The sequence below is a fragment of the Apodemus sylvaticus genome, chromosome 8, assembly GCF_947179515.1.
Source record: "Apodemus sylvaticus chromosome 8, mApoSyl1.1, whole genome shotgun sequence".
Classification (NCBI taxonomy): domain Eukaryota; kingdom Metazoa; phylum Chordata; class Mammalia; order Rodentia; family Muridae; genus Apodemus; species Apodemus sylvaticus.
In genome coordinates this window covers 95,273,207-95,561,564 of record NC_067479.1, presented here as the reverse complement: position 1 = coordinate 95,561,564, position 288,358 = coordinate 95,273,207, and the positions used below count along the sequence as shown (strand labels likewise).

General features: G+C 41.4%; 3 protein-coding genes across 13 annotated transcripts; 2 read left to right on the top strand and 1 right to left on the bottom strand.

Moving 5' to 3' along the window:
* The first annotated feature begins 60,272 nt into the window (after positions 1-60,272).
* Positions 60,273-194,257, top strand: Ankrd28 (ankyrin repeat domain 28). 7 transcript variants are annotated; one of them, XM_052190101.1, is made up of 29 exons: positions 108,311-108,329; positions 108,849-108,899; positions 110,035-110,118; positions 130,156-130,234; positions 138,799-138,869; positions 145,635-145,835; positions 147,388-147,475; positions 149,022-149,164; positions 150,010-150,222; positions 157,213-157,291; positions 158,812-158,926; positions 160,142-160,224; positions 161,797-161,860; positions 163,797-163,865; positions 166,091-166,231; positions 171,739-171,850; positions 173,220-173,246; positions 173,896-173,970; positions 178,236-178,437; positions 180,273-180,360; positions 180,705-180,822; positions 180,909-181,128; positions 181,802-181,889; positions 181,978-182,061; positions 182,657-182,802; positions 183,557-183,639; positions 183,974-184,056; positions 185,980-186,071; positions 191,993-194,257. In XM_052190101.1, the coding sequence occupies exons 7-29, from the start codon at positions 147,388-147,390 to the stop codon at positions 192,277-192,279; spliced, it is 2,700 nt and encodes an 899-aa protein (XP_052046061.1). In that variant the 5' UTR covers positions 108,311-108,329; positions 108,849-108,899; positions 110,035-110,118; positions 130,156-130,234; positions 138,799-138,869; positions 145,635-145,835; the 3' UTR covers positions 192,280-194,257. The 7 variants fall into 7 exon arrangements, with proteins under 7 accessions (XP_052046057.1, XP_052046059.1, XP_052046062.1 ...); XM_052190100.1 differs by having other exon boundaries at positions 108,313-108,329; positions 108,813-108,899; XM_052190097.1 differs by lacking the exons at positions 108,311-108,329; positions 108,849-108,899 and adding an exon at positions 60,273-60,546.
* A 24,650-nt stretch (positions 194,258-218,907) lies between these two features.
* Btd (biotinidase) lies at positions 218,908-247,056 on the bottom strand. Of its 5 annotated transcripts, none has more exons than XM_052190104.1 (4): positions 246,952-247,056; positions 225,042-225,297; positions 221,236-221,385; positions 218,908-220,360 (listed from the first exon to the last, which is right to left on the bottom strand). In XM_052190104.1, exons 1-4 carry the CDS (start codon positions 246,960-246,962, stop codon positions 219,188-219,190), a joined length of 1,590 nt encoding a protein of 529 aa, XP_052046064.1. In that variant the 5' UTR covers positions 246,963-247,056; the 3' UTR covers positions 218,908-219,187. The 5 variants fall into 5 exon arrangements, with proteins under 5 accessions (XP_052046064.1, XP_052046068.1, XP_052046065.1 ...); XM_052190108.1 differs by lacking the exons at positions 225,042-225,297; positions 246,952-247,056 and adding exons at positions 222,348-222,486; positions 224,384-225,029; XM_052190105.1 differs by lacking the exon at positions 225,042-225,297 and having other exon boundaries at positions 246,952-247,054.
* Positions 247,057-247,081: 25 nt separating this feature from the next.
* Positions 247,082-282,319, top strand: Hacl1 (2-hydroxyacyl-CoA lyase 1). Its single transcript, XM_052190103.1, has 17 exons — positions 247,082-247,296; positions 247,510-247,614; positions 251,954-251,994; positions 253,667-253,747; positions 256,105-256,177; positions 259,935-260,012; positions 260,857-260,951; positions 263,564-263,676; positions 267,279-267,414; positions 269,124-269,229; positions 270,393-270,476; positions 271,327-271,428; positions 273,557-273,711; positions 274,542-274,700; positions 275,816-275,923; positions 279,931-280,117; positions 282,129-282,319. Exons 1-17 carry the CDS (start codon positions 247,207-247,209, stop codon positions 282,159-282,161), a joined length of 1,746 nt encoding a protein of 581 aa, XP_052046063.1. The 5' UTR covers positions 247,082-247,206; the 3' UTR covers positions 282,162-282,319.
* The last annotated feature ends 6,039 nt before the right edge of the window (positions 282,320-288,358 follow it).

The following is a 288,358-nucleotide window of genomic DNA, read 5'->3' as shown; positions in this document are numbered from 1 at the left end:
TTGTTTTGCTCTGTGAGCCTGCTCCTTGGCAACTGAACAAATTCTCTTCCTGTATAGATAGAAACAAACAAAGGACGCATGCTGTCTGAGTCCTAAGCAATGTGTCCTAACCAACTTCAGTCTCTTCCCAGCAGGGAGAGGAAGTCATGTCTGGAGACATGGGGAGGTTGTGCTCCTACATCATAATCACAATGAGGTTGTGTGTGTGTGTGTGTGTGTGTGTGTTGGCTTGAATATGCTTAGCTCAGGGAGTAGCACTATTAGGAGGTGTGACCTTGTTGGAGTGGGTGTGGCCTTGTTGGAGGAAGTGTGTCACTGTGGAGGTGGGCTTTGAGACCCTCCTCCCAGCTGCCCATCAGTCTCTCCAGGCTGCAGCTGGATTAAAATGTAGAACTCTCAGCTTCCCCTGCACCACATCTGCCTGAATGCTACCATGCTTCCCGCCGTGATGATAACAGGCCAAATCTCTGAAAGTGTAAGCCAGCCCCAATTAAATGTTGTTGTTGTTGTTGTTGTTGTTGTTTAAATGTCGTTCTTTACAAGAGTTCAAATTTAGGCCATCAGGATTGGCAGCGACCACTCTGACCTAGTTACCGTCTCACCAGCCCCACAACAAAGATTTAGCTATTGCAATAAGAGGGAGGCCTGAAGTTGGACTGTTCCTTATGTGTATGGACAGGTCATTCAGTTCAGGCTACCCCGAAAGCTGCATGACTCGGGCCAAGAAGCTGTACACAGAAAAGAGAATTCAGAAGGTCAGCAGTAAGGACCATCTGCCAGTAGGACGTCTTAGAGACTGTGCCTTTCAGAATTGAAGGGTACCACAGGTCGCATGTTCCAGCAGCAATCTAGTTCCTAGAAGCTTCTGTGTTCCTAGGAGCCCTGCTGTGGGTGGCAAATGTTACAAGGGAAATTTGGATTTCTTCTTTGCATCTCAGTCTTGTTAATAAAAGATGTTTTAAATGTATTTGAAAGGAATCTTGAGGACAACTTTATTAGACTTTAGAAAGTTGTTTTATTAGAAAGACAGCAGAGCATACAAGCCGTAAATCTTGGCAACCGCTAGGACAAGGACAATGGAGAAGAGGAAGAGAGCAAGCAATAGCATGGAAGAAACAGAGATGCGCGTAGAACCTCAGATCGTGAGAAGACCCACAGCATCAGGAAACACATGCCCAGGTCTTGGTCAGTATCTGAAAGAGAGAAAAACATGAACAAAAGTTCCAAAAAAAAAGAGCTGATCCTCCCACTGAACCTCCTGTGAGGCCGAGAGCGTCAGATTAGAATTTTGCCTAGCTAGAGCCAGATTACAATTTATCTTGGCCTGTTTGTTCGTTTGTTTGATTTTGTTATCCTGGTTTTTTTAAATCAACAAACATATTTATAATAGATAAACTTTATTTTTTTTAAGATTTATTTATTTATTATATGTAAGTACAATGTAGTTGTCTTCAGACACTCCGGAAGAGGGAGATCTTGTTACGGATGGTTGTGAGCCACCATGTGGTTGCTGGGATTTGAACTCAGGACCTTCAGAAAAGCAGCCAGTGCTCTTAACCGCTGAGCCAGTTCTCCAGCCCAATTGATAAACTTTTTAATATATCAACATAAGGGACCATTAGCTTCCATTAACCAAAAGCTAAGAGTGACACCAGATAGCATCTGAGGCCAACAGCAGAGACTCCCTGCTTTGGTTTAGTCCACCTACCTACCTAATGTGTCCACCAATGTATTTGAAAACTGCCTCAATTTGTAACTTTCTTCTATTATCACACACACACACACACACACAAAGTCATCAAATGGTTACCACAATGATTTGGGGCAACTTTAATCTATCTTCCCAGGATATGGTCTCTCATACTTGGCTCTAGAATAAATGATCTCATATACACTATGACGTGGGAACTGTGCTTTTGCATTGGTAAAGAAGGGAAAGGCGATGTTATGCTTTTCTGAGTTGAGACTCAGAGAAGTGGACAGGTCACAGGGCTGAGGATCCACGGTGCTGCTTGACAGAAGCTCTGCAAGCAGATGCTTGGGGTGGAGTTCCTAGGGACAATACGTTCTGTAGCTCAGTAAGGGGACAATCATTCCTCCCATCTCGTACTCATGGCTTTAGTGAATTAGCCTTCCCAAGTAGTAGCTCGGCTAGATAAGTGACAAGCTCAGCTAGATTAACTCTTAAGGGAGGAAACAATACTTTGCAATGTTCTAATCTTTGGGGGCAGATCAGAATATCATATCTCTACCTAAGGACAGAGGTAGAGTCCATTCTTTCAACCAGGAAGAAATAGCTTTCTCTTAACCGGCCTCAATAGAGATCTGATACCCATCTTCTATGGCTCCAAGGCTACTATAGCAATTGCTCTCTCCTGGATAACAGAAGACTATTCATCTCCTATGTGTGACATGCAAGGCACCTGCAATTGAGCCCCTGCTACCTCTTCAACCCCATCTTTCTCACCCCTATGCTGGCTAGTTTTATGTCAACTTGATAAACTAGAGTCATCAGAGAGGAGGGATCCTCAATTGAGAAAATGTCTCCAAAAGATCAGGTTGTAAGCAAGCCTGTAGGGCATTTTCTTAGTAATTAGGCAGGGAGGAACCAGCCCTGTTGTGGGTGGAGCCACTGATGAACCAGCCCGCCTCCATCTAAGGCTCAATAGCCATCTTACAGAAAAGATAAACTAGGCTCACTCCTGTTTATGATTAACCCTCTGTTTCTCAAGGATCAGGCTATGCACCACGTATAACCTTAACTACAAATGGTTCCATGCTGCTTGTTCCAGGAAACAGCAACCACGTCTTTATTTCAAATCTAATGACAACAGTCTTGCCACCCTCCTTTATTTTAAAAGGTTGTTATAACGACGTCTTGTTATGACTATCTTGTCACTACCACCTTGCAATCATGTCTTTGTTTCAGAAGGTCGTTATGACTAACTTGTTCTGCTCCTTCAACTCCACCTATTTTACTCACCAAATCCCCCATTTAGAAACCCCTCTATCCCTGAGCTATACAAACCTTGTCTTCCTCAGATCCAGTGTTGATCTCTTGAACTCCGCTTTTAAGGAGAGACAGCTTGTGTGCAGGAATAAAAATAAAAAATAAAAAAGCTTGCTTTAATTAATTTGGCCATGATGATTTGAGCCTGTGGTCTTTCTTCCCACATCTTTGGCGTTAAGAGCTGACCCTGAACTGGTAGTCTTGGGGTTTTCTATAAGAAAGCTAAGAAAGCCATGGGAGGACGCCAGTAAGCAGTACCTCTCTGGCCTCTGCATCAGCTCCTACCTCCAGATTTCTGCCCTGCCTGAGTTTCTGCCCTGGCTACTTTTGATGATGAACTCTCATATGGGACTGTGAGTGAAATAACCCTTTCCTCCCCAGGTTGCTTTGGTCATGGTGTTTCATCACAGCACTAGCATCCCTAACTAAGACAACCGCTTCTCTCTCACCCATGCATTTTAAATGTTTCTATCTAGGATCCTCCTTACTAAGATGTTCTTTCCTGTTGGACCAGTGTTCCATGGCTGCTTTAACAAAGAATAACATATCTGGTGGTTTCCAACAACACACATATGTTCTCTAACAGCCCTGGAGCTCAGAGATCCAAAGTCGGTTTCATTGAGCTAAAATCAAGGTGTGCACAGAGCCTGGCTCCCTCCATAGGCTCCAGGAAAGAGTGGGGTCCCTGGGCAATGGCGGCTCCCAGAGCTGCATTCCACACCTTGGCTCTGGCTCGGCAGGTCACTGTCACTTAGTGCTGATGTGCTTCCTTTGTCTAATCAGGATGTGATTAGCAACCCCTGATGGCATAGGACAACATCTCCATCTCAGCATGCTTTGATCATGTTGAGAGAGAGAGAGAGAGAGAGAGAGAGAGAGAGAGAGAGAGAGAGAACATGTCTGTAAGTGTGATGTGCAGAGGCCAGAGGTTGGCATCAGATACTTTTCCTCAATCATCTCAATCATTCTCTACCTTTATGTTGAGGCAGGATCTCTTGGTAAACTTCATCAGTTTGGCTAAACTGGCTGGCAGCAAGCCTCACAGATTATTCTGTCTCTTTCTGAGACACAGAATCCTGACCAGTTAGCTTCTATTCTATTGAAGAGAGATAAATATTTTCTTTCTTCTTTCTTTCTTTCTTTCTTTCTTTCTTTCTTTCTTTCTTTCTTTCTTTCTTTCTTTCTTTCTTTCTTTCTTTCTTTCTTTCTTTCTTTCTCTCCATCTCTCTCTCCCTTCCTCTCTCTCTTTCTTTCTCTCTTTCTTTCTTTCGTTTTTTTTTTTTTTGTTTTTTTTTTTTTTTTTTTTTTTTTTTGAGACAGGGTTTCTCTGTATAGCCCTGGCTGTCCTGGAACTCATTGGCTGGCCTCAAACTCAGAAATCCGCCTGCCTCTGCCTTCCAAGTGCTGGGATTAAAGGCATGGGCCACTACTGCCCGAACATTTTCTTAATGAAAACAAATAAAAATAAAAATACTGTGTCTTAGTCAGGGTTTCTATTATTGCAATGAAACACCATGAGCAAAAAGCAAGTTGGGGAGGAAAGGGTTTATTCAGCTTATACTTCCAGATCATAGTCCAACACTGTAGGAAGTTGGAACAGGAACTCAAGAAGGGCTGGAACCTGGAGGTAGGAGCTGATGCAGAGGCCATGGAGGGGTGCGGCTTACTGGCTTGCTTCCCCTGGCTTGCTCAGTCTGCTTTTTATAGAACCCAGGACTACCAGCTCGTAGATGGCATCACCCACAGTGGGCTGGGCCCTCCTCCATGGATTGAGAAAATTCCCTACAGATGGATTTCATGGAGGCATTTCCTCTACTGAGACTTCTTTTTCTGTGATGACTCCAGCTTGTGTCAAGTTGACAAGCCTGTACACTGAATTAAAAAGAAATAACTGCGAAGGGAGAAACAAGTAGAGCAAGGTTTAGATTTGAATGTAACAGAAGGAGGTAGAGATAGCTGAAATCTAAAAGAGGCCATCAGGATGGACCTCATGGAGAATGACATTCGATAAAGCCTTACAGGTCATTATGGTTGCTATCTGGCAAAAGAGCCTTCTACATAGAGGGAGCCGTCACGCAAAGGGCCTGAGGTCCATATGTCAGAGAGCAGAGAGGAGAGCTCCCAGAGACTGCTGAGCAGAGCAATGGCAAAAGCTGGCTTTAAAGGGCTCACTTGCCCAGGGCTGTGAAATATAGCCACACTGTGTGTATGTGTGTGTGTGTGTGTGTGTGTGTGTGTTTTCCTTGGGGATCAAGGACCAAGGAGTGCAACAAAGCCACCACATTCAACAGACCTCACAGGAGAGACTTATGAGAGTGTGGAGGAGATGATTTGCCATGTTTTGTTTGGCTTCTCTTAACTCCAATTAGCCTGACCTCGTGGCCATTATTTTAAGATTCTTACCCCATGGCTTCTCTCCATCTTCTTCTCTCTCAGTGGTCTCTTCAGACCCCAAGCCCAGGAATCATCCCCCTAACCCCCCACCCTATGTCTCTTCTTCCTAGCTATTAGCTGCTGGCATCTTTATTTAACCAATAGCTTTAAATTAAGAAGCAAGGACACTGTACTTGAGGATTCTCTCATTCTTGGGAGCCGCCAGGTCTTGGAGGCCAAAAGACCAAACCTCAACAGGCTCCCTCTGAGCTGGGAAGGGAAAGGAAAGAGGCAGGCCAGTGAGGCGCGGGCTTTCTAAAGGGTATATAGTGCATGTACGTGGGGAGAATATGAGACTCTTGGCCACAGTGGAAAAGTGTCACATCTGCTGACTGATGATGATTGAGGCCACTGGCCTGAGTCATTGAAGGTGGACTGGGGAAGCACCTGGTTCTGGAATGTGGGTGGTTATGGGTTTATCAGTGGGAGTCGGGATGGGGTGTCTCCTACTCCCAGACTGTGCGTGGAACACTATAATATTAAAGCATATGTCTAGAAAGAAACAGTGGAGGCAAGGTAGAGCAGGAGGCCCTCAAGAAGGCCTTTGTAATAATCCCTGCACTATTGTGCCCACTGTGAGAATAGTGCTGAGGCCTGGCCAGCTCACAGAGGACCAGTGACTACAGATTTCCGCTACAGTATAGTGGGACCCAAGGGACAAGGTCTTCCTTGTACTTCAGGACACTGGCTGGTTACAGCTCTTGAATGAAAGTCAGACCAGGCGATCTTTCAGATCTAAAGATCTCAGGTCCCTTCAGCCTTCTCCCCTAGGCCGCCCCACTATTGTCTCCCCTTCTGCTTGTTGAGCACAGCTCATTCACTTCAGCCTTAAGTCTGAACCTACTCTCTCAGCTCCCTTGCCAGTGGGTGGAAGCATTGCTTCACCATCTACTTAAATCCTTTCCAGTGCTGCCCAGGCTGGTGTCTTAAAGCATCTCCTTTCATTCCAGGCCCACGTCCCAGTCCTGTGCTCACTGCATTTTCCCAGCATTCTCAGTTCTGTGACAACAACCTCTGGCTCCTACCAAGACTCTGATCTTGCAATCCCCTCTCCTGGGGATGCTCACAGCATCCTCTCTCTACCTTCAAGGCCAGCTCACGTATCAGTCTTGTGTCTTGTTATTCTCCCTTGAGACACCATTTCACTGAGTAGCCCAGGTTAGCCTGGAATTCTCCATCTTCTTGCCTCGGCCTTCTGTTTGCTGGGATTACAGGTTCATATGAACCTGTGAATCTTCATGTATTAATCGTTAACTGATCCCACTTCTTTCTCCATAACCTTCTCCTGTTCAGAGTTCCTCTGCCCTTTTTGGTTCAGTATTAGGTGGGAGACCATGGAAAAGGAAAATAGCAAGTTCAAATCCCGGCTCCTCCATGTTCTACTGTGCTTGGGAATTCATTCATATCAAAGATTTCTTAAAAGAATTAAGAATGTTAGGTTTTACTTCATGGAGCTGGGTGAGTACTCAAAGCCTGTGGTTATGAAGGTTATGTGTTAGACACAGATACTTCCTCCTTCCCTGCCTGCTACGCCAAGCCTATAGTTCTACTAACGGCAGTTTTGTTTTCTTTCTCTATTGCCTTGTTATATTTTGATCATTTTTTTACTTCTAAATATATGTTAAAAACACACTTATTATCAGTGGTAGTAATAATAACAACATATGAGACCAGAGCAGTCTAGTTAGAATACAAGGCTATGGAAAATTTCCGTGGTGATCATGTACTTGAATATGCGTCAAAATCATTTCTAAGAGCGCCAGCCTTGGTCTATAAGTGTGTTGGGCTGCATTTATAGCTATGCTGGGATGTACAAGTCCTGTGGGTTGCAGGTTGGACACACCTGAGCTTATATAGTCATGCCAGCCTATAAGGTTATCTCAGACCCTGATTTCCACTGCTCTGTTTCCTAGTCAGCCACAATGTGAACAGCCTCCAATATTCAATAACAATAATGGTGATGATGCTGTATGATAATGATAATAATAACTTTTTAAATGTATTTTTATGTGTATGTGTATATGGGTGTGGGTTTATGTATATGAACAGAAATGACTGCTGGAATTTGGGGTCACCTAACACAGGTGATGGGAACAAACTCCAGGCCCCTCAGGAGCAGTACAGGTCCTGAACCATTTTGTCATCTCACCAGCCCCATAAATAAAATAACTTTAAAAAGAGAAATGCAGATTCTCAGTGGTACCTCTTGGTGCTACGTTGACAGGCAGCTGTTTGGGGACCACACTAGTCCCTACAGGAAACTGATAACAATAACTTCGTGGTGATTGCCGCAGCATGGTAGATTACAGGGACGGAAGTCTCTGGAACAAGCGGGATTGAATGGGATTTGTTGATCGGTCAGTGCCAGTTCTTAACATTTTTGTTTATTAACCTACTGGAGTTGTCATCCGTTCCAATTCTTTTTCCACAAATTTTGATTTGTCAGCATCCCCAATTTTATCTGCTGTTAAAACTTTTACTATCCGGCCATGGTGTCAGTCAAGTCATCCTGATCGGAGTCTGTCGTCCGCGTCTTGGGTTCTTCATGCAATTTCCAAGGAGAACCATCTTCCCCTAGACAGTTTTAGCTGCTGTTAATCTTTTTTGGTGCTATTTTTACCAGTAACATTCATGATTATTTTGACAAAAGACTGAAAACTTGGATTTACTTCATTCTAGGAGAGATCGAGGGAGACCGAGTCAGGGAGCGAGCGAGAAAGTAACAAGGCCCTGGAAACCGACCCAGGAAGAAGCTACAGCTGTGAAGATCCTGTTTGCTCAGCGGGAGGGCCAAATGCCTTGGGGGTCAAAGGGCATGCTTAAAACAATGTGTGCTCTACCACAGAGAGGCCCAGAGAGGGCTGGACAAACAGTTCAGAGCTTTAAATCCTGGGAAGTTAAACACACAGCTGCCATCTTGCCTCTTGCACACCCCCACCCCTTTATAACTTTTTTATTTGCCTCTTCTCCTCTCCTCAGCTCTCCCGGTTGCCCACAATGCACCCTGAGCAGAGGTGATGTCCCGTTTGAATTTTACTCTTGACAAGGACAGTGTCCTGCATTGAAAGCCCGGTCGGTAATTAACTGTGCACTGGTTTATCTTAAAGGGCCACTTTTATGATTGCTACTCCCCTAAGTTAGGCAGCTTTGGACAAATCACAACTCCGGGGAATTTGACCGGCCACTCCCTGAGGGTCCAGGGAGAGGGGTGTAGGTGGGTGACAGAGCCCAATTCGGCAATACTGAACTGCTGTGCGGCCTCCCAATCTGTCTGCAGAATCGGAGCTGGAGAAGTTTTATTTTTTGCCAGTTTTCCCTAGGAAGAGCCTGCTGCACACACACCCACACACTTAGCCAGCTAGGGAAGAAGAAACGCTGCTGGGAGCATGAATCACAGAAGCAGCCGCCCGAAGCTCCCCTAGCAGACTGGGTCTTCTAGTCCAGTCTCATCCAGTGATGGGGGCTGAAGCTCCCGGAGAGAGGCTGGAGGAAGGTGTGAGGAAAGGGACAGCAAATAGCGGCGAGAGAGAGAGAGAGAGAGAGAGAGAGAGAGAGAGAGAGAGAGAGAGAGAGAGAGAGAGAGAGAGAGAGAGAGAGAGAGGTGTGACACTGAGAAGACCCTGGGAAGTGACCCTGGAGAGGCTGGGGGAGGGGCCAGAGCCTCCGCCCAGTTGAGGGGGTTGGGGTTGCAAGCAGCTGAGAGCACAATCGCTAGGCTGTGTTTAGCTAATATCTTCAAAGGCTTGAGGAAGCATCCCACTGTAAACTGTGGCCACTGTGCTCTGACCCAAGGGTTGGCAGGAAGGAAACAGAGGAGGCTGAAGTAATGGAAGTAAAAAAAGATTTGTTTTTGTTTGTTTGTTTGTTTGTTTGTTTAAAAAGGAAGGATGGAAAGAGGAACAGCCATGGGGAGTAAGGGGAATTGAAGAGAAAGAAGGGAACAAACACCCAGGGTTTCTCGAACTTGGGTGTGTGTGGGGCGGGGGTAGGGCAGGGGAATATCCGTCACCACCCAGGAGTGCTGTGACTGGGCCTGGGCCCCAGCAGAGGCTGGTTTAGTTGGTATGTATGGGTGGGTTCTGCACCTCAGGATTTGCTTAAGCACTTCAGAGGAACTCTAATACATGCTGGAGTAGGAACCAACAGGGTTCCATCCCTGAAGACTGGAAAAGAGATGGAGTCTGTGTCCTGCCAGGAGAGTAGAGAAGGGACAGTGGGTCTGACTGTCCTCTGGGGTCTCTGTGGCCAGCGAAAAGCACGGGGTGCTCTAGGGTTCTAGTGTGAGCCTGGCCTGTGGTCGCTCTGTGACCTTGAACACTGGAGACCGAGGAGCCCAAGTCCCTGGATCAGCAGTGTGCTTGGTTAACTCCTGTCTGTCTCAGTCCCCCATGAAAACCAGCGATGCCGGTTCTCCAGCTCTGAAAGATCCTCACCCTCTACTGGGTTAAAATAGCCCAGTCACTTGTAGTTCAACGAATTCTTTTCCCCATGAATTATTCAAACTGGGGAGTTAGATGTGGAAAATACAGTGCTCATGGTTTTCTCATTAGGAAGCTGTTAGCTGTAAACCTCTCTCTCTCTCTCTCTCTCTCTCTCTCTCTCTCTCTCTCTCTCTCTCTCTCTCTCTCCCTCTTCTCTCCTCTCCTCTCCTCTCCTCTCCTCTCCTCTCCCTCTCTCCTGCTGTCCTTACATTTACAAAGCTTGGTTTCTGCAGGAGTTGAGGAATGATGCAGTCCATCATTTACTATATCTCTAGAAAATATCCCATAAAAATAAAGTGCGTAATGAACACTTAGCTGATAACCAGGAATGATACAGAAAAGGAGCTTGCTCAAGAGTTCCACGGCCTTTAAGCAAGTCTCCCAGTCACACAGGCTGTGATCCTAGACATAGCAGTGAACCTCTGCCTCGGGAAGACAGACAACTTGAGTGCAGGAATCCCAGGTCTGGAGAACCCACAGACCCAGAAACAAAGAAAAGGTGAGGTTGTGAGTAAGGGTCAGAACTCAGACATTTAACTAGCTTTCTCCCTGACTTCAAACATTATGCCATTCGTTGACTTATGTGTTCTGTGTGTGTGCACGTGGTGAACAGGTGCCATAGTGGAGTTCAGAGGTCAACTTCTGGGAGTCGGTTTTTTTTTTCTTTCAACCACTTGAGTACCAGGGTATCAAACTCAGGTTGTTAAGTCTGGCGCTGATTACCTTTACCCACTGAACCATCTCAATGGCCCCCCTCCTCGGCTAAACCATCAGACTGGGATGATGCCCAAGTTTCTCCTGCAGGACATCATGACGTCATCACGAATGTCATCACAAGCAGACAGTGTGGGCTTTCTAGAGATGGAGGTGTGAGGTGAAGAAGAGTAAACCCAGTGGTGTCTGTAACCTGTGATGCATTTACAAATACATTGCAACTCTGGCAGAAAGAGCAGATGTGGGGGTGGGAGGAGGCGGAGTATAGAGACAGCTCAGTCAGTAAAGCATTTGTCTCACAGTTCAAATGCCTCGAACATATAAAAAAAAAAGCAGGACAGGTTAGCATATGCTTTAATCCCAGTGACAGGGAACTGGGAAAGCAGAGACAGGAGATTCCAATGAGCTTGCCAACCAGCTAACCTAACCTAACTTGACAAAGTTGCAGGCCAATGAGAGACACATAGAAGTCCCGAGAGTGTGGGTGCGGAGGCAGGGTTTGAACTCGGAGCTGTCCTTGTTATATACAGTATGATTGTTCTTGGTGTAGGGACAATGTAAGACTAATATCAGAGAAACACTTCCTCCCACAGACTGCTCATGGCGTCCAGACTTCACTAACACTCATGTGTTTACACCCGAAAGGGAGGCTTTGGCTCCAGGCACCCTTGTTTCTGATCTGGAATCCCACACACAGGAAAAACAAACTCAAGGCCAAGAGGGTAGGCAGAGGGTAGGCCAAGCTGGGATAGCACAGTTGCCAGCGCAGCAGAAATACAGAGGAAGGCAAAAGCATTTCTAGAGCATAACCAACCATGTTCTTTTTGCTAGAAATAGCAACCTTTGACCCTCTATTTGAATAGGCTTTTAGTTTGGTGTGTATGGGTAGGGAGGTGGAATAGTCTGTCTCTAGCCCTCCTAATGACAAGGTCACAGAGCTCACAAGGTGATCGGAGGAAGTTTTCTGTGACACGGGTGGCTCTGCCCAAATCTGATAATCAGTACCAGGGAAAGAACACTATCGGCCACCAGTTCCTAGGGGGCCCCATGGCTTGTCATAGGCAGTTTTGAAATGGCATGCAGAGTCAAAAATGCCACTGCAGGCAACCTCACTGGCTGCTGGCCACTTCACCAGGTGAATCCCTGGAGATTCAAAGATAGGAGTTCAAGAGTGATGCACACTGCTGCTTCCCTGGGAAGCTTGTGTACACAGTCACGGCTGGGTAAGAGAAGAGCTGGACCAGGACTTTCTACAACTTCTGCTCATTGCCAGTTCTGCCTCAATGGGTCTGGGCCGGGGTTTCAATTCTGCATTTCTAATGGTTCCTAAGTTCACCTGTGTCACCTGTCCAAAGAGCAGACTGCAAGTAGCAAGAGTAAAACTTTCCACATGGAATCCTGGCTGGTTTTAGGAGGGTGATTTCCAAATTCTGCATGTTCATTTGTGCTGTCCCCTAAAGAGAGAGAGAGAGAGAGAGAGAGAGAGAGAGAGAGAGAGAGAGAGAGAGAGAGAGAGAGAGAGAGACAGAGAGAGAGAGACAGAGAGAGAGACAGAGAGAGACAGAGAGACAGAGAGACAGAAAGGCTGTAGGTTCTCTTTCACAATGTTTCTTCTCATTTGACAGAAGCCCCCCCCCCCCCATCTAACAATTGGCTCTTTGCTGCAGGATGCAAAAACTCAGGTTTCCAGGCAAAGCCACACTCTGAGACGTTGGCGTCATTGTTGAGAAAGTGACTAACACTATAAACCAGTGACAAATATTTCCTCAAGTCAAATAGCATTGATTCATTGCTCTCAAACTTGCAAGACGTAGAACTTATCTTCTGTTTAAAACTAATCTTAAGAGAAAAAGTAATGAAAGTCTTTTCACGATTTAACTCAGAGAGAATTTAGAGAAAAAAAAAATGACATTTCTACAATGAAGTTTCTAATCCTGCCCCTTAAACAGGAATAGAAATTCTCAGCATTTCTATCTACAAAAAGAAAAGAAAAAAAGCAGGGGATGTTGGTGCCGAATTTTCTGACTCTAGCAACAATAAATATAATTAATTGTAAGACAGCAAAACAGAGAAAAATATCTCTCATTAAAGAATCGATTTCCAATAAAAGTTATGTTTCATATTTATCAAAAATATTATAGTTTTTTTTTCTGGTTTGGTTTGGTTTTGGTTCTTGTTTTCTGAGATAGGGTTTCTCCCTGGCTGTCCTAAAACTCCCTCTATAGTGCAGGCTGCCTTGAACTCACAGAGACCCACCTACCTGTACCTCCAGGATGCTGGGATTAAAGGCATATGCTACCTCCTGGAGCTGTAGTTACAGACAGTTGTGGGAACCTCCGAGTGGGTGCTGGGAATGAAAGTCAGGTACCCCAAAACAGCTGCCAGTGCTCTTAATAACTAAGTCATCCCCCCATCTGCTTTGTGTTGTTTTAACTAAATATACACCAATAATTATTGCGATAACTCAACCCAGAAAAGATGTTCTAACTCTCAGAGCCTTATGGACTCTAAGACATGTTTAATAACGATAATGTTCTACAGGGTAAAGAATGCCAATATCAATCTAGCCAGAAGAATGATATGAAATTCAAGAACAACTTACCCTATTTATTTCTTTGTTTTTGTTTCTTACCCTATTTCTAATGATATCAAATCACTTGATTAAATATTAGTTAATTAATTTGGAGACAGCTGTATACACTATGTAGCACAGGTTGACCTTAAACTTAGGATCTCCCTGCTTTTGCTCTCTGAGTGCTGAGATTACAGGCATGCACCACCATATTTAACTTGGAAATTTTTATTCTAAACAAATGACTTCAACTCTCAGTATTTTTTTAATTTAGCTTTTTATTGATTTTTTTTTGTGACTTTCACATCATGCACCCCAATCCCACCCATTTTCCCATCCCCTTGTACCTTCCCTCTGCCCTTGTGACCTCTTCCTCAAAAGGAAAAAAAAAGCTTGTGGAAACTGTAGAGTGTCACAATGTATCCCATAGTGAACTATATCTTTCATATCACCCTTTCCAAGGTGCAGGGAACTGAAGAAGAGGGGCTGGAAGGAATAGGAGCCAGATAGCGAAGGGCAGGTCTGGAAATGCTATTGCTATGTATGGCATAGCCACTGCACTCATGAACTTACAGCAGAGAGAAGATCATGGGACCCTTCCTTGGGAGCTATTGGAAGGGCATGGCTGAGGGTCTTCAGTGGTGTAGACACTCGTAGGTCTCATCTCCCACACCCAGGCACACAGCTCTGCTTAAACTTGGTGGTCACAAAACCAAACCAAAAGGACATGATAGTGGGAGTGAAAGGAAAGGAGCACATGAAGGCAGAGCATGACCAGACTACATTACACACATGCATAAAAATGTCAAACAATACATTACTTTGAAAAGAAGAAAGAAAATATGTTTAGTTCTCATATCTTCCTCCATGGCCCCCTGTGACCACCCTTTCTTTCAAAAGCAATTTTGTGTTTCTTGTTCCATTATTTTACTATATTAAAAAATTATTTAGTGTATATGTGTGTGTGTGTGTATCCTAAGGTAGGAGGGTGGAGTCAGTTAAAAGGATACATTGTATAAACGTTCTTCCTCATACCTAAAAGCACATCTTATATAACTGGCTCAATTGAATACTTTTGTTGTTTTTTTCTTTTAGACAGGGGTTCTCTGTGCAGTCCCTGCAATTCTGGAACATGCTCTGTAGACCAGGCTGGCCTCGACACCAGAGATCCGCCTGCCTCTGCCTCCTGAGTGCTGAGATTAAAGGAGTACATCACGGCTTGGTCCAACTGAGCACTCTTAGAGGGCTGATGATGCATCTCCTTTAGTAGACTGCTTGCTTCTGATGCAGGAAGTTCTGGGTTCCATTGCTGTACTTACTGGGTGTGAGGAGTTAAACCTAGAATCCGAACATTGGGGGTGAGGAGAAGCAGGAAGATGGGAGTTCAAGGTCATCTTGAGCAATGCACCATCTCAGAGGCCAGCCTAGTCTACATACAGATAGGTAGGTAGGTAGGTAGGTAGGTAGGTAGGTAGATAGATAGACAGACAGACAGACAGACAGCAGAAGGGTTCTTATTTATAATCACAATTCTGCTTTGCCTTCCTGAGATTCTACCCACCTCTTTAGCCACCCACCGAATGACTGTGAACAGGAGAGAGTTCCTTCTAGGCCATCCCAAGCATGTTCTAGAGATGTTAGGGATTGGCCTTGAATCCATCACCATGACTGCCCCCTGGGCCTTCCTATAAATACCAGATAAAAATCGTACAAGTGAAACAGTTTCTAATCTAAGGATGAAGTCCTATATTCTGCATGCATTTATGACATCATCTTACCGTAGGGTAGGTTGCTGGAGGGTAGCTATGAAGGCACACCTATGCCTGGGTGCTCATGAGTTTCCAGGCCTTGCAGGATTGATCCTGTATGGACAGACACAAACTTCCCTTGCCCAGGTAAGGCACAAGGCAAACAGAGGATTTGGATAATACTTCCTGTCCCCTGAGCCCCAAGGCATTGTGAATGAACAAGAAAATGAAGAATTCTACATGATCTCTCCACTGTAAAAGGAAACACGCGGGTGGCCACTGCTGGGAATCACCGGGGACAACCATGGAGATTGACAAGGAGGATGGGCCTGTGGTTCTGGCTGGGGAGAGTGGTTTCACATAAAATCACAGCTCAATTTTTTGACATTTGATTTTTTTCCCCTATTCTATAAAAAGTCTGTTTCAAAACCTATTGAATATGGGCTGGAGAAATGGCTCAGCGGTTAAGAGCACTGCCTGCTCTCTCAGAAGACCTGGTTTTACTCCCAGCACCCACATGACAGCTTACAATTATCTGTAGCTCCAGTTCTAGAGGATCTAGTGTCCACTTCTGGATTCAATATACACCCGGTGTACAGATGGTGCACATACACTCTTGTGGGTGAAAACACCCAGACACATAAAATAAACCAATTCAAAAAACTAAATCCTTGATTACATTGTCATAGACAAAAATTTCTATCTTTTCAAGGTGGAAAGCACCTTGTCAATGATTTATCTTTTCCTGACCACTAGTAATATCTTTATTCGCTCTCTCTCTCTCTCTCTGTCTCTCTCTCTCTCTCTCACTCGATAAAGAATAAAAGGTAAAGATAAAAGCGTCTGAGTTCTTGGTGTCCCAAAGAATCTAACAAGTTTTCTCCAGGCTAAAATATCCTACAACAACGGCTCTTAAACTTTAACCTTTGCCAAAAGCTCCTGAGGGACTTAATAAAACACAGACTACTTTTACTGGACCTCTATAATTTCTGCCTCAGTGGGTCTGATGAAAAGTCTCAAGACTTTGCATCTCTAATGAGATTCCAGTGCTCTAGGTGCATTGAACCTGTTCATCTCTGTCTTAAGCCCTGGGGTGCTAGTTTAGTACTTTGTTTGGTTTGTCTGCTTGTTTTGGTTAGTTTTTATTTGTTTGTTTTTGATTTTCAAAATAAGATTTCTCCTGTAGCCTTGGCTGTCCTGGAACTTGATCTGTAGATAAGGCTGGCCATGAATTTATAGAGATCTGCCTGCCTCTGGTCTCCCAAGTGCTAGAATTAAAGGTATGCACCACCCAGCTTAATACCTTGCTTTAAGTAACTGTAGTGTGCCAGACTCCATGCAGGAGATACCAAGATGGAAGAGTCACAGCTTGTACTCTTGAGATCACTCCCCAGCCAGCCTTTAAATGTCTGCTCTTTACAAATTCCGCCTTTAATTTCGGGCTCCATTTGATGCTACCATTTCCATTAAGCATGTCTCCTCAACCCTCACCCCCACAACTCCTAACAAACACCCTGTGTTAGTTACTACTGTGTTGTTATGACAACATACCAAAAGCAACTTAAGAAAGAGCTTATATTGGCTTATGGTTCCAAAGGGTTAAATATCCATCATGGCGGAGAAGTCGTGAGGTTGGTAAGAGGAAGTTGAGTGATCACATTGTAGCTGCACACAGGAAGCAGGAAGAGGGAGGACTAGAAGTGGGGCCAGGCTATAAACTCTCAGAACTCACCCCCAGTGATATACTTCCTCCAGCAAGGTTTTTCCTTCTGAAGTTTCCATTGCTTCCCACAACAGGAGATCAAGTGTTCGGATAAATCTATGGGGAATGGTTCTCGTTATAAAAATAACATACTCTGAATTCAAACAATTGGGTTTCAGTCTCACTGCGTCTCAGGCGCTTCTTCCCACCTCATCGGATATTCTGGGATTCACCCTTGGCTGACTTTGGGCTCTATCTTTTCCCAGAATTTTCAATTGCATGTAGTATTCAATACACATCAGATAATTAAATAATCCTTTATTCTAAAGAGGTATTCCTATAGCAGAGTCTATTCTATAAAAAGTATTTAAGTCTTCAAGCTCACAATGTGAAAAGAAGGTTGGGGCAGGGAAGAACTTGGATAAGAGGAGATCAGAAACAAGCAGTTCCAGAATTCAGTTATAACAGGTTTGGATGTAATTACAGGTTTGCTGAGATCATTATCAGCTACCAAAGATCATAGAAATTTCTGGATTTAGTCATTTGTTTCATTTTTCTTTATTTCTCTAGTATCCCACATGCGGGTAGGTTCCCTTGGGCTATATCTCAAATCCTCCTTGAAATGGAACTTAGCATCTGGTACAGATTCCTCCCTCAGAAACATTCACATATGTTAACAAAAGAAATCACTCACCAAAGATGGTTTTGTTTTGTTGTGTTGTTGGTTTGTTTTTTAGAAGAGAGAAGAGATTGGTCATATACCACACAACAAACTTAACAAATTCCTCACTAGACTGACAGCCTAACAATGGAGAGTTACTTTTTATGTTGCTATGGCAAAATATCTCACAGAGAAAAAAGCGTATAGAAAGGAAATTTTGGCTTATCATTTCAGATGATCCCAGCCCATCTCGGCAAGTGGAGACCAAGCATAGTGGATCACACCGTGACAGCAAGAGCATGTGGCAGAGGGTCTGTCTGCATCTGGCATGGGCTATGGAGCAGAGGGAACTGGGTCAGCCCCTTGTGAGCTATTTCTGTCAGCCACACTCCACTCCTAAGGGTCCCACAGCCTCCTAAAATTTTATCCCACTCTGGGGAACACGAGCCTATGGGAGACATTTCAGACTCAAACTACAACAGAGAGATTCCCTGAAGATAACAGATTTACTCAGGAATGAACACTGGTCGGAATACACACGGGTATATCCAATGAAGGGAAGGAAGACAAAAGCTTTTAAAGGTAAAAATGGAAAACATTACATAAGATTCTTTTTGAAACCATTATCTTTGGCCTCAAAGATCAATAGCAAGGTGGCTGTGAGCCAAGGTCAGATGGGAACTTACTGGGCACATGCCCTTGCAGAAGTATCGGTATTCATAAAGGTCTTTGTGCAAGGCTGTAGCTCCGGAAGGCTTTTGTTGCAGTTTGTAGGGCAGATGCCCATAAGTTTCTCTCCTTCGTAAATTCTCCATTGTGGCTTTTCTTATTCTTGCAAAAGTTGACTCCACTTTGTCCTAACAGCTTTCACAAGGTGTCTTGGCTTCCTTCAGACTCTACTCTGGTTGGTCCTCTAAACACATTAGGAGAATAGTCTCCAAAGTTGCACTCAGTACTTCAGCCCATCTCAGAGTTGTCAGATGCAGTCCTCCTCCCTGTAGAGTGGAAGCCCACGCTTTAACATGACCATGGTGGAGAGCTGCCAATCAAGTTCCTTTAGGAGTTCCCCCAGCATCCCTTACCCATGCTGATGTGCACACTATATGAGCTATATGAACATGTTGTGGGATGCCCTGGTGCTATTTGTATTTTGATGCCGTTTCTGCTTCCCCAAGAGGGGCTGTAAATAACTTGTAAAATAAAAGCTAGAGCCAGTGATTGGGTAGTGGAAGAGAGGTGGGGCTAAAATGTTTTGGGGAGAGAAGGAAAGAAAGGAGGGAGAAAGACAAGGAGAGGGGAAAGAAAGAAGACTGAAGAGGAGATGGAAGGAAGATGGAGTAGAAGCACATGGCCTGGAGAAACTGCAAGTTTTAAGGGATCTCATAGCTGGGGAATAGAGCAGTGTAGTGGGAGATCTGCCCAATCTAGGTGCGCAGCTTGTATTCGTATTAATTGAGTCATATTTTCTTATATTTTTTGATTTACCAAACTTTATGGAGAGTAACAAAGGTAAGTCATTGATCTGTGATCATCTATTTGGACCTTTTTGAGACACCTGAGCATTTGACACCAATTAGGGCAAATTCTCCTCCTAACCTGACCCTGTGGAGCCTTCTATGCACACACTTTTTGTATGTGACTTCATCTTGCATAGAAAGGAAGAACCCTCTAAGATTTGTCTACTTTTGAGTCTTATCTAGGAAAAGTCGCATGTCTTTGCAAAAAAGACCTATGTTCATATTTTGAATTGTAACATTTAAAAGGCTTGCAAATATACTTCACAAATCAGAAAAGTCATAATGATCAGAATAGTGTATATTCATAAACACCCAAAACACAGGTAGATAGATCACCCATATTTAATCTCACATCACGTACATTTTATGGAGTCGTGTTTTTATTACACAGTCTTATTTGGGTTGGAGGTTTACTGCAACAAATTGGCATCCAATATGGGGCTCAGACCCACGACTGAGATTAAGAGTCTCACGTTCTACTGACTGAGTTGAACTCTTATTAACCAGCCTCCAAGATTTTTAATAGTTGTCTTTGTATATAGTCCCCTCACAAGAAGATTTAGAGCTGACCCTGAGCAACAGACTGAAGAAAGTCAACTGTAATGTCTGGAGAGAGTGCAGGGCAGCCTTGGGATTCCCTCTCTGTTCTCCTAGCATAGCTACCTGCTTGCTTGTGGAGCCTGACCTGCTGGAGTGGATGGCCAACTATCTTGAGATCACCAAGACAAACCTCACTGCTAGGCACTGGGTCTACATAAGGAAAGAGTGAGAGGCCCAGCCAACCCTCACTCCTCTCCCCAGGCATCCCAGTGACCTCAGCCAAGACCCCAGGGATGATGTAGGCAAGGCATCTCACTGGGCTCTGAACAAATTTCAGTTTCTAAGCAATTCCTGTTCCATAAATTATTAAATTTTGTCAAGATTTATTGCATAACAACAGATACCAATTACATACCCAACAGTTTGCCGGACACTGGAGAAGCCAGAAAGACACTGACTCTGGAGGGTGTTGACATAGAGTGCTCCTTGGAAAACATTGCAGATGTGAGCCCCCAAAGCGGTTCTCTGAACCCATATGGCAGGCCACCCCCTACCTGGTCCTTCAGAGCCTTCTCTAAGCTTGAAGCAGTCAAACTACTTGCTGAGAATCCCTGAGTTCCACAGCTTCTAGAATCAAATGCCTTCCTCTGGTTCATGACTTAGACTCCACCTGGTTTGTAGCCACATTCTGGTTCCTTCCCTCCTGGGTGTCACCACAACTCAGCCATCCTGGCTCTCCTTAGTTCCTTCAACAAACCAAATTTGGTCTTTGCAGAGCCTTTGCCCACACTGTGCCCTTACCTGCAAGCTCTCTCCAGTGCGAGGTTGGCTCTCTTCCCATCCTATTGGTCTCTGGGTATACAAGACACCTTCTCTAAGACATTTTTTTCTGAGACCCCCTGCAACCAGGCCTATCCCAGCCTTTGTGATTGTTGCAACAGCCATTATCATGTAAAGAACTTTTTTGAAATGTATTGGCTAATCATGACCATTAGCATGTAAGTGCTGAGAAGTTAGGGCTGTTATGTTTGAAGACAAAATGAAACCAATAGGGGCATATGTTGGGTGCTGGGCTATCAGATAATAGGGAAATGCCTGAATCCTAATGGCTCTGGCCTCCTCAATGGATGAATCCACAGATGAATGAAAATTTGACTAGATTGTTGGGAGGTGCTGGGCAGTTTCAGGCTATGAGGACTAGCTGGAGAGTATAGATCATTTCAGTATTCTTCCTGGATGTATCTTACCCTGGCTCCTGCCCATCTGTCCTCCCTCTCTGTTGCACTACTGTCATGAAGCAAACAGCCCTATCACAGTCTTCCTCCTTCACGGTGTTCACCATTGCCATGGCACTACAGTAATGGAACCAGCCAGCTAGGAAGTGAAACCTCAGAAACCATGGGCCAAAATGCTATCCTTCCTCCTTGATAGCCTTTGGAGAGTTTTTACAGCATTAATACAGCAGGACTCCCTTTGTGTGTGTGTGTGTGTATGTGTGTGTGTGTGTGTGTGTGTGTATGTGTGTGTGTGTGTGTGTGTGTATGTAATAAGTCTGACAGATTGAGTGTTTTAATATCAAGACCTCCACTTGCACATAGGTGTATGCAAACTTTAGAGTAGACCACTGTCAAGATTCTGCTAGTTAACAAAATACTGTTGCTGTCAACATGTAATAAATAAGCTGGGGTTTTCCTCATCCCTCACACACACACACACACACACACACACACACACACACGCTAAGCAGATATAGTATTAAACAAGCCACATTAGCCCAGAGCCAGCTTCAACAGCTGTTAATTGCTGGCCAATCACATGTTCCGTTACTGCCCCACACCATGCTTTAAGCTAACCCCAGATGGCACGTCATCACTTTAGCTGTAACATTTTCAATAATGAATAATTCTCAAAGCTATGATAATAACTTTGTTACACCTAAAGAAAATGATAAAAAATTCCAGGCTGCAGTGACAAAATACACATTCTGGTTAGTCTAAACAGCACACACTCATCTTCCCTCTGTCTTCTCAGCTTGAAGTCGAAGATAAAGGGGCAAGCAGAGTTGGTGTCCCGGTGGCCTCCCGGCCTGAATGGCAGGCAGGTAGCCAGCTGCTGTGGTATTGCCCCGAGGTCGACGGTACAGGTACACATTCAGAGTCCTAGCACTTGGGAGGATGATGCAAGAGTATTAGGGGTTAAAGACAAACCCTGTCTCAAAAAACATGTCAATAAGGATGTAACTAAGCTGAAATACACTGTCAGCCTTAGTCACCACCTTGGAGGCTCTGCTGCCTAACAGTCACACCAGAGGTGAGGGCAACAATATACGACTTTTGGGAGAACGCAATTCAGGCCGTGTGGACACTGTCCTGCTTTTAGTGCTGTAGCCACACGGCGCTTTTGAGCACATTCTATCCCCTCTATGTTTTCTGAATCTTAGTTGTAGGATCCTGAGGCTTGATGAAATGAAGACTTAATATCTTGATGGCTTCATTAAAATATTGTATACTTTATATCTACAATTCCAATTCATACAAACCATTTAAAACTAAATTTTTTCCCCATTTCCCCAAAGCAGTCAGAATGCTGAGTGTATTTTTTTTAATCCTGTCAAGTGAAATCATAGGTAATGATTACGGCTAACAGATATATTTGTTGAGTACCATGTGACACTTTCTGTTCATTTCAGCCTCCATGGTTATGCAAGAATTTTATTTCTTGAATTTTACAATGAAGGGAATAGAACTTTAGATTTTCATTTATTTCTTTTGAAACAAGATCTCACTATGTAGCCCAGGCTAGCCTCAATTTTGTGATCTTCCTGTTTCAATTTCCTGAATACTGGGATTATAGGCATGTGTCACCATGCCAAATAACATTTTCTTAACCTAATTTTAAAAACATCTTAGCCAGGCATGGTGGCGCACGCCTGTAATCCCAGCACTTGGGAGGCAGAGTCAGGCGGATCTCTGTGTTCGAGGCCAGCCTGGTCTACAGAGTGAGTTCCAGGACAGCCAGGGCTACACAGAGAAACCCTGTCTCAAAAAACCAAAAAAAAAAATCTTAAATATTGGGGGTGGAGAGCTGGGTCAGTGGTTAAAAGCACTCGTGGCTCTTGCAGATGGCCCAGGTTCAGTTCCTGGCACTCACATGATGGCATATAACCATCTGTAATTCCAATTCCATAGGTTCAATACCCTTTTCTGGCCTTAAATGCTGCATGCTGGTGTTGTACATACATAGAGGAAGAATGTAAGAGGAACATAGAGGTAGGCACATAAGATAAAAATAAATATTTAAAAATAGAAATGTCTTAAACATTTATCCAAATACTAAATTGTTTGATTCTGTTTTCTAAAAAGCTGTGAGTTTGAAGCTGGAGAGATGGCCCAGCAGTTAAAAATACTGCTCTTGTGGGAGAACTAGGTTTGGTTCCCAGCACCCAGGGTTCCAATGCCTCTGGCCTCCACAGACAGCCTCATTCTCATGTACATGCTTAGACACAGAAAAATAGACGTAAATAAAATTAAAAATAAAATAAAACTAAGAAAAAAAATCCAGAAAGAAAACACCATAAATTTGATGAGACATTAGAACAAGACAGTCTCCCTGGGAAAGCTGTAGCAGATTGCTGAGACTTAGTCACCAAGTTAATATTGAGTTTTACCACGGCAAGTTGATTCACGGTGAAACTCGGGGTGTGTGGGGGGGGAAGACCTGGAGACACCCAACTTGATTCGGTTCAGTTCCTGTCCTTTGTGTTCCCACTAACAGCCAAAATTCCTTCCACTTTAATTTTTTTTTACTATGCTTTTTTTTCTAGTAAAACAAACAAAGAAGCAAAAAACAAAAACAAAACAAAACAAAAAAAAAACAAAAACAAAAAACAACAAACCCTCCCTATCTGATTAGCCACTAGGCCTGCCAGGATTCTGATTGTTTTCCTCTGGTGACAGCTGTGTTGGTCTTTCATGCTCTTCATGGGCCTTCCTCCTTTTCGCTGGCGTGGGAGGGCAGAGCCAGGGTGTTCCTGTGCCAGTCACTGTGGCTTGTCCTGTTCTGTGCTGAGAATTCTGACCCTGCTGAAGGCCACCAGCCAGGCGTTCTGGTCAGCTAACACCAGATTGGACTACAGAGCAGGACACTGGCAGCTGATTAGGGGGAAGGAGAGAGAAGACAGGGCATCTCTTCCCTTTCGTCTTTGTATACATCCAGCCATGTCTGTACCCTGCCACCAAGTGAGGTCTTTCCAGGTTTCCAGTTATATCAGCTTCCTGCTGCGTTCAATCTCTGAGTGCCCCTCCCTCCTTGCTTTGACTTAAACCTCTGCAGTCAGTCTTTCCATCTAAAGTCTCTTCATCTGGTTTTGGTCTAAGACTTGTGGGCAAAACCTGTAATTCTAGGACTCTGTAGACAGAGGCATGAAGTTCAAGGCCAGCCTGAGCTATATATCAAGTCCCAGGCTCAATCCCTTCTGGCAAGTACAGTTGTCTTCAGCGGGTATCATTGAGACAAAAGCTTCATGATGGGACTGTAACTCAGGCACCAAGGTGGGACGTGTGAACTTGGGGAGGTGAGAGTCAATAGAAGACCTAGTGTGGTACAGAATGGGGTTGTCTGAGAGTTGGTCACCAAGTGTGTCACATACTACGCAGCTGTGGTGCCTGCTGAGCCCAAGAGATGACTTTGCACTGCTGTATTTATCATCCACCAGTATTGGTAGCCTCCTCCTCCATGAGAATGATTATCCCAAGTTTCTTACGGTCCTTCTTGTGGCTGGGAAGGACACCATTATTCTAGGACAAGATGGCAAACCCTCACCAACACTTTAATTTTTGATGTGGCTCTAAAAATTGCAGCATGCCTTCTCTAGTGCAGATGCTGCTACAGTGTCAGAATCAGGTTGCCTCTGCAGGACCATAGCTCTACCTCCATATTGACGCGGTGGCTTCGAGTGAGTAATTCCTCTAGGCCTCTGTCTTTTCATCTGTGGAATGGAATAATAGAGTTAGGCTGGGAACCTACCCAGAAAGCTCAGAAGAGCATGTGACAGGTTACCTCTGCCACTTAGGAAACCATATAGCCGTGAGCAACTTAGGCAACTTGTGTCTCTGAATCCCCCTCTATTAAATGAGTTGATGACACTGACTGAAATTGATGGAGTTATATGGAGCAAAACTGAAGGAAATGCTAGCAAAAGCATGCTAGGCACTAAAACATCTTATGAATGCATGGTCTTTTTAAAAAGCATGACAAGAATTCAGTATACTTTACACCAAACCCATAATAACATAGAGGAGGAGATTTAATAAAAAGACCATGAGATGCTCTTTTAAAAGAGCCCATTTAGGAGGAAAATGGAGGAGAAGGGGGAGGCTAGCGGGTCTACTAAGAAATAGATTTGGCTTCATTCAAACTGCTATAAAGTAAATTTTATCACAACATATGCTACCCAAATCAATTGAACTTTGAACTAAGAACAGCAACTTAAAATACACTGGACCAGACACACTTCACTGACTGTAGATACCCCCAAGAAAATTCCCAGAGCCCATTTAATGTTGTTTGCCTATGAAGCATCACTTCAAAAGGCCAATGTGATGTATGCATGGCTGCCAATACAGTGAATCCATAGGCAGGGCTTCTGGGAAATGATTGGATCAAGTCTCCTCCAGTAGATGAACCCATCGATGGGCTCACAATTTAACGGCATTATTGGGAAGTGGTAGAAACTTTCAGAGGTGAGGGCCAGTTGAAGGAAGTAGGTCGCCGGCTTATGTTCTTTGGGATCTGTCTTGTCCTCAGTCTCTTCCTCTCTTGACACTCCCTGGCTGCTGTGAGGGACACAGCTGTGCCCTGCCATGCCCTCTGTGTGGCAATGTTCCTCCTTACCACAGAGAAATCTTTTGTCCTTGAGGTTGTGTTACTGGAGTGTTTTATCATAGCACAAAAGTTAGCATAGTAAGTAAAAGAAGAGAGGTTTCTGGTGTAACCATACCTGACTGGGATCCAGAGGGGTCACACCATCCTCAGAACAGCACTCCTGTCCTCCCCCCAGCACCCCCCTGTCCCTCTCTCTCTACCTTTTACTTCTTATAAAATTATTGACTTTTGTGGTCAGGTTTCCCCTGTGTCTCCCCCTCCCCAATTTTATTTTCCTCTGTGTATATGTGTGTGGGGGCATGCCTATGTGTGAGTACATATTCACATGTCTGTACATAGGTATACATGGAGGCCTGATGCTGACCTTAGAGAATCATCATCTATCACTCTTCGACCTTATCGTTGACACAGGGTCTCTATGGCTAATTTTTGCTAACCGTCTTGCTAGGGATCCCCTATCTTCACCTTTCAAAGCTGGAATTACACACACACCATACACCCACCCTACCAGTGTGTTCTGGGGATCCAGACTCTGGTGCTCAGGCCTGATTAGCAAATGCCTTAACCACTGAGCAATCTCCCCAGTCCCATGGTCAGGGTTTGTTTGTTTTGTTTTTCAAGACAAGGTTTGTCTGTGTAGTCCCTGGCTGTCCTGGAATTCTTTGTAGACCAGGCTGGCCTAAAACTCACATCAGTCTGCCTACCTCTGTCCTCCGAGTGCTGGGATAAAAGGTATGTGCCACCTCTACCCACTCTCAGGATTTTAACCTCCTGTTGTTCCCACAATGGTCTGTGGGCCAGCAGTAATCAGCATTCTTGACTAAAGGATTTTAGAACTGCTCCATCTTGGATGTCCCCGCAGACTTATTGCATTAGAACTTGAGTTGGATTATAAATCCTGGAGAAGCCTGAGCTTCGTTTTGCTGGACCATCTTGTAAGGTTACTATAAGGGTTAACGTAGTCAACAGCCTGGCAAACTGAGTACTGAGCGTGCTATCTGCCTTCTTCCCCAGAACCTGGCAGTGCCCATGTCTCTGCTTGTGCCCTTCTCCCTAGCCTGGGCTTCTCAACAGTGACCTTAACTTGCTTGACTGAACTCTGCCTCTTGGCCAGAGGAGCCTGGAGCTCTGACCTCAGATCTCTCCCTGGCAAGCTGACTGTGGCCTCTTGCTTGTTCTTTCTCACCCTCCCCAGACTCCACCTCTCTTGGCCTGTCCCTTCCTGGGGACACTTAAGAAGAGCCTACAGTATTGCTTATTTTAGCCATGCTGCCTCTGCACAAAATGACCTTGGAATTTGCCTTCTGGGCCTCAAGAGGTAGCTAGCCCAGTGCAGGCGCTCAACTGAATATTCCTTAGGAGAAAGAACAATGAACAAGGAGCTGCTTCCTGTTGAGCCCCTGCCTTGGCATAAGTGGCTCCCTCTGGAGATTTCTTTCTGCTTTTTCTTAGTCTAGCTTTTTCTCAGATGTCACAGAAGGCTGAGATGTAACCTACCTAGGAAGAGAAATACCTGGCTTGTTTAGGACCTAGACCTTAAGCTCTCATGTAGGGGAGTCCCTGAACCCCTCAGGGTCCTGGCCCTGTCTGCTGATTCCACCTTGAGACCTGAGGCCCATAAATGCTAACATGTTTCTGGTCCTGGCCTGTCCCTCCTCTGTATGCAGGTTGGTATAGGCTCTTGGTATCACTCACTAGCAAGTGCACTCTCTCCTGGCCGCTCCAAGTGCAATGGAGCCCCACTTGGACTCAAACTCATGTTAAGCCTCCTGCCCAGCTGTATCCATTTTGATCCATGGCTTTGTTTTGTTTTGTTTTTGATCTGCCATATAATTGTACATTTTGACAACACATATTTTTGCCTACTAATTAAAGACTAATGTGCTTAGTAGTTCAAACTCTTGAATTTACATCAGCTATGTGTGCTGGCTAGTCTTATGTCAACTTGACACAAGCTAGAGTTATCTGAAAGGAGGGAACCTCAGATTGAGGTTCAAATCTATTTCCTCAAACTACTGAGGAAATGCCTCCATAACATCCAGCTGTAGCCGGGCGTGGTGGTGCACGTCTTTAATTCCAGCACTTGGGAGGCAGAGGCAGGCAGATTTCTGAGTTCCAGGCCAGCCAGGTCTACAGAGTGAGTTCCAGGACAGCCAGGGCTACACAGAGAAACCCTGTCTCGAAACAAAACAAAACAAAACAAAACAAAACACATTCAGCTGTAAGGCATTTTATTAAATTAGTGACCGATGAGGGAGGGCCCAGTCCACTGTGGCGGGTGTGGCCGTCCCTGGGCTGGTGGTCCTGGGTTCTGCGAGAAAGCAGGCTGAGCAAGCCATGTGGGGCAAGCTAGGAAGCAGCACCCCTCCATGGCCTCCACATCAGCTCCTGCCTCCAGGTTCCTGCCTTGTTTAAGTTCTTGTCCTGACTCCCTTCAATGATGAACAGTGATATGAAAATGTAAGTCAAATAAAACCTTTCCTCCACAACTTGCTTTTTGGTGATGGTATTTCATCGCAGCAATAGAAAGCTTAATTATATATGAAGCAGTCAGTCATAGTCAGACAAGAGTTGATACTTATTCTGTGTCTTTAACTAATTCTATTTACTTTCACTTCAAGAACAAGGTTGAGACCTTTCACACTATGTTCTTACCTTGACAGCACTCAGCTCCCACAAACAACCTTGAGTGAGTTGCTATTGCCACATTTCTTTGGACTCACAAAAGTTGTGTATCCTAGAGAGGATTTCAGATAACCAGTAATACTGTCTCACCCATCATTCTTTTTTCTTTCTTTCTCCTGTCAAAGATGTAAAAGACCCCATCCCAGTGTCTAGATAGGAACAAGGACCAGTAGCAGACCTTCACTGTAATTTATTGGAAGTGCATCCCACAGTAAAGAGATCAGTTGTGTCTGGGGTAGCCTGGGGTAAAGGCCTGGCTGTCAGAGCTCTTCTGTGGACCATGGGTATGTAAGGCAAATTACATTCTCCTTTGCAAAGAATGAATGTGAGAATCACAGGGGCCATGGAGGCCACAGGAACTCCAGGATTAAATATGATCAAGAAGAGACTCAGAAACCCAAAGAGACCTCGGAGCTGTTAAGAAGTCTCAAGATGTCCTTGTGCTTCAAGTTGGATTCCCTGAAGCAAACACTAGACTAAGATTATGGTGCAAAGCATTGTTAGAGCACTGTTCCAGAGAGAAGCTGGTGTCAAGTGAAGGAATCAGGACAAGACAGGAGAAAACAAGTAATGTGTCATGTCAGGCCATTCCACTGAGGAGAGGGTAGCTGGAACCTGATCCAGCTAGGAAAGTCTACAATGTAAATCACACATGGTTCCAACTCAAAGTGGAGGCTACTGGTTTTTATACTTCCCCACAATCAATCCTTGACTGAAGGCCTTTGCAAGAGACATAAAATCCTAGACACTTGCAATCTTTCAAAGCAGGTAGGGCAGTTCTAGGAGCCCCAAGGAGAGAGCCACCAGAATCATTGATGGGCAATATGTCCCCAGTGTCCTCAATACTCTGCCAATGGGAGCACACTCCTGTGTTTGTCCTGCAGCCTCCAGGGTGCATGCGGGTAATCATGCCTATGACCTTTGTTTAGTTTACCTAATGGCTTTAAAAGCTCTCTATGGAGCCAGTAGAAGATCAGCTGATAGGAAATCCACTCCCTTTACTAAGTTGTAAGTGGAGAAATGCTGGTTTCATTTGTTTTATATATTGGGTATCTATGTGCGCATTTGCTGAAATACAGTTTTCTATGGCTACAGGAAGACCTGAGACTATTTTGATAGACTATCATCCACATGAGCACAGGAGCTTCCTATTGTGATGTAACAAGCTCCTGAAAACTGAGATGATTATAACAACACAATTATCCTCTCAGAAGCCCAGGCGCAGCCCTTCATGTTTGCCATGGTTTATCATTTACCAGAAAGCTGACCTTAAATAGCAAAGTTCTTTCTTATGTCTATCCTGGCTGGGGTTGGTGTTGTAGCCTAGGCTGGCCTAGAACTCAGTGTATAGCTCAAGCTAGATTCAAACTAATGGCAATCCTCCTGCCTAGCCCTATCCTGGTTCTGATCGCTGCCTTTGTTTTTTTGACTCGTCGTGTCTGTGTGCATTTTAACAACACATCGTGACCTGACTCCTGGTTCTATCATGCCTCTTCCTGGTTATCTTATCTCTAAGCTTGTTTATAGATGCTGCTCTGGGCCCACACTCATGACTGTTATGAAATTAATGTCCCGGCCTCAATTTTTCTATAATTAGTTATAACTCTCATTTCAAGAGAAAAGGCTAAAGTTCACTGAACTGATCATAGAACATTATATTTATTTTAAAAGAAAACCTTTAAATTCCTTTCTACCTCCTTTCCCTCCCCCTCTCTAATTTTTCGTTCATGAGTGATGGGATGGACCCCAGGGCCCTGTGAATGGTAGGCAAGCACCTATTACTGAGCTATCTGGTGGCACACATCATTAATCCCAGCACTTGGGAGGCAGAGGCAGGCAGAGCTCTGAGTTTGAGGCCAACCTGGTCTATAGAGTTCCAGGGCAGTCAGGGCTACATAGAGAAATCCTGTCTTAAAAAACAAGAACAAAACAAAAAGGAAAAAATAAAGGTTATTTAGATTGATTATACTCAACTACCTTAATAAATTTGGCATTATATACATTTATTTTTAGCACTGTGATAAGTTTTAAAAGACATGAAGTATATTAGGTTTGAGTAACTTACCTGACATTACTACAAGCCACATTTTGCGGAAAGCCTTTGGAATTTATGTGATGGTTTCATTTTATATGAAATTTAAAAGGTTGCTTCTTAATAGCTTCAGTTTATGATCGCTCTTTCCTGAGGTTTCCAAGTGTCACTATATTTTATTTCACCAGTAGAAACAGTTAACAGGAAACATCAGGGAATGAATAACAAGTTACTCACCCAGAATTATCAGAAAAAGAAAAAAACCCAAACAACTAATAATTCACTGGAGAAACAAAGGGCATTTGTGAGTGAGGTCACTTCAGAGACTGACTTATTAGGAACAGGAAATATTCAACACAGATACTTCAGCTTCCAATCCTGCACCCGTGACAGACATCATCAATCCATCATCGCATTTCCTTGTTGAGTCTGAGCAAACCTTCAGGGTTTGGTTTTGTTTTTTTATCAACTCTAAGCAATTATTACTGATTTAGACATAGCTCCTCCATATTAAGCAACAGAAACAAAACTGAGTCTACTTGGGAAAATAGGAATTTTAGCCAAGTGTGAAAACGTAACCCCAAAGTCTAAGGTACAGGGATGTAGCCAGGCTTCAGGAAGTCGGAGCCTTGAGCCTGCCGCCAGGACTCTGCTCTGCACACGTCTGCATGCTTCATTTGCCTTTCCCTCCATAGTTTGTTTTGCTTCCTCAGCATCTCCAGCTTAAAAGCAGATGGCTGCCCTATTCCTTCATCTTCACCACATGAGCATCCTTGGTGTAGGAGGGCCCAGCCCACCTGAGGCCTTTAGGCAGATGGGATTGGGCCGTGCAAGGAGTCTATATCTCAGTCTCAGTACCAGATTCCCAAAGGAGAGTCTCTGAGTAACTGTGCTTGGGTCAGGTGACCATCTCTGATCCAAACAGCTCAAATCCAGAGTGTCCAACACCTGATATGGCTGCCTATGCTTGTCCCGTGGAATAGAGAACAATTCTTGGAAAAGGTACGGCTGTCTCCCAGGGAGAGCTGACACCCAAGATGCTCTATGGTATTATAAATCCATCTCTAGGCAGTGGCATTAGAGACAGTACAAACTTTCTCTTCAGGATCTTCAGTGAAGACCAAAACTTCCTTCGATAATGTGTATGTTTTATCTATACTCTCTGACATAGCAGCTACTTAGTATATATGAGCTTTGGAGTGTGTGAAATGTATCTGAGGAATTTTTAATCTGTATTAAAAGTAATTTGAATTTAAGTAGTTGTATGTAAAAAATGGCAGCCATATCAGATGGCATAAATCTTGGCCTGTCCAGTTTAGAGAGAAGAAAATTCAACTCCTGGAATATGTGGTTGCTCGACTACAGAATAACTCAAGGTCTTACTACACTCCCTTAAAAATTTTCATCTTATTAAGCAGAACTGGTCTTCTCACATAATTCTAATTTTCCATTTGATTTTTAGTTAATTTGTCTATATTACTTTTTTATTTGTGTTATTGCTATTTTTATTTTAGGGTTTTTTTGTTTGTTCATTTTATTTTTGAGACAGAGACTCATTATGTAGTCAAGGGCAGTCTGGAATGTAGCTTATGATGGCTTGAAATTTGTCAACCTCCTGCCTCAGCTACCTATTGCTAGGACTTCAGACGCCCACAACCACATCTAACTTCAGTTTGCCACTGAAAATGTCCATATCTAAGGAAGGCTGGAGAGATGTCTCATAGGTTAAAGTTAAAGTATCTGCTAAGCAAGCACAAGGACCTGATTTTAGATTCTCAGCATGCCTCTGTAATCCCAAAACCAGAAGGAACAAAAACAGGGTCTCTAAAGTTCATTGTTGTAGTTAGCTTTAGGATATTGACAAAACCTAAAGTCACCTAAAAAGAGGGACCCTCGATTCAAGAATTGCTTCCACCAGATTGGCTTGTGGCAATATCCAATAGACATTTCCTTAATTGCTAATTGATGTAGGAAGGTGAGGCCCACTGTGGGTGTTGATCTCTTGCCTCTTAGTCAAGGTGGGCCTGGGCTATATGAGAAAGTGAACTATTATGCTGGACAATCAGTTCAGCAGTTAAGATCTCAGCGCCCCCACATCAGCTGGTACAAAGCCACTTGTAACTCAAACTCCTCTTTTGGTTTCCACAGACATCTTTCACTTGCACACACACACACACACACACACACACACACACACACACACTTATTTTTTTTTTTTAAGAAAAAAGAAAAAAAGACAGCTAGCTAATTAGGCTAGCCAGATGGAGAAAATCAGTGAGTAGCTTCCCTCCATAGTTTCTGTTGCAAAGTCCTCCCCTGCTTAAGTTCCTTTTCTGACTTCCCTCAGTGACAAACTGTAACCTGTAAGATGAAATAAATAAACCCTTTTGTCCCCAAAATGTTTTTGGTCGTGGCATTTATCACAGCAACAGAGAGCAAGCTAGAATACATCAACCAGCCAACCTAACTGACCAAAGAGCTCACGTTCAATTAGTGATAGACTCTGTCAAAAAAAAAACAAAAAAAAACAAAAAAAAAACATGGTGAAGTGTGATCAAGGACAGACACCTATTGTTGACCTGGGGCTTTCGAAAGTACATGTACTTTATACATATACATGCATACATGTGTGTGTGCATCCACATGCAAGCACACTCACAAAGTAGGTTGTTTTTTTTGTTGTTGTTGTTTTATTTTCTTAAGGAAGTGTCCTTATCTAACCATTCTTTGATGTAAATAAAGTCTTCTAACATAAATTGCCCACAGACTCTCTTGCACTGGGGAGATAAACTAATTGGAGAAACACACAGATTTCTCTTAATGACACGAGGTCACAGTGAAAGCCTCACCTGTCACTCTGGGTTATAACAGCTGTGCCCTCGAAGCGCTACCTGGTGAGGCTTCCAGGCCCTCTTCATAGTTATGTCTCTGCAGCTGAGGGTGATCTAACAGCATCCTCTGTCCTTGTAACAGCTTTTGACAGAAAGTCCTGCTCTTCTCACTAGCTCAGTAATGAACCAAGGATAGACATGTGACCTATCACTGGACTTAAATTTCACCTACACTTGTGAGTCATTAGGCCTGGGGAGAGGTAGATATTCACCACTAAGCTAGGTACACAGAGCTTTGTGCAGAATTTGCCACTATGTTCAGGTTTTATTTCTATGTTTACAATGAATGGTGGTCACCTCAGGAAGCCTACTGCTCTGTCAATGGTTTGCCTCCATGTTTAGATTTCATTAGGCCATGCTGGATGGGCCAATGTAGTAATGTGTAGGGTACCAACTTTAGAGAGGATTGTCTACAAAATATTTTGAGAAATGAGATTCAAGTAGGTACAGACTATTTTAGATTAGTTTCCTGAGCTGTTTCTTTGAGGGTATTTGGGAGTCACAGACCATAAATGATTTTAAGATCCTTTTGAAAATATTCAAAAATCAAAGTGCAATTTAAGAACACTAAAAACAACAAAAACAAGCAAACAAAAAACCAAATAGTGATACATGCACTTCAGTTATTTTCCAGACTTGTAGTAATTATATCTATCCTCAACAAATTGAGATTGTAAAGGGACTCAAAGTGGTACACAAGCCCGTGCAGAGACTAGGGCTCATTATTCTGTAGCCAAGCAAAACAAGATACTCTGAGGACTAGGAAGCCCGGTCCCCTGCCTCTGGCAGGAGGCTCAGCTGAGAACGTGTGAGGAGGACACAGGAGGTAACCAACCCAGGTTCTGCTACTGCAACCTGAGCCACTAAAAGCCAACGCCTGGCAATGCACGCTCAGAGAAAGAACATCACTCATTTCAGAAAGATTCCCGGTGGCCAACTGAAATGCCGGGTGTTTGGGGCGCGTATGAGGATAGCTTTCCGTTATCTGGGAAAGAAAGGTACTTCTGTAATGCACCTCTGCCAAGCAGGTGTTCCTGAGTTTTGGAAGGGCTTGAGGATTTGTTCCGGGGAAACACTCATTTTTGCCTATACACGGCTTTAGAAAATTAACTTCGCTAAACAGGCTGGTTCTTCCATTTGTTATTTATAGTCAGGTTTTGATTATCCGCTAGGCAGGTTCCTGGCTCAGCCTCCAGCTCTGTTTGCCTTTCTCGCCTGCCTCCCACTGACACAGGCTTGCTGCAGCTTGCAGCGTCTTAGATTTTCCCAAGTCACATCTCTCGCTGCTCCGGCTCAGCACCTCCCCCCCCCAACATCAAAAGCAGCTAAAAAACCAAACAACACCTACCCACCTACCTCTAACTCCCCCCAGCCCCGCTCCACGCCCCCCACCCCTCCCCCGAGCCCGCAGAACGGTCCAGGGTCACCAGAGACAACCCAGCTGTGGAGTGAGGTTGTGGTTGCAGACTACAAGAGGGCTCTGGGGCTCAGGTGTCCCTGAAGCCAGAAGCCTAGGAAGGGGTCACTAGTTAGGGCAAGCCTGGGCTATTCAATGGCTCTTCATCTCTTTTCACAGGGTGGCAGCATATTATGGGCTAGAGTGTTCTGTACTCCTGAGACACACCCACCGGTACTCAAATGCCAGATGCTCACAAAAACACATTCCTCACTCTCCTCTGAATTCTTTCGCACTTCTCTGTACTTTGAACCTCTGTGGCGGTGGTCCTGGCACTTGTTTGTGCTGAAGGATTTCTTCTTGGCCTCCCATCTGCCGCAGGCAGAGTTTCCATTGCTGGCTTAGAGTAATGGACGGCAACTGCCGCATTCTGATACCCAGGCCTTTGCTTCCGGTTTTAACTAGTATGAAGCGGTGAAGCCTGAGCCTTGAAATTTTCCACCATCCCCCGAAGCGATTATTTTGTGCAGCCCTAGCTGAGAAGCAACTGGATTTGGGGCCTCCCAGGCTAAAGTGATTTCACATGGGCCCTGACGCACCACTGATGCAGGATAAAGTTCAGGAAGAGAGGGAAAAGATGTGCGTGCATGAAGTCCAATTCAAGCGCTATTGTGTATTGCCAAGATCAATATTTCATTTACCCCATGACTCTAACATTTATTGAGGGCAGCTACTAGAATGGGTGTATACAGAAATGCACAATGGAAATCCTGCCTTTAGACCTAACATCCCTTAGAAGAATCCCCAAGCCTCCCCCCTGCACAACCTCCATCTCCCCAACTCCTCTTTGTGCACCGACAGCTCTAGTCCTCCCTTCTCCATTGACTGTCCCTAATTAGTGTCTCATCTTCCCCCCATTCCCGTATGATTATCTGAGTTTGTAAATGTGTGTATACACATGTGCATATGTGGGTGCCCACGAGTGTGTATACATGTGGCAAAGGGGACCCATCCACATCACGTGTCTTCCTTAATCACTGTCCGTGAGCTAGATCTGTCACTGAACTCCGAGCTTGCGAGTTCAGCTAGACAGGCTGGCAAGCAGACACCAGAAATTGTCCTGTATGTCTGCCTCCTCAGTACTGGGTATACCAGAATGCACCGCTCCACATGGCTTTCACACTTCAACGTCCTCATACCTGACGAGACCGAGACAGGCACTTTACTGACTGAGCAATCTTCCCAGCCCCTCTTATCTATGATTTGACCCAACATACATAATCCCAATGCCTGTAGTTCCTAGGTGTGCCTTAGAGTACAACTGGATTATGACAGCTATCTCTGCTAATGAAGTTCACTTTTTTACTGTGCAGTTATAAATATATATGACATTCGCATATTTGAGGACTCAAGTGGGAGGAACACGGAGCTGTGGGGGCTCTCTGGAACAGAAGCTAAGCACCTCACATCCAGAGCCTTCCTGATATCCTCCCCCAGCCTAGCCCGGAGTCTCTGGAAGAAAGGATTTACTCTCCAGAGTGTATCAGAAATCGGCATCCTAACACCCGAGTCTTCTGGCTTCCAGGCTTCTAAACAGGTTCAGAAACAGGTTTCTTTTTCCCAGGGGGACACTGGCCCTGTGGTCTCTGAGAAACCAGAATAACATAAAATGGGGTGTTCTCTGGACTGCAGGCAGCAGCAGAGAGGAGCCTGTAATCAACACCAGCCATGCAAATAAGTTCATTAATTCTAGGATGTGCCAAGACACTGGTACAACCTATGTAGGTACAGCAGGGCAATAAATCTGCCTGCTATTTGGAGAGGAGCTAACTGAGGTGCTTTCTAGAGGAGCATTAACTTTTCACCAAGTACAGTAACATTAGTAACATTATACAGTACCAGCTAGCTGATGGTAATCTTACAGTTTAACCTGGAACTTTTTTTTTTCTTTTCAGGAGACTATACTTTGTGTGGGTAACAACAGGCATGCATACAACAGATGAGTGTTAGCGTATTTTTAAAAGTACATCACTAGCTACTTTGGTAACAAATATGTTTATTTGCAATGAAAATTAAAATTACAGTTTGACACAGCAGGTAGGAAGTATTGTTGATAATTTTGCTTTGTTTTTTTAGTTCCTTTCTAGCTATCCCCTAATTTGGGAGGACAGTGAATGGGTGGCAATCTCGACCCCTGTTCACACAGCCAGGTTCTAGGATAAGCCTGAATAGGCCTAAGGCAATCTCAGTGGGCTGTTCACTGGCTAGGGCTGTGTCAAGGGTTGATGTTCTAGAATGCCTGTGCCAGTGTGGTATCATGACCTTCCTTCCGAGAGTCACCATCCCTGTCCTTTTCCAGGTCAGTGATCATGAAAGCAACTGAGGCAAGATATAGAAATGGAAAAACACTTCCTCAGGGAATGGTTGTAACAAATGGGAAGGTGCAAGGTTTCTAGCAACTTCCTGGAACAGACTTAAGGCTATGTACACCTGAGTATTTCAGCCTGAGGTCTGCTGAGGTAGAATTTCTCAGCTCTGTTCTCCCACACCCCTCTCTCCCAGCAGCCAAAGCTGAGTCTATGTTAAACCCTTTATACCCAGAATGCACAGGGCGACTTGCGAATGTTCTATTCTGATCCCTTGATGCTATCTATCTATGGTGTTTGGGGGATGCAATTGTAGCCAATATGAGGTGAGGGGTGGTGTGCTGGAGGGCTTCTTCTTCGTCCTAAGAAGACTCTAGAAAAGCAGCTCTTGTCTGCATTTGATGCCTGGGACAGCTGTCATGATTTCCTGCCAGCCTGAAATAGAGCCAGTATGCAAATGGGAGGCAGCTCCAGGAGAAACGCCCAGAAAGAGGAGGCAGAGTCCTGAGTTGTCTATACCCAGCAGCTTTCTAACTGACATGGACTCATGTCGCAGGGAGGGGAAGATTTGAGACAGGCTGCTGTTGGCTGCCGTAGTTCCCAGAGAAACATCATATAGCAACTCACACCTGTACTGTTCTCCAGGCAAATGAGTGCCCAGAAAATCCCAACTACAGCCCACAGCATTGTCATAGCTGTGTGAATTATTGCTTTGTATTGCAGATGTGTCAATAATACTGTAACTTTTATCATCTTTTGAGCCCCAGTTATACTTTACACTCCTATTGCTTAGGCATTGGGTTAGTCCTGCTATTTTGAATTTCTTCTTGTCTTGCCAACAACCAGGCAGTTTTCATTTTACATGGTAACACATAATCATCAAAATGGCAATGCGAACTGAGCCGGTGCAAAGCAATCTTAATAATTAGTAGGTGGTGCGTGCCCGTAATCCCAGTGCCCAAGATGGCTAAAACAGGAAGATTATAAATGCAAGACTAACCTGGACTACATATCATGACTCTGGCTCAAAAAGAATAGCAAAATATTAAAACCTTTTCTGCATCATGAATGCACAGGGACAATTTTTGAAGCAAGGCTGATATTTAATAAATTATCTCTGTGCACTAGAAGCATTGATAAAATATTCTTATTTCCTTGTTTAAAAAAAAAATCTCACCAGGAGTAGCTTGATCGGTGCCTCCCTTCAGAGCACTGTCCATGCTTTGACACTTTGTCAGACCCTTTCTAAGTTTGGGTCCACGAACACTTTGTGATTTGCCCCATCCAGATAATGTGAGACGTCTCCCCACCTCTGCATCTCTAATTTAAGTCAATGTTGGAATGTTCCTTATGCCTTGCAAAGTGACATACAGGATAGGCAACAGTGAGATCAGAGTGGACATCTTTAGGAGAGCTGGTATTCTGCTTACTCTGTTTAAACAGAGGACAGAGAGCTAAGCACATCTGTTTGTCCTTCCTTCTTTCGCCCTGCCCTGGTAGGATGTTTCTGCAGTCACCTTAGTCCACAAAGCAACTTAACTACACAGTAAAAATGGCCGAACAACAGAAGAGACTTACATTCTTAACAGCCTTGGAATCACCATGAACTCCAGGTTTACCTTCCTTTGCAGGCTTTTAAATTTTTTAGTCTTATTGTTTTCTGTTTTGTATATGTGTACATGTGTGTATATGATGTACGAGAGTGTGGGTGGGCACATCACTACCAAGGCACACATATGGAGATCAGAGAAAAACTTTTGGGAGTCAGATCTCTCCCTCGGCCTTTTTGAGGAGGGGGCATCTCTGTGCCTTGCTGTGTGTTCCTGTTTAGCTGGTCTGCTTTGGGGAATCTTCCTGTCCCCAAGCTCTCCGTGGGGATGCTGAGATTACGGATGCACACCACTGCATCCCAGCTTTTTATGTGGGTTCCAGGATGGAATCCAGGTCACCAGGCTTGTAGGGCAAAGGGCTTTTTACCTAACCAGTGATCCTCCCGGATGGTGGAGTCCTTTTTACAGAAAGAAAAAAAAGTAAACCTCATTCCAGCCACTATTTGTGGGCTACTCCTGTTACTTATGATTGAAATAATTAAGGTATAAAAGTCATCATTACTATCATATATGAAAATGTACGAGTGACCTCTGTACTTGCTGGTTTTGTGTGTCAACTTGACACAGGCTGGAGTTATCACAGAGAAAGGAGCTTCAGTTGGGGAAATGCCTCCATGAGATCCAGCTGTGGGGCATTTTCTCAATTAGTGATCAAGGGGGGAGGGCCCCTTATGGGTGGTACCATCTTTGGGCTGGTATTCTTGGGTTCTATAAGAGAGCAGGCTGAGCAAGCCAGGGGAAGCAAGGCCAGTAAGAAACATCGCTCCATGGCCTCCGTATCAGCTCCTGCTTCCTGACCTGCTTGAGTTCCAGTCCTGACTTCCTTTAGTGATGAACTGCAACGTGGAAGTGTAAGCTCAATGAACCCCTCCCTCCCCAATTTGCTTCTTGGTCATAATGTTTGTACAGGAATAGAAACCTTGACTAAGACAGACCTCTAAGTCACAAATTGTCATATAAAAAGCCTTTAGAGAAACCTTTGATCTTGTTTCTGGGAAAGTAAGAAAATATGTCCTGTGAGTTCTCTTAATGAGTCTTAACTTTCTAAAATGCCAGCTCCCCACCCCCAACTTCCCAGAGGTCCCCATTGGGTACCACAAACCTTCTGGATCAGTAGTCAATCCTATTTTCCCCTTCTGAGAAAAATTAAAGAGGGGAGAGCGATGCCATGGTTCTCCTGAGGCTGCACATTAAGACAGTTGGTTTTGTTAAGTCACTATCATACGGGCCAACAAAACTGTGCTGTCTCACAGGTCATGTGACAGTAGCTTCCTAGAGTATCCTGTTAAAAAGGAATTCAGGCTATGTCTAGATTCCCAAAGAAAAGCAGAAGAATTAAGGGTGATGCCTGCTGTGGTTAAAGGAGCAGACATCTGTGCGCAGTCCACTGCTGGACAAGTCTGGCTCTCTACAGTTAGGTCAGATATCAAGTTTGACAGTTTATTAAAGGTATCCTGTCTCTTGGGGATGGATTTGTGCTAACAAAATTCAGAAGGTAGTGATTTATAAATCTTGGGCTGGAGAGATGGTTCAGCAGTTAAGAGCACTTGTCGTTCTTCCAAAGGAAGCAAGACTGCGTCCCACAATTCATGGTGGGCGGCTCACGGCCAACTCTGGCTCCAGCCTGTTCTCTGGCCTCAGTGAGCACCTGCCCACTCATGGCACACACTCACACACACACACACACACAAACAGCACATAAATAGAAAACTAAAACCTTAAAAATTAATTAATTAATTAATTAATTAAACAAGCCAGAAAGCCAGAATTGGGGGAATAATTCAGTTTGTAAAGCATTTGCCATACAAGCCCGAGGACCTCAGTTTGACCTCCAGAACCCACATGAAAAAGCCAAATGAAGGGGCTGCAGAGACCCCAGAGCACTCAGCAGTTATGAGCACTCGTTGCTCTCACAGAGGACCTGGGTTTGGTTCCCAACACCCAGATCCCAAAGTTCATAACTAACTGTAACTCTAGGCCCTCTTTAGCCTGGGGCCTTGCATGCATGTGCACAGGCATGTATATGTATATATCTATATCTATATCTATATCTACATCTACATCTACATCTACATCTACATCTACATCTACATCTACATCTATATCTATAGAGAGATAGGTATATTACATATATGTATATATATTAACAACAAAGTCAGATATGGTTGTGTACTAGAGGGGCAAAGATAGGCAGATGCTAGTGTTACTGACTAGCTATGCTGACCTGCTTGGCAAGTTCTAGGCCATGAGGGACACTGTCTTTAAAAAAACATGTATGTACACAATGCCTGAAGAACACATGAAGTTGTTCTTTGCCTTTCATGTGCATTTTCACACAGGCACACCCATTAACACAGATAAATGTGTATGAGCGCGTGCACAGACACACACACACACACACACAGGAAGTAAAAGTAAATATTAATCAGGAAGCTTGTGGCATAATGAAAAGTAGTTTGTGGAGTCACGCCTCTCTCTCTCCTTCTGCAGCGTGCCTCCAGGCCTTGCGGCTGCTTAGCCTCTTGGAGCACAGCTGACAAGGACGTTTGCTTTGTCTGTGATCAGCGAGGGGAAAACATGCTCTGATCAAATAACTATGAAATCGTGAAGATGGGGAGTGGGAGATGCTCCCATTAGTACAGATTTTCATCCATTCTAGATTTTACCCACCAATACGTTCCCTCCCAATAGAGAAAAACTATTTTTCTAGGATTGGAAAACTGTTTTGTGGGGACACAGATCTAACAAATCTGCCTTTTGGGTGCTTTTTATGGCTTTTAGTATTGAAATCCCTTCACCGTACAAACCAAATGACATTGAAATAAGAAGTGGTGGTTTGTGCTTCTGGATGCGCACAGCCTTCTTAAGAACTGGAAGAGAGTCAGGCATAGGTATCAAATGCCTTTAATCCCAGCACATGGGAGGCAGAGGCAGGTGGATCTCTGAGTTCCAGTCCAACCTGGTCTACAGAGTGAACTCCAGGGCCATCAGGGCCACGCACAGAAACCCTGTCGCAAAAAAAAAAAAAAAAAGTAAAACAAAACCCTGGAAGAGAACATAAGCAACAACTTTCTCCTGGTCACACTCTGTATAAAATGCCTTATTGATTAGTATTAATAGGAACAAAACACAAGTGCTGACTTGTGTGAACTGCATAGGCTGGAATTTTCTAGTAGCCACATGAAAAACAGGATTGTCCTGTTTACTCTCATTCTTGGACAGTAGCTTTCACACTTAGGCCATGGCGGTTGGTCTCCCTGGCTAAGGACTACTGGTTCAAAAAGGGGGCTGGAGGCCTAATGCCCGCAAGCTTTAGATTTCTCTAGCCTGCCCTTACTCCTGGGTGGCAGAGAGTAGCCGCTCAACCTGATAGCTGTGGTTCTGTTTTGTGGGAGCACAGGTTTCTCCAGAGCTACTGCTTTGCTATGCCCTCAGATTCCCTCAAAATGTTCCTCTGCAATCAGCAAAAAAATATTTAAGTGTGGGTAAAAGACCAGAGACTTCTTTTGGGGGACATTTTTTAAGCTGCATTCACAGACACTAATTTTCTCTAAACCAGTGGCTCTTAAACTTGAGGGTACATCAGCAGCACCTGAGGGCTTATTAACAGGGAGACCACTGGGCCACCTCTCAGATTCAGTAGGTCAGCATGCAGTGCAAGCGTTTGCATTAACCCTTTCCAAGCCATTGTGCTGCAGCTGACCCAGGGGTCTCCCCTGGAGAGTCACTGGAATGTGGAATTCACCTGCTAGGGAAAGGTGGACAACAGAGGTTAGAAAATGGGGGGATGCTGTCAGCCGACAGGCACCGGTTCCATCCTTCCTCTCAACCAAGCTGAACACAGCTCACACAGGCGTTCCTTTTCCTCCAGAGGCAGCATCCTAGTGCTCCAGGATCCCCTCTTTATATCTCCTGCAGCGGTCCCTTCCTCTGTCCCTCAAAAGACTTGACTGCTTCTTTGATATTTCATGGTTATAGTAGTCCATTTTGCTTTTGTAATAAAGAAATACTAGGGAGCTAAATACTTCTTAAGATAAAAAATATATGGGGCTGGAGAGATGGCTCAGAGGTTAAGAACACTGGCTGCTCCTTCAGAGGACACAGGTTTAATTACCAACATCCACATGATGGCTTACAGCCTTCTATAACTCCATTTTCTGGCTGCCCCAAGCACCACCAGGTACACACACACACACACTCATGGCAACTTTTATAAGGAAAAACATTAACATTTGCCTCCAGTTTCAGAGGCGAGTCTATTATCATCGTGGCAGAGAGAATGGGAACATGCATGCTTGGTACTGGAGAAGCAGCTGAGAGCTACATCCTGATCTACAGGCAGCAGACAGAGAGTGAGAAACTGAACCTGGACTGGGCTTTTGAAACCTCAAAGCCCACCCCCAGTGACACACTTCCTCCAACAGGGCCACACCTCCTCCTAATCCTTCTCAAACAGTGCCACTCCATAATGACTAAGCACTCAAATACAGGAGCCTGCGGGGACCATTCCTATTTAAACCACCACACAGACAAAACACCAATACTCAGAAAAATACAGTTAAATAAATAATTTTTTAAAAGATGGGTTTATTTAGCTCATAGATTCAGAAGTCCAAGAGCAGAGCACCGGAGACCTGGAGAGGGTCCCCAAGGCTGTGTCACAACATAGAAGAGAAGTGGAAAAAGAGCTAGACTTGTGCAGTAAGGAACTTCCTTCCAGCACGTGAACTTTGGGGGACACACACTCATGGCATCTAAAACATAGCAGAGTCTCGAGCTTGGTGGTACACACCTGTTACCCCAGCACTCAGGAGACTGAGGCGGGAGGGTCCTGAGTTTGAGCCTATATTTACACAGGCTGGGCTACATCAGGAGACTGTCTCTAAACACAAACAATAGTTAGTTGCAAAATGCCTGCTAAGCAAGCCTGGGGACATCAGTTCAAGTCCACCAGGTGAGAGCCCAACACAGCAGTTTGTCTATAACCCATGCCACATGGAGAACTCCCCTTAGAGCTCATTCACAGGTCAGTCAGCTTAGCTGAATCGAGGAAATCCGGGTTCAGGGAGAGATCCTGTCTCAAAACTGCAAGTTGGAGAGTGATCAAGGAAGAGACACAGCATTGACCTCTGGCCTCCAAACATACACACACACACATACACACACACAGACACACACACACACACAGACACACCCCACACAGAAACTTTTATTTCTGCCAGGGTATCTTTGGGATAGATTCCTAGAAGGGAATCCATAAAAACAAAGAATAGTTACTTTTATAACTGGGCTACGAGTCAGAGAAGCTTTGCTTTTAAATCGTCCTGTGTTTGAGGAGATTGTGTCTTAGGAGCTGTCTTGAAAACAGATCCTTTCTTAGCTATCCTGATGTCTGGGAAAAAAAAAAAAACCAGTCCCCCAAAGTAGTAGCTTAAAAGTAAAACTGCTATTATTTTTCAGGTTTGCACAGCTTGCATGGGAGTGTTCAGTGCCTTGTTCCTGCCTCACGTGGTTGGTTGGGGCAACTTGTCTGGGACTAGAGGATCCGGATGCTTTAATCCTTACTTCATATGCCATTGCAGGCAGCTGCAGTAGAATGCAACCACACAGCTTCTCTCTGTGCGGAGCTGCACATCTGAGTGCCTTAAGCATGGTACCCAGAGCCTATAGTGAGGTATTCAGAAGCCCCAAGGTCTTTGAAGGCTCAGATGCAAAAGTTTTACTACTGCATTCTGTTGGTCAAAGCCAGTTACAAGGGCGCCCTTGAAATGGCTCAGTGGGTGAAGGCACGGTCCCTGAACCTGCAAGTTGGAGAGAACCAAGTCCTGCAAACTGTCCTCTGACCTTTATGTATACGCCACTCTTCATTCCCACTGCCATCATGCATGCGTTCGTGTACAAACAAATGAATAAATGTAATTTACGAAAAGCTTGTTACAAAGCCATTCAGATTCAAGGGTGGGTAAGGATAGACTCAGTAGAAACAAACTTATTTATTTAAATAAACAAAACTCCTTTGGAGCTAATTCTCTGAAGATCTCAACTTTTATGCATTTATATGCATTGAATAAGTCATAAATATGTACCCTGGTCTTACCTACTCCAGGCTGAGCAGAACTTGTAGAAAGCATCAGTAGTGTCGAGAATCGAAGCAACTCCTCTTGTGTTAGAGTTAGTTGTGTGTAGTGGCAAGCTTAAGAAGCTCAGAAGCAGAAGTTACATTTACCCATGAACAGGAAGAAAGGAAAGTCCATTACCTACCTAGGACATAAACCTATAATAGCTTTTTAATCCATCTATCCCCTGGCTAATTCAAGAACACTGCTTCAAGTACAGGCGAGAGCATCAAGAGTTCAAGGCCAGCTTTGACTTCAAAGTGAGTTTGAGGCTGGCCAGGCTATGTACCCAGAGGAATGTCTATAAAGCAGTAGAGAACACAGAATTGAAGAGGAAGAGGAATCGCTGCAGATGGGGGTTAGGAGGGCGTCTTAGTTAGGGTTGGACTGCTGTGAACAGTGACCAAGGCAACTCTTACAAGGATGGCATTTAATTGGGGCTGGCTTACAGGTTCAGAGGTTCAGTCCATTATCATCAAGGAGGAAGCATGGCTGCATCCAGGCAGGCACAGTGCAGGAGGAGCTGAGAGCTCTACATTTTCATCTGAAGGCAAACAGGAGAAAAACTGGCTTCCAGGCAGCTAGGATGAGGGTCTTAAAGCCCATGCCAACAGTGACCACCTACTCCAATAAGGCCACACTTCCTAATAGTGCCACTCCCTGGGCCATGCATATTCAGACCATTATAGAGGGAAGGGTCAGGGAGAGAAGCACTGAGGTAAACACAGGCTTTTCCTGTGACTTCTTGGCAAGTCCCGGGGCTGGTGTTCCTCATTTGGACTGCTTCCCTTACTGCTGGTTACATATGTAGAAGTAAGAGACCAGCTTGCAGAAACCAGTTCTCTCTTTCTACCACCTGGTCCATCATCAGAGACAGGGCCCAGGTCATTTGGCAGTTTGACAAGTGCCTCCACATGCTAAGGTACCTCGTGACCCCTAAAACCTCTTAGAAAAGAGGGGGGTGTACCTGACTCACTCTTCATAATCCCCTACAAAGGTACATAGCACATAGCTGGATCGTTAAGGAAATATAAAATATATGACTGAATGTTCTTACACATATTTAAAAATACAGACCTAAAATTATAATTACAAAGAAAAACTTGTTAAAATATCTCCTTTACTTGAATGATATCCTCCAGATCTTGATCCCCAATCCAACCTCAACAGTATTTTAGAGAATTTTTTTTCATATTTTTTTCCTGTGGTGTTGGGAGTTGAAGCCAGGCCCAGTGCATGGTCATCTAGTACTCAACCACTGAAATATATATATATATATATATATATATATATATATATATGCTAATGCCAAGGGTTATTGGACTCATTCATTAAGTTAACTGCCAGGGAAGTAAACACATGCTGATGTAATTACACCAGAGTAGCATATGGTTCCTCAGTTGTAATACCCCACTTTGCTTCTGGGGGAAAAAGGTATCATTTGGGGTTTGAGAGAAGGCTCACGTGGTTAATAGCTCTTGCTGCTTTTCCAGAGGACCTGAGTTTAGTTCCCCAAACCAGAATCAGGCAGCTCACATCTGTCTGTAACTCCAGCTCCAGGGGAGCCTCTGACCTCCCAGACACCTGAATGTATGTGCGCACGCATGCACACACACACACACACACACACACACACACACACACACACACACGCACGCACGCACACTTGCACATGCATTTAATTAAAAGTAATAGAAAGAATCTTTTAAAAATATATCATTTGGAGCATGTGTTACACGCTGATGCTCCTGTAATATGTTCCAACGCTACCCTATTTCTTTGACATAAGCACTGTAATATGTTCCAACGCTACCCTATTTCTTTGACATAAGCACTTATGTGTAGCAGACACAGACAGATGGTTGGAACGCAAAGACAGTTTTACAAAGGTAGATGCAAACAAGCACAGGTTACGGCCATGCTTGGCACCCTGTGTACGCAGACACAGACAGCCATGGGCATCACAGCGCGTTCTAAGACGCGACAAATCACGGAAGTCCTTTGCTCTTCACTATCCTTTCTGTACATTCTGGACAATTAAATATTTTTCCAAATGTTCCTAGAAATAATCACTATTTCATGTCATGGAATTATGTGACGTTAGGTCTCTAGGAGTCTTGGGAACTTTGTAATCTGTATCCAGTGTAGAGACTGAAGTCTGTTAAGGTTAAGCAATTTTTCTGTGGCTACATCTTATCGCTGGTAGGGCTGAATCTAAGTTTTACCCTCTTAGACTGTTTTCATCATGCTGTAACATTTCCATTACTTTTATAACAGGACTTTCTCAACCCGACAGGGGTATAAATAATGACATAAGACTTTTATGATAGTTTGAAGCTCAGGCCTTTTGCTAGGTCAGTCTCCCGGCCAGCCCACCCACCTTAACCTGACTATCTGGCCCACAAATCACCATGTGCTCACTCTATTCCACGCGACTCTGCTGCAGTCTGTGTATGTTCCCTCCATGTTGGCTCTCAATTCTCCTGTGTCTGCTTTCTTCTCCCAGAGTTCCCCTCCCTCCCCCACCTCTCTGAAGTTCCACCCTCTACTTTCTGCAGCTATTGGCCATCAGATCTTTATTACAACCAATCAGCAGTGAGGCCATTTCTGATACAATTCTAGATTGCCTCTAGGCATAGAGGGCTGTCTGATTTTCAAGTTATCAGAACAGGTATGGAAGGACAAGTGTTTACAAACATAAGGCCAGTGATGAACCATAGAAATGACAATACCAGTATCCTACCAGCATTAAGTTCTGTGCTGCACAGAAGTGACAATTGAAAATACAGAGACACACCCCAACCTTTACTGAACATTTTTTTTTGTTATTAAAATGTATAGCTTTGTGTGTGCAACGATGAGCAATAGAAAACAGGAGGAAGTATTTCACATCCAAGGACTTCTGAGACAACTGTGAGTGTCAGTCCTTGTTTCTGCCTGTTTGGAACAAGGCCTTTTATTTGTTACTTCAGGTCTATGTGAGGTAGCTGGTTTGAGAGGGTCCAGAGCTTCTCCTCTGTCTGCCTCCGTCTCCCAGTGGGAATGCTGGGATTACAGACACAAGTTGCCGCATGTGGCTTTAGGTGAGTGCTGGAGATGAGAACTCAGATATCAGCACTTGCCCAGTAAACGCTTACCCACCGGCTCATCTCCGCAGTCCCTGCCATCTACTTCTAATGGGTACACACATTACCTTCTAGCTGGCTCATAGGTTCCTGAGGTTGTGCCAAGGATTTGCTTCTCAAAGTGCTGTCCAAACACAAATGTTTATTCACTGAAGGCCTGGTCTGTCATGACACCTGGCACCCTTCTCTGCTGGACCCGTTTCCTCCCGAGGCAGTCTCTTCTGCTCCCTCACTGAACAGCTCAGAACTGGGTTTGTTGTCTTTCTCCCCACTGTGATCTGCTATGCGTCATGGCTTCAAAAGTGCTAAGTGAGCTCGCTGACATTTTGACATTTTGCCCACTCGGTTTCCTGATCCTCACCTCTGGTGTTCCCTTTCCTCCACTCCTCCCTGGCTATCCTCTCTCTCTCTCTCTCTCTCTCTCTCTCTCTCTCTCTCTCTCTCTCTCTCTCTCTCTCTCTCTCTTTCTCTCTCTCTCCCATATATTCTTTATTTACATTTCAAATGATTTCTCCTTTCCTTGATCCCCCCTCCCCGCAAGTCCCATAAGCCCTCTTCCCTCCCCCTGTTCTCCCATCCACCCCTTCCCACTTCCCTGTCCTGGTATTCCCCTACACTGCTGCACTGAGCCTTTCCAGGACCAGGGGCCACTCCTTCCTTCTTGGGCATCATTTGATATGTGGATTGTGTCTTGGGTATTCCAAGCTTCTAAACTAATATCTACTTATCAGTGAGTGCATGCCATGATTGATCTTTTGAGACTGTGTTACCTCACTTACAATGATGTTCTCCAACTCCATCCATTTGTTAAGAATTTCATGAATTCATTGTTTCTAATGGCTGAATAGTACTCCATTGTGTATATATACCACATTTTTTGCATCCATTCTTCTGTTGAGGGATACCTGGGTTCTTTCCAGCTTCTGGCTATTATAAATAGGGCTGCTATGAACATAGTGGAGCATGTATCCTTATTTCATGCTGGGGAATCCTCTGGATATATGCCCAGGAGTGGTATAGCAGGGTCCTCCAGAAGTGTTGTGCCTAGTTTTCTGAGGAACTGTCAGACTGATTTCCAGAGTGGTTTTACTAGCTTGCAATCCCACCAGCAGTGGAGGAGTGTTCCTCTTTCTCCACATCCTCGCCAACACCTGCTGTCTCCCTAGTTTTTAATCTTAGCCATTCTGACTGGTGTTAGGTAAAGTTCCTGAACAGAACACTAATAGCTTATGCTCTAAGACCAAGAATTGACAAATGGGACCTCATAAAATTACAAAGTTTCTGTAAGTCAAAGGACACCTCAAAAGGACAAATCTGCAACCAACAAATTGGGAAAAGATCTTCACCAACCCTACATCTGACAGATGCTCTAATATCCAATATATACAAAGAACTCAAGAAGTTAGACCCCAAAAAACCAAATAACCCTTTTTAAAAATGGGGTACAGTGCTAAACAAAGAATTTTTACCTGAAGAACTTTGGATGGCTGAGAAGCAGCTTAAAAAATGCTCAACATCATTAGTCATTAGGGAAATGTAAATCAAAACAACCCTGAGATTTCACCTGGCTATCCACTCTCAAGCTCTTATAGCACAACCTGAAATCCTCACGGAAAGCATTTCATCATAATGAGTATTTCCTTCCTTCCTGCTTTTCTTATTCTTATGATCCCCATCCCAATCATTCTGTGGTCCCACTGGGACCTGGATCTTTGCTTCAGTTTTCCCTGATCTTCCTCTCTCCACTCCCCTCTCCATCCAGCCTACAGTCTAGAGCCCATCACAGCAAGTATTCCCTTCTGTTCCCCACCAAAGCCCTTGCCTACATCTTCTATCACGTGTGCCAGCAAAATCACTAATCCTGGGGGGCAGGAGGGATGTCTCAGTAGTGAAGATAGATACTGGTCTTTAAAAGGACCTGAATTTGGTTTCAAGCACCCTGTCAAACAGACAGCTCACAACTACCTGCCACCCCAGCTCCACGGGTATTCAGTACCCTCTTCTGTTCTCCTCCGGCACCACACACATTTCCCTGCTGTCCTTCTGGGAAAGTTCTCTGTTTCTTCCTCTGGCCACTTGTTCCTCATTCTATTGTGGCTTGCTTTATCTCTCGCTTGTAATATTTTCCCCAATACTTAGGGTTGCCATTAATCTTTATAGCTCACCTCAGTGGTTGAGTCTCACTTTCTTTCTGGGGTTGCCAGGGATTGAACCCAGGACCTATGCTTGCTCAGCGTGTGCTCTGCCATGAGTTGCATTCTCAGCTGACTTTTCTTTTTTGCTGAGAGTGTTAGCAGTTCTCATCTAGCAAACATTCATTTCATTTCTTCCCTTTATTTTTATTTCTATGCTTCCCCTGGTTTTTTGAGGCAAGATCTCTCTAGCTACAGCCCAGGGGATCCTTCTGGATCAGCCTTGGGGTGCTGAGATTACAGGCTTGCACTGCCATACCTAGGTTGTTCTTTCTTTCTTGAAATACACTCTTTTAAGTCCTTGGTTTCTCCCATTCTGCATTTTCCCTTCCTGGCTCTTCTCAGTATTGAGAACGTATTCCACCCACGTTCTTTATCTCAATAATATTTTCTATTATGTAAGTTGATTTTTGAGATATTAAATTCACCTTGCATTCCCTCAATAAATCCTACTTGGTTATAGAATATAGTTGCTTTAGGTTGCTGATTTCAGTTTGATAATATTTGGAAGAATCTTTCCACATCTTTACTCTCGAGGAGGATTGGTGTATAATAAATTATTTTGTTATATTCTGTGGCTTGGATAGCAAGGCAATCCTCACTTCATAAAATAAGTTGGGAAATGTCCCATTTTCTGAAATAGTTTATGAAGGATTGTCATTATTTATTTTTATAATATTTTACAGATTTCACCAGTAAAACCATCTGGTGTTGGCTTTTCTTCATGTGAAGATTTTGAATCATTAATTGATATCTTTTCTCCTTATAAACTTACTCAAATATTTGATATCTTCCCGTGCATGTGCAGCAATTTACACGATTGTATAAATTTGTCCATTTCATTCAAGTTGGTTAATTTGCTACCATTAACCTATTTATAATACCACTTTATAATACTTTTAAGGTGTATAGAGTGGACAGCAATATCCCTGCATTCATTCTTGATTTTAATGATTGGTGCCATTTCTCTTTGCTGTGGTTGCTGCTGGTTTTTGTTGTTGTCTTGTTTTGTTTTGTTTGCTGTTTTGTTGTTGTTTTTGGTCTAGTGAACTGCATTACACACACACACACACACACACACACACACACACACGAAATATTTGGAGTTGAATTTTATGTACCTGCTACCTCTCTGCTACAGAATATATTGCTTCATCTGTTCTCTTTGCTCTTGGGCTCTCCCACCAGCGCTTTGCTTCCTTATAGAAGAGGGGTAGGCTCTTGACCTCCGACCTTTCTTCTCTCTGACACAGGGATTTCCAGCCTCACTGCCCTCCAGGAAGTGCTTCAGCATGCTGCGCACGTGCCACTGTGTTGATTTTGGATTCTGCCTAATTATTCCTCTTTGTGACTTCTTCCATCCCTGGTTACTTAGATGTATTTTAAAATTTCCAAACAGTTGTTTTTTTTCCCCAGATTTGTTTTCTCTCACATGCTCTCACTTAATTCCATTGTAATCGGAGGATGTTCTTTATGTAATGTGCTCCTCTTTATTTTATTGAGATTTATTTTGGGATATAACATATGGTCTATCCTGGAGGATTTTGTATGTCCTTTTGAAATGATGTGTTGAATCTTTGGTGAAATGTTCTATAAATACCAGCTGAATTGATGGTGCTGTCAGTCTCAGATTCCCTAACTGTCTGATCAATTGGGAATGAAGTGCTGAAATTACACCTTTTAATACGAATTTTAATTTTTTTGTATATTTAAAATCTAAAACATAATATCCAATAAAATTATACATTATATTATATTGGAGACACACCTATATAATAAAATATAATAAAGAAAGCTAACATACCCATCCCATCACCTCACATAAGTACCTTTTTGTGGCAAGAACAGCTACAGCACTCCTTTAGGAAAAGTTCTGAATACAGTGTACCCTTATTAACTATGGTACGCTCAATTTGTAAACACACTCATCCTACACATTTGATCTTTTGCATGCATTGACTAACTTGTCCCATTTTCTCCTCCTTCCTGGCTCAGGTGGGTAATGCTTTACCATCTACATCTATATATTTGTCTGGGTTTTGTTGTTTGTATGTATGTTTTAAAGACTCCTATGAAAGCATGTAGAGGTCAGAGAAATTAAGTCTGGACCTTATTTCTTGAGACAGTGTCTTTCACTAAACCCAGAGCTTATTGATCTGGCTAGTTTGGGATCCTCCTGTCTCTGTGATCATAGATGTGTCCTATTGTGTCAGGTTTTTTACTTTTTAAATTTGAATGCTGTCTTAGTTAGGGTTTTACTGCTGTGAACAGACACCATGACCAAGGCAACGCTTACAAGGACAACATTTAATTTTGGAAGGGTTACAGGTTCAGAGTTTCAGTCCATTATTATCAAGGTGGGAGCATGGCAGCATCCAGGCAGACATGGTACAGGAGGAGCTGAGAGTTCTACATCTTCATGAAGTCAAATAGGAGAAGACTAGCTTCCAGGCAGCTATGAAGAGGGTCTTAAAGCCCATGCCCACAGTGACACACCTACTCCAAGGCTACACCTCCAAACAGTGTCACTCCCTGGGCCAGACATTCAAACCACTACAAATGCTTGGGAGCCTGAACTCAAGTCCTCACTCTTTCCCATAAAGCACTTTACTAACAGTCAGCTCTTAGACATCTTACTGATTAAAAACAGAAACAAAACCAAACAACAACAATAACAGTTACGTTGTGGCTTGTACAAATCCTTTTTAAATTTAGACATTAGCTTTTTATCAGATATATAGTTTGCCTATTTTCCCAGTCCATAGGTCATGTTTTTGTTGATTGTTTTCTTTAGCATGAAGAAACTTTTTAGTTGGGTGCAGTTCCATTTATTTCTGCTTTTGTAGAATGAACCTTTGGATGGGATGCCCGCATCATTGCCAGGGCCAAGGGGTTTCTCCTGTTTTCACCTAACAGTTTATGGTTTCAGGTCTTCTCCACTTTGAGTTGATTTTTATATGTAGTATAAGACAAGGGACCCATTTCATTAATTTAGTTATGGAAACACACTTATTACTTATTACACAACTATTACTTACTAAAATCACCTGTTCCTAGTGTGTTAAGAGTATCAAGTGTCTAATATATCAAGAATAAAGTGGTCATATACCTTTAGATTTATTTCTGAGTTCTTTACTATGTTCCATAGGCCTGGAGCTGTCTTTATGCTAACACCATACTGCTTTGATCACAATAGCTTTATAATATAACTTTAAATCAGTACAAGTGAGGCCTTGAATGATATTTTCCTTCTTCGGAACCACATTGACCATTTGAGATTGTTTTGGTACCATAAAAATTTAGGATTTCAAAAACAATCTCTAATGTGCCCTTGGAATTTTGGTAAGGATTACACTAACTTTGTCTATTGTTTGGGGGTAGCATGGATGTCTTTGATAGTATTAATTTATTGATCCATGAACACAGGCTTTCCATTTATCTGTGCCTTTAATTTCTTAATTCAACATTTAATAGCTTGTAGTGTACAACTCTTTCATTCCTTTGGTCAAATTTATTCTATAAGGATTAATTTTGTTATTTTTAATTATGTGTATGTGTGTGCGCATGCACGTATGTCTCTCTCTCTCTCTCTCTCTCTCTCTCTCTCTCTGTGTGTGTGTGTGTGTGTGTGTGTGTGTGTGTGGAGGCCAGTACAAGGCAACCGGTGTCATCTTCCAACACCTCGTACATTTTTTTTTTTTGTATTGTCTCCATGAATCTGTAGCTCTTATGTTTTTTGGCTAGGTTGGAAGGCAGCAAGCCCCACCAGCCTCCTCCTCCTCCTCCTCCTCCTCCATGCTGAGGCTCTAGCATGCCTTGTCAGGAGCCATGTGAAAGTCTGCTTGCCAGGCAGAGTCAAGGCTGGTCATGGACTGTTGGCAGATTTCCTGGCCTACCTAGGCATGGAAGGATACGTGGGGATATACTTGAGGCTCAAGGCAAGGGGCTGAAAGTTCTAGTCACCTTGGTGGAAAGACCAGGGAGGCCTCTGGATGAGCACATTCTGTTAACTTGTGGCTTTGCTTCCCACAGTACTGTGGGGAATAAAAAGGCTATATGAAAAATAAAGTGGAGGCTGTGGCAGTATTCACTAGCAGTCCTCCCAAATCTATCTCTTGTTTTTGTATCCTTTTTCTACCTTTCCTATAATCATCCTCATTCCCCCCTCAGAGACTATTCAACTTGTGCTGGTGGGCTCCTGCATAGGTAGTGGAGCTCTACATTGGGGATCAAGTGAAGGACACCACAGAAAAAGTGAGTGCCTAGAAAAAGAAAAAAAGGGGAGCTCGGGAAAAGGGAGCCAGGCCTGATGGCATTCATCTGTAGTCCCAGTTACTCTGGAGGCTGAAACAGGAGGATCGATTGAGGTAAGGGGTTCTGGGCTGTAGTGTGCTATGCCGATTGGCTGTCCAAACAAAGTTCTGCATCAGTATGATGACCTCCCGAGAGTAGGGGACCACTAGTTTGCCTAAAGAGGTGTGGACCAGCCCAGGTCTGAAACAAAAAAGGTCAAAACTCCCATGTTGGTCAGTAGTGGGACTGAGCCTGTGAATAGCCACTTCACTCTAACCTGGGCAACATAGCAAGATCTGTGGTGGAGATTTCCCTGCAATCACCACTCCTCAGATCTCTTTATCTCCTTCCTTAGTATCTTTCCGACATGCTGGCTCATAGTGCAGCTGCCTCTGTTCCTTTAGATCTGTGAAGCTACTCATACGATTCATATCACAGATTTCTATTTTGCATAGTTGAGAAATTATATATTTTTAAACTCATGTTTTCAGAGTTTTCCCCCACAGCCTTAAGGGCTGTCCTGAAGATCTCAGTATTTATCTTTTTGCTGAAACACAGACACACTCTCAACTCCTGGACTCATACTGTCTCTAATTACAGTGGAGTCATTAACCTTGGCAGGGAGAACATTTCCTGATAACCTGGACAGGAAGAATGCTTCCCAAAGAAGGAACATGAAGTATATAATTTTTTTATACAAACAAGCCTTATGCCCACAGCAACCATTGACACTCACAGAGGCCCACACCCTGCTGGCTCTGTTCCAGGGGCGGGAACCATGTTATACCATCCCTGCCATGGCCGAGTTGGACTTTGAACTATCTATTGCTATTATTCTTTTAAGTTGAGTTTGAATGTGAATGTATACAATGTCACGTTTTATAGATAGGTATAACCCATTCATATTTATGGTTAGGGCTAGGTTAGGGTTAGACCTAATATAAACTTGGACTTCTTCCATAATCAAGTTAAATATTTGCCATGATGTTAATTTGTCTCCCCTCCCACACCCACCTCCTGCCAGGCTTCTCTGTCTTTCTCTTTCTCTCTCTTCTTGATTTATTAAGTTTTCTTTAGAACATGTTTGTCCTTTATAGGTTTGGAAGTTACATATTTTATTTTCCTAATTTTGGTGAGTATCTCCAAATGTTACACATTCATGTGAGTAACAGTTTATTACATCCAAGACTGTCATATATTTTAAATATTCCTTCTACTATAGGATAACTTCCTGGTTAGAAATCCCACCTCCCTGAATTCAGCATTCAGAATTCTCATTTTCTGCTTCTCTTGCACCTAGCATTAGGCCTATCGTCCAGGCTTTGCAAACCAGATAGACTAATGGAAATGTAAAAAAATGGATGTACACAAGCTTTGCACACAACATCCATTTTGATAGATTAAAGGTTAGGTTTCTGGCAGAAAATTAGCACTGACGTTGAAAGCAGAGGAAAACGAAGCAAAGTTGAACTCCAGGTATTTTTGATGCTTGATGGAACCAATAGCATTATATCATGCCAGTTCTATTGTGTGGTTTATGACTTTTATTTTCAAAAGCCCAACCTTGTTCTTTGTAGCTTTCCCAATGACTCTAAACTGTTCTCATTTTAAGAAACCCCTGTATGAAGCCTTACTCCCCAAATAAGGAGCTTAATGTAGATAACTTACCAGTTTAAAGTCAATGAATATTTCAATTCTGAGTAAGTATAGAACATTTTAACTCTGAATTCTCTCCTAGAATAATCTACTGTATTCCAAGGGCTAGTAGCTTAATTGCATCTAGTTTTCAATCTCTAAAATATCAGAATCTATCTATCTATCCATCCATCCATCCATCCATCCTATAGCTTTAGATTGACCAAAATATTTGCTAATTCATTCATTTATTCTTTCATCTCTAACCTTATCTCATTTCTTTCTTGGGATTTAACCTCTTATTTTCTTTCTAGACTATATTCTGTAGGATTTCTTCCTTCTTCCTTTTAAAGATACAGCTTATAACCTAGGCTCGCCCTGACTCCACATGTAGCTGAGACTGATCGGCTGAAGATAATCATGTGTCTACATCCCAAGGGTTGGGATTTTAGACACTCAGCACCATATCTAGTGTGTACATGCTGGGAATGGAGCCCAGGGACTTGTGCATACAAGGCAAGCACTCTATCAATTGAGCTACAGCAACAGCCTAAGGTTTCTTTCCAGGACATCTGTGAATTTGAATTTAAAAACATATTTACCCTTTTTCTTGAACTATAGCTTAACTAAGCATGGCAGTGGTGGTAAACACCTTTAACCCCAGCACCCAGGAGGCAGAGGCAGGCAGATCTCTGAGTTCAAGGCCTGCTTGGTCTACAGTCCCAGTACTGTTTAGCCAGCTACACAGTAAAACCCTGTCTCAAAATAACAAAACAAAACAAAAAACCAAAAGGAAGAAAGAATAGTAGATAAACAGACAGACAAGACAGACAAACTAGTTTTTCACTTATGGAGTCACAATATTTGAGAGACCTCTTTCATCATCTTCATTGTTGCTGCTATATCTGCTGACATGTGGACTGCCATTCCTTTAAGGTAATTCTGAACTTCTTCAGTGTGAAGTTTAACATTTTTGTATTCTGCTTGGTTTTCTAGACTTTACCTATTACCAATAGGCTTCATTTTTAAGTTTATTCCCCTGAGTCTACACTTCTTCCTTTAATTCATGGTGTTCTTCAAGTCTGAGAAACTCAGGCACTATCTTTATGTGTATCACCTTCCAGCCCATCTCTATATTCTCCACTTTCTAAACACCTTTAAACTGTCATGTCTGCTGCGGCTCTGAACTACCTTTACTGCTTTGACAGTCTATTATTTGCATCTTATTGGTAGTTCTGATTCTTCTGAAAAATCATTTTTAAGCAGTGGGATTACCTGGCTCAAAAGAACCCCTCATAGCTGTCTATTTCCCACCATGGAAGTTGCTTTTCCATGCCCTTCCAGTTTGAAGGACATTATGCATCAGGTCTAGCCAGTGGTAAGGTACCGGGTGACTCTGAGCACAGTTAGCTCCTTTAGGCAGCAATACAACAGGGTTAATGAAAATCACACTAGGTAAGGGATATAAGAAGGTACTTCGTGTCTAGCAAGTAGTAGATTAGGAAATAAAATCTTGTGTGGTGCTTAGTTTACAGTAGCTTCCCTGGTGATTGTATCTGTGCTATTTATTTTGGACACAAGTTCTGATGGAGACTGTCATCCATTCTCAGACTTGGCAGTAGTGAACGGCTGTGGCATAGGCACATGGGTTTAACCACATAGTCCGTCTTTGAGTCTTCTAAGGACTCCTGACTCTTTTTATGACCAACAAGCACTTAATGAGTCAACGGGGCTGCCGGGGAGCATCAGTGGTATTCAGGATAGTCACACATAAGACTTGGGGGATGGCACAGCATGAGGACCCAAGTTTGGATTCCAGATCTTGCTGGCCAGACAGTTTAGCCACAACAGGGACTACCATGTCAGTGAGAAACATTGTTTGAAAAAAAAATAAGGTGTAAAGTGATTGAGGAAGGCATCCTGTCAAGCTTCTACAATGTTGCAAGGATGCACACAAGCACACATTCATAAAATACACAGAGAGGGAGGAGAAGGAAGAAGAGAAGAAGGAGGAGGAGGAAAAGAAGAATGAAAGATTTTATTGACATTATTTTAGTATTTGGTCTCATTGGTTATATGCATGTATGATGTAGGTAGTACTTTTCAGGAATATAGATTTATCTTATTTATTAATTTATAACAAGGTCTCCCTATGTAGCTTCCTGGTCAGCTTGGTCCCATTGGTTACTATAATGTAGGTAGTACATTTCAGGAGTATAGATTTACAGTATCTTTATCTATCTATCTATCTATCTATCTATCTATCTATCTATGACAGGGTATCACTATGTAGTCTCCTGGCTAGCCTGGAACTTGCTGTTGATCAGGATGGCCTCAACCCCACAGAGATCCACCTGCCTATTACTCCCAAGTGCTAGGACAAAAGGCACCTGGCTAAGCTCTTTAAAATTTCAAAAGATGAAGGAATAATAACATATTTTGATGTTCATAAAACTTGAACACAAATATTTTCAAGTTATTGCTTAATTACATAGAAGTTTTATTTCTATTTTTTCCAGAATCAATAGTTGTTACTATCTCAACAGCCATGAAAATATAGTTGTTAAAATACTAATATTGAATCTGAATGGTCCTTAAGAATTCCCAGTTTTTCATATTATTATCTTGCTTGACTGTGTGTTATGAATAGGCTGGGCAATCTTAAGCTTAACAATTTTTTTTTAATAAATGGTAAGACACACAAGATGTTAAAGTATTCAAGATGGAGAAAGGTGAGCCCACCTAAGACTGATGCAACCTTTGCAGCATGAACACACCCTCTCTAATGCAGAGACAGAATGTTGTAAAATACTTTTATCAATTACTCATTAGAAATTTTCATCACCTCAATCCTAATATACTGAAATACACTTTTGGTCCACTATCTCAACCCATACCTTCAAAACCAGTTGTATGCTCCCCCAAATCAGTCTGTTCTGTGTTCCTAATCAAGTTCCTGTTGTGCTTTAAATTCTAGAACCTTAACCCAGAGGAGAGAGTACTGATGATGGGTGTTTGTTCACTTGTATTAATTGCTGTGTTAATATCCAGTGTTAAAAAGGCATACATATAGAAGACAGTAAATCCTTCATCCTCAAGGAAGGTAAAACTCCATTGGCTGTAGCACATGGACAGTTATAATCGCAAAATACTGTAGTAATGTCGTCACAACATCTTTGTTTTGTAGAAGTCAAAAGCTTTCATGCCACTAACTCATTCACCTTCAGTGCACTGATAGAGACATGTGTGGCAGAATCCTCATTTCATCGGCCAGAGATGATGCAGAAAGGAATTAGGTACCGAAGAAATATAAAGCAAGAATCATTTTTTCTGGCTAAGCCTCTTCCATCAGTTATGAGAGTTCCTCCATTTTAAAGTCGCAAAGACCATTCATTGTAAAAATGTAATTTTAGAAAAGGGATTGTTTCAGCAGAATTATGGCATAGTTATGTTAAGAGATATCGGAAGGCTCTAAGTGCATTTGATCTTGCACTTTTGATATTTTCTGTTCTTATGGGGCTAAAGAGTTGTTTTTAATAGCGGCATTATAACAAACTGACAGTCCTGGCACAGATCCCCATTTTTCTAGACTGCCATTAGGCTCAAATCGATTCTCTAAATAAAGTCTGTTCCAAGAGACAAACCAATGCAGGGAAAAGATGAGGTTTGTTTTTGTTTTTTAAACCAACCCGATATCTCACGTTCGTGTTTTAACCATCTGTACCTTTTATTAATCAGGGGCTGGAGCCGCCCAGGCTGACAGACACAGGAGAACAACAATCTTCTCCCACACAAGCCTGGAATGGTAACAGTGTGCGGCTGCCTAAGAAAGAAAAGCCTTTTTTGAGCTGTGGGTTGGCGTGGGTGTGTGTGCCAGGGCGAGGGAGTCACTCCTCTTCTCCATCTAAGGATGCTATTTATTGGAAATCCTGCACATCTTTTTGAAAAAAAAAATTGATTTCTCTCGAGTGGGAGGCCAAACCCTTTTGATGATAAAGAAAGGGGGGAAACGCATGCAAGATTGAAAGGGGCTCTTTGTAGACAAATGTTCCGCTGTCATAACCTGTTCAGGATATGAAGACCACGCCCTTCAGTCCCGCGTGCCAGCAGTCCTCCCCCCCCCCGCCCCCCGTGACCACGTCTCCCCCCAAAGCCCGCGAAGACATTCTCACTCTCGCTCCACGTGCGAGTCGGGTTCCCCGCTGCCCTCGCTACTCTGATGGATGCTGCACCAGCCGGGAGGTCTCCCTCGCTCGCACCAGCTCCGGCTGCCTTCGCCGCACCTGACCGAGCTGAGCGTGTGCACGCCACCTCCACGTGCCATCCCGGGCCGTTACCGGGTACCCAGTCTCCGTCCCTCCCTACCTCTAGCCCCGGCTCCTCCTACCGCGCCCGGGGCGCGCGCCCAGACGCCCCGCCACCTGGCCCGCCCGCTCCGCGCGCCGCCGCTTCCTGCGCCCCGCCTCTCCCTCGGTGGAGAGGCGGGGCCTGAGCGCGAGCGAGCGCGGCGGCGTGGCCAATGGGGGCTCGGCTTACTCTGGCCTCTCCCCCGCGCGGCCGCCAATCGCGGCGGGCGGTGGTGGTAATATTGTGGAGTGGAGTTTGGATGCCGCCGCGGCCGCGGGCTGGAGCGGCGCGGCGGCGGGGGATGCCGGGGTATTTCGGGAAGGGGGTGTGAGGTGGCGGCGAAGGCGGCGGCCGCGTGTGGGAGGTGGCTGAGAGAGAGAGGGAGAGAGTGAGAGAAAGGACGGGAAGAAAGAGGGCGGGAGTCCTCAGTGGAGGAGGCGGGACCGGCGGAGCTCTTCGCGGCGGCGGCGGCGGCCGGGGAGGCGGCGCCGCCCCCTGCCCGCGCTCTCTTCAACGTAGCCGGCCACCTACCCGCCGGGCGCGGGTAGTGGCCGAACGGCGGCGACCGCCATGGCGTTCCTCAAACTCCGCGACCAGGTAGGTGGGGCGGGATCGCGCCACCGAGGAGCCGGAGGAGGGTGGACCAGCGGCGTGGGCCGCCCGGGCGCCCGCTCGGCGCGGTGGCAGCCAGGGAAGAGGGTGTCCCGGGTCCGGAGCGGTGCGGGCCGTCCGCCTGTCAGTGCAGCCCCAGCTCCGAGAAACCCACGTGCCGCCGGGGGATCGCGGCCGCCGCCACATGGGCGGGCTCCGCGCTCGCCGCCCTCGCGTCCGGCGCGCTGCCGAGTAGGCGCCTCCTCTTTCCTGCCAGGTGAGGCTCGGGCCTAACAGGTGGCTTTGCGGTGCGGAGTAGGAGCGGGCTAGCGGCGGCCGTGACCTGGGGTCACGACCTTGTTCTCGGGTTCGTTTCGTGGGGAGGTTCACGGTCCACCGCACTGTCTCTGCGGAGAGGTGGTGGCGGAAGAAAGCAAACCTACCAGTGCCGATTGATTCTGCCGGGGACTAGTTATGGTGCATATTCCCAGGCTCGTTTTCCCTTGGCATATATTCTGCACCATCTTGGTTTAGTTTTCTTGACTTAAGGAAGAGCTTGTCAAAGAACACCTGACGTCCTTAAAAGATTGACACTGTAGGCTGGGAAAAATAACTGTATCTACCAATGAAATCGCAACTATGTCTGAATGAACGCTTGTTACCCTTTAAAAAGGTGAGAAGGTGAATGAATCATAAGACTTTTGGGAGATGCAGACGCTCCCCAGTGTTTGTCTCTTTTAAGGAAAAGGGAAATTAACGTGTGTAATTTACAGAGTCGTGGGAACCTATTAATCCTGAGAACCTATTTTGCCATTGTTTTTCTGAATAGGAGATACTGAACAGATTTGAAGGAAAAGTTACTTGCATGGATTGGGAAACCATTCAGAAAGTGGGTTGCAGGCTTGACAAAAACGATAGGGAAAAACTTAATATGTTTTATATAATTATCTACCAATTAAAGCTTAAGTTCTGAATCTAGCTAATGTCAATTCTCATTTCAAAAGTGACTATTCTATTTTGGCTGAATGCTGGCTTTGTGTATCATTTGCTATCAGCAGCATTTTAGCTGATATTAACAATTAGGGCATGATACTTTGAAAAACTCTGGTTGATAAGTTTGTATTTCAAATTATGTGAATACCTCTTATGTTCAACATGTTCCATTAGCTACACATAGAATCTTTAAGTTGATTAAAATTAAGAAAACACAGTTTCTTAGTTGTGCTAGTCACTTTTCCAAAGTGCTCACTCACCAGCCACAGGTAGCAAAACTTTTCATTGCACAAAATTTGTCAGGAAAAAAAAAACTGTTAATAACTAGCAGAGTTCAAGCCTAAATCATCTAATTCTTATATAGTTAATACTGTGAATCTCAAGATCTAGATTTTCTACTAATTTTTATTACTTTAGTAACACTTGGTGCCTGAATATTTGGTTCTAAGCCTTCACTTTTGGAAATGTATTCATTGTTCTACTTTAGACAAAGTAGTTTTTGGAGGAAGTTTGTGTTAGGGATATGGTAGGCTATTAGAAGATCTTACTTTATAAAAAACACGAGTAAAAAATAAAAATCCATTTGCATCTTTGCATTTGAGTGTTTAGTAGCTATAGTTTTGAAACAGTCGTAACACTGATTCAGTTTTATATAACATTTGTTAACACTCAGTAGTGATACTGATTTTTAAAATGTCACCTGAAAACTTGAGAATACTTGTAAGTTAATGAGATGGCATTTCTGGGGAAGACTTACTGTATTACTAAATAATTGGCTCATTTAGTTCTTTTGAAAGATGAAGAACTGAGTTTTTCTTAATTTAAAGGAAATTGTACTTGTTTTTAGAAATCAGTTTATATATTGATATGTTACAAGATATTAGAAGTGATGATAGAAATGAAGTGGAATGCAATGGTTGAATGTTTTCCATTTGTAGGGAAAGCACATCAGCTAGATGAGGTAGTTTTGGAGGAAAGGTGAGAAGATATGGATATGTATATACACAGGATTTTAAATCTGGAACGTAGTTGATAACGCTTTTAACTCAACAGCTTTATATACATTTGAGATAGGAAGTAGTATAGTTCTTTTAACCTTGGAAAGAATAGTAAGAGGAAGCTAGACATGAGTAAGGATTTTCTTCAACATTTAAATATAAGAATGCGTCTACATGATAAAGATATAAAATCAGAGATGAGTAAAGAGCTCACCATTTACGTAAGCCTGAGGGTCTGAGCGTGATCCCAAACCCAGTAAAACGCCTGTGCTCAGTGGCACATGCTTCTAATCTCAGCATTGGGGAGGCAGAGACAGGTAAATTCCTGGGGCTCCCTAACTAGCCAGCCTACCTACTTTACTCCCGAGGAGTGACACTGGAGATATGCACCTACAGGAACACAAAGGCATATACATATACACAGTGAAGACAAATACAAAATCAGAAAGCAAATAAAGGAGATTGTCCTCATTCATTCTGTAATCAGAGTATGACAGCATTTATCTTGTGGCAGCATGTAATTAAGGGGTAAGAAAGATTTACTGTATTACTTTCCGCCTATGAGTAGGTGAAAACATTTTTTAAATTGTTAGTAAAATGAAGCTTTTGTTTTCTGTTGATAACAGTATACGTGAATTTTTTTTTTTCCTAAATTACTTCACTTTGGCTTATGTAGCAATGGCTGGATTTTCTCTCCAGAGATTATCACTGTCTATTTTATCTCCTTAGGTGATGAAAACTATTCATAGGTGGTTACATTTTAAATCACGAGCATTATGTTCTATTAAGAAAGATAGTTGGTCTTTGTTTAGGTTTCCCATTTCAGAAGCTAAATAGTAACTGACACTTGCTTCAGTGTATAGAAAATGACGGGGAGTGGTGGGGATCATGACCTTAGTGTCAGACATGTTAGTCTCTGCTCAGCCCCATGTCTAGTATTTCTGGAATTCTGTTTTCCTTTAGGATACCAGAAGCCTGGATTGTTAGGAAAATCTATCTATTTATATTAGTAAATTGGTAACTACCAGTGACAACAGTGAATACTCAGGTTATAAAAGAGGACTAGTATGAAGCTAGTTTCTAACTGTTAATTCAGATGAGTTAGAGAAAAACTCCAGAAATGGTACTCATATTAAACCAAGTGTTCTTTAACAAAAATGGTGAGGTGGTCCCCCTCCCTCTTTCCCTCCCCCTCTTCCCCCTCCGTGTGTGTGTGTGTGTGTGTGTGTGTGTGTGTGTGTGTGTGTGTGTGTGTGTGGTGTAGCATCTGGGACCTCTTATGTGTTAGGCAAGCACACTACCAACCTGGTCATAAACCTTTTTAAAAATTGAGCTAGAATTTGTATACCATAAAATTTATACTCTTAAGTGGTTTTTTTTTTTTTTTTTTTTGATTTGGTTTTTTTCAAGAGGGTTTCCTCTGTGTAGCCCTGACTGTCCTGGAATTCACTCTGTAGACCAGGCTGACCTTCAACTCTGAAATCTTCCTGCCTCTGCCTCCCAGAGTGCTGGGATCACAGGCGTGCGCCACCACCGCCCAGGTATTCTAGAACATTTTTATCACTCCAGAAAAATCACATGACCATTGGCAGTCATTTTCAACTTTCTCTTGCTATCTACACCTGGCAATCAATCTGCTTTTTATGGATTTGCCTGTTCTGCATATTTAATTTAAATGGAATCATATAGCATATGGCCTTTTATGTCTCATTTGATTCATTTTGCAAAATACTTTGTGAACATCTCTTTACTTGTAAAGGTTTCATTGATCTTTTGGTCATAACTGTGTGTCTTGTATAGGGCTGCTGGGGTCAATCCAAGGGTCTTAAGCTGAATAGACCCTTGGCCACTGAGCTGCATTACTAACCTTGGTCATAAACTTTTGTAGTGTGTTCAAGAGTTTGCAAAAAAAATAAATAAATAAAAAAATAAAAATACTTATACCATTTTATTTGCACCTGAAGCTTACTTAACATTAGTGTTTTTCTATTTTTCACAATTTGTTTATAACTGGAGTTAAATTTTGTTTGCAATAATACTAAAGGGTAGTGGGTTTTAATTTTTAGAATTTTAAATTTTTTTCTACTTGTATTTAGTATATAGGTTCCTTAAAATACTGTTTTTCCCCATGTAAAAATGTTTAAATTTTAGGGCCCTATTAGGCACAGGATTATGAGATATAATAATTGAAAATATTATACAATGTGTAATGATTAGCCAGTGGTTCATATAAGCCTTGGCTGTCCCAGAGCTTGCTGTGTAGATCCAGTTGGCCTCAAAGTCACAGAGATCCTTTACAGATATCTCCTGAGTAATGGAGTTAAAGATGCACACCACCATCTACAGCAGTGTTGGGAGGGGACAGTTTGATTCAGGGTCTCTGTATCCCTGGCTAGCCTAGAACCTGGTTTGTAAGACCAGGGGCCTTGAGCTGTATGTGGTTATAATGTATGAATTTTTAAAGAATAGATTTAAAAATCTACATAAAAAATTAATAATGAACTTATTTCGCATAGTACAAATTCTCACTTGATCAAAGATCTACTGAAAACTGAACATGATTAGGCTTTTCATGAGTAGGGACAAAAAGAAGAGATAATATTTGTGCAGTAGTTTGACTAAGAAGGACCCCTAGGGCTCATAGATCTGAATACTTAGTAACCACAGAGTAGAACTCTCTGAAGGGATTACAAGGATTTGAAAGTGTGGCCTTGTTGGAATAGGTGTGGCCTTGTTGGAGGATCTGTGTCACTGGGGGTAGGCTTTGACTTTCAAAAGCCCATGCTAGCCTGTGGATCAAGATGTAGCTCTCAACTGCTATTGTTAATGGCATGCTCCCACCATGATGATAATGGACTATAAGCCTCTGAAATTGTAACCAAGCCTCCAGTTAAATGCTTTCTTTTATAAGAATTGCCTTGGTCATGGTGTCTTTTTTTAGCAATAGAGCAGTGACTAAAATGCTTTGAGATACCTTATAATTATATTTACAAAATACATGAAATGCTGAAGAACATCGGTGCTCATATATTCAGGTATTCTATATTAGATATCTCTTTGCTTTATTTTGGAGAATAAACAGAAGAAAGAGAATGGGCATAATCTTTGCCCTTAAGGGTAATATTAGCTAGAAGAGGAAAAAAGGCTACATGAATACACTTTGTGTGGGTTACTTCAAGTGCAAAATGTATAGAAGTTGAAGGAAAACATAGATGATGTTAAGTGAAAATGTAATGGACTATTGAAAATTAAAAGCTCATTTGTATCAGTGGCTTTTGAATAACTTGTATCATACAAAGTAATGCCTATTGAGTTACATAAAAGATAGAAATAACATGTTTCAGAATTCAGAAAGCATCAGATTATAGTTAGATAGAAACTCTTGGGGCAAATGAACTATTTTAGGTTCACTACAAGTGTATGTTAATGTCAGAAGCAAATAGTTATGCTTGAAAATGTCAAGAGAAAAATGAGGTGGTGGGCCAGGAAAGAAGATGTTTAGGATAATGAAGATACAGTCTTGCTAAGTGTAATTGTAAAGGGTGGCCTAGTTAACAGTGACTGTGTTATGAGTGCTTTGACTATTAGGCTGAGAATTTAGATATGGACAGCAATAGCTGAGACTCCTTCAAATAAAGTCAGATTTCAGCAAGGTTGTACATGTGTGTATGTACATAGTTTTTGAACTTTACTAGATCCTAGAAGGGTCTGGGACACCCATCATTTAATCCCTACGTTTTTAAGTTTTAACAGGAATGGGCGTGGTGCCTGTAATACCAGCACTTGGAATGTGGAAGCAGGTTTTAGAAGGGCATATTACAAAAGGAAGAGGTGGATGTCTGAGGCCAGTTAGGTGACTGGTGCTATAATTTGGAGAACATACATAAAATATTTTATCACAAACTGGAACTTTAAATATGGAAGCAGAAGTAGAGTAGGAGTGAGAACATTTTTCATTTTGATATTTTCATTAGCATGTATTGTGCAAATTAATACATTTCATTGTGACATTTTATATATGCATATATAAATTTCAACTCCTCCCCTTGCTGTCTTGTCATACCCTGCTGATCCCTTTGCTTTTCCCATGTACTTAAATATCTTCCTTGGATTTCTTTTTCCCCATCTAGATTCTACATATAAGAAAAAACATGGTATTAATTTTCCAGAGTCTGGGCTATTTTGCATAGCATGATGCTCTCCATTTCCTTCTATAACGAGCTGTTGTGAATAGTGTTGTGATAAAACAAATATTTATCTAGCTCTCCTGCGTGCTGATTCTAATTCCTTTGAATGCATACTTGGAAAGTATATATTGGAAAGTAAATTGTATGTTAACTATTTTTGAGTAACCTTCATATTGATTTGCTTGGTAGCTGGATTAATTTAGATTCATATCAGTGGTTTACAGTAGTGTTCTTTCACCCACATACTGGCCAGGTTTTTGTTGTTGTTGTCATTGTTGCTTTTCTTTGTGATAGCCATTCTGACTGGTTAAGATGGAATCTTACTATAGGGACTTCACTTCCCAGGTCACCAAATATGTAGTTGAACCGATTTAAACTTATCCCTGACTAGCTTATGAATGAATGAGACTCAAACTATGGTTATTTTATTTGGTTTTGGACTGAGGCATAACCCCCTAATCTGTTTTTCTAACCGCTGGCCTGGCTACCTCCCCAGCAGTGTGCCCCAAATACTTGCTGTTTCTCCTGGCCATGTGCTCTTGGTCCATCTCCTCCCATGGTGGCTTCTGCCTCTCTCTGCTTCATCCTTCTCCCTTCCTCCTCTGCAACCCCAGCCAGGTAGCTCAAAACCCAACTACCTCTAATCCCTCCCGTAATTGGCTACAGCAATTTTTATTTAGGCAATAGTTTTAAATTAAGGAGCAAGGTTTGCACAACAAAATCTGGTAAATGCTAGAATTTATTCTTCAGCAACTGGACTTTTGGGTATAGACAAAAACTCAACACAAGGATATTGACCATTTTTTCCCACTTACTTATTGGCCATTTGTGCTTCTTTGAGAACTGTCTGTTTTGTTGATTTGCATATTTATCAATGTATTTCATTTTATATTCTGGATATTAATCAATTAGGTAAACTGCTTGGATGAGATTTTTCCTATTATATAGACTATCTCTTCATTTTGGTAATGCTTTCATTTTTTTTTTTAAAAAAATACTTTATTTATGTATCACCAACATGTCTGGAACTTTCAGAAACCAGAATTGGATCCTCTGGATCTGGAATTAGAGATATTAATGAGCCATTGTGTGGGTGCTGGGAATTGAACCTGGTTCTTCTGCAAAAGCATTAAATGCTCTTAACCACTGAGCCATCTTTCCAACATTTCCCCTTTGGAGACAGGATTTTCTCTAGGTCAGTGGTTCTCGACTTGTGAGTTGTGACCCATTTGAAAGTTGAGTGACCTTTTCATAGGGGTCATTTAAGATCATTGGAAAACAGGTGCTTTATTCGGATTCATAACAGTAGCAAAATTACAGTTATGAAATAAAAATGAAAATATTTTTATGGTTGGGGGTCACCACAACATGAGGAACTGAATTAAAGGTTGCAGCACTAGGACGGTTGAGAACCCCTGGGGTAGGTAGTCCTTGCTGTTTTGGAGCTAAGGAGACCAGGTTGGCTTTGAACTGCCTCTGCCTTCTGAGTGCTGGGACAAAAGATGTGTATCACTGCCCATACTTATTAATTTTGCTGCACACAAGCTTTTAAATTTTATGCAATCCCATTTACTAATTCTTGCATTATTTCTTGAGCTATTGGAGTCCTGTTTAGAAAGTTGTCTCCTATGCTTCTTTTTTGAAATTGTTTTCTTCTAGTAGTTTGTTATCTTAAACTAAGGTCTTTGATAGGTTTTGGATTGATTTTTTTTTTTTTAATAAACAAAGTAACAGATAGGGGTCTAGTTGCAGCTATATATATATATATGTATATATATATATATATATATATATACATATATATATATATATTGATACTAAGTTTTCTTAATATCATTTATTAAGAGCCTGCCTGTCTGCTAATATATGGTTTGGCCCCAGTGTTGAGATCACGTGGCATTAGTTATGTAGGTTTATATCTGGGTCTTTTCTTATCCCTTGGCTTCTGTGCACTTGAACCCTGCTGCCTTTTGACTGTCACTTTGCAGTGTAATTTGTCTTCATTACTTTGGTTATTTGTATTTCCATAGGAGTTTTTCGATGAAAAAAATTCCTGAAGAATTTTGTTAGAATTTTGATGGGGATTGCATTAAATCTGTAGATTGCTTGGTGTGCGGTCATGGGATCACAGTAAGTCTTTTCATCTTTGGTTGCTTCTTTCATTCTCTCCATTGTTTATACTTTTCATCGTAGAGAGCTAGTTAAGTTTATTATTTTGTTGATGGTGGTGCTTTTATTTCATGCTATTATGAATGAGGTTTCTTCCTGATTTTTTTCTTTAACATACTCATTATTGATGGATATAATTTACATTTCCCAGGTGGCTACTAATTTTAGTGTATTTTATTTTCTGTTGTTTTGCTAAAAGTTTTCTCAGATCTTGAGTTTTCTGGTGGAGAGTTGGGCATCTTTTAAGTATATAATCATGTCACCTGCAAATACAGATGATTTACTCTTTTACTTTTTATATCATTTTTATTTCTTTTGGGGTGTTTTGTTTTTTGAGTTTAAAGTCTTGCTATCTATCCCTAGCTGGCCTGGAACTCCCTGTATAGACCAGACTTGGATTTGAAGAGACCCACCTGCCTCTACTTTCAGAGTGCTGGGGAGAGGACAGTCCTGTTGCATTCCTGATGCTTTCAGGTTTTCCCTATCAGTACCAAGTTGGCTGTAGAATTTTTTTTTTTTTTTTTGTCAATAACCTAACTATTTTGAGGTACTTTGTATTAATGATGTTTAATTAATAGTGACCTTTGTATTACTAATTTCTAACAGCCTTTTATGAACAGACACAAGATCGATGATTCCCCCATACACCCAATTTTGTGTTTGTTACATTACATTTATTGATATGTCTATATTGAGCTATTCTTACATTCCTGAAAACAGACTTGATCTTATTCTCTTAGTGTATTTTTGTTTAATCTGCAAATATTTTAATGTAGCTCTTTGTTTGAAAGATCAAAGAAATTGGTCTGTAGTTGGTTTTTCTTACTGTTTTCTTATCTCTGCTGGATTAGTAGATGAGTTTGTGGTGTTCCTTCCCTGTCTGTTTTATGGAACAGATTAAGGAGCATTGATGTTCTTTAAAGATCTGGTAGAGTGCAGCCGTGACTCCCATCTGGTCATACGATTTTTTCCTTGTTGAGATTTTTTATTTCTGTTGTAATGCTGCCTGCTGTTGATCTTTGAAGGTTTTTTTTTTTAACCTTCTTGGGTCAGTTCTGGAGAGTTACACATATCTAGACATTTATTCTGAAAGTTTCAATTTATTAGAATACAAGATTTCAAAATATTCCTAATGATCCTTTGTATTATCACTGGTATTCTTTTTAAAAGCTACTCTTTTGGTCTTTCCTTTTATTAATTTGGGTCATCTATCTTTGCTTAAATAAGGGTTTGTTAATCTTGTTTAAGTTTTCAAAGAGTGAGCCTTTTGTTCTTATTGGTCCTTTTTATTGTTGTTTTAATCTCCACTTTATTTTTCTCCTTGATTTTCTTTCCTTCTAATTTTCAGTTTTGTTTTTTCCAGACTATGTGATAAATCATTAGTTTATTCTAATGAGATGCTGGATTTTTTTTTTTTTTTGATATGTGCTCTCATAGCTATAAATTTCCCCCTAAAACAGCTTTGGCCATATCTCACCTGCCTTATTATATTCTCATTTTTATTGGATTGTAAGACACTTTTAATTTCTCTCAATTTCTTTAAAAATTGCAGGTTCATTTTTTATTTGTTTGTATATTTTCTGTAGTTCCACTTGGTATTGGTTTCATTTTGATTTGGAAAGATAAAAGAAAGTATTTCAATATTTTTGTATTTGCTAATACTTGTTTTATATCCTAAAATGTAATCAGTTTTGGAGAAAGTGTCATGGGCAGCCAAGAGCAGCATGTATTCTGTAACTCTTGAATGGGATATTCTATAGGCATTATTAAACCCATATGACATATGGTATAGTTTAACTCAAAAGTTTCTTTGTTGATTTTTTTCTTTGTCTAGATAATCTGTCATGAGAGAGGATTACTAAAGTCACATCTTGTAATATATAGACAAGTAGTGTTTGATGGAATTAAGTGAAAATTTTAATATATTTACAGTCATAGCTTGACAAATAGCTGCTAACCGCTCAGTGATTTTTCTTGCTTTTAATTTTGGTTTACAGTCTACCTTTTAATATACAAGTATAACCTATTCCTGCTTACTCTTGGGTTCTCTCTTTGCTTAAGGTGCATGCACTGGTAAGGTGATTTTCTTGCACACAGTTGGCTTTTGTTTTTTAAACCAAACATATATGTGTTAAGCCAAACACGTTTATGTGTTTCAGTTGAAAGATAAAACTTTGCCTCTAGGGTTATTAAAGGCATATACAGAGTTTTTCCTTATTCACTTTAGAGGTTTGCTGGTATATTGAATTTGATTCTTTACTAATTCTCGTTTGCTTTTTGTTCACATAGTGAGGTTTCTTTTTTCTCTGAGCTTTAGTGACTTGTTTGTCTTTCTCTGTGTGTAGTATTGCTGGAAGTATACACTGCTGTTTTGGTAGTCATTAATCGCTTTGCTTTATGCTCATTGTGACATTTTTAAAATTCCTCCTTTGGTTTTTAAAGATAATTTTGCTAGATACAGAAATTGTTGGCAGTTACTTTCAGGTTGTGAACTATATTAATTAGTACATCTTCTCCTAGCCTTTATGATTTCTATTGAGCATTTGTTATTTTTATAGGTCCATAGTAATAAAGAGTGTACCTTCTGCCTTGAAACTTTCAGCATCTTTTTTACTTTTTTTTGACTGTGGGCATTGTAAATGTTAGATGATAGGGGATTTCTGGTCACTTCTATTAGGGATTCCAAATGTATCCTATATTTGATGTTTCTCTTTCCTTAGACTTAAGAGTGTTTTCTGAGCCAGGCGGTGGTGGTGCACGCCTGTAATCCCAGCACTCTGGAGGCAGAGGCAGGCGGATTTCCGAGTTCGAGGCCAGCCTGGTCTACACAGTGAGTTCCAGGACAGCCAGGGCTACACAGAGAAACCCTGTCTCGAAAAAAACCAAAAGAAAAAAAAACATTCTAAGAGTGTTTTCTGCTTTGATTTCTCCTTCTCTCTTCTCTTCCTTTCTTTGAGGATTAGATCTTGCTATATATCTATGCTTGCACAGAACTCCCTGTGGTGATCCTCTTGCCTCAGACTCCCGAGTACTGGGAATATAGGCATGTACTATCACATCCAGCTTTATAACTTCCTTCTGTACCAAAGACTTACAGTCTTGATTCTTAATTATATCCTGGAGATCTTAAAAGTTGTGATGATGAAACACTCCCAACCCTGTTCCTGTCTGAATGTATTCTCAACCCTTCTCATTGAGTATTCTATTTGATTTATTGAGCTTTTCATTACTAGGAGCTCCCATACCCCAATTCTGTATGTCTTTGCTGAATTATCCAGGTTGCTGAATTTCTTGTCCAAGTCATAAATGGATGTCTTTACATTATTTGTTTATTTGAATCCTCTTTGAGGTCATTGATCATTTTAAAAATTAGATTTTTAAAGGCGTGCACATGCACACACCCATATGTGCGTGTGTGTGTGTGTGTGTGTGTGTGTGTGTGTGTGTGTGTGTGTGTGTGTGTTCCCAACATTCCAGCCATTTCCATAGTTTTGAAATTGGTTATTGAAGATTTATCCCATTTTGGAGGGATTCTGATGTCTTTCTTTTTCATGTAAACATGTCTTTTTCATAGCAGAAAAACATTCTGCTATGACTGCAGTTATTGCAGTGTATATTTCTTTAGGTTTATATGTGACTGTTCTTAGAGAGGAACCTTTTCTTGAGGACTCAGTTCCCAGCACTCTTCAGAGGAGAAAGCTAATGGTGGTGACAGCAGCAATACCCAAGAAAACCAAATATAGAAATACAATAAAAAATCAATTAAAGACTGCTATATCACCGGGCAGTGGTGGTGCATGCCTTTAATCCCAGCACTCAGGAGGTAGAGGCAGGCGGATTTCTGAGTTTGAGTCCAGCCTGGTCTACAGAGTGAGTTCCAGGACAGCCAGGGATATACAGAGAAACCCGGTCTTGAAAAAACACATCTTTATTAGCAAATGATCATTGCAGTGAGTCATTGGTCTGTTTCAATCCTGCTACACTATCAATACTGGATCCTCATGAGGACTCTTCTAGCATATCCTGTTGTTGCCCTCTGCAGCTTTGGATCTGCAGAAGCAGCTAATACCATTCCTTCTTGCTTTGGTTTAGCTTGCTTTTCTCTTTTTAATTCTTTCTTTTCTTTTCTTTCTTTCTTTCTTTCTTTCTTTCTTTCTTTCTTTCTTTCTTTCTTTCTTTCTTTCTTTCTTTCTTTTTTAATATCACATGGTCTTCAGTACTGTAGTTTTAAAGATTTCTTTATTTTATGTATATGAGTATAGTGTAGCTGTAGAGATGGTTGTGAGCCATTACGTGGTTGCTGGGATTTAAACTTAGGACCTCTGGAAGAGTATTCAGTGCTCTTAACCGCTGAGCCATCTCTCCAGCTCCTCTTTCTAACTCTTACGGTAGAAGTTTGTTTGAAATGTTTCATGTTTAGTTATAAATAGCCGTGTATAAACATTGTTAATTGTATCTTAAGCTTGTGCTATATCTTATTTTTATTCAACCTAAAATATATTTTGAGTTACTTTGTGATGTCACTTTTGACCCTATTTTTTGTTTGTTTTGTTTTTGATTTTTCAAATATGCTTTTGTTTTTTATTTCTATTTCACTTACATTATGATTAGAGATGTTCTTTGTATCACTGACATGGTTTGGAAAATGGTCTATGTTACTTAACAAGCATTTACATTTTGCTATTGTTGGATTTTTTTTCTTCCTTTTTTTTGGTTTTTCAAGATAGGGTTTCTCTGTGTAGCTCTGGCTTGTCCTGGAACTCACTCTGTAGACCAAGCTGACCTCAAACTCAGAAATATGCCTGCCTTTGCCTCCCAAGTGCTGGGATTAAAGGCATGCGCCACCATTGCCCAGCTGTTGGATTCTTTCAAATGTCTTTTGGGTTAGATTAGTTGGTAGTGAAGTTCAAGTCTTCATTATCATTTCTGATATCCTGTCTACACTTTTATTATTACAGCTAAGATTGACATCTGCTTATAACCTTTAACAGCAATTTCATCTATCATTCTGTCTTTTTTAAAAAAAAAAGTTACCTATTTGGGTACTTCTTATTAAGAACATACATTTATATTTGTACCTTTCTGCTTAATTGATTGTTTTAATATTATAAAATATCTTTGTCTCTTTAAAAAAACTTTACATTTTATTTTCATTGATTGTTTTTATGATGTGTTTGAATCTGAAGTGTCTCTTCTAGGTGGAATATAATCAATGATTTGGTATTGCTTTGTGGAGGGTGCTTTTTAAAACTGGGCCTCACTAAGAGCTCACATTGGGCTGGAACCTAGTGGTCTTCCTGTTTTCAGCTTCCTCAGTACTTTTTGATTCCTGAGTGTATTGGTTATTTCTCTCTAGAATACAGTCAAACAATGTCTTTTTTAAAAAAGACTGTGTGTGTGCATCTATGATGTGTCTTTCAGTATGGATATGGTTGTCATATGGTTTACCTGTGGAGGTCAGAGGACAGTTTTGGGGTCTATACTTTTCATCTATCATGTGATCCGGAGTTGAAACTTGGACAGTCTGGTTTGTTCCACAAGTGCTGTGTCATCACATTGGCCCTTGTGTAATTAAACCCATTTTAAAGGAGTTCTTAATCCATTTATTTTTTTAAAAAAAGTTTCATCTTTTAAGTATATGTGTATATATGTGTCTCTGTGGGTATGTGTGAGTGATGGCATGTCCAAGGTATGGGTGGCCTTGAGCTACCAGGTATGGGTGCTGGGAATCAGACTTGGCTCCTCTGCAAGCGAAGTGTGACTTCTTAACCAGTGAGCTGTATCTTCAGACTTAATCCTATTATCTTTTAATTCGTGTGTGTATCTCTTCCTATTTTATCATTTTTTATTTCTTTGATTTTCAAAAAATATTTTTGTACTTTTTTTGTCCCATGTAATAAGACACTTTTACATTAGAGAGAGAATAAAACTAGGGTGCATTATCTACACCTTTTCTTTATCTGCAGTGGTCTTTGGCAGGTTTTCATTCTCTTCATATGAATTCCAGCTACTACCTGGCTCCATCCTGAAGAATTTGATTATATTTTACTTTTTGTCCCTGAGTGTATAAGGAACATCCATCTATCTTTCTTTCTTTCTTTTCTTTTCTTTTCTTTTCTTTTCTTTTCTTTTCTTTTCTTTTCTTTCTTTCTTTTGTTTTTGCTTTGTTTTTTGTTGTTTTTTGTTGTTGGTGGTGGTTTTTTGTTTTTTTTGTTTTTTTTTTTTGAGACAGGGTTTCCCTGTGTAGCCCTGGCTGACCTGGAACTCGCTCTGTAGACCAGGCTGGCCTTGAACTCAGAAATCCACCTGCTTCTGCCTCCCAAGTGCTGGGATTAAAGGCGTGAGCCACTACCACCCAGCTAAGGAACATTTTTCATTCAGATCAGGCCCATGGCCATCTCAGAATGCATTCAGGTCAACTTCCAAACTTTCCATAGTCTGTAACAGTCTCAACACTTCAAAAAGTCAAAAGTTTCTTAAGACTCCAGGCACATTATGTCTTTAGATTTGAGCTTTGAGGAAATGTCTTTGCAGAACATTTATTCAAAGACGACCTGTTTAGAGAAGCTGTAGAAAAATAGTCTCTCCCTTTCTCTGTGATTTCCTTAGTATTTTGGCTAATTTCATCCATGTAGTTTCTTGAAGGCATAAATATTTACAGATTTGGGAGCTGTGGGGAATGGTTCAGGAGGTACAGTGTGTCCTTGCAAACATGAAGATATAAATTCTATCTCCAGAACACATGTAAAAATGCTAGTCATGGCAGAGACAGGAAGATCATTAGGGCTTGCTGGCCAGCAAGTTTTGCCTTATTAATGAATTCTAAGCCAGTAAGAGCCTGTCTCAAAGGAGACAGCATTCTTGAGGGTTACAACTGAGGTTGTCTTCTGGTCTCCATGTGCACATATGTGCACTTCCATATATGGGTACATGTACAGAAGTACATTTATGCATTATTTATTAAAAATAATTACAATTTTTAGTGAAATTCAGTGAGGTTTATAGAGAAGGAATTGTGGACGCTCACCGTGTGCAACAACAGTTAGGGGAACCACTGTTACAGAGTGAACGGTCTTATGTTTGTATACATGGAATGGAGTTGCATGTACTGAAGGAATTAAGCATCCTTTGATGTCTAATCTTTCTCTTAAGGAGAGGTGAACATACATTAGTAGTAACCTGTTGATAGTTTTGTTGTTGACAAGGAAGTGTTACTTGATGTCCATTATCTTCACTAGTTTTTATCCATAGAAATGTTCAAGAGGCTTTGCTTCTAAGGAAAACCTGGTCAGAAAATATATTAATTCCTAGTTTGTACTACCAGTTCCTCCTGTCTAAAGTGAAAGGGAGAAACATCCTTTCTAGTCTTGCCAAATTCTGTTAACAGTACATGTCAAAGGTCTTTATTTGCACCACCACCTTCTTTGAGTGACTTCTGCCGAAGACCTTATCCTGGACTGCCCTAATGATCTACAGTTGGTTTTATGATTATAGGAGCTCTTTTTATCTTTATTCATCAAATCAGTAAGCTTTCCTGGTTTTAGAGTTTAACATACTGCTTTTTTGTTTTTGTGTTTTTGTTTTTTTGACTAATCCAAGTTAGACTTGAAGAAGTGGGGGAATTTGCTAATTCAGTCCTGAGCTTAAACTTTATTATATCAGAAAGGGAGGTAGGTCATAATTTTGCCTAGCACCAAATACATAACAAAGAAATTTGAATTTAAGCACATAATTATGTCATGGTCTTCCTACATGTAAATCAAAATACCATTTTCACCTATTGCATTCAGTACTTTAAAGACATGTCTATGGAATGTATTAAGAACATAGAGAAATAGAACCTATTGTTTTATTTCCCAGTAGCCTTATCTGAAGTGATAATATTTCTTTGACACATGTTTATATGGTCTGTTTCCCTCTGCTGAAGTTAACTTCTTGAGTGCTGGGGCTTCCATATACCATTATAATTTATAACAGTGTTTTACATGCAGTGACATTCAAATAAAGGTATGGATGGACCTAGCGCCTGCATTTTTTTTCTTTTTTCTTTTTTTTAATAAATATTTTTTATTCGATATATTTTTTATTTACATTTCAAATGATTTCCCCTTTTCTAACCCCCCACTCCCCGAAAGTCCCGCAAGCCCCCTTCTCTCCCCCTGTCCTCCACCCACCTCTTCCCACTTCCCCGTTCTGGTTTTGCCGAATACTGCTTCACTGAGTCTTTCCAGAACAGGGGGCCACTCTTCCTTTCTTCTTGTACCTCATTTGATGTGTGGATTATGTTTTGGGTATTCCAGTTTTCTAGGTTAATATCCATTTATTAGTGAGTGCATACCATGATTCACCTTTTGAGTCAGGGTTACCTCACTTAGTATGATGTTCTCTAGCTCCATCCATTTGCCTAAGAATTTCATGAATTCATTGTTTCTAATGGCTGAATAGTACTCCATTGTGTATATATACCACATTTTTTGCATCCACTCTTCTGTTGAGGGATACCTGGGTTCTTTCCAGCATCTGGCAATTATAAATAGGGCTACTATGAACATAGTAGAGCATGTATCCTTATTACATGGTGGGGAATCCTCTGGGTATATGCCCAGGAGTGGTATAGCAGGATCTTCTGGAAGTGAGGTGCCCAGTTTTCTGAGGAACCGCCAGACTGATTTCCAGAGTGGTTGTACCAATTTGCAACCCCACCAGCAGTGGAGGAGTGTTCCTCTTTCTCCACACCCTCTCCAACACCTGCTGTCTCCTGAATTTTTAATCTTAGCCATTCTGACTGGTGTAAGGTGAAATCTCAGGGTTGTTTTGATTTGCATTTCCCTAATGACTAATGAAGTTGAGCATTTTTTAAGATGCTTCTCCGCCATCCGAAGTTCTTCAGTTGAGAATTCTTTGTTTAACTCTGTACCCCATTTTTTAATAGGGTTGTTTGGTTTTCTGGAGTCTAACTTCTTGAGTTCTTTATATATATTGGATATTAGCCCTCTATCTGATGTAGGATTGGTGAAGATCTTTTCCCAATTTGTTGGTTGCCGATTTGTCCTCTTGATGGTGTCCTTTGCCTTACAGAAACTTTGTAATTTTATGAAGTCCCATTTGTCAATTCTTGATCTTAGAGCATATGCTATTGGTGTTCTGTTCAGAAACTTTCTCCCTGTACCGATGTCCTCAAGGGTCTTCCCCAGTTTCGTTTCTATTAGCTTCAGAGTGTCTGGCTTTATGTGGAGGTCCTTGATCCATTTGGATTTGAGCTTAGTACAAGGAGACAAGGATGGATCAATTCACATTCTTCTGCATGCTGACCTCCAGTTGAACCAGCACCATTTGTTGAAAAGACTATCTTTTTTCCATTGGATGTTTTCAGCCTCTTTGTCGAGGATCAAGTGGCCATAGGTGTGTGGGTTTATTTCTGGATCTTCAATCCTGTTCCATTGATCCTCCTGCCTGTCACTGTACCAATACCATGCAGTTTTTAACACTATTGCTCTGTAGTATTGCTTGAGGTCAGGGATACTGATTCCCCCAGAATTTGTGTTGCTGAGAATAGTTTTAGCTATCCTGGGTTTTTTGTTATTCCAGATGAATTTGATAATTGCTCTTTCTAACTGTGAAGAATTGAGTTGGGATTTTGATGGGTATTGCATTGAATCTGTATATTGCTTTTGGCAAAATGGCCATTTTAACTATATTGATTCTACCGATCCATGAGCATGGGAGGTTTCCCCATTTTTTGAGGTCTTCTTCCATTTCCTTCTTCAGAGTCTTGAAGTTCTTGTCATACAGATCTTTCACATGTTTGGTAAGAGTCACCCCAAGATACTTTATACTGTTTGTGGCTATTGTGAAGGGGGTCATTTCCCTAATTTCTTTCTCAGCCTGCTTATCCTTTGAGTATAGGAAGGCCACTGATTTGCTTGAGTTGATTTTATAACCTGCCACTTTGCTGAAGTTGTTTATCAGCTGTAGGAGTTCTCTAGTGGAGTTTTTTGGGTCACTTAGGTAGACTATCATGTCATCTGCAAATAATGATATTTTGACTTCTTCCTTTCCAATTTGTATCCCTTTGACCTCCTTATGTTGTCGAATTGCCCGAGCTAGTACCTCAAGTACAATATTGAAAAGATAAGGAGAGAGGGGGCAGCCCTGTGTAGTCCCTGATTTTAGTGGGATTGCTTCAAGTTTCTCTCCATTTAGTTTGATGCTGGCTACCGGTTTGCTGTATATTGCTTTTAGCGCCTGCATTTTTTAAAAGTACTTTGGTCTCAAAGTTAGATGAACTTGTCAGGGAAGACAAGTGCTTAAAAATGTGCCTAAGAAGCACATGATAAATACTATGTCTTTACTGAAAGATCACTGTTAGATGTTGACTCACTTGGAATTGGTAGCCTGACTAGATTACCTAGAAGGAAGATTTAGTCACTGTCACTGAAATATTGCTTATATGTAAGAACCCAAACATAATTGTTCTCTATCACCTGATAATTAAGTTTAGGAAAGGTGGACAGATGGACTTAAAATGAGTTTATTCACTTAAAAGAGTGTGTGTGTGTGTGTGTGTGTGTGTGTGTTGCCTGCAGGTATGTAAGAGAACTACATGTGTGACTGGTGCTCACAGAGGCCAGAAAAGGGTATTAGATGCTCTAGAACAACAGTTGCAGACAGTTGTGAGGCACCACGTAAAGTGTTGGGAACTGAACCTGGGTCTTCTGCAAGAGTAGCAAGAGTTGTGAACTACCTAGTCCCAGTTTGCTTTCTTGTTAAAAAGGTGAAGTCAAATCTTATAGTTTACATCAAGAACACTTCCCAGTTTTTCCTTTTCTTTTTTTCCCTCTTGCTCATTTTTGGCAATATTTGGGAACATTCTTTGATTGTTAAACAGGAGAGGAAAAGGTGCTACTGGCATCTATTGGGTAGAGGCCAGAAATGTAGTTCAAATTTTGCAGTGAATGGGACAGTTCCTTTTAATAAAGAACCATCTGGGGACGGGGGAAATGGTTCATGTAAAGTACTTGCTATGTAAACATGGGTTTAGCTCTTTAACACTGTATAAAAGCCAGGCATGGTGGTATGTGGCTATAACCCAGTGCTAAGAAGGTCAAGAACAACAATTCTCCGGGCTTGCTGGCCAACTAGTCTATCCAAAATAGTGAGTTAGGTTTAGTGATAGTCTTTTCTCAAAAAGTAAGGTAGAAGGGTCTAGAGTATTAGCTCAGCAGTTAAGAACACTTCCTGCTAGCCGGGTGGTGGTGGCGCATACCTGTAATCCCAGCAGCAGAGGCAGAGGCAGGCGCATTTCTGAGTTCAAGGACATCCAGGGCTATACAGAGAAACCCTGTCTCGAAAAAACCAAATTAAAAAAAAAAAAAAAAAAAAAAAAAGAACAATTCCTGCTCTTGTAGAAGACTTGAGTTCAGTTCCTAGCACCCACATCTAGCAGCTCACAGCCATACATAACTCCAACTCCAAGGGATCCAACGCTATCATCTGGCCTTCATGGGCACCCTTATACACATAGTACATACAAATACACATATTCACACAAATAATAATGAAGGTCTTAAAGAATGACAACTAAGATTTCACTTCAAAACAGCTACAGTGATCCCACAAGTTTACATTATGGGCTGCTATCCAAAGGTGAAGAATAGTTTAAATACTATGAAAGGCTGGGCAGAATTGCAGATGGAAAACATCACCTCAGACTTAGTTAGAAATGTTTATGTCAGACAATAAGGTGGGCTTTCGTTATAAAGTTACTAAGAGCAATTGCCTAGATAATCTGCTTGGTTTCCACACAACCTTCCATATTTAGTGATGAGACATCAAACACCCAAATAGGAAATCCTTTTGTGCTTATTGTTGGAATTCACTTTGTAGGAGTGCATGCATGGCAACTTGAATGGATGTGTTTGTTGAAATGATCACAAAATGCTCCAGAAAGGAAGATTACTTTAGTTGGAATACATGAAACAATAGTGACTATTTAGTTGGTGACACTGACAGACATGTAGTTCAGGGTGTCTTGAGGGAGAACTAGAGATTTCCAGGGGATCTGATGTTTTCTTGTGGCCTCCATAGGTGGCCACATGCATGCCCACACAGATGAGTGCAATAGAAAGTGTGCACGCCTCCCCCCCCCCCACACACACACACACATGAGTCGGGGTGGGAAGAACCATCTGATTTAAAATCAAGTATTGCTGAGTTGAGAAACCTTTCTCGGAAAATTATTCGAATAATTTTCATAGACTAGCTTAAGATTTATTAATGGATTTAAGATTACTTTGTACCCACTCATCTATTGCTTAAGGGACTTGTTTGCCCTTTGAAAGCAATGTGCTTGTCAGTACCATCCACATCTTGATAATGTGCGCATTCATGGATACATACAGATATACTAGTTTTTGGTCCTGAGTAGAATTATAATATGGTTTATTATATCAGAGGAATGCAGGTTTAACCCATCAGTAGGTAAAGGTGCATAGGTATGGGTTCAGGAAACTTTCAGGCGCAAGGTGTTAGTTGTCCTCTTTCTATAGAGTTATGTAGTCAGCGAATAGTTATTTCTCCAACAGTGGTGTAAGACAAAACTTGGTGAGGTTTACTAACCAGTAAACCCAACTGAATTTTGGTGTGCAGTGATTTTATTGGGTAATCTGTCATAGGGTCAGCCATGTGTGTGGCTGATCTTAATCTTCATCTTCTTAGGTATTATCAGATGTTATGTGTCCTAAAGTTCTGAACATAAATCCTATTGTTTAGACTCAGGCCTAGACAAGGATTTCTAGATTTTTTGGTTTTCTTTTTTTCGTTTTAGCAAGCAGATTATTCCAAGGGCTTAGATTTTACCTTCAAGATTAGTAAGAATTATTAGTTAAGATTATGGCTATAATAATTTTTATTATATATATGTATATAAATAATATATGTTATAGTAATATATAACATGTGCTATATATAACATGATTATATAATATATAAAATAAGTAGCATATATAAATAATTATTATTATAGCTATTGAATATTTTTCATAGACTAGTTTAAGATTTATTAATGGATTTAAGATTACTTTGTACCCACTCATCTATTGCTTAAGGGACTTGTTTGCCCTTTGAAAGCAGTGATTTTGAAAGCATACTCCATGGACCCGTAGTCCATTTTACTCTGGAGTTTACTGAATTATATAAATCTTCTAATTATTGATACTTTTCCTTATATACAGTATCTCCCCCAAAAAATTCCAACATACTCACTAATGTCAATAACTGTAATATTAGGCATAGGTGGTCAGTACTGATCTCTCCAATTATAATTTCTGTTTAAAAGTTCTAATTTTTGATAGTAAAAAATACTAATAAATTTACTTTTTTCCTTTTCAATAGAATTTCTGAGTCTGAATAAATATGATTTATCAGTTATTCTTTCAACAAAGAATTTTTTTTTTTTTAAGTCTAGTTAGGTAAGCAACTCACAAGGCACTTACTTCTTGTGAAGTCCATAAACATTTTACTTTCCATATACCCAAGGGTTGAATGTAATCAAACGCCACCATGTGGCCATGTGCCACCATGTGGTACTTTGAATGAGAATGGCCTTCATAGGCTCATATATTTGAATGCTTAGACAATAGGCAGTGGAACTGTTTGGGAAGGATTAGGAAGTGCGGCCTTGCAGGAAGAAGTGTGTTGCTGGAAGGGGCGGAGTGTTGACCTTGAGATTTCAAAGACCCACTTCAGGTCCTGCTGTCTCTCCTTGCCTGCTGCTGTGGATCAGGATGTAAAGCTCTTGGCCCTAGTGCTTAGCCTGTCTGCTTCCCACCATGATGATCATGGACTAACCCTCTGAAACTAGGCAAGTCCCCAACTAAATGCTTTCCTTTATAAAAAAAAGTTACCTTGCTCATAATGTTTTCACAACAATAGAACAGTAACTAAAACAACGTCATCTTGATCTCTAACAAGACACATGGTGAACACAACAATTTTCATACCACTAATACTAATTTCAACAAAGTACAGGAAGTATGTAAAAGAACTATTCCTGCTCTGCCTTTGACTGATACAAGAACACCACCACCAAGATTTCTTTTTGCCCATTGCGGGATGTGTGTGTGTGGGTTCCTCTGTAGATTTGAATGAGTTACTATTATTACTGTTGCTATTTTGTTTTGTTTTTACTTTTTGTTTTGAGACAAGATTTCTCTGTGTATCCCTGGTCATCCTGTAACTTTCTCTGTGGACCAGACTCCAGAGATTCACCTGTCTCTGCCTTAAAAGTGTGCATCTTTCCTCCTGACTTCTTACATATTTCTTATCTTCATACAATTAATCAGAATTAGCCTTGATTTATAATACTGGTGTTATTCCTTTGAGAAGAAAAGGGTAAGTTTGGGCTGGTTTTAAGTAAGACTTTAAGAAATATCTATAAAGTATAGCCTATAAAGCTATTAAAAATTCTGTATTGGTCAGGGTTCTTTAAAGGAACAGAACTGCTAGAATGAACTTATCCAAATATTAAAAGAGGATTTGTCAAAGTGCTTACAGGTTGTAGTCTAGCTACTCTTCCCAACAGAAAGGCCACGAATCTGATAGTTTTATTCTTCAGTCCTTGAAGCTATTTCTCAGCTGGACTCAGGTCTGGTTAGAGTCCCAAGGAAGTAGATTCTGTCACCAGTGAGGGGCGTTTCAGGGGCGGCAACAGAGTGAAGAAGGCAAGCAAGCCAAGAGCACAAGGCTGCTTCATGGTCTGTTAAGTGTGTTGCCACCGGAAGGTGTGGCCCAGATTTGGGGTAGATCTTCCTACCTCCTGTGAGCCAGTGGAGAAGACCCCAGGGGACCGGGCTCACTGTGTGGAGGGAGCATCGCGAGCTCTTCTCTGTTCATCCTTTCCTCTTATGAAGTAAGCCCTTCTCTGTGCTTTCATAAACGTCCTTCGTTTTCTCTGTATATTATTCCTGTGTTTGCTGCAAGGCAGATTGCTTACCATGATTTGCTTTAGTTTGTGTTTGTCTTTAAAATATTCATTTTTAAAATCAATTTTGAGTGATAGCTTTTGGGCATAACAATCTTGGTCCACACTGTTTGTTGACTTGAGGTATTGAAATAAACCATTTCATGCTTTCTTGGCTTATGAAAGACTTAAGACTTATTCTTTCATAGTCATACTCTAAATATCATTTCTTTTATTGTCCATATTTTTCTCTGTATTTTGTTCAATTTGCTTTTTGCTACAATTTTATTGACTCCATATGTGTCTTTAGATTACCTTAGATTCTTCTAGTCTACGGATTCTTAGATGATTATCATGTCACCACTATCTCAGGGTTCTTGAAAGTTGCAGTCATACTTTTTTCCCCTAATATGTGACTGAAAATACAGTTCTGATCTTGACCCTTGTCCTTTAACTTTGTTCTGTCTGACCTTACCTTATCTGTTGATGATACTTTCCACTGTTTTCATTAATACTTCCATTTCCAGCATTTCAGTAGTTCTTTTTCATTCAGTCTTTCTTTTCTGAAAATTTCTTTCATGTTTTTCTCCACCAAATTATTGACTTGATTCATCTGCTTTGCTAACTCTCTTGTCTAGGTCCTGAAGTGATTTTTTCCTTTTCATCCATTTGCTTCAGTCCTGGGGGGTGGTCATTGATTTCTTTTGAAAATAGAAATTCCAAGTCTTTTTCTGGCATTTGAAGGATGTCATCTTTAGTTTCCATTTGTACAGTAGGTTATTTTATTTGTGTGTTTGTGTTTCTTTATTGTGTTTTGTACTTCTCTTGGGATGGTTGGATAACTTTCAGTTTTTCCTTTTTCTCTTGTTTTATGTGAATCTTCTTGGTGAATTGTCTTCTCTTAGATTTATGGTCACTGCTGTTATTTAATGGGGAAGCTAACTGCAGTAACAGAATAACTTGACAGCATCCCCAGTGTGAACTTGCAGTAGGAGACAGTTGTGTACCCACTTAATGTTGCCTATAAGACTCAGGTAACAGTACTAGAATACTGGTTAGGAGAAATGTAGTTTAAGTAGTGAAGTGTGAGAATGGGGTAGGGAAAAGAAGTAATATATGAATGAGAGAAGTATATGGCTTAAAGGTATAAGAAAATACTTTATATTATGTGTAGAGAAAGAAAAAGACATTTGGACTGAGGGGATGGCTCAGAGGGTCAGAGCACTCACTCTGCCAAAATGAGACCATGAGTTTGAATCTCTAACATTCATGTAAAAGGCAGGACCAACCTGAGCATTGGAGGGAGGTATCAGGCAGATCCTCGAGGCTCAATGGGCCACTGACCTCATGAGACCTGAGCTTCAGTGGGAGACCCTACTTCAAAGGGTGCATGATGGGACAGGAGACCTGATACCTCAGCTTTCTGCATGTGCACATTCATCTTCCTGTCACACACAAACACAGGCAGATACCATTCATATTCACACATGGGAAAGAATTAGAAAGGACATCCATAAAGCCTATTTGAGCAAGATGCAAGCTAAAACACTAACTGAATGATTTAAGTCAGAAACACAAAGTTTAAAATTTAAAGTGAAATACTCTTCCTAGTTGTGATGATGTGGTGTCTACCTCTTCTTGGACTGTCTTGTAGAATTAGCTGTGAAATGGTTGGGAGTCTGATGGTTAGGGGATTTGCCCTGTGGGACGAGCACGTCTAGAATTTCTAAGGTCACCCTGCCACCAGTTACAACTTTGTCCCCTGGTGTCTTTAGAATTGTGCTGTCCAGATATCTGCCCGTACTGCTTTTGTCAGTGGGAATTTATCCCAGCCCTGTCCATCACACTATACCGGTTCCCGGGCTTCTTCCCTCAGTCTTTTGTAACTCATTCATCCAGGCAGTGAGGAGGGGTTTGGCAGCTTCTCCAACCTTTATCTCCTTGGCCTCTGGAGAATCTCTCAGCTCCCATACCACGCTTCTGCCTCTGTCTTCAGGACCTGCTCTGTTTCAGCAGTCTTTCCTCACAGTAGATCCAGTCTCTGGTTACATCCACCCAGACTGGACAATCTCCCTAGCTCAGCATTTTTACATTGTAGCCGAGTGAGCTGGCATAGTGCCTCCTTTTAACTGGTGCCTCTGCCCCTGGCTTGGCTCCTGCTTTTCTAGACAAGCCCCATTTTGGCTTAATCCATCTATTTCTTCAGCTTTTTTTTTTTCATCATAAGAAATTTACTTATTTTTAAAAAATCCAAATGCTGTTATTGTCTAGAAAATTTTCACAGGCTTATTTATAATTCGTTTAAGGCTGAACTATCAAAATGTGTTCACTGAAACATTTTGTTCGCATTAATACTTTATATAGCTATATATTAAAAAGTCACATGCAAATGAAAAATGGAGAAACTGACAGTACCTGATTCTGCCACCTGTGTCTATATTCGTAATCATATTCTTAGGTACCTTTTGACCCCATGGTAAAAAAGAAAATCTAACATTAAGAACTAATGATAAAAGGAAGAAGAGGAAAACATTGTGTGCCTTTTTGTTATGGAGTAATTTTTTTTTTTGAGAATGAAATATTTCCCCTCTTAGTGGACTCTTAAAACACATCCCTTTCATATGTAACATGCTAGCTGGAGGTCTTTTAGCATAGTTGTTACACGTTTGGCATGGATAGCATCCCAGTTGCTATCTTCAAAAAGGCCAACCAGGTAGGCCTCACTTGCCTCATGCAAAGCACCAATGCTGCACTCTGAAAGCACAGATTGGTTTTGAAGTCTTGAGCAATTTCTGACACCAGACACTGGAAGGGGAGGTTGCAAATTGGAAGTTCAGTGAACTTGATAGCGTGGAGAGCTATAGTACCTGGCCTGTAAAGATGAAGTTTCTTCACACCTCCAATAGAGGGCGCACTTGTTCAAGTGGCTTTTGTAGGCAGTTGTTTCCTGGGTGATTAAATCACCTGTGGATTTGTGGGCAAGCAGTGATGGCTGCGAACACAATTGGAATAGATTCTTTTGCCTAGTTGCAGGGACAGCTGATAATCAGCCTTCTTACTTGGCGATCCTAACACACTCCAGCATTACTCTTTCTGTTTTGAATTACTGTATTTTTGTTTCTTTTGAGATTGGTGGTTTGTTTGTTTGTTTTTGTATGTAATTTGTTTTGTTTCTTTAGTTCTGTAAAGAGTGTTGCTGGAATCTTGATCCTGAGCACATTGACTCTGTAGCTCTCCTTCAGTAGTGTAGCCATTTTTCACAGTATCAATTCCATATGTAACTTAGAACCTGAACGTGAGAGAGACAGAGACGCTCTTCTTATCTAAGTGCCTTCAGTTTTTTTAGTGTTTGAAAGTTGTCACTGTAGAAGTTTTCTGCCGATCTGCTCATGTTTTATTCCTAGGTTTTGTATTTTGAAGCTATCATGAATGGGACTGTTTCCTGATTCCTTTTTCAGAACGTTTATTAGATATGCAAGACAACTACAGAATTTTGACTTTGATTTTTGCACTTAGCTACTTTTGTTGAAAGCGTGTTTAGAGCTAAAGGTTCTGATAGTCCTTAGGGTCTTTTAAATAAAGTATTATCCTGCAGGTAGGGATTTCGGTGGTTGGTTGTGGGTTTTTGTGTGTTTCTTTGTTTTGTTTTGAGACAGGGTCTTTCTGTGTAGCCCTGGTTGTCATGGAACTCATTTCGTAGACCAGGCTGGCCTCAAATTCCACGATCTGCCTGCCTCTGCCTCCTGAGTGCTGAGATCAAAGTCAGGTGCCACCACCACCCAGCTGGAATTTGACTTACATTATTGTCTCTTTTGCTTCTTTCTCTCATTTTACTGCTTGAGCACGATGTTAATTATATGTGTAGAAAGTGGATGGCCCAAGTTCCTGATTTGAGAAGACATGCTTTAAGTCTACCCCATTTGCATCAAAACTCATGCTTGAGTGTACATGTGTACACTCACACATGCACACACACATGTGTGCCAAATTTAAAAAATACATAGCTTTTGAAGCCCACTAATAAATGAATACTCAATGACCGTAGAATAGAAAATAAGAAAAATATAACCAGGCATGGTAGTCTTTTACATGCCTTTAGTCCCAGCACTTGAGAGGCAGGGACAGGGGATCTCTTGAGTTTGAGACCAGCCCAGTGTACAGGGGACAGCCAGGGCTACACAGAGAAACCCTATTTAAAAAAGAAAAAGAAAAAGTATAGTGTCTTGTAAAGCTAAAAATCATTTAGAGTAAATGTAGAAAATTTTTATGAATGAGACAAAGGAGAGATACAGAAGCTAGAAGGGAGGTTAATAAAATGGGTAAAAAAAAAAAAAAAAAAAAAAAAAGGCCCTGAAAATATTATGAAGGATAAATGGAGAGCAGCATATTTTGAAATTAAGAAAGTGCTAGATAAATGTAAGAAAAATTCATAAAAACAAAGGTTTAAAAAAATGATAGCCAAAATGCTAGTGGAATATGGTAAACTTTAAAAAAATAGACACGGTAAAAGCAAAGATGAAATGCGAGTGTAGCCTCTTTCCGGGTCCTCTCAGAGTGGATTCTGGCAGGCAGCTGCCGTGCAGGGGCGTCCGTCCAAAGGCTGGGCCACGGCTGTGTTGTGGAGGCGGCTTGGGTGTGTTTCCCTCCGCCTGGCTCATGGGGAGCTGTCCAGGCGAGGCTGGACGGCTTTCTTCTCTGAGCCACTCTTCTGTTTCTCTCTATTCCAGCTATCTGATTACTCCCTTTATGAATTTCTGGCTCATTCTCTCTCTCCCTCGCGTCTCACCTTTAGTTGGGTCACATGAAAGAAAGCAGCTTCTCATCCACCACCTATCTCTAAGTCTTGCCTTTTTCAAATATTCTCTAAAGACTTTTTTGGTCTTTTTATGCCCTAAAAATATTAATATATAAACTTATCTTCAGGTTGTGTGGAAAGGTATATATGAAACATGTTTTCATGTTTAGATGATAATTTTATCCTTTAGCCTGTTACTATATAAATATTATAAAACCTGAAATTTCAAATCTTCAAACCCTTCCAGTCGTAAGCATTGTGAATGAAGAGCATTCAGCCTACACCACATTTTCTCCATCTATCCATCTATAGTTGTTGAGCTTGATGCCATACCTTGACTTTCTGAGTAGTGCTAAACACAGTGCAGATATTGACATACTATATTCTCATACATGCTCATTATACTATTTTGTATATGTACCTTATATTACTGCTGGATCATATAACAGCTCCATTTAATTTCTTATATCTTCTAATCTTTGAAATTTTACTTGAATGTGTGAGAGAGGGGTCATTGTTGGATGTTTTCCTCTGTTACACTCCCATCTTATTTTTTGAGATAGTCTCTCACTGAATCTGGTACTGAACTATATTAGTCTTAGCAGTTTGGTAAGATTTGCTGGCCAGCAAACACCAGGAATCCTCCTGTCTTCCTAGTGCTAGGATTAATAGCAGGAAATGAACCATTCTGTCTGGCTTTTGCATTGTTGCTAGGATTTTGAACTCAGACCCTCAAGGTAGCCTAGCAAGTAAGTTCTGGTATTTTTCATTGTTTTGGGTAAGTTTGGTACTAATTGTTTTGTTTTAAGAATAGTTGTACTAGAATACACTCCCAGCAGCAGTGTGCGGAGGGTCTCCTATCTGCATGTTCTCACACCACTTATTTTCTTCTCTTTGGTAGTAGTGGTTATTTTTACACACATGAGTGATGGGTACAATACTTAGTGGTTTAATTTGCCTGATTTTTAAAAACAGTTTATATATACAGTGGTGTTTTGCCGCATGGATGTCTGTCTGAAAGTGTCAGGTCCTGGAGTTACAGACAGCTGTGAATTGTTGCCATGTGGTTGCTGGGAATTGAACCCAGGTCCTCTGGAAGAGCAGTCCAGTGCTCTTAACAGCTGAGCCATCTCCAGCCCTTATTTCCCCGGCCGGCTCTCACTGATGAGTTATTTGGAATGTCTTTACGTATAACTGTCATTTGTACATCTTCATTCCATGAATGTTTGTATACTCATTTCTTTTTGCTTACCTTATTGGTTTCTTTATTTGAGACAGCCTCTCACCCAAACTAGCTTAGAAATCATTTCTTTGAAACAGTCCTCTTGTCTTTGCCGTGTTAATATAGGAGAGTTTTAAAAAAGAAAATGATTTATAGGTATGTCTTGCTTACATAACTGATGGACAATCTTTCTAGTATTAATTTATATCCCATATAATAATCGATCTCCTTTGTACTCTTATAGCTTTCTTTCAAACTGTTGTCACTTCTTACTTGGATTATACAATACAATAATTTTCTGATCATTGTACTTATATTAGCCACATGTCCTGCTTTGCAACAAAGTATGTGACAAAAACACTTAAAAGAGTGGTTTATTTTAGCTTAGAGTTCCAGGGAATATAGTCTGTCACAGTGGTTCTCAACCTTCCTAATGCTGTAACCCTTTAATAAATTGCCTTTATTTGTGTTGCTACCATAACTGTAATTTTGCTGTTTTGAATAATGTAAATATCTGATATACAAGATATGTGATATGCAACCCCTGTGAAAGGATCAGTCAACACAACCCCTTCACCTCACCCCGACCCTTACCCCACCAAAAGGGTTAAGACTAATAGGTCAAGAAACACTGTCCTGTCAAGGAAGACGAGACGACCTGAACAGGATGTGCTGGTCACGCTGTGTTCACAGTCAGGAAGTAGACAGAGATGCATGCTGGCGTTTCTCCCGCCTTCTCCTCTGAACCCAGTGTAAGACCCTAGCCATGGGGATGCCTGCCACTCACAGTCTGGGAGGGCCTCAGACCCTCTGTTAACTTAGTCTAGAGAATCCTTCAGAGACAAGCCCACTCCCACTCAAGATTAACCGTGGCAGTAGTCTTTTCCAATCATACCCTACTGTTTATTTTTTGTAGTCAAACCAGTCAGAATGTACTCGGAAATGCTTTTTCTCAAGTTGAAAATTTAAAGTAAAATATATTCAGTAGAAACTTAAGTTCTTATTGCCTGGAATAAACAGGTTGAATAGTTTACCTTTTTTCCCCCCTTAAAGAGTAAAATCATTCCTTATAAAAATAGAGCTGTACCATTATTTTTCCTTAAGTAGCCACTTTGAACGTACCATATAGGGCTGGAGAGACAGCTTGGCAGTTAAAAGCACTGGCTGCTGTTCCAGAGGACCCAGTTCAATTCCCAGTACTCACATGGCAGCTCTGTCTGTGTAACTCGAGTTACACTGTCTCTGTAACTCTATTTCAGGGGACCTAACAGCCTCACCTGGGCATACATGTAAACAGTACACCAGTGTATATAAAATAAATAAGTCATTAAAAAAAGAAAGCTTATATTATTTTTCGCAAATGCTATATTTATATAGTAATATAACAGTGTAACAAACAATATATACTATCACTTTTATTTACTAAAAGGTAAGATATACTTTATCTATTCTAATACTTCTAAAATTTACCTGTTACTGTTTTCTACAGTTGATGTTATTATCATCCAGATAAACCTGTTTTTTTGCTCTGTTCACATTATGTATATGTAATTACAAAATGTTCAGTGTTGAGCAAAACATGCTATGATAGGTATACTATTTGGTATACTATTTTATCTTCAGCATTCCTGAGATTGATAGGAAGCAGAATTACTGGGATTACTCACTCTCTTTCTCTTTCTCTCTTTCTTTCTCTCTCTCTCTATATATACACACACATATATAAAAAGATATGCATATGTTGTACTATAGTTTTTTCAAAGGGGTTGTAGCAATTATATTGCTGCAGGTAATTGTTAATTCCTTTTTACTTCCAAATTTGCTAAGAATTGTTTTAAATCTACAATATGATAGGTGTATATCAAGTGCTATGTAATTTGCATTTTCCACATTCCTAGTGAGACTATGTTTTGAATTTATTTATTTATTTATTTATTTATTTTTTGGGAGGGAGGTTGCTTTTGATTTTTCAAGGCAGGGTTTCTCTGGCTGCCCTGGAACTTGCTCTATAGACCAGGCTGGCCTCAAACCCAAGAGGCTTGTCTACCTTTGCCTCCTGAGTGCTAGGATAAAAGGCCAGGGCCACTACTGCCAGGCTCATTTTGGATGTATTTTTATCTTTGGTGAATTGCCCTTTTTCTTACAATGTAGATGTTGCGTAGTTACTTTCCTATTGTAATAAGGACAACGGGACCAAGAGAAGTTACATGAGTGGTTTCAGGGAGGTGTTGTCCATGATGACAGAACCAAGGCACGGCAGCAGAAACAGCTAAGAACTTTGAGTCTCTAAGTTGTAGACAGAGCTAAATGGGAATGTTGTGAACTTTTGAAACCCTGAAGCCCACCCTCAACAACATACTTGCTCCAACAAAGGCCACCTCCTCACCTTCCCAAGACAGGTATTCACCTATGTGAGTCTATGGGAGCCATTTTCATTTAAAGCCCCTCAGCAATCACTAATATATGTCTTTATTTGTATCTGTGTCTATAGGCAATGGATCTGGTTGGCTTTGCCATATCACAGCAGGTGGCTTGTTTTCTTATTTTGTATAGGATTTTTTTGTTCAAAAAATTTAATTATAATGTAATACCTGTTGATCTTTTTGCACTCTGTTCTTGTGTAAGAAACATGCCAAGGCCCCAAGAATATTTTTTTTCCTGAAAAATCCTCCCAGGATTCTTAGACTCTTGGAATTAGTTTTTTATATGTTGTCTTAAATCTAGCCAATTCACTCTATGCTTTTGTCTTCTATGTAAATTTAAAAAATTAAAATGTCATGAAAATCTTTTTGAATCCCATTGAGATCATGGATTTGATTTGGAAAAATGGTAATATATTCCTGGAAAAAAAACCATTTTTGTTCCTAAGTATTCTTTATAATGGCAAAGACATTCTCTTCTGAATTGTTTGAGTGTTTTAATCATGAAAGCATACTGGATTTTGTAAAATTCTTTTTTCTTTGTATCAATAAGATTGTCAGTTTCACCCTCATTTTGTTAACATAGTGTGGCATTTAAAAAATGTTAAACTGCTGGGCATAGTGGTGCACTCACAGAGATCTGCCTATCTCTGCCTCCTGAGTGCCGGGACAGTCTGGTCTACATGTGAGACCCAGAACAGCCAGGGCTACACAGAGAAACCCTGTCTTCAAAACACAAACAAAAATGTCCTTAGTTCTAGGGCGTTTAGTAGATCTGGTGTAATTTTCTACAGAGACAAGTATGTTCTCTGCTAGTGAAGGCAGTTGTGGCCTCTCCTTTTCCAAGCTGTGTGAATGTCTTCATTCCTTTCCACAGTAATGCTATGCTGTCCGTTGACTAGACGGTAAGAATAAAGCAAAACAGAAGGACTGTGGTGAGCCTAACTTTGCTTTTTGTGTAATATTTTTTCATTGTAACTAAAATTACAGGTGAAAGAAAGCTATCATCTTTGGTTTTGTTTCTGGTTTTTGGCTCTACAGCCTTTGCTATCTGTTCTTCACTATACTGTTCTGTATAACAAAACCTAAGTAAAAGAAATATATGAGAGACTTTGTATACGATCCATAAACCCCCCCCCCAAAAGTAACTTTGTTCATTGACGTAATTTTAGCATATAAGTAATTATGAACAAGCAATCAGTTGAATAAGTGTTTGTGGGAATAGACTGTTAGAAAGCTTGATTTATGTATTTTTATTTTGCTGTGTTACTTCATAAGCATCAGGAGAGTCACATACTTTTGAGGTGACTGCATTGTGTCTGCCAATGCTGTAATAGAAGGCTATGTTTAATCAGATTGAGCTTGACTGAAAATGTTAAAATCATTACTATGGAAGTTGAGTGTGTTGGCTGGCACATGCCAATAATCTTAAAAAAGGGTCCAAGGGAGAAGGATGAGAAGAGTTCAGGGCTGAGCTGGTCTTGTTTATCTACATCACCAACAACCCCAACCTCTAAAGTTGTCCTGAGTAGTGTTGAGTGGGCCTGTGATCCCACTGCTCTAGAAGCCAAAACAGAAGGGGTGTGAGTTTGAGGCCAGTTTGAACAACATAATCAGACTCTGTTTTTTGGTTTGTTTTTTTGTGTTTCTTTTTTTTAAGATAAAGAACTATGAAGCTTCTCATTCATTTGAAACTTCTGTTTAAAATACAAGATTGGAAAAACATTTTTGTATTGGTAAAACTAATAAAATAAGTACTAAAGAGTTTTTCTTTTGTATTTGCTGCCACCAAGTGGCAAATTCATGACATTACCAAGTTTGTTACATGTCTAGACAGTGTATTTGGTTTTAAATAAAGATTCACTATATAGCTCAATGTATACTTGCAGCATACCTTGGGCTAATTTTGAACTCACAGCGCCTGGACTGGTAGGATTTATAAGTGCATGCCAACATAGCCAGCCACTCTGATACTTTGAACTAGCTTGATTTGTTCCTACTTTACCAAACATATCTTACCTTCTTATACCAGAGCTATATAAAATCATTTCTGTGTTCCTGGTATTTTGCAGAGGAACATTAGGACATTAGCAGCTAGTGTTAACAAGGATAGTTGAAGAATGAATTTCCTAGTGTAGTATGAAAAAATGGTCGACGCTATTTCATACAGGCTTGGTTCTGACATGTATTCTTTAATGATAGTATACATGGGAATTATATTTTCCTGATTTTGCTTATTTTGGAGATAAGCCATTTTGCTAAATTAATTATGGGGTGATTTATTTTTATCCCATAAAACTGTTATATAGGAATATATAGCATTCTTAGAAGCAAAAGAAACTCAAATGTTCACTATTCGGAAGTGGATTGCTTACCACATTGATGTGCTTTTGTGTAGAATCTGATGTAATCATTCAGAGTGTTAGAGCGGGCTTCATGGAGCCATGGGTATGTCCCTCTCTTCAGAAGCACACTTACTCTTCTGACCATGCGGCTGTCCTTAACGCTCAGCTTAAAGCCATATTAAGACCCATTCTTAATAAACTCCCATTTTGTTTTGAGGGGAAGAAACAAATTAACAAAATACATAATTGGAAGTGTCTAAAAACATATACAGAGAAAATACCTAGCAGTATTTAAGTTTTAAGTGATAGTATGCTAAGTTCTTAAATTTATATATTTGAAATTAGTGTTTCACACATTAATATATAAGCAATATTTTATACATCACTGATAGCCTTTTAGGACAAACCATGTATAAACAAATTGACAAGGTGGCTGAATATGTTATCAGAAAGTATATACAGGATTTTTGCTTGTGTGTGTTTTTAAGATTTAAGGTAAATTTGTTGCAACCAGTTTTGAAATATGAAAGCCGCCTATTTTGGGTTTCTTCAAGAATCCACTAAGAATCAGTTTTTATATAAAGGCAGTCTCTAAAAATATTTCCCTTAAAAATACATGTGTATATATGTGTGTTTTTGTAGTGTGTGTGTGTGTGTGTGTGTGTGTGTGTGTGTGTGTGTGTGTGTGTGTGTAAATACGGCATGTATCCATCTGTAATTCTCGTAGTTGGAAATTGGAGGCAGGAGGATTGAGGATTTGAGGCCAGCCTGGACTACATAGAAAAACTTTGTCTCAAAAAAAGAGTAACAGGAATAAAAATATATATCCTATACAAATTAGTTTTCTTGATAGAAGGATGAAAACTAAATTCTGAATCAGTAAGAAAAAATCAAAGTAAACTTTGTATCATTTAATAACTCAGTGTTTTCTTAAAGCATATAGCTCTCTCATATTCTTGTGTTTGATTTCTGTTTTCTGTCACAGGCTTGTAGAACTCAAATAATAGAACTACAGCTTCCATAGGAATATGGAAAACTGTGGGAATTCCTGTTAGGGTAGATTGTGTTCAGTAGTCTCGTGTAGTAATCCTGTCAACCTTTGTAATTGGCAATTTTGTTGCTACTTACTCCTTCTTATTACTTATCCTTACACATAATTACATGTGAATTAATAATTAATGTCAGCCCCATTTGGAGACAGTTCATGAGCCCTGTATTGGTTGAAGATTTCAGTATGCAACTTAATAATTCTGGTGGGTTTTCAGTGGGAAGGGGCCTATAAATCTTACTTAATGCTCTTGGAGAATCTCAGAGAAGAAAATACTAAGTAGCTGATGATAATGAGCAGTACTGCAGTATCTGTTTTATTTTGTCTTGTAAAACCAATAAATATTTGCATCCCGTTGCCCAGCTGTCCGTTACTTTTCTCATATTAAATGTAGTACATACTTCAATCATTATCAGCCCTAGTAAACACAGGAGGCTTCAGTTATGTAGGCTCTCTCAGACTACAGAGGAGAAGTGTCAGACTCAGGGCACTAGAAAGGCAGTGAGTTGATAATTGTGCTGCTGTTTGTTGAACTACACATTTGAAATGGAAACATACAAAAGACTTTGTAGTCATCAAAGGAAGAAGCTTGGTTTAATAATGTTGCTTTGTAGGTACCAGGCAGCAGTTTGCTTGCTGTCTTCTTGTTAGATGTCTTGTGCTCTCTACACAGTAGTGCTGTGTAATGATAAATAGACGCAATACAAAATTGCTTTAAAACAGAAAAATACCCTTATTGGACTTTTATTTAATATGCGGTTAATTTTATTTAACTTCTTTTTAAAGAATCAAGCTGGTAAGTTAGGAATGGGAAGCTATTATCTATCTGTTTTCTCGTAGGATATACATTATTTGATATATTAAACTGGAGTGACTATGATTACAGTCAAAAGATTCATGTTTGTGATACATAACTGATGGTGAATCTTTACTTAGCTCCCTTTTAAGGAATCTAGATAGCCTTGCATATGACCTCTATTTTCTTTTGTTCCTGTGGCACCACAGATGCACTCCCAGTCCTTTCCTTCGCACCTCATCTCTCTCCTCACCCCTTAACCACCCCCCCCCCCTTTGAGACAGGGTGTCTTTGGATAGCCCCGGCTATCCCTGAACTCACTGAGTTCTGCCTGCCTCTGCTGTGGTGGGCCACCATACTCAACTATTCTCTCCTCACTTTTAAAGCATGTTGAACTGCTAATTTGTTGTTACCCGGGTGATTGTTGATAACTAGGTTTTCACTGCCCGACTGGCCGGGTAGTGGTGGCACACGCCTTTAATCCCAGAACTTGGGAGTCAGAGGCAGGCAGATTTCTGAGCTAGGGGCCAGCCTGGTCTACAGGGTGAGTATCCAGAACAGCCAGGGCTACACAGAGAAACCCTGTCTCCAAAAAACAAAAAAGCAACAACAACAACAACAACAACAAAAAAAAACAACCTAGGTTTTCACTAGAAATTCTATGCCTCATCTACTTTCTGTTATTCATAAACCACTTTATAACTCTAATTCTTTACTCAGCCCAGCCTTTGAGAAATAGATGGGCAAAAGAGAAAAGCAAACAAACAAACAAACAAAAAACCTATTAGAATTTATCTAGTAAATGATTTTAATTGTAAAAATTACACCAAATGCCAGATTACTAATAATAACACACAAAACACACACACACACACACACACTTTGTCTGTTAATAAATAAGTCTTCAAGACTGAAGACTGAATTTCCAACTTGCTTTTTGCTATTATCCTTGCAAAAGTTGTAGTTCTTACTTTTTGCCACTGGGTGGCGCATTTGCATTGTTATTACAAGCCTTTTCTAAATTTTTATAAGGGAACCATTTGAAAATCCATAATAAAATTAAGGTGGCAGGATAGTTTGTCATATGGTTTAAGTGAGTTTAAACAGATTTCCCCCAAAATCTTGTGACACTATGCACTTGGAGAGAGAGAGAGAGAGAGAGAGAGAGAGAGAGAGAGAGAGAGAAGAGAGAGAAAGAGAGAGAAAGAGAGAGAGAGTGCTTTGATAATGTCTCATTGTGTAATTCTAGGCTAGTCATGAGCTCTTGGCAAAACACCTTCCCCAGAAGTCCAGTGTTTAGAATTATGGACATGTGCCCATATACCTGATTTTTTTTTTTTTTTTTTTACCCTCTCAAGGATAGATCCTTGTATGTGAGTGGAATGTTTAAGACCTATGCCTTACTGTATTTTCTAATATAATGTTTCACTTATCACCTTTACAACATTTTAGATGTTTTGAAGCTGAGAGTGGTGGGATATGCTTTTAATCCCAGAATTCAATAGGTAAAAGCAAGAGAATCTTTGGGAATTTGAAGATCTTTGGTTTACATAGTGAGTTCCAGGACATCTAGGACTACATAGAGAGACCACATCTCAATAAAACCAAAGAAAAGAAAAAAAAAAAAAAGATGTTTTGATACTATAGATGATAGCTTCATCAAACTAAAGACCTTATACATTCTAGGCAAGCTGTCTACCCTCAAGCACCAGATAATAGTGTAGTTTAAATGACATTCAAGAAAAAAATTCGCTTCTTAAATTATAATAGTTTAAATATAGGAAGCTCTGGTTTTAAAAGCTGTCCTTAATAGTCATTTTGTCTTTTTCTCCTGTCCCATAGCCATTTATACCTTTATGACAAAAACTTTTACCAGGTGGTGGTGGTGGCGGCGGCGGCGGCGGCGGCGGCGGCGCACGCCTTTAATCCCAGCATTTGGGAAGTAGAGGCAGGCGGATTTCTGAGTTCGAGGCCAGCCTGGTCTATAGAGTGAGTTCCAGGACAGCCAGGGCTATACAGAAAAACCCTGTCTCGGGAAAAAACAACAACAACAAAAAACGTTTTAATAAATACTATATTTATATTCTGCTTTTAAAGGTACCAGATGGTTTATTGACATTTCTTATTTGAATGAGTTGAGTAGTTTGGTGTCAAGAACAAGGTTGTAGTTCAGAGAAGAAAGCAAGCATAAAAGACTACCTGCCCATCTTGGAATCTGCTCAGATTATCTGAGAGAGTGTGTGTTTGTGGTCACGTGAATGCAGGTGCTCTCAGAGGTCTCAGATCCACCAGAGCTGGAGACAGGCATCCGTGAGCTCCCATGATTGGTGTTGGGAGCAGAACTTGGGTATTTTGCAAGAGCAGTTTGCCTCTGGGCCAGGTTTCTAGAACTATTTGATAGTTTTTAAGGAATAAACTTGGAAGGTTTTATAACCCAGTAAATGTAGAAGAATGGTTCTCAGCCTTCATAATGCTACCTTTAGTATAGTTCCTCATGTGGTAACCTCCAATCATAAAATTATTTCATTGCTACTTCATAACTATCATTTTCCTTGTGTTATGAATTGTAATGTAAATATCTGGTATGCAGGATATCTGACATGCAGTCCCTGCAAAAGGGTCGGTTGGCCCAAAGGGGTTGCTACCCACAGGTTGAAAACCACTTGTTTAGAGCATCACAGTAGAATAGATGAAGGGCTTTGGCTTGTTGGGTTACTTTTTAGCAGTGAGTCTTAATATAAGCAGTCTTTAAGTTTTGGTAATGGGAACTGTTGTCAGTTAACCTTTCTGGGCCTTACTTTTCTTAGTTATAGGATGATATTTCAGTTCAGAAAATGAGAGTCATGGCTTTAAGGAGTATTGTTACTCAGAAGTAAATATGTGAGCTGTGAAGGTGAGAATAGATAAGCCATAATCCTGCTATGGCTTAATTGATCTGTTGTTGCTTTTTAAAAACATCAAAAGCTAATATAAGAAACACACACACACACACACACCACCTGCTCCTGGGCTTGGGAGTCTAGGTCAGTGGTAGAACACTTACCTAACATGTGGAAGACCTGAGTTCAATCCCTACTCAAACTTTCTGTAGTAACTAAGACTATCTTACACATTCTCTCTCTGCCTCTGTATGGATATTTTCTCTCTCTCTCTCTCTCTCTCTCTCTCTCTCTCTCTCTCTCTCTCTCTCTCTCTCTCTCTCTCTCTCTCTTCCATGTAACATTTATAAGTATTGTGTTGTGTTTTTAGAAATCCCTACAAAGGAGCAAATATATAGCTCAGTGGATAGAGTACTTCCTTAGCCTCTGTAAGGCTCTTGGAGTTCTTCAGCACTGCAGGGGCAGAGGGGATTTTAAATATCAAATACATGTGTATTAGTGGCATATGTTATATTTTAAGTCATTCTTTGATTCTGCACTAAGGTGGTTTTCATATTCTAACTGATGCTCCGTAAGATCTTCCTATGCGTGCTCTGTAAGTTTTGTATTATTGATTTATGTCAAGTCAACATTTTAGCAAGTAGAAATGCTAGCTAAAAAGTTTAAAGGTGTATTTATTGTTATTGATAGCTGTAGGCAGGTTTTTGTTTGTTTTTTCCTCTAGAAAACTTGTTCTAAGTTTCCATCTTTCACTGTCTAACGATTTCTGGCTTAGAATTCTACAGTAGCTTACTCTGCTATAGTGGCAGTTTGATTTTAGGTTACCTTTTATTTTATGTCCACAGTGAGGGTTTTTTTGTTTTTTTTTTATGTTTTAATTTGGTTTTCACTTTTCAATTTGGTTTTAAATATGTACTTAATCATTTTGCAGATTAAAATGTTTTTGCTATAATATGGCACTTATGGCCCTTCATGTCTTAGCTTCTAACTAATTATCTACCTCATTTTGTATAGTCCAATTGTATATTCTGTAGATAGAGAGATCGCCAGGAAGCATTCTAGCCGAGGGGACAGCACATATACAAAGGCAGAGCTGTATAGAATGTCATGTTGTATTTTAAGTGCAACAAGGGGCATATATGAAACTTAAGACAGGGTAGTAATGGAAGTTGTTTTGATTGTGTGTGTGTGTGTGTGTGTGTGTGTGTGTGTGTATTACACCTCATAGAGGTCAAAGAAAACTTGTGGGCGTTGGTCCTCTCCTCCCCTCACATGGGTTCTGGGGATCAGGCTTAGGTTGCCAGCTTGCTATCAAGTATCTTTACCCACTGAGCCTTCTGTCTGGCTCTGAGACAAATATCCAGATGAACCAAGCGATATCCAGATGTCATCCAAGTGATATCTGACAGGTGCAACAATGAGAAACAGAAAGGTCACCCAATTAGATGGCATATGCTATAGGCAAGTATATTGGTAACATTTGCAGACGGAAGGGAAGGACTAAAAGAATGCTGTCATTGCCAGTCTTTCCTCTCAACACAAAAACAGGTATTCTGGAGCTAACACTGAATGGGAACAAAGCAATAGCCAACAATAGAGAAGACCTCTAGAGAAGCGTGAGCTTAGGGAAACTGAGTATTCTGTTTTAACAACAGAAGGTAAAATGTCCTTTTTAGGGTAGTATAAATGGAAGAGTTATGCATAAGAACTTTATGGTCTTATTCAGAATCTAAATGAATGCTTTAATAAAGTCTGCCTTTATTTCTTTTCATTAGAGTATAAGCAAAATGTTTTTAATAAGGCTAAATAGCAAATAGAGTCTTTTAGAATATGCCTAGTATGCCAAAAGTAAAGGAAATGAAAGGGAAAACTGTTCTAATATGTATACACTACTACTATATTTTGAAAAGTAAATTTATTTCTTCATGTCTCAAGAAGTAGATTGAAAGTAAGCCAAGCTACTTGAAGCCAGTGTCAATTAGAGGATCTTTTATTTCCTTAATGTATTGTTACTCTTAAATCTCACCTTTGATACTAGTTTTTTGTCTTATTGTTTTGTTTTGCTGTCTTGTTATGTAGCCCAAGCTGGCCTTGAGTTCATTTTCTTCCTGCTTCTGTCTCTTAAGTGGGATCATAGACATGCATCACAATACCTAGCTGAGTGTGAGGTTATTCTAAACAGGCTAAATTCTGCCTCTTAAAAAAAGACTAAATAACACTGAAGAGATGGCTCGTTGGTTAAGAGACTTAGCACTCTTACAGCAGATCTGGGTTAACTTCTTATCACCCACATGGCAGCTCACAGCTGCCTGTAACTCCATTTCCAGGGAACCCCATGTCCTTTTTCTGTTTTCCATGAGCAACAGGCACTCACATGGTATACACATACATGCAGGACTCAGGAATACACATTAAATTCTTTAAAAAGACTGAAGAAGAATTATTTACAATTCATACTGGTTTCTATAATTTGAAAATACCTAGGTAAATGTAGTATTACGTTACTGTACTTCAGAAGTTGAGAAGAACAGTTTGCAATTTAAAAACAAGTTGCTATGGTTACCCAGTGTTTACTTTTTAAAGCAATAATTACACAAAATACCCGAAGAATTTCCTCTGGTACAGAAAGATCTGTAGCTTATGTGTATGCTAGTTATTCCACACACAGTTTGAAACTGTATATATCACTTCCGTTCTAAAGTAGCATTTGGAAAATACTAAGAAAATGATTCATGTCTTTTTGAGCTGTAACAGGGTGGAGACATACTGAGCATACTATTTTAAAATTCAAGTAATGACTCAGATAGTTTAGAACATTTTTCTTATTCTTTAGTTCTCTTTATCAAATAATGCTGTACTTCTACATATCGAATTTATGGTTAAAGCAGGAAATTATTTTTCTGGTGTGTTTGTGATATAAAGTTTTTAAATACATTTTTATGACTTTAATATGCTTATAATTGTTAATTCCATTAGTTATAGCTTGTTCCAAACTTCTTAAAAACAAAGGAGATATCATATTAGAATCTATGACTACTCCATTCTTAGCCAACAACCATTCTGCAATTTTTATTGTTTTGTCGACATATTCATAATATCCAGCATCACAGGCATACCCAAAAGCTTTTTAGTCAATATAAGTTTAATCATTATACTTTAATGGCTCTTTCATTTATAATAGCGTATTATTTGTTCTTTAATATGTGGACTATTTTAAACTGAAAATACTTTATATTTGAAATAGAAGCTGGATTAAATAGTAAAGGGACTTATCACAGTAGCAGTAATTGAAATATTGTGCTTTAAAAGGTTGAGTGCTTTAGTCACTCAGTGTTGTGACCATAGGAAGTCGCTCACTTTTTCTTTTCTGCTTTTCTCTCAGTCAGACTTAGTATGGACTCTAGGCTAACTCCAGTCATAAGATACTCAGCAGACGTCACAACATCATCAAACATGCTATTGTCCAGTAGGAGGGGGCATTTCTCTCTCTCTCCCTTTTTAGGTTAAAAAAAGAGAGTGATTTTCCTAGAAGCACTACAGCTGACTCTCCTTGGCATGTGACAGAGCAAGCTGGCTCAGAGCATGTCATTTCCCAAATGAGTCACTTACTAGGTAGAATAGAATCACCATGATCACCTTACACTATTCAAGATTTCTCCAAGTCGTGTGGAATATAGAAGTAGCATCCAAACAAAACTGAAGGTAGTCTGTAAGAAGGGAGGGTCAGCGATGGTTGGCTAATTAGGCAACAAATAGCAAGCTACACGTTACATAGAAAAGTTAAAACTTCTCATTTTCTTCCAGGGTTAATTTTCCCACCAATTTATTCACAACACACCAATATAATGAGGGTTCTAGAGTTTTGTCTCTTTAAAGCTGGAGAAAAACAGACTGAAACAAAACATTGTATAAATGCTCCTGACAAGAAAAATGTCAAGTATAAGAAAACAATATATTTGTTAATATGAAATAGGAAAAATTATTCCTTAATTATTTTGGTCACATACAATGAAAATTTTATTTTCAAATGTTTCCTATTGATATATGCTATGAAAACCATCCTCCTTTCTGCATCCTCGTGATCCTAATTCATCAGTTAATACCCCTTTTAACTGTTGAATGGGGCACCTGAGCTCATTCTATAGCATGGCTATGTTAGTACTATGATAGTGATGGATATGTAGTGTCTGTGTTACATGCTGACTTTGACTCCTTTGGGTATATACTATGGTTCATATGGTTCTATTTTTAATTTTCTGAGGAACCACTATGTTGATTTCCATAGTGGCTGGATTCATTTACATTACCATCAGAAGTATATAATAAGGGTGCTGTGTTCTCATACGCCTAACATTTGTTGTGTTTGCAAGTTATTGCTTTGATTTTGGACAAGGTCTAGCTCTATACTCCAGGCTGATTCCCCAAGTCCTGGATTAGAAGAGTGTACCTTCCCTCCCCTCTGGATCCACTCTGTTTCTGTTTCTCATTAGAAAAGAGTAGTCTTCTAAGAGATAACAACCAAGCATGACAAAATGAAATAAACTATGATGAAGCAAAAACTACCATATCAGAGTTGGACACAGCAACCCATCAGGAAGAAGAGTCCCAAGGGCGGGCACAAGAGTTAGAGTTCTGTCAGGAGTCCCAGGAAAACACTAAGCCAGTAGCTATAACTTATGCACAGAGGGCCTGGTGCAGAGCCTTGCAGGCCCTGTGCCTGCTGCTTCAGCTCAGTCTGTGAGCTCGCTTGGATGATCTAGAGGCCTTGTTCTTCTGGGGTCCTCTAGCTCCTCTGACTTTCATAATCTTTCTGCTTCTTCTTCCGAAGGATTCTCTGAGCTCTGAGTAGAAGGTAGTGGTAGAGACCTTTCATTTATTTTAGATCCTCTCTCCACATAATGTCTGACTGGGTTTCTGCATATTGTTTAGGGCACATTTTTTAATTTTACCAGTTTTGCTTAATTTTTTTAAATGTGATTGACTATATAAGAACATTTAAATTACTCATGTAGATATCTTTGTATTTCTATTAGATCTTGTCTAATAAGTAGCTTACTCATGAATGAGTAGCTTATTCATGCAATACAAGTGATATTTTTAAGTTTTTAAACTTTTCCTCCAGATGTAAGAATGAATTCTGATACCACCTAGTTGTTATTGGTTTCTTTGAGAGAGAACATTTCATTAAGATCAAACAAAATATCAGTGAGGCTTGTGGAAAGCTTTATGAAGCATGCATTACCCCCCCACACACACACCTTTTTTTCTTCTTTTTAAGAGGCTGGGCAATTGGAAGGTATCATACATGCCAGTTAGAGTTGATGAATTTGTTGTATGCTGTTTACTTTCTCAAGAATGTGTGGTTTTTATTTCATATTTAAGCCTCTGGTATATGTTGCCTTTTAGTATCTTGTGTTCTTACACTGCTTATTCCTACTTATGATATAGCACCCTGTTATATTTTATATAACATCTTAGAAGATGAAGATTTTATACACATGTATTTTCTAATTATTAGATATATTACGCATAGAGGAAATAAGACACTATTTGTTCTGTTAGTGCTATGATATTTTTGGTATATATTTTTAAAATAAATATTCTTGTTCAGGATGGTTTTATGTATATTTTTAGAAGACTACAGTGTATATTAGACTTTTAGTAGAATTGTCCAGGTCTTGCCATCCTTTATGAAATTTTCTATATTTGTATAGTGCTGATGTGTCAGTACTTTGTTTTCCAATCATGGGTGTAGATACTGAGATTGGGTGCTTTAAGTTAAGCTTTACATTTTTATAGAATAAATTTTATGTATAGAATAATTGGGAAAATGTAAGTAATTGGGCTCAGACTCCTCCCCCCCCCCAAAAAAAGCCAATAAGTTGTGACATCTTTAGTCAAAGTAGAAGAATTTACACACTAGATACTTTAGAACAAGTTAAAATTACTCCTATGAAAAGAGGTTCTATTTTGGAGAAAAAACCTGAAAATGGACAACAGGATAGTACTATAATTTCATTTATGTTTCAAGTATTACGATGATATATTCGATATAAGTCTATGGAGATGAATAACATCATTTATGTTACAATATTTGCATATTTGTCTTAAAAGCATTTTATATATTTTAAATAACCACTAGAAGCAGACACGGTGGCATCTAGAGTCCCATCTATAGGGAGGTTGAAGCAGGCGGATCTGTTCACTGCAGAAATTCTAGGCCAGCCTGAGCAACATAGCAAGAACCCATGTTGTTTCTTTCTTAGATGAATGTTTTATAATTCTCAGTAGTTTTTCTTTATAATTTCTGGCATTCTTACCTATATTAAGTGGTTTTTTTTTCTCTTTTTGATTTAATAAGTAAATTAGCATAAACAAAGAATAACATTGAAATGCTCATTCAAAAATCACTTATTCACACTGGCTTGGTGGTGAATGCTTTTACTCTCAAGCACACAGATGTATCTCCGAGTTCCCAGGGCAGCCTAGTCTACAAATCCAGTTCCAGGACAGCCAGGAATACATGAAGAGCTTATTCACAAATAGATAATACTCTCTTGTTACCTAAACTTTCAGCAGTCATTATAGGTTTTCTTTATTGATCATTTTTACAACATAGAATTAAAGTTAGAAATCTTAGTGCTGATAGAAATATATGGTTTTGCATTAGGCATTTTAGTCATTTAGATGACCAGGCTTAATTTCTGTATTCTTTTTTCCATTATAAAACAAGACTGTAGAAGATTTAAAGTGAGGATGTATAACTGCCAGGATATCTTAAATACTCAAAAATAGCATAAAGTCACTTGCAAGAATACAGAATGATCAAGTTGAGGCAGAATATTTCTTTGTAATTGGAAAATATTCTTTTATTTATATAATTTTTTAAAATGTATTCACTTTACATTCTGCTCACTGCCCCTTCCCAATCAACCCTTTCCACAGTTCTTCCCCCATTCCCCTCTCTCCTTCTCTTGAGTGGGGTGGGGTGGGGGTGGGGGCCTTGGGTATCTTCCCTACCCTGGCAAATAGTCTTAGTTTGGGCAAAATGAGAAAGGTAGTGAGTGAAAACCAACTCCAAAGTGATCTGGGTGGTGTTGTTTGCAGTGTTAGGATTAAACCCATGGCCTGGTGCATGCCAGACAAGTGCTGCAGCACCAGCCCCAAATGGCTGGTTTTCACACTTAATTGTAGCGTTTGGAAATTCATTTTATTAGGAAGGAGGAGTTATTTGTTTGTTTTCTTTGTAAGATTCTGTGCTTTTTTAACATGTTGGTAATTCAGGACAAGAACTTTAAACGGTGTTTTATGCAGCTGCTTAATGGGGTTTTTAATGCTTTAGAATATATTCATATATAAAGGTATTGTTGAATTTCTGCAGTGAAAATTCAAAGATTCATAAAATTTTAACACTAAGATTTCTTCCTTGATAAAGTTTAAATTTTTTCTTTAAGAAAGTATGAGTCAATAAATGATTGATTTCTTTAACTTAGAAGACATAGCAAGGCTTGCATTTGTTTTCTTTAAGCCTCTTTTCATTCTAGAAAATAACACACATCCAAAGGAGGAGAGGGAGGAGGGAGAGGTAGAAGAAGAGAAAGAAAGGTCTTGGCAGAAGCAAGAGTTGCCCACCTTAACGTAGGCTCCCGGTTTTTAGTCTTGAAGAATATTGCCTGTTCTCTTGAGATCTCTTTTATGAGTTCACTACAGGCACTCTTACTGCAGCTGCTGCCATGGAGCTAAACATTTGCTATACTGTCGCATACAAAAGCAGTTAAGCTGTTTGGAATTGTTTACTTGCTAAAACCAGTGTTAGTCAGCAGAGGCAGTACACCAGATTTCCTTGTGGCTTTTAGTGGAAAATGTTAAAAGCGCACTTATTTTTCAGTTATAGAATTTTTCAGCTTGATCTGGATTAGTCACAGAACTGGCATGAACCTTCTAATTGTGAAGGCTGTCCAAATGTACTATTTTTTTCTCCTGCTAGAGGAAGTTACATCCTGAGCAGTCGCTGAGCTCTCTGGTAAGTGTAACATGTGAGCATTACTAGGCATTTCATCCTGCGGGTCTGCAGTCCTTGCTCTCCGGGCTGTTGCTTGGTTGAAATGCTTCTGCAGGACCGATCCTGAGGTCGTGGAGCTGTTTCTCAAGGGTTTGTTCGTTTGAGGATATCAGCGGCATTTTGCAAGATCATCTGAGGGACAGGAAAACATTTGAAATCAACTGAAGGATAACTGTAGCGGTTTTCACCAGGGAAGGAAACTATATTGGCACAGAGGCAGATGACTGAATAAAGTAGTTGGCTCTGAGAAGATGCACAGTCTGCTGTTTTCTCCTCTGAATGAAGACTGTTTAATGGAAGCTATATTCATGTAGCGATCAAAGGAAATACTACTGTGATAAACTACTTTTTTCCCTTCTCGTTTTAAAATGAAAACCCTGAAGCAGTAATTGGAGCTCAAAGGTCTTCAGATCCTTTTGCCGTCTGCTTGTTCTATTAAGATTCTCCACTGACACCATTTCTGCCTGGTGCCTGTGCCTTTGCTGGGCTGCTAGAAACAACTGCCTGATGGAGAAAGAATGCAAGCTTTGCCCTGCCTGCTACTGATGGGATAAAGCTGGCTCTGTCTCGCCTGGTATTGGGAAGTCTGGATTAGTCAGCTTGTATTCTCTCTCGCGTACCAGGGGTCCTATTGTCTGTTGTGACCTGACTCCTCACGTTCCCGTGCTGCAGCCTGGTTTGTCTCCTGCCGTCTCCTGCTGTCTCCTCCTCCTCCTCCTCCTCCTCCTCCTAAACACAGCTGTCAACGTCTGAGCTTCGTTTTCAGGATTTAGGCTAAATTTTATGTATTTTTGTTTGTTCCCTGTATACTATCTGTAAAGTCAGTGAAGCTGAAGAAATGAAGACCAGTTAGAAGTGGAAACAGAATAGTGAGATTCTGGTTTTAATTTTCAGCTACAGCCTACCCGGCCTTCTGGTAACTATATGACCTTGCAGACAAGAGTGGGAATATCCGCGGGCACCTCTGTCACAGCAGTTGTTTCTCATTTCATTCTTTATGGTGTGGTGGCGTGTCACCCAAAACAGTGATTGTTTTGTACAAGTAAATTTCAGAGCTCAATGTAACTTATTTTGGTGGAAGAAAAATATTTTTAAAAGAATAGTCCTAGACTGAGTTTTAATTATTGACACATTGATGTGAACCTTTTTTATAGATTATAGAAACCTGCAGAAAGAAGTAGGTTTTTATTTTTAGGAAGTTATGTATTGTAATTTTAAACTTAAGTTTCTTTAATACTACTAACTATAAAACCAGCTGCACTGTTCAGAGAATGTTTATAAGTGGTATACAGAAGAGGAAAAACTGCTTGTGCTCTTCCCACTGTGACTTTTATCACATAGCTTGGAGTTTAATGTTTTAAAAGAGCGAATGAGTCGAGTGTGTATTGTTGTTTTGGAGGAGGTAGAAGATGATTCTCCTGTATTCATTTCTAAGTTGCCCCAGGAAAGTAAATGTCTACAATCTCCACCTTCTGGAAATGTGTTGGTAAGCTATGAGAGTTTCTGTTGTTTATCCATGTAACTGTAACTTTGTAAGCACACACTGACTTAGTGTTTACTAGTTTCATTAGTATTGCTGGTTTCATACTCCAGGCAGTATGTGGGTCTGTATGATGCAGTATTATTTGCGTGTAAAATTAGCACATTTCTGAATTTTTCTTTTTCAAATGCTTAGGTTCTACTTTTAATTTTATTATCTGTTCATCTTCTTATGGGCTCTTGAAAATAAATTAAAAAATAGTGAAATAGTTGTGAAATAAATATGCTCTTGTTTTCATTTGGTTTTAGAACAAGTTTGATAAGAATCAGGGACTCTGCATAGTTTTCAAAAAGTTGACTGCTACCAGCAACATCAAGAATAGCTTTATATGTAAAGAATTTTACCTATTTGCATACAAGACTTTATATTAAGAAGAATCATGCTATATCCTTAATCTTATTTTTAACACTGTTGTCAGCTAAGACCTCATTTGAGTGGTATAACATGAGACCTTCAGAGGCGATGCTATAGATGAGGAAATGAGGTTTAGACATACATATGCTTGTCTTCTCGTGTCATTCAGATGTCTGCTAGGTTTGGTCTTTGAATAGTAGCTATTTTTATCAGTTGCCCGCTTTTCCTCTCTGGGATTTCTATCATTATATAGATAGAAAAAAAAAAAAAAAACACATGCATGTGATTATCATGACCTGAATGGACCTTCTTAAAATCTCCTTCATAGCTCTCACTGCGCTAGGAATTGCTTATTTGACTGGTTTTATTCCATAAATAGATTTGAATTATCAGACTTATATTCATGTCTTTTCATCATTTAGAAGCAAAAGGCTTTTACTTAAGAAATAAAATGAGTATATTACTTAGTTTGGTCAAATTACATTTGAATAGATTTATTAGGTAGGCTTTTTTATTACTCCCACCCAGGATGAACCCTATACTTTGATTAGGCTGTATGAAATATATAATTCATATTCCCTACCCCTCAAAAATATGGCTACATGGAAGAAAAAAAAGATTAGATTTGGAAGTCATGCAAAAATATCTTTAAATCTATACTTAATGATATGATTGATGTTTTGTTTCTTTTATTTTATATATTTATTTACTTTATTTTACTTTTTAGCCATCACTGGTGCAAGCTATATTTAATGGTGATCCAGATGAAGTTCGAGCACTAATATTTAAGAAAGAAGATGTTAACTTTCAGGTAAAGCAATTGATTCTTTTACACCTTTTTTAACCTACTTTGAAAAACAAAAAACAACAACAACAAAAAAACCTTTCCTAGTATTGTGATTTTGTTTGGTAGCTTTTTATGTTTTGGTTTGAAAGCATATTTTTTGTTTAAACATCTGCTTTTGTTTTGTTGCTGGTTTTGTTTAAAAGCATAATTCTGCCACAGTTGTTTTTTTTAGAAAAGGCAGGAGACTCTTGCTTGAGACCAAAGGGGAAAACTGTGTGTGTGTGTGTGTGTGTGTGTGTGTGTGTGTGTGTGTGTGTGTGTTGTGGTGTGTGGTGTGTGCACGCTTGTGCTCTGTGTCTACAATGTATATGTCATATATTTATATGTCTATGTCATACACACACATATAAAACTGTCTGAAAACCCAGAACTCCTGGAAGCAGGTTGAAAGATTTGTGTTCTCTGAACTATTTGCTTTAAAATTTCAAACATACTCTAAAGACCATTATACTCTTGCACTGGTTCAGTATTGATAGCGTTTTGTTATTTACTCTCATTTGGAGTGGGACGTGAGCGCACATATACACATTTTTCTTTTGCTCAACCACATTTTGACAGTAAATTGCAAATAAGACATTTCATAATTTTTTTTAGGTATAAGGGTTCTTTTAAAACTTGACAGAAAAGATTTCTATAATGTTAAAATGTACCTAACTTGATTATGAGAGCAGATAGGATTTCTATACATAACTGTGGTGAGAGTTTTACAAAGAGTTGGTATTGGTGTGTATCTACTATACAGAAAGATGGGCTTCATTAATGACATTTTGTTCAAGTAAATCCTGGATCTCCATTACTCTTTCCTATTCTTCCCATCCCTTCCTCTTCTCAAATAGTCTTTCCATTTTTGTGTGTCACATTTGTGTGATAGGTAGACACCAAGACTCTTGATTTCTGATCAGACTCAATTACAAGGACTAATTGAAAACTTTTTGTACTTAAGAATATAGTAGATGTAATATTCAAAGCTAACGTGCTGGGAAGTATAGAAGAGGGTGCATGCGTGCATGCATGTGTGTGTGTTGGTATGGAGATAATTGTGTGTGTGTGTGTGTGTGTGGTGGTATGGAGATAATTCTCTCTGTGTGTGTAGATAATTCTGGGGGGGTGTGGTATGGAGATAATTCTCTCTTGCTTGCTCTCTCCTCTGTATAGGATTGTTTATTCTAAAATAGGGTCGTGTTTTATAGCCATAGCTGATCTTTTTTAACTTACTAACTTGCTTAAAGATTATTATATATATTTTGTTTGTTTGTTTGTTTGTTTTTGTTTTGCTTTGTTTTTTCGAGACTGGGGTTCTCTGTGTAGCCCTGGCTGTCCTGGAACTCACTCTGTAAACCAGGCTGGCCTCGAACTCAGAAATCTGCCTGTCTCTGCCTCCCAAGTGCTGGAATTAAAGGCGTGTGCCACCATCGCCCGGCTTTAAAGAATATAATTTAATAAGACAAAATAATTTCATTAATTTATAAGTATTTTCTGGAAAGAAATATTTCTCTGAGCTAATGATGGATGAAAAGTCTTAATGACTCAAAGCTGCTATAACAACACCTAGATGTTCTAGATTTTTTTTTTAATTATAAGAAAGCATGTATTACAAGTACATCTTCAACATTTGTATTTATATTTATTTTTTACTTTCATTGACTAAGTGTGACCACTTAATGTTGGTAGACACTTAAAAGTTTACCTTTTTTAAAAATTCTGGTTTTCTGACTAGGTTTACATTTTTGACTAAAATGGTTGATTTCTAAGAACATAGTGATCTAGAGACTACTATCAGAACTTTTTTTCCTGGACCTTTTCTAAGTAAATGGCTTCTTATTTATGTTTGGTTGGAGAAGAATGCACCTAATTCAGGGTGTATTTATCTTAGTGAAGTGCATGACTCACTTTGCCTAATTAGGCTGTCTTAGCAAGTCTACTTTTCCTAGCACAGAAAATAGTTGTAGGGTGTAGATGTGTGAGCAGAAGGGAGACCAATATACGCTATTTTGTTTGGTTTTAGATGTTTGACTAAAATAGAATAGTCTAATTGCCATGGCTAATTTCTTCATCTTCACAAAGCTTGTAGCTGCCATTGTTTCTCTTATTTAATCAAGACACCTTAAACAGAAAAAATAGTTGAGTCTAATCTTGTTTTTGGACATCATTAGCACCATAAGAAATATCAGTGGGCCTTCTTTGAGGGAAACGATCACAAACTTCTAATTAATAACAGGGGTAAGTGTTGAAGAATAATACTCGTTGAAATTCAGATTTCATGTTTTTAAAAGTTATGTTATGGAAGTGCATATGTGGTATATGTACGTGTGTCTCTGCTTGTGGAGGTGAAATGTAGACATTGGATGTCTCCTCAAGCTGGGCTTCGCCTTTTTTTGTTCTTTGTTTTTTGTTTTTTTTGAGGCAGGGTTAATCTAGATATTTGCCTGTCTCTACCCAGACCTGACTGGGATTGCAGATGCTTGCCTCCGCCCCTAGTTTCTGTATAGCTGCAGGGGATCTGAACTCAAATAAGGCATTTTACTGACTGAGCATCTCCCCAGCCCAACTTTACAGTTTAAGATGGGTGTAAGCTCGGATTTGTTTCTACTTATAATTTTATAAATTTCTCTTATCAGATCCTGAAATTAAACATTTTATAGACAGCTAGTAGTGTCTTTTCTTTCTAAACCAGTTTATTATAAATAAAAGCTAGAATTTAAGAAGCATTTATTCATATCATTTCCATGAGGATATATAACTAAAGTAATTTGAAGGTGTTTGATTATGTGGAAGCTTATTGCATGTATAATTTGTTGATAGTCAAGTGTTAGGGATCAAATTCATGACCTTAAACATACTTGTTAAATAATTTATTCCAAAGCAATATGTTTAGTCTTAATGACAGTGCAGAATTTAGGATCCAAGCCTTGTTCTGACAGCATGCCATCGATGAGTAATAGCTGCACATGCTTAAAACAGATAAAGCAGGAAGAATATTCTCTAGGTTCCCTTTCAAATCAGGGAAGATGTCTTTTCTAGATTACCAAGAGAACTGCCCCTGAAGTCTAAGTGGTTACAAGCCTGCTCTATCAGCAGTCAAAATAGAAAATGACTATCTATCTATCTATCTATCTATCTATCTATCTATCTATCTATCTATCTATCTATCTATCTATCTACCTACCTACCTACCTATTTATTTATTTATTTGCTTATGTTGGTGGTTTGTTACCTGCTTTTGGGGGAAAAGAATAGGACCTTGTTTTCATTGTTAAGTCTGGAATGGATCAGAAATTTCAAAAGAAGGAAAAAAAGGAAGGGAATATAATTGCTTACACCTGTAACTTAACAAAGGAAGATAATTGCTAATTTTAAACAGAATAGCAAACTTTTAGAAAAATGAAAAAATCCTCATGAAAGAAACAGTATAAACCACTAAGTGTAAGTAAAATAATAATTAAAAGCTGTATTGGTAGTTATAATACAAAGAACATTTGAACTATGACTCAAATTTTTCTCATCCTTTAATATACAACTTTGAACAAGTCCTACTAGCTTCAGCACTGACATGCTTTGGTGTGAATATCCAGGGCTCCATTACTGAGCTGCAGTCTTCTCCAACCCAAACTTCGGGTTCTCCAGAAGCCCCCAATGACTTTGAATATCCTCCTAATTTTGCTGAGAAGGACTTGTCTTGATTTATATGACCAAAATAATTAAATGTTTTCCTTAGAATTTATAAGAATTTGCTCTCATATTGTATTTCTTGAATAATTTAATCTGAAATATTGATGGTACCCCATTTCAGGAAAAGAAAGTCTTATTTATACATAGACAAAAAATGTTTTTCTACAAATAGAAATTATTTTTCTCTAGCCAGACTGGTAGAAATTAGTGTTACTTACAGAAATTGACTTTAGAAACAGACATCTATGGGCTTTTAAAAATGTTAGTTTTACTCAAAGAATAGTCTTATAAAATTGGTAGAAAAGTATTTGCTTCATCATTTGGTATCAAAATAAATTTCACAAAAGTTAAAGAGCTCTAAGATCAGTAGGGATAGCACAATATTTATACTTTTTTAGCTTACATATTTGAGTAAGTTTTAGTTTCTTTTGCTAATATTTTATACTTACCACTAAGTATGGTTTTTGTCAGGTTTTCTATATTCTGTACTTTTAGTTCCTAATGTGAATGGTATTTAGTTTGAAATACTTAACTTTTCCTTTGTACTCAACCTGTTTAACAAGCTGTCTTTCCTCTAACACAGCCATTCTCACTGAAGATGATACTACTGCCAGCTAAGCAAAAAAGATTATATATATATGTTTTTTAAAAAAAATCTTCCATTTTTCTAGCAGTCCATGGCAAACAAAAGACGAAGGTATATAAATTACAAACACATTTTACATAACATGACCACACTGGAGATAAATCAGTTTACGTGGAGGAAAGCCTTTCTGGTGCTGCATCTCCATGGCCGAAGTGCTCAGCTCTGTGACCTTCTATGACCTTCACCATCCTCATTTGGATTGTAGATGGTCTGCCCCTTCCACCCTGGGTGTTTCCCATGGTCTGAGACCTTCTAAAAGAAGTATCCGAGGCCAGAGGCTCTGAATTTAGAATCTATCCTCAGCTTTCTTTTTCCACTGTAGTAGGGACAGGGGGCCCAGAAGAGTGTGGTGCAGCTTATTCTGTCCACCTTATTTTATTTTGAGTGAGGTGCAATGTAAGCAAAATAAAGCTTATCTTACTTTTCTAATATGGTTTCTCAGCTTGTATCATCCAACGGAATTCCTAAAGCACACCAAAAAGCTTTTTTTGAACATTCTCAAAGGTAATACTTATGGATAGTTGCTATTAGCAGTTACTTTTGAGGGCAGTTAGTATGAGGAAAAAGCTGCTGTCCTTTGTAGATGAACGTTAATCTCTGTGAGACTTACGTGAATGTGTATGTATGCCACATATATGTATGTGTTGTGTGCTGCCGTGTATACAGCTATAAATGGACATCAAAGGTCTGCATCGAGTGCCTTTCTCAGTCACTGTCCACCTTACTCTTTGATTGAAGGACTCACTGATCCTGAAGTTACTGATCCAGCTAAACTCGCTGGCCAGTTAGCTTCAGGGATTTGCCTGTCTATGTACAGAATTATAAATGTACATCTGTGTATGGTAGAGATCCAAACTTGGGTCAGGCTTGGGAACAGGCACCTTGATCCTTTGAAAACTATCTTATCATCTAATCATACTAGACAGACTGCCTTATCATCTCTTAAACCTTACTCCCATTGACTGTCCCATTGGCAACACCTACAGTTTAGAGAGGTCACACTCAAATCATGACTTGGTGCTCATGTCAGGAACCTCAACTTCTTCTAGAAGAGCAATTTACTAAGTTCTTACTATCAGAGCTTTTCTGACAAGCTGAGTTTTGATTTTTATATTACAGAGAGGAAACTTTAGATTACAAGATTATGAAACATGGGATCATAAAAGTAACTTGGGAACTTATGAAAACCCGGGGCAGGGGTGAGGGATGAGACAGGATAGATACCGAGCACTGGAATCCTGTACGGACACGTAAATGGGCCAGATATGTCGTTTTTGATAACATGGGGCTTGTATTTCAGATCATGCTGCCAGACCACTGGTCCATATAAACCACCCTAAGTAGCTGATGTTAGTATTCTGTCTAAGCTCCACCCCACATTTACCTGGCAACAGCCAGATATGCTCCACCCCATAGACCTGGCCCACTATAAAGGGGGCTACTTGCCCCTCCTCCTCCCACCTCCCTACCACCCCCCACCCCCACCCCTCTCTCTTCCCACTCTATCTCTCTGCCCCTTGGGATCTCCCCCCCTCTCTCCATGTGGTCATGGCTGGCCTCCACTTCTCTATTTTCTTCTCCCCCCCCCCCCCATCTCTAACTCCTGTTTTCTGCCCTGAATAAACTCTATTCTGTACAATGCCTATGTGTGTGTAGTTCCTCAGGGGATAGAGGTGCTTGGGCAGGGGCCCACCTGGGCACCCCCTTCCCCCGTGCCACACTCCCTTATAACCCCCATCCTCTCTTTTTAAGCCCCCTTCATTGGTGCATTAGCCCTTCAGCTGATGCGTTCAAAATTTTGCAAATCCAAATACTTTTACCTTGAGTCAGGATTGAAAGGGGGGACTTACCTCATCCCACTCAAATGATGCATTCACAAAGAAAATACTTTACTCTCACTACATAATTGAGATTCTTTACTATGAAATGAATGGTTGTAAATCAATTATTGAGCAAATATGCAGCATATATAAAATTGCTAGATAGAAGCCTTGAAATACATTTTTATGCCTTATAATTGTAGAATTCATTTGAGTTATACATTTAAAAATGACACAACACTTTTTTTCTGGTTTTTTTTTTTTTCCTGATTTTGTTCTTGTCTTGGCATGCGCTCCTATGCCAGTGTCATAGGCACAGACAGCACCTGGATTTCCAGGGTGTCAGTTTAAACAAGCTCCTCCTTGTAGAGCAGCCCCTCCTGCGCGGTGAGCCCTCTACCAGGCTTTGTCTAGAACATATCACACCAAAGTTATTCCAAAGAGGCTTTCCTGGACTAGCCAAAACAGTAAAGGAGCTGGGCGGCAGTGGTACACGCACGCCTCAGTCTCAGCACTCAGAAGGCAGAGGCAGGTGCACCTTTGTGAGTTTGAGGCCAGCTTGGTCTGCAGAGTGAGTTCTAGGACAGCCAAGGCTGTTACACAGGGAAATCCTGTTTCAAAAAACAAACAACGACAACAAAAAGTAAACGAACTGTTTCAGGATATGCCTTTTTTTTTTTTATAACTCAAGTACAAAATGTAATAGAGCAAGTATTTTCCATGGATTCATTCAGGGAAGGGTTGTAGTTTTGTTTATGTAGAAATTGGGTTGCTTTTTTGCCTCTCCAGGATTGCTATATATGAATCTTAAGTAATTCTTCTAGTCTTAGTGTCCATGTAGAATCAGGTTGGTATATAGGTATATAAAGAGTGAATTTTGATTTTTCTGGTAACTGTTTTGAACCCAAAGGAATAAAACATGTCAGTAGGCGTGTTTGTTTTTTGGAAGCGGGATTTAGTGCTAATGATTAAACATAAAATCTTACATGAGAGGCAAGAGTTCTATCCCTAGCCCTTTTATTTGCCTTCTTTTTTTTTTTTTTTTTTTTTTTTTTTTTTTTTAACATTTGGACAAGAGAACATTTAATTGTATCATTATTTTTTTTTTATGAGAAAGAATTTTTTTTTATTCGATATAATTTATTTACATTTCAAATGATTTTTTTTTTTTAAAAATATTTATTTATTATATGTAAGTACACTGTAGGTGTCAGATCTCTTTATGGATGGTTGTGAGCCACCATGTGGATGCTGGGATTTGAACTCATGACCTTTGGAAGAGCAATCAGTGCTCTTACGCGCTAAGCCATCTCTCCAGCTTTTTTTTTTTTTTTTTTTTAAATAATTATTTATTTTATGTATATAAGTACATTGTAGCTGTCTCTAGACACACCAGAAGAGGACATCAGATCCCATTCCAGATGGTTGTGAGCCACCAAGTGGTTGCTGGGAATTGAACTCAGAACCACTGGAAGAGCAGTCAGTGCTCTTAACCACTGAGCCATCTCTCCAGCCCATTTGCCTTCTTAATTTAGTAAAAATGTACTGTTTTATACAGGGTGTTTTGCCTGCATGTATGTCTGAACCATGCCTGTGCTTGGCAGCCAGAGGCAAAGGGTGTTAGATCCCCTGTGACTGGAGTTACAGTTACGAGTTCAATGTTGATACTAAGACCCAAACCCTGCTCTTTTCGAAGAGAGGCAAGTGCTCTTAAGCACTGAGCCATCTTTTCAACCTTTAAAACTTTGAAACTTGTGAGGTGATGGTGACACTCGTCTTTACTTTCAGTACTCAGGAGGCAGAGGCAGGCAAATCTCAGCGAGTTCAAGGTCGGCATGGTCTGCAGAGGGAATTGCTGGACATCTAAGGCCACACAGAGAGACTCTGTCTTGAAAAACAGACTTTAAAACACGTTCTCACCAAGATTCCCAGACAGACCTTGAACTTTGAGTATTCTTGCCCCCCAGCCTTCTGAGTGTCTGGGATTATGTAGATCTGGCTTTAGCAAGTGTTCTTAACTTAGATATCCCATTTCAAAGCCTGCACATTTTGCCAATACTGATACATCCCCCTTCCCCTTAGTTTAAATGGACCTTAGTTGATAGTTTGTAAAAATGATTATTGTTTTCCAGTTTTTCTCTTTTATTGTTCTGAATATCAGCCCCTCAAAATTACCCTTTGTGTCTACATAATGATCTACATTTCACTTTTGAGACTAGCAAAATGACTCAATTTATTCCTCTTACAGAACACCCAAATTTGTTTCCTAGCACCTATCCCAGGTGACTCGCACTGTCTCTAACTCCAGCTCCAGGTAGATACCTGTACGTGTGCACAGATATACATACAATTACATCTTATTTTAAAAATCTTTTTGTCTCTGATCATTATAATTCAGTCTCTCAGATTTTTTAACCCAATAGATTATATGATATACAATGTAATAATTACTTGTGTCTGAGTTCTCTTCTTCCTCCTCCTCCTCATTTTTCTCCTCCTTCTTCCTCCTCCTCTTCTTCCTCATCCTCCTTCTCACTTCCCCCTCTCCTCTTCTTCAAAGCAGGGTTTCTCTGTGTAGCTCTGGCTATTTTAGAACTCACTGTATAGACCAGACTGGCCTCAAAATCAGAGACCTCAGAGATTTGCCTGCCTATTCCTCTCAAGTGCTGTGATTAAAGGTATGCACCACCACTGCTTGGTGTGAGTCCTTTTCTATAGTAGGCTTATTTTTGTGTGTTAGGAGCAATTGAACTATTTTAAACATGTCTCTGGTATAAATGGTGTACAGAAGCTTGTGTTTCTGTGGAATATATGGATGGCCTATAGCACTGTGTGTGTGCATAGCACTTTATAATATGTGTTATTAATTCACAGCCTCAGGAATGCTGTATCAGAATTCTTGTTGGTGTACATCCTAGGATTGCATTCTTGGTTGTTGTTTTTTTTCTTGGTAGAATTTGATATTATAAAGTATTTGACTTTCTCCCCATTTCTTAGAACATAGTACTTAAAACCCTTGAAACTTTAAGTCTTAGATTGTTGTACTGGCTAGTTTCATGTGTCAACTTGACACAGGTTGGAGTTATCATAGAGAAAGGAGTTTCAGTTGGGGAAGTGCCTCCATGAGATCCAGTTGTGGGGCATTTTCTCAGTTAGTGATCAAGTGGGGAGGGCCCCTTGTGGGTGGTTCCACCTTTGGGCTGGTGCTCTTGGGTTCTGTAAGAGAGCAGGCTGAGCAAGCCAGGGGAAGCAAGCCAGTAAGAAACATCCCTCCATGGCCTCTGCATCAGCTCCTGCTTCCTGACCCGCTTGAGTTCCAGTCCTGACTTCCTTTAGTGATGAACTGCAACTTGGAAGTGTAAGCTCAATAAACCCTTTCCTCCCCAACTTGCTTCTTAGTCATGATGTTTGTGCAGGAATAGAAACCCTGACTAAGACAATTGTCTTTTGTATGTTAGGCAGACTAAGTTTCTAAGGGCACCTAAATAGCTTCAGCATAGTAGTTGATCACCTGAAAGACCAAGGCATTATTAATGGCCTTTCATATTCACATTCTAGCTTCTAAAGAGTGAAGAAAACTGAAGATTGGTGTGGTTACCAATTTTCAGTAATTTAATGAATTTTACCTAACATAATAAACATGTACTACTTCCGAGAGGCCCGCTTGAGTTCCAGTCCTGACTTCCTTTAGTGATGAACTGCAACTTGGAAGTGTAAGCTCAATAAACCCTTTCCTCCCCAACTTGCTTCTTAGTCATGATGTTTGTGCAGGAATAGAAACCCTGACTAAGACAATTGTCTTTTGTATGTTAGGCAGACTAAGTTTCTAAGGGCACCTAAATAGCTTCAGCATAGTAGTTGATCACCTGAAAGACCAAGGCATTATTAATGGCCTTTCATATTCACATTCTAGCTTCTAAAGAGTGAAGAAAACTGAAGATTGGTGTGGTTACCAATTTTCAGTAATTTAATGAATTTTACCTAACATAATAAACATGTACTACTTCCGAGAGGCTTCTAATGCTGTGCATATGGGAATGGCCTATGCACAGGAAGACAGGAGGAGGCCATGCAAGCACAGAACACAGTATGGAACTTGGGAGTAGTCTCTGAATTGACGGCAGTCTTAAGGAAGTGAGCCCTATACTGTGCCATTTTATTCTACCTCCCATGTAGGGGGTGTTAGGACTGAATTTGAATTATTAGTCATCCAAACAAATTCACAGCAGGAGTGATTATTTCCTGGTGGTAATAACCTAAATGTGACACAGTGGTCATAGGCATCAGATAAGCTATGTTTGTATATTCCTATCCTTAAAAAAGACAACCCAACTTGGGGGCGGGGCAAAGGATGAAAAGACAAACCTCCAAAGAAAGTGCACAATGGTTAATAAGCACATGGAGACTTGCTGAACATGGTTAGCCCTCAGGGAAATTCTAATCAAAACCATAATTGAGATGCTACTCATTACACATGGGGATGGAGTTGTGGGTGTATGTTTGTTTGCTTGGTTGGTCTGGTTTCCTTTTTGCTTTTTCTATTTTAGGCAATGTCTCATCCTGTCACCCTGGTTTGCCTAGAAATCGATATGGTAGACTAGGAACACTTGAACTCATAGAGAGCTGTTTTCCTCCCTAGTGTTGGGATTAAAGACATGTACTACAATGTGGTGGAGATAATTCACAGTGACAGGCACTAACAAATAATGTCAAGAATTTCTAGATATGAGAGCCCTCATACACTCTGCTAAGAAGTCACTATAGAAGCCAGCATAGTGGTTCCCCAAGTTTAAAGTTGATATATTACCCAATTCTTTCATTCCAAAGGATGTACCCCCCCCCCCACATAAAGGAAAGAACCAAGTCCACATAAAGGTTTTCTATTTAGAAATGAATGTTCATGGCAGTGTTTGTATTCCTGGTAATAGACAAAACAATGTAAGCAATTCAACTACCTATCAACTAATGACTGAATTAAAGTATGGTATATCCCTACAGTGGGATATTATTCATCATTAAAGTGAAATACTAATAATGCTATGGTATAAACAAGCCCCGAGATATGTAAGCAAAGCAGGCAAACCTATAGAAACAGAGTATTTATCTATTTATTTTGGTAGGACTCGGGAACGTGGAAGTAGAGAAGATGGTTTAAGACAGTGGTTCTTAACCTTCCTAATGCTGCAACTCTTTAACAGTTCCTCATCTAATGTTGTGACTTTCAACAACCTTAAAATTACTTCATTTATACTTCATAACTAATTTTGCTACTGTTATGAATCACAATATAAATATCTGATCTGCAGGATGTCTGATAGATGACCCCCCTGGAACATTGTGACTCACAGGTTGAGAACCACTGGTTTAAGAGAAAGAAGCTTCTTTGTGGTATGATAAGGTGTTCTGAGATTGATTGTGAAGATATGTATATAACTGAGAGCTGCACAGCACTGAATTATATATTCAGTATGTTTGTACATACCATTTCAATAAAGCTGTTTTAAAAAGGAAAATGTCACCAAACTTTTTAATGCAGAAATTAATGCAAAAGAAAGGGCCATCTCAACAAACAAATGTATGTTTTGGCATTTATTTCCTTTTTAAAAATTGTGTATATGCACGTTTATGGGAGTACAAAGCAACTTTAGGAAACATCCTTAGGAATGTCATCCTCCTCTGAGACAGGTCTTTTTGTTAGCCAGGGAATCCCTAATTAGGCTACACTGGCTGGCCAATAATTTGCAGGGATCCTTCTGTCTCCACCTCCGCAACACTGGGATTATTCCCATACTGGGTCAAACTCGCTCATGCTTACAAGGTAAGCATTTTACCAACTGAGATAGATATGTTCCCAGCCCTATTTGAGATCTGTTCCTAGTCCTATTTATATCTTTAGGGGAATCATTTTCAGTTCCAGGAAATGAAAGGTAGTACTCAACTATAATAGCTCTTATAGCAAGAGTTCTGTAACAGGTATTTCTTTATGATCATAAACCTGAAGTGTAAAGAATATGGACTTTTGCCAAGCTTGGTGGCACATGCCTGTAATCCTAGCACTCGGGAGTCAGAAGCAGATAATTGTGAGTTTATGACCAGACTGGACTACTTAGGAAGCTCCATGTCAGCCTGGGTTACAACCCAAGATTCTGTCTTTAGTAAAGAAAGAGAAAAAGGAAAGCTTTAAATTTATGACAAATTTAGCTGAGTAAAGCCCTCATAGATTAAAGCAGTGCCAAGGTCTACTGTCTTGGCTTATACCTGTAACTACAACCCTCGAAAGGGGAGGGCCAGGAAAATTGTACACAAATTTGAAAACAGCCTGCGCTACAGACTGAGACCATGCCTCAAAACCAAAATTTACAGGAAAAATGGCTTTTCATTGACTGCTGGGTTACACATGGAAGAGTCCCACTAACAATTTTGAAAATTAATGTTACATAATGAAATTAGATGAATCAATTGTACAAGCATGCCTCATTGTATTGAATTTTGCAAATACAGTGCTTTTTCCACATTAAAATAATATAAGAACTCTAAATTAAGCAAGTCAGTTTACAGTGTTTTCAGTAGCTCAAGCAACCATCAGCATCCTTAAGCTATAAAGTGTTTTTAATTAAGGTTATGTCTTTTTTCAGAAATGAAGCTTCTGCACACTTAATAGGCTACTGTATAAAGTATTAACATTCTGTTACTGTTTCTTTTTTGTTTGTTTTGGTTTTTGTAGACAGAGTCTCTCTGTATAGCCCTTGATGCCCTGGAACACACTATGTAAACCAGGTTGGCTTTAAACTCAGAGATCCCCCTTGCCTCTGTCTTCTGCGAGCTAAGGTTAAAAGGGGTATGCCAAATTATATAATAATGTGTTGTGTTGTGTCTATGAAAATGTTGCGCTGCTTTGAATGGGTTTCTTTTGACCTGCACCCAGAGCCAGCCCTTTCAACCCCTTGTCATCTTTCTTTTTAGTTTTCTCTGATTTGCAGTAGCTTTTCATATTCTGAATGAGGCCCCATTGAGGTACATACTATAAATTCTGTTCTTGTGCTCCAGGTTGCCTTAATTCTTTGTGGAGTCATTGAACATGAGGTACTAATCTTAACTTAGTATAGGTTTTTGTTTATTTGATATCTTGTTAAAGAAGTCATCCCATCCCCACCCCCTTAAACATTCCTAATGTATATGAAGGCCAGAAACAGTCTTGTTTGAAATAGGATTGCATTGTTCTAGAGCTCACCAGTTAGGCTAGTGTGCTTGGCTAGTGAGCCCCAGGAAAATTGTCTTTGCTTCTGAATACTGAGATTACAAGTAGTTGGCTTTGTTCCCCCAATCTTTTAATAATGTGTAGTCTTGAGAGGGGAGCAGTACACACATAGAAATTGCATGTCTGGCACGTGGAAACCAGGGGACCTTAAGTGTGAGCCAGTGAGAACTTTGCACCTTTTCTTTGAGACAGGATCTCTCATTGACAGGCTAAGCAATTCCCCAGAATCCCTTTTGCTTGCATCCCTCAACACTCGGATGATAAGCACATGTGTGGCTAGGTATATATGTCAGTGCACACGTGCTTTCCTGCGAATGGGGCTGTCCTCCTCAGGATCTTCCCACCTTCTGTTTGAGACAGCATCTCTCAGTGACCTGAATCTTTTCTTCTAAACCAGACTGCCTAGTGTAGGAGCTAGGGATCTGCCTGGCTTTGTCTTCCAGCTCACCTTCATTGCAATTAGACATTTTACTCTGCTCCCGTGAGTTCTAGGGACTGAACTCACTTCTGCACAGTAAGCAGTTTATCACATGAGCAGTCTTCCTAACTCAAGAAATCTTTTCTAACTTGAGTCAAAGATAATATTTCATATTCATGAGGACTTCTAAAATTTTGTTCTTTACATTTAAAAGCTTTGTAACATATTTAAGGTTAAATTTTGCATATAAAAATACAGAGTAGTTAGAAGGATTGTCTTTGAGAGGAATCGATATATACTAAGTGTTTATGTGTGTGAGTGCAAGTTAATGTAAGACATCATTTTTGTCTCAAGTTTTTGGCTTTATTAGAAAGGTCTTAAATGTTATTTAATGAAACAGTTTCTTCATCTTTCCCTCTATATTTTGTTTTGGATAGTTTGAAACAGTGTCATGTAGTGAGGATGGCTTTTCCTGATGTTCCTGCATCTCTGTATCCTAAGTGCTAGGGCACGCATGAACCAACAACTTCACTTCTTTTTCTTCTGAAACGTCTATTGTGCAATGTTATTCTCCTGTGACAACACACACACACACACACACACAGTCTGTTTTCTTCTTGCTACCCTAAACCCCCAACTAAACTAACTTAAAAGACCTATCCACATTCAGAAATTCTGCTTGACATAACTATTTTTAAGACTCTTAAATTTTAAATTTTTCATTCATTGAAGGTTTCAATTGTAAGCTTTTTGTTTAGGGGTTTTGTTGGGTGGGTGTGTGTGTGTATGTTTTGCTTATCTATTGAATTTTTTATTCAGGTCATAAATTGCTTTTCTGATTTCATTAAATTATCTGTCAGGGTTTTTGTTGTTTTTTTGTTTTTTCTTGGCTTGTGTCATGCTTCGGTACGATCATTCTTCAGAATTTGTCTCGGCGGTTTGAGGTCAGGTAGTAGGAAAGGATTGCATTCCTTGACAGGTGTCATCTTTACTTTTACATGTTTCTGTTGTCCATAAATTGATATCTGCATCTGATGCAGTAATCTATCTTGTTTTATGTTTCCCCCCTTGTGTAGAGAGATTTTTCTACTACCCTTTCTATTGTGTATGGTGTGTAAACTGATTCTGGGTTAACCCTGTATGACTTCTGCAGTTTTCTTTAGCTGTAGTTCTTGTTGGAAACGTCTGTACTGATATCAGTGATCTAGGCTGCATACATATGTCAGTAAGGTAGTGCTACAGCTTTTCCTCTACTTGAAAAGGCCAGGCTTGCTTCTTTTGGCTTTCACTGTGTAAACTATGTATTCCCTAGGCATGGTAACTGAATTTGGGAACAAGGGTTTTAGCTTTTCTGCTGGACATAAATCCATGCATCAAATACAGACACACTGGAGTGACAACTGTCTCTCAAGAATGGAGATACACATAGCTACTATCTCTCAAGAGAGGGTATGCTCTAGCAATGGATTTAATTTCAAGATGGCTTCAAGCTATACTGGATTAGATCATGGTTGTGAATATATATCATAGGCTCCTACTCTGGTAATAAAGTTGCATAAACTCCAAGCAACTTTCTAAATAACAAAGAGCCTATGAGGGTCACAAGAATCATCTGTGTAGTTACCTACAGGGCAATAGAGATATTGATACCTTGTTCTTCATTTCTTCTTAAGAAATCCATCTTAGCTGTCAGACAATCATGGTGGAGGAAACATCTCAGGGAGGAGGCACATGCTTTCCTCTTCTCTGTGGAGTTATTTGGGACTTTGTGCTCCACAGCAATCCCACACCATTGCAGTCTTGATTCATTACTTACTCTTTGATGTAGTCTGTTTCTCTTGGAAGAAGGGGAAGGGCTGGGGCTGACAACAGTGAGCAACAGACAGCTCTAGTCAGTCACTCTGGCCTCTTTATTTTTATTTTTTAAAACAAGTACATGGTAACTCGTTTTCCATCCCTACCTTGTGTGTGTGTGTGTGTGTGTGTGTTTGCGCGCGCGTGTGCGTGCGTGCGTGCGTGCGTGCCATAGCTCATATGTGTAGGTCAGGGAACAACTTGGTAAGAGTCTGTTCTCTTCTACCTTCTGGGTTCCAGGGATTAAACTCAGGTCATCAGGCTTGTTGGCAAGTAGTTTTACTTTATTATGGTCCCTGCTTCTAATTTAAATTATAAGTATAGCATTGTATAGATGCCTAACTGGTAATCTCAGATATGTTGAAAGTCTGATGATCACTAAGCGTTTCAATGTACCAATATATCACTAGGCCTTTTTTTTTTTAAAGTAAGCTCAAGGTTTTTCATTAATAATATATAACTTAGCAATAGGAATGTTTTTCTTGGACTATACCCACAGTATATTATCTGTACCTTCCATTTTGAGTTTAAATGGTATGAGAAATTAAGCCCTTAACTGACCATGTTAAGCCAGGCCTGGTGGCACGTGTCTGTAGTCTCCTCACCGTGAAAGCAGAGGTAGGATAATCTTGAGTTTTAGGCCTACATGGATTACATAAGAGCTCTAGGTCAGCCTGTGGTACATAGGGAGACTCTCTAGAACAAAACTAGCCTAGGATAAAATTCTGGCTCTTCATGAAAGCAGGCAGCATTAGTGTTGCCGTTTCTTACTCTTTTCCAATTTTCTAGCCCTTTATTGAATTTTAAAAATAATATTTAGCCTGTGGATCATGGAAATACTTGTTTCTTTATTCCTGATTTAGCTATTAAGATGCTATTTTAAAAAGCTGCAAATATACAAATTACTAACACATTTTACCCTTGGCAAACATAGACCCCATTGTATGATCAAAATGTGTGGATTCATTAGTGGAAAACTGAGTCAAAGTACCTTGTGTAAAAACTAGTTATTCAGAAGATCCAGGAAGCCAAGAATATTGGTTAATCATGTGAGTTAATTAAAGGTTGATTAAGAGCATCTTGTGTTCTGTTATTTAAGTAACCATTTAGGGAACATCTAATTGTTTTCAGCACTTGCTTCCTACAGTGATTGAATGAGCAGGTTGGAATTCATTTTTTAAAATGTACGTTTTAAAGCCATATTTTACTAAAGGGACTTCTAGCTATTTTATTGCCTAATTTTCAGTGTTGAACTGTAGTAGAGTGAAATAAGATCTGTATTTTTTTCTTTCATTATTAATTCCCTTTTATTTTGATTTGCATAGAGGAATGTTACGTTCCTATGAGTCATAAAATAGCTTCATAGTATTGCAAGCATTGAGTCATAGAATTCCAGGCATCTCTCAGACACAGATGACTCTTTCTGTCTCATCGTGCTTTCTGTCATGTTTCTGCATTAGAGATGTTTGTCTATTTGACTAGGTCTAATCACATTTTAACATTAGCAGCATTTGTTTGTGTATATGGTAGCACCAAAAAGCCTAGGCAACGAGCTCTTTTTAAACACACTTCTAAGTTAGTCTTCAGCTTTCAGTCAATTTTTATCTTTCAGTGTTTGTTAGATATTCTGTGTGAACTTTTTAACAACTGTTTGGTGTATGATTTCTCTCAATGTATCCCATTTCCTGGGATGAAAATTAAAATAAAAAGTGTGATGCAGTAGATTCTAACTCTGGTCATAGAGAAGAAAAACCATTAGCTCACTAACTTTTTTAACATTAATAGCACTAAACTAATCTCCCGTACAGTATTTTTTATATAGTATTGCTAAGGCTCCCCATTCTAATCCCCAGTCTCAACTGTTCTTTTCTTAGAGTAATTTAGAGTCCCAAACTAGAGAATTTTACAATCTTGAGCTGAGGAGATAGCTCAGTGGGTAAAGTGCTTGTTAGCCAAGCATGAGGAACAAAGTTTGATATCTGACCCCTTAAAAGCTGGATGTGGGGTACGTGAACATCAGCACCAGGAAGGCGGAAAGTTACAAGTTACGGGGGGGGGGGGGGGGGTGTCACCGGACAACCAGCCTGCCCTAGTCAGCAAGCCCTGGCTCCCAGAACAAAGCTCCCTGAACAAAGCAGACTGTTCTTGATGAATGGTCCTGAGGTTGGCATCTGGCCTCCACATGCACACATACATAACCCTGTATCCACACATACAACAGCCCTCCCCTGAAAAAAACATGAAGGCTGGAGTAATATGCTACCTTATACAAGCCTTTTTCTCCTCAATAGTCTACAAGTCGTTGTTCCAAGATGGTGGCTTTTTTTTTTTTTTTTTGAGATCATTCACAATCATATTCACAGTCTGCTGTGATAGTGGCCTATGTGTACATGTTCAAAGCTGACTCAGTTTCAAATCTGCCTTTCAGCCTATAGCAAGTAGGAAGATACTCCAGCTATAATCTAGGTTTTGTTTTGTTTTTTAAGACAAGATCTATCATCCAGCTTGACAGTTCCTTTTAAAGGGGAGGCGCTCCAAAGGTCTGTCTTGTTTGACTTCACTCTTCTACTATTGGTCCACACTAAGTATAAGTAACTTCAGGCAATCTAGAGATATAACCTCTCGCCATGTGGGTAATTGGCAAGCTACAACATGCTTTCTATAGTCGGCAAGAAAGACAGAGTTAATTTAAAAAAATGTAATCTATTACAAAAGCCTTGATGAACAATATTAAGGGTAAATTTTGAAATAATTATCCCTAAATAATTTTTTAAATAAAACCTTATCAGTAATAGTCAATTGTAAGTTTGTATGTGATATATTAATTAAAAATCTCTTAAGGTGACATTACTTTGTACCTTACTTCATCAATTGGAATACACTTGATTAGAGAGAAAATCACAAAGGTGTACATTAACGGAGCTCCCCTTTCTGGAAGAAGATTTGGAAAAAGTTGTATTTTTCTCCTTTAAAACAGACATGCATGTATTCTGGGTATGAAAGTAAAAACTAATAAATGTTAAGACTAACCAAATATTGTGGGGGTTTTGTTGTTTTGTTTTGGGTTTTTTTGTTTGTTTGTTTTTTTGTTTTTTCGAGACCGGGTTTCTCTGTGTAGTCATGTCTATCCTGGAACTCACTTTGTAGACTAGGCTGGCCTCGAACTCAGGAATCCGCCTGCCTCTGCCTCTGCCTCTCTGCCTCTCTGCCTTTCTGCCTCTGCCTCCCAAGTGCTGGGATTAAAGGCACGCGCCACCACTGCCCAGCCCCGAATATTGTGTTAACGGATAATTTTAAATTCACAAAGGCATTTCTTTTCTGTGTTCCCTATGAGTACTCCTTTGGAAACATTTTGATTAGTGAATTATCTGATTATTTGAAGTTTGTATTTAGTGTGTTTAGCTGACAATTCTAAACTGTTTTAAAATTGTGGAAGTGTATTGGTGCAAAAAAGTAGCATATAAAAGATCTTTATAGGCAGGCCATGGTGGCTCATGCCTTTAATCCCATCATTTGGGAGGCAGAGGCAGGTGGATTTCTGAGTTCGAGGACAGCCAGGGCTACACAGAGAAACCCTGTCCTGGAAAAAAGAAAAGATCTTTAGTCAAGCTTTAATCCCAGCACTTGGGAAACAGAGGCAGGTGGATATCTCTGGTCCACACAGTGAAACCCTGCCTTGAAAAACTGCATGGGTGTGTGTGTGTGCATGTGTGTGAGTGTGTGCAGGTGTGTGCGTATGCCGAATGCAGTATATGAATCAGTAAAGTCTTAAATTGTTTCCTTGTATTTCAATTTTTATTTATTCTTTATGGACTTTATATAGGTTGGATATCCCTTATCTAAAATTCTTGGGACCGGAGTGTGTGAGATTTCAGAGTTTTAAAAATATTTGGGGAATATCCATCCATCCATCCAACATTGTTTTGAGGATGAGAGTCAAGAATCAAAACATGTGACTTACAATCTCTATATGCCTCATACACATCAGCTGATGATAATCATGCATAATATCTTTAAGAATTTTACATGTGAAACAAAATTTCTTCAAAGTTAATTTTTCATTTATGGTGACATCACCTCTTGAAACCTTTTGTAAGTCGTTTCATTTCAGACATTTTAAAAATAGGACTAGACAGTTTGGCTCAAGCCACGGTTATATAGCCAAGTACATTTGTAAAAGCTTTTACTTATTTTAGCTGTGAAACACTCGAGATTTTTGTTGGTGAGACTTGCAGGGTAGAGTTGTGGAAATATTAATTTGTTAGTTAATGTTGACTTTCATTCATACCACCTTATTTTTTTATTATTTCAAAAGTGCTATTTTATCTTTTCACAGGACAATGAAAAGAGAACTCCTTTGCATGCTGCTGCCTATCTTGGTGATGCAGAAATCATTGAACTGCTTATTTTATCTGGTATGGCAGCTCCTGAGATGTGTTCATGGTGTTCAGTTCTGTCGTAGTGAGTGTTCGTCAAGCTGGAATGACTATGGGATGCATAACCTGTGTCTTAATATTGCTTTCATAAGTAAACCAATTTATTTACTCTACAAATTTTGATCATATACCATGTTTTGGGTGCTTAAAGTACTTTAAGAAGTAGAACAAAGACTGCTGTCCTTACAGACTTTCTAATTCAATAAATACAAGTCATTTTATAGTTTGTTTAAAGGTAATAATTGCTACTATGGAAAAATGAAAAACATAAATAAGGAAGACTAGAAAAGAGACAAATGTTGTAATACATTTCTGTATTCTAATTTTAATGGTGACTTCTCCAAAGGAAGAGGGCAATAGTGGCCCAGCAACTAGATAGTAAAAAATAAGTCCTGTTGTGTACAGAAATTTAAGTTGGTGCCAACAGAACTTTTCTTTAAATGTCTTAAAAAAAAAAAAAAAAGATCTGAGGATATGATTCAGTTAGTAAAGTGCTTATTGTGCAAGCCTGGAACTTGGGTTTAGATCTCTAACACCCTCGAGAGAATCCAGGTGCAGCGGTACAAACCTGCAACCCTAGTTAGTACTAGGGAAGCAGAGATAGGTGGATATCTGGAATTTGCTAGCCAGCCAGTCTGCCTAGCAAAAGCAATGAATTCTAGGTTCAGTGAGAGACCTTGTCTCAAAAAATAGGTGGAAATGACTAAGAAAGACAGCCAGCATTGGCTTTCTGGCTCCCACATACATATCCATACCATAGGCACCCATATTGGAACACATACACCAAAAAGAAAATAGCATTTATCTCAATTTTTTTAAGAAATTACGCTTTATGGGCTGAGTATGTAACTCAATTGGTCTAACATATAGGAAGCCCTGGGTTTAATACTCAGCTCTCCAGCACTGCATAAATTGGATGTGATGGTACAAATGTTGCTGTAATCCCAGCTCTTGAGAGAAAGAGAGCAGCAGGAGAATCAGAAGTTCAAGGTAATTCTCAGCTATAACATGTGATTCGTGACAATGAACAGCAACAGTAACCCTGTTACAAGCATATCACACACACACACACACACACACCATAGCAGATGCATATGTGTACTCTAATGCAAGCTATATACACACATCATACAGGCATCTACACAGCATACACAAAAAGATAAAATAAGAAAATGGTTGTGTAAGAAACAGCACAGTTGCAGAGGGAAGAGGACTTATGGGACTTATGGGGAGGGGGGAACCAGGAAAGTTACATTTGGAATGTAAACAAAGAATATAAGGGAAGAAAAAGAAATAGTACAGTTTTATTTATTTTAATGTATAGGACTTTTGACAACTACTGCTATGGATTTTTTTAAGAATCCTATTTTTATTTTAACATACATGCTATTTTATATGATCTTGTATGGAGGGGTTCATTTTGCCATTTAATTAAATTTTTATGTCTAGAATAAACTTTAGATGCTAGGGCTGAGTCAGACTCGGTGTCTTTCTTTTAAAAGTGAATACTTCTAGTAATGACTTTAGCTACCAAGTTCAAGCTGTGTAATAACTAACTACAGTGCAAGTGAGTTCCTTCAGACCAAATGCACTTTGTTTTTATAGCAGCACAGTCTACTGTTGGAACTTCAAGTCCATAGGTTTTCTTTCAGTGATCTGTTGGCTGTAGGCTGTTAACCCTCTGTCACCTTGTGAAAACTAGCCAGGTTGCCTGCATGATCTTTAGCAGTGTTCTTTTGTGAAGAGATAACCCAGACAGCTCTAGATCATCTGAAAGATTGTTTGGGATTTTAGAACACACACAGCCAAGTGAAAGGAACACATTGACACTAGGACAAAAACATTCTTTTGGAGAACTCAGTCGTCTTCCTTGTATCTGCAGCAGCTTCCCTTAAGTCAGTGCCCGTGCTCATTGGGTATATAGTTCCTGTAATAGGTAGACATTTCTTATATTTGGGTTTAGAGAAGTCTGTTAGTTACTATTTTATTTCTGTGATAAAACACCATAACCTATTAACTTGGAGAAGGAAGGATTTATTTGGGGGGGGGAGGCTTATGATTCCTGTAGGGTCCATAATTATGGGCACAGCATGAGAGCAGGAGTCAAACTTAAGGCTGAAATAGGACTACTCACATCTAAAACCACAAACAGGAAATAGAGACGGAGCACTGGACACCACACGTTTTTCCCCCCACATGGCTTTTAAAACCTCAAAGCCAGCCCCTATTAACACACCTCTTCCAGCAAGGACACACCTTCTAAGCTTTTCTCAAATTAGGGAACCAAGTACTCCAGTGTTGGAGACTTATGGGGGTCATCTCATCTGAAATACCACATTCTACTTCTTAGCCTACGTAAGCTCCTGATCATCTCAGAATGCAAATAAATGCATTTAGTATAACTTTAAAGCCCCTCCATAGTGGTTTTCAGACTGTGGACACACACTATAGACTTTTACAGACACTCAAGCTGCTTTAAAGTATTAAGTCTCTTCTGAGATTCAAGACACTCTCTGCTGTAACCCTCTATAAAATCAAAAACCACATTATCTGCTTAAATCATAAATGACACAAGATGCACATTCCTAAAGGGAGGGTTAGAGGAATAGTGGGGAAATATTAGACCAAAGCAAGACCAGAACCCAGCAAGGCAAACTCCAGATTCTGTAGCCTCTTGTCTGATGTCAAAGTGCTTAGATGGAACTGCTGTTCCAGCTTTTCTACCTGAAAGATTACACTGCTACCAACAGCCGCCACTGCCACTTCTGCCTGGTTCTACTATCAGAGTGTGGAACTCTTTACCTCTTGGGGTCTCCAACACAACCCAGATTTCACTCTCCACAGCTTCAGACAGTGAGCTCTCTTCAAGCCTCCATACAGAGACCCCCTGTGCTGCATAACTAGCCTCAGTGACTCTTAAGCTGGAGAGGAAGCTTGTCTTCTGTACATCCTTCATGACTCTAAAGCCAGCACCTTGCGGCTGTCACTGCCACCTAGAGCTGCAAGCCTGGGATGAATGGTGCCCTCTGCAATCACATTCCGAGCCACTATCGTTTTTTGTTGCTTTTTCACAAGTTGAAAGCTTAGTTGGGTGGGGTCTTGCCGTAAGGGTGTCCTTGCCCTTCCCTTTATTCCACTGCAAATTTGGCCTCTCATTAATGGTGAGAGTCTTAACGATTACAGCCTTTCTTGCAGTACAAGCCATGTTGTGATGTACAAAACTGTATATTTTGTATTTCTTCCTCCTGCATTTGCTCCTTTGCATTGTAGATCTACAAATGACTGGTGCAAATAACTATAAAAACAGAACCAATATTAGGCCATCTTTCAGTTTTCACCAAAGAAATCAGTTCATTACTTTTAAATTTAATGTAAGGCAAGTTCTTAGAACAAGAGCAGAAAAAGCAGCCACATTCTTTTTCAAAAATATCAGGAATGGTCACTAGCCCAGCTGCTAATATTGTTCCCTTTGAAATCTCTTGAGCTGGGCCTCTGATCCTCATATAGCTCAGAGCACACTGTCGTCCAGGCTTCTACAAAGATGGCACCCACTAAGCTTCACTTAAGTGTTCAAGCACTTTTCTAGGTCAAAGTTCCAGATTCCTTCACGTTCCTCCAAAAAGCAGCTTGGCCAAGTCTGTCACAGCAGTGTCCTACTCTCTGGTATGAGTTTCTATATTAGTTATTTTTCTATTGCTATCATAAAACACCATCACCAAGACGACATACAGAAAGAAGGGATGGTGTGTAGCCTTTGAAACATCAAAGTCTGCCCCCAGTAACAATGCTTCATCCAGCAGGGCAACTTCTAACAGGGCTACTACCAACTAGGGACCAAGTATTCTGGGCTGTCGTCAGAGAGGGGTGGGGGGGCGGGCATGTACCATCAAGCAGGTAGCTTAAATAAGGCATGGGCAGGATGCCTAAGGCTTATGGGGAACATCTCATTAGACCACCATAGCTAGTCCTAGTAACTATCTCCTCATTCAAGGTGATGTACCTTCATATTATTTTATTTTTGATGACTTGTTTTAAGATTAAATGTTTTAAAATTTATGGTTAAATTCATTAGAACATAAGTATTTCTGTATGACGCAGCCCTAAGATTTGTAAGTAAGTATAGTATTTTTGACCTGGTTCATATAACCAAGCTTTCTTAGCCAATCTATAATTATGCTGAGATCCACTGGAATTACTAATTGTCTTAGAAGGAGTAAAATCACAAGTACTTACAGTATCTCTGTAATACTGTACTAAAATTAGCCTTTTCCTTTATCTTATTCTGCCCTTAGCTCTATGAAAGTATTACAAAACAAGAATGCTAAGGCAGTACTTACCAGCAGCATTGTTTACAACTGAAGCTTGTACTATCTTAGTGGAAAGCCAGTGTCTTGAGTTAGACATGCTTTTCAGTTCACGTTAACTGTTCTCATCTGAACCTCTCTTCTTTGTATCTGCCCTTCTTCATTACCACTCTTACTCACATTGAGTAACATTTACACACACATTTTTTATTATTCTAGAATGTTTCTCCTAAAGACTAAAATTTCTCATCAATTAAGAACAGATATTTTGTTTAGACGCTATTAATGTAATGCTTCCATTCAAATCATATGTTGGCAGACTGCTGGAAGTTACCTTTTCAACGCATGGAAAGCATTATTCAAAAATTCATTTCATTGGCCTCTTATAGAAAGTAATTCTTAATACAGAATAGGGATCTGATATTTCTTCTTTTGGGATTAGATCTAAAATGTGCACATCTCAAAAGCTTGTAACATAAGTGTATTAGCTGGGGCTGTTAAGTGGGGGGGGGGGGGGTACCATCAAGCAGGTAGCTTAAACAACAACAGTTTGTTTTCTCACAGTTCTGGTCAGAAGCCTGAGGTGAAGGCATGGGCAGATTACTTCGTCTTAAAAGAAGAGGCTCTGCTGTGTCTTTTCCCTCGACTTGTGAGTGTTGTAGACAGAGGCCTCCCCCTGCTTTCACTCCATCTGTGTCAGTGTCTATATTTCTTGTTCTTTTACAAATATCTTTATTAGTTCTTTGAGAACTGTGTATTGAGGGTTAGAGAAATGGCCCAGCAGGTAAAATAGTAATCAATGCCCTCTTCCTTAAACGGCTCTCTTCTTTGCCTTCAGTTTGCTTGCAGTGATTTCTCCTGCCAAAATATCTACCAATAACCTAGCCAGAACAGTGGAGATGGGCTTGCTAGCATATAGTATCTGTTTGAGTGACCGGGATGTAGTGAAGAGACTAATCTTTCTCAGTGACTTAGCATCTTTATAGCTCATAGACTATCTGTTGTCATGTGTAGAACAAGTGATGATAATGAGAAGCTGTTAGAAGTCCCCCCCCCCCAAAGATAGTTTATGTTTAAAGGGCATACAGTCCTCTTCTTCCCCAGCCCCCCCCCCCTTTTTCCTTCCTTTTTCAAACTCTTTGGCTAGTATTTTATATTCTTGACTAGTTGATGAACCATCTTACATTATTAGAATGGCTTTGATGTCTAATGCATATATTAATGTATGGCTAATTTTAGGAGTGTTCTTTATAGAATAGAAACCAGAACTATATTGCCTTCACAGAGTTTACCAAAAGAGGCTCTGTGAATATCAAACAATAAAAATGTGTTGCTGTACTTGTAGGTCTTATATCATCATTTTTGGTATTGTTCATTTCCTTTGATAGGAACACAGTCAGCTACTGTTCTTGAAAATGTACATCATCACTATGTCATGCTTGTTAGTATGCAGATCACATACAATTTAAGGCATGTGTGTAACAGAGAGACCTTTTTCATAAATTGACCTTTACATTATGAGAAATTAAAACATTTGATTAGTGCTTTTAAAGAAAGCACAGGATATAACAAAAGATAGCTGTGTTCTAAAACAAAAAAGAGATAATGAGCAGAAGTTTAAAGCCCTATCGTTGAACAAGCCCTTTCTTTTTAGTATTGTTTGTTACCAGTAGCAGTGTGATACCCTCCGTTAACTTTTAATGGATTCTTTGTTGTAGTCATTGACTTATTAAACATGAAAAAGAAAAAAGACTGTCAGAGCAAGAGAGAATGAATCGGGAGTTTTCTTTTGAATTTTCATCTCCTTAGTGTATCATTAAATTAGTTTGTTTTCAGGTAGTTATATATCTGATACCCGTATCTTAAAGAAATACTTAAAAACTACCTAACTCCTGGTTCATTTTTTATTGTTTGTACTGGGAGCCAAATTTTTGGAATTTTTTCATTCCATCTTTTAATTTTTTTCTTTGGTGTGATTTATTTTTTTACTATCTATCATATATAGAAAATTGTAGAAACTACAGTACTAGAGAATAACAGTGAAGTAGCTTCCCCCCTGTACCACTTCCCCCCCCCCACACACACACCAGCCTTCTGTATGCCTGCCCAGTATTAAGTGTACCCAGAAACCAACCAACCACTCAGGTCCCTACTCTTTTAATATCTTGTCATCCCTCTATGGTTCCAGTATTCATACTAATCAAATATGAATATGGACTTACCTCTTCCTATTTTTAATTAAAGGTAAAACATTATTTATAGTTACTGCTTTTCACTTTTATCTTTTTTACATTTTATTTCTCAAAGCTATCTCAGCACATGGAGAGCCACTTTGGGGTATTTTGGTTTGTTTTTGGTTTTTGGGTTTGTTTTTTTGTTTTTGGTTTTTGGCAGTCACGGTTCTGTTCTCTTGTCATTACTTCAAAGCTGGCTTCCTGAAAGTATTTATGAGAGCTCAGTTTTTGCCTTTGTTGGCCCAGGTACTATCTGTTCTAATTGTCTTGAGTCTGTACCTTCAGGCCTGTATTTCTCCTATGTGTATATCTATATGTGGGCATGAGTTCTTATGTAGAAAAAGCTGTAGGGATTCTAGAGAACCATGGAATTCCTGAGCAGGCAAATGAGAGGACGAAAGACCTCATTGTCCTTCACTAACTTGAGTCTTTAAAAAAAAGTGAACATCTCAAATGTTTCAACCCAGACTTAAAACAGTCTGACCTCACTATAGCCAGCTTGTCTGCCTTATTATTCTTGGCCTGCAGAACTGACAGCTAGTTACCTAAATATTTACTACACAAATACTGCCGTCTGAAGTATGCCTTATTGGTAAGTACGTGTGTGGCATGGACAGGGTCCTGAGTTAAATCCCTAGCACTGCAGAGGATTTTTTAAATATATACACTACTCACACTACTCCCTTTGACCAGTTTTTTGTTTTGTTTTGTTTTGTTTTTTTGTTTTTGTTTTGTTTTGTTTTTGCTTCTTTCTGTCTCAGCATTTTTGAAACTGTCACTGTTGATGCTTATAGAATTCAACTACTCTCACTTTTAATTGCTGCTTTTGTTTTCTTTATGTTTTATAGTTTTTGTGTTAGCACTTCTAAATCTACCATCAACATATGTGCTATATGCACTGGATTATTACATGATAATTTTTGTACCAGGGTATTATAAAGTCTGTTTTATAGATGAAGACACTTATATTCAGAGGGTCACAGCATTATTTGGAAGGTTTCTTCTGTAGCTGTAAGTATTAGAGCTATAACATAAAGTCACTCCACTTGATTATCTATCCCTTGAACCCTCACACTTAACAACACAGAAACAGTGTAAGCATTAGGAAGTATGAATTTTAGTAATACTTGACTTTGGTTTGTACACATAAGTTTAAAACTACGGAAATTTATTAAGGATCATTCAACATACTTTTTTTGTTATCATCTAGGAAGTGAAGAATTGGGGTTTGGGGCATAAATCTCAAGTGATGTAGAGGCCAAGACCTGATGGCCAGTTGACAGCCAAAGCCTTTTCCTCTCTGCTCACAGCACACTCATACTATGAGCCTCTTCTATTGGGTTCATCTTTTTTAACTTTAAAATGTAATATTTTTATCTTATTAGATCTATTTATATTTTGTTGATGCCTTTGTCCACTGACTTAATTTTTAAATTACATATATTTGATTTTTAAAAGATCCTTCTTTAAACTGTAGGTATAACCAAGAAAGTCTTGTAAATTGGTTTATTTTCCTATATCTGCAAACACTGGATTCTATTTTGTTTGATAACCTTTTTTATCAATGTATTTTTAGTTATACCTGTACAGTTATCTTTATATTACTTTATGAAATTATGCATTTATTGGTAAAGAAATGCAGTAAAGATTTTATGTTAATATATAATTCATCTTGGAATAATATTATGTTTGTTTCTTTTACATATTTGAGATTAACACTTTAAAATGGGGATTTGATTTTATTTTGAATATGCTCTGTATAAAGGTGGCTTTTCTAGCCTAACTATAAAATGCTGTTTATTTTCTTTTTAATACAAAGAACTGATTCCTTTTGGATAATTATATCAACTTAAAAGAATAATTTTGTTTTATAACTTAAGGGTAATATATCAGAAGAAAATATACAAGTAATTTCTTAATTATCCACTCGGGACTACATAACTAGGTTTATGTAAAAAAATACTTCATGTAAAATATTTCAATTATTTTTTTCTTCTTGTTGCAGGAGCTAGAGTTAATGCCAAAGACAGCAAATGGTTGACACCTTTACACAGAGCAGTTGCATCTTGTAGTGAGGTATGACATTTCTCTTAGTGAATGTATATAAAGAAGCACTAAGTAGGTCTGCATGTGTCCAACTTAAAACTGCATTTTTTAACCAAAGAAAACATACTATACTATACTATACTATACTATACTATTAAAAAAAAAAACTACTATAATACCTAGACCAGTCATTTTACTTCAAAATTTGTACAAACTAAGCTAATTGTTACATTTCTTCTTTTGTGTGTCAGATTCTTAAGAGAGTCTGAAGTAAATGAGTAGACAGCCTTATTTCTGCCCCTCCTTCACAAGAAAGTGTTTTCTAACACTAATCCTCTTTCGGTCTTTTCTTTACCGGTTCATAATGCCCTAACCCAAGGCTCTGCTTATCACAATGTCATCAGTATTGTAGAATGATTAATTTCAACATTGAAGTTGAATTTCAGGAATATTACTTTTAAGTACATTTTTATGAATGGTGTATGTGTGTCCTCATGCGTGTTTACATCTGTTTGGGCACACAGATATATTGAGTGTGCTTGCATTTGTATGTACATGGGGGTGGGGCCCACCAGAGTTAACATCAGATGTTTTTCCTGTTCACAATCCACTTTATTCACTGAAACAAGGTCTTTTGCTGAACTTCACCAACTCAGGCTAAGCTAGCTGCCCTGGGTATTTCCTGTTTCTGCTTCCAAAGTGCGGGGATTATAGGCAGCTACTACACCTACCTGGCCTTTTTTTTTTTTTTTTTTAAACAAGGGTTCGGAAGATCCAAACCTGGATCCACACCCTTGTACCTTATCAACACTGTGCCATTTCTTCAGCCTTGATGCCCATTGCAGCAGACTCAAAAGTATTACCTTAAAGAATGTGAGTCTTCTCACATGGAAAAAGACTTTTCCTGTTTATAGTCCTATGTGTTGTATATGCATTATGGTAATTGCATTTGTCCTGATTGGGTTTGGGTTGGTTGGTTGGTTGGTTTATTCAAATTAGCACAAGCTAGTCATCTAAGAAGAGTTGTTTTGTTTTGTTTTTTGGAGACAGGCTCTTACTCCCATGATAGATGAATATGAGCCCCCGGTGGTTGCTGGGATTTAAACTCCATAATGTAGGCTGACATCAAACTCCTGACCCTCCTGCCTCATCTCATCCTCCCAAGTGCCAGGATGATGGATGGTGTATACCACCATACCAGTTTGGTGTGTTTTGTTTGTTTGTTTGTTTGTTTTTGTTTTCCATGTGTATGGGTGTTTTGCCTGCATGTATGTCTGTGTACCACATACATGCTGAGTGCCCATGGAAGGAGTGACAGATCTTCTGGAGTTATAAATGTTTGTAAGCTGCTGTGGGTCTTGTGAATTGACCCCAAGGCCTTTGCAAGAGCAACCAGCACTCTTAATTTCTCAGCCGTCTCCCCAGCTCCAGAAGAGAGAATCTTCATTGAGAAAATGGCTCTATTAAGATTTTGGCCTGTAGGCAAGTCTGTGGGCGTTGTCTTGTTTATTGATTGATGTGGGAGGGAGGGCCCTCCCTTGGCAGGTGATCTTGGATTGTATAAGAAAGAGCACTGAGCTGAGAAGAGCCAGCCAGTAACATGCACTTCTGCGTGGCATCTGTTTCAATTCTTGCCTCCAGCTTTAGCCTTGAGTTTCTGCCCTGACTTCTTTCATGATAAGCTATAAAATGAAATAAATCTTTTCCTCACTAAGTTGCTTTTGGTTATGGTGCTTTATCACAGCAGTAGAAACCCTAAGACAACATTCTTGAATAGGTCTGTTTATTTTCTCTAACTGTAATGGAATTGTGGGGTCATAGGCCTCAGTGTGTCTGGTTTACTCCCTGTCTTCTCAGATGTTAATACATTTCTGAGCATATCTTTTTACCAACCCTATTAAATACTAGTGTTGTTTCCTATATTTCTACATTGTTATTTATTTCAAAGACTAACAATCATGCTTATGCCATAAACTGTAGTCTTTCATTTAGAAATGCTTGAAACCTTGTAACTTAATAGCTATTCACACTTTAATGTTATCTCTGTGCGTTAGTTATCTTACAGCAATCTCGAAAAGACTGGTTGTCAGTTAGTATCTGCTTTCTCCCAGAGAAGAGCACTAAGGAGCAGCAGTTCTGCAAGACTTGAACTTTATGTCCTATAAGTGATAGGGGTGAGTTCTTTATGTATGCCCAGGAGTAAAGCTGAGTCATATAGTAGTTCTATTTTTAATTTTTTTAAGGACTCTCCAAAATAATTTCTATAATGGAAGTATTAATTTTCATCTCCACCAGTTGTGAATGTGTTCCTCCTTCTTCACATTCTCCCTAACATTTGTTGACTGACAAGCAGAGCCAGTGAGCTGTGAGCTTGATTGGCATCTGCAGGGAGGTCCTTCAGCTGTGTTAGATCTAGAGAATGCCACTGTTGGAAGCTTCAGAAGGTCATTAAGAGAATCAGTCAGCCACTAGCTCAGACAGGCAGGCCTGGATGAACTTGGCAACTGTGTAGGTAATTTGTTCTAAGAGAGCCAGAGTTACACAGTAGCCAGGCTCAAAGTGTCTTTGTAGATGGGGATCAGTACAGTGTCTTGAAATCCCCTGAGCAGTAAGACCTGGGGGCTATCTCCAAAGTTCCAGTTTCTGAATGGTTCTATGGGACATTAGCTTTATACTGTCAGGGCTCACAGCTTAGGGTTGGTTTACTAACATATCAGAGAACCTTTTAGCTGGCTGCTTAACACCTCTCGCAAACATTACATTTTTCAATGTTACACAGAATGGTTTTACACAAAATGGTTTTAGTTATGTTCTATCGTGTCAGATTTCTTTTCTTTTCTTTCATTTGAATTATTTACTTTGATTTAATGTGTCTTGAGTGTTTTGCCTGCAGAGCCAGACCAGAGCGAGCCCTTAGTCCCCTGAAACTGGAGTTAGAGATGATTGTAACCTGCCGTGTGGGTGCTCAGAACTAAACCCGGGTCTCTTCTGATTCATCTCTCCACAGCCCTGTTCTTAGATTTCTTGATGTTAGGGCATTCTGAATTGGGTAAGAGTAGTTTTAATTTGTATTTGCCTGATGGTTAGAAATATTGGACACTTTTTTTAAATCAGGTACTGACCATTTGTGTTTCTCTTCTTAGTATTTTAAAGATTGATTTATCCATGTATTTTATATATATAGTGCTGTTTGTTCATACACACCTGAAGAGGCAATATGATCCCATGATAGATGATTACGAGCCACCCTGTGGTTGCTGGGATTTAAACTCAGGACCTCTGGAAGAGCAGTCAAGTGATTTTAACTACTGAGCCATTTCTCGAGCCCTTCTTTTTGGAAATTGTTCAATGTCCATTTGTTAATTGGCAGTTTTGTTTCCTTGGTGTCTAATATCTTCAGTTCTTTGTAAATTCTGAATATTAGTCCCTTGTGTAATGTATACCTGAAAAGATTTTCCCCTATTTTATGGGTTGTTTCCCATACTGATAGTTTGTGTTGCTAATAGTTAAGATTTCATATAATCTCATCCATTGATACATGAGGCTAGTTCTGTGCTGATCTTGTTCTAATCAGAAAGGTCTCTCTGAACCTAGTAGCTTGACAGGTATCACCTGTTTTATTTCAGTGCTTCGGGTTTAAATTAAGGAATTTCATCCATTTTTAACTTATTTTTTTACAAGGGGAAAATTATAATCTGAGTTCATTCTTCTGCAAATAAGATACCCAGTTATGAGAGCACCATTTGTTGAATAAACTGTTTTCAAGTATGTGCTATTTGTTTCCATTGTCAAAATTAAGTGGGCATAGCTTTGTTGTTTCATTCCCAGGTCTTCCTTTCTATTGGTCTTTGTGTTTTTAGACAGTGCCAGGTTGTCTATCACTGTAGTTCAGTTTGGGTCAGGTTGTGGAAAGGTAACACTGGTCCACATATATAAAGAACGCTCCCAGCAAGTTCTTACTCCAGGATTACTTGATGAGTTTTGCTCTTTGGTGGTTCTATATGATTCTGTTCCTTTAATATATTCAATATGATAATGTGTTTAATGATTTGTTTATGTAATCTGTAAAACAATTTATTTTTCTAAGAGTACATAGTTGGAGTATATAAAGACTACTGGGATATTTTTGTAGGTTGGTTTTTGTATTCTGTAGTTTGTATTTGTGTTTATTAGATCTCAAGAGTTTTCTAGTAAACTTTAGGTTTTTAAAGTCAAGGATCATTGCATATATAGTTAAAAAATAGTTTGACTTCTTCCTTCTTATTTTTATCCATCTTGTTTGTGTCTTTCTTTTGCTGTAGCTAAAACTGTATCAAATAAGAGAGGGGAGAATAGGAATTCTTATGTCTTGTTCTTGATTTTAGAGGAAGTAGTCTCAGTTTGTCTCTGTTTAATATAATGTATTTTGTAGTTTTATTGTATATGTTTTATTATTTTGATATATATTCCATCTACTTCTAATATCCCCAAAACTTTATTAATAAGGTCTGATGTATTTTGTCAAATGCCTTTTTAGTATCAATTGAAATGATTATGTGATTTCAATTCTTAAGTTCATTTATATGCTATATTATATTAATTTATATATGTGGACCAGTGTTACCTTTCCACAATGAAGCACGCTTGGTCATAATCTTCTTAATGTGTTCTGAATTCCATTTGCAAGTATTTGGCTGGCAATTTTTGCATCTTCATTAAAGAAACTGGTCAGTAGCTTTCTTCTTGTTCTTGTGTCTTTACCTGGTTCAGGAACCAGAGTAATATTGAACTCATAGAATGAATTTGGTGGTACTCCTTCATCTTCTGATATGTGGAACAGATCTAGAACAGTTGGTATAAGATCTTTCTTGGAAGTTTGGTAGAATTCAGCTGCTAGTTCATCTGGTCCTGGGCTTGGTTCTGCTCTGCCCTGCGCACTCTGCGCTCTGCACTGTGGCTTCCAAGATCTCATTACTTACAATGGATTGCTTTACATTATTGATATTTTCTAAGTTTTTTTTTTAAGTGATAATACATTTAGAAGTTTTACTATTTTTTCTGAGTTATCTAGCTTCTAAGAATACACTTTTTCATAACAGTCCCTAGTAATGTTCTGTAGTTTGCGGGAGTTTATTGCAATGACACCTTTTGCATCTTGAATTTTGCTAGTCTGTGTCTTCTCCCTTTTTCTTTTTGTTAGACCAGATAAGGATTTGTCTGTCTTACTAACTTTTTCAAAGAACCAATTCTTTAGTTGATTTTGTGTTTTGTTATTTAGTATTTATTTCATTCATGTATTTCCTAATCTGTATTATTTCTTACCATCCACAGAGATATTTGCACTCCCATGTTTATTGCTGCTTTGTTTACTCTAGCAAGGAAATGAAACCAATCTACTTGCTCAGCAGTAGAGGAATGGTTGATTAAAGCGTGGTACAAATAAAATACTGAGCTTTAAAGAAAAGAGAAATCAAAGTTTGCAAGAAAATTGGACTTATATATAATTAGTTGAGGTTAAATAGTTTCAAAAAGAAAATATTACATTTTTTTTCTCATGGTTTCTTCTGGCCTGTAGTTTATATATGATATTCATATGTAGTGCATATAATCTGGTAAATGTATATGTGTACATGTCTAAAGGAGAACAAGAAAAGGTAAACACTGGGTGATGAGGAAGGGCAGAGTGCAGACAGGTCACAGTTATAAACGGAAAGCAAGCTTTCCGTTGCTTTTCTAGTTTTAACTCTCATGGACTTGGAGAAGGTGGCAGATAAGTGCATAAAAATATTGAAGGTAAGATTCTGTGTTAAGTTCCACAGCTTCAGGATAACTTCTGTAACTATAGACATTCATTGTGGTTTATAGACTTTGGGTCTGGTATCTTTGTGTGTGGTGTTTATACGCAAGTTCTTCACAATAAAGTTTTAAAGTCTTAAGTATTGACATTCTGTTCCAGTTCTGTTGCTTTTTACTTTTTATGTGGTTCCATACTTATCAAATGTTGTTATCATTGTGAGGAGAAAATTTGCTGTTTAATTATGATTATATTGCTTAATGCTGATGGCATGCTAAATTCCTAGGAATCCTAACAAACATCTACACTTTAAAAGTGGTAGTGTGAAATTGTTTTCTTGTACTTCTCAGAGGTGAATTTCTTGGAACAGTAATTCTTAAGTTGCCTTAATACTAATATTCATATTAAATAACATTACAATAAAAGACCTTTTATATACTAATTTAATTAACCAGACCTAGTGATTCTTTTCCACTTGGTAAAATGTAACACATAATTCTTTAAATTATGAGAGCTATCTTTTTTTAAAATTTGCATATTTAATATCAAAGTAATAAATCTTATTAAAGCTCTTTATTGTTTATGTTAATTCTATTTTACTAATAAAAAGTGTAAGCTGCTAACATTTTTGTTGGGGGGGTGGGTGTTGAGACAGGGTTTCTCTGTGTAGCCCTGGCTGTCCTGGAACTGCCTCGAACTCAGAAATCCGCCTGCCTTTGCCTCCCAAGTGCTGGGATTACAGGCATGCGCCACCATGCCCGGCTCTGTTAACTCTTTAAAACATGTATTTCTTCAGGGTTTTTTTCTCTACATTTTCATAGAAAGTACTGTGCTTTTGTAAGAAAAGAGAATGTTTTATCAAGATTATGTCTTTTTATGGCTCTAAGTACTATCTTTAAGTTCAAAGTATTTTCTTAAGTTTTCATTATTTATAGTGAACTTATTCATAACTTTTATTTTCGCCATATGTGCACATCTTTATAAATTTCTCAAAGTATTCAACCCTCTTGTTTTTATATTAGGAAGCAGTTCAGATACTTTTGAAGCATTCTGCTGATGTTAATGCACGTGATAAAAATTGGCAGACCCCTTTACACATAGCTGCTGCTAACAAAGCTGTGAGGTGTGCCGAGGCTTTGGTGCCTCTTCTGAGTAATGTGAACGTGTCGGACCGAGCAGGAAGAACAGCATTACATCACGCGGCTTTCAGTGGGCACGGTGAGGTATGTGCTTCCAATTAGAGACTGATCGTCTGTCTTCTAGCCTCTAGTTAGTAATGAGTTTGCCTTCCTTTAATTTGTTCAGTTCATAGTAAAAGAAAAAAGGAAAAAAAAAATGCTCCTGATATTGCCCTTAGCAAGCCTGCCAGCTCTTCTCCAGTGATATAAGTGGTTCCAAATTAAATAGTACTTACTACATATACACTAGAATTTCATAGTGACCTGGAATGAGAGGACTGTCAGCTAGCCATTCTGTTGTCAAGAAAGTGCAGGGAGACAGCAGCTTCATTGTTCTCTCAGAAGGAAGGATAATAGCAAAGAAAGGAGATGTTTGGCAGCTATGCTTTCTTCTAGCTTATTATTAAGATAATACCTTGGTGATGGGACTATCAAAACATGAAAATTAGCCATCACAGTGCTGGGGAGATGGCTCAGTCCATAAAGTACCTTCTGTGTAAGCACAAGGACCTGAGTTCAGATCTCCAGCAACCACATGGAAAGCTAGGGGTGCTGGTGAGCACCTGTAATCCCAGCACGGGGGTGGGAGGGTGGGGGGTGTAGGTGGGCAGAGACAGCCAGAGCTCTCCAAGTTGTTGGTCAGCCTGCCTAGCCAAAGTGGGGAACTCCAGGTGAGAGACCCTGTCTCAAAATAAGGTGGAAAACAACCAATATCGAGCTCTGACCTACACACACACTCTGCCCTGCACACACATACACACAAGTTTACACGACACACAAAACATCAAGCATTGGCAAGCCTAGTTGAACAGAGTTAGAAGAACCTTTATCCGGTCCCCTCGTTTACCCCCCCACCCTCCCACCCCCCGTTTGCCTGCCTTTTCTTTATTTCTTTTTGTGCTGTTGTTCCTGCTCTTCACGTGCCTTCCTTAATTTAAGCTGAAATATTGCTCTGTTCCAAACTCTTAGACTCCAGGCTGGCCTCCTTCCTCAGCCTATTCTAAGCAGTTGGAACCCCAGTGTGCCCAGATCCTAGTCCTTCCTTTTGAAGACACAGAGTCAGTGTTCTCATGGCATACTCAACCTTGTGCAGCTGGAACCTGGGGGCTTCATTGTCTTCACAGCAGTGCTCTGAGTCCTTGCATTAACTGTAGCGTACATCACAACTGTAAATATGATAATGTTAGTATTGGCTCACTATGAGATAAGTACACTTTGTAATAATTTGTTTTAAACATGGTAGATGTACCATAGACGATTAAATTAAATTTCCGACATTACTAGTATGAGACAGTTACATTCTAATAACATTTTAGGTGTAAATAACAATACAATTTCTGTTTAAGTATTCAGACTTCAGACTTTCAAGATTTGTACTTATGTAGATGTTCTTAAAATAATGAATAGTTGCAAAGTGGCATCTTAAAAGAGCCTGATTTCAGCAACACACTGAACCCCTCCCATGTTATCATACTATATTAAATGTCCTTCAACTAAAACAATTCAGTGTGAGAAACATCAAGTTAAATAATCATAAGGCATATTTAGGAATAATTCTACTTCTGAATCTCAATGAAACTGTTTACTTTTATTCCAGATGGTCAAACTACTCTTGTCCAGAGGTGCCAATATTAATGCTTTTGACAAGAAAGATAGGCGCGCAATCCATTGGGCAGCATATATGGGTATGTACTTTACATTTGCTTTTGACAGTATAGTTAGGGAAATAATGCAGTTATACAGTATCTGAGATTGCTACCCAAGCAGAACAGGGAGAAGAGATGTGCTGCAGCAGTACACTAGATCTAGTTTATAAAACTTAGAGAAGAAGAGGCATTGCAGATGGTGGCCTGGGATGTTTATCCATCCTTCTTTTACTGGATTATTAAAGTATAAGTTGTGAAGATGCATCTTAATAAACAAGAGGCAAAGCGAAAGTGCTGTCTTTGCTTTGTATGCATAAGGCTTTGAGTTCAGTGTGTGTGTGTGTGTGTGTGTGTGTGTGTGTGATTGTGTTTGTTCATGTTTTCACACATGCACATACATGTTTGCGAGTGTCAGGTCAGCTTCTAGTATCATTCCTCAGGAATTATCCACCTTATTTTCTGAGTCCTGGCCTCTGACTAGGACCTAGGGTTATATTAAACAGACTAGCCAAACAGCCTCAGAGGCCTACTTGTTCACAGCTCCCCAGCACTGGGATTAAAAGTGTGCACTTCCACCCCTAAGGGTACCATTTTAGTCACATACCCTACTTTAATGGCCAAAACCTGAAAATGTGATGTTTAGTACCAAAAATAAGTGCCTCTTTTTATATAAGGAAAAATTTTCTTGTTAATTGAAGGTAAAATAGCCAGAAGGAGTTGTGTTTAATCCTAAAGTCTTTCACTCTGTGGATTTTTATATCCTTAAGTCTTTGAAGACTTTTCTGAGTAGTCTGTTGTAGGTTATTCATTGGAACAGTTTAGAAACAGTATATGCGATTTTAAACAACACATTCTGTGTTAATAAAAAAAAAAAAAGGTATGCACAGTAAGTGGAGTAGGCCTTTCAGGCCTTTCACTTGGAAGGAATTGGGTTTGACATAACAGACTATTTTCATCAACTGAAGGCCAGAATAATAGTGTTTGAAATTGAACTTCAGAAATAGTTAAGTGTGTGGACCTCAGTCTGGGCCTTAGCATGGCTTGGTTGTCCTTGGTACAATTGATTATAATTAAAAGGGTATTCTTTGTTTTGAAGATAGCAGCACCTTCTTGATCTACCTTGTGTTGCCCAACATAACAGAGTACCCAAGGTTAGGTAATTCTGAGCAGAATTTCATTTCTTTCAAATTTTGGAGTTTTGGAAGTCCAAACGAGGGTTCTGTCATCTGGTTGATACCTTCCTTCCTGCTGAGTTATGTCATGACCTGACAGAACAAGTCATCACAAGGTAAAAGAGAAAGAGATGTTAAATGACCTTGAGATAGAGAAGCAAAATCTAGTCAAGGTTAACACTAGAAATAAATTATATTGTTTTTAGTTATTCTCTCTACCTGTAATTTTCAAAAATATTCTGAATTCTTAGATTTTTTTCAATTGTCTTGAATTACAGCATAAATATTAGTCATGTATTAGAAAATTAATGTGCTATTTTATGTGTCTTAAAAGGTATTTAGGATATATTTAATAATTTCTATGTGCTGATAGGTTTTGCTTCTTTCTTTGGTGTTTGTTTATGCATTTTCAGGTCACAGTGAAGTAGTGAAATTACTTGTATCTCAAGGAGCTGAAGTGACGTGTAAGGATAAGAAGTCTTACACACCTCTTCATGCAGCGGCCTCCAGTGGAATGATCAGTGTAGTCAAGTACCTTCTAGATCTTGGAGTTGATGTAGGTATATCGATTGAGCAGCATACATTCATGTAGTCTGTGTTTTGTTATTCTGTTGTCAGAACTTAGGTTTGAAAGATAATAGTAATATGTTTGTCCTTTTACCAAATCTTTCTAAGTCTTTCACTAGCTAGTCTGCTGGAATGATCAATATATGTGTCTAAGTGAGGATCACTATCCTGTGGTGACACACCCTGACCAAAAGCAACTTGGGGACAAAGGACTTTATTTGGCTCATGCTTCCACGTCACTTCCATCATCAAAGGAAGTGAGGCCTGGATCCTGGAGGCAGGAGCTGGTGCAGAAGCCACGGAGGAGCACTGCTTACTGGCCTGCTCCTCATAGCTGGCTCATCTCACTTTCCCTTGAACCCGGGATGACCATCCCAGGGATGACATCACTCACAGTGGACTGGGCCCTATACATCAATCGGCAATTAAGAAAATGAACCATAGATTTGTCTATAGCCCAGTTTTATGGAGGCAGTTTCTCAATTGAGGTTCCCTCCTCTAAGATGACTCTTGATTATGTCAAGGTGACATAAAACTAGCCAGTATAATAGGTAATTAGACAAACTGTGTAAAGAGTTACACTTTTGAAAATACATTGGGTTTTTTTTTTTTAAATAACTCTTGTGAGGAATCTAACATTGTATGTGTGAAGCACATTCTCAAAATGTATGTAGCCCATTTAAAACCAAATTGCTTATTGTTAGGTCTATTATTGTAAAACAACCTTAGCATTATAAACCTCATGTTTGTATTTATCCTTTTTTCTATAACTAATAATTTAAAATAGCTTATAGTAGTAATAGAATTACTTCACATTTACATTTTTTCCTATAGATGAATGAACCAAATGCCTATGGAAACACACCTCTTCATGTGGCCTGCTATAATGGACAAGATGTTGTTGTAAATGAGCTCATAGATTGTGGTGCTAATGTGAATCAGAAGAATGAAAAAGGATTTACTCCTTTGCACTTTGCTGCTGCATCAACACATGGAGCACTGTGTTTAGAACTTCTGGTTGGCAATGGGGCTGATGTCAATATGAAGGTATGAAACAATTGCAATCCATGCTTTAATATGTAGTTAACTGTCTAAAATAATATTCATAATATACCATCCAGAATTATAAAGGATCCACTAGTAAACTCAAGAACATGGATAAGAGCCAGGCGGTGGTGGCGCACGCCTATAATCCCAGCACCTGGGAGGCAGAGGCAGGTGGATTTCTGTGTTCAAGGCCAGCCTGGTCTAAAGAGTGAGTTCCAGGATTGCCAGGGCTATACAGAGAAACCCTGTCTGGGGGGGGGAAAAAAAAAAACAGAAAAGAATATAGATAAAGCCAGATGTGGTGGTGCACACCTTTAATCCCAGCACTCTGGAGGCAGAGGCAGGCAGATTTCTCAGTTTGAGGCCAGCAGAGCAATACAGTGAGACCCTGTCTCTACTGTCAACCCCACCACCCCTCCCAAAAGGAATATGGGTAAATAAAATCTTATGCTGATCAGAGAAAGAATTTTATGCATTTTCCCTCTATGTAAGATTCTAGAACAGATGGAATTCTGTTTATTTGGAGTTCCAGAATTTATAGTTGAGGGGAAAATAACAGATGAGTTGTTGCCCATGGGAAGGAAGGAAAAGTCACCTGGGCCGGGAGCATGAGGAGACCTTACAGGGTAATGAGGCTGCTTTGTATTTCGGCTTTGGGTTCTGTAGATAGCACTCACGAAAGCCTGCCATGGGTGTGTTTAAGATTAGTGCCCTTCATTATCTGTAAACTTTGTTTTAGAAAGGAAACTCCAGATATCGAATAGTGATACATCCTGATTGTCACACAGTGATGACACCTATAACTACCTCTACAGCATCAAATAATTCTATTGATAACGTGAGAGAAAACATGGAGTAGTGTTGGTGCTGTAATCCAGATGGTGTGTGTATATATAGGTACTCAGGCTGCGAGGTTTTGTTGAAATTGTTCTTTTCTGAAATTTCTGTTACAAGATTTTTCCTGGTGTTAGAAACAGCAGTGTCTTTTACATATAAAGATTAGTCACTTGACTTTATGTTCATAATTGCTTTCAGGAGTAACGTAAGCATTTTAGAAATATGTTAAAATTCAGGAGTCAAAATAAATTTATCTTCACTGTTATAAATCTGTGATAAATACAGGTAACCAAGTTTCAAGCATTATTATTTTATAGTACATAGTTATTTTTGATTGTTAAAATGTATTTTCACTGTTTGTTCCTGGATTTATTCATCAGTATTTTATTTAAGCACTTGACAAAACTCACCTTGTTATAAAGAAAACCAGTCAGTCAAATTTGAATAATTTAGGATTAGTAAAAATTTGTCAGCTTACAAATAGTTTACAGAAAATTTCAAACACTGCCTTGCCTAACCACAGCGATACACTGACCTCCTGGAGACGTGAAGGAGCCCTAGGTCTCCAGGACTCAGTTTGTTATCCCTACCCCTCACCCCTCAACTGAGGGACAGATTCATTTCCATCATTTTCAAGGAAGGAAGACCAGAAAGTATCAGTAAGAGTCTCTATTATGCTTTGGGCTAAACTGTCTTTTTAAGTTATTTTAAATTTTAAATTATCTTATTACTTTATGTGTATGTTATTTTGCTTGTATATATTCCTGGTGCCCATGGAGGCCAGAGCTGGGAGTCAGAGCCTCTGGAACTGGAATTGCACTTGTGAGTCACCATATGGGTGCTAGGGGTTAAACTGGGATTACAGGTGCCCTTAGCTGCTGAGCCATCTCTCTAGCCCCTAAACTGTCTTTTTAAAGAATTTGTTTAGAGGTTGTAGAAATAATCCGTAAAGTGGCTTGCCCAGCAGGCCTGATGCCTTTAGGAAAATAATAAACACTGTCTTAAAAAACAAAGTGAGTGGCTTCTGAGGAGCAACACCTGATGTTCCCTGGCCTCCACATGAATACACATTCACATTGCACACGCGAACACATGCAAAAATATGTATTTATAGATAAGCAGTTTTGCACACACTTGTAATCCTAACACTTAGAAGCTAAGGCAGGAGGGGGATGATTTTTGAGGCTACCCTGAGGTATAATAGCAATACCATATCTCAGTTAGAAACAAAATATACATGTATGTATGTATGTATATGTGTGCATGTATATGTGTATGCTTTCAATCCTCAAGACACGTAGTAACATTTTTTTAATTGATGACTGGCTTCAGGTTTTGTTTTGTTTGAGACAAGGTCTCACTGTATAGCATGACTGGCCTAGATGTGGCTGTGCAGACCAGTCTGTCCTGGAACTCTTTAGAACCTCCTGCATCTGTCTGCAGTGCTGAGTTTAAAGGCAGGCACCACCACACCCAGATGATCGTTTTCACTTGAATTCTATCCCCAGCACAGAAAAATAACAAATTTTGTGTGGTAAGGAGAATTTTTTTCCCCTAAAGATAAAAAACACCTGTTTATCTTCAGAAACAAAAAATTAAATCTAGTTTTTTTTTTAAGTTTCTATGATACATGTTTATGATTAAATGTCTAAAATTAATCTATCACCCATGTTTCATGGAAATAATGAAGGCTTACTTATTCTGTTATAAACTTTTCAGCTATATGCTGCTATATTTAAAGGATAAAGATAAGATTTTTAAAGTTGGGCAGTGGTGGCACACACCAAGTGCACTCCAGCACTTGGGAGGCAGAGGCAGGCAGATTTCTGAGTTCGAGGCCGGCCTGGTCTACAGAGTGAGTTCCAGGACAGCCAGGGCTACACAGAGAAACCCTGTCTTGAAAAACCAAAAAAAAAAAAAAAGGTTAGATTTTTAAACATATCAATTTATACACTAACTTGATAAGTCATTTGGTTCATATCAGTGTCTCTGTTGAAAACGCTTACCTCTCATTGTTTCTGTTTATCTTTTCTTAGGAATTTTAAGTTGGTAATCTGTTCTCTAAAGGTTAAATATAAAATGCTCAAAATTAGTGGATATAATGTCCTTAATGGTTTATAAAATTCAGTACTGACATTTTGAACATCACATGAGGACTTTTTGTTAGTTGACAGAGGGTTTATCTTTGTGATTAAGCAGATTTGAAGGCAGGGGCCTACAATAGATACCATAAAATGTGCCTAATGGTTGTTAATAGACCTTTCAGTTCAGTTGTCTGAATTGTATTGGGGCTAAATTCCATTGAAACATGTTTCTTGTGTTGATCGCTTCTGAAATGCCATTTAGCTCTGAAGTTGTATAAAGATAGCTCTAGGTTTTCAACCAATAAGAATTTTCAGTGCCCACCCACCCCACCTCTATGCTTGCAAGTCTTTTACTTTATACCAGTTACAGTTATCAGAAAGGAAGGACCCTCACTTAAGAAAACGCCTCCATAAGATCCTGCTGAAAGGCATTTATTGTCTTGATTCCTTCCTTCCTTCCTTCCTTCCTTCCTTCCTTCCTTCCTTCCTTCCTTCCTCCCTCCCTCCCTCCCTCCCTCCCTCCCTCCCTCCCTCCCTCCCTCCCTCCCTCCCTCCCTTCCTTCCTTCGTGTGTGTGTGTGTGTGTGTGTGTGTGTGTGTGTGTGTGTGTGTGCGCGCGCGCGCGCGCGCGCTTGTTTTATTTTGGTTTTTAAAGACAGGGCTTATGTAGCCCTGGTTGTCTTGGAACTCACTCTTGTAGACCAAGCTGGCCTCAAACTCTTAGAGATCTGCCAGCCTCAGCCTCCCAAGTACTGGGATTAAACACATAGCAGTCTTTTATTTTCTTAATTAGTGATTGATAAGGTAGGGCCTAGCCCATGTGGGTAGTTTCATCCCTGGCCTGATGATCCTGGGTTCTCTAAGAAAGCAGGCTGAGCAAGCTAGAGAGAACAAACCAGTAAGTAACACTCCACCATTCCATTGCCTCTGCATCAGCTCCTGCCTCCAGGGTCCTGCCTTGAGTTCCGGAAGGGTAAGCCAGATAAATCCTTTCCTCCTCAAGCTGTTTTTGTCTTGGTGTATCACCACAGTAATAGTAGCCCCGACTAAGACAGTTTCCCTTGCTGTTTTTGGAGACAGGCTTTCATGTAGCAGACTGGCTTTTTAACTTGCTCTAAGCTGAGGTTGGCCTTCTGCATCGTAAGTGCTGTGATTATTTATAGGTGAGTATAGCCACAATGCCTGGCTGTCTTTACTTTGAGACAATTGCTTACTGAATACCCAGCCTGGCCTCAGATTCATTGGTCTTCTTGCTTCATCTACTTGAGTGCTGAGATTGTAAACAAAACCAGATTTCTGTTCTTAAGAACAAATTTTACTTCCATACCAGCCCATCAGTCTAATTAGCCACAATGGCCAGTAGCCAGGATTCAGTAACCTCCTGATCTTGTAAAAGTTTTATGCAAAGAGATTCAAATATTTAATTCCTACTTTGTGAAACATTTATGAAAATCTTTTAATCTCTCCCACTCCATAAAACTTTTTCCACACAAAGGCCTTGCTACTTTTCTGGAACCTTTTAACCTCAGCTCCTTCATTTCTGTGCAACAATTCTTTTAAAACTGGAGTCCCTCCCCCCCCCCAATAAAAAGTGTCACACACCTTTAATTCCAGCATTCAGGAGGTGGAGGCAGTCAAATCTCTGCATGTCCACAAACATGTGGACAGCCAGGGCTACACAAAGAAACACTGTCTTGAAAAAGGAAAAAAAAAAGAATTTTTTTATTTATTTTATTTTTTTTTTTTTTTTTTTATGCTGGGTAGTGGCAGCACACTCCCAGCACTTGGAAGACAGAGGCATGTGGATCTCTGAGATTTTGAGGGCCTGGTCTACATAGTGAGTTCCAGGACAGCACTAGGTGTTGAGACCCTGGAGGGAGAGGGAGAGGGGGGAAGGAAGGAATGAAAGAAAAGAAAAGGAAGAAAGAAAGAAATTATTTAACCAAACAACATATATCACACTGAAGTTTAAGCATAAAACTACTTATATAACATACCTATAACGTTGGTATAACATTTCTTAGAATGCTGGTGATCTCTTTACTTGCTGGCTGGCAAGATGGCTTAGCAGATCAGGCTTGAGCCTCACAACTTAAGTTTGATCCCTAGAACCCACAGGCTGTCTTCTGGCCTCCACGCATACACCATGACATTAGCATGTGTGCAAAACATAAGTAATACATAAATAGATGTAAAAAATTAACTTCTACCTTGACTCTAACATGATTTTAGATGGTTAAAGACAATCATTTTTGTCCAATTTAAAGAGAAACAAATTTCCTCTCCTACTAGTGTTAAAGCATATTTTTCAACTGGTAATCCTAATTTCTTCTCCATTTATATATATACCTTCTATAATTAGTATGTAGAAAATAAAAATATCCTAATGTTCTCTATAAGCTTATAGAGGTCCATCTCTTATTAGCTAGAAGACAAAGTGGAATTCTTTAATTCTTTAATCTTTAAACTCTGTTTCCACACTTATAAAACAGAAGTAATAGTATATTTACATATATATTTTATTATATTTATACTTAGAGTATGTAGTGTATTTGTGTGTGTGTGTGTGTGTGTGTGTGTGTGTGTGTGTGTGTGTCAGAGTCAGAAGACAACTTGCAGTATTAGGTTCTCTCCTCCTAGTGTTTGACCGGGCATCAAACTTATGTCATCAGGTTTAGCAGGGAGCTCTTTTCCCTCTGGGCTGTCTTCCTGGCCTGAAAATAATAGTAACTATCTATCTATCTGAGGGTTATGAGGATTAAATGACTGGCATTTATGAAGTATTTTGAAATTATACCTAAAATGTGTTTATAATACCTAAACAATGTTAACTGAAGTCATATCTATCAAATTCCACTATATTATGAATCCTCTTTATATTTTTATTTGCTTTACTTTTTGTCCACAAAATGACTGTGAATAAAATTAACACTGAGTTGAAATTTCTGTCATAGTGGAACATTTTTGGAAACATGAAACTAGAATGCTTTTGTTAAATATCTTTGTGCTTTTTCCCTGGTTAAAGGAATAAAATATCAAATAAAATGACAAGTATAGGTATGTTATATAAGTAGTAATATTTAGACTGCAACAAACATATAAAATATAGATAATATCCTCATTATCAGTTTGAAGAAGTAAAGGTTCAAAATTGTTAGTTTGTGCAAACTCATGCTTTGCTTCTGAAGTCCACATGCACACATGCATATACCTTCATCCAGTGCTCCAGTGAGCAGAGATCCCTTAGACTGGAGAAAGGGGGCACGCTGGCCGTGCCAGTGCATCCCTGCACTCCAGACTGTCCCAAAACAAGCTAGGACAAGTATAGAATCAAATACCTTGATAACTATTCATGTCTCTGTGACATGACACGTTTTACAGGGTTAGTACAGACTTGGAACATTTATCATAGTATATGTACAGAAGGCATGCTGCATCATTTAGGATTAGGAACACAAGCATTTTCTTTCTGTTAACTCACAAGATTTTAGAGGTAAAAATATCATTTAACAAGGAAGAAGAAAATAATATCATATCACTCGGGCATTATTTTACATTAGAAATTTCTTCTGAACCAGGAAAGTACAGCCAGCCAGTCTGATTATCTTAAGTAATTCAAGAAAATAGCTAACAATGTCGATTACAAATTAAGACATGGTGGTTAAGATAATTTAGAGTGACCTAAGGCTGAGGTCCTAGGCAGGAGGTGAAGGTGGCACTTGGGATGCTCATGTGACTGTTGTTATAGTGCCCACCCTCGGCTGGGCCTTGTAATAGCCGATGTGTCTGTCCTTCCGCCTGTAGGTAAATCTCAAGGTTATACTTTACAGTGCCACACAGGATTTATATAAATAGTAAGCATGGGGTTTTTTTGTGGTTTTGATTTGATAATACATACTAAAAAATAAAAAGTCAGTTTATGCTTTAAATAGCTGGTTTACTTTCATAAGACTTGCTTCTTGTGTAATGTTAATAAATTTATGTAAGAAAATGCATAAAGTACAATGAAGGAATGCATATTCTGGGTATAGATAGTGATTGAACAGTGTTTCTTTGTTCCATTGTTTCAGAGTAAAGATGGGAAAACCCCACTACATATGACTGCCCTCCACGGTAGATTCTCAAGATCACAAACCATTATCCAGAGTGGTAAAAAGTATTTCTGTTTGTTTCTTTTATTTCTTCAATGGAGTTTGGGAAGTTTTTCTGTCATTGTTGTTTTTTTTGTTTGTTTGTTTGTTTGGTTGGTTGGTTGTTTTTTTTAATCCACAAGTGTGGCACTGTGGAAGGAACTATAGCAGTGAACATACAGTCAGGATTTCATAAAATACTATGAATATATGCCATTCTGATATTTCTACTTTTCTGAATTATTAATTTCCTTTCTTTCTCTCTTGAGGGACTAGCAGGGAGGAATCTCCCTGCACAGCCTTGGCTGACCTTAAATTCACAGTCCTCTTACCTACCACATGGACCACCCTGCCCGGCTATGAATTATGTACATATATTTAGTGTTAACATTTTCTTTTCTCATTATTGCTAATCGGGAAACTACATTTCTACATGTAGTATATATTAACATGAACTTTGATGCATTTTCACTTCTTCCCTGTTAGAATGCTTTTTGAACTCTTCTTAGGGTTTTAATTTATTTTCTGCTCTTTATTCTCTTGTGTTTGATTTAGTGCTAGACAAACTAGACTTTTAAATCATTGTATGGGTATTAATGTAAATCTTTTTCTCAGACCACATTTCAAAGGACTGTTTATTTATCGTCCTTAAGATGTTTTATTGCTCTTTTTAAGTTTTTATTTTATGTACATGAATATTTGCCTGAATGTCTATCTATGCACCACATGCATAAAGGGCCCATGATGACCAGAAGAGGGTGTCAGATTCTCTGGGACTCAAGTTACAGATAGTTGTGAACGTCAGTGTAGGTGCTGGGAATTGAACCCAGGTCTTCTGAAAGAATGTGCTGTGCTCTTAACCACTGAGCCAGCTCTGCAGCCCCTGTTGGCATTTAACAAGCATTCTTTTATGTGTAGGTATGCTGTGTGTGTGTGTAAGAAAGTCAGAGCAAAAGAAAAGCATGCAAGTGGACATGTGGTCATGTCAAGAGGATGTCAGTCCTTACCTCTCCCTTGTTTAAGAGAGACTTAGGATGTCAGCACCACACTGGCAGGCTCTCGGGCTTCCAGGGATTCTCATTCCCACCTCCCAACTCATCCTGTGAGCATTTGACTTACAGATGCCCAACTTCACATGAGTTCTGTTCCTCGTGTTTAATGACAAGCATTTGCCTACTGAGCCATCTCCTCAAGAACCCCCTAGAATTCTGCAAGGGGGTGGGGGGAGCTCATGATCCAAAGATTTGTAAAGTGCTGTAAGCAGTATCTTCATAGAGCATAGGACTGCTCTAAAGTGCTGCTCTAAAGCAGTGGCTTTAGCACAGTGATCTCTAGACTCATTGCACCCTAGAACCCTTCTGTTGATTTAAATATGTTTAAATCCTATCTCAATTAATGAAACTTTGAACTGCAGTTGGTAACTCCAGAAAATATGTTGTCCATTACTTTATGCTCGAACAGCATTTTGCATTACAGTGCATTTAACAGTTTTGGCCAGTCTATACAATCAGGTGTCTGACATGATGCCTTTCATTGCAGGAGCTGTAATTGACTGTGAAGATAAGAATGGGAACACCCCTTTGCATATAGCAGCCCGGTATGGCCATGAGCTGCTAATCAACACTCTTATTACAAGTGGTGCTGACACTGCAAAGTAAGTAGTGCTTGCAGGAGTGCCGATAGCTGTGTGGAGAGCAGCCAGTGTGCTGGTGTGCACATGGGGATTCATCTTCAACATTGGAGTGGGCGGGGAGGTGGGTGGTTTTTCTTTACCTTTTGTTTTTGACACTGATAGGTTTAAAAGGTTTTATGTATAATATTATTTGATTAGTCGGTATGGCATGTTTTTATATTTCTGTTTCTTTTTCCTCCAATATAAATAATACAAAGTTTTGATAAGAAATTTAACTCTTATCCCTTTGTTTTCAAACTAGAAGTTCTAAAAATTGTACACACCCAAATGCTTTTTCCTTGGGCCAGCTGTAGACAGTGGTTTCAGACTAATGTGCAGAGCCCAGGAATTCCCTAGTTGCTGGTACACCTTCCAGCCCCAACTTCTTTAATTAATAAGAAAGTTTACTCTTAATTGTTTTACATGTTAAAGTTGCCCTATAAATTTTTAAAGTATGAATTATTTTGTGTATATTCTACAAAAATCACAATCATACTCAAATTAGAGTTTCCAAGTCCTGTATATCATGTTACATGTATTCATGAACAATTGTAAGCTTTTTATATATTCATAAGTGATACACTACTATATACATGGTCTCTGTGGCTCAAAGTATTTATTAATGTTCATTTAGCAATGTATATAGAAGCTTAAGATTTTTCACATTTCTGTAGATAGTTGTATTTAAGTTATGGGATTTAATTTTACTATATAAAGATATGTACAATATTCTCCTTATTTATAGTTAAGTTGCTTTCCAGTTTTCAACATTACAGAATGACTGAGATGAGTGTTCTTGAGCATATTACCTTGCAGAAATGGTTTTAAATGGTGGGGTGCGATGGGGCAGAAGTTTTGTTCCTTGAGCAAATACTTAAGAATACATTTTGCTTGGGGAAAACAGTATCAATGACATAGCCCAGAGGTACTGCGGGCCATTCAACATTTACAGGATAGACCTAGAAGTATGCAGTGAGTATATGAGGATAGTGCCGAAAATATTGTTTCTATGCAACCATTTATCTTTTACTTAAGTGATAGCTTTATAATCTATTTAATTATGACTGCCCAGATTTTTCTCTAAAATATTGTTTCTATGCAACCATTTATCTTTTACTTAAGTGATAGCTTTATAATCTATTTAAATTATTACATTTTTCACGTGTTGTAATGAAGTTTCTGTTCTATTAACTTAAGGCGTGGTATACATGGAATGTTCCCACTCCATTTGGCGGCCTTAAGTGGTTTTTCAGATTGCTGCAGGAAACTCCTTTCTTCAGGTAAGTGGGCTTTTCAGACCGCTTTGCTGGTGTGTGCTTGCTTGTGCTCTCCAGCTCTCTCCCACCCTCCCTCCCTCCCGCCCGCTCCTGTTGTCACAGTTACCTCATCAGCTCTGAGCAGAGCTTTACTAACTCTGTTAATTTGTTCATGGGCTGTGAAGTGTTCACAGAGCAACTTTTACCCAATGACAGCAGTCTTCTCTCCTTGTCCTATTCAGCTGGTCCTTGAGATAAGACACCTTAACTGCATGTTTCATTCTTTTGGGTCTTCATTTTGAGCATTAAAAATCATAATATGAATAATTTACAGGCTCATGAAATTATTAATTCATTACCAGTACTTAGCTTTAAATGCTATAACTAGTTGGTATGGATTCTTTTTAGTATTACTACAAACTATGATCCTTACGAAGTGCATTAAATTACTTAATGTGAAAGATTTAATTAATTTTAAATTATTTTCTATTTCTCAGTATATAAGAAAGTTAAATATTAGCATTCCTGTTTATTGAAATAAAGTAATGAGGTTGCAGTAAAAATATAGAGTGAGACACATAATCTTCTGAGGTTTAGGGGAAGTTGTTTTCGTTAATGTGATATTTTGTGTATAAATTCATTGTTGTGTTTGTTTGAGTATCGACAGGTATTCATATAAAGCTGATCATCCCCACTTAGCATGAAAAAGAATGCTAAAAGTGCTCCCCAGTATTAATAATAGCCACATCGAGCAAAGTGCATATCTTCTTTATGGAAAGTAGGGGTGATGAGTGGGGAGTCTGTAAAGCCAAAGCTAACCTGGAACTTGCAATTCTCCTGTTTCTGCTTCCCAAGTGCTCAGATAACAGGTATTACCATCATGCCTGTCTAAAGTGCTTTTCTGAGATATCTGTATACTATATACACTTATACATTTACTCATTTAATATGTAGAGATCAGTATTTAGAATATGTTCATGTGCTTATATAACCAAAATAACATCCATTCTGGAGTACTTTTAATCCCTATAAAAGAAACACCATTAGCATAGTGCGGTATATTAGCCACCTGATTATACAATTTTTATAAAATCACCTAACAAAATCTTTTATGGCTGGCCTGTTTCACTTGTTCTAGAAGGGTCTGTTATCAATACTTCATTTCTTTTTCTTGTTGACTATTATTCCCATTGCATTCTGTAGCCTTTTAGAAATTAGAATGGTTTTGTTTGCCTGCCTGCATGTGACAGGTTTTACCGTGTTACCAAGGCTTGCCAAGACTCAGATGATCCTCCTGCTTTTGTCTTCTGTGTAGCTTGGACGATGAGACTGAAGGTCTGAGGTGTGAGCCATCATTCCTGGCAGAGCCCTGTAGACAAGCACTACAGGATTTTTTTTTTAGTTTTTTGTTTGTTGTTGTAATGTTGTACATTACTAGTGTGTTGTTCTTTATTCATTTTGTTCATTAAGAATATATGTTTGCTTAGGCTTGAAAAGAGGAATGTGATATTTAACATTTGTGGATATACTATCTTAATGCAAAGTAATACATCTGTAATATTATATAAGAGAAAAGATATATACTCATTTTTATAGGATTTGACATAGATACTCCAGATGATTTTGGCAGAACCTGTCTACATGCAGCTGCAGCTGGAGGGTATGTTAATAGTATTTTCATTTCTTTTAAAAGATACAGGGTAGAATTATAGAAGTCATTATTAAATTATTCGTTTAATATCTCAAGACTGTCTGGGGTCAGTCGGGGAGGGGCAAAGGAGGTGGGAGGGAACGCAGTCTCTTTGTACTTTTTTATTAGTTTTAAGTCACCGCAAAATAAAAACTGAACCATGGCTGGATATTAACAAAAGACCGTTCAAGACAGCAAAAATTGTTTTTGTTTAGTCATAAGTATTAAGCAGGGAAGAACAAACCTACAAAAGGAAATGTTACTTTTTATATGAAAAAGTAATTCCTAAACAAATAAAAATGTTCATGAAATGATGAGAACATCAGAAACATTATGAATACTCTGAATAATACGAAGAGAGAAAAATATTGATACAATTACATTCTTGGCTCAGAAAAGAAATGTAATTAGAACATTTTAGACTAATTTTTTTATTATTTTTATTATTTCAGTTCCCCAAGTCAGTCGCCCCCCCCCCCCCATTAAATTTTTGAGGCAGCCAAGGCAGCTTGCTATACCAGTCAGCCCTCCAAACCCTGCCTCTGAGGTGCTGGAATTAGAAGCACGCAGCACCCTCCTTGTTTGCACTTAAGGTATAAGAAGTACTCTTCTTATAGAGAGAGCTACTCAGTCAGTTCTACTGAATGAACAAAATTTCTGCTCTCTGAAAGCATTGTTACCTTAATGCTTCAGATCATTTAGATTTGTGTTAAGCCATTTAATTCATGAGCACATTATTTCTAGTGATAATTCCTTAATATTTCCTATTATTTCAAAAAACCGTTATGCCCAAGGATGCTACCAAGTTTAAATTTCAGAGATGAATTGAACATATTTGAATCCCTTCTTTATTCTTTTAAGGTCACCAGAGGACATTTCTGTTAAAACCTAATTTGTATGTAATTTGCCTACAGGAGAATTCAACAGGCATGATTTTCATTATAATATACAAAACTGGTTAAGTTTACAAAAATCTATAACAAGCATATAAGAATGTCCTATAATTTTAACTAAGGTTCAGTCTGAATAAATATTGATAGTATAGGAGACAGTGGGAGATACTGACTTGCCATCATTATATGTTTTAAAGTTACAGAATTTCTGTTTGTTTTTAATTCTTTTTAATTTATTGTTTTAAAGCCCCTTAAATTTAAGACACTTAAATATAAGTATTGTTAGAAATGTATTTAATTCCCGAGTCCAGATTTTCTACCCTGCTTTTGGTTGTTGAATTCCTGGATAAAAAACACACACAGTCTTTATATTTACAAGCCCTAAACAGCACAATAGCTTTGCAGCTGCCTCCCCTCCGTGCTGTTAGAATGTACTTTCCTATAGTCAGTAACACCAGCTTGTTACTTACTATTTACTGCTCTTCATCTGGGCTGCTCTTAACTACAGTTAGCCAGCCCACATGGAGTAAATGTCTTTACTCCTAACCCATGGCAGCTTCTCCTTGCTCTCTCCTGAACTCTCCTCCTCTTCCTCCTCTCCTACCAGCTCTGCCAGCCTGTGGAGCCTAAACCCCACCTGTGTCTTCTCTGCCCGGCTGTTGCCTGTTGGCATCCTTGTTTACCACTCACAGTTAGCTAGGGGCAAGCTCACTTACTGTATATGTTCTCTCTCTTCTCTGAGGTAACCAGTTTGGGGGCCCAAATTAGCCTTAGAATTCAAGCAGTATCAGCTTAAACCACTGTGATCTTCTTTTTCTACAGAAACATAATTCATTTGTTTATTTGTCATGTGCCAGTATTTAGGTATATCATTTTTTAAATGCTAAATATAATGTGAAATAATCCTCATTTTAAAATATGCATTTATACTTTTTTAAGGCTAACATTTTTATCATAAAAATCACTGACAGTTATACTTTTAAACTCTTTCTGTTTTTCTTCCCCCTGACTAGAAATTTGGAGTGCCTAAACCTTCTGCTGAATACTGGTGCAGACTTCAACAAAAAAGATAAATTTGGAAGGTAATCTGTGATTTAGCTCCTGTAGAGCAAGATTAAATTTGCTTATTTAATGGCTTGCTTAACCTTTAACTGACTTCTGAAACTTAACTTTATGTGTTACACAGTATCTTTTGAGTTGTAGTCATGATTACTTAAGAGTCTGAAGTAGGGCCTGGTATGTGGCTTATCGTCCTCAGATGTGTGGGCTTTTGTGTGTTCTCTAGTGCTGAAAGGATCAGAAAAAGAGCACACACAAGTACACCAGCCAGCTGAAGTCAGTGGGTTCCAACCCCAGGCTTTCCGTTACATTCTCCCTATAGTCCTAGGCTCCCTCTGTCCTTTTCTTAAGTTACTATTTCTTAAATTATAGATTTGTTTTATCTGTATAGGTGTTCTGCCTACTTGTATGCCTGTGTACCATATGTACACAGTACTCATGGGGATTAAAGAGGATACTAAATCCCTTGAACCTGGAGTTCCAGATCATTGTGAGCTCACGTGGGTGCTAAGATTGAACTCAGGTCCTCTGGAAGAGAAGCCAGTGTTCTTAACTGCTAAACCATCTCCCAGCTCTATCCCTATTCCTCTTGATGATAATAATTGTCCATTTCCCATAATTATGGCATGGAGATTTAAAACTTCATTGTACCAGAATACCTTCAAAACTTCAAGAGTACCTAGAACTTTTCCTTCCAAGTCATTTCTTGTGAGAGATTCTACTTCCCACTTCTAAAAGGAAAAATAAGTTACAAATATATGTGTGATTTTCCCCTTCTCTTTTTATTCACATCCATATGACCCACTGAGTACATTCTACAGGAGAGCAGCTATAAAAGGACAAAATCTCGTTATGTGGCCTTACTGCTACTAACATTTATAGTCATAGCAGTTGAAGCTTCTATTACCTGCTCCTACTTAGAGCAGGAACCGACATAATAAATACATAAAAACTATTCAGAAAAGAAGCAAATGCATTTGTTTGAAAGATGTAGGTGACAGTCTAAGCACTGTGTGTCAGACAATAAGAATTGTATATGTTGAACTGTTCTGGGGAGGGTGTAAATCAGAAGGAGATATGTGGGTACATATTGGTGCATATGATAGTACCAAGGCAAAGGGAAAAGAAAAAGGCTTGTGTGTGGTAGGAAGTAAGAAACAAAGCTAGATGCAACACTGTACAATGCTGAGAGATCGACTGAGTTCACATGTACTAATAAAAGGAACAAATGACCTCAAAATGAAATTTCATAGCTAATTTTTATTTGTAATTATTTGCACATCCCATACAAAAATAACATAGAGGGTTTTGATATTGTGAGCTTAAAAGTTTTTTATTTCCAGGGTTAGCTGCATTTTTAAAAGTGTCTGTAATAGCTCTGCATCATGGCACATTTCCACATTTGGGAGGAAGATGTGTGTGAGTTCTAGGCCAGCCAGGGCTGCATAATACATGAGCCCCTCTATCAAACAACAGATTAAAAACTCTATAGTATTATCCAATAAGGCAAAATAATGTTTTGCTATCACTTTCCTAAGTCAGTGTATTAGAGAGGAAAAGTACACTGTAAGGAGTACTTAAAAAGTGTACTGTAAAAGTACACTGTAAGGAATTAAACTGACTATAATTTTTGTTTTTTATTTAATGAGATCATAAAATCATCTTATTTTTGTCATTCTAAAATAGTTACTCGTATGTTTAATAGCATTCTGTGTAATTTTTGTAATTAGAGAGAAATTAATTGTGATTATTCAGTTTTCAGAGATTAAACAAGTACACTACCTCTTCTGAATAGGAAATAAGTCTGTAAGACTGTGCTGAGGTTATTGCTCCAGACACTGGAATGACTTTTGAGAGTGGTGTGGATTAACTTTTCTGTGCTTCTGTTTTTTCACTTTATCACTCAAGACATGGACTGTGGGGCATTTTTGTTAATATAAGGCAAGCTTTATTAAAATGAACATTTTTATATTTCTAAGCAGAATACAGCAGTTATTGACTTGGGAGTGTAGTGTAACTAAATGTGCAGAGTAAGAGTTAGCTATGGTCTCTTTACAAATGTATGTTCCTATCCGGGCAGTGGTGGCGCACGCCTTTAATCCCAGCACTTGGGAGGCAAAGGCAGGTGAATTTCTGAGTTTGAGGACAGCCAGGGCTACACAGAGAAACCCTGTCTCAAAAAAAAAAAAAAAAAAACAAATGTATGTTCCTGACTTTTATCTTTCCTCTGTTAATTTGGTCACAAAAGGTCTCCACTGCACTATGCTGCTGCCAACTGCAATTACCAGTGCCTGTTTGCTCTTGTGGGGTCAGGAGCAAGTGTGAATGATCTCGATGAGAGAGGCTGCACACCCCTGCACTATGCAGCTACATCTGACACAGACGGCAAGTAAGTACCATGGGAGCAGAACATTATTTTTTTAGTGGATATTTTTTTCCAAATTCAAATGTAAATTTGAATTTACATTTCAAATGTTATCCCCTTTCCCAGTTTCCCCTCCTGAAATCCCCTATCCCATCCTCCCTTCCCCTGCTTCAATGAGGGTGCTCACCCACCCATTCCCACCTCACTGCCCTGGCACTAACCTACACTGGGCATTGAGCCTTCACAGGACCAAGGGCCTCTCCTCCCCTTGAGGTCAGACATCCCCTTGTCAGACAAGGCCATCCTTTGCTACATATGTGGCTGAAACTGTGGGTCGCTTCATGTGTTAGTCGTTTGGCCCTTGGGAGCTCTGGGAAGGTCTGGTTGGTTGGTATTGTTGTTCTACCTACGGGGTTGCAAACCCCTTCAGCTCCTTCAGTACTTTTCTCTAACTCCATTGGGGACCCCGTGCTCAGTCCAGTGGTTGGCTGTGAGCATCTGCCTCAGTATTTGTCAAGATCTGGCAGAGCCTCTCAGGAGACAACTGTATCAGGCTCCTGTCAGCATGCACTTCTTGGCATCTGCCTTAGTGTCTGGGTTTGGTGTCTGCTGGTGGGATAGATCCCCCGGTGGGGCAGTCTCTGGCCTTGTCTTTAGTCTTTACTCCACACTTTTTCTCCATATTTCCCCCCTTGAGTATTTTGTTCTCCCTTCTAAGAAGGACTGAAGAATCCATACCTTGATCTTCCTTCTTTTGAGCTTCATTTGGTTTATGAATACTATCCTGGATATTCCAAGATTTTGAGCTAAATCCACTTATCAGTGAGAGCATACCATGTGTGTTCTTTTGTGACTGGGTTACCTCAGTCAGGATGATATTTTTCTAATTCCTTGCATTTGCCTAAGAATTTTATGAATTCATTGTTTTTAATACCTGAGTAGTACTCCATTTTCTGTATCCATTCCTCTGTTGAGGGACATCTGGGTTCTTTCTGGCTTCTGACTATTATACATAAAGCTGTTATGAACATACTAGAGCATGTATCCTTATTACATGTTGGAACATTTTATGGATAGATGCCCAGGAGTGGTATAGCTGGGTCCTCAGGTAGCACTATGTCCAATTTTCTGAGGAACTGCCAGACTGATTTCCATAGTAGTTGTACCAGCTTTCAATCCCACCAACAATGGAGGAGTGTTCCTCTTTCTCTACATCCTCGCCAGCGTCTGCTGTCCCCTGAGCTTTTGATCTTAGCTATTCTGACTGGTGTGAGATAGAATCTCAGCATTGTTTGAATTTGCATTTCCCTGATGACTAAGGATATTGAACATTTCTTTAGGTTCTTCTCAGCCATATGGTATTCCTCAGTTGAGAATTCTTTGTTTAGTTCTGTACCCCATTTTTAAGTAGGATTATTTGGTTCTCTGGAGTCTAACTTCTTGAGTTCTTTGTATATATTGGATATTAGCCTTCTATCAGATGTAGAGTTGTTAAAGATCTTTTCCCAATCTATTAGTGGTTTCGTCCTATGGACAGTGTCCTTTGCCTTACAGAAGCTTTGCAGTTTTATGAAGTCCCATTTGTCAATTTTTCTTAGAGTATAAGCCATTGTTCTGTTCAGGAAATTTTCCCTTTTGCCTGTGTGTTCAAGGCTCTTCCTTGAACTTTCTCTGTTAGTTTCAGTGTATCTGGTTTTATGTGGAAGTCCTTAATCCACTTGGACTTGTGCTTTGTACAAGGAGATAAGAATAGATCAATTTACATTCTTCCACATGTTGACCTCCATTTGAACCAGCACCGTTTGTTGAAAATGCTGTCTTTTTTCCACGGAATGGTTTTAGCTCCTTTGTCAAAGATCAAGTGACCATAGGTCTGTGGGTTCATTTCTGGATCTTCAATTCTATTCCATTGATCAACGTGACTGTCTCTGTACTAATACCATGCAGTTTTTGATCACTATTTCTCTGTAATACAGTTTGAGGTCAGGGATGGTGATTCCTCCAGAACTTCTTTTGTTGTTGAGAAGAGTTTTTGCTATCCTGGATTTTTTGTTATTCCAGATGAATTTGCAAATTGCTCTTTCAAAATCTATAAAGAATTGAGTTAGAATTTTGATGGGGATTGCATTGAATCTGCATCTTTCAGCAAGATGGCCATTTTTCCTATATTAAAACTGCCAATCCATAAGCATGGGAGATCTTTCCATCTTCTGAGGTCTTCTATTTCTTTCTTCAGAGGCTTGAAGTTCTTGTCATACAGATCTTTTATTTGCTTGGTTATGGTTAGAGTCACACCAACATATTTTATGTTGTTTGTTACTATTGCAAAGGGTGTCATTTCCCTGATTTCTTTCTTCGTTTGTTTATCCTTTGAGTATGGGAAGGCTACTGATTTGTTTGAGTTAATTTTATATCGAGCCACTTTGCTGAAGTTGTTTATCAGCTTTAGGAGTTCTCTGGTAGAATTTCTGGGGTCACTTAGGTATACTATCATATCATCTGCAAATAGTGATACTTTGACTTATTCCTTTCCAGTTTGAATCCCTTTGACCTCCTTTTGTTGTCTAATTGCTCTGACTGAGACATTGAGTACTATATTGAACAGGTAGGGAGAGAGTGGGCAGCCTTGTTCAGTCCCTGATTTCAGTGGGATTGCTTCAAGTTTCTCACTTTTTGGTTTAATGTTGGCTGCCAGTTTGCTGTATATTGCTTTTAGCATGTTTAGGTATAGGCCTTGAATTCCTGATCTTTCCAAGAGTTAACATGAAGGGATATTGAATTTTGTCAAATGCTTTCTCAGCATCTAATGAAAGGTCATGTAGGTTTTTTTCTTTGAGTTTGTTTATGTAGTGAATTATGTTGATAGATTTCTGTATATTGAACCCTCCCTGCATTACTGAGATGAAGTCTACTTGATCATGATGGATGATTGTTTTAATGTATTCTTGGATTCGGTTTGCAAGAATTTTATCGTGTTTTTTTGCATCCTTATTCATAAGTGAAATTGATCTAAAGTTCTCTCTTTGTTGGGTCTTTGTGTGGTTTAGGTATGACTCCATAACACAAATTGGATAGTGTTCCTTCTGTTTCTATTTTGTGGAATAATTTGAAGAGAATTGTTATTAGGTCTTCTTTGAAGGTCTGATAGAATTCTGCACTAAACCCATCTGGTCCTGGGCCTTTTTTTTTGTTGTTGTTGAGAGACTTCTATTTCTTTAGGGGTTATGGGACTGGTTAGATGGCTTATCTGATCCTGATTTAACTTTTGTACCTGGTATCTGTCTATTGTAGTAAGATCTGATGATTTTTAATTTCCTCGGTTTCTGTCGTTATGTCTCCCTTTTCATTTCTGATTTTGTTAATTTGGATACTGTCTCTGTGTCCTTTGGTTAGTCTAGGTAAGGGCTTATCTATCTTGTTGATTTTTCTCAAAGAACCAGCTCCTGGTTTTGCTGATTCTTTATATAGTTCTTTTTGTTTCTACTTGGTTGATTTCAGCCCTGAGTTTGATGATTTCCTGCTATCTACTCCTCCTGGGTGTATTTGCTTCCTTTTAGAGCTTTCAGGTGTACTGTTAAGCTGCTAGTGTATGCTCTCCAATTTCTTTTGGAGGCACTCAGAGCTGAGTTTTCCTCTTAGCACTGCTTTCATTGTGTCCCATAAGTTTGGGTATATTGTGCCTTCCTTTTCATTAAATTCTAAAAAGTCTTTTATTTCTTCCTTGACCAAATTATCTTTGAATAGAGTGTTGTTCAGCTTCCATGTGTAATGTGGGCTTTGTGTTGTTTTTGTTGCTATTGAAAACCAACCTTAGTCCATGGTGGTCTGATAGGATGTATCTGTTGAGGCCTGTTTTGTGACCAGTTATATGGTCGATTTTGGAGAAGGTTCCATGAGGTGCTGAGAAGAAGGTATATTCTTTTGTTTTAGGAAAAAATGTTCTATAGATATCTGTTAAATCCATTTGGTTCATAACTTCTGTTAGTTTCACTGTGTCTTTGTCTAGTTTCTGTCTTTGTGATCTGTCCATTGATGAAGTGGTGTATTAAAGTATCCCACTATTTTTGTGTGAGATTCAATGTTTGCTTTGAGCTTTAATAAAGTTTCTTTTATGAATATGGGTACCCATGCAATTGGAGAATAGATGTTCAGAATTTAGAGTTCATCTTGGTAACTTTTTCCTTTGAAGTACATGAAGTGTCTTTCCTTTTTTTTTTTTTTTTTTTTTTTTGATAACTTTTTATATTAGAACAGCTACTCTAGCTTATTTCTTGGGACACCATTTGCTTGAAAGATTATTTTCTATCCTTTTACTCTGAAGTAGTGTCTATCTTTGTCACTGAGGTGTATTTCCTGTATGCAGCAAAATTCTGGGTGTTGCTTAAGTATCTAGTCTCTTAGTTTATGTTTTGTTTTGTTTTTAATTGGGGAATTAAGTCCATTGATGTTAAGAGATACAAAGGAAAAGTTACTGTTGCTTCCTGTTATTTTTGTTGTTAGAGGTAGAATTACATTTGTGTGGCTATCTTCTTTTGGGTTTATTAAAAGATTACTTTCTTGGGGACTGTTTTACCTCAAGTGTGTATTTCCTGTATGTATTTTTATTATCATCCATGAATCCACAGTTTATAAAATAAATACATTTCATAATTATTACTAAATTCTAGCTGTTGCTATCTTCCAAGCATCTGTTCTTTACTTGAAAAATCTTGTAATCTTTTTTTTTTTTCATTCTTCCTGCAAAACAGTATTTGTTTATTTGGTTTGCGGCTTGTGGTTTTTCATTTCACAGTTTCTCTGTGTAAGCCTTGGCTGTACTGAACCTCACTCTGTAGAAAAGAAATAAGGATTAGTACCACAATGTGCATGCCTACATACATGCACATAGTTAATAATAAAGGTTTTTTGTTTTTTTTTTAACTACAGAGCTTAGGTATCAAGAACTATATTGATTGTTAGGCAATGGTGGAACTTGCTTTAATCCCAGTACTTCGGAGACAAAAGCAGGCCTATCTGCTTTTGAGGCCAGTCTGGTCTCCAAAATGAGTTCCAAGACTGCCAGAGCTACACAAAGAAACCCTGTCTCAAAAACAAACAAAAACTATAACCTGATTCTGGCCATCTTATGATTATATATTGGGCCTTATCTGAATGAGTAACCAACAACACATACACACACACTCTCATTCTCTCTTTCTCTCTCTCTCTTTCTCTCTCACTCTCCCTCTTTCTCTCTCTCTCTTTCTTTCTCTCTCTCATACTTGCATACATTACGTACCTTGTCCCAAATGAATGTAGGTGAATAAGTATATAAAAATGTTTGATACTAAAGATATAAAATCTAATGTAAAGCTCCACAGTTTTCATTCCAAATGCTTATTCTTACTGTATAAAAAAGTTTATTGAGTTTTATAGTCTTTAGATCTGGTTAATTTTGGCATGTGATTTTTTTTTTAATTGCTGCAGAGTTTTTATAATAAAGTATTTAAATGTAAATTTTAGAATCTTCATCTTGCTGTTCTTGCATGTAGGTGCCTGGAATACTTACTGAGAAATGATGCAAATCCCGGGATCCGGGACAAGCAAGGCTACAATGCAGTTCATTACTCAGCTGCATATGGTCACCGTCTGTGTCTTCAACTGGTAAGATTCTGAATTCTGAATTCTCATGACAGGACTAGTGTAAGTTTTTAATTTAGTAATATAAATAAAAGGAAACTACATGATCCAGAAAGATTCAGTTTGGTTCTTTAACATTTTCAGACTCCATTTACCTCTTAAATTCATGGTTGCTGCAGTAAGATACCTCTTCTCTTTTTGTTTTTACAAAAAGGAAAAATGTCACTGAGCCATAGGTATGTGGTGCCACATACCTATAATCTTGATCCTTAAGAAGCTAAAGCAGGAATATTGTAAATGCTAGGCTAGCCTGTGCTGCAGTGAGATATCTAAATGATGGAGCATTTAATCTTTGGAGGGGAAGTCAGGCACAGCAGTGCACTCTTGCAGTCCCAATTGCAAGGCTGAGGTAAAACACTGGCTTGAGTCCAGGCCAACATAGTGAGACAATACCTCAACCAAACAAACCAATGAATAGCAAGAACAAAACAGATAAATCTCTGAAGAAGGCTCCTAAAATGCTGTTTTGTTTCTTGAGACAGTCATGCATAACCAGGCTGGCCTGCAGCAGGCTATACAACTGAGAGCGCCCTTGAACCTCTGACCCTCCACCTCCGGAATTGAAGCATGCACCATCACAGCTAGTTTTTGTGATGCTGGTTCATGCAAGCACACTTCCAACACTCACGTACTACTGGCCTCCAGAGCCGCCTAATAGTCTACATCTATGTCTATTGCCTTTACCCCTGTCCTTTTAAATACAGATTTTTCAATAGATTTTTTTAAAGATATAACTATATCTTACTTGAAAAATAAAAATAAAAGCTCCTGAAAGAGTTAGATTTCTCCCATTTGTTTAGAGAACTCTGCAAGATCCTTTCATTTCTCAATTCTTCCTAATAAAGGATAGTCTACTTCTGCAAAAGAAACTTGAATCGCAACTGTGGTCTTGTCCTGGCATAGACACACCATCCCAGACCCTACTGTGCCAAACTGGAAGGGAAGGAATGAGTTAAAATATACTCTTGTGTGACAGATCTTTCTGGTTAAAACTTCCTTTACAGACATATAATAGGCATTGCTTCCATTCAATAGAAAATAAAATTCAAAGATGGCATATAAAATGGTCAGCGTATTTATTATAGCACTTATGTGCTACTATAAAATAACCCATATTTCAGAGGTTACCATGGTTCTTTAGAATAAAATCTTAAGCTATGTATATAGATGTGTTGTCTACTGTAATGTCTATTTATGTAAAAGACATCTTTTCTGTAGGCAAAGAAAGCATGAGTTTAAAACAAAGTAACAAAGCACTGTATCAGTAAAGATGTCAACTACATTAATATATGTAAATAACTTTGTAAAATGCCATTTCTAACTTTTATTTCAGATTGCAAGTGAAACTCCTTTAGATGTTGTAAGTATCAGTCGATTCCCCCAACATTCAAAATAGGTTTCTACCATTCAAGATAGTGTGTTTCTCTGTTCTCATTGGAACTGAAGTTAGACACTAAGCCCAAGACAGTGAAAGAATATGCATTCAGTAAGGAAAGGCATTTATTTACCTGAGGAAATAACTTCCCCAAACTCCTAGTTATTAAATCTCTTGTCTTAGTTAAGGTTTTACTGCTGTGAACAAACACTATGACCAAGGCAAGTCTTATAAGTGCAACATTTAATTGGGGCTGGCTTACAGGTTCAGAGGTTCAGTCCATTGTCATCAAGGCAGAAGCATGGAAGCATCCAGGCAGGCATGGTGCAGGAGGAGTTGAGAGTTCTACATCTTCATCTGAAGGTTCCTAGCAGGATACTGACTTCCAGGCATCTAAGGATGAGGGTCTAAAGCCCACACCCATAGTGGCACACCTACTCCAAGCATTTACAAACCACAACATCTTACCATACTTTTGTGGTTCTCCTGTGATATGGGTTTACTTATTATCATACTCTGCAGTGGATTGGAATGAGAGAGGAGAAAAGTAACTACTATGAAATATTTAAAAGTATCATTCCCAACATTCTTAAATGTCTCCCTTTCTAACTTCTAATGTCTCTTCTTTTCTCAGTTAATGGAAACCTCGGGAGCAGACATGTTGAGTGATTCAGATAACAGAGCAACAATAAGCCCTTTACATCTGGCTGTGAGTACTGCCTTTGTGGTTCACTACAAGTCGACAGTCTGCGAGTGTTGTCTCAAACTGATGCCCTAGACAATTGATTGCTAGAGTGATTATCATTGAATTAGAACTTTACAAACTAGTTTAGTTAGTGCTTTCTTGGTTATCTGCTCAATTTCCTTTAAGCGGTGGTTCTTGACTCCCTCAAGCCCTGCTTTCCAGTGAGAAAATATGATTTTGACATGAATTTAAAATATGCTGCCCCTGTAGGAGGACTGTAATTTGTTAAGCAGATAATATACACCACCCAGTTTCTATAAATTTCTGTAAAATCAGTTGTTGGCTTGCTTGTGGCGGTGAGTGCTGGCTAATTGTAGAGTCAGTGCTATTTCATTCTCAACTGCTGTAGGGTTTGGGTGCATACTCTATCAAATCCCATCCATCTTCAGATTCCTTCTAGGTGCCAATCACTAAGACACGGAGATTAGGAAATAATCTAAGTAAAACACATCTTAGCTCCTCTGTACTAAAAGAATTTATTTTTAAGACAAATTTGGGTGGAGGACTTTAATCATCAGAAGACCAGGATGAATAAATGACTAGATTATTTATTATAACCCCTGGTGTTAAGTACAGGATTTTATTTAACAGGATCACTAGAAGTTCAGTGATCCATAGGTTTCTTTTTCACATGTTCTCTAACTTTCTATCTTACTTTTCTCCTTGAATATAATCAAACACTGACATAGTGAATCTTTATGCCTCTTGCTCCCTTCCCCCACCTTAGTTATCTAAATTACCAGTAAGGTCCCTGGCTTAGTTAAGGTTTCTGTTGCAGTGATAAGACAGCACGACCAAAAGAGAATTTCTTAGCTACTGTTACTATTGCTGAGAAGAGACACCATGGACAAGGCATTTTATAGAAGAAAGCATTTAACTGGGGACTTGTTTACCCTTTCAGAGGGTGAATCCAGGACCAATGGTGACAGGGAGCGTGGTGACAGGCAACACGCGTGGCACTGGAGCAGCCAGTAGCTAAGAGCTCATGGATTGATCAGAGAGTGAATAGGGCTGGGCCTGGTGTGGGCTTTTGAAACCTCAAAGCTCATCCCCAATGACTTACCTCCTCCAACAAGGCCACATCTCCTAATCCTTCCTAATAGTTCACCATCTGGGGACCAAGCATTTAAATATGAGTCTGTGGAAGACATTCTCATTTAAACCACTACAGAGGGGAAAGGGTTGTTTTCCTTATACTTCCAGATTACATTTTATTATTGAAGGCCATCAGGGCAGAAATTCAAACAGCAGGAATCTGGAGGCAGGAGTGCTACTTACTGGCTTTCACCTTTGGCTTGTTTGCCCTGCTTTCTTAGAACCCAGAATCATCAGCCCAGGGGTAGACCCACCTGCAGTGGGCTGTCCCTCACATATCACTAAGAAAATGCACCGCAGGCTTGCCTATGGCAAGATCTTAATCTGACATTTTCTCAGTTGAAGCTAACTCTTCTCAGTCAACTTGACAATAAAGCATAGCTAAACACAGTGTTTGTTCTAAAGCTTTCTTCCTTGTCTTCTCTACCAGGCTTGAATTTTAAGTACATTTAAGTACATTTTGAAAATGTAAAGTCAGTATGGAGAAAGTAGCTCTTTTACTATTGGTGAGAAGAAAGGAACTTTTTGAGTAGATAACTATGTTTCTTGCATTGTCACTGTCAGTTATTTCTTGGGCATTTGCTTGGTGCTAGATTTACTTTTTGTTAGAGAATCAACAAATCATCGGTGGTTTCTGACAGTCTTGCAGTCTGTCGTAGGACTATCTGGTGTTACTTTTTTGTTCGCCAATTTGACAAGTTCTTCCATCCCTCTCTCATTACTCACAGGGTCTTGCTTTGGTAGCCCAAGCCAGCCTTAAACTGACAGTCCCTTATCTTAGTGTGCTATAATCTGAGATTACAGTCCTTTGTTCCCCATTAAATGTACTTCCTTAAGCATATCTTGAGTACTGTTCAATTGCATTACATCTCTAAAACTTTTGTATCCTAAAAATTGAAACAAAACAATAGTTGTGTGTTTCCCCTTCTGGCTACTACCATAAATTTGACCAAATACACAGTTCCTTCATTTTTGAGCTTCCATTTGTGCATGTGTGCATTGCATTTTGTATTCAGTCAGCTTATCAAAGGACACTTAGATTGCTCCATCTCTTGGCTATCTCAGTATAGCTGTGTTAGATAGGCTTTCTAAACTGAAATGGACACAGTTTTGCAATGTAGTAATTTAGTTCAGTGAAATGTGATTATATTGCAAGTTTTGCATTTTATATCTCTCTTACTTAGGGTTTCCATTGCTGTGAAGAAACACCATGATCAAGGCAACTCTTATAAAGGAAAACATTTCATGGGGCTGACTTACAGTGTTAGAGGGTTAGATCATTATCATGGTGGGAAGTATGGCAGTGTCCAAACAGACATGATGCTTGAGAAGGTGCTGAGAGCTCTACATCTTGATCTGTAGGCAGCAGAAGGGAATTGTCTTCCACACTGGTTGGAATTTGAGCATAGGAAAGCCACACCTCCTAATAGTGCCACTCCCCGGGAGCCAAGCATCCAAACACATGGGTTTGTAGGGGCCACACCTATTCAAACCACCAAAACATCTCATCCTAAGGGACTTTCAGAACTTAGTTGAAATAGTTTACTTTCTTTTATTTTCAGCTCACCTTTTCAACCTGAAATAGTGGGACCCTGGAATGAGGTTTCAGGAAGGTGTTATTTCTTCCTAAATTTGTTGGTAGTAGACATACAAGCTTGTCCTTTGGGCCTTAGAGGAGCTGATAAGGGGAAGAGCCCTATAACAAAGCATTATCATTCTCTTTCCCTTTTTTGTTCTTTTGGTTAAGTCTGCCTTCTGCATGTCCATTGATTCTTCAAAGCTCATTCTTAGAGTAGCATGAGTTCTTTAACTTTATATTGCCAAGTAAAATTGGATGTGAATCTAAAATGAATTCTATTGTCTATACTCACTTTAACCTTTGAGACAATTAACCTTTGGATCATTAAACTTCTGGCTTTTTCTTTCTTTCTTTTAGAGTGGATATCCTGAACCCTCTGTGCCCCATTTTCAGTCCATCTCATAAATGATTCCATTCTGTCCTACCTTTGCATGTGTTACATCACTAGGCTTGTGTGCCAAGTGCCATTACACACAGAACTGTTTTGCCAGCCTGCTTTTTGGATATTTTGCACAAGAAGCACTGCTTTATTCTCCTTTGAGCTTATTGCTTTATCCCCTATACAGCATATACTGTCCAATAGGAACAGTACATGTGCCACTGCCATCTTGTAAAATGAATTGTCCACGAAACTTCTTCAGGCTGTGTAATGAAGGGAGCTCCATTTTCTCTGACAGATCTTTAAGTCTCACTGCTTTCACAGTTGTCACTGTGCCTGACAAGCATTCTACCAGGTCTCAGTTCCATACTTTTGTGCTGGAAGACATGCTTAGGCTTGGGCTTAGCCAGGCGTGGTTGCGCACGCCTTTAATCCCAGCACTTGGGAGGCAGAGGCAGGTGGATTTCTGAGTTCGAGGCCAGCCTGGTCTACAGAGTGAGTTCTAGGATAGTCAGGGCAACACAGAAAAGCCCTGTCTCAGGGGGGGAAAAAAAACCCCAGAAAAAAAGAAAGAAAGAAAAAAAAAAGGCTTGGGCTCTAGCACATACATTATGGAATAAAGGTTGTTGTTTTATGAGAAATGTGAGAAATCAAGACTTGAGCACTGGCTCATCTCAAATTACTCTTCTGTCCTTGTGATTTAAGTCCAGTAAAGTTCTGCCAAGGACTCTGTCCCTGTGACGCACTGATCAAGAGCAGGAGCTTTCTGGTGCTAGCCTTACAGCCAGAGCTTCCAGTGACTTCATGTCACATCCATGTTTTAATGTCTGCCATGATTCAAGCATTGTAACCAACTGTAATTTGAAGCTGTATTATTTACAGAGTATGTATTCCTTAATATGGGAGAGTAGTAGTGATTATTACAAAATAAAATTCCATAGTTTAAATTTTCTGGCTTTTCAGTATAGAAGTTTGTGTTATGTCAGGTAACAGTGTAACGATAAATTTGCTTAGTTTACATTTTCCAATGCATTAGGGTGGTGGACATGTAACTCTGATAAACTTGCTTACTTCCTTACTTACCTAGCACACACAAGTCCTTAGTGCCCATCCCCAGAGCCAGGTGGGAGGGGATCTACTTAGGGAGTTGCTCTAACTACATATTTTTATTTCTAGGCTTATCATGGTCACCATCAAGCCCTGGAAGTGTTGGTACAGTCTTTGTTAGATCTTGATGTAAGAAATAGTAGTGGTAGAACTCCCTTAGATCTTGCAGCATTTAAGGGCCATGTTGAATGTGTGGATGTACTCATTAATCAGGGAGCTTCAATCCTCGTAAAAGATTACGTTTTGAAGAGAACACCTATCCATGCAGCAGGTATGCTGAATATTATACTTGATTTGCTGTTTATAGTCTTAATATACTTTTTGTATACTTTTTGGTAATTGTGTTTACTTCAATGTTAAGTAGTCAAAAGATTATATTCTCAAGGAATTTAATCCTTTATTTAGAATAAACACAGAAAGATAACACTTTAAAAAAGAACATAAAATGGAAGTTATTTTGGTTTTCATGTACTCTAATGGCAACTATTAATGTTGTAAAAATAAATCTTTATTCTTAAGACTTAATTTGAATTTCATATGTATGAATGTTTTGCCTGTATGAATATATGCGTGTGCCTCATGTTTATGGAAACTAGGAGGTGTCCAATACCCCAGAACTGGAGTTATAGGTGAGCCGTCATGTCAGTGTTAGGGACCAAATCCAGGTCCTCTGTAAGAGTTCCAAATATTCTTCACCACTAAACCATCTCTTCAGCCCTAATAGATGTTTTTTCTTATTTTACTAGTCTAGTACACTGCATTAAATGCTTAGAAAAGAAATTTATAGAATGTTAACTTCTGCAAGAACTACCGCAAATTGTAATTTTATAATGTTGGCAATGAATGAAAAATTAAGGAATCTGTAACCAAGTTACTGGTATGTGAGAAGAGACTGGAAAGGGGGGAGGGGGGAACAGTCATAAAAGTGACTAGTGCCAGCAGTGTATAAACAGAAGGCATACTTCCCGCTCCTGACAGGAATCTGACAAGGCAGTGCTCATTTCCAATAGCCAAGGCTGTTGGAAGATACAAGCTGAAAGATAGTAGTCAAGCCAAGTGATGGTGGCACATGCCTTTTATCCCAACACTCAGGAAGCAGAGGCAGGTGGATCTCTTGAATTAGAGGCTAGCCTGGTCTACAGAACAAGTTCCAGGACAGCCGGTGCTACACAGTGAATTCGAGGCTTGCCAAGCTGCAAAAAATACTCTAGGCAGTCAGGCACCTCGTTCTCTCGGTGCTTTTGGGAGAGCAGGGGCTTAGGAATCCTGGAAGACCTTCCTTTCTGTATCATTTTGTCCCTTAATATTTCCATACCTTAAAGTTTATTGTGTGTGGCGGGACCTGATTTTTGGAGGAGATATAACATACTTTAAAGCTTCTTACTGAGGTGGAGGGGTTGTTCTTCTGCTTACCAGTTAAGCTTTGGGGCATATGAAAACATTTCTCTATAAAATATGTCATCTATTAATATGTGTGCCGTTTGGAATTCTTTTCAGCTAAGAATCACCTAACTAAATATGCCATAATTGACACGGATCAGTCCCACCCCAGAGTGTACAGTCCTACAGTCGGGTGGTCCCATGACATCGTCAGAGTCCTTGTCACCTCTTGCTTTTGCGTTTATGTCACAGGACCTCATCCACAACTGGGATTTTAGAAAGGGGCCTTTCATTATCAGAATTAAAATGAGTTGCCCAAAGCTCTCTCTAGACTTCTCAACATCCTTGTGGTTGTCTCTGGACCTTGTACTCAGCCTTGCAGCTAATCACTGTTGAAAGAAAATATGATTACTGTGTCTGACTTGGTCTAACAGAGTTGACTTGATTGTAGCCCTTGGCTGGACACAGGTCATTCTAAATAAAATGAGGATTCTGTTAGCATGGAGGATGATGAAGGGATAGCTGTGGAGTGTGTGTTTTACTTGCTGTGAACAAATACAATTCCCTTAATAGCAAATACAGTAGAAAACCTACTTTGTACACAGGTACTGTCCTGATGCTTAATGAATTAATTGAAGTTATTCCAAAATTATATTCTAAAAGATATGCTTACTCTATTTTTGTTATATTATATATATATTAAAATTATTTTTTTTTCCTTTACAGCAACAAATGGTCATTCAGAATGCTTACGGTTATTAATAGGAAATGCAGAACCACAGAATGCAGTAGATATTCAAGATGGAAATGGACAGTAAGTTTGAACAATTTTTAAATGTTTTTTTTTTTTTGAGACAGCGGAGTATATAATCTAGGCCTCCATCCCATAATCTCACCACCTCACCCTTTTTTAGTGCTGGAATTACAGGCATGTGCCACTATACTTTGCTCTTAAATTGCTATTAAAATATTAAATATTCTAATACTTTGGTCCCTATTTTAGTAAATATATCTAAGTTTGTTACTGAAAATGTCGGATAGGTTTTCATTTAAATACATATAAAGTTATTTCACAAAAGTGCATATATGAAAAATAAGGCGTCACATCATTGCTGTTTTATAAGTGATAACACTAAACCTAATTCTGTTATTGTTCAGGACACCTCTTATGCTATCGGTTCTCAATGGGCACACGGACTGTGTATACTCACTACTAAACAAAGGAGCAAATGTAGATGCCAAAGATAAGTGGGGAAGGACAGCGTTGCACAGAGGGGTGAGCCACAATTAAACATACATACATTATGCACATGTGCCCTACCCGCACACGGTGTATGTAATATACCTGAATTATTTTTGCAGGCAGTGACAGGCCATGAAGAGTGTGTAGATGCGTTACTTCAGCATGGTGCTAAGTGCTTACTACGGGACAGCCGGGGTCGGACACCCGTACACTTGTCAGCGGCCTGTGGACACATTGGAGTTCTGGGAGCACTTTTGCAGTCAGCAACATCTGTGGATGCAAATCCAGCCATAGTAGACAATCATGGGTATACAGCACTTCACTGGGCTTGCTACAATGGTTAAGTATCAGATAAAAACTTGCATTGCTAAAGAGGAGTCACTCATTTTCAAAAGTGTTTGAGATAACCTCTTATAATTTGTTTTCTTTCAACTCACTTGGGTGGAAGTCTAATAATTATACCATAGTAGTCAGATTGTCTCTGAGTCAAAGGAATTACCATACATTGCCACTGAAGTTCAGTTTGTTTTTATAATATGAATTAACATTTTGTCAACTTAATATATTGAGAAAGTATCTTTAGATGTGAATTTTATTTTGTTGGGTTTTTTGTTTTCTGTTTTTAAGGTTGCCTTTTTTAAAGGCTATCTGTGTACTTCTCTCAGAAGTCAATGTATTTGTCCTTTTTTTTCACAATACCTAGTGTTTTAGGAAATTGTCCTATGTGTGCTATTTTTGAAGGTACATACTGTTTATTATTGAAAAGGAAAGTTGCAAAACAAAATATACTGTTTGAACTGTGGGGGGGGGGGGGGGGGAGTGTGCCGGCAGGTGTGTATGCCTAGAAATTTTCTAGAGCTTTTGAGATCATTAGTTACATTAGTTATTGTCTAAGGAGTGGAGATACATTCAAGCAGGGACTTAAACTTTTTCCTTCTAGACACTTCTATTTATTTGAGATTGTTGCAAATATGTCTTGTATTTTAATATCTAGTTCTTATGCACCTATTAGGTCATGAGACGTGTGTGGAACTACTTTTAGAACAAGATGTTTTCCAGAAAATAGATGGAAATGCTTTCAGTCCATTGCATTGTGCTGTGTAAGTAAAGCCATAGAGAATCAAATGTATTGAGGTGTTTTAAGAGACACTGTTACTGTGAGACTAATTACCTTGTTATTTTGTCCAGGATCAATGACAATGAAGGTGCTGCTGAGATGCTTATTGATACCTTAGGAGCCAGCATTGTGAATGCCACAGATTCAAAGGGAAGGTAGGATTCCAATTAGTATCATCCAATATTGCTTTCAATAAGAGAAAAATATGCTAACCATTGACCTTCTGGTTGAGAGCTTATAGAGAACTCACAACTAATTGAAAACAGGATTTTGCAGATGTAAATTATCAAATCTTAATTTTTTCACAATATTTTGTCACTTTATTTTAAAATATGAATGTTACATTCCTGTTTGAAGAAATATGATTTTAAACCCAGAGAATATTGCTTAGAAAATTAGCAGCTTTCTAAATTGAATCACAGATTTTAAAAAACAGTGCAACAATTGTAATAAGTAGTAGTTTAGGGGTAAGCATTTATTTCTCTTAAGTTTTCTTCAATGATAATAGTGTTAACAGTCTTATGTAGTTCATCCTTATTTTAGGCAAGTTGTAGTTTAAGATGTTTTAGATTATGTAAAGTATACATACATATCTAAAGTAGAAATTAGTTCTATTGAGCTTATTTGTTTCTTAGAATGCTTTTATAATGTAATAAGTAAACCCTTGAAAAATGTTTGTTCTAAGTTAAGGAATAGTGGTTTCCCGTATGTGTGCCATTTAGCTTGTTTCTTGTGTGTTACTGTGTCCAGGACTCCTCTCCATGCCGCTGCCTTCACAGACCATGTGGAGTGTTTACAGCTGCTGCTCAGCCAGAACGCTCAGGTCAATTCTGCAGACTCTTCAGGAAAAACACCTCTCATGATGGCTGCAGAAAACGGACAAACCAATACAGTTGGTAAAGAAATGATTCAGAAATGTAGAACTAACTGCCTCTAGTTTGAGGGTCAGCCGTGGTTCCATTGTGTCTCCATAAGAAAGGAAACACTGTTTAGAACTAAGCTTCATTTGCTCCTATAAACTCAGCTGCCCAGGAAGCCTCTCGGAAGATTAGAAGTAGAAGGAGAAGGCGACTCCGGGCTAGGTGGTAGAGCACAACCCACGCATTTAAAGACTGGGAAAGGAGAGCTGTGGAAGAATTCCTCGAATTCTGTTCCCTGTGTCTAACTTAGATTCCCAGTGCTTCTCACCATTCCACATTTTCATGTTGGAACATTGCCCTTTCTTTATCAAGGTAGTTTAACCTCATGACTTAATAACATTGGTATCAGATTGCCTGAGTGTGAGTCCTAGATCTAATTAAGTGACCTCCTGCCTCAGTTCTTTCACTTGCAAAATGAGAAAAATGACAACATCTACTTTAAAAGATCATGTGAGGGTTGAATAAATTCCTGCAAATCTAGAGCATATAAAACAATGTTTGAGACTTGTTAACACTCCAAATGTTCTTTATTGTTGCTACTCTCTGATTTGCATAAGAATATAAAAGTTCCCTATAATTCTGTGGTAATGTGCATTACAGTGTTTATCTTGAATTAAGTTTCTGCAAGAGGGATATTTTTTGCTCTGTGTCTTCGTTTCTCTACAGTGAGTTACTGATTATTTAAGAAAATGTTCATAAGCATAAGAATTGATGCGCTTTTTCCTCCCAGAGATGCTGGTTAGCAGTGCTAGTGCAGATCTGACATTACAAGACAAGAGTAAAAACACCGCCCTTCATTTGGCTTGTGGCAAGGTATGGACATAGTTTAAGGACAGGTTCTCAGGGTTGCTGTTGATTGGCCTTTTTTCCAGTTCACTAAAATGAACAGAAGTAGGAAGCAAACCTAATGATGACTTAGGGGTGGGGTGACAGGGGAGTGTTGGCTTACTAGGTTTTGAAAAACAAGCTTAGCACTTTGTATTGACCTGTCTTCTTATTCCTATTTCTGATACCTGTGAGTAGTTAAGACATTAGCTTAAAAAAATTGTATATATGTATAATATTGTACATATATTGGAGATGGCTGGATTTATATATTTATTCTTAATAGTGTGATATTTTTAAGAGCTATTTTCCACAATTTTAGGGTCATGAAACTAGTGCCTTGTTAATTCTGGAAAAGATAACAGATAGAAACCTCATCAATGCAACCAATGCAGCCTTGCAAACGTGAGTACTTTGAGTATCTAACCAAATTTAGTTATCTCTACAATTTTTAAAAAAGGGGTAAATGCACTTTTAAAGTAGATCAGTTACAAACCATTTAAAAAATAGTTTTTACAATTGTCAAAACTCATTTCTGAAATCACATAACTAAAAGCTCTAATATTTAAAATATTTTTAACATTGCAACATTGTGGCAATTTGAAATTACATTGATAATGATTTTTTTCTCAGTCTCCTTATTCATTTAATTTTCTAAAGTAAGGTAGTGCTATCCTGTGTATTATCAAAATCAGCTGAAAAGAGCTATTTCATACTAGTTGTATGAAGATAAGCTTTCTCTCTCTCTCTGTGTGTGTGTGTGTGTGTGTGTGTGTGTGTGTGTGTGTGTGTGTGTGTGTGTGTTATAAGCTTAAAGAGGTTTCACAAAGAATTAACCATCTGAATATAAGCAGTGTCTTAGTCGGGGTTTCTATTCCTGCACAAACATCATGACCAAGAAGCAAGTTGGGGAGAAAAGGGTTTATTAGGCTTATACTTCCACACAGTTGTTCATCACCAAAGGAAGTCAGGACTAGAACTCAAGCAGGTCAGGAAGCAGAAGCTGATGCAGAGACCATGGAAGGATGTTACTTACTGGCTTGCTTTCCCTGGCTTTCTCAGCTTGCTGTCTTATAGAACCCAGGACTACCAATCCAGGGATGGCACCACCCACAAAGGGCCCTCCCACCCTTGATCACAAATTGAGAAAATGCCTTACAACTGGATCTCAAGGAGGCATTTCCTCAAGGGAGGCTCCTTTCTCTGTGATAACTCCAGCCTGTGTCAAGTTTACACACAAAACTAGCCAGTATAAGCAGTAAGGCTTGAATTTTGAGATCTTAAACCCATGTCTCCCATCATCCTCTATCAATTTCCATTGGTTTTTTTTTTTAAAAAAGATTGGAATAGTTCACAACATTCTGGGTTCAGTCAAATCTCTCAAAGGTTGGGCCAGTAAACATCTTTTAAAGACTATTCGAATTTGTATACTGCAGTATAAAAGTTTATATCCTTGATTGTGTATTTGTTTACTTCATTTCTTAAAACAGTAAGTTAAGACCGTAGCTCACCCAGTCCCAGAGGACACATCTATAAAATATTCCTGCACCTAAGATTCAGAGAACATTGTGAAAGTGGGGGCCAAAAGATGGTAAGATCCAGAGGGTGGTGGAATTTTTTGTGAGAGTGTGCCATGGAGTAAGGTCAGAAGCTACACCTATAAAAAGTCTTGCCAAAATAACTCCTTCAACGTGACCTCAACAAGGACTACAATAGCTGTGCTTAAGTGGACCAGGGGAAGCCAGGAGGCCTCAGCGCCTTAAAAAGAACTACCACTGGCACCTAAGGAATACCGAGAGTATGAAATGATCTTCTCTAGGGAAGAATAAATCCATCCAGTACCAATGGTCAGCCCTGAAGAATCTGTACAATTTATACAAGTAACATTAGACCAACCCAGCAGGTTATATATAGCAGTGTATTTGTGTACACGCATATACGTAGACTAGCAATAAATGAAAAAAAGAGACCATGAATTTGGAAGAAAGCAAAGAGGAATATATGAGAAGGGTCTAGAGGCAGGAAGGGGAAGGACTAATGATTAATTATAACCTTAAAAATATAAGAAATTGATATATATAATTAAAAAGTAGAATGTAGTTCATTTGGCCAACTCTTTGAATATGGAGTCTTAGAAGGTACAGTGGGTTTGCTGAGGTCAAGAACCTACTACTGATGACCAAAGCTGAGCCTTTTGTGGAGTGCTGCTCTCCCTCCTGTCTGCACTGATTGAGAACTGGGGGAGTTCACAAGTTGGCCAAGTGTTCATTGGCAGCCAGATGTGTGTCTGTGTGTTCACTGCACATATATGTACAATTTTTCCCACAGACCTCTGCATGTTGCTGCCCGAAATGGACTAACAATGGTTGTTCAAGAGCTCCTGGGGAAAGGAGCAAGTGTGCTTGCCGTCGATGAGAACGGTAAGTAGGCTCCACGGGCCTTCCCTTGGCCAGCTTCTTGGCTGGAGTTTTTCTCTCTTGATGGTGCATCTTTGAAGTAAAGTGAAGTTTAGTCTTTTTTTTTATTGGGCAAGGAAGAGCATTGGAATTAATATTGAGGAGTTCTATGTAATAGAGAAATAAGAACAAGAGAAAAGAATGTCTGATAGGTGAGCTTCTGAATTCATATATCTTCTGTTAGATCAAGCTTGATATTTCCTATTTGCTCACCACTGTTGTTCATTTTGGAACTCAAGGTTTTGTTCTTTTAGCAAATATTTACCTAAGCCCTACTAATGTGTCCTATTCCTAGACAAAGCCAGTCCTTCTTCTCTAAATTAGATTCTGTCCCTTTTTTCCTGTTAGAGACAATCACTTTATCAATCACTCCCTGTTAAACACTTTGTGTGCTTGTGGTATTGGAATCAAGTACTGAAAATACTCTGCCACTGAACTGTACCCCCAAGCCTCTCACCCCTCAACATAACAATATTAGTTCTGCCTCCTTAAAAATCACTAATCTCACAACCTCTGTCAGCTGCCGCTCTGGCTTTCTATAGGCAGGCCTCTGTCCCCACCATGGTGTAGAACTCTTCCCATCAGGGTTCCTGAGAGTTCCTCAGCGGTCAGTTAGATCTTCTTTCTCTTGACAGGAGAGTTTGGGTGTGTGAGTACTCCTTCTTGGTAAACTTTCTTTCCTTGGCTTTTAGGGACTGACTCCACACCAATGCTGGACAGTTCTGAAGTCCATAGTTCTTGCTGCTTTTCTTGTCTATCTACATTTGCCCTCTAGATGATCCTCTCTAATTCTTGATACTGAAAATTCTTTGCTGAGACTTGCTAACTTTTCATTTAGGAACGACCTCCAGTGTCTGCATTCATATGTCTGTCTGTCTGCTTAATTAATAATACCATATAGATGTCTAATAGAACTGTCAGCCCATTTTCCTTACCCGCTGCAGACTTACCCTTCAAATAGCAATCCTGGTTTCAGTTGGCCACAGTTCCCTTCTTCGTAGCTTGAGAAATTGCCCTTAGTTCCTCTCTCATGCCCACTGTACAGTAGTCCATCAGCTTTGCCAGTTCTTCCTTTAAAATAAGTGCAGTATCTGTCCTTTTTCTCTGCTTACTACCCTCACAGATAATTCTTAAAGCACATAAGAAATGTTTCTCTCATCAGTTTGTTTACAGTTCTCACTCCTTTCCGAGCTTGTTTCCTATCCCTGTCCTTTCTGCTCCGCTCGTCCCTTCCAGCTCCTTTCTGGAATCAGTGCATACATTATAATCTTTGTTTTAGCTCTGTCTTCTGCCTGGAACACTCTGATCTGCAGATGTTCTTTGACTAAGTCTTTCACCTGTTTCAAGTCATGGCTCAAATTCCATCTTCTAGATGAAAGCTTAACTCCACTAACCTATCTGTGTTCCAGCATTCTTGGTCCCAGTCAACCTGATCGTCTCTTTCTATTTTCAGTAAAACTGTCTGTGTAACTTACTGAATATAATGTGATTTTTTTTTTCATGTTAGTGTCTCCTCCATGAGAATGAATGTGCGCGCCATAAGAGTAGAGAATCATCTTCATTGTCTCTGTTCACTGATAGTTTCTAAGTGTAAAAAGGTACAGGGTACAGTTGCAGGTGTAATTATGCTAAAACTGTTAAGTTCTGAGGTGTCTGTGTGGAATAAGTATGACATAGCCTAATCCCTATACAGGCACATTAAAGAGTCTTAATCCTTGCTTACAAGATCAGATGAGACATTCCAAGACAGCGAATGGAGAGGGAACCTTTTTTTAATTGGTGATTTGTTTCATTTAGTATATTTTGAGCATTCCTCTCCCGATTCTTCCCAGATCCTTATCTCCCTGCCCACCCAATTTTATGTGCTCATTCTCTCTTTCCCTTGAGCCTTCTCTCAAACAGGAAACACAAACACACAAAATAATCAATAAGATAAAAAAATGTCTAAAGCAAAATGGGATCTAAAGTCCTTTAAAATATTTTTAAAAATATTTAAAAATACAAAAATAATAGTCATTGACCAACTACTCATGGATGTGACTCTCCATGACACTCTGGTGAAGAACACTGACTTTTCTTTGCTGGTGATTATAAGTTATAGACAGCTTCCTTGTTAGAGATGGGAGCCTTGGAGTCATCTGTCTCTCTGGCTCTTAAAAACTGTCCCCTCCCCCTGAGGGAAAGGTTTGATGAAGATATCCCACTTAGTCTCAGATGCCCCAAAGCCTCTCTCTCTCCACATTGTCCAATTGCAAGTTTCCGTGTTAGTTTGGAGAGAACCCAGTTCTCTTCCTCCTGTTGAGGAAACTGGTTGGGAGGTAGAACTTGAGATGAGTGCAGACATTAGATCAAGTTGTCTTGGGATTAGGAAGGCAGCAGTTCCTCAGAGGAGTAACAAAAGCACATGGGAAAATGACACTTGGAGGGGCACTGGCCACCAGCACTGAAGTAGAGGTACTTAGAATGAAAAAAAGTGGAGATGTTTTCTAGAAGTTATGGTCATGGGTTCTTGGGATTTAGATAAGGAGAGATGAGTATTTGTAGGTGAAGTCATATCTATTGAAACTTGGGAACCTTATGTGGATGACACTTTACAGTGTCATTGAGCCAAAAAATACAGGGGAAAGAATGAAGTTCATTTGGGGACTTATGGAAAGCTGAATGAAACTAAGCAATTAAATGTAAGGATCTGAAACCCAAAAGCAAAGTCTAGGTATTTCTAGAAATACAACTACTTGCATAGATTAAAATGCAGAAATAAAAACATTAATATTTGGCCCCTGTTTGCACATTAAGAGTTGATATTGTCTTTTTAAGAAAAAGTGATGATGCATACCTTTCATCCCAGAACTCAGGAGGCAGAGGCAGGAGAATCTCTGAGTTCAAGAGCGGTCTGGTGTACATAGCAAGTTCTAAGACAGCCAGGGATAAGAGAGACCCTGTCTGACACACACACACACACACACACACCACACACACACACAGATGGGGGGGGGGGAAGACCTGTTATTAAAGGTCTTCAGTGGTGACCTACTTATCCTCTAACACCCTTTGAAGTATTTCATAGTAATGTGGCTTTAGTTCACAAGTTAAATGAATACCAATCTCATTTTATAATTGTGTGTAGTGATAATTGTAAGTTAGTCTAATAATAACAGTTTGATTATGTTCTGAAGACTAAATAAAGACAATATAAGCCACATGGTGGTGACTCACTCCTTTAATCCCAGCACTTAAGAGACAGAAGCAGGCAGCTCTCTTAAGTTTGAGGCTAGCCTGGTCTACAGAGCTAGTTCCAGGGCAATCTGGGATACACAGAAACCCTGCCTTATAAAACAAACAAAAAGGAGCGGATGAAGGGAGCAGTACCTTCGGTGTCTTTGTTCACTCCCAAGAATGGGGTTGGTGAAAGCCGGGCGTGGTGGCTCACACCTGTTATCCCAGCACTTGGGAAGCAGAGGCAGGCGGATTTCTGAGTTCGAGGCCAGTCTGGTCTACAGAGTGAGTTCCAGGACAGCGAGGACTACACAGAGAAACCCTGTCTCAAAAAAAACAAAAAACAAAAAAAAAAAAAAAAAAAAAAACAAAAAACGAGAATGGGGTTGGTGGTGTTGAAAGAACATGCCACACCATATGGAATGTCCTCAAGGAGTTTCTCACTCTGTAACACACCAACTCACGTAGAAGAGAGGCTTCTGTTTACAGTTAGGTTCTTTCTACAAATACTGCTAAGAGGTGCATTCCCACTCACAAAGGCATTCTGTCCTGTCTGATGACTTGGATTCTGCTTGCTAGTGTCAGAGGAGCAATAGCTGCTACCTTCACAGTTTCAGCAGAATTGTAGGAAGACGTGACAATAAAGCCCTTGGACGAGCATTTTTTTTTAAAGATTTGTTTATTATAGATAAGTGCACACACATCAGATCTCATTACAGATGGTTGTGAGCCACCGTGTGGTTTCTGGGAATTGAACTTAGGACTTTTGGGAGAACAGTCAGTGTTCTTAACTGCCATCTCTCCAGCCCCTCGCTAAGGCATTTTGAAGAGGTGATTTAATTAAATCATGCTCATTCTTCAAGTCACTGCTGCCCGTCCTTCCAGGTCATTAGCTAGTTGTTCCTTTAACAAATCACAAAGGTTAGAAATACCTTCATCATAATAATGAAAATATGGAGAAGGTGGAAAAACCAAATGCCCAGTAACTAAATGTATGAAGTACTATACAGCCGTGAAAGTCGTCTGACTATAGTTACCTGTGACAATATTGGGTCTCACATAATTAATCAAAAGAAGTCAAATTTTAAAATATGTATACTATATACTTCCATTTATTGGTTTAAAAAAACTGGACAAGGAAATTAATTCCACAGAAAGAAAAGGTCAGGGTAGTGGTTACCACTGTGGAAGAGGAAAAGGCATTTAGTGTTTGGTATTCAGCTGGTGGCTATATCAGTATTTGGTATGTGATGAATCATCCTATTTTAAAACAAGATAAGTTTTAAAGTACATATGTATGTGGCTGCTAAAATGTGAACACGAAAAAATACAGTAATACGAAAAACAAAGCAACAATAAGCAAAGCTAGTCTAAAATTTCACGGCATCTATGACATTAGCACCTTTTGGCTCCACATGACTTAAAACAAGGGAAGCCCAAGCTTGATGTGGGATGGTTGGAACGTGCCATCACAGTAGAATGTTTACCATCCTCTCTCCCATCTCAGCCACAAGGTTATATCTTTGCCGACCAAGGTACCACATGCGTTCTCCATGGCTTTCCCGTTGATGCTTGGTGTTGGGTCTCTCTATATTTGAGGAATTTTTTTTTTGAGGAAATATTTGTCTGGGATTCTGGCTTTTAATGTTTTGTTTAGTTTATCATTTTCTTACATGCTGTATCTACCCAGTGGTCCTAGGAACACCTTTTCTCAGCAGTGGAATTTTAAGTGCATACCACCATGCCTGGCTTCTTTACATGCGGTCTAGGATTGAACTTAGGTTCTCATGCTTACTTCACCCACTGAGCCATCTCCCCCGCCCCCACCCCCTACCTGCCCTTGTCCACATCTGATGCTGGCTGACAAGCACACTAAAATTTTGACTTGTGAACTTCAGTTGGTATATAGTTAGTAGTCTCCTTAATGTTTAATTCACATACTTAGATGTTCGCCAAGTGAAAGTTAAACTCACACAAATATGAATTATAGTAAGCCTCTATTCACTGTTCTCAAGGGAAATCAGCTGATGTGTGTTTATTGGGGTTTTTTTCATCCCTTTATTCTAAGAGTGCTCCATCTTTCCTGAGTTGGGTTGGAGATGTTTGGGGAAGTATCCATTTGAGGCTTTAGTTCCCTCTTCTGTTGTTTAGTGTGAAAGCTCTACATTTTTTTTTTTTTTTTTTGGTTTTTTGAGACAGGGTTTCTCTGTGCAGCCCTGGTGGTCCTGGAACTCACTCTGTAGACCAGGCTGGCCTCAAACTCAGAAATCCCCCTGCCTCTGCCTCCCAAGTGCTGGGATTAAAGGCGTGTGCTACCACCGCCCGGCAAATCAGATTTATTTATTTATTTATTCATTCATTCATTCATTTATTATATTGCGTATACGTAACTCTCCTCAGACACACCAGAAGAGGGCATCTGATCTCATTACAGATGGTTGTGAGCCACCATGTAGTTGCTGGGATTTGAACTCAGGACCTCCAGAAGAACAGTCAGTGCTCTTAACCGCTGAGCCATCTCTCCAGCCCCCTACCCAACATTCTTAGGATTGTGTCTCTTTTTACTAGGCAGTTGTGAATTTATCTACTCAAAGAATCTGCTGTAAGCCATCAAATCTGTGTGTGGAGATCTTAGGATGTTAACTTTTAAATTGTAAATTCAATTCTAGGCTACACCCCAGCTTTGGCCTGTGCTCCCAATAAGGATGTGGCTGACTGCCTGGCTCTCATTTTGGCCACCATGATGCCTGTCTCATCGAGTAGCCCATTGACATCCCTGACATTCAATGCCATTAGCCGTTATACCAACACCTCAAAAACAGTTAGCTTTGAAGCCTTGCCTATCATGAGGAATGAAGCCAGCTCCTACTGCAGTTTCAACAACATTGGTGGGGAGCAGGAGTACTTGTACACTGATGTGGACGAGCTCAACGACTCTGACTCTGAGACCTACTGAGAGGCCGAGAGAGCTGCAGCTCTGAGGAAGCTCTGACACTGAAACTTCAAACCGGGCTTTTTCAGGAAAAAAGCACTTTTCTTATCATACCCAAATTCAACCTGAAGAAAGATCACGCAGTGAATGAATAGAAGAAACATGATGACGTTAGGAAGAAGAGTCTTAAAGGCAAGTTTTGCAAAAGGAACTTCTAGAATCTTAATAATGACTTGACGAGTGGAAAACACAGTGATGTCGATTGCTTTGTGGGATCGTTTAATTGGCTTTGCAGTGCCAGAAATTGGGACACTGCTCCCTGACCTGCTTACATGGGCAACACTGCTGTAAAGGAAGAGATAAAAACACTAGATTAAATTTTACCCATAAAATTACAGCTAAATTTAAATGCAATAAAAGTTTGGTATAATAGGCATTATGTACACACCAAATTGCCAAGGACCAAATAACGTACAGATTTTCTTATTAGAACTCCATGTTGTGGAAATGGAAATAGATGAAATGAAAAAACATCTAAAGCAAACTTCAGTGCTTCTGAACGTGAAGCCAGATTTGGTTTGATGTTGATTTTTATAAAGAATTCATCTCAAAGTCTCCCAGTACTGTATTAAACCATGAGAGGAAGCAGATGTAGTTTTATATTTTTTATATAAAAGTTCTTAAATTCCAGTTTTTATAGACTTCAAAACCAGCTGACTGGGTGCAGCATGGTTGAAAGTACGAGAGACGACGCAGATGAGGTCAGGCCTGTTGCCCACGATTGAGTGGTTTGGTTTTAAATTGAACTATTTTGTTTAAGGAATTCCATGGAGGAAATTTTTTAATAAAATTAAAAAACAGACTATTTCACCTCTCGTAACCCAGTGGTCCTGGAGAAAGGACTGCCTCTCCGTGCAAGGCACACCTGTATCATGTCAGTTACTTTGGGGCCCCTACCTTTTGGCTGGAGGAATTCTGTTGTCATATATTTTAATCTTTGAACTTTGCAAAGCAAGAATCAAAATTAAAAGAAATTTAAAGACTTGTTATGAAACATTGTCAAAAGCTGGTTTTGCATTCTATACAAACTGGAATTTTAAATGTGTTGTGTAAAAGAAAATGCTTAAAACTGCGTCAGCCCTCATGCTTAAGCACAGTGGTGGACGGTTCTCGAGTGCATCCTTTTGTTGTCGTTGTTTGTCGTTGGAAGACAGGGTTCTCTCTGTGTAGCCCTGGCTGTCCTAGAACTTGCTTTGTAGACCAGGCTGGCCTCGATCTATCTCACAGAGATCTACCTGCCACTGCTTCCCAAGTGCTGGGATTAAAGGCGTGTGCCACCACTGCCTAGCTTCAGATGTTTTCTTTATAAAAATCAACATCAAACCATTTGGCTTCGTCTTGAGAAGCACTGAAGTTTGCTGTAGATGATGATTCACAACATGAACAGAATCAGGTCATTTGGAAGGCATTTCTACACTGGGCAAGATTTAAAATACTACAGGCTTTAGGTCCTGCTCAGATTTAGAGTAGCCAGTTTGCAGCTTCTTACTGTTAGAAATTGCCTGCCAAATTGAAGACTAGGTAATAGAGAAGAGGCTGAATTTTAAATGACACTTTTCTGTGGTTCTTTTACTGTAACTGTCACTTTCCCAGTAACAGTGATTTCACATTGGGGCGGGGGGGTCTTAATAGAGCTGGGCAAAGTTCCATACATTGCAACAAAATGATACCCAATTTCATCTTATCCTTTTTGTATTGTGAAACTGGAACTTTATGACATTGTAAATTATCAGCTGGTTTTTCTGAATATAACGTGTGAAAACACAGAACAGTATTTTGATCTATTTGATAATTTTGTGGGTTTTTGAAGAATTAATGAGCATGTACATAGAGATAGTGATGCTTGAATACTGTATTCACTGCACTCTTTCAGTACATCAAGAGTCCTGTATATTTTAGAGTATAATAAAACAGACGTGAGCTGTATTTAATGAATAATGTATTTGTATCTGTGCATATTACTTAAAAATCTATAAAGTTTCTAGGGCATTGACTACTAGATTTTAAGCATTTTTCTAAAATATTTACAAAATTATAAATATAACCTCCATCTTTTCTTTATAATATAAAGAAGTCATAATGAACCCTTCCTAATTAATAGTGGGAGAAGGGTAAATATGCATTTTAAAAGACCGTAGACTACATTTTCTATTGTACCTTTTACAAAAGAAAACTCAAGAGGATTCTAAAAGTATACCATATGTGTGCTTTCTCTTTCCTTTTAGGAATTCTCTTCTGAATTCCCTGAGGGAATTTTCTAGAATCTCAGAATTGAAAGAGACCTGAGGTTCATCCAGTCTAACCTCTTAACAAATGCAGGAGTCCCTTCTCCAAGGTTGTCTTTCCACCTTGAACACTTCCAGTGACTCTACCTCACGAGCAGTCCATTCATTGTTGAGCAGCTCTGTTAGGAAGGTCTCCTTAATGGAGTTGAAGCCTCCCTCCCGGTAACTTCTGTCCTTGTGCCCAGCTCTGTCCTCCAAGGGAAGGTTGGAAGGACGGCGCTTCCAACCTCTGCCATGCTGAAGTGATTTCCAGATGGACTCATTAGATACATTGTCTCCACATCTTTTGAAATCAAAGGTGTAGCTATAAAGTAACAAACTCATCTTTTATTGTCCTCATATGTATGTAGACACCAAGATCCTGCATCACTTTTAAGTAAATGATGCCAAAACTGCGGGAGGTGGTTTGCCAGCCAACTAGAAAAGCTGTTCCTTTGCTTTGTGGTAGTTTGTCTCTAGCTTGAGCAACCCACTTGTGGTGTGCACTGGAAGAGGGGAATTATGAAGTATAACCCAGGAAGTGTTGGCCAGCACCAGTATTTGGAATAAATGTGGAAGCAGAGCACAGCGCCATCCGTTACTTTATAGTTACATACACCTAGTGTGCACAGAGCATTGGATCTGGGTCTGTTGTGTTGTTATCCTTGCCCACAAGGGGTAAGCCTGTCAGCCTTTAACCTCTACGTGGAAGGTGACATCTGAGATATGTATTACAGTAATACCAGCTTTTGCTCAGAAACAACTTTGGGGGAGAGAACGATGACAGGTGACCTCAAACAGTGCCATTTAGTTCAGAGATCTCTAAATGTAGCTGTAAATTTGGGGTTAATTTGGCTTCATAATATTGGATCTTTTAAATGAAATAAAAATTTTTAATGCAAGAAATCAAGTGTCTTTCTTTTTTACATACAAAGAACTTTTCTCTTTAAAATGTGTTCTGTTACAGCAGGTTTTCAGACAAGTATTTTGCAGGTTGTTAGTCTTCTACAGCCTAGAATGAATTCCTGATTGTTCCTGCTCCGGGTCCAGGTGCTGTGATTACAAGTGTATGCCTCCATACCCAGTTCTGATTTTTGTCCTTAAGAACTCAGTAGCTTCTTTGTAGTTATTTTAGACTTTTGAACTTACCTAAATGAATCTTTCAAATGTATTGACTCAAGTATGTGTTCCTTACCTGCTGTGTACTTGGGTATCAGTGGGCGGAATGGTGGTGGTGCCCTTTGACAACTGACAGTTTCATCATGAGATGGTGTAAGCGGAAAGTGATGAAGTAGGACCGAGATAAACTGCTGAGGAAGCCGGGAGCAGGACACCCGAGCGAGGGCAGCGAGCTTCGTGGAGGAGGCGGCACGGAACCTGGATATTGGGGAGCAAGTCTGACTGGAGCAGGTGAGGAAGGGCTACGTTATTTCCTGGGTTCTAGAGCTTAGAAGGGCTGGAAGAGGGCAGTGTGGGGGCATGGTGCTCTTCAACATGGCGTATTCCTGAGTGTGAAATGAGAGTGTAACAACCTATGTGGAATTTAGATAACAGGATAAAAACAGATAAATATTAGTAACTGCTTGGCAACAGATAAAGGGGTTTTAATAATCTTTGAAATCATCTCTGCAGGTAACAATAACAGAAAAGGCCAGTACACTGTTGATCATGTACCAGACAAAGACGTAAATGCTTGAAATATGTTATCTCTTAAGCCCCATGACTATCCTATGAGGTAGGTATTCATTACTAGCATTTAACACGTGGAAGAAGACGAAATAACTTCTGACCACAGTCATGATTTTAAAACCTGACTTGAGCAGCAGGCAGTCCTCCTTTGCCCATAGTGCTCTTTAACATGCTGATTCTCAATTGTTAAATTCCCTTCAGTTTTATTCTCCTGGCTCAGTATCTTTAGAATAAACAGGAATGTGTTTATAGTCGATACTGGACAACTGCTGCTCGAAGTGGAGCTGAGGCTCTGGGTGTAGAGAAGTAAGGGGGAGGGGTGTGTCACTCACCCTTGTGACAGTGGAGCCAGAGAGCCTGCCATCTGCTCACCTCAGTCACTGCTGCCATCTTAAGCACCCTGCATCCATCTCACTTGCTTAAAATAACCCTCATGCCTTTGTAGGTTGGCTGACGGGCTTGTTGGAGGGCCAGCTTCAAGCGGGGGCCTTCACAGGGCTTTGCCACCTCTTAGGAGCAGATCTTCATCTGTTTTATCTTGAGCCTGGGTTGAAATATAATCAGTTCCATGGAAAGTTTCCATAAGCCTGGAAGGAATTGTGCACACACCGACGTGATTTGTCCTCTGAACATCACATCTGCTGCCTTTGGCCTTAGCAAGTGGCATGGCACACCCAGCCTCTGGGGCAAGAGGCTGGTTTGGAAACCATTTCCACAGGTTAGCTAGTCCTGAGTAGGTGTGCCGGCCAGTTGGTTGCCTTCATTTCATCCCTGTGCCCTTGTTTCTGTGTCCCACCTGTTTGTTTCCTGTGAGACAGGACATCAAATGTGTAATCCCCTGCCTCCACCTTCTTAGTGCTGCACAGGTGTATACCACCTTCATGTTCAGTCCTTGACTCCCGTCTAATGTGAGTAGGATCTGGAGATTGGAGAGGTTTGGGGAAGTATGGAGGAGTAATTTACCTCTGCCCACCACAGCCCCAGAAGAACTAGTCCCTCTCCCATCTCTGTGCTTGGCTCCTCCAAAGCAGATACTAGACTGAAGGGAGACGAGAAGGTCTGGATAGTGGCCACCTTTAAAAATCAGAGAAGATGGTGTGTGGTGTTGTCTGGCGACAGCTTTCCATCCTTCAGCCCCACTGTGTCCCACCCCTTGTTCTCTGTGATTCCCATTTCCTTCCGGTCATCTCGCTCTTCGCTCAGAATGCTGGTTGGTTTGTATTATTTTGCTTTGTTTTAAGAAAAAAATGCCTTTTAACATATTAGTTATAGATGAGCTATATTTCTGTCTGCTGTTTTTATTTTGGTTTTGTTTTTACCAAGACAAAAAGTTTTAGTTCCCCAGAGGGTTCCTAATTCTGTTCCTGTCTGCTCTCTTAATTAGATTTGAAACAAAATTTGAGTAGTGATTTAAACTTAAAATATTTCTTCCTATTTTAAACTAAAAATTATTTTCAGGCTTTTTCCATTAGTTTAGTAACTTTACATCTGGATTGCAGCCCCCCCCCTTCTCTGAGAAGGGGGGCGCGCCCCAACCCATGCCAAGGGCCATGCAGGAGGAATAACAAATGGCTTTAGGACTCGTGGGATGTAGCCCACAGGTTACCACAGCCACATGGGTGCGCCTGGGTGGGGTATGAACCAGGGGGCCATGTGTCCCGAGGACTGTTACGTGCTCTTACAGAGTTTGCTCTGCTTGCTGCCCTCACATCCTCTAAATCTAAGAATTGTATGAAAACTCATAAGGGGGCTTCCAGCCCCTCGCTGGGCAGCATCTCTGACACTCACAGCTCCAATACTTGATCTTGTTCAGGCATTGCTGCTGGAGCACATTATGATTCAGTCACCACCCTAGAGAAGAACTTAGAGATGTAGATTGTCACAGTGGCCACCACCCTTAGAAAACGTTTGGAAAAATAAAATCGTTAGTGAGGCTAGGTTGAAATATTTTTACTACTGGTTCTGATGTAGAAAATCTTAGGGAATAATTTCAAGTTCAGAAAGGCGCACTCTTACTAGTTAAGCTAGAGACCCTATATGGTCAGGAAACAAGAACCGTGGCAGCCCTGGCTGGCAGGACTCCCTAAAGCTGGACTGGTGGTGACTGACTTCTTATTCCCATTGCCCTCAGCTTCCTGGTATGATTTAATAAACTGCTGGTAAATAGGTAGGCATTCTGAGGACTTAAGGTAGAGATGACTGATTTGTATATAAAAGCTTAGATAATTACTCCTTTCTTTGTAACTGCAAAATGCTGCCTGCCAGTAAGAGAAACTGGCTGAGGAAAACTACCTTGCTTGATTTCATACTTTGTTAGTCTATAGCAAGTTACTTAGTTATGAATGTTCATGGGTTTGGGGGACTAATTTTTCTTCACCTGTACTACATAATGTTTATTTCTTGTAAACGTATTGAAGAACACATTGTTTTTCATAATCATTCACTAGAAGAAAACTAAAAGATAATCACATTGTAATTGTATACTGCTTAAAAGATTTTGCTGAGATATAAAACTGGCAGAAAAAAATAAAGTATAGGAATTGGCACATTGTTCCTTCCATCCATCAACTATGTATGTGTATAAAAAGTTTGTGTGAATGGAGGTTGGAATATTGTTCCTTCCATCCATCAATTGTGTGTATGTAAATATGTATATATGTTGGTGCTTGCTCCTTCCACCAGTTGTGTGTATTTATATATGCATGTGTGTGAAATGCGTGGAGCCTGCTTGCTGGAGCTGTCCTCTAACCATTCTTTGTGTAATTATGTATATGTCTGTCTATAGTTATGTATGTATGCATGCATATATGTATATATTTGTGTGTATGAAGTTATTGGACTCTGCCTTTTGTTTCATCCACTTTGTGTGTTTGTGTGTGTGTGTGTGTGTGTGTGTGTGTGAGAGAGAGAGAGAGAGAGAGAGAGAGAGAGAGAGAGAGAGAGAGAGAGAATTTTTTCTCTTCTCTTTCTCACCAGCCTCAAGAAGTTAAAGGAGTTCATAGTTTTTTCACTGGCAGCAGAGAGTGCCAGCCCCCAGTAAATTAAACTTTGTTCCCTCAGAGAAAAGTCTGCTGAGTAACTTCTCTGATCCCTGGCTGCCATTGGCAGCAGCCCCTGTAGATATCTGGATCCACTCCATCAGCAGCTCTAAGCTCTAACTCCCAAAGGCCTGCCTCAGTTTACCCACCACATGAATGCTAAAGCTGGTTACTGGCACCCAAACAGGGACCTGAGGTGGTAAGCCCCTTATTGTTTTGAGTAGACTGGGATACAGGGCATAGCTGGAGTTGAGTTCATCTAGGCCCCACCTAGCCAACAGCATCAGCTGTACATCACATGCCACTGTTGGTTGAGGCTCCTGTCAGCTTAGAACCCTGACCCTGGTTGTCAACCCCACCAAGATAGGACAAGGTGAATATGGACAAAAGCTTTTCCTCTATATACTATGAAATATAAGTATATTTCTATATACTTATGAAAGAGGAAATTAAGGTTCACATTAGTCAGCTGATGGTTCTCTCCAGCTTGCACAGTCAGCAAGTCCTTGGTTTTCTAGACCAAGGAACTTTAGAGATTGAAACGTGGGAAATAGCGGGAATGGAGGGGAAGACATGCCTCTCAGCACTTGCTTTTTGAATATGCATACGCAGACATTGGCAGGTGATAAAGAGCTCTGGTCCACTCAGGAGCTCTGCTCCCCCTCATGAAGGGACTCCTTTATTGATGTCTCACTCAGGATTTAAGAACAATGGCTATTTCTTGACAGAATACAAAAGATAGTTCAGGAGAAGATTGTAATGAGTCAGAGGAGGAGAACTTGACTTTGGAGGAGTCTGACTTGCAGATGGAGGCAGCAAAATACTGTAAACCTGAGTGCCCTCAACTGCAGTACCTGACCATAAGCCTTCTCCCAAGGCCTCCTGGACAACTATAGCCGTCTGGGATTCACCGCTGTTGTGCTGTGCTATTAGGATTAACAAATGTGTAATTTATTAAAGGGTTTTGTTATTTAAAAAATTCTAAATAATTTTCAAAAAAACTTTAAAATATTAATTGATTTTGTCATTTCTTAAAAATAATTATAGCTAAATTGAAACCATTGTTTTATATTCTCAGCCTGGATGCTGCCTCAGAGTCATTAAGAAAATTGACTTCTAGCCAGGCAGTGGTGGCACATGCCTTGTGTGTGTGTGTGTGTGTGTGTGTGTGTGTGTGTGTGTGTTTGTTTGTTTGTTTGTTTTGAGACAGGGTTTCTCTGTGTAGCCCTTGCTATCCTGGAACTCACTCTGTAGACCAGGCTGGCCTCAAACTCAGAAATCTGCCTGCCTCTGCCTCCCAAGTGCCGGGATTACAGGCGTGCGTGCACCACCACCGCCTGGCATGGCGCATGCCTTTAATCCCAGCACTTGGGAAGCAGAGGCAGGCGGATTTCTGAGTTCAAGGCCAGCCTGGTCTACAGAGTGAGTTCCAGGACAGCCAGAGCTACACAGAGAAACCCTATCTCAGAGAGAGAGAGAGAGAGGAGAGAGGAGAGAGAGAGAGAGAGAGAGAGAGAGAGAGAGAGAGAGAGAGAGAGGAGGGAGGGAGGGAGAGAGAGAGAGAGGAGGGAGGGAGAGAGGAGAGAGAGAGAAGGAAAGAAAAGAAAAAGAAAGGAAGAAAGAAGAAAGAAGATTGACTTCTAATGTTAAAATTTTTAACCTGTTTAGAACCAGATCAGCCCTGTGCTCTGAGACAATGATGTTTCCGTATGACTCCTCAGTCACACTGCCCTGATTATTGATGCTCATACAGTCTTTCCCCCACACAAACGTTTCTACACAGCAAAGGAGCCAATAGCAATAATTACTGTTTTTAAAGACTAGAGGACAAACTCTTTAACTTGTATACTAACTCTCAATATATAGTCAAATTGTTTTTTCCATATTAAAGAATGTTGTACTACCTCTGGCTGCTTCAGAGTCACAAGGCTTACTTCCGTCTAGGAATCACCTTTTCTCTGTGGGATACGCTCAAGCTCATTCTATGCTTCCTGGTCCTGTGTCTAAAGGTCAGGAACAATTGATTCCCTGACAAAGGTTGCTGCTTTCTCTACTCAGCAGAGCTATGCATCACATCAACACACGACTGCTCTCCACCCCCAAGGCTGCTGGAGCCATCTTGCAGCATACTCCACTCCGTGCATGTTCTCCCCGTGGTAACTAACTCGCAGGGCTTGTGTCCTCGCTTGCAGTCTGTGATACTTAGGTTATTTGTGCTTCTGTCTGACCTGGGGAGGTTTCAAAGATTGGGTACAGCATTCGTTTCACAATCTTGGGCATCCCCACCATCTCTATGAGCGGGCTGTTGTGGAGAGAGCACATCAAACTCTAAGGACTCATGTTTACGTTACCAAATGGAGGTTATAGCCTATCCCCTTTTCATAGTTTACAAAACAGATTATTATAGGTACCTTTTAAAACATTTTACTATAAAATTTACTTCAAACCTCTAATAAGATTAAAAAAAAAAAAAAGACCTACTAACTGGATAATAAAAGGAACCAGATGCTTCAGAAGTTGTGCTTGTATGTTTTCACAGGACTCTAGTTTCCCCAATGCCAGATCCATTGATCATGCCAGGACTTCTACCCCGTCACTTCCTCCATGCCCCTCACTGATTAGCAAACCCACCCTGGCACTGTAAGTCCCTGCAGGACTAAGCACATACCCCAGAGGCCAGTAACAGAATCAGGGACAGCCCCTGCTCCAGTGGTTGGAGGACCTGTATGAAAACCGACCTTCATATCTGCTAAGCATGAGCAGGGGCCTAGGTCCAGCCTGTGTGTGCGCTCTAACAGTTGGTGGTTCAGTCTCTGGGACCCCCAAGGGTCCAGGGTAGTTGATTCTGTTGGTCTTCCTGTGGAGTTTTTATGCCCTCCAGATCCTCAATCCTTCCCCCCAACTCTTCCACAAGACTCCCAACTCTATCTACGTTTGGTTGTGCATCTCCACATCTGTTTTGGTCAGTTGCTGGGCCTATTTTCCACATTCAGCAAACTTTTAGACACAGAATTTCTCTGTGCAGACCAAGCTGTTCTTGAACTCAGATATCTGCCTGCCTGCCTCTTAAGAGCTGGCATTAAAGGTGTACCCTACCACCACCTGACTCAAAAACTGATAAGACAGTGTGTTGAAAGTAAATGAAAAATAAAAAGGGCACGGTAGAGGAGAAAGTGTATTTTAGATAAAAGGGAGAGGCAAGGGCATCCTTGAGAGTCCAGAGTGGGCGTGGCCCTGGGGCAGCCTAGGCCTAGAGACTGGCCAAGAAGGGAGGGAAGAGGGACCAGGTAACCAAACATTGGATTACATAGGGAAGAGCTGCCCAACCTTTGGGCTGGTTAGCATGGTAAAGCAGCCCCTCATCCTCTCTGTCCCACTAGGGGACATAGGGGACACACGTCATTCACGTACCCTACATATCCATGCTGGACACACCAGCGCCTGCCCATTCCTTAGCCATGCTGCCTATCAGATCAATTGTTGCAGTCTCAGCACTAGAGTCCAACTAACCCTTACTGTGTCTAAATGGCCCCAAGCTCAAGAGCAGTGCTCTGGAAATGCAGCTGGGGAAGGAAGCCAGACAGTGCTTCCTGCAGCAAAAACACTAAAACTTCACTTTAAAGGGAAAGAAATGCTGCGTTTGCTTAAATTTACAGTAAAGTAAGGTAGTTTAAAGGGTCACATTCATATAACTTGCTACAGAATATTTTATAACTTCTATAATTGGTTATTAATATCTTACAAAGATGTACAAGTTAAATTGTATCATACATATATAGTGATAGAAAAACACATAGGAAACCTGGCACTGTAAGGTTGCAGGTATCCACTGAGGTCGTAGAATGTTTCCCTTGGGAAGGGACAGACAGTACTGATGGCAGAAGCCTGGAAAGACACTCAACATTGCTGCCATCAAAAACCAAGTGAACCCCGACATCAAGTAGAGTGGTATAGGCTGAGACCACTGACGCCACAGAACACTGCTGCTGAGGAGGGGGAACTCCATCCACTTCTAGTGGGAACGCAAAACATCTGTCTCGGCCAATTCGAAAAGCACTTTGGCTGTTTCTTATAAAACTAAAACATTACTGGACATGGTGACACATACCTTTAATCCACCAGCACATAGGGTAGGTCCTCGCCCCCAATTGGTTTTTGATATATCAATAAAGATGCCAGTGGCCAATGGCTGGGGGTCAGGGAGAAAGGACTTCCAAGTTCCCAAAGGCTAGGGAGAGAAGGGGACACAGTAGCAGAGGAGATAAAGACAACCAGCCATGGAAGTTTTCCGGGTTGGGGTAGCATGGAAAGATTTAGGAGTGCCCATTGAGTCAGTCAAGGCATTTCAAGATTAACTGGTGTGTGTGTGTGTGTGTGTGTGTGTGTGTGTGTGTGTGTGTTTTCTATCACAGATCCAAGATAGCTCCTGGACAGGTGTTAACTGGTGTGTGTGTGTGTGTGTGTGTGTGTGTGTGTGTGTGTGTGTGTGTGTGTGTGTGTGTGTTTTCTGTCACAGATCCAAGATAGCTCCTGGACGGGTGTATGCCTGCAACTCTCCGGGAGCTCAAAGAGGTGCAGTAGAAATTACATGCTACAAGAAAAGGCTTGCCATGCAACCGAAGGACCTGAGTTCAGATTCCAAAGACCCATATTCAAAGCTAGCCTAAGTGGTAAGCTCACTGGAGACCCTGTCACGAAAAAGCTGGGTGGAGAGAAACTGAATACACCTAATGTCCGTGATAGGTGCCTTCGCACACATAATGCATGTCTGTGTACACACACACACATTTGCATATATACACATACAACACACACACAACACAAATGCAGGTCACCCAGTGAAGTGCCAGACAGGTTGCATATTCTGTAAGTCCAACTAGTAAATTGTCCTCTGACCTCCATTGTACACTGTGTCTGCACACACACAATGAATCAATCTTGGTAAAAAGAAAATGGAAGAGGCTCCCTCTTCCTGTCTCCATTGCCTGTGTTGATCAGCTGCAAGTCCCAGCTGTCCTGCAGTCCACTGGGCACACAGCATGGTTTCCCATACTTCGAGTTTCCCAACCCCTCTTCCGGGCATGTGTGGCCGTGAGGAAGTGCCTTTGGAGCAGCTTCTACCCCAGCTACTTTTCTACCCCCATCTTAAGAGGATCCTGCACAGCTAAACAGCCCAACTGCGGGCACGAAAGACAATGGTTGTTTTGCACATCAGCGGTTCAGAGGAGCTCCTTCTACTATCAGTAAATGATAGTACCAGCTATGAACATCTAAATGTCCTAAAGAGATGAGCTGAAAGAGTAGGTGGCCTCCAGCCTGGGGACACAAGATTCTGGTGCCAAAGTAGGCCCTTGTGTGTGGTTACAAGGCATTCTCTAATCAGAGCCCGTCCTGTGGGCGTATTCCTGTTTACCAAAGAATGGAAGTGTCCAAGGGCACTGACTTAGTCTCCCCCACCCCACAGAAGGGAGCCTCAGGCCCAGAGAAGTAAAGACGTGTGTGTACCCAAAGTCACACAGCAAATTTTTAAGAAACCAGACTTCCTCTCAACTCCCCAACAGTTCTCTGAAATCTGGTGTGTCATTTAACATCTTAGCTTTTCATAGAATTACTTTGCAGGGATGAATCTATATTTAAATGTTTCCATTTTACAAACAAACAGGGCCTGTTCCTTGGAAAGACCTGAGATAGAATGTTAAGAGCTTGTAGAATGTAATACTCGCATTGTATGTTAACTGCAACTATTTTTTCTTACGCTTTTCAAGCCCATTTATGATGCCAAAGTATTGATTCTCATACAAGAGCATCCTTGTTTATAGTCCAGCCATTTGCCTCATGTATACGTCAGACTCTTGGCAGGGCTCAGCCTCATTGAACCAGTTCCCACGAGAAGCCCATCATGGCTCAGAGGACACAGCTCTCTTTGTTCTTTTAACAGTTGTGGGAAATTCTGGGTTTCAACTAATCTTTGAAGATACATTGATTTTTTTACTGAAAATATATGCTTTTCTATTATCTATGGATGTGGCCTTTGGTTTTGTTTCTTGGTTTTCATGTATCTGATAATGCTTTAAAAACTTGGGCTTCATCACCGCCCAACCCAGCACTCCTTAACACTTACCCAACAGCCCCAAAATGCATTCCTCCCGTGGGCTCTATATTCCAGCCCACAATTCAGGCAGATTTCTGCTTTATCTGAGGCCACATTGTACTAGGGAACCCCAGGTAAGATACAGCCCATCCAACATCCCTCAATTATATGTTAACTGCAACTATTTTTCTTACACTTTGTAAGCTCATTTACAATGCCAAAGTATTGGTTCTCCTCTTACCCTGAGCCCCATATTTGGGCTCCTGATTTTGGCAGAATGCTTCTACTTTACTGGAAGTCATGCCACACGAGGAACTCCAGGGACCAAGCAGGTACCTAGAACTCCAGAGGCCACACAGTTACTTGGCCAGAATCCCAGGCCACTCGGGCCAGAAAACCAGAGAGGAAACAGAAACCAAAGTGGAAAATCCATTTAACAAAGACAAACTCAAAATCAGAACCTAAACCTATAATAACCCCAAACCCAGATGACAAGAGGCAATTAACAATTGATAATTGCAATTAACAATGCCTAGAACACAATTAGCAATATACAGGACAATAGAGTACCACCAAAGCCCAGCTATCCTTAATACAACAAGCCCTGGGTATTCCAACATGGCTAAGCAAAAGAAAATTACCTTAAATCCAATCTTATGAAGATGATAGAGGTCTTTAAAGAGGAAATTAATAAATCCCTTAAGGAAATGTAGACAAATATAATAAAAAAGATGAAGGAAATGAATAAAACCGTCCAAGATCTGAAAATACAAATAGAAGCATTAAAGAAAACACAATTATCACCAACAGAATACAAGAGATGGAAGAGTCTCAGGCACAGAAAATATGAAGAAATTGATACATCAGTCAAAAAAATGTTAGCTCTAAAAGGTTCCTAACACAAAACATCCAGGAAGTCGGGACCCTATGAAAAAAAAAAGAAAAGAAAAGAAAGAAAGAAATAGAAGAGGAGGAGGGGGAGGAAGAGGAGGAGGAGGGAGAAAAACAGGAAGAGGAGGAGGATAATTTCTAGGTCAAAGTCCCAGAAAACATTTTCAACAAAATCATAGAAGAAAATTTTCATAACCTAAAGAAAGAAATGTCTATAAATGTACAAGAAGCTTACAGAACATCAAAGAGATTGGACCACAAAAGAAAGTCCCCACCTCCACAAAATAATCAAAACACTAAACTTACAGAACAAAGAAAGAATATTAAAAGCTGCAAGGGAAAAGGACCAAGTAATACATAAAGGCAGACCTATAGAATTACACCCAACAACTTAACAGAGACTCTAAAAGCCAGAAGAGACTGAACAAATGTCTTGCAGACTCTAAGAGACCACAGATGCTAGCTAGCCCGGACTATTATACCCAGCAAAACTTTCAATCATCATAGATGAAGATAACAAGATATTCCATGGCAAAACCAAATTTAAACAATATCTATCCACAAATCCAGCCCTATGGAAAATATTAGAAGGAAAACTCCAGCTCAAGGAGGTTAAAAACACCCCCCCCCAAAAAAAAGAAAGGAAAAGAAAGAATTTCATATTAGCAAAACCAAAAAGGGTGAAATACACACACAAAACCAACAACAACAAAATAACAGGAATTAGCTATCATTGGTCATTTACTATCATATCAATGGATTCAATTGTCCATAAAAAGACAGACTAACAGAATGGATGGGAAAACAGGATCCACCAACCTACTGCATACAAGAAACACACCCCAACAACAAAAATAGACATTACTTCAGAGTAAAGGGCTGGAAAAAGATTTTCCAAGCAAATGGACCCAAGAAGAAAGGTGGTGTAGCCATTTTAATATCTTAAAAAAAATAGACTTTTAACCAAAATTAAACAAAAGAAATGAGGAAGAACACTTTATACTCATCAAAGGAAAATATCCACCAAGGTGGTGTCTTAATTCTGAACATCTATGCCCCAAATGCAAGGGCAGACCATGTTTGTAAACGAAACATTACTAACCTTAAATCACACATTGAACCCCACCCATTAATGGACAGGTCATTGAGACAGAAACTAAACAGAGAAATAATGGAACAGACGTTATGACTCAAATGGACCTAACAGATATCTTCAGAACATTTCACCCAAACACAAAAGAATAAGCCTCCTCCTCAGCGCCTCTTGGAATCTTCTCCAAAATTGACTATGTACTCAGTCACAAAATAAGCCTCAACAAATACAAGAAAATTGAAATAACCCCATGTATCTTATAAGGCTCTACTGAATGATCACTTGGTCAAAAAAGAAAGACTTTCTAGACATCAATGAAAATGAAGGCACAACATACCCAAACTTATGGGAACAATGAAAGCTGTACTAAGAGGAAAGTTCATAGTTCTAAACGCCTTCATAAAGACATTTGAAAGATCTATACTACAACTTAACAGCACACCTGAAAGCTCTAAAACAAGAAGAAGCAAACACGCCCAAGAGGAGTAGATGACAAGAAATAAACTTGGAGCTGAAATTAATAAGATAGAAACAAAGAGAGTGCCTAGTGATGGTTGTGCACGCCTTTAATCCCAGCACTTGGGAGGTAGAGACAGGCAGATTTCTGAGTTTGAGGCCAGCCTGGTTTACAGAGTGAGTTCCAGGACAGCCAGAGCTACATAGAGAAATGCTGTCTCAGAAAAAAAACAAAGAAAAAGAAAAGAAAAGAAAAAAAAAAGAAATGAAACAGAGAGCAATCCAAAGAAGCAACCAAGAGTTAGTTCTTTGAGAAAAATCAACAAGATAAACAAACCCTTAGCCAATCTAACTAAAAGGCAGAGAGAGAGAGAGAGAGAGAGAGAGAGAGAGAGAATATCCAAATTAGCAGATTCAGAAATTAAAAAGGAGACGTAATAACAGAAACTGAGGAAATCCTAAGAATCATTAGACCTCACTTCAAAAACCTATACTTCAAAAAATTGGAAAATCTAAAAGAAATGAACAATTTTCTCAATAGGTACCACCCACCAAATTTAAATCAAGATAAAATAAACAAGACCCATAACCTCTAAAGAAATAGAATCAGTCATTAAAAGTCTTCCTTTCCCCCCCCCCAAAAAAAGAAGCCTAGGGACAGATGGTTTTAGTGCAGAATTCCACCAGACTTTCAACGAAGAGTTAATACCAATACTCCGCAAATTATTTCACAAAATGGAAACAAAAGGAGCATTGTCAAATTCATTTTATGAGGTCACTGTCACCCTGATATCTAAACCACACAAAGACTCAACAAAGAGAATTTTAGACCAATTTTCATCTTGAACATTGATGCAAAAATATTCAATAAAATACTCATAAGCCAACTCCAAGAACACATTATAAAGATCATCCATCATGATCAAGTAGAGTTCATCCCATAGATGCAGGGATGATTCAGCATAGGAAAATTTATAATTGTAATCCACCATATAAACAAGCTGAAAAAAAAAAAAAACCCATGTTATCTTGTTAGATGATAAAAAAAAAAAGTCTTTGACAAAAATCCAACACCCTTCATAAGAAAAGTCTTGGAGAGATCAGGGATACAAGGGACATACCTAAGCATAATAAAGGTAATATACAGTAACCAACATTGAAACAGAACCTTAAAGCAATTCCACTAAAATCAGGGACAAGACAAGACTGTCCACTCTCTCCATATCTATTCAATATAGATGTGAAGTTTTCGCTAGCGCAATGAGACGACTAAAGGAGATCAAAGGGTTACAAATTGGAAAGGAAGAAGTCAAGGTATTGCTATTTGCAGATGATATAATAGTATACACAAGCAACCCCCAAAATTCTACCAAGAAACTTCTACAGCTGATAGACACCTTCAGCAAAGTGGCTAGATACAAAATTAACTCAAAACAATCAGTAGACCTCCCTTATACAAATGATAAATGGGCTGAGAAAGAAATCAGGCAAACAACATGCTTCACAATAGCCACAAATAATATAAAGTATCTTGGTATAACTAACCAAGCAAGCCAGAGTCATGTATGACAAGAACTTCATGATTTGGAGAAAGAAATTGGAGAAGATATCAGAAGATGTTAAGATCTCCCATGCTCATGGATCAATAGGATTAACGTAGTAAAAATAGCCATCTTACCAAAAACAATCTACAGAATCAACACAATTCCCATCAAAATTCCAGTGCAACTCTTTACAGACCTTGAAAGAACAATACTCAACTTCATATGGAAAAACAGAAACCTAGGATAGCTAAAACAATCCTGTACAATCAAAGAATTTCCGAGGTATCACCATCCCTTATTTTAAACTGTGCTACAGAGCAATAGTAATAAAAGCTGCATTGTATTGGCACAAGAACAGGCAAGTGATCAATGGAATCAAATTGAAGATCCAGAAGTAAATCAACACACCAATGGACATTTGATTTTTGACAAAGAAACCAAAATTATATAATGGAAAAAAGAAAGCATCTTCAACAAACGGTGCTGGTCTAACTGGATGTCGGCATTTAGAAGAATGCAAATAGATCCATATCTATTCACTGTACAAAACTCAAGTCCAAGTGGATCAAAGACCTCAACATAAAAATGGATACACTGAACCTGGTAGAAGAAAAAGTGGAAAATAGCCTTGAACCCATTGGCACAGGAGACTACTTCCTGAACAGAACCAATATCAATGGTACTAACATCAATAATTAATAAATCAGACCTCATGAAACTGAAAAGCTTCTGTAAGGCAAAGGACACTGTCAATAGGACAAAACAGCAGCCTACAGATGGAAAAAGATCTTACCAACCCCACATCTAACAGAGGGCTGATATACAAAATATATAAAGAACTTAAGAAATTAGCCATCAACAAACCAAATAATCTAATTTAAAAATGGGGGTACAGATCTAAACAGAAAATGCTCAACAGAGGAATCTATGAAGCACTTAAATAAATGTTAAACATCCTTAGTGATAAGAAAAATGCAGATCAAAACTACTCTGAGATTCCATCATCCACCTTTCAGAATGGCTAAGATAAAAACTCAAGTGACGGCTCATGCCGGTGAGGATGTGGAGCAAGGGGAATGAGCCCTTCTCCATTGCTGGTTGGGAGTGCAAACTTGTATAACCATTTTGGAAATCTATTAATTTGTCAGTTTCTCAGAAACTTAGGAATTGATGATCTATCTCAAGTCCCAGCTATACCATTCCTGGGCATATACAAGAAGAACACTCCCATTCTACCATGAGGACACTTGGTCAACTATGTTCATAGCAACTTATTTGAAACAGCCAGGAACTGGAAACAACCTAGATGTCACTCAGTCAAAGAATGGATAAAGAAATACAGTACATGTACACAATGGAGTATTACTCAGCTGTTAAAAGTCATGACATCATGAAATTTTCTGGCCAATGGATAGAACTAGAAAAGATCATCTTGAGTGAGGAAACCCAGATCCGGAGGACAGACAGGGTGTGTACTCACTTGTAAGTGGATATTAGCCATAAAGGATAACCACGCTGTGATCCACAGACCCAGAAAAGCTAAGTGACAAGGAGGGTTAAGGGGGTGCATGGATCTCACTATAAAGGAAAAATAGAATAGACATTGAGGGCGGTTGGTGTTGTGGATTTGATCTAATGCTTGCATTATGTTAATTGAGTTCTCAAAATTGCACAAGAATCCGCATGTAAGGCCCCTTGGTTGGGTCTAGGATAGCAAAAATGGAATATAGATCTTAGTAACTAATAACCAATATTGGAGGGGAGTATTAGCCACGTTTCGGTTTGGGAGTGGCCCAGCCATTGAGCCTTTTTAAGGCATACTAAAATATAAGCAAGTGCTCGTGTGTGTGTGTGTGTGTGTGTGTGTGTGTGTGTCGGGAACACAGAACACTGGGGTGGATAGCAAGGAACGCACCAATGCCACCGCCGGGCTAATGTGCATAGAAGGTGCACATTGGGGTAGGGTTTTGGATAGGGGGGTGTGGGGATCAGAACAGGAGAGATCAGGTTTGGGGAGAGAGTGCTGGGAGAGACAACTGGAGTGGGAGGCATCATCCTAGTGCAATGGAAACCATCAGGAATCTACAAGGGTGACCCTAGCAATGAGGGGTGCAGAGCCTGAACCCACAACCTCCTGTAACCAGGCAAGAATTCCAGTGGAGGGACTGGACACCAACCCACCCACAAAGCCTTAGACCCACAATTCGCCCTGCCTACAAGAGACTACATCAGTGTACCCTGGAACTGGAACTGGTACAGCTGTGAACTCAGGATGTCTAAATCTGAAGCCCGAGTAGTTGTTTAAAAGATGCTGATGTCTAAGTACATTCTTCAATGTGTGTATTGTGTGGGAACGCATGTGCCCCCAACCCAGCACAAAACCTTCAATGTACATTTTGTCCTGCCTACAAGATGTGCTGGGGTAAAGGTGGGACAGAAATTGTAAGAGTGGCCAATTAGTGACTGGTCCAGCTTAAGACCCATGCCTTGAGGAGAAGACTTCCCTTAGCATTGCCTGAGGGTCAGGAACAGCAGAGGGATAGCCCGAGGACTCTAGATAAGTCAGTGAAATGGTTTCCAATGACACTCGCTGTGCTCATAGTCGGCATCTAGGCCAATCAGAGAGGCTTCGCCCAGCAGCTGGAGGACACAGAGACCCACTGCCGAACGTTAGGCAGAGGCTGGGGAATCCTTCAGAAGGAAGGGAGGAAGGGTTGTAGGAGGCAGAGAGGTGAAGGACTACGCAAGAAACCCTGCAGAATCAACTGACCTGGGCCCATAGGGGCTCACAAGGACTGAACTGCCAACAGGGAGCCTGCGGGAGTCTGACCTCCGTCCTCCACACATTTTTTTTTTATTGAATATAGTCTTCATTTACATTTCAAATGCTAAAACCTTTCCCAGTTTCCCCCCTCCCCAGAAATCCCCAACCCCTCTTCCCACCCCCTGCCTCCAAGTATATGCCCCTCCACCCGACCCACTCCCACCTCCCCCACCCTCGATTTCCCTTTGTTGGGGCATCTATTGAGCCTTCACCCGACCAAAGACGACTCCTTCCACTGATGCCCGACAAGGCATTCCTCTGCCACATTTTTGTCTGGAACCGTGTGTAACCCTTGGCTGAGGGTTTAGCCCCTGGGAGTCCTGGGGCATCTGGGTGGCCAACATTATTGTTCTTCCCATGGGGCTGTAAACCCCTTCAGCTCCTCCGGACCGCTCTCCAACTCCTCCACTGGGGACCCCATGCCCAGTCCAATGGTTGCCTGCTAGTATCTGACTCTGTGTGTGTAAGGCTCTGGCAGGGCCCCTCCAGAGACAACCATGGCATACTACTTTTGGTATGCACTTCTTGTTGTCCATAATAGCGTTGGGGTTTGGTGACTGTTTATAGGATGAATCACCAGGTAGGGCAGTCTCTGGGTGGCCTTTCCTTCAGTCTCTGTTCCACACTTTGTCTCCTTTATTGCTCCTGTGAGTATTTTGTTCCCTTTCTCAGAGGAAGCAAAGCACCCTCACTTAAGTCCTCTTTCTTCTTGAGCTTCCTGTGAATTGTAACTTGTTTATTTTGAGCTTTTGGGCTAACACCGCCACACATATGTTACAGGTGTGTGGCTTGGTGTTCTTGTGGGACTCCTAACAGTGGGAGCAGGGTCTGTGACTCTGTTGCCTGCCTTTGGGACCCTTTCCTCCTACTGGGCTGTCCATCTCATCCAGCCTTAACCTAGTCTTACTACAGTTTGATAGCCAGGGCTGGCTGATGCCCATGGGAAGCCTCCCCTTTTCTGAAGAGAAACAGAGGGGGAGTAGATGGGGGGAGGGGAGAAGAATTGGGAGGTGAGAAGGAAGGGAAACTTCAGTCTGGATGTAAAAAAAGCAAGCAAACAACCTTGGGCTAGTGAGACGGCTCAGAGGGGGCTTGCCTCTAAGTCTGACATGGACATCCTGAGTTCAATCCCCAGAGCTTGCACGGTGGAAGGGGAGAACCAAGTCCTGCAGGTTGTCCTCTGACCTCCACAGTTCACCCCAGTACACTGTCCCCACCCCCACCCCCACCCCCATAGCCCACAGGAATAAATGCCGGGTTGTGGTTGTTGTTAACTAATTGCAGGATAAACATGGTAACTGTTAACAGCGTAAGAGGAAAACACCAGCTTCGTGGAGGGAGCTTGGTAACCATGGAGGCCATGGCCGGGCACGGAGTGGCAAAGGAGAGGGAGGGACATATTATATCATCACGCCAAGGGCAGCGCAGTGGGGCCCCCGAAGGGACAGAGGAGAAAGAGCTGTCCCTCAGATCCCGAGAGCAAAGGGGGCTTGTGGCCTTAGATCCTGAGGAGGGTGAGCGTCTCCATTACAGGTCATCCTGCCTAGGCTGCCAGACATTTGAGAAGCAGGCGCTCGGTCCGGAAACTAACTGGGAAGGGGGTGGAGCAAGGGCAGCTGGGGGAGGGGAGGCTGTGATTTAACAGTGAAGCAGTCCCAACAATCCCAGGAGGTGGAAGCAGGGAGCACAAGTTCAAAGCACTCTCTCCCTCTGTCCTCCCCAAAACTAATCTCTCCTGTTCTGATCCCCACATCCCTATCCAGAACCCTGTCCCAACCTGTTGCGGTAGCCAGCTAACCTCTGCGCAAACTCCCTGGTCCGTTCCTAGCTCCCCGCCAATCTCTCTCCTCTCTCTCTTCTCTCTTCTCTCTTCTCTCTCTCTCTCTCTCTCTCTCTCTCTCTCTCTCTCTCTCTCTCTCTCTCTCTCTCTCTCTCTCTCTCTCTCTCTCTCTCTCTCTCTCTCTCCTCTCTCTCTCTCTCTCTCTGCCCTGCTGATCCTCTAGCTGCTCCTGAGGTGCAGAGTGACTTAGAAGGAGACAGGACTTCTGAGACTCAGCAGCAGCCAGGAGAATCATTTCAAATGGCCTTGTCACCCCCAGCTTCACGCTGGCACTGTTAGGCAGAGACCCCAGATCCCCCACGGCCCGCGGGGCACACAGACAGTAGCTGCTAACGTCTCCTCACTGGGCTTTTATATTTTTAATTTTTTTTTTTTAAGACTCAAGTAGCCCAAACCACGAGGCTCGTTGACACCAACTTTGACTGATCGCTGTGTATCAAGCCGTTCTAGAACCTAGTGGTTCCAAACAACAACCATCACTTATTTTTGCTGCCAAGTCCGCAGCTTGGGCCTGGCGACATGACGATGGCATGCCTCTTGCTTTTATCTGCCATAGTTCCTCTCGGGCTGTGGAGTCTGATTCTAAGGGGACAGCAGGATGTTTGCTGGGGCTGCAAGTCCACCAGGGCTGAGGCTGGGGACCCCATTCTCTCGCCCCGGGATCCTGCATTTCCTCAGAGAATCTATTTGGGTTCCCATGTATCCTTGTGCAGAACCTGGTTCTGAAGCAGCCACAGAGTCCTTTCCAGAGCTCAAGCAAGGGGCACAGACTGCCTTTGTCAGGACTGGCAAATTCTGGGAGAGCAGAGATGACTGGAAACGATAGCTTAGATATTTGTGGAAACGCAATTACTGTCACCATGGGTTTTTGTTTTGTTTTGATTTATTTTTGTTTCCGTTTTTTGTTTGTTTTGGGGTTTTTTGTTTGCTTGTTTGTTTTTTGTTGTTCTGGTTTTTGTTTTGTTTGATTCATGAACTCAATATGTGGGTAGTCTTGGATGGCCTGGAACTTGCTATGTAGACCAGGCTGGTCTGGAACTCAGATCTACCTTGCCTCCTAAGTGTGAGGATTAAAGGCGTGCACCATCATACCCTGCTCTGTCAGCAGTCTGTTTTGATGCATACACATTTAAACCCAATATTTATGTGAACCAAGGCAATAAGCAGTCTCTACGAAAATTATCTCCTCCCACTCGACTCCACACCACAGTTTAACGCAGCTTCTTACATGGACCTACCCTTTATTCTCACTGTGTGTTTGGGTTGCAAAATATCTATTACCCCAGCAACAATTTTTAAAGAATTAGAGCCTCCCACACTGCACCTGATCGTCAAATCACACTGTTTATAAACTTCATCTTTCAGTGACTGTTCGGGAGACTTTAAAAGCCTGGACTTCTCGTCATCCCATAGATTCTGATCCTTAGAGGCCGTGTAAGGTGTGGCCACTCATACTGTCTCGGATATGAGGGAAGCGGTGGTTTTGTATGTAACTTAGTGACAATTGAGGTGACACATCAGCACCCCAGGACAACAGATAGGCATCCTTGTGACAAATAATGGCCTGTAACCTGCTTGTGCTGTTTGTCATGACTAGGCAGCAGATGTTGACCTTGAAGAGAAGGTGGAGGCAGGGCCCAGGCCTGTCCTCCAGCCCGGAAGTGGCCCTCAGGATGTTTCGCTGTACTCTTAGCACTGAGTTTAAACACACTTTTTGTTGGTCTGTGGGTTTTGGTGTATGTTTATGGTGTATGTCTTTTAAGGCAAGAGCTCACGTGACCCAGGAAGGCCAGAGTCTTTCAATTTCTCCTGCCTCAGCCTCCTGAGGGCTGGGATCTCAGGTATGTGCCTGGCTGGTATAAACCTAGCCTTTTTGTACATTTTTAAAAAAGATTTATTACTTATTATATATGAGTACACTGTAGCTGTCTTCAGACACTCCAGAAGAGGGTGTCAGATATCGTTACGGATGGTTGTGAGCCACCCTGTGGTTGCTGGGATTTGAACTCAGGACCTTCAGAAGAGCAGTCAGTGCTCCCATCCAGTCAGAGCTATTTCTCCAACCCCCCATTTTGTACATTTTTAACTGCTGTGACTTTATTTTGTCATATATAGACCCTGAATGTTGGATGTTGAAAATCCATGTTTGTCCTGAGGTCATTTAGGCAATTCTAAACCTCAGTGTGAACTGGAGGGGGTGGCCCTCTGCTGTCCTTCTACATGGAATTTTTACACCAGGTCACCTCTCATGACAGCTGGCCATCTGGCTGACTAGTCTTGGGTCTTGTGCCAGCCCTCGGCCAGTGTGTTCAGCCGAGGGGGCAGTTCCCTGGTGCCTCAAGCAAAGTCCTGGTCCTTGCTAATACTTTGGCAGCTGAGTCAAAATCCATTTGGCGTTTATTTGAAAGCTATTGACTTGGAGACTTGTTAACATCTATAGTTAACCTGCCCGAGCCATGCTGTGTCACCCATGAAGGGGTCACCATCTGGGCCTTCTTCAGGGGTCGCAGCAGGCATGTCTGCCCCTGTGGCACGGTGGTAGACCCTGGAACCGGGCCAGTCTTCAAGAAGGCTGTTGTTGGCGGTTTGTTTGTTTTTGTTTTTTTTTCCTTCTTTGGGATGCAGGTGATAAGATCACTGAGAAGATATCTCATTATGCCCTTACTTCCTTTGTGAGAAAAACCACAGCCGGGCACAGCTGCGCCTACAGAAGAGCGCACAGACTAAGCCACTTCCCCCGAAGTCTGTTTCCACCAAAAATACACTTGGCTTCCTGCCTCCGTGCTGTGGTCAGAATCACCATTTGCTTCCTGAACTTGAGGACCAGAGTTAAGGAAAGCATAGCGCAGTCATTAGTCATCGGTATTTCCCATCCTTTGTTCCGCCATCTGGCAACTTTTCGCTGTAAGAGTCCCTGGGTCCGACCCCCATTATTTGCTATTGTCCTTTTGTCTGCAGGAGCAATTCGTTCTGAATTGTCATTAGCAGTCTGGGGCTGGTCCGCAGGGACGAATGAAGATCTGACAGGTGCCCAGTACTGTCACTTACTGGGAGGACTGGGTGTAGCAGCTCTACCCTCAGGAGGAGCCTTCCTGGACCTGCTTCTCCAGCCGGTTTGGGTCATCTTGGAACAAGGCAGGGATATGTATTTTTAAGAGACTTTTCTGTCTCTGGAGGGTTGGGGGCAGGGAAGCAGCATGGACTGTGGACAGCCACATCTGGAGCCACACCCAGCCTGCCAGCTCCCGCCTGCTCTCCCACTGGCTCACAAAGTCTGCCCTGGGAGGGCAGGCAGGGACTGTCATCTGGTGGGAGAGGTCTGGCACTATCCCCAGAGAATTCCCAGGGCGAAGGAATCCCAGGACTTCCTGAGTTGTTCATTTCCTCAAGACTTGACTCATCCCCAGCCTTTGCAAGCCGTGAGTCAAGCCGGGCTGGCGCCTCCAGTGCGTTTTGCTTTTGGCGTGATGCCTGTGCTTGCCCCGGGACCCACTGCCGAGGCCACACTCGTAAGAGCTGTCCGTTGGAATCCAGGGCACATGCTCAGTTGCCCCGCCAAGGACCAGAATAGGACATCTCTGCCAGAGAATGGGAAGAGCTCAGTTTTCCCCTCATACAGTTTGGTCATGTTGCTGTTGCTGTTTTGGGACCAGAACTCACTATGTATCCCTGGCTGGCCTGGGGCAGAAATCTGCCTGCCTCTACCTCAGTCTCACAAATACACTCCATGGCACATCTTGTGAGTGAGTGAGCAGGCGCGCACAAACACACACACACACACACACAAAGAGAGAGAGAGAGAGAGAGAGAGAGAGAGAGAGAGAGAGAGAGAGAGAGAGAGAGAGAGAGATTGTTGTTGTTTTTTGTTTTTTTGGATTTGGTTTTTTCGAGACAGGGTTTCTCTGTGTAGCCCTGGCTGTCCTGGAACTCACTCTGTAGACCAGGCTGGCCTCGAACTCAGAAATCTGCTTGCCTCTGCCTCCTAGAGTGCTGGGATTACAGGCGTGTGCCAACACTGCCTGACTGAGAGAGAGAATTTTTAAAGGTATTAAATAGCAACAACATTAAGAAGCAAATATCAGAATACTATCCATTCTGCACTTTACAAAAAAAGTATACAATGGAAACAATCACTCTGCACAGGACTAACATATTTTTTAAATGGCTCTGAAACATTGGATGCAAATTAGAAACCAGCGGCCTAAAAATGTTTTCACTGTCCCGACCATGTCTGCCAGTTCCTAGTGTGGCTATGTCACTGTGGGCAGCCCTTGCCCTGCACTTTTGTGGGACGTTGGAAAAGATCTGCTGCTCTTGGACTAAGTAAAAGTGCGTGCCCGTGGCGGGCTGACCAGGTGGCTCCCAGAGCCTGTGGGGCACCGGGCCTCTCTGTGCAGGGGGGACCTATTAAAGTTAACTAAACCAGGGTCACCGTACCCCACACAGTTGAGCAAAGCTAAACCGGCATATTAAAGTGTCTGGAATCCCTGGATGAGACGCCTCGGACGGAATACTTTTACTCAGGCTTTCCCAGCCTCGCCTTGCGAGGCTTTCCAGCCCCTCCCGCCGTCCCCAGCCGCATCTTTCCAGTTATTCCGAGGCCCGCCCACACACCCATCTACTGACAGCAAGGCAGATGCAAGAAAGGCCTCTGCTATTTTGAAGAGCTGCTCCTAGGACTACATTTCTGACAGAGTTCTTGTTGGCTGGAATAAGGACCATCACCACAGCAGCCTTTTACACAGCTTTGCTTTGCGAGTGTGTCTCTTAGCACAGAAAGTGTCTGGGCTTGGGAAACAGTGATGTGGTATCACTAAATCAACAGCGAAAAATACAAAACAAAACAAAAAACCCATCCAGTGTTCTATGGATCTGTAAAATAGCAACTGAGGTTTATTTTTTGGCTTAGCATTTAAAATCAATGGTATAGTGGTAAGAGGGTGTGGCTTGACAAAGATTTATATGAATTGAAAATACCAGAAAACGTCTCAGTCATTATGTAGAAAGGAAGAAGGAACTGCCTCTCCCACATTCTTACAGTTCCCCAGGGTGGGATCCAGTGCCACAAGGAAGCCGGCCTTGGAAAGCCAGGCCGGCCTGCAGAGCCCACCCCACTGACCACAGTTTCCCCACACAGTTTTCCTACTTCCTCTCATACAACCGTCCATAGAGAGCTGCTGTCACCAGGCCGGAGGACAGTCCCCTCTTCCTCAAGAAATAGTGGTCATTCTCCCACCCAAGCTGGTCAGGAGTTTCCAAAGTCATCCCGGAGGAGAGAAACAAAGGAAAGATATACAAAGTGCTGAAGTTGCCCCACAGATGAAAGTCAAACAAGCCCTCGGCCTCCGTGATCTCCTGCCCGCAGGTGTCAAGGCCGGGACCTCCGCACTTGACCAGGGCGCAGACTTGAATGTAGTAGGTGCCGTGCACGGTATGGAGTCCGTCAAAGACGCCCAGGGCATATAGCTCCTTGGACAGGGTGGGCCTCTCGTAAAGTAAGTGGCAACAGAGGCTGTTGGAGCACACCCGGAGGTGGCCTTCCTTTCCCCAGACGGGGACCAGGGTGAAATTGTCATACATCATCTCCGAGTGGAAGGTAGGTGGCCCGTTCTCGGTCCACTTGGCGGCCTGCTCACAGTGCACTTCCTGGGCATCCTTCGCACAGTACGGATCCCCGGACAGGATCTTTAAGAACTTCCTATGGGACGCGTCCATCTCACTAGTTGTATTCTCTGTCCCAGTGAGGCCCTGCGGGTTTGTGGCGACCTGGGCAATTATAAGGCGACCTTTGGGATCGTCCATGTCGTGGTACCAAAAGGACTTCAGAGGGGTGTGTATGCCGCTGCCGGTCATCCCCAGAGTCGGGTGGTGGATGTTAGCCGCCAGGACGTTGACCCCGAAGGCGGTGGCGAATGCTTTCTGAATTTCAATGGCTGCCAAGAGTGGCAGCTGGTTCATCCAGGCTGTGGGGTACACGACATGTTTCACCTCAAAGTCTCTGAGGAGCCGGACAGCGGGGTCCAAGAACAGGATGTCAAAGCAAGTGAACACGCCGAACTTGCCGGCAAAGGGCGCATCAAAGGTGACGAGGTCCACGTTAGCCGGGGTGTCGAAGGCTGCCTCGAAGTACAGGTTGTGCTTCCGGTATCGGTCCACGAGGGTTCCATTGTCGCTGAACACCACATTGGTGTTAAACTGGTATCTCCCGTCCTGTGGGCAGCCAGGGTCGCTGCTGAGGCAAGGCTGCTTTGTTCCAAGATTGGCCACCAAGAACATCCCCCCCTTGATGGCCATACAACTCAGGCGCCGGAGGACCTGGGGTGGGTAATAAATGCGATAGGTAAGTTTAAATCCTGCCTTTTGTGGGGCGCATTTTCGATACAAATTTTTGATAAAAAAAAAAAAAAAGTTCCTGTACTGTGTCTATAATATGTAAGTCAGTCAGGAAAAGCTTCTGAGAACATACAAAGGATATGCACTGGCGACTCACAGGACACGGATAGGAAGCACCTGAACATCACTGTAGTGATGACTGGACAGAAATGGAGGTGAGATGTTTGTCACCTCTGTTGGAATGGCAGATGCTCTAGGGAGTGTCCCATCTTGTGTTGACCCAAGGGCAGAAAAAACAGGCCCATAAACTAGTGCGGAGGATATATAAAGTGAGAGAAACACCTTCTAATTTCTAGATTTAGCATTTAAAAATATGCTAAAATGTGTGTAGCCTTTGGGACATTCCATTGCCAAGGGTTTTACGGGAAAACTTGAACATGCTTACAAAAATATACATACAGGATAGTCATTTACAGGTGCTTAAAATAGCAAGAGTTACAAAAGAAGGTAGCATTGTCTCCTACCAGACAGGATGCGGGTGAAGGGAGGAAAAAAAAAGGCCCAGCATTGCCGGAGCCTTTGGAGTCAGGATGAGGCCAGGCAGTGGTGGCAGTGAACTTTTTGAGTATATATATATATATATTTTTTAACTTGACTGGTTTAATGTATTTCAATTAGTACGGCTCTTGTGTAATTCACCAGTGAAAAGATCCGAGTGTGTGTAATGTCCTGTATCAGCGCGGGGCCTGGGGAGTTTGGGCTTGGTGGTTTGGACCCCAGAGCCTCCTTCAGACCTCGGGCAGCGCACTGTGGCTTTTGGCCACGGAGCCACCCAGTTGGCCAGACTCCTCACCTACCTCCGTGTCATTGAACCGAAAGGGCTCCAGACACGGGTTCCAGCTGACCAGCTTGGGAGAGGGCATGAAGTCCAAGAATGGGTAAATGGATGTTCTTGTGAAGTTGAATCCGTGGATGCCGTCTTCTGGGAACACTATAATCTGCACACCCTGGAAGCAAAAGGACAGAGAGGGCCCTGAGGTAAGGGGAGCATGCGTTCTTCACTGCCACACAGCAGCAAGCTGACTGACTGACTGACTGACTGACTGACCGACCGACCAAGGCTGTAAAGATGATGGCCTGACTCAGCTCGGATGGAAAGCCTTGTTCTAAGGTCATCAGCTGACTACCCAAGTGCAGGACAATGGCCCCGCGATTCCGTCCCCCAGGAAGAGACATGAGCATGCGTGATTGGACGGAGGAGTGGGCGGCATTGCTGAAGGCCCACGGAGCTCCCTGAGCGAAGAGTTAGGCTGCGCTCTCTCACACAGGCGGTCAGTAGAAGCCGGGCCAATTGTGAAGCACTTAAGACACTGGGCCTATTCCCCGATGGGACGGTAGCAGATCTCACCCCCTCTCCCACATCTAAGTCAGCTGGGGGACTTGGAGGGAAAAACACCGATGTGGGCCCCATCCATAAGACGGCTGACTGGGATGCGGGTGAGTCCTGGCTGTGGTATTTGTTTAGAGATGATTCCGCTGAGTAGTCCCAGCCGTGACTGTGGGGGCCATGATGAGCGACTGAACTAAGGGAGTCCTTTCAGGGGCTCTGGGTGCGCCACAGGCTTCCCTCCACTCTAGGCTCCCTGCGCCATCTACAGCAACCCCGGGAGAGAGAGGAAACAAACAGGACTGCCCTCAGCTCTCCTCAGCACCTCATTCTCCTGGGGCTCTCCAGCTCTGTGGACTGAAATGTCAAGCCTGGAATGCTGGCCCAATGCAGGGGGTGGAGGCAGCAGGCAGAGCGCCTACTTCCTCAGTGCAATGCAACTTTAGGGTTTTTTTCCCCCTTCTGGTTATAAAAGCTCCGAAATCCCCTCCCCCAACACACACACACACACACACACACACACACACACACACACACACACATACACTCACATCCTCTAATGCAAAAGGTGCTCTTGCTAACATTCTACTCATCCTTTTCCCTCCATGTATCTGGGTTCACACGAGATGCTAGGTTGTGTAGCATGTGTCTTTCTTATGGAGAACATCCAGAAATACCGTCTGTAATGGCCACCCCTATTGATCATCTGAGACTCCCACCTCTGCAATAAAGAGATGCGGCAGATTAGCAGTTCCAGATTAGCAGGCTCGCTTCAGTTGGGCGATTTGACTGTGTGTACTGAACGGGCCTCTGTTGGGGTGCTACTTAGAAGATCACCCTGGGAGGCAGAGGCAGGGGGACCCTGAGCTCAAGGCCAGGCTAGCTAACAGATGAGACCCTGTTTCAAAACCAAATTGAAAACCAAGGTCTTCACACTAAAGACTACATCGTGCCTCGTGGGTCATTAGCCAGTTCTTTAGCTAGCACTCTCGGCTATTGCTGGACTGACAGGCAGGTTCAGTTCCTCAAATTCCCACCATTATCTACGGCAGGAAATAAAAAACTCTTCATTCTGTATTTGCACGAGTCACGCTTTTAACTTCTTGAAAATTATATTTGGAGAGAGCTTTTCCTCTCTTCAGGAAAACAAAAAAACCTTGGAGGGCATCTTTTGGAAGCCTGCCACTTCAGTTTCGTCCATGCATTGACGATGGTGCCTCAGCAGTGGTCTGGCGGGAGATCAAGAACTCCTGGAGAATGAAGGTCACCAACCCCAAGAATGGACTCTGTAAATCACCTTCCCTCTGGGCCAGGGGAGCGGCGCTTCACTGGGCATATGAGGGGTTCCTGTCCTAAGTGAGGCTGATGTAAGACTCTGGCACCCACAGACCCAGCAGCGGTGCTGAGGCCCTGGCAGCCCAGACGCACCCCTGTGAGCAGCTGGCATGACTCACAGAAGCATCTATGCAAGCTCCAAGCAGCAGGGGTCGGTTAGTCACCGTGGACAGATGGAGAAGCTGAGGGTACCGAGGTGGCACTGCGCCCTTAAACACCCTCACCACGGAACCTGCCCTTGTCTGGGTCAGTGCTGGCAGGAGGCCTGAAGGTGCAGCTGGGATTTATTTTACACAGACTTCAGCAGGGACATAAACGGGATAAGTATCAAATGCACGAATGCTGTGTGGATGCCAGTGAGGAGCCTGAAGAGCCCACCAGGCTGACTCGCGAGCAGTTGGCTTGCTCAGGTGGTCTGCCTGAGTGGAGCAGTGGAGCACGTGGCTTAGTGTAAAGGAACAGGAGTCACAAGCACCTTGGAAATGCCGTGTGATGTCACTGCCAGAAATATCCTGGGAACAACATCTGGAATAAGCTGAGAGAAAGCTGGGTAGTGGTGGCGCATGCCTGTAATCCCAGCACTTGGGAGGCAGAGGCAGGCAGATTTCTGTAGGCCAGCCTGGTCTACAGAGTGAGTTCCAGGACAGCCAGGGCTACACAGAGAAACCCTGTCTCGAAAAGAACCAAAAAAAAAAAAAAAAAAGCTGAGAGAAGCTTGCCCCCCTCTCCCACCCTGGTCACACAGCAGCAGGATTGTGGGCCACAGTTCTAAGCCTGGGGAGCCTGAAGAGGCCTGGAAGCTGAGGTTCTCTCTGGGGAACCGGGGCAACAACACTTTCTCCAGGTGCAAAGAAGATGGAACTTCGCAGCTACTTTTCTGAGCTCAAGGTCAGAACTATGGTAAAAACAAAACAAAATACCTCCCACAGTTACACAATGGAACTCGAGGACCTGGGAAACACACTAACTCAGCACTTTAAAACGCACCAAGGAGAGGTAGCTGTGTCATTCGACGAGGGGATGGGAGGAATGGGTCTGCCCGACCTGCGTGGCCGTCGCTCTAAGCCAGCAGCAGACAAGTTCGGCTCACTTGCCATTCTGCACAGTAGGCCTTCAGCAGGCGGCAGGCTCGGCGGCCCCACCCACGAGGATAAAGCCCAGACTCCCTTGGTCCCAGGCTTCCCAATACACAGCTTCTTACGAAAGCAGCACTTCCTGCCCTGTCCTGGAGGAGCCTGTCCCCCCCCCCCACCACCACCACACACACACACACACACACACACCCTTCCTGGTTGGCAGAAGAGGAGAGACGGTCAAGCCGGAAGCCCTTAGGAAGGGCCGGGGTCCTATTCCGTCTGGACTAAGGGCTCCCCGTCTGGACGAAGGACAATGCGCAGACAGCCTTTGTTTGGAGGGCTGGGACAAGCTCCCATGAGCTTTGAATGCCTTTCAGTGCTTGGCGTTCACTGTGCTCAAGAGTTTGTGAGGTTGTTTGTTTGTTTTTCTGAATATCGGCACCCCCAGGGACGGGCTTTGAAAATCCCCACTGCCCAAACAGCATCCATTCTGGACCAGGGCTCCAGCCCCACACCCCAGCTCTCTGGTTTACTGTCCGCTGTAAATTGTGCTGATTCCCAGGCCCAGGCACAGGAATCAGCCACCTAGGCACTGCTTCTCCAGTTTGGGTAAAGCACTCCCTGGGGACACTGTGCTTAATTAGCATGCCAGTTCTGGCCCTGGAGGCCAGGGTGGGGCCTGATTTGCAGCCACGTAGGGCTAACTTCTGAGAAGCAAGAGGCCAGCCAGCTGACCCGTCAGCTCAGAGTCTGCAAGCTGCCCCGGTTTCTCAGGAGGACCTCGGGAGCCTGCGGCTTTTCCTCACGCAGAGCAGCTGGCTCTGCGAGCCCTGAGCCCAGGTCGGGACCAGAAAGCTGCTCTTGCCTTCTGGGCTGCAGCCATCACTTGCTGTTCATAGACATCGAGGTTCTGCTTCATGAGCTCCAGGGCCTGCTGGCGGCTAATGAGCTCCAGGGGGTTGGGGCTCAGGACCGGCCGATGCTCGTACACAGCGGCCACGTAGTACTCAGCCTCTCCCGGCTCCTGGGAGGCCGAGCTGACGCCCAACGCAAGCGCAGAACAGCCGAGGAAGAAGAGAGCAGGCGCAGTGCGGGCTCCAGACATAATGCAGACCATAAATCTGAAATGAACCGGCAAGAGGAGAAGAGATGAATAAGGAAGGCTGCCGAGGGCTGAACTTTCGCAGCTGTGATTTATTAATCCTGGCAATTATGCTCGCCCGCAGCGATGCTGGGGCTCAAAGAGTTTGTTTCATGTCCCTAATAAAAGCCCGTGTGTTTCTCTCCAAACACGTAGAGCTGCATTTCAAACGGCTCGCTGTGTTAATAGACTGGCTCCAGAACATTTCCAAAACAGACTCGGTGTTTGCCTCGGTTTTCTAACGCGGCGGGCAGGAAGCCTGCAGTGCGCCCCTGCCTTGCTAGCGGGGCGCCTACACTGTGCACTGCAGGAGCTCTGCTGAATGTTGGACACAATTCTGCGATATATTTGACGCTTTGCTCGAGACTTCTTACTCAGCACTGCAGGTCAGCCCTCTGGGACAGCCATGGTGGTCCTGAGGCTCCCAAACACAGGGCAGCTTCCTAGCTGATATTCTTCAGTCTTTATTTGGGGTGGTCTGGAATCCTAGCCATCTGCTGTGACAACCACGGGGCGGCCATAAAGAAGTCTCCCTGTCAGAAGGCCCGCCCTGCTTTCAACTGCTTTCTGCTTTGTTACTTCAGATCACTTGCTTAAGAACCTATCGGTTTGGAAAGAAAATCTTTCTCACAGTGATAACATGGGATTTTTCTCGAAAAAAAAAATTGGGATTTTGTAGTGAGTAGTCTCCACTTACCATGAGAAAGTAAACACAAACAAATTACATTTCTGTATCATCCCCCCCCCCCAGCCCCTTCCACCCGAGAAATAGAAACATTTACTACACATAACTGTGTCTGTTACTAGCTGGGATTACAGCTATGCCCCACCGTGCCTGCAGGGCTAGGATCAGAGGATCTGAACGCCACCCTGGCCTCCAGACTAAAGCCCCTCCCCTGGCACAGAAATTGATCAGGCGGTGTACCACAGCCAGACAGCTGCCCTGTGGAGACAGACAGGAGCTGACAACTGCCCAAGAACCCCGGTTCAATATTAAAGTAACTGACAAACCAAGGAATCCCACTGCTGTTCTTTTAGAAGAAAATAGCACCCTATCCAAAAATAACATCTGCCCAAACCTCAAGCCAGGGCGCTTATGTTTGCATTGCCAAACAAACCCCACAGGCTGCTGCTGGTTCTGTGTATTATTTAGCTAAAAAGTTCCAGAAACAACCCATAATTATTTCAGCAACAGAAGAGACCTAGAGATGTGCATTCGGAACTCATCAACAGCAAATGCTCCCCAGGGAGAAGCCTTCTTTCTCCCTCCCACCTCTCTTCTCCAACCCTTCTTGTTTCCCGAGGGAATAAATGTAACAAAGGCCAGGCCTTGATACCACTCATCTGGACACTGTAAGCAATGCTCTGTGGTAAGAACAAGGGGCCTTTGAGCCAGCAGTCATGAGTTTTGGAATGGAAACAAAAGTATAATTGATAAGCTTTCTTATTAGAACTTTGTCTCTATAGATACCAAGGAATAATTTTAAATGACTCAAAAAAATCTACTTGCATCCCATTTTGAAAGGATGATAACAGGGTAGTTTGGGTGATGTCATGATCATACTAAGAACACTTTTAAAGTCCACGTCGATGACTTCTTGAAGATCTGAGGTAGAGACACGTGAGGCAGGCCTCCTGGGCAAGGAGGGCATTCCCAGTGGCTGCCTAACAGTGGGCTCTCGGCATGTGCACTGGGGCGGGATAAGACTCAGGGTCTCGCATAGGCCAGCCCAGGGCTCTACCGCTGAGCTTAGCCCCGCCCTGGGACACAGAATACCTAACTCTAAGAACATATAATCCAGCCAAACAAGGAAACTGCAGAGCCAGCAAGAAACCGCATGCCTTTCTATTTTCAGAAAATAAAATCTGTATTATTTGCGGAAGGAGTCCAGGAGGAAAGCTCTAAGTGGCCATCATTCGTGTGTGTGTGTGTGTGTGTGTGTGTGTGTGTGTGTACATCAATAATTAGACACTGTGCACATTTAACCAGATAGTCATGCTTGAAAGAGCCAGGCTTAACGAGGTAGGAGAGAATGAGTAACCGTAATAAAAATAGCCGAACGAGTTTGCCCTTCCCAAACAGCGGTGAAGCAGGAGACATTTCACTAAGGCTGTGAGGCTGGCTTCCCCTCTGCACTTGGCGTCTCACAGACAGTCTCAGGAACAATCTGACAAGGCTGAGCAAGGACACCGAAGGGCCCAGCAGTAGCAGAAGGGGTGCTCGGTCATAAAGGGTCAGGCCTGGGGATGGGACGGGAGCTCAGCTGACGGGGGTTAGCCAAGCAGACACAGAGCTAGCACTGCAAACAAAACCAAACCAAACCAAACACCAGGCCTGGCAGTGCATGGCTACAATCCCAACCCCGAGGAGTGGAAGCAGAGGAATCATTAGTTCAAGGTCGTGGGTCTGGGGAGCCGGCTTGGTAAGGAAGGTAGATCTAAATTCTGTCCCTTGACATCCACAGAAAAGCTGGGCACGGTGGCACACCTGTAACCCCAGCACTCTGTGGGGTAGAGATGGGTGGATCTTAATGACTCCCCGGTCAGAGAGTCTAGTCACTGAACCCAGGTCCAGTGAGAAGCCCAGAAGGAGGAGGAGGAGGAGGAGGAGGAGGAGGAGGAGAAGAAGAAGAAGAAGAAGAAGAAGAAGAAGAAGAAGAAGAAGAAGAAGAAGAAGAAGAAGAAGAAGAAAAGTAGAGAATGAGACTCCTCTGGCCACCAAGGCACACACATATGGGCACATGCATTCGTATACACCACACCAGAAACCAAAGGAAATTCAAGGTCATCCAACACAGGAGGCCAAGGCCGGCATGTGTGAAAGAGGGAGAGAGGATGGAAGGGAGGGAGGGAGGGAGAGAAGGAGGGTGGGAGGGAGCGATTGGAGGAGTCAGCACTTTGAGATATGTGTAGATGAGGCAGTTTCTAGGTGCTGGCTCATGACCATATGTACAGGGACACAGGGACACAGGGACACAGGGGTCCCTGGAACAAGGGGGCTCTTTGGACCAAGGAGTTCTTGGAAACACAAAAAGTAACCCGTCTTTGGAGATGGTCAGGACCTGGACCCTGAAGAAAATAACAACGAGAAGTAAGTGTGTGGCCCGACATGGTGGTGACATGTTTTACTGAAGGGACATGAGAGACTGAGGAGGAACCTGGGCTGATGCCGGCTGTAGACACAAGGGCTGCCTTGTTAAGGCAGACAGCAGCAGCACATGCAGAGGAGAAGCCAGGCTGGGCGTGGGTACCATTTCAGCAGTGGAGGGAGGGGACTCAGTGGGAAGGTGAGTGTGTGACATATGAGATCAGGAGGAGGAGCGTCCACACAGAGGGCCCAAGGCAGGAGCATGCCTCTCCATTCAAGACAGAGAAGCATGTAGCTGGAGCACAGCAGGCAGGTGGGAGTGGTGGCCAGTGGGATTACAGGAAGCCGAGCAGCGTCTAGTCACTGGCCTGAAGTGCTCCACCCACATCTCATCAGAACTGTTAGGCAGAATTATGACCTGGTTACTGTGTTCATTTGGAAGTGAATCATCACATAAAGAGATTTCATTGTGTCAAGTTGACAAGGGTGGACTTGTGATGACTAATCTGGGTTGTCAACTTGACCACATCTGGAATCAGCTAAAACCCAAGCTTCTAGACACTCACTCCTTCCTTTGGGGATTCTCTTAGATTTGAAGCTGGAAGATCTAGTCCGTATCTAGGCCCCACCTCCTGGTGGCTGCCCACATGCACGGACGTGGAAGAAGGAACTGTCATTTCCCCAAAGGCCCTCACTCTAGCTGGCCAGTTCACCTATCCTGTTGCTGATGGTGTTTAAATCTGACTTCTTCAGGACAGTGTAGACTGAAAATCAGCAACACGCCAGGAATCCTCTAGGACCCCAGCCTCAGCCCGGGACTGCAGAGACATCTAGCCTCGTGGGCTGCACGATGACCTGGTTCTTGCCCTTTCTGTTGTAAGGCATTGTTGAGTTATCTGGATGACATCCTGGATGCCAGCTGAAAAGGTCCCATGTAAGTAAACACAGAGTGGCAAGGCTGTTGACAGGAATTCCCGCCTGAACCCACAGGAACATAAGGAAAGGACCAGTCCCCCGAAAAGTCGTCCGTAAACTGGCTTCACCTTTTCCCCTTAACAATGACAGGCGGAAATAACTCTGCACTGTGCTTGGACAGGGGCCAAGTTCTGCTTGACTAACTAGAACAGCTTATCTTAAACTAAAAGAGAACTCCAACAATCGTGACATGTTAGCCTAAATGTTGTCTTTCTCTCTCTTAAATGGGGAATACCTTCACAATTTAAATAGACTAAAATCTCCGGGACTAGGGTGTAGCTCCATGATACAGCATTGGGCAGCATGTGCAGGGCTCTAGGTCCACGCTCACTACAGCAAGCATCTTCCTGAGGGATCACAAGGTTTAAGTTTAAGGTCTTTGTGTGTTCTGTCCTATGAGGGAAAACACCCAGCTGACTGATTTTGCAGGTGTGACTGCCACCTGGTGGACGAGCTGAGAATAACACCAGTGGGCGTTTGACTCAGGCAATGGGTTTTGTTTCCCTCTTCTCTTTCCACTTCTAGTATCTCACCCGTTTACTTCAAGATGAAAATACTGAAACATTTGACTGTTTTAAGGTTCTCTCTTCCTACGCCAGGAGTCAAAAGCATCACCTTTATTTCTCAGGTGCTTTTCCTTAGGCCTGATAGAATGTGGCTAGATTTCAAAGTGTTTTCGGTGATGAGAACTTCCTGCTGACAGTTTGGCAACCTTTGGCTGATGTGCTGGGACACACCTAGCGTCTCTTAGGAAGAGAGGCCACTGAGGGATTATCTGGGCTGGCCTGCGGGTATGTGTGTGCCGCTAATGGCTGTAGGAAGCTCCAGCCCATCCCGTCGTGTGCACTGTTGTAGGCAGAGGCCATCGATAGTCTAAGACAGGAGGAAGCCAGCGGCAGTGAGGACCCACGCGATTCTCTCTCCGCTCTAGACTGTGGGTGTGACGCTCCTGCCTTACCTGTCGCTATAATGAACTGTGACCCGAAACTGTAAGCCTGCCCGAAGTTACTTTGGGTCAGGGTGTCTTAACAGCCGCAAACGTGAAACAAAGCCAGCCGGTTAACAGACTTAGGCAAACCAGGAACACCTTAGATAACCAACGTTACTGTTTTCCCTCCAGAGTCCCTGATTAAAAACAAACAAAACAGGGCAGCAGAGCATACTGAATTCTCCAAGAAATGGTATAGCCTTATTCTACAAAGCATAATGTACTCTTTCACACACACACATCAGAGTTCACAAGAAAGCAAGACTGTGGCGGACCCACAGTGAGACACCTCCAGGTAGTTAACACTTCTCTAACGCGCACAGCTCCCAAGAGCCATCACCCAATCCGCCAAATGCCAGGAAGAAGGCTAGGCAAGAGGATAACCTCATTCAGAACCAGCCTGGGCAATATATTGAGAATTCATTTTAAATAAAATTATTTGAAGTGACCCTCAATAGGCGTCAATAGGGCATTATTTTGGGAGTGTGTGTGGAAATTTCCCCTCCATTTTCCTGTTGAACTAAAGTCATAAGGATCACCCTCTAAAAGAACACCACAATGGCCTTAGAGCCCCCTGTTAACCTTGTCTGAGAAGATGAACTCAGAAGATAGACAACATGAAGGCCGACCTTTCCTATTTTTTTTAAAGATTTATTTATTTATATATTATATGTAAGTACACTGACTATAGCTGTCTTCAGACACACCAGAAGAGGGCATCAGATCTCATTACAGATGGTTGTGAGCCACCATGTGGTTGCTGGGATTTGAACTCAGGACCTCTGGAAGAGCAGTCTTAGCCACCGACTGCTCCATCTCTCCAGCCCCCAACCTTTCCTATTAAATGCATGGTGGGCACCAATCTCTAGGAGAACCATAGATCTGTCAGGGAGAACCAAACGCCTGCGCCGGTCAGACACCTGTGCTCCCGCCTGCCAAGCCTCAGGAGTGAGGAATCCCGTCCCTCGGCAGAGACTGAAGGAAAGGCCACCCAGAGGCTGCCCCACCTGGGGATCCATCCAAACCCAGGCACTATTGCGGATGCCAACAAGCGCTTGCTGACAGGAGCCTGACACAGCTGTCTCCTAAGAGGCTCTGCCAGTGCCTGACACATACAGAGGTGGACGCTCTCAGCCAACCATGGGACTGAGCACAATGGAGGAGCTAAAGAAAGGACCCCAGGAGCTAAGGAGGAACAACAATATGAACCAACCAGTACCTCAGAGCTCCCAGGGACTAAACTACCAACCAAAGAGCACACATGGAGGGACCCATGACTCCAGCCACATATGTAGCAGAAGATGGACTTGTCGGACAGCAATTCGAGGAGAGGCCCTTGGTCCTCTCAGGCTCGATGCCCCAGTGTAGGGGAATGCCAGGACGGGGAAGTGGGAGTGGGTGGGTTGGTGAGCAGGGGGAGGGGGAATGGATGGGGTGTTTTCAGAGGGGAAACCAGGAAAGGGGATAACATAGGAAATGTAAATAAAGAAAATATCTAATAAAAGAATTTAAAAAATAAAAATAAAAAGAGTTAGCAAGTAGAAATAAAAAAAAGACTCCTGCCCCTCACAGCCACACAGTGTCCTTTACAGGACGGTCTTTAAGAAACACTACCAGAGTAATGGCAGGGAGTATGGAAGAGACGAAACAACCAAAACCAAAGCAAGAGGCTGACAGGTCACAGGCAAAGGCCCCTTCTCCATTGCAAAGCTGAGGGGGACACATTGGAAAAGGTAGTTAGGTTCAGCAAGAGAGGACAGACACTTGGGATTCCGGATGCCATCAGTTCCTAGAACAGGAGAAGGAGAAGGAGAAGGAGGAGGAGGAGGGGGAGGAGGAGGAGACGGAGGAGGAGGAGGAGGAGGAGGAGGAGGAGGAGGAGGAGTGTGACACAGCATTGTGTGGGACATAGGTGTTCAGTCAGAGGGCAGAGCGTGGTAGAAATTGCAGCCCCCTGCCCAGGCCTGTGTATCTGGTCAGTAGAGCAGAGCTGGGAGAAGCACTGGCGTCTGCACCTCCGCCTGAGAGGCGCTGACTAGCATTTCTATCTGGCCTGAGGTGGTTACGTCAGGAATTCTGTGGGTGGCTTCTCTTTCTGCAGCAAAGGTCCCAGCTCAGCTATTGCTGCATCCTGATCCCAACACAAGTCCTGTGCTTCCCAGAGTCTCAGCGTGTGGCTGGTCTTCCCAAGTCCTGTGGCTTTACCAAGCTTGAGGGATGGGTCTTCCAGACCTGGGGCATGCGGAGGGAGGGCACGGGGATAAGGCTGGGAAGGGAAGCTTTGGTCCCTCCCATGAAGGCACTGCAGCATGGACTGCAAAGCTAAGCAAGGCATTCTAGTTCCTTGGTTGCAGGCAGATTACTCTTTAACTAGAAAGGGACTTAAGCCACGGGCAGGATTTCACCCACATCTTTCTTTGAAAAAGCTCACACAGCGTTTTTATGCTGTGCTCAAAAAAAAAAAAAAAAAAAAAAAATGGAGGAAAGGTTGACTGATTAAGCAAGCCAGGGACGAGGGAATAACAGTTTGGAAATGAGCAAATGCCCTGTGCACCTCACAAACAAGCCACGCCTAACTCGGAGTTAACACATCATAAACTGGAATTGGGCATCAGGTCTCTGGAACAAATGTCTCTGGGCTGAAGCAGTTAAAGTGACGGAAGGACAGACTGACAAAATCTATACACAAAATACAGACATCAAGACAGCACGTAAGGTTGACCTTTAGTCCCAACAGCAGGGCGGAGGCGGCTGGATCTCTGTGAGTTCCGAGGCCAGCCTGGTCTACAAAGTGAGTTCCAGGACAGCCAGGGCTATGTAGAGAGAGGCAGGTAGGCACCATGATTTTGAAGTCAGCCTGGTCTACATAGAGAGAGGCTATCTTTTTTTAAAAAATATTTTGTTTTCTTCTTTTTAAAAAAAAAAGATTTATTTATTATATGTAAGTACACTGTAGCTGTCTTCAGACACACCAGAAGAGGGCATCAGATCTCATTACAGATGGTTGTGAGCCACCATGTGGTTGCTGGGATTTGAACTTAGGACCTTCAGAAGAACAGTCAGTGCTCTTACCCACTGAGCCATCTCACCAGCCCTGTTTTCCTCTTTCTAATAAATCAAAACCATTTAAAGAACAGCAAAGGGTTCCAGTTTCTAGTCTGGTGCACAGAAAGCACAGACAGTGTGGCATCCTAACAAGAGTGGGACAAACCGGGGACCAGGGCCTCTCCAGACAAGGCAGGGAACCGAACTCGCCTCAAGAAGCTGGTGAGCAGGAACCTCCTTGGCCCCAGAACCTGGCAGGAAGCCTAACCTGTCCCTGAGGCCTGCAGGAGGCTCCTCATAGCAAGGCTGAGCTCAGACTCAGTGTGAGTCTGCCTCTAGGAGGTCTACTGATTTTCCCAAAGATTAGAGAAGCCCCTCCTCCCCTGCCAGGGTCAGGGGGAAGCAGCCAGAGGCTCTGCTCTTCAGCAGGCCCAGCCTGGTGAGGAATCACTTTATCAGAGCCTAACCTCTGAGGTTTTCTGAACCTAAGTGACTTGGAGGAAGAGATGCGCTAGCTTCAGCCCACTCCAGCTTCCCTGCGGGAGAGGGAAATGCTTCTCCTTAGCTCCCTCTGGCTGTCCCCACCTCACCCGGGAGGGGAGCCCCCTGCACAGACGAAAGGCAGAAGGATACAGACAGTCGACAACTGTCAACTCTAGAGCTCCTGTCACCTGTCTTGGTACTGTGACTGGATGAGGCAGTGCAGAAGCTTCTCCACCTTATATTCTTGCTGTGGCCACTTTAGATTTAGCTCGAATTTGATGTTCTTGTGGTGAGCCCTGTGGGAAATTACCTAACCCTGGTCTAGGAACCCTAGATAACTTATATTATTTTCTGTTAAACTGCCTGGTTGTGAAACCCCCCTCTCCAACTAACCATATGTCTTTTCTTCTGTTAAACTGTTTTCTGGGACAAAGCCTCCCTTGCAACTGCTGAGAGAGAGATTAACATGTGGTCTCTGCCTTTAAAAACCCAGTACTCCAAACACTTGGTGCTACAGTTGGGTCCCAAATACCTGAGTGCAGTCCCAGCCCATTGGCAATCGAGTGTCTGAGCGGTCTTCTCTGGAAGGCTCCCCATAACATCACCTCTTTACTAAATGCCTGGTTACTGTACCTGTGTGCTTTACCAGAACACAATGTCATCATCTCTCAACAACAACAACAAATTACAGGGATGCTAAAAAGTCAAACAAAAGCCTAGACATCGCCTATCAGAATAGCACTTATCACTACGAAAGCCACGCTAAGGGCTCTCTGCTGGGGGGAAACAGACACTGAGGAAATTGGATGGGCAATATAAGCAAAAGAGAGAAATTCTAAGAAGTGATGAGATTAAAATAAAGCCAACAAACAAAAACCCACTGTAACAAAAATGAAGAATCCCTTCAACACATGAGGGTCCTCACCCTTGTCTGCCTAGAGAAACTACAGTCTGCCTCCCTGCCCTCCCACCATTACAGACTCTCACTCTTTAAAACTGAGAGCCAAAATAACTTTTCTATAAGTTGCCGTGGTATTTTTGTTCTTGGTTTATTTACTTATTTATTTTTTTGTTTTGTTTTTGTTTGTTTTTGGTTTTTGTCTTTTAATCACAGCAACAGAAAAGTGTTACACAGCAGGACAGACAGAGCTGAATGCCCAAAGCCACCTTTGGACAGCAGGGAGCCCACGCAGCAATCAGTGCAAGTCAGCCCTGTCACCTCTGGATTCCAGCAGGGATTGGCACCCAGGATCTTACACTGGACAACTGCTCGCCCTCAGGAGCGGCCTCACCACTGCTGTGTGTGCCTGCAGTCAGGTGAACTGATGAAGCCAGGTCAGGCTGCTGGACTGCACAGCCTTTCCCTTCCTGTAGGGTGGATGATTACCCACAACCACGGCATCTGTTACCAAAAGAGGGTCTGCAGATACTGCGGGCGGAGTCCACCCTCATGTAAACTGCAGGCTCCGGAGGACGAGGAAAGGCCGGCGCAGACTCATCAACTGTATCCAGTGCACGCTCTCGAGTCCGGGATGCTGATAATGGTGCAGATTGTATGTGAATCAGGACAGTGGGTGCAGGGTAACTGGTTTTCTGTTCTATTTCACTATGAGCCTAGAGATTCTCTTTAAGTCTTTGAAATATAAAATAAGTTAGAAATTAGAAACCAGAATGGTGAAATAAGACTGGGACATTTCAAAAAAGAAAAAAGAAAAAAAGAAAAGAAAAAAAACCGGGCGGTGGTGGCGCACGCCTTTAATCCCAGTACTTGGGAGGCAGAGGCAGGTGGATTTCTGAGTTTGAGGCCAGCCTGGTCTACAGAGTGAGGTCCAGGACAGCCAGGGCTACACAGAGAAACCCTGTCTTGAAAAACCAAAAAAAAAAAAAAAAAAAAAAAAAAAAAAAAAAAAAAAAAAAGACTGGGACGTTTCCCAGTCTTGGTATCTAAGAAGTTTGATTTTTTTTTTTTAATAGTCAGAGACAGTCTAAGACGAGAATCTTAGGGCTGTGGTGAGATCTGTGAGAGCTAAGAAGCCTGGAGGAATTGTTCCTGCAAAGATGGACAACAAAGACCCGCCTGGCTGGAAAAGTAATGGCCTGCACCTGAAACTCTTTATCTCATGCTAGACCCTGAGTAGGAAAATAATTTGAAAAATGATACAATGATTTTTTTTCTTTATGGTGATCCAAACCATAGTAAACTTTTCAGTATTAAAGAAAGAAGTGAGATCTCTTCAGAGCTCCGAGAGAAGGTAATTATCAACACAGCCTTGTTTACCTCCCACATAAACTCCACCCAAAAAACCCAAACAGCACAGCAGGGACTCACTCCAAAACGAGTAAACAAAAAGCCAAAGATATTCTGAAAAACACTGTAAGAAAAGAAATAGAAGATTATTCATCAGAAACTTTCCCTCAGCACAGAAGAACTGCAGCTAAATACTGCCGTGAAGGAAGACAACGTAACAATGAATGAAGACAAAGTAACAATTTCTTGTTTTATATTTTAAAAAAAAAACAGCACAAAATAGACAAGAGATGAAAGGTTAAAGGGAAGAGGAGGAGGAAGGGAGGGAAGAAGAGACTGAGGAAGAAAAGGGAAGGGAAGGAAAACAGAGAGGAAGGGGAACGGAATACAAATGTATCCTAATTTTAAAAGTAGGGAAAAATAAGCCTAGAGAAACAGCACGGTAGGTAGAGAGGCTGTAGGCAAGCATGAGGGTCTGAGTTTGAGTCCTAGCACCCACCTAAGAGTACGTTAATGTGCATCTGTAACCCCAGTGTCGATGCGTGGAGACAGGCCAGTTCCAGGTGCTTCCTGGCCAGCCAGTCTAGCTGAATCTGCAAGTTCTGGGTTCAGTGAGCGATTATGGGTAACAATAGAGGCAGATACCTGACATCCGTAATGTCTGCCTCTGGCCTCTACACGTGGTCTGTGCTGTCTTCCCCTCCCCCTCCCCTCCCCCTCCCCTCCTCCTCTCCTTCCCCCACCCCAGCCTAAGACAAATACAGAAACAGCCAAAGGAATTAGATGATGCTGTAAATAAAGTAAACAATAGAAATGTTCAAGAAATAGAAACGTTTTGCTTCTAGCCAACAATGAAACATTAAGGGGCTTCACCGCACAACTGAAGTCCCAAGCCCGTCACCTCTGTTCATCCAAAGAGACTATCCCAGATGCACCCAGTCCAAAGGCCTCTGAAAGAAGGCAAAAGCTTTTAAAGTGACACACTCCAGCTGTCCTTAAATAAGCAAGTCACCATGAGTCCTAAAGCTGCAAAGAAAAGTCATTCTTCAGATGGTAGACTTTGAAACTCGGCCGACACCCGCAGCCTGGAGAGTGAGATCCAAAACAGATCCCAGCCCTGCTCAGACTCCCAGCCACACAAACATGCAGATAGAAAACGAGTCTTATTTTAAGCTGTAGAGTGGGTGCAAACACAATTTTCAATACGATCAATACTGCATAACAGATCAGGACAAATATTGAAGGATGTAATTGAAGAGTGTTCTCCAGGGACACAAGCAGATTCAGGAAGGCAAAAACGACAGCAGAGCTCGAGAAGGACAGATGTTGCCTAGGGAAGGCCTTCCTACCAAAGATAAAGAAGCATTTGGGAGCCAAATTAAAAGGTCAAAGGCGTTTTTGTTTGGTTTGGTTTGTGAGACATGGTGTCTCCATGTCACCAGCACTGGCCTCAAGTTCATACACCTCCTGCCTCAGCCTCCCAAGTGCCAGGATTACAGGCTTGCACCACTGTACCTGGCTAGAGGCATTTTTTTAAAAAAACAAAGAATGATTTAATTGTATGTGTATTTCGTCTGCACGTATGTCTATGCACCACAAGTGTGCGGTGTCTGAGGAGGCCAGAAGAGGGCGTCAGATCCCCCTGGGACTGAAGTTACAGATGGTCATAAGCCACCATGTGGTTGCTAAGAAGACGACCAGGTCCTCCGCAAGAGCAGCAGGCGCTCTTAACCACGAAGCTGTCTCTCCAGCCCCGCAAAAGGCATTTTTAAGGGCAAAAATTCAGGCAGGCTATTCTCATGCCTTATCACAATAACATCAATGTCTACGGAATCGTTTCTAAGATAGAAAATATGACTTAGAACTGTTGCAGGATGCTAAGATTTGGTTGAAATATTAAAGGACCTGATAATGCGTGTGAAGATGTAGGAACTTGGGAATATCAATCTCATCAGTTTAACCAGCCTTTCTTAAAAAAAAAAATGCATTGCAGCTTCAGTTCTGCTGAGCAGGAAGTGGATGGAAAAACTATGGCAGGAGCGTTGGATATAAAATAAACACAAGGATTCTGTTTATAGAACAGCAGGCAAACGTTGTACACTCGGCAATGCAGGACCGAGGACACCAGCCAAAGGTCCCAAGAGTGAAGGAAAGGAAACTGAACATCATCAGCTAACCTGATTATGGAGATATGTAAACGTAAGCAATAATAAAGAGGAAATAATAAGTACAGAAAAGGGAAAATAATGAAGAATTTTAGCTAAAATGAGAAATCTCCTAGAAAATGTCTCCAGCAATTGGTAGGCTGAGGCAGTACAATTGTGGCGAGTTCCAGAGTAGCCTGTGCTATACCCACACAGTAAGGCCCTTCCCAGAAAAAAACAAAAACAAGACCCCCTCTCTTTCTCATGCGCGCGCATGCGCACAAGCCCCCCCCCCCCAACTCTGTTGGTATCAGGAAGTGGTTTCACGGATGCAGGTCAGCTCAAAACCCCACGATGATGGTGGTGTCACCCATAGGTGACAGGGACAGCACATCTGTTGCCAGGCAATCGCCATACATTCCCTGAGTCCATTTGGCTCCCCTCCCACCTTTACCTGCGAGTGGTTATGTCACAACCCAAATAAAAGGCAGACTCTCCTGACCTCCGCCCTCTCTTTCCCTCTTCGCCTTTGTCGCCACCTTTTGCCCCCTTCCCCCATAATAAACCCCTCCCATGTGGAGCTGCATTGGCCTGGTATGGTCTGTCTGGTCGGGAGCCGCAACCCCAACACAACACACACGACACTCAAAATTCAGATAAAGAAAAAAGTTAAGATAAGGAGAGAATCACAGAAATGATAGTTATGAAACAAGCACCAGACCCAGCTGACCATGGTCCTGCCATCCCCCTGCCCCACCACCAAAGCCTCATCTTTCAATCTCAAAATAGGACCAGACAGAGCATCCCAGGATATAGCAGAACTTTTTCCTCATGAGGGACTTCACTAAGACTCAGAGCCTTTTCTCTCTCTCTCTCTGCATCGTTGTCCTGGATACATGTCTTCCATCTGCAGGGTTACCTTGTGGTGACAAGGCTCTGACTCTGGGCACCATGTGGAACAGAAGCAGGGTGGCACTTCCCGGTACCATCTGCCCACTTTGCCCCTCCCACCCTGCTTGGCTACCTCTCCAGTCACAAGGAGAGCTGGCCAAGGTAACTACTTTGCAATCTTTGAATAAAACCATGATCTTGCCAGATATAGGAAGCCCAGTTAGAACTAAATTTCACATAATAAATGTTAAGATTATTTTTATACTACACTTTTCCACACTTCTAATCAGAAACTAAAGTCCAGGCTTTGATTTTACTTTGTTAAACCTGACCAACCTTACCCATAAATGCTCACGAAATTGAAATCCTGGCTTTTGTTGTTGTTGTTGCTTTTAAGATGTATTTATTTTATGTGAGTACATTGTTGCTCTCTTTAGACACACCAGAGGAGGGCATCAGTCCCCATTACAGATAATTATGAGCCACTATGTGAGTGCTGGGAATTGAACTCAGGATCTCTGGAAGAGCAGTCAGTGCTCTTAACCGCTGAGCCATCTCTCCTGCCCCAACCTTGACTTTAAAAAGCACCACTTCTGTATTTGTTTGTTTGTTTGTTTTTGGATTTGGTTTTTTTGAGACAGGGTTTCTCTGTGTAGCCCTGGATGTCCTGGAACTCACTCTGTAGACCAGGCTGGCCTCAAACTCAGAAATCCGCCTGCCTCTGCCTCCCAAGTGCTGGGATTACAGGTGTGTGCCACCACTGCCCAGCACTTCTGTATTTTTAAAATCAGCTTTGTCACCCACTGTACATTAATTTCGGTTTTTGAAATTTAGTCATTTGGAAAAAAGTGAGGTCTTTTATGCACCTTTAGTCTATAGGTTCTTCTTCCCTCTCTATTTTCTTAAAACCAATAGAGAGCATGTTCTCGGGAGACAGCCTGGTCTGTCACGTGCCTGCCAGGCAATCATGAGGACCTGAGTTCAGATCTCCAGTGACTGTGGACGCAGTGGTGATTTAATCCCAACACTGGGGAGAAGGGGGTCTGCACCCAAACTGGCCAAACTGATGAGCTCCAGGTTCAGGGAGAGACCATATCTCAAAAAACAAGGTGGGGCACAGTTGAAAAAGACATCCACCATCTACCTCAACACCTCAGCACTGTCCACACAAATGTGTGCAACACATACACATGCACACACACACATGAACACACACATGCACACACACACACACACACACACACACAAAGCAGAAGCCAGGCGTGGTGTCTCAGATCTGTAATCCCAGCACCTGGGAGGCTAAGTCAGCAGGACTGTAAACTCCAGACCCACCTTGGCTGCATAAAGAAATCTTGTCTTAACAAAAACAAAACAAACAAAACTATGAAGACATTGTCAAAGTAGACAAATACAATTGTATAAGGAAAATAATAGAAAGTTTTATTTGGCATATATATTATATATGGAATATATATGTGTGGACATAGACAGAATATTGTATTGTTACACACACACACATATATACGTACATTTTAATTAGAAATGTACCTCATAGGCTCATGTATTTGCACACTTGAGCCCTGTTAATGGCACTATTTGGTGAGATTATAGTACCTTTAGGAAGTGGAGTCTTTCCAGAAGGATTTTGTCACCAGGGGTGGATTTAAGGGCTACTAGCCTCGTTCCATTTCCTGCATATGGTAACCCTCCCTCTCTTCCTCTCCCCTCCATCCCCCTTCCTGTGTTGTTCAAAATGGGATTAGCCACCAGCCAGCTTCCCAGTCCTGCCACTATCACTCTGGAACTGTAAATGCTCTTTCTTTTTGAAGTCACTTTTTGTTAAGAATCTTATCAGCTACAGCAACAGAAAGGTTACAGCAAAAGATACAGCAAAAGAAAACACTTATGAAACTTGGTATGTATCTAAAGTGATAAGATGTATCTAAAGAAGAATGAGCTGTTACAAATGGTGCTTGAACAACTATTAGGACAAATGGACTATTATAAAAAGCAATCCATCAGTTACCGCTCTATTTCTTCATAATGTAATTTAACTCATGGTCTGGTCTAAGTCCAGCCACTAACTTGTGTCTCATGGGACATTACCACACATACAAAGGCTTACACAATGGGTCTTGTCCCATTCTACACATGAAGAAACAAGGTGTCTAAATGGCGAGAGATGCCTGTGGCAGGTATGCCAAATGCCCAGACTGGCAAACTTGTTTGCCAAGTGCCAGTGTAAGAGTAATCTAAGTGGCAAGCAAATGACAGGGACCCATGAATGAGCGGAGCTAGAGGGGTGACAAAAACAGACAAACAGAAGCACTGAGTTTCCAACTGATAGAGAAAATGGAAGTTCTCACATAATGATGATATCAAGTTCTTCTGGCTTTGGAGAATGATTTGACAGCTTCTGATAAAACTGGTAATACACCCCCATACCCGTCTTATACATAGAAACTCTCACATAGGTGATGGACATTCTTTCAGAGTATACTAGTCCTACCCTAGAAAGTAAGTAACCTGAGCGTCTGCTACTGTTTGAATGCTCTCCCTTACATTGTGAGAAGGAACCCTCAACACAGCCATGCTGAAAGGGGTAGAGAGAAGTTAGCCCTCTCTAATTTGGCCTGCTGCTTCTCTCCTCTTCATGTATCTGCTGGCCTTTCTGCTCTGAGGCCCTCACCAAAACCAGATGCTAGCAATGGGTTCTTAGACTCTTAGCGGGCAAAGTGAGCGTCTTTGTGAGTTTAGCATTGGCCAAGGCTGGAAAAGCAGATTCATAACCGCTGGCCACTCGGGAAGCTAAGGCAAAAGGATCACCAGTTCAAGGCCAGCCTGGGCTAGTGTGAGTTCAAGGCCTGCTTGGGTGTCTTGGTCGGGGTTTCTATTCCTGCACAAACATCATGACCTAGAAGCAAGTTGGGGAGGAAAGGATTTATTCAGCTTACAGTTCCACACTGCTGTTCATCACCAAAGGAAGTCAGGACTGGAACTCAAGCAGGTCAGGAAGCAAGAGCTGATGCAAAGGCCATGGAGGGATGTTTCTTACTGGCTTGCTTCCCCTGGCTTGCTCAGCCTGCTCTCTTATAGAACCCAAGAACACCAGCCCAAAGGTAGTACCACCCACAAGGGGCCCTCCCTACTTGATCACTAATTGAGAAAATGCCCCACAGCTGGATCTCATGGAGGCACTTCCCCAACTGAAGCTCCAGCCTGTGTCAAGTTGACACAAAACCAGCCAGTACACTGGGAAACTCACAGACCCTGTCTCAAAAAAAAAAAAAAAAAAAAAAAGCAGGGGAAAGGACAGGGATCTAATTTAGAGATAGAGCAACAGCCTTCCCAGCACGACAGAGCGAATAAATCATTCCTATTCTCATGGACTCTCTTACAACATCGGAAACAGATAAGACCCTATGAAAAGTGGATAATGCAGGTACTAGAAACATTAACTTCAAAGCAATGGCTCCCTCTATGGGATGGGGAGGGAGATACAGGCAGGGAGGGCACATAAGAGGCCATTTTTGCATTTACGGTCTAGCAGCCGGGGGTTATGAGTCTGTAGTAACTTCTTCTCCTTCCATGTGTCTGAGAGATACCATAAACATTAACTATAAGGAATCAGTGGGCTGTTGATAAGCCCCAAGAAGAAGCTCAAAGGTTATGATGAAGAAACAAGTTGATGGACTTAAGTCTTTCATTACGAAATGTCCCCAGTCCAACCCCACACCCTGGGAACTTTGCAGAGAAACACTCTGTTGCTAAGCCATACCACACCTAGAATTGTCACCGTTTTATACTCAAGAAAGAAAATCATTGTGGAGGTCATTGCTAATGCTAAACTCTCTCGACTTTACTTTAAAGGGGGAAAACAGATAAAGCAGAAAAACCAGATTCTTTCTATTTTCTTCTCATATCGCTCATGGCTTCAGTGCTAGATCGTGGGTGCATTAAACTTCAAAGCAAAGTTCAGGTCTGGGGCAGGGATCCAGCGTTCTCCAGGTCAGAGGGTGCCAGGGAAACATGTTCAGGGCCTTTCAACTTCTATTATTGAGTTATTATTATTAAGCTGCCCCTGATAGATAGCTCCAGAATACAATCTTGTTTTTTCTTTTTGCTTCAAGCCTATCTCTGAGCTTTGCTTCTATACAGTTCATAAATTTTATGAGAAGCAAACAAGATCAACTCAATCAGTTTTACTCAACCAACCATTTTATTACATCATTTTTATGCCTATCCTGTCTCTGTTGGCATGCCTCCTTCAGCACATTGCCTGCAGTATAGTTTTAAGTGTTGTTTTGAAAAACAGTGCTTTATATAAGTTTCCTTTTTATTTTTATTCCTGGCATAGCGCTGTAATCTCAGCTACTCAGAAGGTTGAGCCAGAAAGATGGAAAGGCCCACCTGGACACTACAGTGTTATAGGATACTATAATACTATAGCCATACTATGGTGGTCTAGGATACTATAATACTATAGCCACACTATGGTGGTCTAGGATACTATAATACTATAGCCACACTATGGTGGTCTAGGATACTATAATACTATAGCCACACTATGGTGGTCTAGGATACTATAATACTATAGCCGTACTATGGTGGTCTAGGATACTATAATACTATAGCCGTACTATGGTGGTCTAGGATACTATAATACTATAGCCGTACTATGGTGGTCTAGGATACTATAATACTATAGCCATACTATGGTGGTCTAGGATACTATAATACTATAGCCACACTATGGTGGTCTAGGATACTATAATACTATAGCCGTACTATGGTGGTCTAGGATACTATAATACTATAGCCGTACTATGGTGGTCTAGGATACTATAATACTATAGCCGTACTATGGTGGTCTAGGATACTATAATACTATAGCCGTACTATGGTGGTCTAGAATACTATAATACTATAGCCATACTGTGGTGGTCTAGGATACTATAATACTATAGCCATACTATGGTGGTCTAGGATACTATAATACTATAGCTGTACTATAGCCTGCACAAGATGCTGGTTCAGTCCACATAACAGAAGGTATGTATTCCATATCCACTTCCTACTAATCATCAGCCAGTTTCATTTGTAGCCATTCTACACCTTGACACAGCCTAAAATCACCTGAGAAATGAGCCTCCATGAAGTGCCTCACGTTACCTGGCTGGTCCATGGGCATGTCTGGGAGGAACAAATGAAGAAGCATGTTAACCAACGCAGGGTCCTAGCCCACAAGACAGGTGGCCCTGGGCTGTGTGAGAAAGCTCGCTAAGCACGAGTCTGGGAGAAGCCAGAGAGTGAGCCAGCAGGAAGGTTCCTCTGCGGGTCCTGACAACGGTCTCTCAAAGGTGGTCTGTGACTTGGCAGTGAAAGAAAAACTAAACTTCCCTCTCCCTAACATGCTTTTACTCATGGTATTTGCCATAGCAACAAAATGAAGTTGGAAGAACAAATAACCCTAATTCTTTCTTTACTTGATAACCAGGCACTACATTTTGCCAAAGCATGGACTGTATGTCACAGGTTCAGCTAGGTTATACTTTATTCATTTTTTTAAGATTTATTATTTCATTTATATGAGTACATTGTAGCTGTCTTCAGACACACCAGAAGAGAGAGCATCAGAACCCATTACAGATGGTTGTGTGTCACCATGTGGTTGCTGGGAATTGAACTCAGGACCTCTGGAAGAGCAGTCAGTGCTCTTAACCACTGAGCTACCTCTCCAGCCCCCTAGATTATGCTATAAAATGAGCACAAGGATTCCCAGTGTTCTTGTGAACTGACTGAGATAAAAGTCACAAATTGGGGGCCCAGGGAGTCTCTGCCTACAGAAGCTGCCTTCTTTTGAAAGTTAATCTTCTCTATGCATATTGCAACTCTTTTTAAAAAATGATTTATTTTTGAGACAGGGTCTCACTTGGTTGCCCAGGCTGGCTTCAAACGTGAGATCCTGTCTTAGCTTCCTGAGTACAGGTACTATAGGCCCGCCTCGCCACACCCCGCTCACAACTCTTTGTAGATCACCAGACTACCTTGAGATTATCTTCACCCACTTGGCAGAAGGTTGGCAAGCAACTCCTCACTATCCCAGAGCTAGATCCCTAAAGCAATTGCTATCTGGACTCTGGAGCTTGGATTTGCTCTGTGCAGAGCAAGTCGCTAATGCTACCTTTATTTATTATTATTATTGTTGTAGTTGTTGTTATTGTTATTATTATTATTTTGTGTGTATGTCTATTTTGCCTGCATATATGTCGGCATACTACATGTGTGCCTGGTGCCCTCACAGGCCAGAAGAGGGCATTAGCTTTGCTGGAACTGGAATTACAGATGGTTGTAAGACACCATGTGGTTGCTAGAAATCAAACTCAGATCATCCAAAAGAGCAGTCACTGCTCTTAAACACTGAGCCATCTCTCCAACCCCTGACTTCTGATGTTTATTTAAGAAAGTTAAAATTTAGGACCTGAGATATAGTTTAGTGGTAGAGTGCTTGACTAATATGTACAAAGTTGTTGGGTTTTTAAAAAAAAAAATATTCTTTCTTTGAGTAATAAAAAGACAGGGCCTCTCTCTATAGCCCTGGCTATCCTGAAACTCACTAGGTAGACCAAGCTGGCCTCAGACTCACAGAAATCCATATGCCTCTGCTTCCCAAGTGCTGGGATTAAAGGTGTGAGCCACCACATCTGGCTCTACAATGCCAAATTTCACCAAAGTATCCAACAAATAAAATTTTAAGCATACTGCCAACGAAAAAAAAAAGGGAATATAATTAACATGTTCAAAGTCCACACAGAGTGCTTTGTATAAATGACAGCCCCTAGGATCCTTATCTTGCAGTTGGACAGAACAGCAATGACTTTTGGCCTTGGAAGATGGATTCACATCACTTCTGCTGAATCTCTACAAGCAAGGGAAGCATGGAACACTGTACCTTGAACTGCAAGGCGAAGGCAAAAACCAGGTCAATGGTTTTTCTCTTTGCCAAATGGCAAATCCTTAAACAATATAAACAAATAAACAAAAAACCAAACAAAAGCCTACTCAAACTGAATCACAGAGATTTGTTCCCATCAGAGTTCAGTTTGCACTTCATAGAATGTCCTGCTGGAATCTATGTAAGGTGCCACGAATTGACTATTGTCTCCAAAGCACGCCATGCCAGGGGTCAAGCAGGCTTATCCTTGAACCAGTAAGTAGAAAACAACCAACACTCTTACTTTGGTAAAAGTTAAGCAACCATACATTAATTATTAATTAACGGCTCTAACAGAGCTTAACGATACCCAACAGGAACAAAATAAGTAAATATAAACCAGGCAGAGGGCTGGAGCAGCTGCGGTGTTAATGTTTATCTCTTGACGAGCAATTTTGGTGTCATCCACGATTAAGAATACACCTCTGCTCATGGACTTCTGAAACGTGCACATGATGTGGAGTGTAAAACCACAAAGTTATGAAACCAGAATGCACATGAGCATGACAACACTACCCAAAAGCAGGTTTTTCCCAACTTGACACTCTCCGAGATACCCGCGTCCCAGCAGCCTTTGCGCAGCTGGCCCCCAATCAGCTAGAAGCCCCGGCGGGGGCGGGGACGCGCGCTGGGGCCACGCCCCCTCCTCGCTTGGTCTCTGTTTGCTTTCACCCTCCAGATGCGCATGTGCCATTCCCCCAACGCGGGACTGAGCTGCGTTGCTACCCTCGTGGAGGGCCAAACCATGGCGAGCAGCCTCAGAGGTTGGCGTACTTACCTGTTAGGCATAGGACGCGGCCTCCGGCTCGTCCCGCCTCCAGCTGATGGCGGAGTCCGGAAAAGACTGGAGAATGGGCGTGCTTACACGATCGCCTCACCAAGTACGGACTTTTTGTCCCGCCCCCTCTTCCCCTTGCTTAAATCCGTTGGGCTGCCCTCATGTCTGTCAGAAGCGGGTGTCACCAACAACAGCGTGCGACCGACTTTTCGGCTGTGAGCTGCAAGAGTGCATTGAATTAACTTTAGGTGGAAGATGCCAGATAGTAACTCGGCAGAGGGTAGCGACAGAAGCGAGGAGCAGGTGTCTGGTGCTAAAGTCATCGCCCAGGCTCTAAAAACTCAAGTACGATGGATCCCTCGGGTGTGAAAGTCTCTATAGATGCAGACGGGGGTGGGGTGGGGTGGGCGACTCGCGTTGCCATAGAGACGGAGGGCAAGGTGGCGGGGGGGGGGGGCGGGGGTCCTGTTGGTCTTTCCTTTGGACCTCCCGGGAGGGCAAAAAGGCTGGGTCACCTGATGACCGTCATTTGTTGCCCTTTTTCCCTCCTACCCCCAGCATGTGGAGTACATGTTCGGTGTCGTAGGCCTCCCGGTGACCGAAATCGCCCTTGCTGCCCAGGAACTGGGCATCAAGTACATCGGGATGAGGAATGAGCAGGCGGTGAGTCTTGACACACGTACCGAATGGCAGCTACTCGATGCACAATGCACACAGCGTCCCATCGCTTCAAAAGCATTGCACGCACCACTGTTAATCCCACTTGACAGGAAAATGAGAAGCAGAGAGACTAAGTCAAACTTGCCCAACGTGAGTCGTTTGGTAGTGGCATTTGAACTCTGAGTTTGGTGCTTACACTGTTCTACCATAGTGTACTCTGCCACGTCCAAATATCAGAATCGAAAGGGGCGGTCTTACTTGACTGTTACACTGTCAGTTCTAGCAGAGAAGGCATGTGGCTTCACCACTACATATGTGCATCGCCAGCATCTGGTGTGGAATGGTGATGCTGCATTCGTGATTGAAGGCCAGGACTCATGCAGCATGAAGTGGAAGATATTCCAGATGGCGTGCCCAGTCTGGTGCTTTCCCTCAGCGTTATGCCCCCCACCCTTTTGAGGGCTTGCTTACCTGGAAGAGGGAAAAGCGAAGGAGACATTTTATGAATCCACTCGCAGTGTTTCCTCTGGCAGCCCAGAGGAAACCCCTCTCTCAGCAATACTGGTAAAAATACCAAGTGTCTGGTGCAGGTGAAGTGGTTCAGTGGAGCTTGCTGCAAAGCCTCATGGCCTCACAACCTGAATATAATCTCCAGGAGCTGTAAGGAACAATGAGGGAGATTACTGATTCATGTTGTCCTTGGACCCACACACACACTCAGGCTGACTTATACACACCCACCCACCCCCCCCCACACACACAATTTAAAAGATCAGGAATTGGGGCTGAAGACTTAGCTCAGCAGTTATAGTACTTGCTGCTTCTTCAGAGATCGGGATTTGATTTGTGCCATCCACGTGATGGCTCACAACCTCTATGACTCTGGTTCCAGAGGATCTAATGGTTTCTTTTGGCCTCCAGGGGCACACACATGGTTTACATATACATATATGCACACATACGTACATACACACACATACACCGCTGTCCCCTCTGCTGCCATCACTGCCGTCTTGATCTATGTTCTTGGCCTGCCTTGCCACCGTCTCTCTGCTGTCACATGTCAGTTCCAGGGGGAATGGTTCATTTGTTTTCAAATCCCCACTGCACTGACTTGACTGAGGGCTTTATGTAATATAGGTGTTTACTACATTATTTGCTAATTGAAAGACATTTATCAATAAGGTTTGGCATTTATAGGGAGTGTTCTCAATCAGAAAAATGGTAGGTATTAATGTGTGTTGTTTACACTTTTATTCCCTTACCTCTTTTTTTTTTTCCGGTGCTGGGAATTGAACCCAGGACCTTATGTCCACTAAGTACACACACGGCCTCTGAGCTGTGCACTTACCTCTCAGTTTTCTTATTTGGAACAACCTGCTATTCTTTTACCTGCACGAGAAAGTATAGGCACCGATCTACATTTTACTGTTTTTCTAGAGTATGTTTGCCTGCTGTTTCTTCTTCATGCATTAGACATGCACTAAGTATGTACTGTATGTTTGATGTGGACTGTATAAGCAGCCGAAGAGGGATCTATAAAGCAGAAATAAGGTATATTTTTCAACTCCAAGTTGATCAGCTGGGGGAAATGAGGGTGAGACAATCTCAAATAATTTTGCTCCTCACAAAAGGATACACAAAAGGGATATTGGTCATACAGAGAGTGACTGGCTGTCCTCATTGGGACAGGAAGGATTGCTCATAGAGGTGACAGCTTGTTCATGCCTCATCAGTATAACTTAAAGGCATGGCAGACTGTGAGAGCGGGTAGGTAGGCCACAGGATGGTTATGGAAAATCTAGAGCTCACAACTGCAGTTCCTGTAGGTACTCAGCCGAAACAGAAGACTTCAGGCCCAGAGCCCACCTGGTCAGCTGAGACCATGCTGAGGGCTTGGGTTATCTTTCTGCGGTAGAGTACTTGCCTAACGTGTCCAGTGCTCTGAGTTTCCCTAGTACAACAACAATAGACTTGAATAAACAGACACATACATTTAGTCTTCTAAGAAAGCATCCCACAGAAGATGATAAAAGAACTGTCTTGAAGAAAGAGTAAGCATTGCTTATTACGAAGGGAAAGGTTAGCTCTTTTAGAGGATCTCTAGGTTAGCGGCTCTTATGACTAGATGATACGGCTACTGACAGGCTTAGAATAGAAAGAGGAGGACCGTTTACAAGGGAAGATGGCAAGTATAATGATGGAGTTTTCAAAGGGAACATGCAAGCATGTTCAGAAGGATTCAAGAACAGGTTTGTGCTAAAGAGCAAGGTGTGCTTGGCTATGGTTTTGTTGCTCTTTTTCAGGTCCTTAGAGTAGGCAAGACACTCGTGTGGCCAGAAGATTGGAGACTGTCAGGAAGTTAGCTGTATTCTAAGTATTTTGCATGTCTGAGATTACTGACCATATCCTCTTTGGGGTGCTCTGAATTATATTTATTTTGTAGATGAAGACGCCAATGTGCAGAGTAATTTCTCAAAATCACACAGTAGAATGTAGGAGAGCAGGCTCTGAATCAGAACACTTTTACTCCAGACATATCTTGAGGATCTACGTGTGCTATGAGGGGGTGTAATTTGGTAGAAAAGTAGAGGCTTTTTTTAAAGAGTAATAAAATATGTTATTTCTCATAGTGCAGTGGTAGTTCATGCCTGTAAGCCCAGCACACAGAAGGCAGAGGCAGGTGGATCTCTGAGTTGAAGGCCAACCTGATCTACCTATCAAGTTCTAGAACAGCCAGGGCTATACAGAGAAACCCTGTCTCAAACAACAACAAAAAAACCTAACCAACACCAGCAATCTGTTATTTCTCAGCTTTTGGCGTATGCCAGAGGAGTGTTCTTTCTGCATATGTTTTATATTTTACTACTATAAGTGAACAATGATTCCCAATATATGAATAAGTATATTATTTTTAGCAAACATTTTATACAATTTACTCTTATTTTTAAAGAGAAGACAAGTAATACTATAATGTTCTAGACAAAGAATAATCTTGTATTTTGTTTAACTTACTTAGTGTCTCCCGTGTTGCCTGTCAGCTGAGGGAGATACAGTTCATTGGAAAACGGCCAGGTGTGGTGACTCCCAGGGGTGTGCAGAGCTCACGAGGCGTAAGAGGCTTCTGGTGCAGTCAAGGGCATCCTGGGCTACAGAGTGAGAGCCTATCTCAAAACAAAACAAAGAAAAAACTATGTCAACCATAAAGAAAATGTCACCAGCTCGCTTGCCAAGAATTGTGTGACCTGACCATGTGGAAGCAACTCGGAGACAGGGATAACTGAAAAATCCCATTTAAAGTAGAGCAACACTCACTGGCCCATATACGTATCTGCATCCTCAAGCCAAACTGATGAGGGATAAGAGAAAAACGTAGATTCACCAGTATGAGGAATGAAAATACGGACATCATTACAGACCCTAATGTGCAAATGGGCTGAAGAAATCACAGTGGAAAATGGAGAGTATTTTAAATCAATGATAATGAAATGAGTATCAAGTGTAATTCATAAGATAAAATACCTTTTAGACGAAATAGCTGAGGTGATTCTGTTAGTAAAGATTTAAAACCAGTGCGTCAGTTTTTTTTTCTAAGACACCAGGAAAGGAGAAGCAAATCAAACTCAAGGAAAGACATTAAATAATGAATGTGTAAGCAGATACTAGGGAAGTAGGAAACAATACGGAGAAACAAAAAACTAAAGATGCCAGGACTCGGAAGCCTCAGACACGTGAATCACCATGGGCTACACGGCTCATTCAAGGCCAGCTTAAGTCGTGAGACCCGGCTCTAGACAGAGAAATTAACCCTTCAGAAAGAAGAGTGAGAGAAGACAGACATGAGTGATAAGAAATCAGTCCATCACTGCTCAGCCTTTTGGCTAAGATCAAGTGAAGAAATCAGTCCCTGTCGATTCTCAAGATACTCAAGCAGTTGCGAGTCGACAATATGGGTAGCGTGGAGAGTAATGACAGTTCCTTGAAAAATTAAAATTTAGGCACGTAGATACTTAAGCTGGGCCTATAAGTTTATGGCCATCACATCTCGTAAAAATGAGCCGTGTTCCAATTCTTCCTTCCCTTTACTACATGAGTTCTTATCCCGACTCCTCCCTTCCCTCAGACAGGGTTTCTCTGGGTAGCCCCGGCTGACCTAGAACTCAGGCTAGAGCATGCTGGCCTTAGACTCAGAGCTCCTCCTGCCTCTGCCTCCTGAGTGAGTGCTGGGATTACAGGCATGGCCGCCATGCCAGCTCAGCTTCTGTGTTAGTAATAGATTCTCTTGTATCTATGCCCAGGAGTCTTGTGTGTTTCATTAGGTCCTGTTGTCCTTTCTCCTCAGGCTTGTTATGCTGCCTCCGCAGTTGGATACCTGACGGGCAGGTAAATAAAGTCTGCTTCATTTGCATATGCCAGTGTTTGGGGTAGAAATGTATATCTCAGCTAAAGGCTTAGTGGTCTTGAAAAGATTATAGACGATAGTATTAATAAGTGAGAACTTTATACACAAAGCATGGTTACAAAACGAGATTGCCAGAGCATATTCCATTCTACTTGTGCTAGTCAATTACCCCTCATTTTTTATTAGAAATTAATTATTTTTAAAAATAACCATCTTAACCCTGCAGTAGTGGCACACACCTTTAATCCCAGCAGTTGGGAGGCAGAGGCAGGCAGATTTCTGAGTTTGAGGCCAGCCTGGTCTACAGAGTGAGTTCCAGGACAGCCAGGGCTATACAGAGAAACCTTGTCTCGAAAAAACAAAAGAAACAAATAAAAAAAATTAACCATTTTAGAAAATATATAAGGAAGAAAAACTAAAATTCTGTAATTCTACAACCATTAAGCTTTTTTTAATATATTCAACTTTTTTCTACATTCAGAGTTTTTGGGTGGAATTTGGGCCTTAAAATAAAATTTGTATTTTTTTTTTTGCCACTTACATAAGCTTTTGTTTTCATTTCTAACTGAAGTTAATAATTAAATACTAAGAAATACAGTCAAGCAAGATTTCTCAATTCTTCCTTTTTAATGGGAATCTTCTAAACTTGACCATGAGGAAAATTAGGTCATCTAAAACAGTCTCTGGATTACTTCTGTTGCTTTATTTACATGTAAACAATATTTTAATTTTTTTGCTGACCCTGGACAATATTTAAATTATCATCATTTATGCCTTACGTGATTCTGGACTGATAATTATTTTAACAAGCTAAAGGCTAATTTTGAAAATTTTATTTTGAAAACTTTAGAATTATTCTGACTAGTATTGCAGCATTAGCAATGGATGACTGTTTATATCAAATTCAAACTAAGTAACTTTTTAACCAGAGCTCCTTGTTTGACCTGGCCACATTTTTAAGTGTCCAGTGTCTGTGTGTGGAGTCCATATCATGTCAAACTGCACGGGGAATATGAGGACTACTGGAGAACTTTCTATTGAGTGGTGCTGTTCTGATGTTTAATCTCTGGTGAGAATTGTGTTAATGTTATTTAGAGCCTAAAAGATTATTAAATTAGAACTGAAAAATGGTAAACTGAATGATATAGTGACTTCATTATGGAGTACTTTAAGCTCAGGAAATTATGTCAAGAGAAAGCATTCAGAAAGATGTAAAGAACCATGCTTTTAGAATTATGTTTCTCACAAAGATTTAGTATATTATATGTATTTGTTAGGAAATGAAAAAAATCACAGAAGATATATGTGGCTGTCAAAATTTGCCTCAAGTCAGTTTGTTCTAACCCAAATATAATTGGAGCAAAATATGAAGAGGTTAGTAAAATACAGTGGGAAAGTAATAGTGTACATTATATCTGAAAAGAAACTCAATGTTATTCTTTTTTAGGTAAGATATTCTAATGATTATTAAGCAATTGTCGTAAAGATCTACCTACATGTCTTTCCTTTGACAACTGAGGTGTTTCCATGGAAACCCAAACATACTATGAATTGGTAGTTGGTAATTTCAAGCTGAGATTGCTGGCAGCTACACTTTTTTTCCTCCAGGTGTTAAGTTTGCTCTGCTGGTGATAAACTCTGCTCTGCTTCTAGGCCAGGAGCGTGCCTTGTTGTTTCTGGTCCGGGTCTCATCCACGCCCTGGGCGGCATGGCGAACGCAAACATCAACTGCTGGTAATTAAGTCACTCTTGCTGAAAACACATCTTAATGTATCTTTGCATCATTTAACCAAGTATAACTGATCCAGGGTAGGAAGAGGTAGGGAGAGAAAAAAAATTCACCTTGCAAGGCTTAGAAGTAGACAAGAGGGTAATTAACTGGGAAGTAGTTTGAAAGAAGGCGCAGAGGGGTGCAGAGCCTGCGATTCAATGTGCAACATGAGGACAATAGAGCATGCAGTATGCATGTAGTTTTAAATGAAAAGTGCTTTTAAAATGTGTTAATTATTGCACCTGGGGCCTCACTATGTTATATAGATCAGGCTAGTCTGGATTCTCCTCCTTCCCCTCCTCCTCCTTCTCCTCCTCCTTCCCCTCCTCCTCCTCCTCCTCCTCCTCCTTCTCCTTCCCCTCCTCCTCCTCTTCCTCCTTCTCCTCCTTCTCCTCCTCTTTCTCCTCCTCTTCCTCCTCCTCTTTCTTCTCCCTCTCTTCTCCTCTTCTTTCTCATCCTTTTGCTAGAAATGGTTTCTCAGTATGTCCCTTGCTGTCCTGGGACTTTCTTTGTAGACAGGCTAGCCTTGAGATCTACCTGCATCTGCCTCTCTTGTTCTGGGTTAAAGGCATTACCAAGCCAAGCAAGTCTGGAATTCTCAGAGATCTGCCTGCCTCTAGGCTTGTGACTATGCCTAGCTAAGCCTTTTGAATATATGAGACAGAATCTCATTAAGTTGGCTAAGGAGGGTTTGAACTCCCTTAGCCCAAGCAGGCCTTGAACTTGTGATCCTCCTGCCTCAGTCTCCTGTGAGGTTAGATTTAGAGGTCTGTACCACCATACCAAGTTAAGAGTTGTTGCTGTTGTTTGGTTGGCTTTTGTTTTGTTTTGTTTTGTTTTTCACTCAGTATATAGAAGTGTGTATTCTTCATCTTGCTCTGCCTGGTTAGTAAGACATTTATATTCTTATGTTAAAATTTGCTTTATATGCTGTTCAATGCTAATTCTCCAGCCTTTTAACCATTTCTTAGCCTTTACCAGTAATATCAGGGTGAAGTGCCGCTCCCAGACCAAGCACTGACACACCTGAGTCTGTGGGGCCTGTTCCAGCCAACACAGTGTTCCGATCCATTCAGAACATAGCTTTTTAATGTGGGGGATGTTGTTTTCATTCTTTGCAGAGTTTCTTTCTTGTTTCCTCTCTCTCTCTTCTCTCTCTCTCTCTCTCTCTCTCTCTCTCTCTCTCTCTCTCTCTCTGTGCATGTGTGTGATGTGTGCGTGTGTATGATGTGTGTGTGTGTGTGATGTGTGCACTCACAGGACCTGACATGTGGAGGTCAGAGGTCGGCCCTCTCCCTCTGGGCTCTGAGCTCCAGGGACCAGGCTGCACTTCCTCAGGCTTGCCGACGAGTGCCCTCACCCTCCGGGCCTGCCCTTCGCTGGGCTTCTTCCTGCTCCTTTTCTCTGTCTTCTTTCCTTATCTTTTAACTTTAAGTTTGAAATATGTTTTGTTTTTTTTTTTAAAAAAACACATTAAGACATAGAATCACACATCTTGCCATTTTCAAATAGGCTTACTTAGGAAATTATAAAATGTCTTTTCCCCATCTCAGGAATAATAAAGATATAAAATTCATTTTCTGTTCCTCAATCTGGAAGCCTAAGCATCTAGAAGCTGATGTAAGATTTATACACACACACACACACACACACACACACACACACACACACACGTGTACACACACACACATGTGCGCACGCGCACACACACACATATATACACACACTGATATATACACACACATATATCAGTGGTTCTCAACCTTCCTAACACCGAGACCCTTTAATACAAGTTCTCATGGTGTGGTGACCGCCCCCCACCATAAAATTATTTTTGCTGTTACTTCATAACTGTAATTTTGCTACTAATATTTATTGTAATGTAAATATTTTTGGAGATAGAGGTTTGCCAAGCTGCTTGCAACCCACAGAACCTCTGCCATACATTTTCCATTTTTGTGAATTTGAGGACAGTGTCTCTCACATAAGATTGCATTTTAAATTGTTTTAGCCTCTAGCTTTTCAAGGAAGATGCAGTTTTCTCTGTTCTCTTAGTCACAGTTATTGCTGTGCACTAGACACTACTGGATGCTTTATATCTCTTTTTGTTTTATTTTTTATGTGCATTGGTGTTCTGCCTGCATGTCTGTGTGAGGGTGGCAGATCTTGGAGTTATAGACAGTTGTGAGCTGCCATGTGGGTGCTGGGAATTGAACCTGGGTCCTCTGGAAGAACAGTAGGTACTCTCAACAGCTGAACTATCTCTTTAGCCCCATGTATTCTCATTTGTAATTACATTTCTAAATCATTGCTGTTTCAGGCCCTTGATTGTGATTGGTGGTTCTTCTGAAAGGAATCAAGAAACAATGGGAGCCTTCCAGGAGTTTCCGCAGGTAACCTCCAAACCACGATCAAGTCCCACTAAAGTAAAACACTATCTTAGTTGGGGTTTCTGTAGTTGCAATGAACGCTGACCAAAAGCAGCTTGTGGAGGAAAGGGTTTATCTTATCATCCAGGGAAGTCAGGAAGGGCCTGGCGCCCAGGCCTTGGAAGAACGCTGCACTCACCTGCTGCTTGTGTCTCCCTCAGCCTGCTTTCTTACACAACTCAGGAGTGCCTGCCCAGAGGTGGGCCCTCTGTATGCCGGGCCCACCCAGAACCGCTATTAACCAAGAAAATGCCCCACAGACTTGCCTAGACACAATCTGACGGAGGCATTTTCTCAATTGAGGTTCTTCCTCTCAAATAACTCTAGCTTGTGTCGATTTGATGAAAAACTAACTAGCACAGACACAACTTATAAAATCGGTAAATAAATAAAGTCTGTGTTGCAGGCAAGATGGTTCTTTCTCCACGCCTGAACACTAGCGCTCTATCCCTGGAGCACACACAGAGGAAGAAAGAGACCTTCTCTCAAGCTGGCCTCTGATCTCTACATGCACCATGGCACTTCATACACCACACAGCTAAACAAATACAATAAAAAAAATTTAATCTGTCAAATAAAGACAAAAAGAGTAAAATAACAAGTGGGTGAGGTAATTTTCTGAACAAGACAGTATCAGGTTGGGTTAAGAAAGAGCGTAGGGGCTGGAGAGACGGGTCAGCCAGGAAGAGCAGGCACTGCTCTTGCAGAGATGAGGAGAGCACAGCTCCCAGCCCCTCTCACCCTCCTGCAGCTCCAGCTCCAGGGGAATCGATGCACTCTTCTGGCTCCTGTGGGTGCCACACTCAAATACACAAACACATATAGGATCCAAAGGAAAAGGTCTAAAGAAATATACCAGGGCTGGTGAGATGGCTCAGTGGTTAAGAGCACCGACTGCTTTTCCAAAGGTCCTGGGTTCAAATCCTAGCAACCGCATGGTGGCTCACAACCATCCATAATGAGATCCGACGCCCTCTTCTGGAGTGTCTCAAGACAGCTACAGTGTACTTACATATAATAAATAAATAAATCTTAAAAAAGAAAGAAATATACTAAAATGGACATGATTTGAATTTTTTCATTGTATTTCCTTCTATGGGTGCTTTGCTGCACGCATGTCTGTGCACTGCATGTATTGGTGCTTGTGAAGTCCAGAAGAAGGCGTCAGGTCCCCTGGGACTGGAGTTATGGATGGTCGTGGTCTACCATATGGGCAGTGGGAATCTAGTTTGGTTCCTCTGGAAGAGCAGCTAGTGCTCTTAACCACTGAGCCATTTTCCTAGTCCTTAAAATAGATCTATTTTATCATTTTTAATTGTGCGCATGCGTTGTCATGTGGGTGTGTGTATGTAAATGCGGTGCCCACAGAGGCCAGAGGTGCCAACGCCTGGAGCTGGAGTTACAGGTGCTTGGGAGCTATCTGATGTGGGCGCTGGAAACCCAGCTCAGGCCCTCTGGAAGGGCAGTAAGTGCTATTGACGTCTGAGCCCCTCGCCAGTGCCCCTCAAAATCGATCTGATCCGTAAACTGAAATTAATTCCTTGACATAGTAAGAAAGATATAAGAATAAAAATGGATTTGAGGTACATTCCTTGGATTTTACAGAAATACTTAAAAGAAAATTCTTTTCAAAATTATCAGATTTGGTATTCATTTATTCTTATTTTAGGAGAGAAGGAAGTATTTCAAAAGTTAAAAACAGTTAATTTGTCAATAAAATGTTGCTACTTCAAAGATAATTTGCAGAGGGCTAAAGAGTCGGCTCTGCAGTTGAGAGCCCTTGTCTTGCAGAGGGCTTGGGCTTGGGTCTCGGCAGCCACACATGGGCTCACAACCACCTGTAACCCCCGTGCCCAGGGATGACCTCCTCTTCTGAGCTCTACAGGCACTAGATATATACACGGCACGCATACTTATATTCAAGCAAAACACTCACACACACGGAATTAAATAAATCTAAATAATAGTTACGGAGTGCGAACTGGAAGGAGGGAGTGATTGATTGACATTTCACATGAGAGCATTGGAGCTCCAAATGCTTGGCAAGCTCTTCCCACTCCCACACCCAAGGTTTCACACAGAGTTTTATATAATAAACTAATATACAGTAACTATACTTTTATATACGTTAATGGAAAAATTATGCCTTTATGTGAAAAACAAAGTTTTATTGGTTTATTATAAAGTAACAACAACAGTATTTAAGTGATGTTCATTTAAAGTGATGTCCAGAAAAGTAGAATTGATAAGTAACTGAAAGGAAATTTGGAAATAGACTTGGGTATGGTGGCACACCATACCCAACAGTTAAATATTCCCAATGGTTAGGAGGCCAAAGCAGGAAGAGCATACATTTGATACCATCTTAGGGTGGCAAGACCTTGTCTCAAAACAAAACAAAAAGAGAAAGAAAATTTAGGACAGGGAGGATAGCAGAGCTCTGTGCTATCAAGCCTGTCATCTGAGTTCGGTGCTCAGAACCCACGTGGTAGAAGGAGACTCAACTCCCTCGTGTCCTGTCACCTCTTCACTCCACATACACAGTGTCTAGTTAGGGTGCCATTGCTGTGAGGAGACACCATGACCAAGGCAACTCTTATGAAGGAAATCTTTAATTTGTGCTGGCTTACAGTTTCAGAGCTTCAGTCCATTATCATGACAGGAAGCATGGCGGCATGCAGGCAGACATGGAGCTGGAGGAACTGATCCTCAGTCAGCAGGAAGAGAGAGGGGACACTGGGCCTGGCTTGAGCATTTGAAACTTAAAACTGACCGCCAGTGATGCCCCTCCCCCACACCTACTCAACAAAGCCACATCTCATTATAGTGTCCGCCCTCTGGGCCCATGGCGGCCATTTTCACTCAAACCACCACACACAGAGAGGAAAATACATGACTATGAAAATTATTTTAAAGAAACTTTGAATGTACTACAAAAATTACATTGATAGGAAGCAGGGAGCAGAGCACTAATGTCAACTGTTAAAAGTATAGTTTCTAAAAAGTCCTGATAGTTTATTATTAGATTAAATTAAAAATTAAAACAGATTGATGTAAAATTCAAATCTCTTTTTCTTATTGGAAGTTCTGAAACCTGAAGGACTTGAGCATAAGCATCTGAAACCTGAAGGACGACCCTGGTTAGGTCAAGCATAGGTTTCATATTGGAAGTATGAGGAGAGTTTCTCTGAGTGCCTCATAGTACATTAGACAATGCAGGGGTAGAGATCCCCCAACTCCGATGTTCCCAACAGCATAGCAACAAATGCACAAGCGAAAGCAGCAGAACCGTCCAAGTACTTAAGGCAGATTGACGTGTTCTCAGCTTTCTCAGCGGGGCACTTACCGAGCCCAAGGATGGGCTCTTAGCCTTTGTAGCAGGCCTGGTGGGCGTGCCTTCCGCGCCTTCCCTCTGCTGCCTCAGCAGTTACAGAGTCTGTGCTCCTGTGTTGTGGTACACGGTACACGGGTGTGCATTATCTTCATTTTTGCCCGCCTGAGAGTTGCATATAGTATGTTGTCTTGAATTGTTTCCAGAATTATCCTGAAGAAGAAATGTGATTGTGAGCTGAACGGTTTTTGAGATCACAACAAAAACCCCATTTCTTTTTCTCTCTTGCCTCTAAATGTAATAAGAAGCAATGACTTAAACATTTTGTCTTCCTGTATGAGAACAATAATATTGTGAGCTGACTTTAAATAATTGTCATTTTCTGTATAGGTTGAAGCTTGCAGATTATATACCAAGTTCTCTGCCCGGTCAAGCAGCATCGAGCACATCCCGCTTGTTCTTGAGAAGGTGCAGCATTACTGAAAAGCTCTTCCCAGCATTGGATGCCGGGTCTCACACATGCTGAACACACGGCCTCTACTGAGCCAGGCCCCCAGCACCGCTGTTGTCTTAATGGAAAGATAAGAGTACACCCAGACTGTGAAAAATAACCTTGTTAAAAAGCTATTTACATTCTAATGCTCACTGCCATTGCCATTTAATTATTGAAACAGAGGTAAAGTAAGTTATTCTAGGGAAAAAACTCCTGTATGTTAGTTCCTTAAATTATCTTTTCAGCTGAAGTGTAGTAAAGATAAATGTATAATAAACTCCTGGGCAGTGATCTCTTCAGCATTTGCAAAAATATTGGAACTACTTCAAGTAAGATCATCTTTCTTGAAAAAAAAAAAGCAAACATTTTTTTAGTTAATTAAATAACATGCTGTGAATTAATGTTAGCTAGCAAGAGCTTTATATGAAATTAAATTTGAGCTATTTCAAAACCACGAGTTAAAAGGTTGATTGATTTGACACATATTGTCATGGTGGTTTCTGCAATTGCCACCAAGGGATTCGGGTTGTGAAGCGGGTGAGAGTCCGTGCCCCAGCACAAACAGCACGCAGGGCCTCACGGGAACTCTTCAAGTACCACAGATGAGGCCTTTCAGAGCCCTATAGGACTTCCTTATCTCCTTTAAGATGTAAATGCTTTTCAAAATACAGATAATGAAGGACATTTCTGTTTTAATTATAACTTTTTCTCCAACTAAGAATACCTCAAGAAAAATTAGTGTTCATTTTATACTTTTAAATTAATTTCAGTAATATGGTAACTGAAACATTGAAGCTCTCTCATTTGTGACCAATGCAGGCAGTGAGGAGCAGTATCTACGGTCGCCCGGGAGCGTGTTACGTGGACATTCCTGCAGATTTTGTGACTCTGCAGGCGAACGTGACTTCCATAAAGTAAGAATTAGTCACAATTCCTCCTACATTTTGTGTCATCATACTTAATCTTTAAAAAGAATTATCTAGCAGTTCATCAGTTAATCTCCAAGTGTCTCAATCTGTTTTGATTTTGTAACGAAACTGAATCCTAGCCAAAAGGCTTAGTTCTCTTCATTAAACTAGCATTGCCTAGTAACTGTGTGTGGATTTAAGTACTAAGTCTAATTCTTGGCGCTTTGTGAATTCGTCACTTGAAGTTATTCACCCAGTAACCTCTGCATTGATGTATGGGTCATTGACAGGTGTCTTCGTGTAAGCCAAGAGGGAGACAGCTGTTGAAAAGCTCAGCAGAAAAGGCGTCTGTCTGTCTAGCTAATCCCCAAAAAGATGTTCTGAAGTGTGATTTGTCTTCTACTTGTATTTCTTAAACTCGGAGTGAAAAGAAGTATAAAAAACTCACACTTAATGTCATTCATCTTGATAAAGATGCTACCATGGTCTATCAATCCTCTAAGTGATATTTCTTTAGTCTTAGGAATAAAATACACTTTTTCTTTTATAAAAGTTTTAGAAAGATCCAGAAGTGTAGAAATAATTCTTTTTCTAAAACTGTTCATTTTATTTTATTTATGTATGTGTGCCTGTCTATGTGACTGTATGCCACATGCCTGTGGGAGTCTGTGGAGAACCCGTCAGATGCCCTGGAGCTGACAGTGCAGGCAGGTGTGAGCCTGCTGTGGGTGCTGGGAAGACAAACCAGGTCCCGGAGAAGCACAGGTGCTGGCGACCACTGAGCCCTCTTGTCTCCAGCCCCGAAGAAATCATTTTATCTAACATTTTAGCATTAAGTACTGTGCCTTTTTATCGTGCACATTTAATCAGTGTGCTGGATTTTGTCTTAGGAGGGTTTTGAGACTGGATCTATTGTGTAGTCCGGGCTGGGTTCCAACTATCAGTCCTCTGTTCACTTCCCAAGCTCTGGGATTGCAGGTGTCACCACTGTCCTGAGTGTTGCCATTCCTGCTATAATTTATTAAACACAGTAACATGCTTCATTGCTGTTTTAAGTGTGTGTATGTGTGTATGTGTGTGTTCAAGACAGTATCTCACTGCAGTTTTGACTGTCCTGGAACTCCCTTTGTAGACCAGGCTGGCCTCAAACTCATAGACATCCTGTGCCTCTGCCTTCCAAGTACTGGGATTAAAGGTATACACCACCACATGCAGCATGTTTAATTGTTTTAAAGTTATTTCTTAAATGCAGCTTTTGTAGGCCTTGCTTTTATGGAAATGATTCTCTAATGGCTACAGTATATCCTGTATACTGGGGTAATTTCTGTCTTTGGGAATCCAACACAAGGACATCTATTGGTTATTTATCAGAATATGACAGTCACAGTAATACTGAGGAATGAAGGACAGTAAGCCTTTCATAAGCTAAAAATCTGTAACTTTCCATTTTATGTGTGAGGATGAATGGTGTGTCACTGTGAGGAGCTGCTGTTTCGAGATACTTAACGCTGGGGCTTTTAATGGTTCTTCAGTAAGGTGTGTTGGGATGCCTTACTGACTTTATCTTACTAGTGTGAGTGGAATCAGGAATGGTGAGGTGACAGCAGGGACCTCAGTAACAGAATACATTGCATCTCTGCCAAACACTATCTGGAACCTGGTCAAAGGAGATATAGTAACCCCTCACCTTGTTTTGAAAGTCAAGTGAGGATAAATAGCACCTAGCATTACATATTAGCTTGTTTCTATGTTACCTACCACTGATTTCTGTTCTACTGTTCCTGCATGACTTCCCGCTCAAAGGCTGGGAGAGGAACTTCACCTTGGTCAATGTCGAGTTTCTGCCAGGTGGCATGGCACCCCAATATGACTCTCTACAAATATTTTTATTGCGTTTATGGAATTTATTTTAAGGCAGGGTCTCTGTATCTCAGACTATCTGTATAGGCCAGGTTGGCATCACACTCACAGAGATTTGCCTCCTGAGTCCTGGAATTAAAGGTGTACTTGGCCATGCCTGGCCAAGTATATAGAATTTATTATCCTGTTGTCTACCTTTTAATGTAAAATTTGAAATTTTCACAGTAAGAAATTTTAAAATTAGCCTCTTTGTTATTGAAGATTTATTTATTTTATATACATGAGTGCTCTATCTGCATGCACAATTGCACTCCAGAAGTGGGCGTCAGATGCCATGAGGAGCCACCGTCTGGCTGCTGGGAACTGAACTCTGGAATAGCAGTCGGGCTTTAATCACTGAGCCACCTCTCCAGCCCCCAAAACAATTTTTTTTTTTAAAAGTTCTGGCTGTCCTAGAACTCACTATGTGGACCAGGCTGGCCTCAAAGTCACTGGGACCCTCCTGCCTCTGCCTCCGGAGTGCTGGGATTAGAAGTGAGAGCCACCACTCAGCCTAAAGCATTTATTTGTGCGCATGCGCATACGAATGTTCTAGTGGCCAGAGGACAAATCGCAGGAATCCACTCTCTCCATTCCTGAGTTCAGTGCTTGATCTCAGGTCCCCAGGCCCCCAGGCTTGGTGGCAAGTGCCTTTGCTTGCGGAGCCATCTCCCAGTCCCATGGCCTCCTAATTCTTACAACATCATTTTTCTTTCCAGGTACAAGGAGTGCTGCATGCCGCCTCCAGTGAGCATGGCCGAAGCCTCTGCTGTGTGTGCAGCAGCGTCTGTTCTTCGGAATGCCAAGCAGCCCCTGCTCATCATCGGGAAAGGTAGTCAGAGCCTCAGAGCCTCTGACGCCCAGGCCCAGGAGGGAAGGCGGGAAGGCTGGAAGGCGGGAAGGCGGGAAGGCAGGAAGGCAGGAAGGCGGGAAGGCAGGAAGGCGGCCTCTGCCCGCTGACTGTCCTCCTCCTTCTCTGTTATGTGCACTCTGCTTGTGATTGGGATAAGTGGTCTTTTCTATGATGTCAGATCATAGAACTTACCCTCAGCGGCCCAGAGACTTCACTTTTATGAGAAAAAGTTTCACTTCTCGACTTAGAAGTAAATGTATTTCTCCTATTTAGAAACTATTCAAAAGTTTTAGAAAGAAGAGACTCCATCTGGGGAGCCAGTCTTGGCCTTCAGTGCTTTCCCTACCCTCATCCCTGGCCCCGCTCGCTCTGGCCCAGTACTTTATTTTTAATGTTTATTTTATATATTGTGATCATGTTATATATGCTACTTTATGTTTTGGCAATCCTGGAACTCCCCTGTAGTCCAGGCTGGCCTTGAACTCACAGAGATCTACCTGCCTCTGCTTCTAGAGTGCTGGGATTAAAGGTGTGCACCACCATCACCCCCCCCCCCAGGAAGAAATGTTTTTCTTAAAATTATTTCCTAAACACAATTTTAACATTGAATCATACATATTGACACTTGCTGTCAAACATTTGACAACTGTGATAAACATTCTTATGTGAAGGTTTTTCCATAGTTAGGATTTATGGTGGAGCCCCAGAGGAAGATTAACTAAATTAAAAGGTATGGATATCTGCAAGGCTTTTGGGCCTGTATTCAAATTGCTTACCCCTTAGGTATCATACAAAACAAATTCTATTCCTGTTAATTTATTGTTATTGTTTTTTCTTTCCTTTATTTTTTGTTTTTTTGTTTGATTCAGGATCTCCTACGTAGCCTAGGTTTGCCTCACGCTTACATGCACCCCAGGCTCATGGCTGGAATATAGGTGTTGTACCTGCTTGCTACCCTAGAACCGTTAGGATTGCCTGTGAGCACACACATCCGTTTCAGCTGTTTAGGAGCCAGCTGTAGGCAAACTAAGACAGTTTCATGGAAGGCGGTGGTGCTGAGGATGGAGCTTGGGGCTAGAACGTTTGGTTTTAAATCCTGGGTTCTAGCCCAGGGGAGGCAATGAAGGAAAAACCTTAAGCTCGGTGGGTGCTGTGCTCAGTGCTCTGTATGATGTATTGATTTTTTTTGACTGGCAAATAGTTGCTTTGAGTCTCATTACCTGACGTATGAAGGATGGTGGCCACCCAATTAGGGCGTAATTAGGGTGTAATTAAACAGTAATGAGTGTGGACAGTTCTCGGTGGCTCTAGCTGTCATTCCTCATTGAACAAGCGTTTACTGATGGGTGCTTACAATGTGGCAGCAAATACAGTGTTCATGAAGAATACAGGGAAATAATAATTTCTATCCAAAGGAAAATGCACCTGATAACAAGTAATCATAGTGTGACAGTGTTCTGTTTGATTTGGTTCGTTTGAGGCAGAGTCCCTCAATACAGTCTTCACTGGCCTAGAACTTACTGTTAGACTACGCTGGCATCAAAATCACAGAGATCCACCTGCCTCTGCCTCTTGAGTGTTGGGATTGAAGGTGTGCGCCACCATGCTGGGCTAGTATACTCTTAATTTTTTTATTACTGTTTTGTTTTGTTTGAGACAGTCCTGGCTGTCCTGGAACTCACTGTGTAGACCAGGCTGTCTTTGAATTCACAGCGATCTATCTATCTGCCTCTGCTCATGAGTGCAGATAGAGAAAGGAATGCACTTTTAAATTCTCTGTGTTTCTTGTGTATGGTGTGTGTGTATGTGTACATTTTCATGTATGCACATATGTGGTACCAAAAGCTGATATCAGGGGTTTTCCTCTGATATTTTTTACAGTCTCTTACTGAACCCAGAAGTCACTCATTTGGTTAGACCCTGTGACCAGTGAGCTCCTGGGATCCACCTGTCCACTCCCTTCAGTGCTAGGCTTACAGAGCTGTGCCACCACGCCCAGATTTAAACTCAGCCTGATGCAGGCACCACGGGCAGCCTCCTCGTCCTCCTAGCTCCCGTTGAACACTGCGTACAGGGAAGAGGAGGCGGAGCTTGGGAAGGGAGGGTCTTCTGCTTAGGTTATGTGGACGAGGGTCCAGAGGATATGGCGCCACAGCTGTTCAATGAAAGATTAGCAGTTTCCCAATAGACAGGGCAACAAAGGCCATGACAGAAGACAAGGCTGAGTAAAGAACAAGACAAGAAAGAGAATACGGACATTTTCTGGAACTGAGCTGTGGTGGTGCACACCGTGACCCGCACTCAGGAGGCAGAGGTGTGCAAATCTCTGTTCAAGGCCAGCCTGGTCTACAGAGTGAGTTCTAGGACAGCCAGGGCTACACAGAGAAACCCTGTCTCAAAAAACAAGCAAAATGAGCAAGCAAACAAAACAAAACAAAACAAAAACCCTCAAACAACCCAAAAACACAAATAAAAGAAAACTTACTGGCTGAAATAAAATTGACTATTTTTCATCACCTATGTATAATAAAGAATTTTCGGATGGTCTTTTAGTGCAGAGTGTGGTGGTGAACCTGAACACACACTAAGTACTTACTAGGACCCCATAGGTAGGCACAGGATGCTGTCAGCTCTAAAGAATATAAAACTAAGGAGCTAAAAACAACAGTGGTCATGATGGATTCAGAAATGAAATTATTCTATATGTCAAAACAGTAAGTTGTTTTCAGGGTCATTGAGGGCATGTTTTATTCTGCAGTATATAGTTGTAAAAACAGGTATGAGCCTGTTCAGGCTAGCCCTGTTATAGCCGCAGCATTGTAGAGACTTAGAGACTCATAAATCCTGCACAGTACATACATTCATACATACATACATATATACACACATACATACATCCTGCATAGTACATACATTCATACATACATACATATATACACACATACATACATCCTGCATAGTACATATATACATACATATATGCATACATACATCCTGCACAATACATACATACATACGCACACATACATACATACACCCTGCACAGTACATACATACATATATACATACACACACATACATACATACACCCTGCACAGTACATACATACCTACACACATACATACATCTTTCATAGTATGTGTATATATATATATATATGTATATATATATACACATACATGCATACATACATGTGTCCTGCATAGGACATGCATGCATGCATACATACATACATACATACATCCTGCACAGCAGACTGTAGCAGAGTTCACTGGTAATGTAGAGCAATGAGGAATTACAGTCTTTATCTTTCAGGGCAGAGGTCTTCCCTACCCACCTATTTTTAGGGAATTGTAGGTAGTAGTTTAGAAGGCCCAGAGCATGAAGCAGGAAAGTAACTGCAGCCAGAGGTATGGATACAGTTTTTTGTTTAGATGTAGTTCTTCTGAAGAACTACCACCAGTCATTTTGCTTTCAAGCTGATGTTTTATGCAGAAGGAATAGTTAGGATCTAAAAGCAAATTCCTGTGACACGTTTTTCCCCAGTGCTGAGTGTATCCCATGATCTGCCTCTCCCGTAGGTGCTGCCTATTCCCATGCAGAGGACAGTATCAGGAAGCTGGTGGAGCAGTGCAATTTGCCATTTTTGCCTACTCCTATGGGGAAGGGTGTCGTCCCTGACAATCATCCCAACTGTGTGGGCGCGGCCAGATCCAGGTGCGTGGTGCTCCAGGTTTTAAGTACAATGGCTTGGCAGATTTTAGACTGGATTAATTGTGTGTGTGTGTGTGTGACCTTGATGAATTGAGAGAGGACTTCTAAAAAGTTCATGTAATTTTAAACATACCTGTTTTGAACATTTCCATCTTTTAAAGATACTACTGATTTTTCTCCTGGCCCTTACGGTTTTAGAGGAAACCCCTCAGTTATCTGTGTCACAGTTCTCCTGAACGTAGTCTCTCATTATCTCTGGCCACTTTCGAGAGTTCTCTTAGCTTGTGTGGTGGCACATGCTTGTATTCCTTAAGGAGGGTTAGTGGCCAGCATAGGGGAAGCCTAGGGAGGGAAGGAGAAGGAATGCAGGAGGGGAGGAAGGAGGGAGGGCTTGGAGTGACTGCCTGCTGCTCTGCTTCAGTGGAAGGAGGAGTGGAAAGGAGAGGAGGGGCTGGTGGGTGGACAGGTTGGGGGAACAGGGTATGGCAGAGTCTGGAATGCCCTTTGGCTTCACTGGAAGAAATGGAAGGGCACGGGGCACAGCACTGGGAGCCTTGGATGGGTGTGTGCCGATGGGCTTCACTCAGGGGAGGAAGTTGTTTGGACTCTTACTCAGTTTCCAGTTTTTATTCTGTATTTGTAAAAGTTCTTCCCTCGGAATCACACTAGCCCAGCTCCTGACTTTGGGCCCCTCCCTAGTACCATCTGTGACTCCTCAGAATTTTCACAAAGCCATGGACCAGAATGTAGATAATCAAGTTACTGGAAATTTGTGAAAACACAGCCTGGTCTCAGTTATTTGGGCATTAGGTAATGCATAGTGTATCTTAGAAAGCTCCAGGCTGAGGATGTGGCTCTGTTAGGAGAGTGACTCATGACCTGGCACGGAGTCCTGTGTCTTTAATCTTGTCAGTGGGAATGTGGATATAAGAAAGCCACAAGTTCAAAGTCATACTCCTACATAAAGAATTTGAGGCCAATCTGAGCTACAGGAGACCATGCCTTGAGGGGGGAGGAAGAGAAAATTCTGGAACAGGAATACTGCTTATAAATACCTGCTCCTAGAAAAGATATCGAGGTGTAGTGGTACACACCTGTAACCCCAACATTTGGGAGGCCAGGGAAGAGGATCACAAGTTTGAGGCCAGCTTTAGTTTAAAAAGCAATACCCTATCTTCAAAACCAAACAAACACCACGTCATGTCTTTGCATGTGTGCATAGGTGAGATAGGGATTTGTGGGGGCGAAGCACACACACACACACACACACACACACACATGCCCACACACGCCCGCACACACCCCCACATGTGGATGTCAGAGGTGAGTTTAGCTGTCTTTCTCCTTCATGTTCTCCTTAGTTTTAAGGCAAGCTCTCTCTTATGCCTGTTTGGCTAGGCACCTGCCTTCCAGGATCCACCCATGTCCGCCTGCCCAACCCCCAGTGCTCAGCACGGATGTGCGCCAGAGCCGTCAGCCCCTGTGTGGGCGCTGGGGATCCAAACCGGGGGTCTCACACTTCCATGGAAGGCATGTTTCCCACTGAGATGTCTTCCCAGCTTCCCAGACACCCACTCTAATCTGAAAGATCAGGTTCACTCTAGAAGCTCCAGATCATTTAAACTTTAAAAATATTTTAAGAAGTTTAGAACAACTCAAATAAAAAGTGTCAGTGTGTTCTTGTTAAATCCCGTTCTTTTCTTTTTGAATAGGGCTTTGCAGTTTGCTGATGTGATTGTGTTATTTGGTGCGAGACTAAACTGGATATTACATTTTGGACTGCCTCCAAGATACCAGGCAGCCGTGAAGTTTATTCAGGTACTCAGGGCGGGGCTCAGATGGGCCCTTTGTTCTCAACTCAGCCATTGTAAGCTCTGCTTTCTTCTGGGCTTTTGTAAAGAGCCTTTTCTCTTCTGACAAAAATAGATTTTACAAATTATCTAACATAATTGCAGGTGCCAGAGTTAAGCTGCCCTTTCAAGCCTACAAGGTATCATGTGCTAATTGTAACCAGAAAAGCTTTCCAAGTCAAGTTTTGAATAGTTTGAAAAGGATAATTTGCCTCTTCACAGTTCCACTGTACTTAAAGATAGGGAAAGCGGCTTAAGTAGGCTGGTAGGCTGGAGAGGGGTGAATACATCTCTTAGATGCCAGAACTGTCAACCTTTTGAAATCTCTAAATGCCTTTGCTTTCACCTGCCTTTAAGCTGAATCCCTGGAAAGTACTCTAACCTCTCCCGTGGTGACTCTGTGTGTCCCTGTGCCCTGAGGCCAGATGCTGGTATCAGATCCCCTGGAACTGGAGTTACTGTTGACAGTGAGCCTCCGTGTGTGTGTGTGTGTGTGTGTGTGTGTGTGTGTGTGTGTGTGTGTGTGTGTGCTGAGGATTAAACCACGGTCCTCTAGAAGAACAGCTGAGGCTCTTAATGTCTAGGCCGTCTCTCTAGTCCTTTCTAAAAGTTTTTTTTTTGTAATACCATTGCTTATTATTTTTATTAATTACATGTATTTAGTGTGTGTACGTGTGCATGTGCACATGTGTGTGTACACATGTGTGTACACATATGTGTGTGTACATACTTGCATGATACAGCACATGTGCTGAGGCCAGAGGACAACCTGTGGGAGTTGGGCATCAGGCTTGGTGGAAGGTGCTTCCGCCCACTGGGGCATCCAACAGCCCTTCCTAAAGGTTCTTAAGAGCAAGCACAGTGGGCTGCAGAGCTGGCTGCTCTTCCAGGGACCCAGGTTCAAGTCCCAGCACTCACATGGCAGCTCACAATGACATTCTGTAACTCCAGTCCTAGAGTAATTGATGTCCTTGTCTGTTCTCTTGGCATACCTGGCATGCATGTGATACACAGACATCCATGCAGACAAAGCACATACGCATAAAATAAAAAAGATTTTGTTTTGAATGTTTCTTCAAAACAAAAATGACCAAATATGACTTGTTCTTTGGGTTTTTGTCTCTTTATTAGATTGATATCTGTGCAGAAGAATTGGGGAATAATGTAAGGCCTTCTGTGACTTTGCTAGGAGACATAAATGCTGTTTCTAAACAGGTAAGAGCCTTTTTCTAGCTTTTAGTTTCTGTGGATTGGTCCCTAAAACAGTCAATTCTAGATAATGCTCATTTTGATTCACTTGGTGGCATGTCTAGTGACATCAATTTTAAACTAAGTCTGTGATGGAAAACCAATGACAACTTTTGAACTTGGTAAATTCAGCATATTGTACATTGTTCATATTGGTGGAAATTAGTGTTTTAGAATGCTAACTTAACATATAAAAATTTAAGGTCATTCAAACCAGAATTCAGTTAAGTAGGATTTTGCTTTCTGAAAAAAAAATTATAGCTTTTAAAGGAATTAAATTTGACTTGTTACCCAGTGGGAAAATCCAGCAGTATATTTTCAGGTAATAAAGAGATTTTTATTCTTCAAACTGTAATCAGTGACTTGGCAGGCTTCCTATTTATATGTCATTTATACATTTCTTTGTGGCAGGAGGTTAGGTCACCTTTGTCACTTGATTTTGTTTAGTTGTTATGTGGTGTGCACGGCGTTAAGATGCAGATACTGTCCCTGTCACATGTACAGTCACTTGGGTGATTTGCAGTCCTTGGTCTGTGTCTTGTGACTCACCTCAGCGCTACCCACTGATCTGCCTTCAGTCTCCCACTGCAGGCAGAGAAGCAGGTGTGTGAGCTCTGGGAAGGGTGGAGCAGTGTGTGGAGAGCCTCCAGCAGTTCGAGCCTTCTGCTCTGTGTGTGTCAGGAGCCTTCTGCTCTGTGTGTGTCTCGAGCCTTCTGCTCTGTGTGTGTCGTGAGCCTTCTTTAGGAAGATTTCTGTGTTCATGGGACTCACGTTTATTTCAAAAAGGAAAGAAAAGTTTGTTTTGTCATATTTTTAGCTTTTAGAACAGTTTGATAAAACTCCGTGGCAGCACCCCACAGACAGCAGGTGGTGGAAGACCCTGAGGGAGAGAATGAAGAGTAATGAGGCCGTCTCCAAGGTAACGTGGGGCCAGCGGAAATTCAAGATCCCTCAGGGTGATTGGTGGCTTAGTCCTTCCCTCAGGCACAGTCAGTTGTAGGAAGCACTCTGTCAGCCTGGGGATCAAACACTGGGGCCCAGTTCTCACAGGGCCCACAATCTGGAAAGGGAGATAAGAGCTAATCAAGGCTGGTAGTGAAGCCAGGCATAGGGCACACACAGTACTTGGGAGTTTGAGTTTGAGGCTAGCCTGGTCTGCCAAGTGAGTTTCTAGGAAAGCCAGGGCTACACAGAGAAAATCTGTTTCGAATCTTGAAGAATGCCCCCCTAAAAGGTGAGTTTTTAACTATGTAAATAAGAAAAAAAATTGAGCATGCCCTTGTGGTGTGCGTGTTCTATAGTTAGTGTGTGCTTTCCCTTGGAAGATCTCAGGCTCCGCACGACTGAGCATCTGAGGAGCGGTGGTTTGAGAGCGCTGTGAACTGGTAGGAAAAAAGCAGTGTGACCTTGGAAAGTTTTCAGTTTGATTTTAGTGCAGAATATCAGTTCTGTCCCAGGGTATGTTGGGAGATGGCTATCTGCCCTTAAAATATCTTTCCTTCAAGGCATGTGAGTGTGATAGTTCCTTCTTCAAAATGGAAAAGTTGATCAATGTATAATCTGACTCTTACATGCACATGCATGCTGTGTCCATGCGCGCGCTCGCGCACACACGCGCACGCACACACACACACACACACACACACACTGCCATTTATCTCTTATGTCACTGCTGGAAACTCTTGTGGTTTTCACGTCTGGCCTTGGGGTTTTGCCTCATAGTGAAGGATTTGGAGATGAGTTTTGAAATGCCTGCTAAGCCTTACTAGCTGACAGTACTATGAGTTCTGCAGTGTTTGATGTTTCTGTTCAGAGTCTTTGTACGTCCCCTACTTCCTCCTTGATTGTCAGGTGGGATACTGGCGTCTCAAAGTTTAGTGTTTTGTGTATTTGTATGTGTCTTGATTCAGCTGGGTGAAGTGTGCAGTCTACACCTAGGGTTTCTTCTTTTTAAGTCACTTATTTTATTCTTGGGGGATGCATGAGTGTGTGCATGTATGTATGTATGTACACTATGTGTGCCTAGTACCCTCGGAGGTCAGGAGGAACTGGACATATGAATAGTTGTGAACTACCATGTGTGTGCAGAAACCCAAGCTGGGTCTTCAAGTAAGAGCACCAAGTGCCCTTGACCAGTGAACCATCTCCCAGCCTGACCTAGGATTCCCTCCTGATCAAATGGTACATTCAAAAATTTGAAATTTGAGTTAGACATTTTTGTTCCCTAATATGCCTGTCATAAGAGAATAAGTTTGTACTTTCAACCAAACATAGCAGGATTTATGTGCCTAACTCCACCGTGACCATTTCTACTGCCAGGAGTCAGACTCAGGTCTGTTTTCTCAGTTATCCTGAGTACCCCTGGGTCCCTTCAGGGTTTGCCGCTCTGTCTGCTGTGCAGTTTCTGCATCTCCAGCTGAGGGCTTAGCACAGGCGAGGCTAGCGTTCTGGGACCAGGAGGGACTGGCACTGATAAAGCAGTGGCTCCTGCCAGTGCTAGCAAGCCTGTGGCTGTCCGAGGACATCTGCCTCACTATGTCTCTCATTCCGGGACTTCTGAAATAGCAAATGTGACAGCTCCTTTACAATGTGTAAGAGAAGAGGCAGGTTTTCAGATCACCTTCTGTGATCCTAGCATCTTAGTTTTAAACTTAGGGCCATGTTTCAGATAAAAATATTCGGAAAAATACATAAGACAGTGTTTTTATGAGAATGCACAGTAAGATTGTTCTGCTTTAATGAACCCAGTGTTGTTCAGCCATCTTTACTGTCCGATTTCTCCAGGTGTTAGATACAGCAAGGTGCGTTGACTCAGCAGGACATGGGAGATCCCCCGCTCAGTCACGGTGTCCCAGCTGGGACTGTAGGGCGCATTGCTGTTAGCATGGATCTAGGTAGTTCACAGTTCAAAGAGTAGCCATCGGGACTCTTGTAGCTTATTGGTGGTATTAAGCTGTTCTAAGATAACTATGGGGATAGCTTGTTGTCAATGGTTATTTTCATTATGTCCCATATAATTTATTGTATTCTCGCCTCTGCTATTTTAGGAATTGGCTTCCAAAAAATCCCTCCCTATGAATTATTACACAGTGTTCTACCACGTTCAGGAGCAGCTGCCCAGAGACTGTTTCATCGTGAGTGAGGGGGCGAACACCATGGACATTGGCCGGACTGTGCTGCAGAACTACCTTCCTCGTCACAGGTGAGACGCCGAGGAAGAAATGACGGCCTGGCTAATTTGAAACCCCAGTGATGCTGATTATAAAAAATATTTGAAAACTGTACATCTCTACTGTATAGGAACATATTTCATAAATGTATTTAAAATTTTTCTTCAGATTTAATTCATTTAATTTCTGTGTGTGATTTGCCTGTGGGTACAACATGTCTGCCTGGTGCCCTTAGAGGTAAGAAAGGGGCTTTTGGATTCCCTGAACTGGAGTCATAGGCTGTTGTAAGCCTCCATGTAAACACTAGGAATAAAATTCAGGTCTTCGACAACAAGTACTCCTAACCTACGAGCCATCTCTCCAGCCCCACATAAGTGGTTTTGTTTTGTTTTGGTTTGGTTTTGGTTTTTCCAGAGAAGGTTTTGCTGTGTAGCCCTGGCTGTCCTAGAACTCATTCTGTAGACCAGGCTGTCTTTGAACACAGAGATCCGCCTGCCTCTGCCTCCTGAGTGTGGGGATTAAAGGCGTGTGCCACCTTACCCAGTTCATAAGTATGTTCTTAAGTGAGATTTTATAGTTTTATCGTTTTTATACTTCCTAGTCAGTCCTTGGTCTAGTATGATAGTTTGTATAGTCGGTGTTCTGAGAGTGTATTTGCAGTCTTCCAATCATGAGTGGCTGTTTTTCATTCATGCTGCTTATCTTTGACAAAGTAGTTCTTATGTTCCAAAGATTTTATATTAAAGAAAAATGTTTATTAATTTTTTCACAAATCACAGAAACAAAGACTGGAAGGTTAGTGTCGGACACTACACCACATGAGATGTGTACGAAACGTTGACTTTGGCTCTGTTCTTAACAGGCTTGATGCTGGTTCTTTTGGAACAATGGGGGTTGGTTTGGGCTTTGCCATCGCAGCCGCCATCGTGGCTAAAGATCGAAGTCCTGGGCAGCGGGTCATCTGTGTGGAAGGAGACAGCGCCTTTGGATTTTCCGGCATGGAAGTGGAAACCATCTGCAGGTAAAGCGGAGTTGTCAATCATAGCACTGCGTGCTCACAACTAGGAAGCCTTGTGAGACTTTCTGCCTCACAAGCAGGTGCCCTGCACAGCACTGTCCAGCCTTTCATGGAGAAACTGCCACCGTGTCCACCGAAGGTCCTGCCAGCCCCTGCCCAAGCTACACTTAAGCTACAATAAAATGTTCTACTCAGAGCTCTTAGTACGGTTCTGAGAATCGTATTTTGGGACTTTCAAAGCTTTGATGTATAAAACTGTCAAGACCAAGAAAACCAGGTTTGGCAACGCCCTCTGTAGTCCCAGGGTAGCAGTGGAGACAGAAGGATCTGGAGCTCAAGGTTATCACAAGCTGAATAGCAGGTTCAAGGTCAGCCTGGACTACGTGACCCCATGAATTAGGACAGAGTGTGGTCGGTTAGAGGTTTATATTGACAACCACGTGACATATGCCAGAAAGATGATGGATGGAGAGAATTTAGCTTCCTAGAGGGCGATAACAAATAGTTTCCACACTCGTTTATTTAGTTCTATCATCACTCTATGCCCGAAGAGATATGTATGTTTAGAAAACAAAGCCCACATTCTTTTCAGCTTTTTGGGTTTTTACCTTTGCTATTCTGTTTGAGGCGTTGCTGGGTGTTGTTGACACTCTATCTCTGCACCCATCACGCTGTCCTGGTTTCGGTTAGAGATGCAGATTGGGTGTTAGTTGTCTGTGTGTCTCTCATAGCATCAGCGCAGGCTGGTTGTCACTGAGGTGTTCAGAGACTTTAATAATGATGATGATGATGATGATAAAATGAGACTTTTAGTGTTCCTCCGAACCATCTAGAAATAGGCCTCAGAGGAGTGGGGGAGGTGTTTTTTCTTGTAACCAACTGGAAAAGTTCAGTGATTTGGCCAGGGCTCATCACTAAGTAGATTACCATTCCATTACTGTGATGTTTCTATCAGTGGCTTGGTAATTTTTTTAATCAGGATAAAAAAAATGCTTGCTTTTCTCCCTGATAATGAATATTTCTCATAGAAAACATCCACTTTTAAATAAAAATTGCGATTTTAGGAAAAGAAATTGCTTTAGAAAGAATAATATTTTCATAGTTTATTTTCACTTTAGGTACAACTTGCCAATCATACTCTTGGTAGTAAACAATAATGGAATTTACCAAGGTTTTGATGCTGACACCTGGGAAAAAATGGTAAATCTTCAAGAAGCTACTACAACGTGAGTAACTCAAAGCAAAGTATAGTAATATTATGTCAAGTATTTGGTTTGTCTTTTAAAAGTTTGCTGTGTGGGAATGCGCCTCCATATCATACTCTTGGTTAGTTCCTCAGGCCCTTTAAAGGGTGGATGCTATCTCTTCATGGTTCCTTTTTATACAACTACCCATGACTGTTGCTTGTTTACAGTCAGAGAGCCACGGAGGACTCAGAGTAAGCTCTGTGATATCCACACAGAGGTAACAGCAGTGCTATTCCTAACAGCACACTGAGGAGGACTGTTGATGATGTATTAGTCAGGGTTCTCTCAAGGAACAGCACTCACAAATGTACATAAGAATCAGTGTTATTAAAAGGGGATTTATCAGCCTGCTTTACAGGCTGTGGTTTGTCTGACTAGTCCAACAATTCCCAACCAAAGAATCCAATAGTTGTTCAGTCTACCAGACTGGTCTTTAGTCTGTTTTGGAATCCTGACAAAACAGGCTCTGACCAGTGAAGGAACGCCTCAGCAGCAAGCAGGGAGTGTCAGCAGCGGGAGGCAAGCAGGCAAGGAGCAGGAGCTCCTCCACCAGTGTCCAGCAGGGTGGGTCTGCCCACCCTGAAATGATCCCGTCAAGAGAAATCGCTCACGGGCGTGCCCAGATGCTTGGGTTTTAATTGATTTCAGATGCAGTCAAGGTGACAGCCAAGCTTAGACATCACAGGTGCTGCTGTGTTACGGATAATTTAAAGATCGTCCTTTCTTTTACCACAAAGCTAAATCTTCACCATCTGACGGCAGGGTCAAACTTAAGACTGTTAGAACTGGCCGTGGGTATCCAAATAAAAGTTTTTGAGAGAGTTGAGGATAGAGAAGAGTACCAGTGTTCTCATTTATGTGTGGTTTTCACGGTTGTTTTCACATAACCATTTGCATTACTTACCTCATTGCATTGATAAAATAACACAACCAAGGCAAAACATGAAAAACAAAGTTTAATCAGGCTTACAGTGCTAGGGGGCTAGAGTTCCGATGATGAAGTGAAAATGTGGACTGGAGCAGTCCTGGGAGCTCACTGGGAACTCATGCTGTGATCCACAAGAAGGGGACACAAAGCTGGGAGTGGCATCGTCTTTTGAGACCTCAGCCTGCCCCCAGTCATAAACCTCCTCACCAAGGCCACACCTCCTAACCCTTCCCAAATAGTTCTGCCTACTGGGGTCCAAGCATTCAAACATATGAGTCTATGGCGGCCATTCTCATTCAAAACACCACACCGTGCCTTTTCTTTTCCCTCAGTTTAGCTGGTGATATAGACTGTGCTGACGGGTGTAGTAGCTCCTGATCCCGTGTTACTACTGAAATTTAGTTAAAAATAAATGAAGTGAAAAGTTCAGTTTCTAGACTGGCAGTATGATTCAGTTGGTAGAGTACCTGCCTTTTATGCACAACACCTGGAGTTTGAGCCCCAGTATTCATATCTTTGATATGTTGGGGCACACCTGTAATCCTATTATTAAAGGCAAGAATATCAGAAGTTCAAGGTCATCCTTAGCTGCATAGCAAGTGTCTTAGTTATGGTTTCACTGCTGTGAACAGACATTGTGACCACAGCAACTCTTATAAAGGACAACGTTTAATTAAGACTGGTTACAGGTTCAGAGGGTCAGGCCATTGTCATCACAGCAGGAAGCATGGCAGCATCCAGGCAGGCCTGGTGCTCGAGGAGCTGAGAATTCTACATCTTGATCTCAAGGGTAACCAGGAAGACACTGGTATCCTCAGGCAGTTAGGAGGAAGCTCCTAAAGCCCACCCCCACGGTGGCACACTTCTTCCAACTAGGCCACACCCACTCCAACAAGGACACACCTCCTAGTAGTGCTGCTCCCTGGACCAAGCATATTCAAACCACCACAGCAAGTCTAGGCCAGCTTGAATGACACAAGACCCTGTTTCTTATTTTAAAAGAAAAGAAGTTCAGTTTCCCTCATCTTTAGCTGAGAAGTTGACAGTTGATGGCTCTGTGGCAGATGATCTAACACCCTCTTCTGGCTTCTTTGGGTCCTGCACACATGTGGTACCCAGACAACATGCCAGCATATAGCCATATACATAAAATAAAAGTAAATCTTTTGTTGCCCAGCATGTTGGCACACACCTTTAATCCCAGTACTCAAGAGGCAGAGGGAGGGAGATTTCTGAATTTGAGACTAGCCAGTCTGGTCTACAGAGTGAGTTCTAGGACAGTCAGGGCTACACAGAAAAACCCTAGCTCAATCAATCAATACATAAATAAATTTTTTTTAAAATCAGTTTCTTGGTTTATTACATTCCAAGTACTCATAGTAACAGGCAGTGTGTGGCAGAATACTATAATCATCTCTATCATTACAGAAAGTTCTCTTAGACGTTGCTATATAAACACTAAAAATGCAGGAAACTCTGTGTAGTGACACACAGGTGTCTTCCTGGAGGCTGAGGCACGAGGACCACTCAAGCTGATGAGGCCAGTATACATCAAGACTCCATCACACACACACACAGATTCAAAAGAAAAAAAAGGGGGAAACATGGGAGGCTGAGGCAGGAGGATTCAGAGTTGAGGTTACCAGCCTGAGCTATATACTGAGTTCCAGGTCAGTCTGCTACATAGCAAGGTCCTGTCCCAAAACAAACAAAAAAATAAAGGGGTGCAGTTTCACGTACTGACATCTCAGCTCTGGTGATGTTATCTCCATATCATGCCCTCTACTGGTTCTGTGTGGTGAACAGCTAGCTAGCTGTAGCAGAGGGCAAGAAACATGCACTGGAGAGATGGCTCAGTGGTTAAGAGCATTGATTGCTCTTCCAGAGGTCCTGAGTTCAATTCCCAGCAACCACATGGTGGCTCACAACCATCTGTGATGGACCTGGTGCCCTCTTCTGGTGTGTCTGAAGACAGCTACAGTGAACTCATGTACATACAATAATAAATTTAAAAAAAGGAAACATGGGCCAGACTGCTCTGTAACCGTGCCAGTTAGTACCCTGCTGACTTACACACACCACAGCTTGCAGCCAGGTCACTCAGTACACACTCTGAGAAATGCACATATTTATCTGAATCTCATGGAGCCACTGAAAAGTTAGCGTCAGCAAGAACCAAAGCCTTTGCAAAGCTGAAACTCTTTTAAAAAATTGAGACAATAACTTCAAAGTTGAAGACTTTCAGACTGAAGGGTATACTCACATCCAACAATTAAAATGCAGATGGCTGTTTAAAGTGCTATCATAGGGCTGTCGCATATTGTCTTTAAGGCTGGAGTCCAGTGGCCAACTGATTGGTTGGGTTGGGTTGGGTTGGGTTGGGTTGGGTTGGGTTGGGTTGGGTTTGGCTGGTTGGTTTTGCTCTAAAGGGGAAAAGAAGCACACACACACACACACACACACACACACACACACACACATACAATCTCTTCTTGCCTCTCTTACTCTCTCAGCTTCTCACTTGCCCTCTTGGGCTCTTTTCTCTCCCCATTCCCCGTCCCCCTCTCTCCACACGGTCATGGTGGCCTCCTCTACTTCTCTACTCTCCCTCTCTGCCTTTCTCTGCCTCTACTACCCTCTTAACGCCCCTCCCCATTCCCTAAATAAACTCTATTCTATACTCTAAAAAAAAAAATCTATCAAGATAAAAACCAAAACCAACCAACCAGTTTACAACTGACAGTCAGTAAACTGTCAGTTACTGTTGCATTAACTGTTAAGGATGTTTTCTCTGTCAGATAGAACTGCAGTTCCTTGTAGTAATAAAAGGCCTGGAGTTCAGTAACTCACCAAAAGTGCCTGAAAATCCTGAGGTGGAGTAGAGGAAGGACAGGACAATGACATTTGTGTTCCATACTGCCGTTATATAGAGCTGTTCTGGGGAAAGAAAAGTATGCCTTGTGGTCAGCCTAATTTTTTTTGCAGATAATATTGGGAAATTCTTTGTTTCTAGAAGTTTGAAGATTTTAATTTTGCTGCCTTACAACTTGCGTTTCAGTGTCCCTCCAATGTGTCTCTTGCCAAACTCACATTATGAGCAGGTCATGACTGCATTTGGAGGCAGAGGGTATTTTGTACAAACACCAGAAGAGCTCCAAAACTCGCTGAGGCAGGCTCTGCAAGACACAAGTAAACCCTGTCTTATCAACATCATGATTGAACCACAGAGTACACGCAAGGCCCAGGTAGGTTCAGCTCCTAAACAGAAGGCAAGAAATGTATACTCTCCCTCTCCTTCCTGACGGCGTGCCCACCACAGGCCAGAGTTCCTTCTAAGTCTGTTTCTGAGTTTGGCAGACTTCTTTGCTTATTCAACAAAATACTTGTTAAGGTGTTGTTTTGTGTGCTTGTTGAGAGTAACAGATGAGTGAATCCAGGCTCTGTCCTCATCCCCCAGAGCTTACAGTCGTGCGGGAAGCGGGCAGTAGGCGACCTCACAACCCCATGCTACATGACAGTGCACGGTGACTAGAAGGACAGGGTCGATGTTCTCAGCAAGTATAAATGAAGAGTACATTGCTGCTGTAGGAAATCTCATTGGGAGTAGTGCTTGAACTGCGATCAGTAATGACTTAGCAGCGAGGAGGTGGACAGGGATCCAGGGCTCTGTGTCAGGGAGCAGCCAGCTAGTGGGAGGAGCCCAGGGACAACAAAGCACAGTGCACACAGTGTAGATGAGTGTGCAGCCAGGGGTGTGTGCAGTCAGAGGTGTGTGCAGCCAGGGTGTGGGTGTGTGTAGCCAGGGGTGTGTGTGCAGCCAGGGTGTGTGCAGCCAGGGGTGTGTGCAGCCAGGGTGTGTGTATGCAGCCAGGGGTGTGTGCAGCTAGGGGTGTGTGTGTGCATCCAAGGTGTGTACAGCCAGGGGTGTGTGCAGCCATGTGTGTGTGTGTGTGTGTGTGTGTGTGTGTGTGCAGCCAGGGTGTGTGCATCCAGGGGCATGTGCAGCCTAAGGATCTATGCGATTGCAGTCCACTTAGTCCCAATAACCTCCGATGAGTATTGATGCAGTAGCAGCAATGGTGAGATGATGTCAGAGTGTGCCGTGTGCTGTCCCTCCCGTCTTAGAGTAGCTGGTTTTCACTCTTACACTGTACACTGTGGGCCCTCCACCTGCTTGTGCTTACACGCCTGTCCCCGTGAGGCCACTCTTCAGAGTGGAAATCTACTCAACGATTTGTTTCCTCTCCCCTCTCCTTTCCCTGCCCCAGCATGTGTGTATGTACGTGGTTTATGTGCACGTGTGTTCACGTATGTGGGTGAACATGTGTGCAGTGAGTATGTAGGCCAGAAGCTGACATCAGATGTCTTCCTCGATTGTGCTTCGCTTTCTGATTTACTGAACCAGGGTCTCTTCCTAAACCCAGAGCTTGCTGCTACGGCTAGCCTACCCCAGAGCGAATCTCAGCCTTCCCTCCCAAGCTCTGAGGTCACATGGCTTTATGTGGGTGCCAGGAGTCTGAACTCTAATCCTATGCTTGCCAGGAAGCACTTTATCCACGAAGCCATCTTTCTAGTCCCTCGCTCTAGGCTCTTATGAGCAGATACCTGAGCAATCAATAAAATATACAGCAACTAATTTGGAAACTGTCAGATATGCAGAATTCTGCTGAGACTTCTACACATTACATTAGAGCTGAGACAAGATGCTCAGATGTTGATCATGCAGATGGGTAGAGTGGGTGAGGAGGGCGCGGGTGGTGGCATTGACAGGATCCTTCCAGTCCCTTTAAAGATCTGCTTCAACATCTGATCTGCAGTTTCCCTATGAACATTCGCACATTTCTGGAGAAGTATGAATTATCACCACCATTTGTCATTCTATAGGATTATCCTTATATCAAATACTTTAACATTTTTATCTTCATTCCAGTGGGATTCTGACATATTTTCATTTCCAAGCTGTTATTTTTTTATCGAATGTTTGTCACCATTCGCCACTGGTTCACAGTGGCTGGCTGCTTCCTGCTTTCCACAGGAATATCTAAGGCTCTATAGCAGCCGTGTCTGGGCCTGCTGGGGAGGGCAGATTAGTGAACTGGGCTCACCAATTACTCTTCAGCTCTTTTTGACTAGACCAAACACAAATCTTCTTTTACCACTATTGTATAGGTCTTCTAGATCTTAAAGGGATTACAGTGAAGGTATAGTGTAATACAACCATTTATTCTGCCTCAATGCTGTCTTTTTTCCCTCTAGGATTTCCACTGGCTCACCCGTTCTAACATGTGAATAAACTACTTTATGGATTTGAGGAATTTTCTCTTTCCTGCAAGGAAGAATTTACTTTTTATAGCAAAATTACCATAATGTTAAAATTGTATTTAAAAAGACATTTTAAATTGTGTTTTATAGTAAAGAAATCAATTAAAGCCAGACATTATCTGTTATGACTTTAGATTTTTTTTTAAATGTACATTGTTCTGCGTGATTGTGTGTGTATGTGAGGGTGTCAGATCTCCTGAAACTGAGTTACAGACAGTCACAAGCTGCCATTCGGGTACTGGGAATCGAACCTGGGTCCTCTGAAAGAGCAGCCAGTGCTCTTCACCACTGAGCCATCTCTCCAGCCCCATGAATTTGGATCTTAAATAGTCCCAAATGCTTATATGCTAAAGGCTCGGTCAGCAGCTCCTGGCATGGTTACACGGTGGAGTGAGGTCACTGGGATTAGGACCCAGCCCGATGCCGCTCCTTCAGCCCACACACCACAAGGCGAGCAAGCCCTTTCTTGGATTCCCTGTCATGATGGACTCCAGGCCCAAAGCAAAAGGGCAATGTGAGCATGGACTGGACTGGTCACAGATGAACAAGAGAGGTGACTCCGCGGTTCAGAGCACAAACTCCTCTTGCAGAAGTTGTGAGTTTGGCTCTGAGCAGTGTTGGATGGCTCACAACCACCTGGGATCGCATCTGCAGGGGGTGGGGGAGTCAGTGCCTTCAGCTTCTTCTGGCACCTGCACCTTCGTGCACATTCCACACAAAAATGCATATATGCACACAATTTAAAATAAAATGAAGCTTAAAGCTTAAACAGCTATGAACCAAAATAAGCTCTTCCTTTTAAGTTGATTTTTCTCCAGTATTTTGTCAAGGAATGGAGATGGACTAACAGTATTCTACCACATAAATACCAAATAATAGCATTGTAAGTGCCAAGCAGCCAAGTTACACATCCATTTCCTTTTATGGAAATCAAAGTTAATTTCCCAGGTTAAAACTGTATTCTTTAAAAACACTTTCTGGAGAAAGACATGAAAGTGTTTGTAGACACTTTCTGTAAAAATGACGTAGATCCTGAGAGCACCTCTCTGCTGCAGTGTGTAGACTCGATCTAGTCTGTATTTTATTTTTGATGACTTGAGTTTAATGTCTTCAGCACTTCCAAAAAAGAAAGAAAGGAAGGAAAGAAGGAGAGAGAGAGAAGAGAGAGGGGGAGGGAGGGAGGGAAGGAAGGAGGAAGGGAAGAAGGAAGGAAGGGAAGGAAGGAAGGAAGGAAGGAAGGAAGGAAGGAAGGAAGGAAGGAAGGAAGGAAGGAAGGAAATCAGGTAAATGGTTCAGAGCATAAAAGCACTTGCCTTGCAGAGTTTGATGTCTAGAACCTACAGAAATGTAGAAAGGGAGAACCAAGTCTACACAGTTGACCTCTGACCTCTACACACTGGCTGTAGCACACATATACCCACATATGTGCATGCGCGCGCACATCTTAAAGATGGAATCGTGTCATGAGGCTGTGGGTTTACATGACTGTGGGAAAATGCAAGCAATGCAGCTTGGAACGTCAGGATTTTATCATGGGTTTTGCGGTTTTAATGCAACTTAGTGATGGAAGTATTTTTATATCATTTTTATCTCCTAGAAAATGTTAAAAGTGAGCCAGGCAGTGGTGGCACATGACTTTAATCCTAGCACTCAGGAGGCAGAGACGGCCAGATCTTTGGGAGTTCAAGGCCAGCCTGGTCTACAGAGCAAATTCCAGGACAGCCAGAGCTACACAGAAGAACCCTGTCTCTGAAAAACAAAAAAGATAGATAGATCAATCAATCAATCAATGCCAAACAACAACAAGAAGAAAATATGGAAAATGTTTTTGCAGTTTCTGGAAATTGAATCTAAGACTTTGTACATGCTAAGCAAAGAGTCTACCACAGAGCTATCTTTCTAGCTAAAAGTAAACATTTTTTTTTAAAAAAATCAGAACTGTATTTTAAAATATTAGAATAGGAAGCTGGAGAGAGGGCTCAAAGTTAGCTGCTCTTACAGAGGTCCTCGGGTAGGTTCCCAGCACCCACAGAGAGGCTCACAACTGCCGGTAACTCCAGTTCCAGGGGAGCCACTGCCCTCTGCTGGCCTCCCAGGAACCAGGCATACACATTATATGCATGAATAAATGCAGGTATTGGAACAAAGTGATGAAGAAGATGATGATAATGACTAGAACTAACATATTATAAGCAGATATACCTGTTATTTTTGCAGTGTTTTATGAATCAGAGCACAAGACTTTATATTAAAATTCAGCTTATATACATTACACTAGATTTGTTTGCATTGGCTAAGGTGTAGCACATGAGACCACCTCAGTGTGGGAAGTTTCTAGCTTTCCATGAGAAGCCAGGAGATTTTTGCTTGAGTGAGAAGTGTGTGGCTTTGGCAGGGCTCTGATCCAAGCCTGCTTATGCAGTTTTAAATGTAGTGAACCCAAACTGCATAGGAGGAATCACGGGGGAGCATTTGGCTTGGGTAGCCCACATAGCATCAGGATTCTCCTCTGCCCATGGACACCTGCCTGACAGCCAAATGTAATACAAAGTTTTGACACACAGAATATGTGGAGGGCTTAATATCTTTAAGTTGAACTGTATTACTCCAGCTAGATATAATTAGGGATAAATGTCCCCTTTTCTAACTGTGTTATCCTTAGAAGAAAAAAAAAAGTTGGCTGATTAATAGTCTGGCCAGCAGAGGTCAGTCCAGATTAATCCAAGAACACTGTACCTGATCATTCCCAGCTTATTTTGCAAAATAACCTTGTAGTTAGTTTTATTATAGGAGTTACTTCTTAGAAGGGTAAAGTACTGAAAAATTCTCTTTAATTATATGTACCTATGATCCCAGGACTCAGGAGAATAGACCATTAGAATCTTAAATTTGAGGTTGGCCCGAACTACATAGTAAGACCCTTTGTCTCAATATGAATCTATTTGTTGATAGTCAAAGTCATAAATAATGTTTAGCGTGGTAGCACACTTCTTCAGTCTCAGCATTCAGGGAAACAGAGGCAGGCAGACCTTTCTGAGTCTGAGACCAAGCCTTGAATTACAGGCCAGCCAGTGCTACATAGTGAGACCCTATCTCAAAAAGAAAGCCTTAAATATTTTCATCTTATAGCTGAGTAGCATCCATACATGCAAAGTCCTAGAGACCCTATCTCAAAAAGAAAGCCTTAAATATTTTCGTCTTACAGCTGATTAGCATCCATGCTTGCAAAGTCCTAGTGATAACTCAAATGTGATAATGTGATCTCTTAGGTCAGTTCCTCTACTGATTACTGATTCGCTTGGTCATATTTCTTTTTTTCTTTTTCTTTTCTTTTCTTTTCTTTTCTTTTCTTTCTTTCTTTTTTTTTTTTTCAGAGACAGGGTTTCTCTATATAGACTTGGCTGTCCTGGAACTCACTCTGTAGACCAGGCTGGCCTCGAACTCAGAAATCCGCCTTCCTCTGCCTCCCAAGTGCTGGGATTAAACGCATGCACCACTACCATCCAACTATTGGTCATATTTCATGATGGAAAGGCGGGCCCTTCCAAATGACAGTGCAAGGGATTCAAGCTGGAAACTAGTGGTAATTCAGGATGAAGCGCAGTGATTTATTTTTGAAGTAAGTGGTTCTTCCTCCCAAATATTGTAGATATTTTCAGGAAAGTGGGTCACCATGTCTGCAGGAGTTCACTAAATAAGAGTTGTACGAGAACTCATAGTAAAAAGCAGTTCTGTGGACATTATATGAAGTCAATAGATTTGTCCTCCCCACCCCCACCTTAGGGAAAAGTCTCAAGTCCATTATGTAGAAATGACAAACCCTTGGAACTCCAAAGGAAAAATAAATCAAAAGTGAAAATAATAATTTACCCTGCCATCGCTACCCACCCCTCCTTGGGCAAGACCCTGATCAGCCAAGCTGGCCTGGAACTCAGTATGTAGTTCAGGCTGGATTCAAACTCATAATCCTTTTGCCTCCACCTCCCAAGTGCTTGGTGATTTTTAAGAGAGACAATGGGGAAATACTGCATTACTATGAAGAAGGTCCTGAAATACATGCAAACACAGACTACAGTACAGTACCCTATGAGTGTATTAAGATGCCTGAAAACCAGTTAAATCCTAGTTGGGGATGTGGCAGAAAGCCTGAGAAACCTGGCCTGCCCTCTGCATGTGCATGCTGAGGGAGGTTGAGGACCGTGTGTTGTTGTTTGGTAGTTGCTGCTGCTAAGCTAAAACTGAGTCACGTGGAAGAGAGAGCTGATGGCCCGCCTTACTCTGCCCATAGAAGGACCAGTAAAGACCGCCAGGGACTCCGCCCTGACAGGCGCCACTGCCTCCACGTGAGGACAATTTTCCATCTTTCCTCCTCCTCAAGGCTTCTTTTGTCCAGAAAAAGGGGATAGCAGGTCAACAAATCCACAGCAAATTCAGCTGGTGCACCAACCCCTCCAGTCAAGGAGCAGAAAAAGACACACCTAGAAATTCCAGTCTCTCCAGTTTCGGGATGTAAAGGAAGCTTGCAAGGTTGGCCCATAGCATAGACATAGCCTCAGAGGCGCCTTTCCTACTGTCATTGGAGCTGGCTCTGCGGTATGGCTAATCTCCAGCCGTGTGGTCTCTTCTCTCAAGACTTGTTCTCTTGGTCCCCGGGTGTTCCTGATGGCGGCCTCCCCACTCGTGATCAAGGGAGGGTCAGGAAGCCAGGTGTGGTCTCGCCCCAGCTCCAGCTCAGCTCCTGCTGTTCTTGCTGTAGTGCGGTGTGTACCAACACCCATTCTTCTCCCACAGTACTTCTGCAAAGCTGCCTCCCCTCTAGCGCCTCTGTTACACTGTAGGTCTCTGCAACACACAGTACTCAAGGTGAGTTAACTCCCATGCCTCCCTGCTGGTGAGCACCTGTGTGACCCAGGTCACCATCCTCTAGACCTGCAACCTCTTGCCGGGTCAGTCAGCTCCATGGTGACCAACACCACTTACACCAGGCAAATAGCAATAGAGTGTCACTCTCCCAGGAAGGAAGACTCAGGAGACACACATCACGGGAGCCACAGAAGACTTAAATAAGTACAGAGGTGATTGATGATGTATCTTCTAAGGACCAGAAACCTGCCCTAAAGCCTGGGTATTGAATAAACCCCACAATGCTGGGACAGAGGCTGGGGTCCCAAATTAATAGAAGTTTAGGTTTCTACCTCGGCAAATAGAGTTCAAATTTTAAGTTCAATTGTGACAATAAATATTTCTTTTACACTTGAGGGCTAAAGTCTGGATTTTATGCCTACGACATTCTTTTTTTTAAAGCCCGCACTCAGCTGGGCTTTAATCCCAGCACTTGGGAGGCAGAAGCAAGCGGATTTCTGAGTTCGAGGCCAGCCTGGTCTACAGAGAGAGTTCCAGGACAGCCAGGGCTACACAGAGAAACCCTGTCTTGTTGGGGGGGGGGGGGAATCCACTAAAGCCACACTCTCCATCAGCTCCTCCACCTGCCCTCTCACCCTGCCACTCCCTGTTCCTCTCACACACCTCTCACACAGGTTTTTTGTTTTTTGTTTTGTTTTGGGCTTTTTTGTGATTTCTTTGTACTCAGTTTTTTTTTTTTAACATGTTAATTGTGATGATCAGTCTTGTCAGCGTGATTGGATTGATTGGGGAGATGTTTAGTAAAAGATGAGTAAATGCTTAGTAAGGTTTCTAAAATCCATTTTGGCTGTATGTGCGAGAGAGATTTTCTCAGAGAGTATTGACGGGAAGAAAACTCACCCTGAGTGTGGGTGGCACCATCTGACAGGCTGGGAGGGAGCAGGCAATGGCTCAGCAGGGAGAGGCACTTCCTACCACACCCGAAGAGCCTGATCCCTAGGACCCATGAGGTATGAGGAGACGACCAACTCTACATGTGTATATAAATGCACACACGCTGCAGTGGGCATGCTAATATGTGTACACACACATGCGCGTGCACACGCGCACACACACACACACACACACACACACACAATTGTAAGATCCCTTTGAAAACTTTTGGGTGAGAAGAAGGAAGCCCGCTGGCACGGGTACATCTTCCCTGACTGCCATGACTCCAGCTGCTTCCCCACCATGTCCTCCCTCCATGACATTCCGCCTTACAGTGGGCCTAAACGCCATGGTGACAACCAACCACG

What these genes read in the sequence shown, in the direction of transcription:
- Ankrd28 (XM_052190096.1), top strand. Translation starts at nt 108,783, where the DNA reads ATGAGTCGAGTGTGTATTGTTGTTTTGGAGGAGGTAGAAGATGATTCT. An exon ending in ACCGTCTGTGTCTTCAACTG is followed by an intron (nt 171,851 to 173,219) that starts GTAAGATTCTGA and finishes CTTTTATTTCAG; the next exon opens with ATTGCAAGTGAAACTCCTTT. An exon ending in GCCACAGATTCAAAGGGAAG is followed by an intron (nt 182,062 to 182,656) that starts GTAGGATTCCAA and finishes TACTGTGTCCAG; the next exon opens with GACTCCTCTCCATGCCGCTG.
- Btd (XM_052190104.1), bottom strand. An exon ending in TGATGGCTGCAGCCCAGAAG is followed by an intron (nt 221,386 to 225,041) that starts GCAAGAGCAGCT and finishes TTTTGCTTCCAG; the next exon opens with GGTGTGCAGATTATAGTGTT. An exon ending in TTCGGTTCAATGACACGGAG is followed by an intron (nt 220,361 to 221,235) that starts GTAGGTGAGGAG and finishes TACCCACCCCAG; the next exon opens with GTCCTCCGGCGCCTGAGTTG.
- Hacl1 (XM_052190103.1), top strand. Translation starts at nt 247,207, where the DNA reads ATGCCAGATAGTAACTCGGCAGAGGGTAGCGACAGAAGCGAGGAGCAG. An exon ending in GTGGGCGCGGCCAGATCCAG is followed by an intron (nt 267,415 to 269,123) that starts GTGCGTGGTGCT and finishes CTTTTTGAATAG; the next exon opens with GGCTTTGCAGTTTGCTGATG. An exon ending in GAAGTGGAAACCATCTGCAG is followed by an intron (nt 274,701 to 275,815) that starts GTAAAGCGGAGT and finishes TTTTCACTTTAG; the next exon opens with GTACAACTTGCCAATCATAC.